General features: G+C 48.8%; 5 protein-coding genes, 1 long non-coding RNA gene and 1 pseudogene across 32 annotated transcripts in view; 3 read left to right on the top strand and 4 right to left on the bottom strand.

The window, feature by feature from the left end:
• CCDC77 (coiled-coil domain containing 77) overlaps nucleotides 1-15,376 on the bottom strand; it is a 26,752-nt gene extending 11,376 nt beyond the window's left edge. For 3 of the 4 annotated variants that reach the window (NR_197972.1, XR_009494406.1, NM_001434798.1), the window contains exons 1-4: nucleotides 15,320-15,376; nucleotides 11,269-11,321; nucleotides 9,291-9,534; nucleotides 5,164-5,306 (exon numbers count right to left, since the gene is read on the bottom strand). Coding sequence is in view for 2 of the 4 variants with exons in the window: in NM_001434798.1 (NP_001421727.1) it covers nucleotides 5,164-5,306; nucleotides 9,291-9,534; nucleotides 11,269-11,306 (425 nt within the window). In the remaining 2 variants the exon portion in view is untranslated. Of the gene's footprint in view, nucleotides 1-5,163; nucleotides 5,307-9,290; nucleotides 9,535-11,268; nucleotides 11,322-14,496; nucleotides 14,690-15,319 lie in introns of all 4 variants that reach the window. The other variant, XM_005207264.5, reaches the window with a different exon arrangement.
• A 4,231-nt stretch (nucleotides 15,377-19,607) lies between these two features.
• KDM5A (lysine demethylase 5A) lies at nucleotides 19,608-81,917 on the top strand. The gene is made up of 28 exons (NM_001205625.1): nucleotides 19,608-19,995; nucleotides 22,457-22,534; nucleotides 23,515-23,637; nucleotides 29,290-29,460; nucleotides 31,407-31,541; nucleotides 32,246-32,351; nucleotides 33,516-33,607; nucleotides 34,213-34,371; nucleotides 35,474-35,593; nucleotides 36,304-36,462; nucleotides 39,661-39,842; nucleotides 41,489-41,651; nucleotides 42,719-42,838; nucleotides 45,514-45,708; nucleotides 47,947-48,128; nucleotides 48,494-48,618; nucleotides 50,748-50,898; nucleotides 52,267-52,381; nucleotides 54,798-55,153; nucleotides 58,802-58,940; nucleotides 62,092-62,271; nucleotides 63,438-63,599; nucleotides 65,230-65,781; nucleotides 65,984-66,127; nucleotides 70,761-70,920; nucleotides 71,777-71,997; nucleotides 73,722-74,132; nucleotides 80,520-81,917. Exons 1-28 carry the CDS (start codon nucleotides 19,831-19,833, stop codon nucleotides 80,724-80,726), a joined length of 5,073 nt encoding a protein of 1,690 aa, NP_001192554.1. The 5' UTR covers nucleotides 19,608-19,830; the 3' UTR covers nucleotides 80,727-81,917.
• Nucleotides 61,270-61,795, bottom strand: LOC781777 (ribosomal protein L27a pseudogene; annotated as a pseudogene).
• A 19,454-nt stretch (nucleotides 81,918-101,371) lies between the features above and the next one.
• Nucleotides 101,372-139,387, top strand: SLC6A13 (solute carrier family 6 member 13). Of its 6 annotated transcripts, none has more exons than XM_010805663.3 (16): nucleotides 101,375-101,607; nucleotides 104,346-104,552; nucleotides 118,147-118,281; nucleotides 121,109-121,249; nucleotides 124,067-124,151; nucleotides 124,723-124,855; nucleotides 126,108-126,242; nucleotides 133,069-133,172; nucleotides 133,911-134,035; nucleotides 135,667-135,779; nucleotides 136,105-136,242; nucleotides 136,949-137,051; nucleotides 137,509-137,609; nucleotides 138,019-138,339; nucleotides 138,445-138,615; nucleotides 138,924-139,387. In XM_010805663.3, exons 2-16 carry the CDS (start codon nucleotides 104,351-104,353, stop codon nucleotides 139,044-139,046), a joined length of 2,130 nt encoding a protein of 709 aa, XP_010803965.1. In that variant the 5' UTR covers nucleotides 101,375-101,607; nucleotides 104,346-104,350; the 3' UTR covers nucleotides 139,047-139,387. The 6 variants fall into 6 exon arrangements, with proteins under 6 accessions (XP_059742453.1, XP_010803965.1, XP_010803964.1 ...); XM_024991800.2 differs by having other exon boundaries at nucleotides 101,377-101,607; nucleotides 138,019-138,225; XM_059886470.1 differs by having other exon boundaries at nucleotides 101,372-101,607; nucleotides 133,941-134,035; nucleotides 138,019-138,615.
• A 3,717-nt stretch (nucleotides 139,388-143,104) lies between these two features.
• SLC6A12 (solute carrier family 6 member 12) lies at nucleotides 143,105-161,917 on the top strand. Of its 7 annotated transcripts, NM_001434790.1 has the most exons (17): nucleotides 143,112-143,779; nucleotides 144,047-144,172; nucleotides 146,443-146,526; nucleotides 148,900-149,176; nucleotides 151,997-152,131; nucleotides 152,693-152,833; nucleotides 153,341-153,428; nucleotides 154,432-154,564; nucleotides 154,972-155,106; nucleotides 155,468-155,571; nucleotides 156,210-156,334; nucleotides 156,628-156,740; nucleotides 157,193-157,330; nucleotides 158,036-158,138; nucleotides 158,940-159,040; nucleotides 159,492-159,662; nucleotides 160,994-161,917. In NM_001434790.1, exons 4-17 carry the CDS (start codon nucleotides 148,954-148,956, stop codon nucleotides 161,135-161,137), a joined length of 1,854 nt encoding a protein of 617 aa, NP_001421719.1. In that variant the 5' UTR covers nucleotides 143,112-143,779; nucleotides 144,047-144,172; nucleotides 146,443-146,526; nucleotides 148,900-148,953; the 3' UTR covers nucleotides 161,138-161,917. The 7 variants fall into 7 exon arrangements, 6 of the variants coding, with proteins under 6 accessions (XP_059742328.1, XP_059742325.1, XP_015326823.1 ...); XM_059886345.1 differs by having other exon boundaries at nucleotides 143,105-143,779; nucleotides 156,240-156,334; nucleotides 158,940-159,662; nucleotides 160,994-161,113; XM_059886342.1 differs by having other exon boundaries at nucleotides 143,106-143,779; nucleotides 158,940-159,662; nucleotides 160,994-161,113.
• Nucleotides 149,171-155,474, bottom strand: LOC112446765 (uncharacterized). 2 transcript variants are annotated; one of them, XR_009494649.1, is made up of 5 exons: nucleotides 155,336-155,474; nucleotides 155,002-155,070; nucleotides 154,209-154,536; nucleotides 151,819-151,930; nucleotides 149,171-149,368 (listed from the first exon to the last, which is right to left on the bottom strand). It is a non-coding gene; the product is annotated as an uncharacterized lncRNA (long non-coding RNA). The 2 variants fall into 2 exon arrangements; XR_003034858.2 differs by having other exon boundaries at nucleotides 149,171-151,930.
• A 7,774-nt stretch (nucleotides 161,918-169,691) lies between the features above and the next one.
• Nucleotides 169,692-261,758, bottom strand: IQSEC3 (IQ motif and Sec7 domain ArfGEF 3). 12 transcript variants are annotated; one of them, XM_059887111.1, is made up of 15 exons: nucleotides 261,175-261,757; nucleotides 229,882-229,965; nucleotides 211,810-212,080; nucleotides 202,929-204,043; nucleotides 200,860-201,021; nucleotides 189,794-189,916; nucleotides 189,060-189,226; nucleotides 186,424-186,563; nucleotides 184,955-185,080; nucleotides 182,649-182,748; nucleotides 182,369-182,530; nucleotides 179,133-179,225; nucleotides 176,433-176,485; nucleotides 176,271-176,350; nucleotides 173,060-173,147 (listed from the first exon to the last, which is right to left on the bottom strand). In XM_059887111.1, exons 1-14 carry the CDS (start codon nucleotides 261,690-261,692, stop codon nucleotides 176,276-176,278), a joined length of 3,189 nt encoding a protein of 1,062 aa, XP_059743094.1. In that variant the 5' UTR covers nucleotides 261,693-261,757; the 3' UTR covers nucleotides 173,060-173,147; nucleotides 176,271-176,275. The 12 variants fall into 12 exon arrangements, with proteins under 12 accessions (XP_024848470.1, XP_024848471.1, XP_024848472.1 ...); XM_059887110.1 differs by having other exon boundaries at nucleotides 173,077-173,164; XM_024992702.2 differs by lacking the exon at nucleotides 176,271-176,350 and having other exon boundaries at nucleotides 169,692-173,164; nucleotides 176,409-176,485; nucleotides 261,175-261,758.
• Nucleotides 261,759-283,559: the final 21,801 nt, after the last annotated feature.

Here is a 283,559-nt window from a genome sequence, read left to right as displayed (position 1 = left end):
CTAAACACAGAGGGCTTCCCTGATAGCTCAGTTGGTGAAGAATCCACCTGCAATGCAGGAGACCCCGGTTAGACTCTTGGGTCAGGAAGATCTGCTGGAGAAGGAATAGACTACCCACTCCAGTACTCTTGGGCTTCCCTTGTGGCTCAGCTGGCAAAGAATCTGCCTGCAATGCAGGAGACCTGGGTCTGATCCCTGAGTTGGGAAAATCCCCTGGAGAAGGGAATACTCCAGTAATATACTCCAGAATACTCCAGTATTCTGGCCTGGAGAATTCCATGGACTGTAGGCCATGGGGTCGCAGAGAGTCAGACCTGACTGAGTGACTTTCACTTCACTTTACTTCACTACACACACACAATGGGATGTTACTCAGTCATAAAAAAGAATGAAATAATGCTATTTATGGCAACATAGATCGACCTAGAGATTATTATACTAAGTGAAGTCACACAAAGACAAATATCATGGTATCACTCATACGTAGAATCTAGAAAAATGATATAAATAAACTTATTTACAAAACAGAAACAGACTAATAGATGTAGAAAATAAACTATGGTTACCAAAGGGGAAGGGGGGAGGGATCAACGGGGAGTTTGGATTAACATATGCACACCACTAGATATAAAGTAGATGGCCCTACTGTACAGGGAACTCTACTCAATATCCTGTAATAACTTACCTGGGGAAGAAAAGCTGAAAAGTAAATATATTTGTATATCTATATATATATTTATAGGTATATACACATACCTATGCATAACTGAATCACTTTGCTGTATGCCTGAAACATTGAAAATCAAAAATGTCAAGAGAGGAGAGAACATCAGCAATAAGCTCCAAAAAATTAACTAAACTAAATTAAATTAAATAGGATTTATCTAGACTTCAGCTCTAATTTTAAGAGCATCAGGCATTTAGATTCAGGAATTCAGAGAACCCAGCGGGAAATAACTTCAATCAGTTGGTTGAAGAGCGTGAAGGCAGACACCAGGGCGTACTGCTCAAATCTGCCTCTTCAGCTACGTGGGAGCTGACAGTTCACAGCTGGATCTCTCTCCAGGCCTGCTCTGAGTCTAGGCGGCCTGTCTCACCAACTGTCTGCTTGAGGAGCAGCCTGCACCCGGGGCCTGGCTACTGAGGGGTGCGAAACCCAGTCCTCTCACCTCGTTTCAGGATCTGAGGACCATCCTAGAAGGGCACCCTGTGGCAGGGGCTGAGGCCTGCTGTCACTGAATCGCCACTTAGCCTCTGCACACTCAGACTCTCCAGAGTGCCCCCTGGTGGTTTACTCCTGAGCACACTCCCTGAAAACCTCCTGCAAGCAAATCTCCATTGCGGAGTTCATTTTCCAGGAAACTGACCCCAGACAGTTGATACCACAAATGGACCAAGGAAGCAAACTTTAAGAGAGATGTCAGGGACTTCCCTGCTGGTCCAGTGGTTAAGACTTCACCTTCCAATGCAAGGGGAGCAGGTTTGATCCCTGGTCAGGGAGCTAAATCCCACATACTTTGCAGCCAAAAAACTAAACATAAAGCAGAAGTAATATTGCAACATGTTATAAATTCAATAAAGACTTTATTAAAAAATCTTTTAAAAACACAATGAGATTTCAGAGCCTGGGATGTGCAGACCTGTTACAGTGTTCTTAGGAGCAAGACAGGTGAGTGGTCAACAGGGGAGAGGCTAAACAATCAAATAAAAGTAAAAGCAGGAGGAGAGCTGGGCTGCATTCTATACAAACTCACAATCTCTGCCCCATTTCCCACACCCCAGCCAGCTGTCAAGACTACTACCTAAAGAAGAAGCTGACTCTCCGAGAGGTAAGGTCTGGTGAGGCCTCAGCCAGAGCCCATGGTCACGATCACTCAGCCTTTCTTCCAAGGGCCCACGGCCATTTATTCCAGTAACTGTGCACTGTGGAGAAGGGCTGCTGGGCAGTCTGAGCTGACTTTGACACCTAGTGAAATGAAGCATTATCTAGGGCATACAGGAACCAGGTAATAAACAGAATTTTGGTTCCAGTCCAGCTCAAAGTGGGTCCACTGGATCCAAACCCAGTCAGGAGTCATTTCCCCATCTCCAAATGTATAACTGAAATGAACATAATTGGCAGTTGGCAAAATCTCCAAATTGTTTTCTTGGTTTCGGTGTTAAAGCAAGTGGAAGCCTCTGAAACTGCCTCTCTGCACCCCAGCCACGATGGTAAACAAAGACTAAAGGATGTAAGGGTGAGGGTCCCCATCAAATCCCCATTAATTCACAAGCATGATCCTGCAAAACCAGACAGGCAACAACGCAGTGCTACCAAGTAGGTACAAGTCGGTGACTGTGCCAGCTGCAGTAGCATTTTTGCTAGAGCAGAGAACCAGGTCTTAGGTACACAGCATGTGGCTATGGTTAAGCAAATGTGCTGCTCCCTTCCACAATCAACAGGCCCAGAGCAGTTCTCGTTCAGGTGACATGAACAAGAGGATATTTCTACAGGCTTTCTGAGGACCATTAGCTCTTCTGTTCAATATCAAATTTGTCCAAAGGGACCTGGATCTGTTCACTACTGAGCTATCAAATTAAATCAGATGGGACAAACAAGAAGTGCAAGTGGGTTAGAACCCTCAAGTGTACTCCAAAGGGCCGGAGGTAAACTCTACATAGCACATCAGCCAAGTTTCAGGGGTCTGATCGAGGCATGCCAGGCCACTCCCTTCAAAATGAAGGACAGATTATTGTACCTCATGCCTACCGCCACCAAAGACTCATAATGCCAGAGGAACTGCTCAGTGTCTGAAGACAACATGTCCTTTCTCTGGGACACTGCGCTGACCCATGTAACAGGTGACATGGAAGGTGACAAGGAACACTGTGCTGACGCTTGTAACAGGTGACGTGCAAAGTGACACAGGACACTGTGCTAATGTTTGTAACAGGTGACGTGGAAGGTGACACAGGACACTGTGCTGACCCATGTAACAGGTGATGTGGAAGGTGACACGGGACACTGCGGCAACCCGTGTTAACAGGTGACGTGGAAGGTGACACGGGACACTGCGCTGACCCGTGTAACAGGTGTCGTGGAAGGTGACACGGGACACTGCACCGACCCGTGTAACAGGTGACATGGAAGGTGACACAGGACACCGTGCTAACGCTGTTACTGCAGCAACCCGTGTAACAGGTGACGTGGAAGGTGAAATGGGACACTGCGCTGACCCGGGTAGCAGGTGTCGTGGAAGGTGACCCTTCCTCGTGGCCCAGAACTGAAATGAAGTGCTGCATTAGGTCAAGGCTGAAACCATTAAGAAGATTTGAGCCAGGAATCAAAAACCTCCCAACAAAGAAACACCCTGGACCTGATGGCTTCCGTGGTGAATTCCACTGAACACTTAAAGAAGGACTAACAGCAATCATCCTCAAACTTTTCCAAAAACTGAAGAGGAAGCAACAGTTACTCTTACTTTTACTTTCTATCAGCCAGCACTCCCCTGATACGAAAGCTGGACAGACACTACACGAAAACCACTACAGACCTTACAGACATCGATACAAAAATCCTCCACAGAACATTAGTAAACCTGCATTCGGCAGCATATTAAAAGGATACACCACGATTAAGTGGAATTTATTCCTCGAATACAAGCAAGGTTCAACATATGGAAGTTGATCAAAGTAATACATCACACGGACACAATGAAAGAGGAAAACACACGATCATCATCTGATACAGAAAAAGCACCTGAAAACATTCAACACCCTTTTTAGATAAAAACACTCAACAAATTTAGAAGAGCGGGAAACAATCTCTGCACAACAAAAGCCACAATTGAAAACCCATGGCTAAAGTCACACTCAATGGTGAAAAACTGCAAATTCTCTACTAAGATCAAGAACAAGACAAGGCTGCCCATTGTGCAACTTCTATTTAACTTAGTACTGAAGTCCTAGCCAGACCAAGTAGGCAAGAAAAAGGAAGAAAAGACACTCAAGTTGGAAAGCAAGAAATAAAATAATCCTTATTCACAGATGACATGATCTTATTCTCAGAAAACCCTAAGGGTGCCACAAATTTTTTTTTTTTTTAACTTTAAAAATTGTTAGAACTAGTAAAGGAATTCAGCAAAGGAGCATAACACAAATCCAGCATGCATTTCTATACACTGACAATGAAGTATCTGAAAAGAAAATTAGGAAAAGAATTTGATGCACAACAGCATCAAAAAGAATATTCAGGAATTAACCAAGGAAAGGAAAGACTTGTATACTGAAAACACTCCTAAAAGAAATTAAGGATGAAATAAACAAATGGAAAGATATCCTGTGTCCATGGATTGGAAAACATAATATTAAGATGTCAACATTGCTCAGAGCAATCCTCAGATTTCATGCAAGTCCTATAAAAATTTCCTGTGTGGGATGATGAGAATGTTCTGGAGATGGACAGTGGTGTGGCTGCATGATGACACTTAACGATACTGAACTGTACACTTAAAAATGATTAAAAGAGTAAATTTTAGGTTAAGTATATTTTACCAGAATTAAAAAGAACTGCACTGTAGTGGGTGTTCCAGCACACTGTTCAGATGCCCATCACCCAGGGGCTCAGTCCTTCTCCAGCAACTGCCCTGGGCTGAAGGGGGCCGCCTCCCCAAGTTTATATCCCTCCCTGGTGGGAGCTGCGTCCAATGACAGATCACTCCCTGTGGGGCTGACCAAGATCTCTGTCCCTTGGTGGACTCTGGTGGTGGTGGTTTAGTCACTAAGTTGTGTCAACTCTTGCAAACCCATGGACTGTAGCCCACCAGGCTCCACTGTTCATGGCATTTCCAAGGCAAGAATATTGGAGTGGGTTGCCATTTTCTTCTCCAGGGGATCTTCCCAACCCGGGGATCGAAACTGTGTCTCCTGCACTAGGTGGATGCTTTACCACTGAACCACCAGGAAGTCCTTGATGGACTCTATCGTAGTTCAAATTCTCCCTCAACCCAAATCTGCTCAGAGCTGCTCCCCTTAAGAGTCTCCCTACTGACCATCACGCGCAGGCAAACCCCTATCTCAGAGCCTGCTCCCTGGGAACGCAGCCAAGAGGACCACGGAAGAAATGTATCTCGTTCCATGCGGTTTAGAAACATGCCCCTGGCGTCTCCTTCCTCCCGTTAGTACCTGATTCTTAGGCGGTCGTTTTCTGAGTAGAGACGTAGGACGTGCTCTCGCTCCTGGAAGAGGCAGACCTGCATGTCACTCAGAGCTTTCTGCAGCTCAGCAATCTCTTCCTCCCTCTGCTGCAAATCCCATTCCAGTTTATGCTGGTGGGGAAAAAAAAAGGCAGCTGACAAGATACTGGGCTTCAGAGGAGTAGCTCTTATTGCATGCAGTGGCGTCAGTTCACGTAGAAATATTACAAAGTGGACAGTTTCAGCAATGCAGGCTCCAAATTACAACAGGCTGCGTACAGATGAGTTTAAACCCACAAGGTGAATGACCTCAGAGCTCTCACATCACCTCCTCTTACGGACAACAGAACCCAGGACACCACATGATCCACCTGTTCTAGCCACTCCTTTAATCTGGCTACAATGTGCAGCTTGCAGGATCTCGGTTCCCTGACCAGGGATCGAACCAGTGCCCCCTGAGATGGAAGCTCGAAGTTCTAACCACTGGAACACCAGGGAATTCCAAGTCACACTTTAATGCTTTTTATGTAATATGCATTATAAAACTCTGGAAAGCAAAGATGAAAGGTGTGACTCCTGCTTACAGAGCAGGAGGAACTGTGTGGGGAGACAGACATGCCAATAATTAAACTGAGAGGACTGAATGCAGCACACATGGGGGAGGGGTGAGCTGGCCCAGGAAGAATCCCTGACAGCTGCTGGGGGGTCAGAGGCCACCAGAGAGCTGAAGCCTGAGAGGAAGGCAGAGATGGAGGAAGGCAGTGCTCTCGGGGAAGAGCTGGAAATGCAAGGACCTCAGTATCTCTGATGGCTCAGACAGTAAAGAACCTGCCTGCAATACAGGAGACCCGGGTTTGAGCTCTAGGTTGGGAAAATCCCCTGGAGAAGGGAACAGCTACCTACTCCAGTATTCTTAAAAACAGGCTTCCCTGGTCGCTCACATGGTAAAGAATCTGCCTCCAATGCGAGAGATCTAGGTTTGATCCCTGGGTCAGGAAGATCCCCTGGAGAAGGGAATGGCAACTCACCCCAGTATTCTTGCCTGGAGAATCTCATGGACAGAGAAGCCTGGTGGGCTACAGTGCATGGAGTCGCAAAGTCAGACACGACTGAGGGACTAACACACAGCATCACTGGAGCGGAAAGTGAGAGGTCGGTGGAGCAGTGTGACCCTAGGCGCTGGATCCTAGGAGCTGTTCAGGATGAATAGGAGTTTGAGAGTGTGGCATGAGAGTCTGAGATGAAACAGGAGTTTGGACAGTGTGGTTGCAACCATGATGAGGTGGCTGGAAGGGACTGAGCAATGTCTGGGAGGCAGGATCAGCAGGTCTCAGCAAGTGACCGGAGGGAGGCTGGGCAGAACCACAGGCACTGACGCCATCATGAAGAAGAAAGAAGCATTAAGAGACAGGAGTGGAGGGAGGGGATGGCAGGGGTCTACGCGTACGCATAGGTGGGGGGGAAGGGGGTTCCTGACTTCAGATATGGACACAGCACCATGGAGCTCAGCAGGAGGAGGAGTCAGCCCTAGTTACCTGGGGTGTCATCGTCCCGTTGAAAGAGGAAACAGACAGAACAGGCTCCATCTTGAAAGCAGGACTGCCTCTTGGGCCGGACTGTGGACTTTGAGCTATACAACCAGTATCTATGGAAACGACATACCAACTGGAAAACCAGACCCCTTAGATGAAGAGCCCCAGGGCTTCTACGGCTAGTACCTAGACTCTCCCCGGCCTACAAAAATACCCTAATTATCTGTGTAACTGAATAAAATCATAAATTCTATTATGCTTATTGGGGTATGACCACAGGCCTATTGATAATTGTCCACTGTTAACTACCTAGGCTTAAGGCATACGAATCATGGGTTAACTTTGATTATATCTTTCTTTTCCTTTGTTCAGACTAGTTTCAGAGAACTTAGGGAGAGGGGTTGGGGTACGTACACTTAGGGTATATAAGGTTTTCACAAAAACTGGTCAGGGTCCTTGGGTAAGAGAAGACTCTGCCTTGGGCCCACCACTGTAATAAACTGCACTCCACTATCTGCATTGTCCTTCTGAGAGTTTGTTTCCCAGAAGGCGTGGCTACAACACCATAGGCAGGAGGACAACGCGTGGACAAAATGAGATTACTTACGGTAGAATCACAAAGAACTTTGACATCTAAGGCTAAGGAAGGAGAGGCCATTCTCACCTTCTGAGTAGCCCATACTCGTCTGTGGAGTTTCCCTCTACCTCTTGAGTCTCATTTTGTCTCTCACTGAGTTTTTCTGCAATGAGACATCAAGAACCTGATTTACTAAGCTCTGAGACCAGAGACCAAAACCCCCTCCAGGTGGGAGAAGTTAGCAGTTAATGTATTGTATGCTAACAGTATGCTGCCAACAAGTACATAGACCCCAGACAGGTTGGAACTAGCAGGGGGATGATGCTGACTCCTGATGACCTCACCACCAGCCAATCAAATGAATGTCCATGAGCTGGCCACACCTTCTCTGAACCATTCTGATATAACTTCTCACTACCTTCCCCAAAGGGACAAAGTTTTGAGGGCAGTAACTTACGTCTTTTCTACTTCACTGTTCCCCCCGCCCCACCTACCAAAAAAAAAAGAATTAGGAAAGAAAGTTGTTAATCAAGACTGAGAACTAGTCAGAGAGGCAAGCCAGACACTGGGAAAGAAAAATGACTCTGGAATCAAGACAGAAGCAGACCTCTCAGAGGAGAGGTCAATAGGGAACATACCGCAGAGGTCACAGAGAGGTCACTGAGGCAACATATCCTGGAGCCATGGGAGGAGCAGCTGAGGACTGGACCCAGCTGCAGTCAAGAAGTCGCCGAGCAGGTGACCAAGTCAAACTATTCTGGAAGGCTGACTGGGAAAGAAAGCCATCCCTGCCCTGAGAGAAGAGTTAGGGAAGCTTGGCTAGAGGCGGGGCCTTTCTCCTTCATTGGGGAAGACTTGAGTCTACCTATATACTGAGGAGGAAAAGCCAATGTCAAGAAGAGGTTAAAGACAGAAGACAAAGGGCAGTTCCCTGGTGGCCTAGCGGTTAGGATTTGGGGCTTTCACAGGCATGGCCCGGGTTTAACGCCTGGTTAGAAAATGGAGATCCTGCAAGCTGTGCGGCATGGCCAAAAAATAAACAGAAACTGCTGGATCTGTTCAGCCTCACTATGCTCCCTGGAGCAGTGAGGAGGAGGGGACGGATACGGGTGCAGGTGACTGAGCGTGGTCGGGCGGAAAGTGAGGCTGCCAGAGGAGAGGGGCCTGTGGGCCAAAGGAGAGCAGGGAAGGCAGGGCCTGGGCCTGGAGGCGGGGCCGGGACCGGGAGTCTACCACCAAAGGGTAAAACTTCCATGTGGTGTCTGAGGATACCATGATTTATCTCCTGTGAATTCATCTTGCAATGACCTTTCTAGGCAGCGGTTCTCAGCTGGAGGGTGGGGGGGGGGGGGGGGGTTTGCCTAAGCCCCCAGGAGAACTCTGGTGATGTCTGGGAGCATTGCTGACTGTCACCACTTGGGGGTGGGGGTGGGGACTACTGGTATCCGGCGAGCAGAGGCCAGGGATGCTGCACACGTCCTTTGTGCACCAGACCGTCTGTAGGACAAAGAACTGGCCAGCCCTCACCGTGGATACGGCCATGGTCCAGAGGCCCTGATCCAGGACCAAGGTGGGGGACAGGGGTAAGCCACAGGGCGAGCTGCTGCCAGCAAGGGGCACAGACCAGCAGGGCCACATGCGGCAGTGCAGCGACTCCTAGAGTGAAGCCAAGGGGGTGCCGTTTAGAGAGGGACAGGGCGGCCAGAAGCTGACACACAGCACTTAGTAAACGGAGAAGTCAGGGAGTTGTGGAGGCGACACTGGAGCAAAGTCAGGCGTGAGAGGGAGAAAGAACCAGAGGCACAAGAAGGCTGAGAGGAAAAGACACAGCAGTCTGGGGCATCGTGGTCCAGCGAGGCCCTCGGGAGGAGGGCAGCTCGGCAAGGTGGGAGGGACCTACAGAGAACACGGACGCGTGTGCTCGGACGCCAGCTGGCACTCGCGGGTGTCCCCAGCACTGGACGGGCTTGCTCAGACTCCAGGACGGCCGCACCGGGTCCTCCTTACCTGCCCCTCGCACGCTTCCCTGTACAGCTCCAGCTTCTTCAGCAAGTCCTCGTTCTCTGCCTCACACTCAGACATCTTCTTCTGATAATACTCCAGAAGCTCCTGAGACGGGCAGAGGACAGCCAAGCGATCCTCCACCGAAGGCAGGGGAGTCGACTGTACAGAATCGGAGAAGGACACACCCTTCCACCTGGTGGGGCTGCTAAAGCTGCTGGCAGCCTCATGCTTGTGGACAGCTGCAGGCCTGTGTGAGACGGAGAAGGACACATTCATAAAACTGTCTGAACGTCTATGAGATGCTACAATTCCTCAAATTAAAAATAAAGCTTATGTTCTTAAAGTGCTCATAATGAAGGTGCTCACAAACCTGAGAGTTTAATGTTACAGGTTTGTGAATAATCAATCTTATGAACTGCTCTCCAGGTATTAAAGGCTTAAAGCTGGATTCAAAATACAAGTTAGACAATAAAAAGAGTTCATTTAAAAGAAAAAAAGGAATATCAACTAAGTAAGGCCAGAGAGGGACAGTCAGAAAATTTGATACTATTAAGAATACAGCAACAGGAACACTTATATGCTGTTGGTGGAGTGTAATTCGATTAACCTACAGAAAGTAAATCGGTTAAATCTAGTAAATTGCAATTCTCTTGTCTACACATACATATAATGTGACATACACAAAAATGTTCATAGAAACCTTATTTGTGATAACAAAAACAGTAAACTTTCCAAATTTTTGTTCAACAGGATAATGGATAAACTGTGGTGTATTCAGACAATGGAATATTTTCAAAGTTACAGAAAACAAGAATTAGAGATACCTGTATGACTGAACCATCTGAACAATATTAAATGGGAAAATGCACGCAGATGCATATACAGAAGATATTACTATTCATTTATAATCAGAACTTGAAAAATGAAAGTTTACTTTAAGGGACAGACAAATAAGTGGATCAAGATTCAGGATTAGAAAACAGAGCCTTGGGACGTCCCTGGTGATCTTGTGGCTGAAAGTCCAAGCTCCACATCAGGGGGCATGAGTTTGATCCCTGGTCAGGGAACTAGATCCCACACACAGCAACTACAGTTTGCATGTCACAACTAAGACCCAGTGCACCCAAATAAATAAATATTTTTTAAAAACTAAAAAGAATAAAGCCTCATCAATAATCACACAACCAATCAGAGATCAACATCTAGCATCAGAGACTTGAATTACACAGACCAAAACCAGCCAAGTGCAAAGGCTAGATCAGAGGGTTTTTTTGGTTTGTTTGCTTTTAGCAAACGAGACAATGAAAGTTATAGAAAACAAATGATGCAGAAGCAGAGAAATTCTCATGTGAGAATTAATTCACTTTAGCTAACTGCCTGCAGTTTACAACAACAAAATAGACCACAGAGCAGAGAAACTTTATACCAGAGTTTAAACAAGCCCAGAGTTGTAGTTAATGAAGGTTATGGGCAGCACTTTTAATAGATGAGCATGACGAAAAAAATACTACTTTATAAATCATTAAAAGCTCATGACAGAAATACTACTGAGTTTCGTATTTTAAAAAGGTGTTGCCTTCTGATACCTCTGGCAAATAGGTTAATGGATAACCTAACTAAAAGGTATTTCTGAAGTTCTACAAACAGGAGTGTGTTGATGACGAGGAGGGCGATGAAGAGGAGGTGTCATGCAGGCTGACCGAGAGCCAGAGTCCAGTCTCCTGTTTTTGTCTGTTGGTTGTTTCCCCTATAATCGAGGCTCACTCAAACTGCCTGGATTCTGGTATTAACATTTACTATGTCCTAGTTTTTAATCTAAATTCCACATAACAAGAATAGAGAAGTGAGGGCTAACATAGTTCAAATCCAGAGTTGGGAAGTTCTCTTCCAAAACCCTTCTAGTTCCTAAGCCAGTGGGCACTCGGGTGCCAGAAGTCTAGGCTCTTTATTTCAACAACTCAAAAATAAGCAAATGTCTTACTTTCTGCAGACAGGGGACTGCGTCGGGGTAAAGTTCATGCTGTCCTTTCACACCTGTTGAATACACAAAAGATCCAGAACGAGGGGTCAGGAACAGGAAAAACAGGACAGGATGCGCAGACCGGTCCACCCAGCATCATCAGAATGTGCCGTTTTAGAATGCAGTATTATTTGGGCAGCTCCAGATCACGGGATTTTATTCAGACATTCTTTTTTTTTTCAGACATTCTTCCCCATCATTGTTTTTAAATACAATCAGACTGACATTTAACATTTCAATGGCAAGCACACAAAAGAAAAGCTCTCGTATGAAAGTTTTCTGCAATGAATTTACACGCAAAAACAAATTGACAATTCTTTCCGTGAAATAATAGCAGAGGGAGATACAGAAAACTTTCTAATAACCAAGAGAAATTAAGTGGAAATTCAGGCCGAGGACTCAACATGCTAAATTTAAGTTAAATACAAAGGCACTGATGTTAACTGTATTTGGTGTGCTGCATCTATTGTTTTATCTTTAAAAAGCTCGTGCACAATTTCCATTTCAATTGATAATACAGATCACATTTCTTACTTTAATTGGATAATTACAATATTGGGATGGTTTCTGCCATACATCAACATGAATCGGCCATAGGTCTACATGCGTCCCCCCAATCCTGAACCCCCCTCTCACCTCCCTCCCTACCCCGTCCCTCTAGGTTGTCCCAGAGCACTGGCTTTGGGTGCCCTGCTTCATGCATGGAACTCACACAGGTCATCTATTTTACATATGGCAATATATATGTCTCAACTATTCTCTCAAATCATCCCATCCTCCCCTTCTCCCACGGAGCCCAAAAGTCTGTTCTTGATGTCTGTGGCTCCTTTGCTGTCCTGCATGTAGGACTGTCGGTACCATCTTTCTACACAGATCAATCTTGTCACAGGAATTTTCAGGAAGATAAACTTCACTGTCAAAGAGGGAATACCATGTTATGTGAAGGAGAGAGGGGAGGAGGGAAGATGCGGAGATGGGGCATGGGAGGGGTTCTTCGTAAACCTGGCTTTGGGGAAAGCTTTCTCGTCAAGCCTGCTGTCACTTCACTGTGACTGTGAGCAGGCAAGAGGTGACCTAACAGTCTATCCCAGTGCTCTTCTGCTTGGTAAATGTCTGCCTACAACTTCAGTCCCTGGGGAGCAATTCTGTGACAAGGAGTGAAAGCACGCATCACTTTGGTTAATTCCAGGTGCCATTTTCCTGCTCACAACCCCGTGTTCTCCCCGCTCCTCCCCCCACCTCCTTGAGCTTTCCTGCACTTGGCCTCCAGGACACCATATGCTCCTCATTTCCCTCCCTCCTCACTGGCCACTGATCTTCAGTCACTTCTAGTTCTCAGCTCATCCTTACTGCCTTGGTGACCTCATGCAGCCTTGTGGCTTTAAATACCAGGAACACACCAGCAGTTCTCAAATGCAGCCTCCAGTCCTGAGCGCCCTCAAAAGACTCATGCACTTCTGCCTGAGCAGGTCTACTCAAGCTTAACATGCCCCACACTGAGCCCCCCAACACAGACCTCCCACCACCAAACCTGCCCTCTCAGGAGGTATGATCCACATTCCAAACAATTCATTCATTTCAACATACAGCTCAATGAGCTTAGTAGAGTCACAGACACGTGCAACCATCACCATCAGCAGCTTTAGAACATCTTCAGCACTTCAAGAAGAAACCCAGGTAACCTCCAGCTCTCCCCTACATTCCACTCCACTGCAGCCCTAAGCAAGCACCAATCTACTTCCGCTCCACAGAGGTTCCTGTTCTGGACTTGCATGCCCGTGGAATCATACGGTATGTAGTCTTTCTGACTGACTTCTTTTATTTCGCCTGATGTTTTTAAGGCTCTTCTATGTTGCAGCACTCCATTCCTGTCTATGTATCTGGATGGCATCTGAAATGCCACTGTCCTCAAATCAGTGAAGAGTAAGTGGAACTTTCTAAGAACTTCTAACAACCTGCAACCTCTCACCTCCCTCTCTTCCTTCCTCCTTCCTGACCTAGTGTACACCTACAAAAAGTTGTCTACACTTATGTCTCATTTAGCTTTATAACCTCACTTCTGCTACTACATCTGCACTGAAGTTGCCCTTCTTCATCAGCAGACATCCACATTCATAAGTCCAACTGTTCTTTTGCTTCCATCCTTCTCCATTCAACAAGTGCCTTGATTGCGTGCCTGACAACGTTAACCTCTTTTAAAATATTGTTTTGTGGTTGAGAGCACAGGCTCTGAAATCAAGCAGACTTGGGTTTGAGCCAAAGTTCTGTCCCCAGTTAGCTGTGTGGCCTTGAGGAAGTTTTTACTTAACCTCTTTAAACTTCAGTTACTCATTAGAAAATGGGGATAATGATAGCATATATGTCACAGGCTGGTGTAAGGATTAAAGGAATAAAAGAGCAGAGCACATGTCCAGCACATTTAAGCACTCAATAAATGCAGACAATTACTATTTTCACTGAAAATTTTATTCCCTTGGTTCAAAAGGTTTTGTGTTCAACTCTCTTTACTACTTCCTCTCTCCATTTCTTTGGGAACATTATTCCCACTTCTTTTTGATGATTACCTATATCATCTAAAACACGACCTGGAAAAGAATAACTTACAATGACTTCTAGAATGAATAAATGAGATCTTTCAATCTCCTGACTTGAATTTCCAATTATGTAACATATTTTCATCTATATGTGTCCCATTGGAGCTTGAAATGTTTAACTTAAAAAAAGAAAAAATCAGAATGAAACAGCTCACTCCTGGGTCATGAACCCAGAAGTGTGGTCATAACTGACCAATGAAACTCCTTAATATTAAAAAAAAAAAAAAATCATTCAAGCCACGTATTTTTTAACATCTTAAAGCTAATGCCTCCCAAACCAAATACATCATCTTTGTCACCCAAACATGCTCCTTCTGACTTTACTATTTCAGTTACCAATTCAACATCTTTCAAGTAACCTGGATTTGAAAGTTTAATCATTTCACTACTCCTTCTCTTGACCCTCTTCTGACAACGACAGGTGTTATTTAGGGATCCTCCATGTCTTCTTACCTAACCTACTACAATGACTTAACTGTTCTACTCAACTCCTCACCCGACTAAGTTAAGATTCATCGGTGTTTCTCATAGTCTAATGCTCTAAATCAAACTCTGCCTAAGCCTCACGGCTTTTAAATGTACGGCCCAAACCTACCTCTCCTGCCTTGTTTTCCTCCACTCCCCTAATGTACTCCGGCGTCCATGTCTTTGTTCAGGAGCTTCCCTTCAGCTGGTCCATAGTTCCCTCCACTCATAATCTCACTCAATGAAATCCAATCTGCACACGATAAACTCAAGTGCCACCTCCTCCATCTCTTCCCTGAGTCACTCCATCCAAAACGAACTAGCTGCAGAGGAAGCGCATTTGTCATTCTCTAAGAGGGGACGGAATAGAGTTCTCTGGGGCTCCCACCTCTCCCACGACCGTGTGTTCTACCTGCAGATGGGAGCATCGTCCTGTCTCCTGAAAGAACTTGGCCCTTCCCTTGTTTATAACACAAATTACAGTGTTTCAGCCAGCTTCTACCCATTCCTATGATATCTTTATAAGGTTTACATTTTCCATAGCTTGTCTACTTACAACTAAAATCTGTTTGGCACTTGGACATTTATTACTTTAACCCCACAACTCTGTGAAGGATCTCATCCCTCAACTTCACAAATGAGGAACGTAAGGCTGAGCCCGGCGGGGACGATGAGGGAACCCCAGGAGCTTACATTCCGTACTCCTTTCTCCATTTCGTCCTGTTTTGATCCCCCGGAGACCAGAGCCCCCATCCTCCCGTGCCGCCTATCCTCCCCGTAAAGATGCTAACTGTCCGTTACGGCCCGGGCCTCCCGACGAGCCCTCTCAGGCTCCCACCCCTTCCCTCCGCACTGCTCACACACTTAGTACCCCCGCCCCGGGCACAGTCCCTCTTTTCTTTCCCAGACCCCTTCTCTGACCTCCCACTCCTGGAACCCGGAACTCTACTCACCCTGCCTGGAGCTGCAGACGCCAAGAGCCCAACAGAAAAACACTCAAACAGAGGGGCGGCGCGGCGGGCGCGAGCCCGGCCAATCGCCCACTGGCTTACACAGCCTCTGGATTGCGCACCATTAGGAAAGCTGTTCATACAAAGGCCCGCCCCTTCCCGCCCTCCCTCGCGTTCCTTGCCCCGCAGAGGTTACTGGGAAATATAGTTTCACCTCTGCACACAGCGCTCCTGGTGAAGGAGGTACCGGGTTGTGGTGTTTGGGGTCAGTCGTGCTAGACCTGGCGCAGTTTAGGTCTCCCCGTTTAGGCTTGTTTTCATGAATGCAGTAAATAATCACAGGATTATTATGAGTTGTGATATACGAATTTATCTCTAAGGAGGTGAAGAGTCTAAGATATTATAGTTTCTCCTTCAATGATCTGGTGGCCTAGAGCCAAGACAGGACTTGCTGCATCAGTTTGTACAGTCAGAAGAATATGTATATGAAAGGGCTTTTTATCAGGTAGCAGGCACTACCTCCTTTTCCTAAGAGGTGTGAGAAACTTCCTTAAATCATATAGTTTGTTCAAAAGCCAATTGTGGTTTCATCTTTGCAGAAGAGCAAGAAGTAGGGGGAAAGGCACTTTAGTCTCAGGGCTACAGCTTTGGGGATGGGCTGGGACGGGGGACTCTTTACTGCAGTGCTTGCACCTTGATAAATGACTCCTCCAGCAACAGAATATAAAGAAACTATAAGGGAATAAAAACAACTGTGCATGCGGGGTTGTGGAAAATCATGAACAGTTAGAAACAAAAAGGCCAAAACCCAACTGCTGCTTGCACACAGAACCATTAATGTGGCAGACAGACCACATAAGCCACCCCTTTGGCCCAGAGGCAAGCCAGGGCACCCGTTAACTTGTTTTCACTCCCTCCTGCTGCAGAATGAGTCCCAATAAAGCCTTGCCTGAATTTCTTGCTGCTGCTGCTGCTAAGTCACTTCAGTCGTGTCCAACTCTGTGCGACCCCACAGAGGGCAGCCCACCCGGCTCCCCCGTTCCCGGGGATTCTCCAGGCAAGAACACCAGAGTGGGTTGCCATTTCCTTCTCCAGTGCATGAAAGTGAAAAGTGAAAGTGAAGTCGCTCAGTTGTGTCCAACTCTTAGTGACCCCATGGACTACAGCCCACCAGGCTCCTCCGTCCATGGGATTTTCCAGGCAAGAGTATTGGAGTGGGGTGTCATTGCCTTCTCCGCCTGAATTTCTTACCTGGCCTCAATTTATATTGATTAGAGTCCAAGGACCCTGGTTGGTAACACTACTGCTAAGGAAAAGCTGGCACTCTTCACTGGTCTGACACATAAGCATGTCTAAAAGGAATTTGCCATCTTCTAGATCTGCTTTTCCCCCTCTTTTTTGATTTTCTGTTAGTTACAGTTAAGATTTTCCAGACATCTTAGCTCAGTATTTTTATCTCTCTTTTGGCACCTGGGGCTTCCCAGGTAGCTCAGCTGGTAAAGAATCCACCTGCAATGCAGGAGACTCCAGTTCCATTTCTGGGTGGGGAAGATCTGCTGAAGGGATAGGCTACCCATTCCAGTATTCTTGGGCTTCCCTTGTGGCTCAGCTGGTAAAGAATCTGCCTGCTAATGTGGGAGACCTGGGTTCGATCCCTGGGTTAGGAAGATCCCTTGGAGAAAGGAATACTCCAGTAATATACTCCAGAATACTCCAGAAGGGAAAGGCTACCCATTCCAGTATTCTAGTCTGGAGAATTCCATGGACTGTATAGGCCATGGGGTCACAAAGTTGGACACGACTGAGCGACTTTCACTTTGGCACCCGCATTAAAAAAAAAAAATCATGGTGATCTTGTCATACTACTGGCTTTCAAATTTATATCTAACCATTTATTTCCATTCCATGTTGCATTATCTTTAGCTTGGACTATTTCCATAGATTTCTAACTGGCATTTTTGCCTAAAGATTTTCCCCCCACCTTTTACAATCTGTTCTATAAAAGGTTTTTTTTTTTTTAAGCATACTCTCGACAGGTCATACTGTTACCTACATGAGTTCCTGGACCCTTTAGTCAATAGAAATTGAAAAGGGTCCAGAAGAGAAATTTCAGCAAGGCTTTATTGGGGCTCACTCTCAAAGCCACCCCTGCCCACCCACCCAGCGGGTCCTTTAAATAGAGTGAGGATAGGGGTGGTTGGGCCAGAGGGGTGGCTTAGGTGGTCGCCCAACTCCTTGGTGGTGCTATGTCCAGGGATCATGGCAGTTGGGTTTTGGTCTTTATCTTATTCATAATTTGCCCCATCTGCTGCATGCACCAGTAATTTTTAGTCTCTTGTGGTTTCTTCCTCTTCTGTTGCCCAGGAGACTTGTCCAGGTGCAAACACTGCAGAAAAGGGACCCAGGGCCCAGACTGTCTCAGTACTCTTGCTCCTAACTTCTGGTGACTCCCCAGAGTAGAGGATGAAATCCATATAGTAACAGAGCATTTAAACTTTGCCATAATCTGACCCCACCTATCTCGATTTATTTATTTATTTATTTATTTATTACAATAAATAACCATTTTTTCCCTAAATGCAGCATGCACTTTGCAGCTTTGGCTCACACTTAAAAAAAAAAAAATCTGAATTCACCCTTTCCATGAACCCTCACCCATAAAATTCTTACCAAGGCCAATGCAAATATCATCTCCTTAATTGGAAGTAACTCCTACCCTTTGATATTGAGGTAGCAAGTTGTCATTATATATAACACAGCTTCTATTCAGATGTCATCAGCCTTGAGCCCTTCTCTGGTCACCCTATCCCCACTTAACACGCTTTCACACTCTCCCTTCACTACTTTTTAAGGCTTATGGCCACTGAGAATAGTGTATTTATTTGCTAGTACTCATGATTTTGTTTCCCTCCACCGTCAGAATGTAAGTGCTCTGTGAGGGGGCATACTTTGCTTTGTTGTTCATTGTCCATAGATTGAGCAGTTAGAAGATCGCCCCAAGCAGATGCTCAGTAACTTGCTGAATGCATGAACCCACGTGTAACATTTCTCTCCCCGCCCCCGCGCGTGGCCCCTACAGTTAAACAGTGCTCTGCTTCTTACATTCTAGCTATAGGTCAATGCGTTACCATCCATTCAAATGCCCCAGGGTCATTCTCAATCCATCCCTCTCTCGCAAACTCCACATCAGATTGTGCGTAGTGAGGGAGGAGGAGTTAAGGATTATTTCTAGATTTCTGGCTCAGGTCAAATGAGTAGATGAATGAAGTCATCCATGGAAACTGGAAATACTGAAAAAAAAACCCAGTGGGGAACTACGAGTTCATGGTTTACCAGAGTGGAGTTGTCTGGTAGGTAGATAGATATATTGACTTGTAGCCTAGGAGAGGAATCCAGGCTGGAAGTACAGATTTGAGAGTCATAGCTGGTAATTTAGTTCGTGGGGGAAGTTGAGATTGCTCGAGGAGCATGAGAACAAGCCCTGGGAAGTCAGTCTTCCTTCCAATAGATACAAGAATTGTCCTTTCACGGTTTCTTCTTTAGTCCTTCCTGCGTCACTCTCCACAACTTGCAGGAAGTGGAGATGGACTCTTGCATAGAATGTTTGAAAAGCAGGGCCGGAACAGCTGGCGTAGCTGTTACAGAAAACTGAGAAAGGCTTACGGCGCATGGCTGCCAGAGAGCGATTGCTGTTGAGAAGCTGTGGGGGTTGTCAATGGTTGGAAAAGCAAAGTCAACAGCCGTTGTTTCTCTATGGACGAAAATCAATTCCTGGATGGTGGCGAGGGCCGGCCGGTGAGAGATGTGCTGGGATTGCTGAACCTGAAACTGTTGCCATGGAGATGGGGCGGATTAAAAGTGGCCGAGTGGGATGAGAAAGGGACAGTAACAAAGAAAGGACCAAAAAAAAAAAAAACCAGACGCTGGAAAGCGTAGTTATTTAGAAACAGGCGGACACGGAAGTTGAAACAGGCAGCCGGGCGAAGATAGGCAGCTTGTGTTCCGGTCCGTACGTACACAAAGAAGGGCCCAGCTCAGCTTGCCGGAAGCAGAACCTCTGCCCCCGGCTCATTACGCGTCCTCCGCGCCGGAAGAGCGCCCCGTGAGGCCAGCCGCTCCCCTACCGCCCAGTAGGAGGGGCCGCGGGGCTCTGCCGCCGGGAGTCGTGGACAGCGCGGAACTTCGACACACAGGGAACTCAGAAGCGATCCGAGCTACCGGGAGAGGGAAGGGGAAGGAAGGTCGCTCAGGAGAGCGTCGTTGCGGAGGAATCTTGTTTTCTGGCGGCGGAGGGATTTTGCCGCACGCTGACTTCCGGCGAGCGTCGACCGGAGAGAGGGGAAAAAATCCTGAAGAAAACAATAACAAACGCCAGAGGAAGCGGGGTCGGTCTGCGAGTGTGGAGCGGGTCTCTCCCGAGAAGATGAGCTTCGGCCCCTGTCAGGGGACGTGAGCGCAACCGGCAGGGCCCCAGCCCAGCTCTTCTCCCCCGCCCCGCGGACCCCGGTACCGCCATGGCGGGCGTGGGGCCGGGGGGCTACGCGGCGGAGTTCGTGCCGCCCCCGGAGTGCCCGGTGTTTGAGCCCAGCTGGGAGGAGTTCACAGATCCGCTCAGCTTTATTGGCCGCATCCGGCCCATGGCGGAGAAAACCGGCATCTGCAAAATCCGACCTCCCAAGGTACCGGAGTCCCGACCGCCTCAGCGCGGCCTTCCGGTCCGCTGTGCTTTCATGTTCGCTCGCCCTGGTCTCTCGACACCTGGACGCTGTTTCTCTGTTTCCGTTTTGGTTTCTTTGGGGTTTTAATGTCGGCTGGTCCGAAGGCGAGAGAGGGATGTCCCCGGGGCCCCTCCGCCCAGAACTTGGGAACTGATACTCGCCTTCCCGTCTTGGGTTGTGGGCAAGGGTAACAAAGGCTTTCGGCCTTTCGTTGGCCTGTAAGGTGATGGAAGTGTTGTGACGCGACAGCCCGACCCGCGGGTGTGTGTGTGTATTGTACACTCGTTTCTGTACGATGGGAAAAGCTGTGGTTCCGACGGCTGCTGCTTTCTCCCAGCCCTGTTGACGCTTAATTGATTAAATGTTCGCCGGCCTCATCTTAGGCTAAGGTTTCTTTCCTAAGTGGTAATCTGAGCTCTTAAGCTCTTGGGGTGGTGTCACCAAACAAGAACCCCAGACTGATTACTGCTGCAATGAAAAAAGTCTTCCCCGGGGAAGAGAAGGCGCAGCGTTTATTGTAAAAATTCGGAGGTTTAGGAAGAATTGGTCCATAACGGAGGTGGAAGAAAACGTTGAAATCTTAAAAGATATAGAGTCGCAACTGTTGGCAGATAGCTGGGTTTTGCCCATAGGTTGGTTACGGTCCTCAGTCCTTCCGGTGAGGAAAGCTGATACTGTGCCTTGTTTTGTGGGGCTCAGTGCCCCAAGAGGTTAAGGATTTGGTCAAGGTCAGAAGGTTTTTTTTGTTTTTTTTTTCCCTCTGCCCGTTAGGTGCAGTGCTTTCCAACTGGTGTTTCTGGTCCACTTGCCTCAGGGGCACCCGAATGTTTGTTAAAATGCAGATCTCTAGGCCCCATTCCCAGTCTAGAACCACTTTCTGGATATGGAAGTTCTAGAATTTGCATTTCTAGCAAGTACTCTCAGTGCTCCTGAATGTCTATGCCCGAGTGCTTCTTAAAGTGATACCTTGCTTTTAGTTTTGTCTCCTAGTAATTAAAATTTTGCCCTTTTGCATGTTGTATTTTAAAAAGCTTCGGCTTTTTCTGCCACAGAAGCATACAGCGCAGTGAATAAAAAGAGGTTAGCTGAGAGGGAGGAGGAGGAGCAGCTAACATAGCACTTACAGATTTTTTTTGTTTAATAGCCTTTGAAGCCCTCCTAAGGTCTCATTTTACAAATGAGGCGAGTCTGGATAAGTTAAATAACTTATCAGATGTGTGATCTTGGGCAAAGTAAATTTTTCTATCTGGATCACTCAGTTTGTTTCTAAAACCCAGACAAGCTACTTCTCTTGTGCTCAGTTTGGTTAAGATTGACCATCACTCGCAAGCAAAGGATTAACAAATAACTGCTGTGATGAATGATGGTATGTGTATTGCCATCCTCCCAGAACTTCACTTTTATGAAAAATTTATTTTCACTTAATCCTTTGTTTTTCTTGATTACCTCAAACCCTTAAGCACTGAAGCTTTTCTTGAACCATATGTTCATTTACTCTGTTGTCTTAATGAATTAGAAATTCTATTCAAGGTTCCTCTTGGTTAAAAAAAATTGACTACTTTTTGTTACTTAAAAAAAATTGAAATAATATACCTTTGTGTCACGTTATTATTACTGAAAATAAATGTTTACTAGCAGAATTTAATTTCAGTATTGGTGGATTTCTTTAGTTTCCAAGATAATTTAAGATAATTTTTTATCTTATTTATATAAGATAATTTTTTAAAAACTTCTTTTCACATTTTAAAGTAGATTTAGTATTATTTAGACCAAGTCAAACTTTGGTCTCTAGAACTCTACTTGAAATGTGCTATCTCATTTCAGTTATACCACGTCTCCAATCTGGAAATTGTCCTTGTTTTGTGGGTTTGCTTACTTTTTTTTTTCATTTTCATTTTTTAAAAAAAATTTGGTTGCCCAGAAGCTGGGCTTTGAAGAGAACATTTATGTAACGTAGACTTTAAAGTGCTGTGTCACATTCCACATGAATGAAAAAACACATTGTCCATATTATATAAGTACTTTTAAAATGTTATCTTTTGGTCTTTAATTTTACTCTTTTCATTTATTTCAAATTCTATTTTGTTTTTAATTTGATAAACTTGGATGATTATTCGATGCTGTATTGAGATGAGCTGATTGCATTCCAGTTGAGTAATTGGGAAAAGCGTAATTGTGCAGTATAAATAATGAGAGTGGGAGATTTGAGGAGGAAATAGATAAGATAATTTTAGTATTATAATGTTAGAGGTAAGTAATTGGAGATAGTAATAAATTATCTAAAAAATGTTCTTCTCACTAGTGAAGACTAGTAAGTTGGTGTGTTGTCATCATGATTTGTGGCAACTCATCCCATAAATTAAGAGAATGAATTCCTTGCTGATTAACCAATGTAGTGAAGAATTTTTTTTCCCCTATTTAGGATTGGCAGCCTCCATTTGCATGTGAAGTCAAAAGCTTCCGTTTTACTCCCAGAGTCCAGCGCCTGAATGAGCTTGAGGTGAGTGATTTCTTCATGTCAGGACTTCAGGTGGAGACCTTTGAGAAACTCATGAACTGAGGCTCAGAGTTAATGTGAATCGTGACTGAATGGAAGGAAGCTTCTGATTTTTAAAAAAGTTGTTTATAACAGTTAAAGTTTTTTCTACTTAACTGGGATTATGGGGAACTATCTGCTTTCTTCGGTGCTTATTATTCTGCTAAACTTTTTTGTTGTTGTTAGTGTTGGAAGATTCTCTATCCTGTAGTCTTTTGGGAAATATTTTTAAAAATTATTCTATTAAAACCTAGTTTCAGAGGGGTTTTTTTCCCCCCTCTGACAGAACTTTTCTAGGACTCGATTGATTTATTGAGATCTTTCTTTAAATACTCCTGATCTGTCTTAACTTTCCAGTTTGAAATTTGTTTAAATAGTTGTTCCTTTCGCTTGCTAGATTTTCAAAGGATGCTTCAATGTGGATAAAAACTGTTCTAGAATACAAAAGAGAGATCTTAAAGATCGTTAAGGCTTAATGTGTTATGCTGTTTGTTTTTTTTCTATGATGCTCATAAAACATTGATTTTTTTTATTTTAATACCTATTGTTTTTCTTTAGTTTCTTATATTAAGATACTTGATGAAGAGTCTTAATGTCAGTGAGGTAGAGAGTTGGTGTCCCTGAAGTGTGCATATTATCTACAGATGAAATGTCAGGCATAGAATGCTTAGAAACAGAATAATTTGATTTGTTAAATTTTCTGATTAGCTTAAAGTTAACTTTTACAAAAAATTGCTTTGTTTAGATAAGAACTTTTCACATAAATTAACTTTTTTGACTTAGTAAAGTTTGCTTCTTATTTTTTTTTAACTTATAAGGTTTACTTAAGCAGTGATGAAAAGTCTGAATTTCTTTTGAGAGATGAGTACCTTTGTTAAGTAAAACTCATTTTTTCAATCATAACTTAGTTCCTATTTTTGACTTTTCTATTTTGTTAATCTTAGGCGATGACCAGAGTGAGATTGGACTTCTTGGATCAACTAGCAAAATTTTGGGAACTTCAGGGATCTACTCTCAAGATCCCTGTGGTGGAGAGAAAAATCCTGGATCTGTATGCTTTGAGCAAGGTGAGGCTTGTAGTTGGTTAAGATACTAGAACAGAGGCTAGAAAATTTGTGAAATTAGAATTTCAGATATACTTGATGGAAAACATTGCTTTCTAGGTGGGATTTGATTGACCATAGAGGAGGGGCTACTGCTTATGAAGTACATCTTAATTAGCAAATCTCTTGTGATAAGTTTGATTGTCCTGGAGTTTATTGGAATTTCATCTTTAAGATCGCATGGACATCTCTTCCTGCTAACCTTTGATAATGCTTATAAATCTGAGATTTAAAGCTGAAAGGCAGACATTTTTGATTTGTAGTTGTCTTGTAGTTTATAATACTTTTTTCCTTAAATATCATAGTGAGATTGCTGCTTCTCACCACATGAACATTTTCTTTTAAATTGAGGCTTGAGGTAAAGTGTGATGCACAAGTCCTAAATGTCCAGCTGGGTTGATCTTTCTAGAAGAGTGTATATATACTCGTGTCAGCACCACCCCGATCAAGACAGCGAGTGTTCACAGCACTCCTTTAGCTCCTTCCTCTCCCTCCCAGTCAGTACTTCTCCCCAAAGGTGACCATTGCTCTGCCCTCTGTCCCTGGGTGAATGTCTCATTAACAGGACATATTACTTTCTAGAAGAGGCACAGGCTGAAAACTGCACAGAAGACCGAGAGTTCTGATATTTTTAGGTTGTTCCGTATGCCCTTTACTTTGGGGAAAAAATCATCTTTGGCTCACAGCTTATGAACATCTCTTGAATTAGTGTTACGTTAGACATGATTTTAACACACTTTGATTCCCACTGTTTTTTAATGGGAAGCAGGTTTTCAGTCTGCTGAGTCTTCATCAGTGTGATTGTTTCCTGTTTTGATTAAGTCACTTTGTCTTTCTCACTGGTTATTATTTTTGATCGTAAAAAGTGTTACTTGGAATGTCTATAATTCAGTGGAATTTTACATAAACAATTACAGTTTATAATCAGTGCAGCAAGGAACATTCTAGTCATTTTTAAAAGAAATTTTTGTTAAAGTAATACTTTTTAAAAATGCTTAGAGTAAAAACTAACATTCTCACTTTTCCATCTCTCCACTCCTGTTAGCGCTCCTTAGAGCTAACCACTTTCAGTTCTTTTAGCTGTTTCTGATTTTGATCTCCATATTTCCAAATAACATGATCATGCTGTTTCTTTATTATTTTAGTTTTGAATATGCATACTGATTTTTTACTATTAGAGATGGGCAGTGGGTATAAAAATTAAATCCTTATGTACTTCAAGTGCCCTAAATTTTTTTTTTTTTTAATTATTGCTGTGACTGCATAAATTTACTTCTGCTTGTGCTTAATAGCATGCTATGATTGTTTCCTTGAACCAGTTTTTATTTTCCTTGGAGTTAATGGTCCCGTTGCCTTTTTTTATTTTGTAAGTTTTCTCTTTGAGTATCAAAGATTTATTTTCCTATCTTTCCAGAAGTATAAAATCTCTCAGTATGGTTTTATCCAGCAAAAAACCTGTCAGTTTTATTTCCTTCTTGGAGTTACTCCTCTAGAGTTCTCTTTGCTACTCCAATCCAGACTGGTGGTTTTTTTTTTTAAGGTCTGCGGTCAGCTTAGAACTTTCACTATCATCATTCTGGGAATTCCATTTGCCTTTCTCCTTGTTCTAAGTCTTCCTTTTACTGGGTTTATTCCTATTTGGTGAAACATTTCTTCTGCTAGTTTTCTGCTAGTTTGATGGCAAGAAAGTAAACAAAATGTAAATTTTTTGCTTGTCTAGAAATGTTCTACTTTTAAACTTCATTGGTAGTTTGGTGGGTTTAGCAGTCTAAATTGTCAATCGTTTTACTTCAAAATTGTATTTTGAAAGCTGTACTCCATAATCTAGCTTCTAGTGTTGTTATTGAGAAGAATGATGCCATGTTAATTCTTGTTCCTTTGTATGTGACTTTTTCTAAGATACAAGGTCTGATCTTTATTCTCAGTACTTTGAGAATTCAGTGATATGCACTGGTACGTGTTAATTTTCATTGCATATATTTATTGCACTTGATCATCTTTCTAATCTGAACTCCCATCCTTGAGTTTTTGTAACTTTTCTTGTGTTTAATTCTTCGCTAATTTCTTCCACTTATCTTTTTTCTCTTTTTAAACTGCCATTATTTGGATGTGAGACTGTTAGACTGATTGTCTAGTTTACTTATCTGTTTCTTTCCTAGGTTCGAGTCCCTTCTTTCAGACTCTGCTGAGAGTAGATCTCTAGTCTTCTGCTGGGATTGAAGAGGGATGGCTGCCTGGCTGTGCTGACTGGGGGAGGCCTGACTGCTTTTATATAGGCTTTTAGTCAACACTGTTCTTTTTAATTTTAAAGATACTGATGCTTCCATTTCTTAAGCCTTTCCAGGTTCTATGTTGCTGCTCTTTGGCTCTCTTCTATTGCTTGGGGCTTTTTTGTTTGTTGTTTCTGCTTGCTAGAGTGTCACTCAGACATCTCCTTTTCCCTCGGTCTTCTTGCCCTCTTGGGAGCATGCTTTTTTGTCCCTCAACTTTTTAGTGGAGCTTTGAGAGGGAGCTTTTAAGTTGAATACTGCTGCTGCTTTTTGTCTGTTAAAATTGTCCCCTGCTAACTGGACTTTGTTTTTCATTGGACTGAAATTTTGGCCTTGATTGACATTACTCTTTTGTTAAGTTTTATTAAAGGTTTGTATTCTTTGTGTTCAATTTAAGTGCTTGCCATGTATCTCTCTTTAGGGCATGGGGTCATGTGATGTTTTCTAATGACAGTGGTGTGATACCTTGCATGGCAAATGTTTGGAGTAAATGAAATTATGAATGATAATCTCTGAATCTCTCAACTGTAGAAATGCAAGTATTAGGTTTTGTGTGCTTTTAAGTATTAGGCCTGCTTAGATTGTTGGAGTATTGCGAACATGAAGCCAGAGTCGTGGCTTTGATTTCTTTGTGAGTCAGTTCTGTCTTACTCTTGTCAACACCCTGATCATGCTGCTGTCAGAAGTCGGCAGACCTGGGTGAGAAGCATGACTGGATCCATGGAGCTCTATCGTTATTGATGGAAATTTAGCTGGAAGTGCTTAGAATACAGAGCAGATTGTTATGCAATGGTGGTAATTGTGTTGGGGAACACACGTTACTGAGAAGGCTTCTGTTTGCTCTCTGTACTGCTTCTCCCACTTGCTTTAGCCTCACTGGTTTCGTTCTTGTTTCTCAGTGTGCAGGCTTCCCCCGTGGGCCTTGACTCTGGCTGTTTCTAGTGTATCAGCTTGGGTCACTGCTTTCCCCTCCTTCAGGTCTTTGCTCACCTCTTGCCTTCATGATGAGGCGTTTGTGACTGTTTAATGCTTCAATTCACCCTCATTCTCCTACTGGGGAGGCTTTTAAACTACTCTAAGGTTTTTTCCACAGGCTTTGTCATTTCAAAATTGACATTTAGTCTCCCACTAGGATATAAGCTTCAGCAGGGCAGAGGTCTTTATTTTATTCACAGCTGTAGCTCCAGCACCTGCAACAGAGCTGACAGTGTAAAGACCCTGGGAGCTGTGAATAAAAGACCTTCTCATCACCCATTTGCTTCCAGACAGCCCTCTGGCCACACCACCCTTAGTGTGTCTTCCTCTACACTACAGAATTTGAGAAATCAAAGTTTTTTCTCTACTTAATTTTTCCCTGGTTGACTCTTATTAACATACAGAACTTCTCTGAGGGTATGATTTTTAAAAAAGCTAAAGAATTGGAGATGGGTTTTACTCTTGTGGACATGAACTTCTTCATTTCTTCCATACTTTCAGATACTTCACTAGAGAAGCATTTTGCCTGGGCTGTGGTTTCATCTTTGCTGTAATAAAGGGCTAAGCACGAGAGCAGAAAATGCATCCTTACTTATAGTCTGTATACCTCTCCTCCATCCCCAATTTGCCACCTCACACAGACATTTGTAATACAGCTCTTACTTTATCCTGGTGCTTTTCATGTTTTATTTCATTTGGCTTCACAGCAGCCTCATAATGAAGTAGAGGTACTGCTATTATTACTATTTTAATAATAGGTATCCGAGATGCAAATTATGTAACTTACCCAAGGTCATACAGCTGTTAGCAGAGCTGAGGTGTGAACTCAGGCAGTCTGGCTCCAGAGTCCATGCTCTTAGTCTTTGGAAAAAAATGGTAAAATGCACATGATTGACTATTTATAAGTGTACAATTTTATGGCATTATGTATTTTCAAAGTGTTGTACAGCCCATTGCTACTATCCATTTCCAGAACTTTCCCCACCCTTTTGCACCTGGTGAAACCTCTTTCTACAAATTTGCTTCTGTAGGGTTATCTCATTTAAATGGGATCACACAATATTCATCTTCTTGTGTTTGTATAGTGTTTTCAGAGTTCATCCATGTTGTCACATGTATCAGAGTTTCATTAATTTTTACGGCTGAATAATATTCCATGCATGTCTTTACCACATTTTGTTTGTCTGCTCAACTCTTGATGGGTATTTGGGTTGTTTCTACCTACTGTCTGTGTGTGAGTGATGCTCCTGTGAACACTGGTATGCGAGTACTGTTTCTTTTGGGTATACTGCTAGATATGTGTAATTGCTGGATCCTATGGTAATTGTTTTTCTCTTTTAGCTGTTTGGTGTCGTAGAATACGATAGTGTACACTCAAAGAGGAAAATTTTTTCAATTCAGATACCTTCATCACAGCCTTCTTTATTCTTTCATCAATGAAACTGAAAACTGCGTACATTTTAGAAGTGTGAGCGATGTACAATATCAGCTTCTGGAAGATGGAGGCCTTGGTACAGGTCTGTTCTGTACTGCTCCTGGTTTGATGTGAAAGTCACTCATTTGTGTCCGACTCTTTGTGACCCTATGGACTATACAGTCCATGGAATTCTCCAGGCCAGAATGTTGGGATGTGTAGCCATTCCCTTCTCCAGGGGATCTTCCCAATCCAGGGATTAAAGCCAGGTCTCCCACGTCAGGCGGATTCTTTACCTGCTGAGCTGCCATGGAAACCCTCATTTGATATGAGCATTCAGCAAAAATTGGCCAGTTTCTCCCATCACTTCCTACCTTAATACCTATGCTGTGCTATAGCTACTGCAGTTGAACTTTCTTTATCATTTCTTTATAATCTTTCTTGTAAAACTTCTCTCTTTTTTAAAAATGATGGCCTCTTTTTGAAAATATCATCTGAATCCACTGCTCGCTTGACAGTTTTTAAAAATTCTCTTAAGTTGCTTTATTTTCTAGTATCAGTATTAATGTTCATTTTGTATTATGTAATATTCTTATGACTATACTTGGTCTGTTCTTAACTTTTATTTGTACTTTGAATTCCCTGTGGATATAGAGTACATACATGTGTTTAGAATTCCCATGGTGCATTATGTGAAATGTATAAATTCATTGAATGTTTTTGAATGCTTGGTTCATTGAAGGTAGGCACAATAACAAACAATAGTGTTTAAAACTTCCAAAATCATTGTCTCTCTTTCATATTTTAAATATCAGTGAGTTTCAACTTTGTCACATGTTTCTTGAAAGCAAATCTAAAATCGAGGCCCAAAATAATTTTTCCATTTAGCACACAAGATGTCGAGTCAAAATACATGAATCTTCCTCTTTCCCTAAATAATTTTTACTTTCTTTTCAGATTGTCGCCAGCAAAGGTGGTTTTGAAATGGTCACCAAAGAGAAGAAATGGTCTAAAGTGGGTAGCCGCTTGGGATATCTGCCAGGAAAAGGAACTGGATCCCTTTTGAAGTCACATTATGAAAGAATTCTCTACCCCTATGAGCTTTTCCAGTCAGGGGTCAGCCTTATGGTGAGATGCTTCACTTTTCTTAGGCGTGAATAAATCCAGTGTCTGCCAGATATAGAAACACACTTCAGACTGTTTATTCTAACAGGTTAGCTAGCAGTTGGTGTGGTTTCTTCAGGTGCCAAAATTTGGGGGAGCAAGTTTAAAAAATCACAACTGTTTTTGATGGTTTACAAGGTAAAGGCTAATGGGAGTGAAGAATGTCTTCTTACTTACATAAGATGTTTATACTTATGCAAGGCTTAAGCTTTTAAAAAAAATTTCTCCACTTGGATTCGCGTTTTTTTTTTTTAACGGCTTGATTGAGGTAGAATTTACATACTACAGAATTCACCCATTGTAGGTACACAGTCAGTAAGCTGTGATAAATTATAAATTTATGCAGCTGTCATCACCATCCAGTTTTAGGACACTTCCATTAGCCCAGAAGATTTATTTGTGTTTGTTTATAGTTGGTTCTTGCTTCTACCCTCAAACCTGGACAACTCCTAATCTGCTTTCTGATTCTGTAGTTTTACCTTTTCTAGAAATTTCACATAGATGCACTCATACAGTGTGATTTTGTGTATGGTTTCTTTCACTGAGCCTAATGATTCTTAAGGTTTATCTGTATTTTAGTATCAGTACTTCATTCATTTTTATGGCTGAATAATATTCTGTTGTATGGTTATACCACATTTGTTTATTCATTTATCAGTTGATGGACATTTCGATGTTTCCAGTTTATGGCTATTATGAATAATGCTATGAATATTCATGTACTAGTCTTTGTGTGGACATATGTTTTCATTTCTCTTGGGTAGATACCTAGGAGTGGAATTGCTGGGTTATACGGTAAGTTTGTGTTTAACTTTTTAAGAAACTGCCAAACTGTTTTCCAAAGTGGCTGAACCATCTTGCATTCCCACCAGTAATGTAGAGGCTTCCAGTTTCTCCACATCTTTGCCAACACTTGGTATTGTCAGTTTTTTTGCTTACAGCCATTCTAGTGAGTGTGTAGTGGTATCTCATTGTGGTTTTAATTTTATTTCCCTAATGACTAATGGTGTTGTGCATCTTTTCATGTGCGTATTAGCCATTTGTATATCTTGATGAAGTGTCTGCTCAAATCTTTTTTTTATTGGATTGTTTGCCATCTTATACTTGTTATAAAATTTTGCTAAATATTCTGGATATAAGTCCTTTATCAGATGTATGATTTCATATAAGTATTTTCTTCTAGTCTGTGGTTCGGTTTTCTGCCTCTTTTATGGATTGTGCTGTTATCATATCTAAGAAATCTTCTCTTAACCTAAGGCCAGAAGTCTGTTTTCATCTAGAAGTTTTATAGTTTTAGTTTTTATGTTTAGGTCTGTGACCCATTTTGGATTATTTTTTGTGATAGTCTTAGGTAAAGCTAAAAGTTTGTTTTGGGGGCATCGAGGTATAGGAATATCTGATAGTTCAGCAGCGTTTCTTTAAAAGATGGCCTTTTTCCCATTTACCTTGCCCAGGTGATGTGCCTTACCAAGGTGATTAACCTTGGCACCTTTGTTGAAAATCAGTTGACTATAAATATATAGGTTTATTCCTAGTCCATTTTGTTCTTTGATCTGTATGTTTCATCCTAACAACAATACTGTGCTATCTTGAGTACCATAGCTTTATAGTAAGTTTAGATATTTGGTAGTAGTATAAGTCCTCCAGCTTGGTTCTTTTTTCAAATTTTCCAAAATTTTTGCACTTCCACATAAATTTTAGAATCTACTCCATTTCTATGGCAAAAGCCTGCTAGGATTTTGATAGGGATTGCCTTGAATCTATAGATCAATTTGGTGGGAAAATTGTCATCTGGTTTCATGTGTTAATAGTTTTAGGGATATAATAGAAATTTATTATTTTTCTCCTGATTCTCAAATCTGGTTTCTTATCACTGAATCTGCCCTCTTCCTGTGCTCTCAATTCTTTAGGGTGTACAAATGCCTAATTTAGACCTTAAGGAAAAAGTGGAGCCTGAGGTTCTTAGCACTGACATCCAAACTTCGCCAGAACCGGGAACAAGAATGAACATTCTGCCGAAGAGAACAAGACGCATCAAGTGTCAGGTATCAGTTTCTGTGGGCCATTTTGACAGGACTTTTACCTCATTGACTGTGCAGAACACATGCCTGGTTTGGGGAGGTCATTCACGTACTGTTCTTTAAAGCTTGAAAGACATATTTTTTAATTTACTTTTGAGATGAATATTCAAGGAGGAAATTGTAAAATTTGATTTAGAGAGTTTTTTGTTAATATTAAATAACTTTGACAGAGATGGCAAATCGGAGTGATTCTGGATACTGGGCCAATTTCATAGACATGCTGATGATTTCTAGTACATTTTATTTTCATGGTTACTGTGAGAAGAGTAGGAAGGAGAGATTTTATTTTTCACACATCCTTCCTTTAAAAACCAGAATATAATTTTCTTGTGTCTGAATCATTCCAGTGTAATTTCTATAGTGTTCTTGTGACCTAGAATAATTTTAAAGCCTAATGAAAGCATCAGAAAAAAAATGCCTATAATTTATTTTTGTCTGCTCCTCGCCCACTTTCATATTCCCATTTCTTTGTGGTCCTTCAAGTTGCGTTTTGTTTTTGTTTTGGGGGGAATCTTAGTTCCTGGATCAGGGATAAGGCAGCAAGCTGATTTAGAGAGAATTAAAAATTTTGTTTATTTTTAACTGGCTCTTGAAACTTTTCTTATGTAAGAAAGTAAATTAATGCATCACAAAATTATACTAATGTGACTTTTATTTGTTTTTTTTAGTCAGAATCTGGAGAAGTGAATAGAAATACGGAACTGAAGAAACTTCGGATTTTTGGGGCTGGGCCTAAGGTTGTGGGCTTGGCAATGGGAGTAAAAGAAAAGGAAGGTAAATCTGTTATTTGGTCACGGAAAGTATTAAGGTGTAGTGGTATGGTTATAACAGATGCAGGTTGTGCTTGAATCGTAGTCTGCTGTGGGGTTTTCTAAGGATTATATTGTAGACTTGCAGCATGATTCCCAGACAAATCACCTTTTTAATGGCAGATAATCTTAAGGTGTAAGAAGCCTTAGTATGTTAAATTTTTATATTATTTTGGGAGAAAATTTCCTCCTCCATTTCCTCCTTCCACTTGACACAGAAATTATTGTTTCTAAAGGCCAATTTATAAGAGAATGGCAAAATTAATGATTCTTACCTGGTGATCTAAAGCTAGCTGTTTTTAATTTTGAAAAGAAATAGAGGATCTCTCTGACCTTTAGAATCAGAACATACTAGGGAGAGTTAATTATTTAGATTCTAATTATAATATTTTTCTGTAATTGCCTTGATGTATATTATAACACTTCATTTAAGTAATCTATTTGAAAAATGGCTGGTGCTCCCAGCTTAGCATGTTAGAATTAGCATGTGAGTAAAATTGCTAATGCAGAGATAAGTACATGTCAGTTTTAAAAGACTCAATTTGACGAAGATTGTGTTGGATGTGTTTTTACTGTATAAGAATTTAATGGAATACTGTAATCACAAGTCATACTGATTGTTGTGCATTTTCTGATATGACTTAAGTCATGATTCCAATTCTGAACTGAACTCTGGTTGATCAGATAATATTGTTCTATCACCAAATATTCAGTGTGATCAGACTTACTTGATATATTACATTGTTTATTATTACTCTTTTAAAAATTAAGCACCTTATCTTTTTTATGTTTGTAATTTTATTGGCTGGCTGTGATCTTAATGCTAGTCTCAAATTAGTTCCTGATAAGTTCTCCATGTGGGCAATACAGAATTAGTACTTAAACTCTCTGCAGCTCAATTGCCTGGACTAGAATCCCAAATCTGCTGCTGACTCACTGTGTGAGTTTGGGCAGGTTACCTAACTTCTCTGTTCTTCAGATTCTTTATCTTCACTGGGGGATAATAGTTTATCTGCCTCATAGTGTTGTGAGATTTTAATTAATTTAAATAATTTAAAATAGTGTCTGGTCCATGGTAAGCTCTCAACATTAGTTTTTACTATTATTATATAATTATTTTTATTTCAAGATGAGGTCTCCCGAAGACGAAAAGTTACCAACAGGTCAGACGCATTTAACATGCAAATGAGACAACGGAAAGGAACTCTCTCTGTTAACTTTGTAAGTGTTCTGAGATGTGTTAGGAGGGAAAGGATTTATTTTTATTTTAGTTATGCTTTTTTACCTTGCTGTGTCTGGTGTGTCGTTTAGTTAGTTCATTTAGTCCGAAGACTTAGTGCATCTGAAGCTTCAGCTTTGGTGTATATCACATTAACCTTGCTTTGTGGTATACACACAGAGGGTTCCTGAGTCATATACCTAGTGAATGAGTGAGTGAGAGGATGACTCTGTCAACCCTTAGCTGTATTAGACAATACTCTGTCCTGAGCCCTCTACCAGTGAAGAGCATTTGTGTGTAGGAAAAGTGACATGGTATATTTTTTTTATAGAAATTGACATTCAAGTACCCTAGATTTGTAGTGGTCGTTTACTCCGATACCTTGATACACTTTTATTAACTTGCTTGTAGCAGCTCTGAGGAAATTCAGGAAGTTTTATGCAAAGCTGTTTATATACTGTTATTTAAAATAAGTATTCAGGACTTATGTTTATTTTTTAGTGTACAGTATTTTGTTTCAATTAAGGCATTCCTGGTAAAGATTTAATACTGCTTTTTAATAAACTTATTAATAAACTTTCATGTTACTTTATTTTGTTGTTAACAGGTTGATCTGTATGTTTGTATGTTTTGTGGTCGGGGAAACAATGAAGATAAGCTGCTGCTGTGTGACGGGTGTGATGACAGCTACCATACGTTCTGTTTAATTCCCCCACTGCCTGACGTGCCCAAGGGCGACTGGAGGTGTCCTAAGTGTGTGGCCGAGGTACACACCCAACCTTATCTTTTAAAGGGAACAAAAACATACAAACGGGTGTACAGTCAACACTTCCCATGAAGCTGCTTCTCCTCTGTCTTTGTTTTTCAGAACTTGAAATTGCTAGGCTTTTTAAAAGAGTGATAGTGACTGGAAATGTAACAGTTCTGTTTTTTATTTTATTTTTCAGTTCTGTTTTTTAAAGTGTCTTTTTCTCACTGGTTTGGTAACTCTGTTTATTGCTGCAGATGAATGAGACTTTTGCTAGACTATTCATATTCCAGGAAAACAGTAAAAGTGGAGGAAATCCGTAGGTTATTTGTTCTTTATTTAATTAAAAAAAAAAGTAAAAATCTGATATGAAGCTCTAGAACTTAGGATCTATGCATCCAGTTTTCATGCTGCCACATAAACTGGTGGTATCTGTTAACTTGTTTAAATTTTGGCTTGATTGTACTAAATTTGTTATTGAAAGATTATAGTAATGTCACTCTCATGAAATGCCTGGTGTGTTTATTTTAACAAAATATGATAGAATGTTGAAAGGAAAGAGTTGGCTGGGTGTATTTAGATACATTGAAAGCATATGTTTATGATCTTTTAATTATTTTTTTTTATTTTCAACATTAAGCAATTCAGAAGCAGTTCTATTCTAAGTCTTTGTGTTAAGAAATTGGTCGTGATGATTGGTAGTAGAAAAAAAAAAACATTCTTCTTTCTGGGTGTCCTAGCAACCCGGTGACTGTCCCTTTCTCCATTACCTTTCCTCCCTCCCTGAATGTTTATTTTTTCCACCAAGGATGATAGACATCTCTGGGCTTGATTCCAGGTTGGTAGCCCTCCAGGTGTGTGTCTTAATGCCAGCGCTTAATGCCAGCTCCAAGCCTGAAGCTGTCTCATGACCACCTTCCTCTGGAAGGCATGAAAATGCAATTGAGGTTTCAGAACATTATTTCCTGGTTCCACACTGAAAGTAATTAATACGTGTTTTGTGGTCTAGAGTTGACTGGATTTGTTTCACCTTGGAAAATGATCAAAGAAGGTCATACCTGAGAGCCTTATACTTTCTTCAGTTTAAGTAAGTTAATCTTAGATATTTTTTTCTTCCCAGGAATGTAATAAACCTAGAGAAGCTTTTGGATTTGAACAAGCCGTACGAGAGTATACACTTCAGAGCTTTGGAGAGATGGCAGATAATTTTAAGTCTGACTATTTCAATATGCCAGTCCATGTGAGTATTTAGGTCACTTTGGGGAAGTATGAAAGATTTATCTGAGTCCAAAGCTTTTGTTTTGCATTTTAAAAGCGTCCATTATTTTGTGAAAAACAGAATTGGCGTGAAAAAGACGGTAGAACATCGGATCTGAGGATCCGGGGCCCAGGGTCTGCCTCTGTTCCTTCAGCTTTCTTGGGGCGTGTGCACTCCCCTGTTGAGAAGTTGACTTGTCTTTCCCTTGTTTGTGGACCCTCTGAGCACAGTCCTTTTCACACAAGCGTGGAAGATGTGGCAGTTGGTGCTTTTATTTAGCTATTTGTACTATGAGGTTTGCTGCTTTTCCTGGGGCTTCTTGGGCTTTAAAAAATTTCCATCAAAATAATTTTCTAAAGCTATTAAAATTCAGCCTTGATTTTTGTATTTCCTTTTTCTTCATTGTGTCCTGGGTCATCTTTATCCTTCTTAGTTGGAAAGCAGCTTGCAGAAGAAAGCAGTTCAAGTTCATTGTGGTTTTTTTTGTTTGTTTTCATTATGTTTTTCATCTAAGTCGTCTTCAGCTTTTCCCCATCCTCAATCAGAAAAGCCAAGACGGCAGTCTTTTCAACTCAGAACTGAGAAGGTTTCTGTTTTTTCATGGGTTTTGTTCAGTTGACCTGCGTGTTATGTTATAATGGGTTATGATTGTAGCGAGTTTGTAATCTGTCATCTCTCTTTTCCATGTGTAGATGGTCCCCACAGAACTGGTAGAAAAGGAATTCTGGCGGCTGGTGAGCAGCATTGAAGAAGACGTTATTGTAGAGTATGGAGCTGACATCTCCTCAAAAGACTTTGGGAGTGGATTTCCTGTGAAGGATGGCCGCAGAAAGATGCTGCCGGAAGAAGAGGTGCAGAGCATGTAGTAATATCCATACTTCTTACCTCTGGCCAACCCAGCCTTTGCTAGTAGAAAATGGCCTTTCTTTAATCTTAGGGACCACATCCGTTGAAAACACTAAATATGTAGAATTTGGACATTACAAATAATCTTCCGTTTTGAAAATAATAAATTCAGAGTAACTTTAAAAATCATTTAACTTTTCATTTTAAAACCAGTTTAATTAATTTAAAACTTCAGTCACTCAGTCGTGTCCGACTCTTTGTGACCCCATGAAACTTAACTCCAGGTAAAAGATTTTGCGTAGCTCTCTCTGTTTGGAAATGTACAAAATGACTTTAGAAAAAAATACTACATTTCACTGGTAGGTCCACAATTACGTTTCCTTCAAAATCTGGGCAGATAGGTTTTCAAATATGCATTTAAATTGTAACAGATGATCTTTATGTGTAAAGCTAAAGTAAGATGATCATTTATTTCTTTTTCTCTTACTTTGGTCTTTGTCACTTTCTTTTCCTTTATATTTGGCAATAGTTGAGAATTCTATTTCCTGTTTTCTTACACATGGTAAGAAAAAAAAAAGGTACATAGTGGAGAAGGATACGTAGTTTAAAATATGGCCCCTCTAGGTCTCTTGTTACCATTGGCATGGTGTATCTCTTTCCATTGTTTTACCTTGAAGCTGTTTGTATTTTGGAATCTGGCCTGTGTCTCTATAGGCAGCATATGTTTGAATCTTTCTTTTTAAAAATCTAGTGTGAAGGTTGACTTTAATTGGAGTGTTCAGTACATTTAAACTTAATGTGGTTGATTTATATCTGCCGTCTTGCTGCTTTCTCTGTCTCCTGCATTTTTGCTCCTCTCTCTCTTATTGCCTTCTTTTGGTGTTCAAGAGGTATTCATCCTACCATTTTAATTGGCCTGAAATTTTTTGGGGGGAGATACATATTTTGAGTTATTTAGTGGTTCCCTAAGAATTACAGTATATAGCTTTAAAAAAAAAACAGCTTCATCAACAGTGTCTGTCTTTAACTGATCACATTCTACTTCATTTCAATATTGACTTCTGGTAAATTAGAAACTTGGAAACTTTTTTCATTTGCTTTTCTCTTTTGTGTATTGTGTGTTGTATCTGCATATTGTATAATACACCAACACGGCAGTATAGTATTGCTTTAAACCATCTTATGGTCTTTAAAACAATTCAGAAGAAAGACTTCTACAGTCTTTTACGTCATTACGCATATATACCCTTTCTGGTACCCTTTCTCTCATTCCTGTGGGTCCAGGATACTTTTTATTTGAGCCTCCTGGACTGTTTCTATTTGTAGTGCAGGTCTGCTAGCAATGAATTCTTGTCTTTGCTTATGTGAGAATGTCTGTATTTAGCCTTGTAGTTTCTTAAGACTAAATACTTCTCAATTTTTTTGCCTTTGATTGTGTTCTAGTTTCTTGAAATGGTTGTTCTGATAGTCTTGTTCAGTTCTATCCTTGTTTTCTGTGGATGGAACTGCCCAACCTCCCTACATCACCATTTCCAAAAGTTCTTCACGATTAGAAGTCTCCTTCCTACCCAGGTCTCTAGTTAGACAGAGGACCCTGTTTCATCTTCTCTTGTATCCTTCCCTATGTAGTATGTCTCTGTGAGCAGGTAAGCATCATGCCTACAGTCATGTTCTAAAACAGGAATGGGAATGTGCATGCTCACACCGTTCCAACCCTGGCTTCCCTTGTTTGAGTCCCATCTTGCCCTGACCAGTCCATTGTAACTCCTTACAGTATCACCGACCCAGTTTATTCATGGTACTGTCTCACTCTTTATCATGCCAACTGTCCAGTCAGAAATATCTAACTACTTAATATGTGCTGAATAGGGTTTTCGTTTTTTGTTTTGTTTTATGATCAAAAGCTGTGTCTTTTGGCTGTCTTCTTATTTTAGCCTTATTATTGATTTTTTCCCTCCTGTCATAGTAGAGCACAGGTTAAGATAATCGCATTAGGAAAATGTTCATAGATTCTCTCATTCACAGATTCTCTCTTCAGCTTTGTCACTGGTTATTTAACCTCTTTACTTTGAGGGTTTTAATCTCTGTATTATAGAAACTTTCACATGATTAAAAGTTAACATCATAATGAATTTCTCTCCCTTCCTCCCTGGCATCCAGGTTCAACCATTACCAGCCTTCTAATAGAAGGCAGTCAGATTCTCTTGTTTCTGCATTCAGACTTCTGCAGTATCACATCACATATCCTGGAAAACTCAACTACACTCTTGCAAGAATGACAGTGAAAAAGGCAGATAGCATCTTAGAGCTGTTATGAAAGTAGTTCGATTTTGTGGGTCTCCTGGATTCCTTATACTCCACTTGGGTTCCTTAGGCCCCTTTTGAGAACTGCTTGCCACAAGGATGATAGCATTTTAAGTCTCTGCCACATACGGTTTCAGAAGTGGGTGTTTGAAACTCATGTCCAGAGCTTATATCCAGTTAGAAACCTGAAAACTCAGCACCTTTCCTTTTTCATTGTGGCTGTGCTTTTTTTTTTTTTTGGAAATTGCAATTTCTTTTTTCTCTTGAACTCATTTGTGAAACAAAAAAATTTGTCGTTATTGTTAATGGATGTGTTTGTAGTGTGATTGCCCAGGATTCTTGCCTGTAAAATCCCATGGACAAAGGAGCCTGGTGGGCTACAGTCCACAGAGTCACAAAGAGTTGGACATTACTGAGCACATAGTTGGGGTTGGGGGTGCTGACTTTCTGCACCATCCTGGTCTTCACCGTTGGCCACAGATTCAGGATCCTATTCCGTTTTGTCCTCACAGTATCTTGGCACCACAAATATATTGATAAACATTTTGGTAAGTTATGCTACCAGGGATAAAGTAGATATACAATACCAACCTATTAAAATGAATCTCACAGTATTTTACTGGTAAGCTGTGGGGGTGGGTGGGGAGTAATAATAAGCCTTATATGCGTAGAGTAATCCAGAGATAGCTTAAATAACTAAAGGGAAATGTAAATATCACTTAGGAGATAGGATTAAATATTTAGGAATATGAGTTACACGTAGAGAGCAAGGAGCACATATTCTGGATTAGATGATTGTGACTTAACACAATTTTTACTTTTGTTTTTAAAGACTCTCTTGAGATACCTGTTGGGCTCTTGTCATTTCTGCTCTCATTTACACTGTTTTCCTTCTGTAGGAATATGCGCTTTCTGGTTGGAACTTGAATAACATGCCTGTGCTAGAGCAGTCTGTTCTTGCACATATCAACGTGGACATCTCTGGCATGAAGGTGCCGTGGCTCTATGTGGGGATGTGCTTCTCCTCCTTTTGCTGGCACATTGAAGATCACTGGAGTTATTCCATCAACTACCTGCACTGGTACGCACAGTTTTTGTTAACAACATGCACACTTGGTGACCTTTCTAAAGGTGTGATAAAATTAGGTGATGTGTTGGGGAGAACTGACTTTAAAGTGTGTCCTACCCAAAGTAGGATAAGGTACTGGGTAGGGGTCTCAGGGTACAGCGTCTCTGACACTTCCACTCTTAACGTGTGCAGCCGAGCCCCAGGTTTTAGACCAGGTGATTCTTAGTATTCAGTGTACAGGAAACATTTCTTTGATTTAACTTTTGATATGTAAGGCAGGATATTTAAAGTTTATATAGTCAAGATCTGACTAACCTTCAGTATTTGAAATTAAATGCCTGTGTTACATGTGTATTAGTTAAGGTTTTTTGTTGGTTTTTGTTTTTATTTGACCCACAGCTTTTATTTACTTACCCAGTTCCATGTTCAGTATTCCGATCTTAACCAAATAGTATTTTTCTTTCCATTTGAAAGATACTGCTCAGGTCAGCGGAGAAGGCAGTGGCACCCCACTCCAGTACTCTTGCCTGGAAAATCCCATGGACGGAGGAGCCTGGTGGGCTGCAGTCCATGGGGTTGCTAGGAGTCGGACACGACTGAGCGACTTCACTTTCACTTTTCACTTTCATGCACTGGAGAAGGAAATGGCAACCCATTCCAGTGTTCTTGCCTGGAGAATCCCAGGGACGAGGGAGCCTGGTGGGCTGCCGTTTATGGGGTCGCACAGAGTCGGGCACGACTGAAGTAACTTAGCTTAACTTAGCTCAGGTCAGGCTGTGCAAACTAATGGTTTTCTTTCTTTCATCCCTGTGCTTTGCAATATGATAGCTTCTAGCCACGTGTGGTTGTTTAAAATTAAAAGTTTACTTCAGCATTTGCATTAACCACATTTTAAGTGCTTACTTGTCAATTGTGACCGGTGACCCTTGTATTGGCCAGCATAGATATAGAACATTTTCAGTCATTGCTGTAAGTTTCTATTAGAGACAGCACTGTGAATTGTATTATGATTAAGTTATTCTGTAGATTGCATGACTAATTAAATCAATTTCCTTGAACTTCAATTTAGTATTATAAGTAAACTCTAGTCCACTGAAGTCTGGTGTGTTACTGATGCCAAGTGTTTGGTCCTTAAGATTCATAGATAGAACTCAGGATTTCAACAATTTGTAAGATTCATAAGTATTATTCAGGATTTCAACAATGTCTTTCCTTGGCTTATTTCCTTGGATAGTAATGTTGAAGTTCTACAGACATATTCTATAGGGCATTGACTTTTACTTTGATCATGGTGGGGATAATTGGAATGTCCAGTGGACCTGTGAACCAGGCAGTATGTCAGTATCCTTTGGTACAATGCTTGCTTTTCCTATAGCATCTTTTCTGTTGGAAGATGCTGTTTACTGCTCTACCTTAAAGAGTTCATTCGACTTGCCTTTCCATAGTGAAAACTACATACCCACCTGTCCGTATACACTTGCCTTACCTCCTGTTGTGAATAGTAGCACAGATTTTTGAAATGGTTGCTAGGATTCAGGGCCCATTATCTATGGCCACAGAGCAAGACAAAGTTAATTACAGTTTAGTAGATTTGAGTCCGAGACCCTGGCCTCATGGGCACCATGCTCTGCCTGGATAAACTGTTACTTCTTTGCTAGGGGAGAGCCAAAGACATGGTATGGCGTGCCTTCTCATGCTGCAGAGCAGCTGGAGGAGGTGATGAGGGAGCTAGCCCCTGAGCTGTTTGAGTCCCAGCCTGACCTCCTGCATCAGTTAGTCACCATCATGAACCCCAACGTGTTGATGGAGCACGGGGTACCGGTGAGTCTTTTTGCATCTCCCTTCAGTATTTTAAAGTTAATGTATATCATAATATATGCTTGGTTTTATAATAGTTAATAAAATCAGATCCTCTTCTGGCCAAATTAGAATTTATACTCCAAAGGGAACGACATTTATTTTATTAAGAATGGGTTGTTATGAAATGTGAATCATACCTTTATGTACAGCAGCCTGTCAGAATAACCTTGTTTTCAGTATATCTTGGTTTTAGTAAACATCTTATTTTCTTTATTATCCCATTTAATCAAAGTAGAAGTGTCTTAAGTGGTAGTTCTAATAACTGATCCTTATCTTTGTGGAGATCATATTTCCATCTTTCATATGAAGATTTTATAGCCTTTTTTTGCATGAGATAATGAAGTAAAGACACAATGAACACCTTTTCTACTTTTAAATCTAGTTTTGAAAATGATTATTACATTTAAATTGTGCTAATATTTGATAAAGTATAAATTCAGTGTTTGCTTCATATAGTCAAATAGTTATAACCTTAATGAGAAAGGAGATCGGGCGATAGTAATGTTATCTTGTCTTTAAAGAGTTAATTTGTACAAAATCTTGGACTTTTCAAAAGACATAGTATTATCATAAAACCAGGAGATTCAGGAAAACTGATTTGAGGCTCTCTGTATGGCATAGGACCTGATCAGTTAGTTTCCAAAAAAAAATGACGCAAAAACAGTGAAATTCATCCTTTCCCACTATGTACACCGTAGGAATAAAGGGATAAAAGAAAAATTCTCTTAATTGTAAAACTGTCATCAAGTTAGGAAACTAGTAGCTCAGTGAGAGGAATGTTTTCTCCTTGAAAATTTCTTTGGGCTGAGAATTCTTGTCATGAATTATTTTATCAGTGACATAATATTATAAGAAGGTGAAACTGATAGCTTCTTCAACCCTGATGTTATTTTTTGGTATGTGTAGCTTAATAGTTTATTGTTGTCAAGTTTAAAAAACGCTTCTGAAACTGGTGAAATGTTTCCTTTTTCTGTTGTTTTCATTTTGTTTTCTTCTGCTTTCGTATCCTGTTTCTGACTTGCATTTAGGTGTACAGGACCAATCAGTGTGCTGGCGAGTTTGTGGTGACGTTCCCTCGGGCCTATCACTCTGGGTTTAACCAAGGCTACAACTTCGCCGAGGCTGTGAACTTCTGCACTGCTGACTGGGTCTGTTCTATAGCAAGTGGCTGTTGTACGTCTACTAACACCCCTGGAGATGCATTGTAATTGCTGTGTTTGCTTAGCTGGGAGGGGAGGGTTTATGAGTATTCAGTAGGGATTGGGATGTCTGCTGCGGTTTAGAAAGTTCCAGGTAGTTTTTATTTGGAAGGTTTTGTAGTTCTTCTCATTCGTTACTTTCTCATTTTGTTTGAATTTTAAATGAGCAGTTGATGTTCTCTGAATCTTCTCTGAGAGAACGTAATTCCTCTAGTCTCTGGTTTCTCTGAGCACTTTTTGGATTTTATAAAGGTGACCAGATCTTTTTGGGGAATTAATTGTACCATATCAAATAGCTAGCTCTTATTTTTATTTTAAAATATCCAGTTCTGATTTTTATCTTAAAACATCCCTTTATTATTTTCCTTCTGATAGACAATTAGTTGATTTTATTCTTCCTGCCATTTTATGTTTTCTATATTCTTTTTAAAAAGATTATTTTAAAGGGTAGCCATGATACTGAGATCTCTATGGGCTACACTTTTGTGTAGATGATGTTGCCATTGATTGCTATTTTGCTTGTAAATGAAGTAGATATAAAAAAGTAATTAGTAGTATGTACATCTTATTGGTGGGGGTGTAAAACTGCAAACTTGTAATACACTATTTGACTTTATTTTTCCTTTAGTGAGACTATTCTGTTGTTTTGTCACCTCTCCTGACATTTTGGGGTTTTTGTTTTTTTTTTTTTTAGTAATATTGGATCTTATGTTTTCTATGGGCATCTTAGTTTGTTAAACTTCATAATTGGGCTTCCCTGGTGGCTTAGTCACTAAAGAATCTGCCTGCAGTGGAGGAGACCCAGGTTCAGTCCCTGGATTGGGAAGATGCCATGGAGAAGGAAATGGCTCTCCGCTCCAGTTTTCTTGCCTGGAAAATACCATGGACAGAGGAGCCTGGTGGGCTAATTAGTCATATTGTTTCCTTAGCTAATGAATGAAATTGAATAATGAACAATCCTACTTGACCTAGTCATTCTAAACTTCTTACTAATTAGAAAGTAGCAAGAGCAAAACAGAGCTTAGGACTTTGTCTTGGACTTGAACTCTATTTCAGAAAACTCAGCTTACATTTATTAAGTGTTTATGATTTACTTGTTCCTTGGCCAGGTAGATATAGTGTGGAAATGCAGGTGATTCAGAGATGAGTTGGAAATGATTCTACCTTTAACATGCTCATTATTACTGCTGTCTAATCTTGGGTAACTTTTAATTTCTCTGGTCCTAAATTCTTTTTTACCTCCTATGTAAAAAATGCTAAGATTCACTTAGTGACCTCAGACAAGTGAGGTAATACATGTGAAAGCCCTTGATACTCCTTAGGAAAAGAGTGTGCTATAATTGAAAAGTAAAAGCAGCTTTATATCTGGAATAAAGTGATGGTACAAATTTTTATAAGCTACAGTGGACAATCAGTTCTATTTTATGTAGCTTCCTTGTGATAATTAAAAACTGCAAATCCTCTGGTTTTATTTTTTTTCTTACTCTTGCTTTAAGGCTGAGAAATGTTTACATATCTGAGAATTAAGAAAGAATTGTATATTGTTGGTGGACAAGATAAATGCTGAACATAAGCTCAACTTTTTTTTTTTCTTAATATATAAGCTCAAAAAAAAGCATAAGCTCAACATGTATTTTCTTGGGAAAGATTGTTTCTTTGAAAGAGTGGGGAAATAGTGCTTGATTCAGAGATAGTACTGTGCTCTGGCGCTCTGATTCCTGTGATTCCCCTCTGCTTCCTCAAAATGGAGGTGAGCTCCAAAAGGTTCTTAGAGGTTGACTTTATTTTTTCTCTGAGGTTACAGTTTTCAGATACAAATAAAAACTTTAGCCATCCAAGTTTTTCCACTTGAGTAAAGGAAAGAAATTGGAGAGAGAGAAAGAGTTTGTGTAGTGTAGCTAGTATCAGTTTTATTTGAAGCGTGTTAGATTTTCAGAAGTTATCTTAGTGTATCTGTTGGCTTATGAAAAGTGATCATTTAGTAATTTATTTCACGTAGGAAAATTAAAGTACATGATTAAAATTAAAGTACATGCAATCTCATGATTGCACTTTGAATTTTTTCTAGGCCAGACTGGTAGTTTTAAAAATAATTTTTAGATAACATCTAAATAGTCCTTATAAAAAATAGTCCATGTGAACTGTTTAGTGCTTTTTCCTTCCCTTCCCTTCCATTTTCCCTCCTTTGTAGTAGCATCTGGTTTTTTTTTGTTTTGTTTTGTGGAAACATCAATGTTGACTACGTCCAATTATACCTTTATAGCTTGATAATTTTTTTCCTTTTCTTGTAAGAGCAGTCCCATGTGACTGGTGTAAAAGAGTTCTGCCTCATTTATGTGTCAAGAAACTCATGCTTGAGGTGCATAACTGTGTAATGAGTGGAAATCAGCTGCTTAGGCTAGAAGCTCAGCATCGTGAATTAGGGGGATTTTCTTTGGGAAGGCCTTCGTGAAATTCTTGCTGGGTGATAAAGTTTTAATATTTACAGTTACCTCTTATATTCAAATGGACGTTCTTGTTCTGTTGTTTATAAGAAAAAAAGAGGATTTGGGGTAAGCAGTGGTTCTGTTCTGGAATGTGTTATAAGCAAGTACTTTAATTTGAGAATCTTGTCTTTTTTTCAGCTGCCCATTGGACGTCAGTGTGTGAGTCACTACCGCCGTCTGAGGCGCCATTGTGTCTTCTCACATGAGGAGCTCATCTTCAAGATGGCAGCAGATCCGGAATGCTTAGATGTGGGGTTAGCTGCCATGGTGTGCAAGGAGTTGACGCTCCTGACTGAGGAGGAGACACGGTTAAGAGAGTCTGTGATGCAGATGGTGAGTTTGCTGATTATAGTGCTCACGGAATACACTAAAAATTGAACCTATGGTGGAAAGAATCCATTTTCATCTTCAATCCCTCTAGAAGTTGAACACAGAAATTGCTAGTTTGGAGATTTCATACCTTTGTTTCTGCCATTTTGGTTTAAGTTGAAGTTTTAGGAATCTTGATGTCAGCATCTCCAGATTTTTAAAAATGCAGTCCTGTCAGGTAGAATTTATTAGGTATATATTTATTTTTAAAATTGTCCTATGTATAGTGTTTCTTTAGGTGAGAAAGATCAAGTTCTTCTCTCAGCTTTCTAATTAAACAAAAGTTGTGTTTCTGGTGATTGCAGATTGTCCGAGTTAATCGATTTGTCTTTTTCCTCCAATCTAAGTTTTTAGTGAATATAAGAGGCACTGAATAACCCAGTGCTGGGATTTTGAATGCTTCAAATAAACTAAATATCATATTGAAATGGAAACTAAATGAGAAAATATATGTCTTCAGCCTGTCTTAGCCCATTTTCCCTAACCCTCCCTACGTAGCTAGCCTCACTGGGTGTGTACCATGCTCCCTCCGTCTCTGCATAGCCCACTTTATTTCCCATGATACACGATTCCTTGTGGGATCTTGGTTCCTGGACCAGGGATCGAATCCGTGTTCCCTGTATTGGTAGGCGGATTCTTAACCACCAGATCACTATGGAGGTCCTTTAGTGGAATTCTTTACTGTAAAACTTACCTGATCCTTTAATATGCTGGTGTTTGTTAATTTCCAGTTGGAAGAGGTATGATGCATAGCATTTATCTCCCCCTTAAATTTCCTTGTTTTTTTGTGGAATACCTTCTAGGGTTAGTGGTCCTTAGAGTATGCTTTGGAAAGAGGTGTAGAATTTCTTAAAGCAGCCAGGACTTAGTTGATGTATTAGCATTCCCTGTTTGCCAGCTGTTAACGTAAGAAACACTTGCAATGCATTTTGGAACCATTTTTGTATTAAAGTAACTTTTAAAGAAAATACGAAGTGCTCTATGAGAAAATGAAAAGATAGAGTTCAGCCAGGAGATATCTAGATAAGAAGAAAATATTGAAGGAATTAGGTTGTGTCTGCCAGTGAATAAACTATTAGATCACTACCTTGTTTAAGTGGAGGAAGAAAAGAAGATTGCTCTCATAGTGGAATTGGCTTGTAAATACTGTGCTCAGGTAAGTAGAAACTGTAAAGGGGACCCCCTTATTTATCAAATGGAAGCCTTTGTAAAATGCGCTTCAGGTGCCCTTACTTTCTTAAAGTGGCATACCAAATTTGATAAGCTTTCTTTTTTCCCAGTTTTAATATTTTTTTAAATTAAAGTCTAGTTGATTTACAGTGTTTTAATTTCTGCTGTACAGCCGAGTAATTCAGTCACATATACATTCTTAATGTTCTTTTCCATTATGGTTTATCATAGGATATTGAATATAGTTTTCTGTGATATATAATGGGGCTTTGTTGTTTATATGCAAAAGATTAGCTTTCTTTTTGATGCCTTGTTGGAATAGATTATACTTTGATTTTCATAGTTTAAGTAATTTTACATCTTTTTATCCTTGCATGTGTTTGTACCTATCAGTGTTATTTTCAGAATACTAAAATTTTTAGTTCAAGGGTATATTGTCCCTGGGGACAGTACTTTTTGATTTATATTTTTCTTATGTTAAATAGAAAACAAAACCACATAAAACATATAGAACTTCATGAATTATTCTGTGGCAACCTTTGTTGTCATCACTATATGGTCAAGAAATAGAAGTTTATCAGCTAGCCAGTATTTTGTAATAATTATAGGGTATAACCTTTCAAAATTGTATATTAAAAAAGGTTTTTAGGGCAAAATATGTTAGAAAAATAATACTAGCAAATAAAAAAGTCTTGGCTTAACTGTGCCCAAAAAAACCCTTATCAACCATCTTCAAAGTACCTCCCAATTACTGCTTCCTTTCCTTCCCTCAACAAATGACATTTAACCTCTTTGTAGTAAGCATTTCTTGCATTTTAAGAAGTTTTTGTCAGTCACATGTGCATTCTTAGATACTAAGGTTTTAGTCTTGCTCATAAAAAATTAGCAATGTTTTTAGAAAATATTTTGAGGATGTGCCATCGTATCTCCCATGTTTATGTCGTCAGAGTAGAAAAAAAATTAATCACTTTAAGTTCTCTGATGCTTGAAAGACTGGAAAGACTTGATCAGGTGACATCAGTTGTATTTCAGGGTGTCCTGATGTCGGAGGAAGAGGTGTTTGAGCTTGTGCCTGATGATGAGCGACAGTGTTCAGCCTGCAGGACCACCTGTTTCCTCTCTGCTCTCACGTGCTCCTGTAACCCTGAACGGCTCGTGTGTCTCTACCATCCGACTGATCTGTGCCCCTGCCCCATGCAGAAAAAATGTCTTAGGTATCCAGACATTTCTTGTAAAGCTTCCATTACAGTCTTTTTAAAAATTGTTAATACTCTTGTTCGTAATGCCCTTCCTTGTGTTTGTTCTAGTTACCTCTTACCTGTCCGCCTCCTTTCTTGAAGATCAGCCCATTAAAGTTGGCCCTAAACTTACTGAATAAAATGAGTTGCTTTATCAAGTTGATGTCACACATTCCTTGACTTTCTCTGAATTAAAACTCTGTGAGCTGCTTAGGTTTTTCTCTTTATGTGTACCTGGCCATTGTACTTCCCTTAAGGTGATTCTGTTTCAATGTTAATTTATTTTCAAATTATTGTTGGGTTTTGAAAGTTTTTATTTTTGTATGTGATCTTCTTTTTAGATATCGCTACCCATTGGAGGACCTCCCTTCTCTGCTCTATGGTGTGAAGGTCAGGGCACAGTCCTATGACACGTGGGTCAGTCGTGTTACAGAAGCATTATCCGCCAACTTCAATCACAAGAAAGGTTAAGTTTCTTCCTTTTTTAAGCAGACACTGAAATGGTTTTCACTTTGAAAGAGATCTTGTTTTGTTTCATGTGTTTTTCCTCCATTAAGGAAAAGTCCTAGGCTTCATAAGAGATTTGAGACCAATGGGTTGGTTGACTACAGACTTAATTTCCTGTTTGAGAATCTTTTGTTAAGTGATAAAGTTGATATAAAATGAGATTGCTAACAGCAGATGTATCATATATTTTGGGGAACCGTTGTTACAAGTAGACTCACATTAACAGCTCACTGTAGCAATTCTCTGTTCAAGAAAATTAGAGTTACCAAGGGAACATTTCATGCAAAGATGGGCACAATAAAGGACAGAAATGGTATGGGCCTAACAGAAGCAGAAGATATTAAGAGGTGGCAAGAATACATAGAAGAACTATACAAAAAAGATTTTCACGACCCAGGTAATCACAATGGTGTGATCACTTACCTAGAGCCAGACATCCTGGAACATGAAATGAAGTGGGCCTTAGGAAGCATCACTATGAACAAAGCTAGTGGAGTTTTGAAATGGAATTCTAGTTGAGCTATTTCAAATCGTAAAAGATGATGCTGTGGAAGTGCTGCACTCAATATGCCAGCAAATTTGGAAAACTCAGCAGTGGCCACTGGACGTGAAAAGGTCAGGTTTCATTCCAATCCCAAAGAAAGGTAGTGCCAAAGAATGCTCAAACTACCACACAATTGCACTCATCTCATACGCTAGTAAAGTAATGCTCAATATTCTCCAAGCCAGGCTTCAATAGGACGTGAACTGAGAACTACCAGATGTTCAACCTGGATTTAGAAAAGGCAGAGGAACCAGAGATCAAATTGCCAGCATCCATTGGATCATCAAAAAAGAGAGTTCCAGAAAAACATCTACTTGGCTTAATTGACTATGTCAAAGCCATTGACTGTGTCGATCACAACAAACTGAGGAAAATTCTTAGAGATGGGAATATCAGACCACCTGACCTGCCTCCTGAGAAATCTGTGTACAGGTCAAGAAGCAACAGTTAAAACTGGATGTGGAACAACAGACTGGTTCCAAATCGGGAAAGGAGTAAGTCAAGGCTGTATATTGTCACCCTGCTTATTTAACTTATATGCAGAGTACATCATGAGAAACGCTGGACTGGATAAAGCACAAGCTAGAATCAAGATTGCTGGGAGAAACGTCAATAACCGCAGATATGCAGATGACACCACACTTAAGGCAAAAAGCAAAGAAGAACTAAAGAGCCTCTTGATGAAAGTGAAAAGAGAGTGAAAATGTTGTCTTAAAACTCAGCATTCAGAAAACTAAGATCATGGCATCTGGTCCTATCACTTCATGGCAAATAGATGGGAAAACAATGGAAACAGTGACAGACTTTATGCTTTGGGGCTCCAAAATCATTGCAGATAGTGACTGCCGCCATGAAATTAAAAGACGCTTGCTCCTTGGAAGAAAAGCTATGACCAACCTAGACAGCATATTAAAAAGCAAAGACATTACCTTGCCAAAAAGGTCCATCTAGTCAAGGCTACGATTTTCCAGTAGTCATGTATGGATGTGAGAGTTGGACTATAAAGAAAGCTGAGCACCAAAGAATGATGCTTTTGAACTGTGGTGTTGGAGAAGACTCTTGAGAGTCCCTTGGACTGCAAGGAGATCAAACCAGTCAAGCCTAAAGGAAATCAGTCCTGAATATTCATTGGAAGGACTGATGCTGAAGCTAAAACTCCAGTGCTTTGGCCACATGATGTGAAGAGCTGACTCATCTGAAAAGACCCTGATGTTGGGAAGGTTGAGGGCAGGAGGAGAAGGGGACAACAGAGGATGAGATGGTTAGATGGCATCACAGACTCAATGGACATGAGTTTGAGTAAACTCCGGGAGTTGATGATGGACAGAGGCCTTGTGTGCTGCAGTCCATGAAGTCGCAAAGAGTCAGACATGACTGAGTGACTGAACTGAACTGAGAAATTCTCAGAATTAGAAACAAGCCACCTGGTATAAGCTTCAGTTGTATTGGCGGGATTTTCACAGCTATGGTGTTTTTGCTAATTGATTGGTGAGTGGCTTTTTATTTTCTCTGGTGATAGTATATGACTCTCTTTCTTTTTACAGATTTGATTGAGTTACGAGTAATGCTGGAGGATGCTGAGGATAGGAAGTACCCAGAGAATGATCTCTTTCGAAAACTTAGGGATGCTGTAAAAGAAGCTGAGACGTGTGCTTCTGTGGCTCAGCTGCTTCTGAGCAAAAAGCAGAAACACAGGTAAGGCTGAGAAGAATTCTCTAGTGGTTTTCTGTTTTATTTTGACCAGAGTAATGACAGTCTTAATTGTCTGTGAGGCCATGTTATCCCTCCCCAAGTAATGCCCCAGCTTTGTCTCTTGCTGCTTGCGCTTCTCTTGCTCTGCCTGCACTACCTCCCCTGCTCGTCACCCTCACTGTGCTCCCCCTGCCCTTCATCCTCACTGTGCTCCCCCTGCCCTTCACCCTCACCATGCTCCCCCTTCCCTTCACCCTCATCGTGCTCCCCCTGCCCTTCACCCTCACCGTGCTCCCCCTGCCCTTCACCCTCACCATGTCCTCTGCTTAGGGCCTGCGTGTTTGCTCTTGGCCCTCCTTGGGGCTGTGTTCCCTGATACCCAGCTGGCTTATTCCCTTGCTGCTTCCAAGTCTTTTTTAGACATCATATTCTTGGAGAAGCTTTCTCTGACAACCTTGTAAAATTGCAGCCTTTTTATTCTTCCTTCCTGCTTTGTTTTTCTCCTGATAGACGAATCTACTTACTCTCTTATCTCCTCCTCCTTTTCCTACCCCACTGGAAGATAATGCTAGAGTAGAATGTGGGATTTTCATCCTTCTCATTGCTGTGCTTTGAAGCATGCCTGGCACACAGTAGGTGTGTAATAGGTGTTTGTAAACAGATGATACTGCAGGCTGAAGGCAGGTGCTAGCAGAGAGTGACCTGGGTGCAGGGGAGGCTGTTAAGGAGCATGGCAGTATATGCCCTGGATTTCCCATAATTCACATGTTTCATTTTCTGTGGCGGTGTTTCATTCTAACACATTCCTTGTGTCTGAATGGTTTTTTCTATAGCAGTTTACATTGGGTTTTTAATTACTTTGTACATTTTTTAATCTTTTGTTTTATGAGAGACGAATCATCAGTCAGGACTCCGCACCTGTCATGGGTCTCTGACCCCCACCTCCCCACCTTGGAGAATCTGGCCAAAGCTTAGAGACCCTTTTCTTAGAAAAGTGTACATACAGACATAATCTGGAGTCAGTTTCACAGGGTTTATTTAATCTCCTAAGCCGGGTTAAAGGCCTTTGTTCTACATCTTCAGTTTCCTGAGATGGAGGATTTAGTTTTATCAGTGAACTTAACATTTTACTGTGAGAATTTATTAAATGTTTGAGATGTTTAATACTTGTAAGGTTGGAAGAACTGTAATTTAGAGAGTTGAATCTTTGAGCCATTAACTGAAGAGCTAAGAATCTCATTTGAAAATGAAATCCCTCAGACACGTGTATTTTGGGATTTCTTGGGTTAGAATTCTGGAGAGACTAGAAGCCCCCTTAATGCTGGAGTGACTGAATTTTCTTACTTATGTCTCAACATTGTCTGACACCAGGCAGAGCCCAGATGGTGGGAGGACGCGGACCAAACTGACAGTGGAAGAGCTGAAGGCCTTTGTCCAGCAGCTCTTCAGTCTTCCATGTGTCATCAGCCAAGCTCGACAAGTAAAGGTGGAGTATCACGTTCTCTCTGGGGTAAAGTGAATAGTGTGTCTTGATTCGTTTTTTAGTTCTGTATGTTTCTTTTCTCAAATAAGTGCTGCTGTTTAAGGTTTTTCAGTAGGTAGTAAGAACTCGCTTGGTTTCATTCTTAGTCATTAATTTCTCCTTTAAAATTCTGGAACTAAGGCTAGTTTAGAAATATTTTTTTTCTCTGTTACTTTTAGGCCAGAACCTCCATTTAACGTAGATGTAATTGAAATGCAGAAAACTAGTTAAAGGAATCAATGTATCAGTGAATTACTAGCCCATGAAGTTTTGAAAATGCAGGGCTCTGAAATTACCAGGGCCATCATGGCTTAATGAATATGTAAAATCTCAGAAGTGTCTTTCAGACACATTAATCTGGATAGTTAACTTCTGGTAAGTTGTGGTGTCTTTCTGTGATTTGGCCAGGGCTGGGTAACTAAAATGGTTTTTATCAAGGTTATCGACAGTGAAATCAACGTCAGTTGTATTGTCTGAACCCCGTGCCATAGGAGTGTTCTGATTATTGACCATGCTTTCCTTCCTGAGAGATTTTCTTTTCTAAACATCTGACACCACACTGTGGTTATCTCAGATTCATAATTCACAGTTCCTTCCTCTTTAGGGAAGCTGTTCGTTTTCTCCTCAGCTTGGCTTCTGGGTTTGGAGTATATTGGGAGTCTTGGCCCTTTCTTCTCGAGGTCCTGATCTCTTCTTGGTGACATTAAATATCACCTGTATCCAGTTGATGCCCAGCTGTGACTCTTTCTTCTTTTCTGTAGACTCATCCATCCAGTTGCAGCCACTCCATTTGCCTGTGGTGGGCTGAAAGGCATTTTAGATGAGATGAATCAAAATCCTTAATTGCCTTATTCCCTTTATATCACATTCAGTTTCAAAACTAGTGCTGCTGTTATATTGCCTCTAAAATGTCTCCCAGAGTTGACTGCTAGTCGTCATCTCCGTCACTTAAATTATGCCCGAAACCGTGGGACTCTGCCCCTTAGATAACTGCAGCAGCTCCTTAACTGGTCTGTCTTCTTTTGCTCTTGTTCTGACCGCTCACTTCTCACGCAGTAACCAGAGTGATCATGTGAAACAGAAACCAGGTCACGTCACCTCCCCGTGGTTAGGATCCTCGTGGCTCCCCAGAGCCGTCAGTGAATGCGAAGTGATGGGCACTAATCTGCATGGTCCTGTGTAATTGGACCTCTGCTCATTCCTTAACCACGTTTCTCCTGTGTCCACTTTGCTCTCCATCATCCACTTTGGGCCAAGACATAAGCTCATTCCTCTTTAAAAGCTTTTGCAGTTACTATTTGCCCTTCCTGAGCTAGTCTTCCTCCTGTACCTCCTCACTGTGGTTTTGGTTGTGACCATCATTGTGAAGTAATATGCTCCCCCGTGCCACCTCATCACCTCTGATCACTTTTGTATTGAATTGCCCTATTTTACTTTCATAGCACTGAAAACTAACTGAAGCATTATATTCATGTCTTCAGTGTCTGGCCACTTACATTAAAACACGTGTTCCTTGAGGACAAGGATGTTGTATTTTTTGTTTAATGCTGTGTGCCTAGACTAGTGCCTGCATCTAACTCAGTAGTCATAAAATATTTTTGAGTGACCAGTTCAGTTGCTTAGTCACGTCTGACTCTTTACGACCCCATGGACGGCAGCACGCCAGGCCTCCCTGTCCATCACCAACTCCCAGGGTTTACTCAAACTCGTCCATTGAGTCGGTGACGCCATCCAACCATCTCATCCTCTGTCGTCCCCTTTTCCTCCCGCCTTCAGTCTTTCCTAGCATCAGGGTCTTTTCAAATGAGTCAGCTCTTCGCATCATGTGGCCAAAGTATTGGAGTTTCTGCTTCAACATCAGTCCTTCTAATGAATATTCAGGACTGATTTCCTTTAGGATGGACTGGTTGGATCTGCTTGCAGTCCAAGGAACTCTGAAGAGTCTTCTCCAACACCACAGTTCAAAAGCATCAATTCTTTCTTTATAGTCCAACTCTCACATTCATATATGACTACTGGAAAAACCGTAGCCTTGACTAGACGGACCTTTGTTGGCAAAGTAATGTCTCTGCTGTTTAATATACTCTCTAGGTTGGTCATAACTTTCCTTCCAAGGAGTAAGCATCTTTCAATCTCATGGCTGCAGTCACTGTCTGCAGTGATCTTGGGGCCCAAAAAAATAAAGTGACTTAATCATATTGAAAAGGGGTGTGTAAGTAATTACAGAGAAGCTTATTTATGTCTTTATCATATGTCTGTTTGGTGCTATGATGGTGAGATTATTAAATGGTCTAGAATTTGGTAGTTTGCCAGAACCATATGTATTCCATAGTCATTTTGTATCTCCTAAGTTTTTTCTTTATTCCTTTGACCTTTTCAGAATTTGCTTGATGACGTGGAGGAGTTTCATGAGCGTGCTCAGGAGGCCATGATGGACGAGACCCCAGACTCGTCCAAACTCCAGATGCTGATCGATATGGGCTCTAGTCTGTATGTGGAGCTCCCGGAGTTAGCTCGACTAAAGCAAGAGCTGCAGCAAGCTCGCTGGTTGGATGAAGTAAGACTGACGCTGTCGGACCCTCAGCAGGTCACCTTGGATGTCATGAAGAAGTTGATAGACTCTGGGGTCGGCTTGGCACCCCACCATGCTGTGGAGAAAGCGATGGCCGAGCTTCAGGAGCTCCTCACAGTCTCTGAGCGATGGGAAGAGAAGGCCAAGGTCTGCCTACAGGCAAGGTGAACACACATCTATTGGTGACTGTCCCCTCTTTAAGATGTAGGTTAGAAAGTAGAGAGGGAGGAGGAATATAAAGGTCTGTTGAGTTGAATGTCTTGTGCCTTCCCCAAGTGGTCACTAGGTTACCAAGTGGGTCTGCATATGGACAGTTTCAAATCTTGTGAGCACACTGTGTGCAGAGTCCTTTGTTAAGTACTTTAGTAAGTGATACAAAGTAGTGTTTTGTTTACAGCCTCACCATTACTGCTACTCTAGTTACGAAGCTCTGCTGCAGTATGTTGTTAACTGAGAGGAACAGAAAAATGCTAGAATCAGAGGGGGAAAGGTCATTGTAGCTTGGATGGTTAGAAGAGAGCTTGAGAGAAAGAGGAGATCTTAAGTCAAGCCTTGAAGAATGAGTGGGATTGAAATGGGAGGGGAGGTAAGAGAAATGTCCTAAGATCAGCTTAAGGAATGTGTCAGTGTGTGCCCAGGTGACAGAAGCTGAGCGGTGGTTATTTTACCCCAGCAGGGGATTCACGCCGGGAAGTAGAGGGAAATGAGAGGCAGGCAGGAGAATGGGAGGCATTAGCATCGGCACCCAATAGACTTGCGAGATTAAAGTCAGGCATCCGTCAGTTTGACTTCCATGTTCTGTATGAAAGTATTTTTTCACCAAAGATTAATATTAATATAATTTCCTTTGTGAGGATGAGGAAATTGGGATGCTTATAGAGATCACATAGTTGTTAAATAATACAGCTCAAATTTAAAGCCTTTTCTACTTCATTCCAAAGTTTCCATGTGTTTAATTACTTGGCCAGTTACTTATTTTGGATTCATTTGATAGGAAAGTCTGTTCTAAAATTGGCCAACATAGTGGGGAGACACAGATGAAGAAGTGAATGAAAAGTGAAAGTGTTAGTCATTCACTCCTGTCCGACTCTTTGCGATCCCATGGACTGTATGTAGCCTGCCAGGCTTTGTCCATGGGATTCTCCAGGCAAGCATTACTGGAGTGGGTTGCCATTTCCTTCTCCAGGAGATCTTCCCCGAGTTTCAACAAATTAGTGTCATGAAGAAAATGAAGTTGGTAGAGAGGACTGATGGAGTCAGTTTTCCAGCTCCTGTCAAAGCTCTTCTGAAATGTATCGTTAACATTCTGCATCCTGAGCGCTGGTTAGCTGCCGACTGCTCCTTTCTGGATCTCTTCCTCCTGGTTTTGGCCTCTCTCCCCCTTTTAGAGTGCTTTCCCCAGGATTCTGGCCTAGGCCACTTCTCTGCTCACTTTGTACCCTTCCTTGGAAATTTCATCTCACTTCTTGTCTCCATTTACCATCTTTGTGCAGACTAACTCCAAACCCTCATCTAGAACACAAGTTTGTTTTTTCACCTGTAGTTATCATCTGGTTGTTAAATAATTCCAGAGGATGTCCTGTAGGTGCCTCAGACTCCCCGTATTCAAAATAACCTTCATCCACTGCTTCCCGTGTTCTCTTCCTTTGTTTCTATTTTCTTTGAATTAAACCCTCTTTCACTCATTTGAACAAGCCAGAACTCTGGAAATTAGTGTTGGCCCTGCCCTCCCATTTCCTTCCCCTCAGACTCAGCTCCTGAGTCCTGCTGATGCTGTTTCTTTGGTGTTTTTCTCTTTGATTCTTTTTCTTTGGGCTGTTGTTACAGCTGGCTTAGCACACAGCACCAGGTTCTGTCTATAATCTCACCCCTCTGTCATCCATTCTTCACAGTGAAATTAGTATTTTCCTAAAGTGCAGAAGTGACAGTTTGACTTCCCTGCTTAAAGCCCACCACTGTTTCCCAATCCCCTTGGAGTGAAGTTCAGACTTCCTCAACCTGACTTTTTGTAATCTAGCCCCTTGCTTAAGTACCTACCGTGACCCCTTGCTCTTCTTTTTCTTGTGTTCTGTGTTCCAGACATAATGACCTCCCCTCCCCACATCAGCCCTGGGGTACACGTTTCCCCTCTGTCCACCTATGTTGGTGCACCTCCACCACCCTTCCCCTGGCCTGGTCCTGACGTTCCTGACTAGTTCCTATTCAGAAAGGAGAAGCCAGCTTAGAGGTCACTTCTAGGAAGCCTTCCTTACTGCCAAGTCAACCAAGTCCCCCTACTGTATATTCTGACAGCATCTTCCTTTTCCTTTATTATTGCATTTATGGTGTATTGTAACATTTTATTGATAATCCCCTCCCCCAAGATTAAAAGGTTTTATGAAGGCAAGGACTATATCATCTTGTCCATTAATCGTCCCAAGGACATAGCCCAGTGCTTGGCACGTAATAGGGATCATGGGTACTCAAACTGTTCCCACTCTCAGTAGTTTCTCATTGCTCCCAGTTTCCCATTGCTCACATAGACCTTAATTCACAGCCCTGCTGCTGCTACTGCTAAGTCACTTCAGTTTTGTCCGACTCTGTGCAACCCCATGGACGGCAGCCCACCAGGCTCCCCCATCCCTGGGATTCTCCAGGCAAGAACACTGGAGTGGGTTGCCATTTCCTTCTCCAATGCGTGAAAGTGAAGTCGCTCAGTCTTGTCTGACTCTTAGCGACCCCATGGACTGCAGTCTACTAGGCTCCTCCACCCATGGGATTTTCCAGGCAAGAGTACTGGAGTGGGGTGCCATTGCCTTCTCCGAATTCACAGCCCTGAAGACCTCTTAATCTGCATCTTTCTTTTCTGCCAGATTCCCCTCCTTCTTGCTGTTACTCCCACCCCGCCTCCCGTTCTCACTATCCCTCATCTAAACTTGTTTTAACAACTTCAGGTTTTCTCCACATCTTTGTTCATTAAATTCCTGATGTTTTTCCTTTAACCCTTCACACGACCAAATCACACTTCTTATTTAAGGCCTAGTTCAGAACCCTTCTCAACTCTCCCAGGTCAGATTAATCACTCTTTCCCTAGTAGTGAACCCATAGTCATTTGTTCTTAGTTCCCAGTACAAGTATATTTCTTAGGATAAGGTCTGTATTTTGGTCATCTTTGTGTAGTGAGGTGTTAGTGCTTATAGTTAAATGTCAACATCAGTGGACTTGTAGACCACCGCTTCCTACACTGCTGTCTCTTATGCATCTCTGACAGTTTCAGATCCTGTGGAAACTGATATAGAGGTAGTTTAGTGTAGGAAAAAGCACAGGATCTGACACTGATTCCGAGTCAGTGCTTCATGTGTGCCATTTACTGCATTAAATGACTTTGAGGAAGTAATTGATCTTGAGTTAAACTTACCTGTAAAATGGAAATGAAGGTAGTAGCTGTTTGCCTCTCTCATAGGCTTATGGTGAGAATTAAGTGAAGTCACATGTATGAAAGTTCTTTTACATGTTGTACAAGTGTTATTTAAGTGTTGGTAGTAGAAAATCCCATGGACGGAGGAGCCTGGTAGGCTGTAGTCCGTGGGGTCGCTGAGGGTCGGACACGACTGAGCGACTTCCCTTTCACTTTTCATTTTCATGCATTGGAGAAGGAAATGGCAACCCACTCCAGTGTTCTTGCCTGGAGAATCCCAGGGACAGCGGAGCCTGGTGGGCTGCCATCTTTGGGGTCGCACGGGGTCACACAGAGTCGGACACGACTGAAGTGACAGCAGCAGCAGTAGTTTGACTTATCCTCATGCGTCCTCCCTGTTTTTATGTTTATCAAGGCCTCGGCACAGTGTGGCGAGTTTAGAAAGCATCGTGAATGAAGCTAAGAGCATTCCAGCCTTTCTGCCCAATGTATTGTCCCTGAAAGAAGCCTTACAGAAGGCCCGAGAATGGACAACTAAAGTGGAAGCTATTCAGGTAAAGAACCTCTTGAGTTGTCTACCATTCAGGGAATGCTATCTCACACCTGAATCCTTGAAGCCTTTAATTCTGTACTGAAGTGATTGTGTACTTGAAATTCACTTGTTCTTTTATCTGATTTTTATTTTTAAACATGTATTACCTATTTAAACATTACTTGTTTCTGTTGACTTCTTGCTGTGAGAGATGACAGAATTAGCCATTTAATTAATGCCTAGCAGTAGGGAGTTTATTTCCTGCTGTATTTGACTCTCTTGCCATGTACATGAGTTACTTTTTTAAAATGGAAGTATAGTTAATTTACAGTGTTGTGCTTATTTTAAGGTTACAGCAAAGTGGTTCAGTTTTTGATGTATATATATATAATCTTTTTCAGATTCTTTTCTATTATAGGTTGCTACAAGATAGAGTATAGTTCCCTGTGCTATACAGTAGGCCCTTGTTAACCTATTTTATATATATAGTGTATACTTTAAAAAAAATTATTTATTGTTTGCTGTCATGGGTCTTTGTTGCTTTGCGGGGGGCTTTCTCTAGTTGCAGCAAGCGGGGGCTACTCTTTGTTGCTGTGCTTGGGCTTCTCTTTGCAGTGGCTTCACTTGTTGCAGAGCAAGGACTCTAGGGTGTGTGCACTCAGTAGTTGTAGTTGTGGTGCACGGGCATGTGGAATCCTCCCAGACAAGGGATTGAACCCATGTCCCCTGCATTGGCAGGCAGATTCTTAACCCACTACGCTACCAGGAAAGTACAGGAGTGGGTATATGTTAATCCCAAACTCCTAATTTAGCCCCCGCCCCACTGTCCTCTAATTACTTTTGAAACAAGTAGCAGGAAAAGAAAATGAAACTGACATTTACTGAACCCCACAATACTCTTGGGACTCATCTGGATGTTTGGGAGTAGGAATGCGAGAGAAGGGTGTAAAGATACAACCCCGGACCTCAAAGTGGCGTATTCTAGTTGAAAAGACATGTATTACACATACATAACTCAAAACAGTGAATTAAATACTGGAGATGAAAGTATGCTTTAATACATAAGGTTCCTTCTGAGTTACGGAGATCATTCACTGCAGCGTTTACAGTGGTGAGTACGTTGTAGGACTGGACTGAAAGAGAAAGGAAACCAGCTCTCCCACTAAACAGCTGCTGCCCTTAGAGGAGGTGTCATGGTCTAATGACTTCTGTTTTGCTTTCTTTTCAGTTGAGTTTTTCTGGGACCTGCTTAGTTGCTACTCTCTCTGTTCTGTGTTTTAAAATTACTTGTTTTCATCAGGACTCCTCTCTGTTTGTTTCATCTTTGACCAGTTTCAGGCAGTTATCAGATGACTGATAATCTTTAGTTGGCTGTTTATGATTGAAGAACTGAGCTGGCAAGTAGAGGTAGCTGCTGTGGTTTTCCAAGGACTGTTTCTCACCAAGCTCTTCCCTTTGGTGGGAGGATGGACTTGGGGGCTCTGAAAAAGTGGACATTTTCTGCTGTCCTTCAGGGTACACAGGCTGGGAGAGGCTGTGTCCTGGCCTAGCCAGAAGGTGTTCTGTATGTCTGCTTGGAGAGTTGTACCGTCTGAGGAATCACTCTGGATTGTCGTCTGTGGGCTGCCAACCTGATACTCTGATGTTCTTGCCAGGACCCTGGGATGGATTACTGACTAACTCTTCCATTTCCTGTGATGACTTAATTATTTTAACGTCAGTAAATTAAAAGCACTCTTGAGTTTAAAAACTGATTATTTTCATTAAGTGGAAATACTGACACGTTGTTACTTAGTAGAATATCCACTCTTGTCTGTAAATGGAGGAGGTTGTCAGATACTGCTCTATAGTAGTTGGAAAAATTTTAAAAGACTTTGAAACAGGCAGAAGAGACTACGATGTCCTTTCAGTGGAGTAGTGGATGTTGTTTAGCGAACCACCCGGGTTTATTTGATTCTCGGAGTATGTGCCTTAGACTTTGTTCTACCATGCTCATTACAACTCTGTCAGTTATTTAAAAACGATAGTAATGTGACTGAATTAGTCTGTAGGAAAACAGTTAAATTTGTGAGGAACAAATGATTCTCCACACTGTAGAAAAGGTGATTCCACAGACGTGATGATATTAAATGCCTGTTTCCATCTATTAGCAAATTCCTTTCCTCATTCCTGACTTCCATGGTGGCTCAGACGGTAAAGGTCAGCCTACAATGCGGGAGACCTGGGTTTGATCCCTGGGTTGGGACCCACTCCAGTATTCTTGCCTGGAAAATCTCATGGATGGGGGAGCCTGGTAGCCTACAGTCCATGGGACACAACTGAACGACTTCACTTTTACTTTTCCTCATTCCTTTTTTTTTTTTTTTGAAAAGCACTTAACATTTAATGAATTTCCCAGCATGTGGCTTCAAGCCACCAGGACACAAGCCCCACCTACACCCTTAATCTTCTCCTCAGCTCTTCTGCTGAAGAATTTGGCTTTCACGATGACAGGCTGCTTTGGGAGCTTTCCTTTCCCCAGAACTTTGTAGTAACCTGATCGCACCACATCAATGATAGGAGCAGCTCCTGTCTTGTTCTTGGCAGCATTTACTCGTGTCTGCTCACTAACCAAGGTCCACAATTTATCAAGGTAGACAGTCGGGCAGAAACTCTGGTTCCTCTTTAAGTGGTAATGCCTCATACCAACTTTCCCAAAGTATCCTGGGTGATATTTGTCGAAGTTGATCCTGTGATGATGCATGCCACCAGCATTACCTCGGCCTCCCGGGTGTTTCCGGTGTTTGCCGATGCGGCCGTGGCCGTGGCTCACGTGGCCCCTAAGTTTCCGGGTCTTCCTTAGTCTGGATGGCATGTCGGCGGCCTAGACGAAAGAGCTACTTTTCCTCATTCCTAATTGCATTTATATGTTTGTTTTTAGATTGTCCTTTGAACTAGTTTTTACATCTTACTGGATCCCTTGTTAATTCATTTCAAAAAACCTTTGACAACATGAATTTATACAAACATTTTTTAAAGGACATTGGAAGACTGTTAAGAGATACAGTTAGGTTTAATGACTAATAGTTAATGGAAAAGGTTAGCACTAAACTCTTTATAAGATTTACTAATAGTGTATTGCCAGACTCCATGAGAGATCAAAGATTATGTAAGGCTGTACTTCTGTTTCCCAGAGTGGCAGTAATTATGCTTACTTGGAGCAGCTGGAGAGCTTATCTGCTAAAGGCCGCCCTATCCCCGTGCGTCTTGATGCACTGCCCCAGGTGGAGTCTCAAGTGGCAGCAGCTCGGGCCTGGAGAGAACGGACAGGGAGGACCTTTCTCAAGAAGAATTCCAGCCACACGCTGCTACAGGTGAGGAGTGGTTTGTTTTAATGTGCGTGCCCTTCAGTGCCCTCCCCAGAAGTAGGTGACCCATTACCTAAGGTGAGGGTGGTTGTCAGTTTATCTGGTCGTGGTTATACAAGTTCATTGCCACTGGGTGGTATCAGATGTTGGCTAGTAATCTGGAACCCTGAACAGACTTTCTTCCAGTTCACCTTACACTGTGTCAGCCTGCATCTTATCTCTGTTGTTATCATGGACTCTTAGCACCAAAAGATCTTATTATTCTCAGAAGCACAAATTAAAAAAAATTTTTTTTTACCTGGAAGTACAGTTGATTTACATACAATGTTGTGTTAGTTTCTCATGTACAGCAGAGTGGTTCAGTTATACATATATATTTTCTTTTTCAGATTATTTTCCATTATAGGTATTACAAGGTATTGAATATAGTTCCGTGTGCTATACAGTAGGGCCTTGTTTATCTGTTTTTTATATAGGTATTATATATCTGTTAGCCACGAACTTCTAATTTATTCCTCCCCCCACCTTTTCCCTTTGGTAACCATGTTTGTTTTCTATGTCTGTGAAGCTGCTTCTGTTTTGTTAATAAGTTGGTATGTATTTCTTTTTTTAGATTCCATGTGTAAGTGATATATGATATTTGTTGTTCTGACTTACTTCACTTAGTATAATCATTTCTTGGTCCATCTATATTGCTGCAAATGGCATTATTTCATTATTTTTTTGCAGTTGAGTAGTATTGCATGGTATATATGCACCACATCTGTATCCATTCCTCTTGTCAGTGGACACTTAGGTTGCTTCCATGTCTTGGTTGTTGTAAATAGTGAGAAGCACAAATTTAAATGCTCATTACCCTTTTCATGTTGAACAGTTAGAACATACTTAAGAGCATAGACGTTGGAATAAGATTGTTTCATGTTTGAGGACGGATTCCTGGTGTTGATGCCGTGTCTGTGGGCAACTTGTTGCCTTTCTGAACCTGTTCCCCTTGTTTGTGGAGATAATACCACCTACTTCAGAGGCTTGTTGGAAAGTTTGAGTTCGATAATGCATGTGAAGTTTGTAAGAATGTGTCTGGGACATGTGAGTGGTCAATAAATGGTTATGTTTATTTTCAGTTTTGAGATTTTTTTAAAACCAGAGCTCAGTGTTTGGTTTTATTTTTGTAGGTGCTTAGTCCCCGGACTGACATTGGTATTTATGGGAGTGGAAAAAATAGAAGGAAAAAAGTAAAAGAGCTGATAGAAAAAGAAAAAGAAAAGGATCTGGACCTTGAGCCTCTGAGTGACCTGGAGGAAGGACTGGAGGAAACCAGAGACGCAGCCACAGTGGTGAGAGTTAGAGTGCTTCTTAAATTTGCTTGGTGAATGCAGCGTTCTGTGAAGCAGTCACTGTTTTATGTTCCTAACTTTTTATTTTTGTATAGTTTATCTTTGACTTCATGGTTGTACATATTTCACACCTTTTTAATATTTGAAGTCAAAGTATATAAAAACTGTTCTCTCTCCCTAAAATTGCCCTTTCCATATCCTTCTTTATTGTTGTTTTAATAGTTGTCCAGTAGTCCATCAAATTGTCCATAATTTACTGAACACATTTCTGATACTGAGCATTTTTGTTGTTACTCGGTGTTCAGTATTATGGATAATAGCAAAGTGGACTTAGCCTTTTCCTTTTTCAGATTGTATTCCTACACTTGACTCTTAGTAATGGGATTACCAGGCTAAGATTTTAGAGTGTTTAATGGTGCTTAATGCTGTTGTGCTCTTCAAAGGAGTGGTACCAGCTGACTGACTGACACAGCTGCTGTTTGCAGTCTTTGCCTCTCTCGGTAGCATTCAGTAATATAGTGAGTATGCAAAAAAGTGTTTGTAGATAATTAAAATTATGGGTTTTATTGTAGAGTAGGAGGGATATGTTATGATTACAAGGAGCCTGAGGAAGTAGAAAATAAAAATGAGCTTGGGCAATATGTAATAGTGGGGAAGCGCATTCACTAAGTGACTTCACATGGCCGTTCCTGCCTGCAAATGATCCTGTTTGAGGCTGATGGAAATAATTTCTTGTTAGCCTACCTAGTGAGTCAGTCTTGCCAGACAAATAGCACTGAAATTGCCTCAAAATAGTTTCAAAGCTAACAGAGTTTAAAAAGAAGATGCCCTGATAATATTCATGATAATTAAGTTTTGTTTTTATATATATATATTTTTTTAATGAGTTACATAAAACCTTACTATAATTAGTCATCAGCCTTTTTTACTCTTCTCCATAAGCTGGAAATTCCAAGAAAGAAATAAAATGGATTTGTATTGGGCTTCCCCCAGAGAATGAATTAGAAGGAGGTAGGGAGTCAGTACCGATGAAATGTTTATCTTGTGCCAGGTGCCAAGTTAGGCACTGTCGTATGTTATCTTATTTAATCCTTAAAACAGCAAAGTGAAGTTACTAATATTCTCATTTTTTGGAAAACTGAGATTCAGAAAACCTGGGTCAGGAGTCTTGTTATGTATAAGAGCCCGGCCTGATACCAGGGTGGCTTGATTTCAAGGCATACCATCTTTCTCCTGCCCCTTATGAAAGAATTAACTACTCGACTGCTGGACATTGTTATATATGACGGCAGTTTGCTTATGTCACAGATGAGTATTTGCATAGAAACTGTCAGGCTGCCCCAAATTTTAGGAAAACGATGGTTTTTTTTTTTTTTTTTTTTAAGGACAGTGCTTGGGACTTCCCTGGTGGTCCAGTGGTTAAGATTCTGTGCTTCCAGTGGAGGTGCTGTGGGTTCAATCCCTTGTTGGGGAACTAAGATCCCACATACTACAAGGTGTGGCCAAAAAAAAAAGACAGTGCTTTGTCAACATGAGTCTGCAGTGTGGAGATGGTCCCTACGCTTGAAGATTTTGTATTTTGGGAACATTTTGCAGTGACTCCCTTCAGTTAAATGTTTGTCATACGCAGGTGGCAGTTTTCAAAGAGCGGGAGCAGAAGGAACTGGAAGCCATGCATTCCCTCAGGGCAGCCAACCTCGCCAAGATGAGCATGGTGGACCGCATAGAGGACGTCAAGTTTTGCATTTGCCGCAAGACAGCGAGTGGGTTTATGCTCCAATGTGAGCTCTGCAAAGACTGGTTTCACAACAGCTGTGTTCCTCTTCCTAAATCGAGTTCCCAGAAGAAGGGGTCTAGCTGGCAGGCTAAGGAAGTAAAATTCCTTTGTCCTCTCTGCATGCGGTCTCGAAGGCCTCGGCTGGAGACGATCCTGTCCCTCCTGGTGTCCCTTCAGAAGTTGCCGGTGCGGCTGCCTGAGGGGGAGGCCCTTCAGTGTTTGACAGAACGTGCTATGAGCTGGCAGGACAGGGCCCGGCAAGCCCTGGCCACAGACGAGCTGTCTTCTGCCCTGGCCAAGCTGTCCGTGTTGAGCCAGCGGATGGTGGAGCAGGCAGCTCGGGAGAAAACTGAAAAGATCATTAGTGCAGAACTCCAGAAAGCTGCAGCCAACCCAGACTTGCAGGCAAGTTGAGAATTTTGTTTTTTCTTTTTTTTCCTATTTCATGGGGCAATATCTGTCAGTGTGTAAGCAGTAAATCAAATCTCCCACCAGTATTAGGAAAATAACAGTAAGTTGCTTCATTACAATTTGATGGACTCAGGCATGCATTAACACTCGTGTGTATTTAGGGCCTCTCTTCATCTCTGGGTTGCTCGTTGTTTAGGGACACTTGCCTAGTTTCCAGCCGTCTGCTTTCAATCGGGTGGCGAGCAGTGTGTCTTCTTCCCCTCGACAAACGGCGGACTATGACGATGAGGAGACAGATTCTGATGAAGACATTCGGGAGACCTATGGCTATGATATGAAGGTAATTACAGGGATGGGCTGGGGGGATTGATCATTTGATCACTGGGTTTGTTTAAAAAGCTGTTGAACACTGATGTTTAAGGCCTGAAAGTGGGAGAGAAAGCTAGTCGTTATATCTATCCTGAGTTTATGGTGATGGCATTTTTTCTATGCTCTAAAAAAACACAGATTGGTGAAGCTACATTTTTTAATAAAGGATGGTATGTTTTTAAAAAGCCTGTATGTATTTTCCTGAGAGGGGCTGGAAGAATTATATGTTTAAGTTACTGAAAGATTTCATGGCTGATTTCAGCATTCTTTGCTTTGGATTGTTTAAGTCTGTATAGTTAGGTTTTAAGAATCCCATTCTAGCTGTGCTTTGGGTCTTTTTCTCTGATCTCTCATCTGGTTGGTGCTGGATAGAATGTCATATTCAGGGATGCGTTATACTTGGGCCCATGACTTGAATTTGTGGAGTTATAGTCACGTAACAAAGGGTTTGCCCTCAGTATGATTGTTCTGATCGTGACAGCACACTGGGGTGAAGGGGCGGTTTTGGCAAGGTTCTGTGTTGGGTCTTCTTGGCCTTTTATTGTTAAAGTTTTGTGTCAGGCCTAAGACGTTCATCTTTTGTCAAGTAATACCGTGATCTGGACAGATACCCTGCCAGCTCACAATGAATCCGTTGATGTGTTTTGTATTCTTCTTTGTGGAGATAATGTTCAGCGTCTGTGCTTATAACCAGGGAATTCATAGTCTGGTGTGTGAAAAAATTAGGGTGCATCCTTTTCCTTTGTCTTTTCAGCATGTCTGTCAGGTAGGTAAGCTCATTGTTAGGGTTAGGGTTAGAGAGTACAAATACCATCGGCATTAGAACTCCCAGGATATAAAGGGAAACCGTCCATCATAGATACCTGTAAATTACCTGCTGGAAAATATTTTTCTCAAAATAAAAATGGATCCAGGGGATGTTTCAGTGAGGGAATTTTTTAAAAATCATATAAATTAAAGACTTAAGAAAAGTTGAAATTTGAATTAGCATTTAAAATGAGGTTCGAAGCACATTGTCATCCTTGAAGTTAATGGCTATGTGAAGTTAATGACTATATGTATGAAACTGGTAAAATGACCAGAAGCAGCTGGAAGGGGATGCTGCCCACAGCACATATAGGTTAGTTAGCTAATACTAAAATTGCCTGTTTGCAGTTTTGGCTTAGAGACCTTCAGTACCTGGGTTGTTATCTTTCTAGCATGTTAGGTATCAACCAGTAGTCTGGAATTGTCAAACATGATGGACTTTGCTTGGAAGCAGATCAGTAACCTATGAAAACAAAACATCGCAAGTATTACATGATTTCAGGGCTATGGATCCAGGACTGTGGTTTGATACGGTTGTATGGAGTAGTCCTTTGTTTGCAAAGTATATATGGGCTCTTAGCTTACACTCTCTTAGAAGGGGATGTTGGCAGGCTGGAAAATAAGATTGTGGATGTTATAATGTTAGCAGTGTATTGACAACTTAGGAGAGTAAAAGAATGGTGGTAAGACTTGTGGTAATTCAAGGTCAGATTTACCTTGACATTGATTGGTATCTTCAGTGCTCCAAAATTTTGTACTAAAAAAATTTCAAGTGCTCTTGAGTGTTTTCCTATAGAGAAAGCACTTACTGTGTAATGAAAATCTTACTTGCCAACTTATTGGCAGTTGACTTGGTGATTTTTCACTTTGTATGATCTTCCCTGATTGTGACTGTGAATTTATCCTTAAAATAGTTTAAATTTAATATCTTCGCTAGATGAAGAGCCCCTGCTGGTTTAGGAAGACGAGTAGGTAATTAGAAAATGAAAATCAGTCATTTGATCTTAGTTATCACAGCATTTAAATGTTTAAAGCAGATGGTTTGTGCATTGTATTGCTCGATTACTTCATTTTGCATGTCACACCATGTGATCACCACAAAAAAAATCTGAGCAGCAATTCCGAGAACTCATTAGTCAGGAAAATAATACATTTAATGAAACAAAGTCTGAGAATCTGTTACAGATTTGTATGATTGTGTCTGGGATAACATTTTTTTCAGATGTTCATATGATTATTTCCTTTTAAACCATATTGTTTACCTTTATTAGACTGTTCATCCATAGTACAGTTTATATTTTCCAAATGCATACATGTGTGGAATCACACATCAGAAAGGAGGGTATAAAATAGAAGTGGCTGTTATCTCCTAGGAAGTTCTTTTTTTTAATCCCAGGAATTGCTTAATTTACAGAATGGCAAGTTAAGCACTTGGATTCTTTGATTTTTCTTCTTTTCTACCCTTAATACTTGAGTGGCTTCAGCTTTGGTGAAAATAGAGTAGATTTTGTCTGAGAATTTAGTCCTGCTGATACCAGATATGGTGGAGTGACAGATCTGTTATAAGACACATTGCTCACTGAGAAGCCATTCCTCCTTCCTGTGTATTTACCATTAGTGGGACTGACTGGAAGTTTTCCCCTTAGGAAGAGTAATTTGCTTTAGCTTGCTGTTTATCAGTTGTTTTACCTCCAGCCTATCTGTGTCTTTATATTTAAAAGGCGTCTTTTGTAGACAGCACATGTGGTAGGGTTCTTCTGGTATGTCAGTCTGCATATATATGTATTTGTAAAATATATGGTTAAATCTGGGTTTTTAGGCAGTATTACAATCTGTCTTTTAATTGGGGGTGTTTATTTCTTTTATAGTTAATATAATTGTTGACATGGTTGGATTTAAATTGAACTTTTATGTATTATATTTCATATGTCATCCCAGGGAAGTAATTTTTTTAAATTTATTTTTACCTATCTTTATTTTCAACCATTATTTTCTGATCAGTTTCACTTCTAGTTCAGAAGCTTAATAGAAAATTTTCTGCTTGAGTTTCAATGAAATGAGTGGAGTCAAGGTCAGAAAAGACCCTTCCAGTCAGTGAGGTGAAGTACCTGGGGACGGCAGTAGGCGAGTACTAAAGTACTCTCTTGGCCTGTGGCCTTTTAGGACTTAGATTCTCTGAAACAGGAAAGAAGACCTATGTGAACTGCTGTTCCTAAATTCTCAGTGAGTGTAACTGTCTTCCAGAGTCTCTTTGTGAAACCTTTTAAGTATCCTGTTTAATTAAGCATAGTCTCTGATGACAGTACGTCTTCCTCTTATGCACCCTACAGTCAGCTGTTGTGTTAGTCCTTAGCTGTTGTCTCTGGTCTTCTAAGCTCCCCTGTGTACTGTTCTTGGTGGTGCTGGGGCTGGGACTACCCCAGGGCTTGGTAAACTTTCCCTGTAAAATACCACATGTATATATTAACATACATTATGTGTAGTGATATTATGTATGATGTAGAGTAGATTATTTTTAGGCTTTGCAAGCCATATGTGGTCTCTGTTATGTCTTCTTGTTTGTTTATTTTTACAGCTCTTTAAAAATTTAAAAATGTTCTTGGCTCACACTCCATACAAGAACCAGGCAGCAGCTGGGTTTGGCCTATAGGCTGTGGTTTGCCAACCCATGCTCTGCACGTTTATCCTTTGCCTGCAGCCTCCCTCTGCCAGCAGAGGGCATTAGAGAACATTAAAAGGCCCGCGTAGTGAGAAAGGATTTGATGGCTTACTGTTTTATTTTCCATTCCTGCCATCATTGAACTACAGTTTTCTTGTTTTGTTTACTGTTTTCTGTTTTTGTTTGGTTTTTGGACATTTGTTTTTCGTTTTGTCTTTTCCCCTGGCAGTAGCAGCTGGTTCCAGTGTAGTTGTTTTTTTTTGCACCCCAGAAGCCAGCCACATTGTGTTTTGTTAGAGATAGCAGAACACAGGCCAGTGCCTGCTCCTCACAGGTCTGGTCCCAGCTCTGCAGGCCCCCAGCTTTCTAGTTGTAATAACCCCACTTCTTTTCTCTGTTACCTCAAGCCCTAGAGATGGCAGCTCTTTCTTGTAGTTACCTTGGTGTTACTTTGATGTTTCTGTTTGCTTTTTCAAGCCTTCAGTGTACGATTTAGCCAGTTCACTTTATTAAATTCTCCTAGTTAAAATACCTGAGGTTTCTGTATTCCTGATTGCACTATGACCGTTAAAGCTGTACATGTGGGTTGTGGAGCCTAACTTCAGGGGAGAGTCATCTGAGACCTGCTTGAAGTTGTCAGGATTTATAACCTAAAACACTGTCAGTCAGGCTTTTTAAGTAAGGGCAGCTAGCTGGTAAATAAAAGCAGCAACTGGTAAGCATCTGGATTTGAAAACCTTTAGAGAGGATTGAATGAGCCATGTCTTTAAGGTACCACATCTGAACCTTTATTCCCCTCCTAAGTCCATTTTATTTTTTCTTAAATGGTCAGAGTTTCTTAACTCAGGGCTACAGGAGTCTTTATGTGTTGTAGACTGTAGAAAGGTTATTCTTCAAATCATAGCTTTCTTGTAGACCTATTATCTCTGTGGATTGCTCTTGAGCTTTACTTTTGGCTTGAAACTGTGGTGATCATTGTTTTTTCCCCAGTGGAAATTTTCTTTCCCATTTAATACCAGATATTTAAGGATCCCACCCCCCCGCTAACTGTGTTGTATTAAAACCCTGTGCTTAGATTATTGTCATGGGACAAGTTAAATGTTCCTAATTCTCAGCACCCCCTTGGCTGCTTCTTCAGGACACAGCTAGCGTGAAGTCCTCCAGCAGCCTGGAGCCCAACCTCTTCTGTGATGAAGAGATCCCCATCAAGTCTGAGGAAGTGGTCACGCACATGTGGACGGCACCCTCCTTCTGCGCAGAGCACGCATACTCGTCCGCTTCTAAGAGCTGCTCTCAAGGTATTGCCACCCCGGGGAGCAGTGTGGGGAAGAGAAGTCTGACACCACACTGGCAGTCTCTCCTCAAGTATGGCTCCTGACCATGAAATGCAGTAGAACTTGAAAAATGCAACTTTGGAAAATCCAGTCTCTGGTAGCATTTTTCTGTCATTAGGTCATAATGATAGAAAATTTCTGTAGAATCATTGACTCCTAATTGGAAGCCCTTTAGAGTCCATCCAGCCCCTTCTGAACCCGCTTTTATCAAACCCCTGATCAGTCATTATTTATCCTCTATTTGTTTATAATTAGTTGTTGAGGAACTTGCTACTTTTGAAGAATACTCATTCTGGTTTTGAAAAGCTTTATTCTTCATCCCTTGGTAAATAATTTTTCTATTGTGTTCACTATCTAGTTTTTGTCCCCAGTGAAAATCAGTCAGACTGCTTTAGGTCACACCTCTGGAAAATGGAGACTATCTCTGTCTTCATAGTAAAATTCAGGATTTTATGGGACAGCATATTATTATTGTTAATTAGGCAGATAATGGGTTATTTATATGTGGCAGTTATATGTCTAATCTTTCGGTATCTTCTACAATGGAGAGAGCATTCCCTTTCCCCTCCAGTCACAAGATAAACAATATGGAACCTGTGTTTTCACTCTAAACCAGTTTTTTAGAGTGTCATTAGAATTCTAGGCCTTTTTTGTTCTGTGTTTTTTTTAAAATTTCACTTTAATACTGATACAGTGAATCCAAACATCTAAATTAAGTGTTGGAGGAAGAGGGGGACCATTCCTCTACATATTTACTTTGAAAGCATTACTTTTTTCAGTAGTTTTCATGTTTTGTTCTGTCTTCTGTTTTGGGGGAAAGGTTCTAGCACCCCACGGAAACAGCCTCGGAAGAGCCCTTTGGTGCCCCGGAGCTTGGAGCCTCCAGTGCTGGAGTTGTCGCCAGGAGCTAAAGCTCAGCTGGAGGAGCTGATGATGGTGGGAGATCTCCTGGAGGTGTCCCTGGACGAGACTCAGCACATATGGCGGATTTTGCAGGCCACACACCCACCCTCTGAAGATAGATTCCTGCACATCATGGAGGTACAGATTGGAAGCTTATTACACAATGGTTTAAACCACTTAGAATGTCCCAGCTCCTTGGAGGTTCCTCAGGTCACAAGGGGAGGACTGGTGGATAGTGCTCCAGTTGCCTTCTCTCTCACCAAGCCAAAGTATTTCTGCTTTATGGTTTTCTTTATTGAGGTTTTACATAGTTTATATATTTTTATACAATTTACCCATGTTTTTTTTATCTGTGATACTATAATCCTGAGCAGGAGGGGAAAGGACAGACAAGGCAAGCGTTTAGCTCTTTCTACCTCTAAAGAAGGTAAGGGTCAGAGATGCAGAAACTTGCCTGAAGTCACACTTGCAGTAAAAGTGGAGGTACCCAGGCTCTAACTGTGGCATTTGGTTGCTGTGTTCTGAATCATCTTTCTTTTCCTTGACTGTTTCTGTGAAGTGGAAGGTACAGTGTTGTATGCTGGCACGCTGTAGTTTGGTTTGGAAGTCAGATCGAAGGTGCCTAATTTAGATATTGTTTTCCAATTAGCAGAGCTTTCTCTTCACAACCACTGTCTTATTTGATTTTATATATAAGGAAACACAGAGTTTTGAAAAGTTAAATGTCTTATTCAAGGTGTGATAGGTTTAAGATACTTGTGACCCAGTATTGTCTGATTCTGCAGATTCCTATGCTCTGTCACTAAGTCGTGTCCTACTGTTTTCGAACTCATATAGATTGCAGCACACCAGGCTCCTCTGTCCTCCATTGTCTCCTGGAGTTTGCTCAGATTCATTCCATTGAGTCAGTGATGTGGTCTAATCATCTCATCCTCTACCTGCAGAATCTTAGGAAGTGTTATTTCTTAAGTAATTACCAAGCTTATGATTTTCAGTATTTCTTTTTCTGCCTCACCTCTTGTTAAGAATTTTAATGCTGGTAAATAAAGACCAAAAGAGTTACTGTGTAACTTAGTATACATTTAATATGTTGAGCTTTCTATGTTTACGTCTCAGTTACAGACAGATGCTGCAGACTGTATAACGTATGCTGACAATTTTTTGGCCTTTCCCCCTGTCCCCGATAAGCTAAAAATAAGTCAGATATTTTATTCAGGGCTTGCCATTATTTTCTACTGTTACCTTCTTTGAATATTATATTTGTCTTCTTAAAATATCAGAATATTTATTGTATAATGTATACAATGTAAAATTTATTAAGTATACAATTCAGTTGTTTTAATCACATTTATAATATTGTACAACTGTTACCACTGTCCATTTCCAGAACTTTTAAATTATTCCAAAGAGAAACTCTGCTGCTGCTGCTTTCGCTTCAGTCGTGTCTGACTCTGTGCAACCCCATAGATGGCAGCCCACCAGGCTCCCCTGTCCCTGGGATTCTCCAGGCAAGAACACTGGAATGGGTTGCAATTTCCTTCTCCAGTGCATAAAAGTGGAAAGTGAAAGTGAAGTCGCTCATTCGTGTCCGACTCCTAGCAACCCCATGGACTACAGCCTACCAGGCTCCTCCGTCCATGGGATTTTCCAGGCGAGAGTACTGGAGTGGGTTGCCATTGCCTTCTCCGAAGAGAAACTCAGTACCTGTTAAATAATAAATCCCATTTCCCTCCCCCCAGCCTTGGTAATTCATATTCTTCCTGTCATTATGAAATTGTATACTCATGATACCTCATATAAGAGAATAAAACTGTTTTTGAATGTCTTGCTTTTAAATTGTTTCTCTTTTTATATTTTTGAAGGATGACAGCATGGAAGAGAAACCATTAAAAATAAAAGGAAAGGACTCTTCAGAGAAGAAACGGAAACGGAAGCTAGAAAAAGTAGAGCAGCTTTTTGGTGAAGGAAAGCAGAAGTCCAAGGAGCTAAAGAAAATGGATAAACCTAAAAAGAAGAAATTAAAATTAAGTGCAGAAAAATCAAAGGAGCTGAACAAACTGGCCAAGAAGCTAGCAAAAGAAGAAGAGAGGAAGAAAAAGAAGGAGAAAGCCGCTGCAGCCAAAGTCGAACTTGTGAAAGAGAGTACCGAGAAGAAGAGAGAGAAGAAGGTGCTAGACATTCCCTCCAAGTACGACTGGTCTGGTGCGGAGGAGTCGGATGATGAGAACGCCGTGTGCGCTGCGCAGAACTGCCAGAGGCCCTGCAAGGACAAGGTGAGTCTCTCTGTGTCCCAGGGAGTGTGTGCGGGGACACGGAGCAGCAGCCAGGCACACGAGGCTGTGACATAGTGATGGTCTGTTTTGATCCCAGGATTTGGCCTTGCACCATCACATGTTTAATATAGTTTCTAGAACCTTTTTCAGTTATGAGATTTTAATAGAAGAAATGTGTTTTAGAATTTGTGTACAGAGCGAAACATCCCAGATGAGCAGAGAGAAGCTGTGTGGTACCCAGGAGCAGTGCACCCCATGTGTGGCCTCAGCAGAGCTCAGAGCAGTCGTGTGCCCTCCCTGTAGGGTGCCTCGGAGGACTAAGCACCTTGTCAGTCAGCCACAGTGGCCTAAAAGGTCCCAGGCCAGAGTTCTAAGACCCAGGAAGCAAATTGCCTGGAGATTTGTGTGAAGACATAAAACTTGGGTTGAATCTTCCCTTTGGTCTGTGTCTTAGCTACACACAGGCCTATGTATATGCTCCTAAATAGAACATGATTTTTAAAAATTTCTTGCAGAAAATAATGAAGACCTTTAAAGGTACTATCTTTTTTTTTAATGTCAGCCCTAAACTTTAAATATTAGTAAGTACATGATGATCTTTCTTAAGGCAATATTGATGTTACAGACTTCTGAGAAAAGTGGATGGACTTTATGAAAAATCATAGTTCTTTAAGTGTCTGGAGGCATCTATTTTGGTGTTCCCATCAAGATTATTAGTAAGTTCATGGCTTTAACTTTATCTCCTTACGCCACTTGACTCTTAGAATTTTAATAACCCCTCAGTTTGAATATATAAACAGAATAAATACAGTTGTATCACTATTCCCTCCTTGGCTAGATACTGTTAGAGCTTGAAGAGGTCACCTTCTCCAGCCTCTTCATTTTACAAATGATGTAACCAGGACTGAGTGAGGATAAACGATGTAACCAAAGTCATAGACTAGTCAGTGGCAAAACCACAAGGAGAAACCTGGCTCCCAGACCAGGTGCTCCACTAATATCCCCACCCCTCCGGTAATTGAGATGCAAGTACAAAAACAGTCCAGAACTACATGACATGTTTAAATTATTAAAGGTCCTCTCACTTTTGGAAAATGAGTATATAGTAAAATATATACCCCATAGTCCAGCTCTCTGAGAATAACAACTGGGAATATTTTAGTGTGCTTCCTTCCAGTTCTTTTTCTGTATGGTTTGTTTCATATCATGTCATACTGTCCAGTTTCACATCTTTCTTTATTAATTTCCTAAGCATTTTTCTATAGTGTAAACATTTTTAAAGCATCTTAGTAGGTACAGTATGTGTGTATGAATTATTTTTATCTTTCATTTGAATGTATTCTCATCTGAATTTGTTTATTAAAGAGGCTATGAAAGGTTACCTGTTTCTCTTTGGGTCCTGAAACATTAGTAGCTTAGTGTTGGCAGAACCTTCTCCCCTTTCTTTCTCCTTTAACTAATTTTCACCAGTTGTAGGATTGGCAGCAAGATGTGTTTTTTTTTTTTTAGCTTACTTACCGTCATCCTTTCTACAGTGTTTATATCCGTCATAACCTTCCTCTTTTTTTCCCTCCTTTTCACTTAATACACTCTCCCTTCTCCTCTGCTTAATTAGCATTTAAAACACGGTTCAGTTCATCTACTGCCTCTGTTCTCTTTCCGTAGCATATAACGCTGCAGAGAGTTTTCTCTCTTCTGCTACAAAATTGATATATTAACATGTCCTGCTTTACTTATTTAAAATAATGTGATCAATATATAAGCCCTAAGATTTGCTCTTAACATTGGATTTTTTGAAAATCTAGAAAAGGGATTCCCCTGGTGGTCCAGTGGTTAGGACTCCACATTTCCACTGCAGGGGCCCCGGGTTCCATCCCTGGTTGGAGAACTAAGATCCTTCAAGCTGCGTGGCGTGGCCAAAATAAAAAAAAATCTGGAAAGTTATCATCCCCATTTTGATGGAGCAAAAGGAAATATAGCAACATATTTTGAGAAAATGTCTATTGTTTAAAATATAAAAAGATTTGTACAGATTACTACAGAAATTTGTGAAGATTAGTAGAAAAGATTGTTGAACACACAGGTGAACAGGTGTGCCTCACCCTGTCAGTAGCTACATAAAAGAAACTTATAAATGATGTATTTCTATAATGTGTTTAATTTCAAATGGGAATTATTTCAGATTATACACATTTTGCCCATCACTGCTGTTCTGCAGTTTTTGTAGTGCTCCAAGCTTGTTTCTGACACAATGTTACTACCTGTGTATTTCTTTAAAACCTTTGTAAATAATTTTACAACTTCCTCAATTTGAAGTGTAGTGTTTCTTTAAGGAAAACAAATTAATGCATGATATACATCTTCACTACAAAAGGATACCAAGAAAAGAATGTTTTTAAAAGAAGTCTTTTCTTTAAATACTACATAGCAAAAAAACACACACAGCTTCTAGAGTTTATTCATATTTAGGTAAATGTACATTTTTTTCTAACAAGTACTTTCTGTTACTTTTACCTAAAAATGTGCAGATTGAGAAAACTTTGAAGGATTACTTAAATATATATAGCCTCTGTTTCAAAGATGTTTTAGAAAAAAGAAAAATTTTATCAGAATAAAGTAAAAGGTTTTAAAAGCCCAAAACTATCTCTTCCATCATTATCAAATTGACTTTAAGTTGAAATTAATTTTTTTAAAATAATGAACTATTTTCAAAAGATTAGTTTTCAGGTTCAGATTCTTTTTCTCCCTGAACTCTGCCACTTTCATTCAATCTTACTGGTACCAAGAGTTAACTTGAAGGAGCAAGTTCTTTCAAGCTAGTATTTAAGTAATATTTTTCTGCATTGAAATAAATATTTGATCTCACTATGAAAATAGACTTTTTCCCCCTTTAGCTTTTTTACCTTCTTTCTGGGGCTTTCTTCTTAGCATTACTACCTCCCTAAGATGTCCAATACAGTAAATAAAGAGAGATTATAAACTTCTCTCACTTCAATTGTTTGTTACCCACTCTGATTTTAAAGGATTTTTGTGGAGAATCATATAGGCAAAAGTATTTGCATTATCGGTTCCTTTATCATTCTCATTTCCTTTTAGCATAAACGAAGGTTGGATTACCTAAATGAGTGAGTCTCACACACACAAACTATGGTGATGTTATGATAAGGTGACCAGCTGTCACTTTCAGCACCGAAATTCCTGTGTCTTGGGAAACTGGTTAATTTCGGGCAGACTGAAAAGGTTGGTTACTTATTGATGAGTGCACCAAAAAACATACATGGGGATTCTAAGCATATGTTGTACTTGATTAAGTAAATTGTTTTAATTTTCATATCTGGCTTTTGCAAGAAAGTTTGGTGCAAAAGAGATTGAATGCCAAAAATATAAAGAGTTCAGTTGGGTAACTAAGCTAAAAGTATCACTAAATCACCAGCTTTCTTTTTTCCCAGTGTAATAATATGCACTAAGAATCAAAGAAAATACAACATGCCAAATATTTTTTCTTAAGCATAAATATGAAACCATTTAGCAAAACAAGAAATGCCAAACCAACATAATTTTCTCTGTTTAATATATTTCTCTTTTAAACACACATTTAACCGATAATCTCTTTATCAGTTAATATTTGAACAGCTCATAGCTGTGAAGTTTTTCAGGAACTACTTTTTTTGATTTGATAAATATGCTTCCTAGAAATAATGAAAGGGGAAATGACTATTAGGACTTACTATGCAGTTAACCAGATTCTTTGTTCTCAAGTATTCAGGCTGCCACAGTCTGTTCAGAATCCTTTGGATTCAGTTAGCATTCCAGACAAAAGTATAATTTCAATCGTTAGTCAAGGAGCATGATCAAAAGATATTCATAGGGCCGTTTTTTCCCTGCTAATTATTAGGCCAAATTGTTGTCTGACCTATAGGCTAGGATCAAGTCTCAGGAAAAGTTACTATGCTTTTTTGGAATGGTGGGGAAGCTGGGCTTAGGAATGGACCTCTAGCCAAACTCTCAAAAGGGGAAATGCCATCTTCCTTATTTGAAAGAGAGCAGTAGATTTGATTTTGGGAAACCAGAAACCAGTGAGCAGGATGCAGAATTTGATTTTAAAAGAAACTTTTCTTGGCAGCAAATCATGACAAATTGTAACTTGTTTACCTTGTGGGGACTAGACTGGTTAGAATAGTTAGTTCCCTGTGGACTCAGGTGTTTATAACCCGGACGACACCTCCGGTCTGAGCAGCCCAGAGGACCACAGCTGGTCCTCCCAGGTCCCTTGGCCAGCGCCACACAGCCAGACAGTCTGTGTTCACCCACTGTCAGGCTATAAACTTTCACCTGCCTGTGCTGTCTTTATTTTTTATCTGCTGCACCGGAGTCGTCATCTCCGTTTTCTGTACCTCCAGTGCAGTTTGCCACAGTAGGAACACTTTGACCATTTAAGACTTCAGAAGCTAAATATCATACAAACAGTTACAGAACAAAAAATTCGTTTGAGGAAACAAGTCACTCTGAACTTGCAGAAAGCAGTATTACACAGTGAAAGTGATGGTCAGGTTTAGAATATATGAGAATGACCTGGGAGCTGGTCACAATACAGGCTTCCGGTTTGAACACCAAGGTGATTTTGAGTCTGTGGGTTTGGGCTAGGTCTCAGCTACACACAGCAGGTAATTCTAGCATGAGTCATGCTGCAGGCAGTTATTTGCAGAATGTTTCGTGTGAAGAAGAGTGAGTGGAGCTGGGAGACTACAATTTTAGAAATGGCTCCAATGTCCCAGCCTGGGGACCAGGTGCCTTGCCAAACATTATTTCATTTGATCTTCTAAATTAGTGGTCCCCAACCTTCTTGGCACCAGGCACTGATTTCATGGAGGGCAGTTTTTCCACAGCCTGGAGTCAGTGGGTGGTTTCAGGAGGATTCGAGCACATTACATTTATTGTCCACTTTATTTCTGTTGTTACTACAGCAGCTCCACCTCCAGTTATCAGACATTAGATCCTGGAGGTTGAGCACCCCTTGCTGTAAATAATTCTGTGAGTAAGACTCGGTCTCCGTGTTACAGAGAGAGATGTGGAGCCTTAGGGAGATTGAATGACTTGCCTCAGCTCATACATCAGAAGTCTGGACTTCGGAGTGAATTCCGTAATCTTTATGCCACACAGTATTGGCCCCTCGAGAGCTAGAACTCTAAGAACAACTAAAGCAAAAAGATAATTTTGACAAATGATTTCTCCCACCCTTTATTAAAAACCCAGAAACTACTAACATGACTGTCAAACTTTTGATGAGTTTTATAGTCTGTGGACACTGATTTTAAGAACTGCCCACTTTCCCTGAAACTTATTTCCTAGCTCATTCCTCCTTCCTTCTGTCCTTTCTCACGAGCTGTGCTGAAGTACTTCGTGGATCCCTTCATTCTCCTCACTTTGCTCTGGTTTCTAGAAAAGTTCATTGTTGTGCATGGCTTCTGACATTGTTAGTGAGATGGTCCACTTTTATCTTGCATAGAGAAGAGTAAGAAGCCCTTTTATCTTAAAGGTTCTAATCTGCCATGGCATAGCCATAAAAACCACCCCAATTACCTGCCAAATAGCAAAGCCAGTATCTCCTCACCATTAAGTGTCTACCCCAGGCTTAGTGCCACCAAACCACAGTCCCTTTCTGGCCTCCTATAGTCACCATCCTCTCTGAAGGGTCACAGCTTGCCAGGCCTCTGCCACTGACCTGTCAGTTACTCAGACCTTAATTTTAAACCCCAGAGTGATCTATTGACCTGTGTCTTTGACTGTTTTAATTGGTTAATTTGTAAGATTTGACCTCTGATATTTGCTAACTTTTTATAGGGAGTTGTATTTGTAACGGAAGAAGAGAAGAATAAAAAATATTAGTTTTAAAAGTGGCCTATGTGACTGCTTTTCTAAAAAGGTATTTAATGCTCTTAGTACTTTGGCTTATCTCTTTGAAATAAAGCTAATACACAGGATTGCCTTCACATTGTTGTACTCTGCCTTTCCTGATAATTGCATTGTCTTAGAGCCTAGACGTTGTTAATATTAGCTAAAACTACTTGGCTGCTCTATTAGAAGTTCCTTTTTTTTGTCAAATTTTCTCAAACATGTTTCTGCCTTGCAAGGAGCCCCAGGTATTTATGAGGTGATGGAGTACCTAAGAGGCCTCATTTTGTGGACACATTACGGAAAAAAAAAATAATTTGGGGGGATTAACTTCCCAGCTTCTTTCTTTAAAAAATAACTCCGTAAGAAGTTATTGTCTATCTCTGGGCATCCCCGTTATTTGCTATCATTTAAGCCAAGGCAGCTCTTTGGTTTGCTTGTATCCCAGGCTTCCTGCATGTGTAACCTAAATATCCCCGATCTTGTCTCCAACAGGTGGACTGGGTGCAGTGTGATGGTGGCTGCGATGAGTGGTTTCACCAAGTTTGTGTGGGGGTCTCTCCAGAAATGGCGGAAAGTGAAGACTACATCTGTACAAACTGTGCAAAGAAGCAGGGGCCAGACAGCCCAGGGCCAGCGCCGCCCCCTTCCTTCATAATGAGCTACAAACTACCAGTGGAGGATCTTAAAGAGACCAGTTAGCAGACGCTGGGTTGGTTTGGGACACGGGGGAAAATGGACCACACTGAGACCGTAGTCATCGAGTAGAGTGGTTTAGGTCCACTCGGAATGTTGCTTCCAAAGATGAACGGCCTTCTGGGAAAGTCCTCTCAGCCGACTTCCTCTGCGCATGGATGTGGGACCCGCGTTCTCTGTCTGCACTCGTGTGTTGAGGGTGTCTGCCTTGGTCCAGCAGCCGGGGTTTCAGTTCATGTCTCCTCTGAGGTCCTTTGTCACATTAAGGCCAGACACTGGAGCTCTAGGGTGGCAGGTTGGCATCATTGCATTGGTGTGCTCGCAGGACTTGTAAGGGTGTGTTTTAGGGCCAGTTGATACTAGTTAGAGGTTCACAGCCAGCACTGTTGGGAGGTACTGACTGCTTGGATCTCCTTAGGGCAGTGGGAGGAATCAGAGGACCAGCTTCCTTCCACTCTGACCTGCGTTTGATGCTTGGCAGGTCCAGCTCGGAGAGGACCAGGACGAACATAGTCCTGTTAGAGGCCGTGGGAGGGGAGCCCGGCCTGTAAACCTCCGCTCCGTGTGCTTGTGTGTACCAAGAGGAAAACCCCAAGTGAGGGGCAGATCACCCCATCTTCCTAAGGAGGAGAGTAGCATCCAGTTCAGAATCTGACTAGATTGGATTCTGGGAAGAAGAGATTTTATTTTAAGGCAAGCAGCCTTTTTTGGCTTTGAGAAGTCTTGTTGCTTTGGGTCTGCATTTAGAGAAGAGCAGGTACGTGGATCCAGGCTTCTGCAGCAGCAGACACAATGAGTCAGAATGTTTCACTGAGCTAGCGGTGCATGCTTTTCGGGGAAACCTTCATTGACAAGTGTACCAGGTGCCACCAGGCTTCAGGCATGGCCACCAGCAAAACCAGCAAAACAGCTTTTTGCCTTGCAGCCCTGCCCCACTGTCTGGTTCCAGGACTGGCAGTTGCTGACAGAGGCCAGCCGCGGGCGCTATCCCATAGCCCCATGGCTTCTCTCTGAGGAGGTGGGCATAGAGTACCTCTGGTGACGAAGTTGTTTTAGTAAATCCATTTTTAAAAAAAGAAAAAAGGACTTGTTTTTACTTTTTTCTAAATGTCTCTGACTACTGACTGTTCTATAAATAGATTATTTTTCCTTTTTTAATATACATATATGAATATATAAATATATATATATTTACCGTTACCAGCAGCTTGTGACGGAGTCTCAGCATCAGAAATCCATTTGGGGGCTTGCTTTCTCTTCTTGCTTTTTATAAAGGAGTCACACTCCTTCCTTATAGTACATGGAGTTAGCACTTCCTTTTCCAGCCTCGCCTGACCAGATGGTCCATCTTGTTTTGTCCAAATAGATAATTCTGTTTCCTTTGTGTGTGGGGACTCGTCCCTGTCTGTGGGGAATCCTGATCGTGCTGTATCTGCAATGGTGGTTCTGTTTGGTTCTGTTCCATTCTGTTTGTGAAAGTTTGAAACGACGGTGCTGTGTTGTCCTCCTTCCTGTCGTGTTCTGTCCTCTTGGAGGTGTTAGGGAAGCTCTTATTAGAAGGGGACTCTTTTTTTTCTTTTTTTAAGGACAAAAAAGACCCACCAAACAAGCTGAAAACGGTGTTTCGTCTTCACTATCCTGTGTCCCTTTATTTTGGGTTGAAAATATGTGGTTTGGCTTATAAATTCATCAGTTTTCCTTTTAAAGGGAGGAGCAAGATGGGCCCAGAGAACAGCTAATACTCTTGTCCTCCCTTTTTAAAGAAATGTCTTCTAGTAACTAGAAGCGAAATGTACTGTCGAGTCACAGTTTGAGTGGGTATGAGATTTAACTCAAAAGACCTCTTCCTAAAAAACCTTTCCTGTAAAATCCAGTTTCTGGACATGCTTTCTCTATAGTTCCTATTACCAATCTTTCCGTCTCTCTTCCCCTGGTAACATAAAATCTTGAATGTTAAGAAGTTCATCAGTGTTGACGTGCATGGGTCCTAATGTTTCATCTCAAGTGTATGTATGATTTAAGATTTCAGTGGAAATTACAAGGTAACTATTTTCATAAGTTTTCATTTTGCTTAATGTACATAAAGATATCATTACTTAGTTAAGAGTTTCATCTGGTTATATTATAGAAGAAAGCACAATTTTTTTTTTTTTTTTTTTGCTTTTTGGTCTTCTCTGTAAAAGCCTTCAGACACTTGTGGGTTAAAAATTGATTGCAGTCTTCAGTGATGGCTGCCTGGAACACGCTTTAAAATACCTTCTTTTCCCTTCAGCTGTCAGCAGAGGGACATGAGGATGCTGAGAAAGATGGCTCTGCTTCTTGGAGAGTGGGAGATGGGGAGAGAGGGCTGTTTAGGAAATGATTTATATCCATAATACAGCATTTGCCTGTATGTTTGACCTGAGAAAGTCGCAAGGCAATCTCCCAACCATGAATAGCTTCCTGTTCATCTTCAGACATTTTGAAACCTGATTCCTTTAATTGATATTGTGGGATTTTCTGTATTAATTTGAAAGTCACAGGAATTTGCTCTGACTTTTGACCATTTAGACAGGCTGAGAACAGATGAGTGAAATTAGTTTAAAGAAGAAGAAAAATACATAAAATGTGTAATTTTGCAATTAGTGGACTAAGATTCATCTGTTTAAAGAAATGTTGATTCTCTAGTATAAAACTTTTCACTTAGAGGAAGTTACATATTTACAGCTTAAACCCATTCTGCAGTGGTGTAGCATGTCAAATTAAAATTCGATTTAAAATGTTTTTTCACCCTTCCTGTCTCCTTCAAGTCACAATTCTTCCCCATTGATACTTTAACTTTCTTGTAATAATTCTTTCAAAGGCATTTCTCACTATGTTCACTATAAAGCATTTTGGCGAGTATTAGAGAAGGGAAGATGAAAATCGGTAGCCCAAGAGTAGACCCTCGGCCCCTTGCACGTGGGGCCACAGCCCTCCCGTGGTCCCTCTGGCTGGTGCTGGCCTCACTGCCTGTAGTGACCGCAGCAGAGCCACATGGAGGCGCCAGGTCAGGGCCTTGCCGGGTGGCCAGTCCCCAGCTCTCTGTGACTCAGACCTGGGCTTCGTGGAGTGACAGCTGCTGCACGTCCTGCTTTGGATAATTGAAATGTCAAACGTGAAACCTGTGGTTGCCCATGAGGTGCTTTAGTGATCAAAACGCCAGTGAGGGCTGACCCTTGAGCCAAGGACGCTTTCACCTGTGCTTTTCCTTTTCACCTTTATCTTCAACGTGTCTGAGAAGTTTGTTTCTCTTAATTCTTCAATTCTGATGCAGTTCTGCAGCTGTAGGAGAAACTCCCTACTGGTCAATCCCTGGATTCTGTAGTACGTTGACGTGAGAGCCAGCCAGTGCTTTTACCTGGGAGGGGAGAGGGAAAACTGCGAAAGCCCTTCTTTCAAAAGGTGGATGAGCCACTCCAAGGAGAAAGTGGAAAGTTGAAGTGGAACTTGAAAATTGTGGGCAAACGAAGGTGAAGTCCCACACGTAACCGGGTTCAGTAAAGTTTATATATGAACTAGCTTCATATGTGTGTAAAAAGTTACTTTTGCAGTAATATAAATTTTTAAAAACAGGCATTTGGTTTGCTTTTTACCTTTTGAAATCCCCCCCCTTTTTTTTTTTCAAATAATCAAAGCTTATCTTTACTTTGGATATGGGTGTGCCGTGGCAGTTAGCATTTACCGCAGGAGAAGGAAAGAATGGATATTAATGTATCTGGGGTTGGCGTCTTCTCTTGGCCTGGACCGTATCCAGTCACCACTATGCAACGACCGAACGACGTGCACTGGAAAAGGATGTGACAGGTGTTCACAGCCACACCCTGCTCAGTCTTTACTCTTGCAATACTCCAAGATGTCCAAACAGGAATGTCTTTTGTAAACCTCAAGACTTATTGACTATCCCCTTACATATTTATTTACCCCTTAGTGAGACACTTAAATATAATATGGACTCTAATTTACCAGGGTTTTTGGTGGTGCCTTATGAAAAGTACAACTTGATTTCTTGTTTTTTGAGCATGTTTTGCATTTATTTTTGTTTTCTGAAAAAAAAATATTAGATATGGTTATTTGCATTACATCTAAAAAAATAAAAGCTTTGTGTGTGAACTCAGGCCCCCTGCTCTGTCATTCATGTTGGTGGCAACTCCAGGGTAACCAAGCCAAGCTAGATTGTGGTCACTGTATTGATGACCTGAGAGCCACTTTTAACCTGTGCATTTGCTGTCTCTAAAATAAAAAACTGGCCTCAAATAACTTCACCAGTGGTGTGATTAGCCTGTTGCATTGCTGAGAATAGTTGTCTTCAGAAAGTGTGAAGTAGACGAAGTGATTCCTGCAGATTTCAACTTTGTCTGTTTACAGTGATGACCAAGCAGACATTTCCCCACTGCTGACTCTCAAGCCGGGTGCCCCTTTGCAGCAAGCCAGTCATACCAGGGGAAATGAAGAAATAGGCCCTTTTCCCTTTGGCCTCCTTGTACTTAAAACTAGTTCAAACTGCAAACTTACTTCAGAGAATACTGCTTGTTTTCTCTTTGCCAAGGTTACCAGGTCACGTAGGTGCAAAGGGCCCATCATTGATGAAAAAGGCTCTGCTTGCAGTGAAATTGGACTTCTAAGTGTGTAACTATATATGTGTTGGGGAGTAGAATTAGTGGCAAGAAGGCAGATCTAATTATCTCAACTTGGAAAAGAATTTTGCCAAGAAAGACAACAGACACATGAATCTTTGTAAGTCTGACATTTAAAAAGAGGTGTGGAGTCATCCCAGTTCATACCACGTTTTTCGTGGGGCCTTGGCATTGTGGTTGATACCAGTGTGTTGAAGACCCAGAACCTCTTCACGGGATACTTAAATCTTTAACTGGGAAGTCTCACATGACACAGGGACCCAAGGGCACAAGAGAACACACGCAAGGACTGCATTCTGTGACCAAGTGATTTTGGGATTTCTTAACTCTTCTTGCCTATTTGCTTTTTAAAGTGTGTTTTTACTCTGGGTTTTTAGTAGGGAGAAAGCTTTTGTATTTCCATACAATAAAGTCCCATGAAAATTCTTTATTAGGTGAGGATTTTCTCTCACATCATCCCTAGAGCCAGGATGTATGATCTTGTTAATGCAAAGGGGGTTAATTTAAAAAAAAAAAAAAAGGCACCACAGGAAGTCTTAAAGATGTTTTGGTGGTTCCAGCTTGTAGTAAGGAACTCGGGTGAGTTGCCAGGAACATAGGGATGGACTCAGAATCTTCTGTAGTTTTTAAAAAAACAACCCTCTGCCCCCCACAACCAAAACCAACAAGCAAAAAACTTCAAAAGCCCAGATGAGTTTAGCATTACATAAGAGAATGTCAGATTTAGGAATGCACTAATCTGAGTGTTAGCGCTTTGGGCTGCCTTCTCTTAGTTACTTGGCTTTTCTGAGTCCCATTTCCTACTATGTGTGGGTTAGTTCACATGGATACAAAGATGGAGTTATCTCACTCTAAGGGAGGTAAGATAAATCGATTTTTAAGGATTTTTTTTTTACAAAAACTTAAAGGAATTTTGGACATGTCTAAATTCCCACTGAGTGCGAAATATCTCTACAGGTCTCCTGAGGAGGGAGAATATCCTATGTTTAGAGAATGTAAGTTTTGATCCCTACATCCGTATTAGAGCATAGCCAGTTTTCACTTCACTTGGGTCTGAAGTTTGCAGAGATCGTCACCCACTTCTTATTCCCTGAGACCGATATCCCGCTGTGCCATTCGAAAAGATGAGAGCATTGAACACATTTCAACAGACCTAACCCTAACCCCTCCCTCCTCCTGAGTTGGTACCTGTGCTGTACTGAGTCGTGTCCAACTCTTTGTGACCCCATGGACTGTAGCCCACCAGGCTCTGTCCATGGGACTTCCCAGGCAGGAATACTGGAGTGGGTTGCCATTCCTTCTCCAGGGCATCTTTCCGACCCAGGGGTCAAACCCACATCTCCTGCATTGGCAGGCGGGTTCTTTGCTTTCAGAGGCACCTGGAAGCCCCCTGAGAGGGTACCTGGCCTTAGTGAGAAATCCACCCCCCTCCCCAAAGCATCGGCCCAGCCCTCTCCATACTGGGCAGCTGCCTGCTGAGGCAGCAGCCCACCCAGGCCCTGGCAGTATCCAGATAGTCTGCTGGCCGAACTCTACCATCCTTTCTACCTGGCATTAAGCTTTATGGTCTGTTTTTTCTCCATCTCTCTGGCCCTGCAGGGCCTCATTCTGGCTCAGTTCGGCGAGCTGACGTCATCTGTCCTGAATACTGCTGAGCACATGCTGTGGATCGTTTGCCCTACGAGCTGACACAGAGCAGGGCAGCAGCCCCTTCTGCTCTTTAAGACGCTGCAGCCCTTGGTCTCTCATCCAGTCCGCACCCCACCCCCTCTCTCCCCATGGCAGAGGCCATCCTATAACGCAGAGAAAGCCGAAGCCAACGGGAGAGCTCTCAGCTCCCATCACCTGTCCATCCAGCAGCATCTGTCTTGGGACAGGTGTCTGTCCTTGGGCAACAAGACTGTGTAGGCAAACGGGCTAGTCGGTGAGACCCGTCCCACCTTCCTAGAGACCTCACTCCATCAGTTACCCCCTCCTCCTCTAGCACTTGAACTCAGAGCCTTGAGCCTGCCTCCCTCCTCCGCTCTCTTCATCCTTCTTGCAGCCAAGCCCCATCTGTTTCCTCTGCTTCATTTTCAAATCCCTCCTCCTTACTCTCCACATTCCACTGAGGCTGCTCACTGAAGTCGTTAGTGACTATGTGTCAGCAAGTGCAGAGGACACGTCACTTCGTACCTGACACTGAGCACCTGTGCATTCCCTTTTTACAAGTCCTCCATCAGCTTCTTGGCCACTACTTTCTCCTACTGGCTTTTCTCTGCAGCTGCTCTCTATCATCTTTTCTGTTTACCCTTCAGACAGTGTCATCAGAGGCTCTTCCTGTATCTCCTCCTTGGATGCCCTCGTTTCTCCTCCCCGCCCCCCCACCAATTAATGCTTAATTCAGTTGTTTGAATATCAGTCTGACCTGCCCAGGCTTGTTTTACTCTTTAATCAAACTGGTAAGATTTCACCTGTGTTTGTTTTAATCACTCCAAACTCCTTGTGCCAAAACCTGAACTTACCACCTTCCCATCACCAAGCCAGTTTCTCTATTACCTTCCCAAAAGAACAGCCAGAATTCTGTGTGCCATCCTAAATCCTTGCTGACCGCTTGCTTCCGTGTCCGATGAGACGATCACTGAACCCTTCAGGCTCGTCTCCATCTCCTCTGTTCCCCTCGGGCAGTATCACTTGAAGCTCTCACCACTCTACTTGGATTCCCATGCTGGTCATTAGGCTGATCTCTAGTTCATCTTCCAAATTTCTACCAGAATAACCACTTGCCTGGTGGCTCAGATACTAAAGAATCTGCCCGCAAGGCAGGAGACCCTGGTTCGACCCCTGGGTTGGGAAGATCCCCTGGAGAAGGGCATGGCCACCCACTCCAGTATTCTTGCCTGGAGAATCCCCATGGACAGAGGAGCCTGGCGGGCTACAGTCCACGAAGACGCAAACATTCGGACATGACTGAGCAACTAACACTTTTCACTTTTCAAACTGTAAAAAGCTGATACATTGACCGCACTGTCCTAAGGAACCTGCCAGCGTTTATTAAATGCGTCTGCCTCCATGCACCCTCAGTCCCTGTGCTTCCCACACATGCACGTTCGTCTCTTTCAACATGTCGGGCTCCTGTCTCTGCCTTGCTGTCCCAGCTCTCATTTCTGAGATGTGAGCGTAGGTGCTGCCTCTTCAGAGCCCCCCCGCCCTTTGTGCTGCTCCCTTGTGGGGCTTTGTAGCATGCAACATGATCGTTCATACATTCTGCCAGGGCAAGGACTTTGTTCCCTCACCTCCGTACCTGGCACCAAGAACGGCATCCTGTGTAGAGTAAATATCCGATAAATAACTTGAGTGGATGCAGTTTCATGCCTCTGTTCCTCCCTGGATGTGTGTGCGTGCTCAGTCGCTTCACCCGTGTCCACCTTCTTTGTGACCCCAAGGACTGTAGCCTGCCAGGCTCCTCTGTCTATGGGATTTCCCAGGCAAGAATGCTGGAGTGGGTTGCCATTTTTTTCTCTAGGATATCTTCCAGGCCCAGGGATTGAACTTGTGTCTCCTGCGTCTCCTGCATTAGCAGGCCGCTTCTTTACCACTAGCGTCACCTGGGAAGCTGGACAGTCATCCTCAATATTGTCTCCTGTGTCTGGGCTGCCCTGTCCTCATCGATCCTTTCTCCTTCGCACCTCTTCTTTCTTCAGCGTCTAGCACATCCTGAATCTCTGCTGAGAAGTCTTTTGGGTCACTCCTCTCCCCCTGATCTGACTCAGATGTCCTTTTATGGAGCTCTGGTGACATTTAGACGTATAGCTTCTCAAAAATGTGGTTCCCGGATCCGCGGCATCAATATTACCTGGGAATTTGTTAGAAAGGCAGATCCTTGGACCTCAACCTAGACCTTCGGAGTCAGAAACTCTGCGGGCAGGGCCAACGACCTGCGTTTGGACGAGCCTCCAGGGGGTTGGATGTCTGCTGGCGGTGGAGAACCATTAGAATGTTTCATCATCAGGGCCTCTGTATGTCCAGGATGAACGCAATGCCTGGAGTGGGATTATTGTAAAGATCTTCCTTACACAGAACTGAGATCCATCTCCTATGACCTTCTACAGAAATCCTGACTCTTCTGAGGGTATGAAGCTGGTTCCACTGCCTTTGCTTGGTAGCCCTTCAACAGTTAAGGACAGCCGTCATTTCTACTTCCTGACCTTCACCTTCCATCTTCTGGTGTAGTATTAATTATTTCCCATGTGCTGTGACTTTGCCTTCAAGTTCAAACTCACTGGATATAATTGAACAAACTCCAACGCACTTCACACCCATCTTTAGTGCCTATATTCAGAGCATTCTTTTAGCTTTCAACCTACCATTCTAAAAGTGGAACTGTGTGTAGAGTCACCCCAACAAGGTGGATTCACAATGACTATACCAAGGTTCTATTGTAGAGCTAGAGATGGACAGTGGAAACCAAGGGTAGTCCAAATATACTCTCCATCTCAAAGAACCCAGGAGCAATTCTGTGAAGTGGCCCCATCTAATTGAATTGGTGTTTCTCAGCCATGGTGACACATTCGAATCGTCTGGAGAGCTCATTCTAGACCAGTTGGATCAGAGTATCCCAGAGTAGGGGCTTTCCAGGTGGGTCAGTGGGTAAAGAATCCACCTGCCAATTTAGGAGACATGGCTTTGATCCCCCAGTCAAGAAAATTGAGTTTGTTCAGATTTCCCTTTTCTAGACCCAAGCATTAGGATTTTTAAAAAAGCTCCCAGGAGATTTTTAATAATGCAGCCACGGTTGAATATCACAGTTCTAAACGCATGAAAAGGAACCAGTGATTTTTAGAACTGTGTATAATAAGGATATTTTACATACTTTCACAGTTGTGAAAATGTGCCCACACCAGCACACATAACCATCACTAATATAATATCATTAACTTGATAATGAAAATTGATGGACCAGCCTATTATTTTCCCTTTATACCGGGCTTCCCTGGTAGCTCATACAGTAAAGAATCCGCCTGCAATGCGAGAGATCTGGTTTCGATCCCTGGATTGGGGAGATCCTCTGGAAGAGGTCATGGCAACCCATTCCAGTATTCTTGCCTGGAGAATCCCCATGGAGAGATATAGTCCATGGGGTCGCAAAGAGTAGGACACGACTGAACGACTAAGCACATGCCTTGTAGTATCAAATTCAAAGTTGCCTCCCATTCTCTCCCCAGGCTATTTAAAAATATCTCTAGTCTGCTTTCCCCCTTGTTGTTCATGAATTAACAGCAACAGAACCTCTCTCAGAGCTTCCTCCCTGAGATGGTGTCTCCGGAAGTGATGACAGAGCACTGGTGTCCATCCCATAGATAAAGCTATTTTCCTCTGAGAATCTTTCACGTTGGTGTTTCTTCACCTATGTTTTGCTGTCTGAAACTTCTCTGCCAAATCTTTATGAAGATTTTTCTTCATAAACAGGCTAATGTTTACAAAAATTGGGGGAGAAAAACATCTTTCTTGTTTTTTTTTTTTTAAATAATACATGCAAATTTGTTTTAAGAACTACTAGAAGGAAGAAATAAATGAAAAATCATCTTCAACACCCAAATGACCACATTAAGATTTTCTCCAAAAAAAGAGAAAGATTTCAGTAAATTTACTTTCAGACAGCTCTCTGTATCTATTTAGGTATGCTGTCTATAGATATGTGCTCCTTTACATAAATGAGATCACACTCCACACAGTGCTTTTCGACTTGCTTCTTTTACTTAATATCAACATTTATATATGACAGTAAGTGTAGATTTGTATTGTTTTTAATGGCTTTGTAGTTTTGCATTCAATGAAATCTTAATGATTTTGTAAGAGTCATGTATATCGAGGATGTTATTTCTTTGTCTTATGTTGCAAAATTTTGACCACTCATCATTGGTCTTTTAACCTTATTTACATTTTTCTTTATAGACATTGTTAAATCTCATGCCATAACTGTAACCTCTTTAATTTTATAATTCCTGATTTTCCTGACATGGCTGGAATGACTCTCCCCAACAAGATAATAAAAATACCTCCACAATTTTGCTTCGTGCTTTTATAGCTTTATTCTCTATACTAAATTCTTGTTCCTCCTTGAATTAATTGGTGGGAGGAATGCCAAGTTTCTGTAGATTATTCCTCTCTTGGCTACATTTCTTAGCCAAGAAATGTGTCTTACAGAGCCCACATTCACTCTTGAAAGTACTGAAGCATCTACCCTGCACGTCTCCGTGTGTAAATGTGGTCATCTCAAGCTTCTACTGCCATGTATGTGTGTGTGTGTGTACATGAAATGCACCCACTGCATTGGCGTGCTATTGCTGGGTAGCAATATTACGACAAACTTCGCAGTGTAAAGCAGCACTGCTATGACCTGACAGTTTCTGTGGGGAGAGTCAGGGCCAGGCTTTGCTCGGTCCTCTGCTTGGGGATCTCACTGACTGTCGTCAAGATGCCGTTAGAGGCTGGCTGGAGAAGGGTCACTTCCAAGCACACGAGGCTGTTGTGTTTAATTCCTGTGGGCTGTCAGACTGAGGGCTAAGTGTCCTCCTGTTGGCTGCATCCTCAGCTTCTGGGCTCACACGCTTCCCAACGGGGCCACTTGTTTCCTCAAAGGCAGCAAAAGAGGGAGATCACAGAGGTCATGGTGCCCAGGAGGCAGGGGTCGCCGGGCTCTGTCTGTCCCCCTCGTAGTCCCTGTGAGTCAAATCCTGATCGAATTCACATGGTAGTGCCCCAGGAGGGAAGCTTAACAAACTCACTCTATTCATGTCAGATTTGGAAAGAGAAGGGTAATGGTTTTGTTTCTCGAATATTCATGAAAAGAAAAGCAGTAACCTTTTTCCCTTGGACTAAATGTTTCTTAGACCTCCTCAATTTGAGATAATTATAACTACCCTCTGGCATTCAGCAGAACAAAACTTTCCTGCGTCTTAGAGAAACAGAAATCTCCAAATCTCATCAAGTTTATTTCTACTGTTCTGAGTTCCTTGACCCTACTGGTAGTTCTCTACTGAACACACTCCAAATTGTTCATATCCTTTTTAATGTCTATGCAGAGCATTCTTTTGATCTTTAAATCACAATTCTGGATGAAGAAATCTGACCTCCTAGAATTTTTAATTCAGAAGATTCACAGTACACGTAATGAAGAGTCTTTGTGAATTTGTTTCCTCTCTGTATGTCTTTCTTTTTTCACTTCTGTAGCCTCATGCTTCTGGAGACTGTCAGCAAAAATTCCTATTATTTCCCATTCCTGAGCTCCATTCAGAGATACGGAAATGGGAGGATTCTCTCATCTTGGAAATTACTCTTCTTTTATCTTTCCCTTTCATCGTGAGAGTTTCTATTTAGTTCCTAGGAATGGTAAGTTGACAGCTTAGTAAATTGATTTCTTGATATGAGAAAGGATAAGGTCAGAGAGGAGACTGGAAGCAGAATTCAGAGTTTTAAAGCATCTCATCCCACATTTGTAAATGAATAAATAATAATTTATTTCTAAGGTGGTGAGATTGTCTCTGATACTGAAAGGCAGTTTCTTCCTGTACACCCACTTACCCATGGTGGGTTTACCCCTCAGCAGGTCAGGGCTAGCTGTGTGTTGTGTTGCTTTTCTTTCCTGGAAAATGTTTAATATCCCCCTGCACTAGGCTCTATGGCTATCCACCTAATTTATCTATCTATGTACTATCTAACTACTTTTTGTTGTTCAGTTGCTAAGTCGTGTCCGACTCTTTGCAACCACATGGACTGCAGCATGCCAGGCTCCCCTGTCCTTCACTATCTCCTGGAGTTTTCTCAGATTCATGTCCATTGAGTCGGTAATGCTATCTAACCATCTCATCCAATGTCACCCCCCTTCTCCCTTTGCTCTCAACCTTTCCCAGCATTAGGGTGTTTTCCAGTGAGTCAGCTCTTCGCATCAGGTGGCCAAAAATATATCCATAGATATCTAGATAAATAGATAGAAACTAGATATCTCTATATAGATAGATCTCCTAAGTCATGTTTTAGAGTTACATAGTCCTAAGATTTCCAGGCCTCCTAACATCAGCTTTTCCATGCTTCTGTTCCCAATAAGTGGTATCTAAACCATTCCTCAAAGATAGCTAATCTTTGCATGAAAAATGTATCTGGGAAATTTATGCATCAATAGCCAAGTTCCATTTTTTTCATTCTAATATTACGAATTAAACTACCATCGTATAATAAATATCTGTTTACTAAGCAAAGATTTTTCCACTTTGTGAGATTTCTGCAGTTGTGCAGGAGGTGTCAAGGCTGTGGGGAATGGTGAGTGGGCGGGGGTGGGGGTAGGAGGGGAAACATAATGGTCTGAGTCCACACAAAATTCCCAGCTTCCAAGGTATTTCTTTGCTAAGCTGTATTTTTCCAGAGTTGTCTCTGCACTCTCTCTGGTTTGCAGAGAGGGGAGGAAAGAGGGAAAATTGACTTCAATCTAAAGAAGGAGAGCGATCTGGTAACTAAGGTCTATATGAAGGAAGGAACAGAAGATAAGAAGTAGTGTTAGGATATTTTGATGGGGTTAGAGAATAAGCTGCACTGAAACGTGAAAAATTCTGGACCCATCTTACAGACACTGAGGTATAGAATGTGCTCTCTATTTAGCCTCTCTTTTCAAGTCATTCCTTTTGCAAGGGCTCAACAGACACTGCTTTGAAGGTTATAAAAGCAGCTGAGCTCCAATCCCCAACATCCACAGGCTCTGGTCCAGAGAGCAGACTGTGAATCAGAAGACTGGAGGAACAGGGCTGGGTCCCCAGCCAGGATCTCGGGCAGGATGAAGGCTGGCTGTGAGAACCAGAGGGGAGCTCCTACAGGCTGAAACCCCCTCCAGCCAGCCTGCCCCAGGGAGACAGGAAGGAAACCCGTCGTGTGGAAAGAACCCCACGGATACAAAGAAAAATGAGTACCATGAATGAGTAGTGAGCAATCCACGTTCAAGTGGCACAAGGGGAAGCCACATCCTGTTGTTTCCTTAAAGCACCAGCATCATTCACAGAGCAGAAGGCCAGCAGGCTTTAAAATGCCCTCAGACTGAAATGGGGCTTCCCTAGTTGTGCTGGTGGTAAAGAACCCCCCCTGCCAATGCAGGAGATGTGGGTTCAATCCCTGGGTTGGGAAGAAACCCTGGAGAAGGAAATGGCAACCCACTCCAGTATTCTTGCCTGGAGAATCCCATGGACAGAGGAGCCTGGCGGGCTACAGTCCACGGGGTCACAAAGAGTCAGACACAACTGAGCGACTTCATTGGAAGGGAGGGGCTGTAAGACCAGCTTTGTTAGCTTCATTAACTTTTACTCACAGTGTATGTGCCTCTGCTGGATAAAGCTCAGGTCTCAGGGGGAGACATGAGTTCAGATCCTAACTGTGTATCTTAGTAGGTTTTGGCATCTTTGGTCCTCCTCTCGGAAGCTTGGTTTCTTACCTATAAATATAAATCAGGGATGAGGCTGGTCTTCCTGGTGGTCAGTTAGGACTAACGAAGAAATATGTTAAATTTCCCGGCATGGGGCCATTGCTGCCAACACGGATGGCTTTCTGTGGGTGTGAGAAAAATATCTTTAACTCATTCAAGTATTTCAAGTGTCTGCTGAGTAGTCCAAGTACTCTGAGAGTCTTCTGTGTTCAGGAGAGGGCAGTGCACTGTCTTAAGTTCATTCCAGTGGTGCTAAGTCTGGACTTTACTCCCTGCCCCTCAGAACTGGGAGGATGGTCACTCTCGGAACGGCTGGTGTTGCTGGGAGACAGACTCTGGGTAGGTCAGGTAGATGGGGAAGGAGCAGGCAATCTCTTTTTTCTATCGAGATCAGCTGTGGAAGAGTCAGAGCTGAAGGAAACCGAGAGATGACCCAGTCTTATCCTCTTATTTCACATATGAGAAACGGGGGCCAGAGAGATGGAATAGATGGCCAAGGTTATCAGATTGAGGACTGAATATTCCTGTTTTGTCTACCAGGGTATCCGTTGTTTTCATCACACCAAAATGTGCTCTTGCCTCATTTTCTTTTTATTTTTTATCATTTTAAAAAATACGTATTTATTTGGCCACACCGGGTCTTAGTTGCAATGTGCAGAATCTTTAGTTGAAGCATATGGGATCTAATTCCCTGTCCAGGGTTTGAACCTGGGCCCCCTGCATTGCATGCTTGGAGTCTTAACCACTGGATCACCCAGGAAGTCCCTCATCTTCCATTTATGCCCTTCCTTTCTGCCTTTTCCCCCACACTGATCGCCTTGCAGGCCTCAATGCCCTGTCCCAACAGTCACTTCTTCAGGCTCCTGCCTGCTAGTTTTCAGGTGCGAACACAGAACTCAACTGCTAAAATCTTCATCGATGGAAACCGAGAGCTGAGTCAGCAGCTCAGAGCCACGGCCGGAGCAAACACAACCTAGCTAGCTGATCAGCAGGGCACAGAGTGGGGGAGTCAGGAGGTCATTCCGGATGCTCTGGCCTGATGGGGCTGTTGAGTGCCTGGAGGGTGTCCAGAAAGGAAACAGTGGGTGGGGTAAGAAGTGAAGATGCCTAGGAAAGATGAAAGGGTTTGTGCTTATTGCTCTTGGAGAGGAAAAAGCTGAGCATGGCGTTCAGATAGAGTTTCAAATGTAAGACCAGCTGTAACACCTCCTCCCTGAGGACAGAACAAGCAATAACGTAACAGCAGCCTGACGGTTTAGGCTGCAGAGGTTTCTGGAGAGTTACTCAGGGGGAGTTCTAAAAACCCTCAGTGTCCAAGCTACACCCTAAGACAATTCAGCTGAATCTTCAGGGTTGGCAGTTGGGCCTTGGTGAGTTTTTAATATTTCCTGGGTGGTTTCCGTGGCCAACCCATGGCTGAGGACATACGGTAAGGGTGAAGGTAAATCTCCTTAAGTGCTAAGGGTCGCATGATTTAGAAGAGGACCTGTTTGTTGTTATTTTTCGGTCCCTAAGTCATGTCTGACTCTTTACGACCCTATGGACTGCAGCAAACCAGGCTTCCCTGTCTAGCGCCATCTCCCAGAGCTTGCTCAATTTCGTGTCCATCGAGTCAGTGATGCCGTGTGATCTGACCTTCCTCCCTGGAAATGCTGTCAGCAGATAACAGACTCTCAGCTCTGTGGGTGTTTAGGACAGAGCCTGAGTTAGAGTCAGGTTTCAAGGTTGGAATTCCTTAGGCTGGGCCCAGACTGTAAGTTTATATGTATGCTATATACAGGATGTATTGAACATAGATAGCCAGTAAGCTCTGGAGGAGGGCATGGCCACCCACTCCAGGATTCTTGCCTGGGAAATCCCATGGACAGGGAAGCCTGCAGGGCTGCAGTCCAGGGGGTCGCAAAGAGTCAGACACGACTTAGCGACTAAACAGCGAGCAACAGCGACAGCACCTCTGTAATGACTCTGCGGCGGTCAGCGCTGGCATCGCTTTCCAGGGGAGGACCCTGTGCTCCTGCGTTAGGTGTCTTCCCGTCGGCAGGCCCTCCACGAAAAGCACTGCATGTCTGACACTTTCCCTTTGCCCTGAAAGCCCCCAGAGCTGCATCATGCCTGGGGATCCTTACATTGGAGCTTCCCTGGTGGCTCAGATGGTCGAGTCTGCCTGCAACACAGGAGACCCGAGTTCCATCCCTGAATTGGTCGGGAAGATCCCCAGGAGAAGGGAATGGCTACCCACTCCAGTATTCTTGCCCGGAGAATCCCATGGACAGAGGAGCCTGGCGGGCTACAGTGCATGGGGTTGCAGAGTCAGACACGACAGAGTGACTAACACTTTCACCTTTTTCTCACATTGCAGCTGATAGTAATCTGGCCAAGTGGTGATCTGGCCCTACCTACCCCAGTTCCCTCTCTAGTAAAACTCTTTGTCCACGTCCCCTAAAGACATCTTGCTTGCTGTGGTCTCACGGGCCTTCCTTTCTGTCCCCCCTGCCCGCCTGGCCCCTCAAGACCTCACTCCCACCTCACTGCCTCCACACAGCTCTCAGCTGCACACCCTCTCGGCTGACCTTCTGTGATTTGATTCAGCCCGTAGTCCTCCTGCCTGTGTTGTTCTCTAACTGCTTCCGGCACGGGAGTTTGTGTCTCCTTAAGGGGAAAAACCTTCATGTTCTCTGTTCCCGTGAATATCATAATGCTGAATACACACCAAGGGGCCCCCACAGCCCCTCACAGACAATCGTGGGGGGTGATCTCCCTCCCACCATGACCAGTGAACCACACATGTGCTCCTGGTGGGCGTTGGCTGGCCAGTGCTGACATAGCATGTCTGAAGGGGCCCTGTCTATTTTTCTCTTGTTTGGAGAAACCAGGATGGGGGAGAGAGCAAATCATAATCTTTTTTAAAAGTTTTATTTTAAATTAATTTCAGGCTTATAGAAATGTTGCAAAAATAATACAGAGTCTCCATATACCCATCACCCAGCTTCCCCTCATGTTCACAAATCACGTAACCGTGGTGTCGTCTCTCAGGAAGTTACCATTGGTAGAACATGATTGAACTAAACTCAAGGCCTTTTCACATCAACGTCCCTCTTCTGTCCTCATCCCACCCAGGACCCCACCCATCACCCACTCTGCACTGAATCATTATCTCCCCTTAGTCCCCTGTCCAGAACACTTTTGAAGAGTGAGTGGCCACTTATTTGGCCCAATGTCCCTCACTTTGGATTTGTCTTACATTTTCTTATGAGTGAAGAACAATTTTGGCAAGAAAACCACAGAACTGTTGTGTCCTTCTTAGTAACTGTCTCAAGCAGTTCAGGATGTGAATATTGATGTTTTATTACCTTGGTGAGTAAGAGTAAAGTCGCTCAGTCATGTCCGACTCTTTGCGACCCCGTGGACTGTGGCCCACCAGGCTCCTCCGTCCATGGGATTCTCCAGGCAAGAATACTGGAGTGGGTAGCCATTTCCTTCTCCAGGGGATCTTCCTGACCCAGGGATCGAACCCAGGTCTCCCACATTGCAGGCAGACACTTTAACCTCTGAGCCACCAGGTAACTCCCACTAATTTATTGGGGGATCTTGTCTACAAACTTCCCTGATAGCTCAGTTGGTAAAGAATCTGCCTGCAATGCAGAAGACCCCAGTTGATTTCCTGGGTTGGGAAGATCCCCTGGAGAAGGGAAAGGCTACCCACTCCAGTATTCTTGCCCGTCCATGGACCATATAGTCCATGGGGTCACAAAGAGTCAGACATGACTGAGCAACTTTCACTTGTGTACAAAAATTATCTCACTGTCTAAAGCTGATTTTCTATTTCTCTCTTTCCTTCTGGATTTAATCATTGGAATTCCACCATCTGGAAAAGCTGGCCTTCCTTCCCCATTTATTTGTTTAGTAGAGTATTTATTTCTGTTAGTGTGAAATCATGACTATATTTTATTCTTTGGGTTATAATCCAGTACCATCGTTTTTCATTTTCTTGCTCAAATTGTTCCAGTTTTAGCAAACCATGATTTTTATTTTCATTTATTGGGCTTGCTCCTTTCTTCCCTTTCAGTATGATCTTTGAAAAGAGATCAAAAAGGTCAACAGTAATCAAAAAGTTCCCTCCCCCCTGCAGTTAAACATGACTATGCCCATTAATTCACAGAAGAGAGGAACCTACCTCTTCCTTTGCCAACCCATTCCAATGTTGAAACCAGCGCTGCTCAGAAATGTTCTTTCTGAAACAAATCACGCTCCTTTTAAAACTGATTTGCTCTTCTTTCATTCCGAGGAGAGACAAAAAAAAAAAAATGGGGGAAACTACCTCATGGCATGTTGGTGTTTAAAAAGACCAGAGTCAATCTGATGGAGGCCCAGGCCTCCCGGGCTGCTCCTCCAGAGTTTGTTTCATGGACTCTGTTCTGGAGCCTTGCTCATTTGTTAGGGGCCTTACTGTGTTGTGAGTACTGCTTGCTGATGAGTAAGGATGGGAGTTCATGAAGACAGGTCTTTTTGCGTGAGTTTGCAGCCTCCCTGGGAGGACCTTGTGGTCTACTGCTGACACACTCAAGTCAGATGGACGGATAGGCGGGGAGAGGAGAGAGGCAGAACAAACAGAAGAATAATCATCTCTGAGAGGCTCACTGGAGTTTTTGTGATGCGATTCCGAGGTCTCGAGGCAGGTGGGGGAGCCTGGTGGGCTGTCATCTCTGGGGTCGCACAGAGTCAGACATGACTGAAGCGACTTAGCAGCAGCAGCATCATCTCTGATTTACGCTTGTTTCTGGCATGGCTGTACAATCCCACCCCTTGCATCCCTCACACCCCCTGACTTCTGTCCAGCAGAAGCCGACTTTGCTCAGGGGTCTTTCAGCCCCGTCCCCTTCAGGGCATGTCCCTGCTGACCATGAACACTTCCTTAAGGGTAAATAAGGGCTGGCTGGGTGTTATAGGCCCTTTACACATACTCAGATCTCCTAGAAGCTCCCACAGCCTTGCAAGGTAAGGAATATTCTCCTCTTTAAAAAAAAAATTTTATTTTTATTGAAGTATAGTTGATTTACAGTGTTTCAAGTGTACAGCAAAGTGATTCAGTTATACATATGTATACATATATATATATCTTTTTCAGATTCTCTTTCATTATAGGATATTACAATGTACTGAATAGAGTTCCCTGTGCTGTAGGATCTTGTTTGTTATCTACTTTACATGTAGCCATGGGTATCTGCTAATCCCAGTCTCTTAGTTTATCCCTCCCCCTCTCCTTTCCCTTTTGGTAACTATAAGTTTATTTTCTGCGTCTGTGAGCTCATTTCTGTTTTGTAGATAAGTCCATTTGTGGGATTCTTTTGGTCTTTGTAAAAAAGATCTTTATTTATTTATTTATTCAGCTGCACCGGATATTAGCTGTGGCATGTGGGATCTTTAGTTGCGGCATGTGGGATCTAGTTCCCTGACCACAGGTCACACCCGGGCCCCCTGCACTGGGAGTGCAGTCTTAGCCATTCCACATCTAGGGGTGTCCCTGTCTGTCTTCTGTCTGCACTCATGCTCAGTCCTGTCCAATTCTTTGCAACACCTGGGACTACAGCCCACCAGACTCTTCTGTCCGTGGGATTTCCCAGGCAAGAATACTGAAGTGGGTTGCCATTTCCTTCTCCAGGGGATCTTCCCCACCCAGGGATCAAACCTGCATCTCCTGTGTCTCTTGCATTGCACGCAGATTCTTTACCCTAGCTAAGTTCATTTGTATCATATTTCAGATTCTGCAGATAAGCGATATCATATTGTATCTGTCTTTCTGTCTGACTTACTTCACTTGGTATAACTACCTCTAGATCCATTGGATGCTCCTTTTCATCTAGATGAGAAAACAGGACTTTTAGAGATTGGACACCTTGCTCCCCACAGCAGCCTGGGAAGGGTCAGAAGCGGGACCCAGACCCTGGACGACCTTGGCCTCGGAGCCGGGAGCCGGAGCAGCCCTGGGCACACTCAGCTTGTTTCCCTGGTCCCTGGTGGGGCTGGGGCTCCCGACTCCACCCTCTGCTCATCTCCTCCCCGTCAGTCCGCTCCTGCACCATGACCCGGGTAGGGCTTTGCTTTGCTATGAACCTTGGCACATCCTTTTCTGTGATAGTTTAGACAATTATTTAAAATTCTAGCACATTGTTTAGAAATTCAAGCAATACTAAAGCTTAAAAAGCAGAAGTGGAAAGTGCCTCTTCATATCGCCTGACCCCAACCCTACTCTCCAGATGTAACTACTAACAACCGGGCAGAAAATATTTCTTCAGACTTTTCTGTATGCGGATAAGTGTGTGTGTGTGTGTGTGTGTTTGGGAAGTATTTCTAACTGGCCAGAGTTTATAATCTACACATCTTTATTCTAAATCACTGTCCATTCTAAGTCCTAAGTTGCTAAAGGGTAAGATAAATATGAGTTTAAGTTAATCTACACAGCACCTGACCAAAGAAACACCTACTCTTGGTGGATTTATGGCAGCCCTTGAGTCTAGAGTGAGAGAGAGAGAGAGAGAAGGCGGGATCCCTCTCGAGAGACCTGAGGTCACCCAGGAGGAGGGTGCTGCCTACCAGCTCGCACTCGAGGGTGAGCGAGGGTGAGCCTTTGAGCTGAGGGGAGGGGACAAGGGCGGAATGTGGGCTGGGCCAAGTTTAGAATTACAAGTGCCAGAGGAGTGGGAACCACACTTTAAATAGCCATCACCTCCCCGTCCCCCAGATAATTCTTCTCCCCTCTGACCGGACCTCTGGCAGCAACTACACTAAGGTTGGTGCTGTTTTCTTCTCTTTTTCTCTGGGTGTCAGACTTCAGGTGGGTTGGATCCATAAGACTTACATTTTGGGGATCCTCTCCTAGAAAATATGACATTTATGTGTGGTACTCAAAGACTAGCTATTTTCTTGACTTTCTGAAACTTTGATGGCTGCTGATTCAAGGACCAATGTAACTTGGAGAAAGAGGACCCCAGATGAAAGGGGAAGACATTTGGGTTTACTTCTAAGAAAATGAAGGCTCTCTGCTCTGAGACAAGATTGAAAGTTGAAAGACCATAAAACAAGATTGAAAGAAAATAAAAATTCAAGTGCCTGTTATACTATGAAGTGCTTTCATATATGTGTGTATGTGCACATATATATACATGTATATATATGCACATGTATATAATATATATACATGTATGAAATATATATACATATATGTGTATGAAATACATGTATATATATATACATCTCTTCATTTAATCCTCATGGCTAAGTGTATCCTGTCATGCCCCTATATGAATCCATCAAGAGTAGATGTCTCTTTGGTCAAGTGTTGTGTAGATTAATTTAAACGCATATTTATCTTACTGTTTCACAGCTTAGGACTTGGAATGGACAGTGATTTAGAATAAAGATGTGTAAATTATAAAACTTTGGACAGTTAGAAAAACTTCCCAAATACATACACACACACACACACGCACACACACATCTGCATATAGAAAAGTCTGAAGAAATATTCACTGCACGGTTGTTAGTAGTTACATTTGGAGAGTAGAGCTGGAATCAGGAGATGAAGTGAAGAGACATTTTATAGACAAGCAAACCGAGGCTCAGAGTGATGAATTCATTTCCTGGGAGTCGGGTGGTCTCTGATGCAGAGCTATGGTTTGAATCCAGACTTGCCCTTCAATTGCATGATGCTGCCTCTGCTAATCAACGTGGCTAAGAGACCTAGGATAGGCTTCTGTTCTCCTGGGGTCTGCGGGGGATAGAGAAGTGAGGGGGGTAGTGTTTAATCATTGGAAGACTCCCATTAGGCCCAGAACCTGCACAAGAGGCGACCATCTCAGAAGGACTGGGGAAGCTTCTGGGGACCAATGGCTTGGGTTTCTCCTTCTTAACCCACAGTCTCTGGAGCCCGTTCCCTCATTTATCAAATAAGCAGCACATTCCTGACCTCCCTCTGGCTTTCTGGATCCCCTGGGGCAGCCCCACTGGGGAGACAGACCTGCAGGAGGCTCTGTGGCCAGATGGGGCTCTTGTGAGAAAATTTTGTTCCCAGGAACTTTTCTGGGAGGGGGTGCGTAGAAAGAAGCACATGAATCCACTTCTGCAGAGAAGAGACCGCTGTATACAATCCGAGATACTTACATTAGACTTGCTGCTAAACCCACCAGCCAGTGTAAGCAAGGGAGGTAGCTGAACGAGCAGGACGTCGTGGGGTCAGGTCCCGGCTGTGCTACATGGCTGCACACATGTCATCCAACCTCTCTGATGGGCAGCTCCCTGCTTACAAAGCAGAGGGAACCGTCACATCCCGGGGCCGCGTGGACTGAATGACATAAAAGCATGTAAAGCTCCTGGCCTACAGTAGTTGTTCTCTGAACATGACCACGTCCAATCTCACCCTCAACCCCAGTTCGAGTCTAGAATAGGGGCGGGCAGGGTGTAGCCTTCAGCTCTGCGTTCATCTTATGTTGTCGTCTCTGTGGTAACGGAGTCCTGCGCTGGCATCACCAGAAAAGAAAAGGAGCCTACGGGTCGTCTTCCTCTTATGTTGCTCTCAGAGAGAGATGCAGGGCTGACCTGGGAAGGTCAGCTCATCTTACTCAGAGTTCCTGGTTCTACTCAACCTTTCTCGTCTTCTTGCAAGGATCTAAAAAAGCTGACTTTCACATTCCTCTTATAAAATAAAACATGTTTTTGATGAAAATGTAGAAAATATAGATAAGGAAAATATCTCTAAAACCCATCTGCTGAGAAAGAAACATCTTGGTGAATATCCTAATTTTCATGCATGCAAATACTTTATAAGGTATTTTTCTCAGGGTCATCTTGCACGTGGTCTATTTTGTAAGTGTTTGCACTTCACATTTTGTGAACACCTCTTTGTTTCTTTCTTCTGCAGCACAGTTTTTAATGATTATATAGTAGTTCACTGTCTGAGCCATAATTTATTAACCTAGTTACCATATTTGAACATTTTTATGTACTTTCTAATTTTTCATGGTTTTAAGCATGAACATCCTCAGTGCTGAATGTTTGCACAGAGTCACAGTTATCTCTGTAGGGTAAATTCCCCAAAGGAGAATCGGTGGCTTAAGGGTACATACAAATCCCATCCCTTAAACTATCCTTAAACATGGAATAGAGAGACTGAGGTACATGTTTATGCAGATGAGGCTGGTTGGAGGGTAGCAGAGAGAACTCAGACAGCCCCGGGCAGGTGAGCTCCCCATGTCCACAAGCCCCCACCTGAGGCACCTTCTAGGGGTGCAGTGTCTGTGCCTCAGAGTCAGTGCCTTCTTACTGAAGCAGGAAGAGAACATATACGCTCAGCCTTTACCAACCAGACATGCCAAGGGGGGTGTGGGTCTGCGGACAGCAGCAGGAGTCACTCTCCTCCCTGGCACTTTTCCTTTGGAAATTTGCTGGAAGGGAAAGGGGAAGCTTTCCCTCCAGGCACCGCTCCCCACCCCCAGCCCCCAGCAGTAGCACAGCGCCCTGCTTGTCTTCCAGGGGGAATGGATAGCAGGGTCTCGGGCACCACCAGTAATGGCGAGACCAAACCAGTGTGCCCAGGCCTGGAAAAGGCGGCGGAGGATGGTGCCCTGCAGCGAGAGCAGTGGAGCAACAAGATGGAGTTCCTGCTGTCCGTGGCCGGGGAGATCATTGGGCTGGGCAACGTCTGGAGGTTCCCCTACCTCTGCTACAAAAACGGGGGAGGTGAGTTCACTTGAGGTGGGCGCGGTGGGGGAGACCTGTGCCTGCCTGGCGCCTCCTGCCTGGGCAGTGGGTGGAGGTTTCCTGCCTCTGTTACAAAAACAGGGGGAGGTGAGGGTCACCACACCCTTCACCCCTGCAAGGCTGTCTCCATCTCCTGCACCTACTGCACTCTGGGGAGCCCCAGAGATGCATAGGATGCTGGAGTTGGAAAAACCCTTAGAAGTCGCTCAGGACCCTGCAGGAGAAGCACCTTGATGGGGGTGACTTCCTGGGTGCCCATGGTGGCAGCAGAGAAACACAGGTGTGGTCTGGGACCAAACGGATGGGGGTTTGGATTCTGGCTCTGCTACTCACTCCCTGCGACCTGGGGCAAGCCCTCGGACCTCAGGTGGGCGCTGTGAACAGAGACGGTTCTTCCTGCCCCTCAAGGTGGTTGTCAGGACTGGAGGTTGTGGGCAAAGGGCCTCAGAATCCATGGCTGTGCTGAGGGCAATGTTGGCACCCAGCTGTCCCGTGGTCTCGAGACTCTGCAACCAGGGTCGCCTGTCCCGCACCACACCCCTCCCCGCCCACATCACGTATCACCTTTGATCCCAGTGACTCTTCTTTTATAATTTTCCCACTGAAATGTTTGTATGGGGTGGGGAGCATGGACTCCAGTTCCTTTCTGGATCCTTCCTGCCTCTCAGGCCCTGCAGTGATCCCACTGTCTCCTTAGCAATGCGGGTCGCTTTCCCACCATGGACTCTCTTTTAGGCACGCCCACACTTTGCCAGGTCTCTGGGGAGCCCCTGAGGGATTTCCCAGGTGCTGAAGGCCTCTGGGAAGAGCAGTGGGTTCGGAAGGTCTCCTCGTCGGTGGGTAAAGCTTAGCGGGACTGGGCTCCCACGGCTGGTTTTGGGGGCGGGGTGGGGCTGCAGTCTGGGCTGGAGGAAGGGAAATGCTGAGGTAGATCACGGGGAAAGACTGAAGGGGTAGGACTTTGTGGGCCACGAGGACTTTAGGGGACCCTAATGCAACACTCACCCTTGGCGGGGGCGTGGGAGCCTCCCCGTGCCTGAGCCCAGTCGCAGTGGTTTTGGGGAGAGAAAGCCCACAGCACAGAGTAGGGGTGGGCGGTCAGGAGGGAGGCGAATATAGAGAAGCCCTGAGCCCATTCGTACTCTCAGGATGGTGGCAGCTGGGCACTGGCCCAGGGACTGGAGGTTAATTTGTATTTTCCCAGAGCAGGTGGGAGTGGGCCGGTGTGTTCTCCGTCCCCCAAACTCTCTGGCTGGCAGTCTGAAGCTGCAGGACTTTGCTGGGTCAGCTGGCATCTCTAGGGAAGGCAGGAGGTCCCCGCCCAGCGCTGGACCCTCCGACAGCTTGTTCAGACCCTTGGGCCCTAGGGAGTTTGGATTCGGCTAGTCCGGGGAGGAGGAGGGGTGGGGGGCTAAGCCGGGCCTGGGGCTCTGTGTCTGGACCCGGTGACCAGCTTAGCTCCTCACACGGCAAGAAGATTAGGACGTGAGCTGCTTTTCGCAAGCTGCTCTGGAATGGGACCGCGAGGTTGGCCTGGGAATTAGCAGGACTGGCACGAAGAGGTGGGGGAGGGATTCTGGGGTCTGTGGGGACCCCTGCACTGAGGAAGGGAAGGAAGGGGGAGGGGCGGCCAGGGCAGGAGCACAGGGTCATCCTGTCTACGGGAGGCGTCCCCCAGTAGGTTTGCACCTGAGCTCTGCTTCGGGGGCCCACACAGGTCTGTGTGGCCTGAGGATGTGTGGCTGTGTCTCAGAAAAGGAAACGCAGGCTGGGATCACGACCACAGCCCCTGATTCTTCACTGAAGGAGCGGGGGTGCAGAAGTAGGACGTGGCTGCCTCCTCCCGGGGCAGGGCCTGCCCTCTAGCATGCTGGTCCCAGGAGCTGTTTTGGGGTCCTGGGACCATCTGCAGAATCCTGACGCCATCCCCCTTCCTCCCATCCCTTCTCCAGTGGGGCGCCAGGCCTCAGGCTTCCTCTTCTCTTTCCTTGACGGACAACGGCAGCTGGAGGAAGTGCACTGAGGGGCTCTGGGGCTGGAGGCTGATGCCCAGCTTTGCTCTGAAGGCCCTGAGTCACCCAGGGTCAGCAGGTGGACACATGGGTGGTGTCTCTGCTGGCGTGATGAGGACCCGCCCAGGACCTGCCGGGTCTGTGCAGGGACCCAGACAGGCCAGCTCTTCTGGTTTCTGGTGTTCCCAGAGGTTCACCCTTTCTGTACTCTTCACCCCTCCTGGGCCCCTCAGAGCATAGACTCCACACTTTGTCTCGTCATCTTGGTCTGGAAGGGACCAGACATCTCCTTATGACAAGGCCCTTCACTGCCGACATGAGAGAGCAGACGGGGAGGAGGACAGAGGCCTCCTAGGTAGGTTTGATCCCCTCCTCCCAGTTCAGTGTTTTTATTTAAACCCATGGCCCTCAGATCAGGGCTGGGACTCCCAGGGGATTTGAGGATGGTTCTGAGCAGGTTCTGAGGATGCTGAGGTCGTGGTGTGAACCCCCCCGAGGTCACATGTGCTATCAGCCTGCCTCTGCTGGGTGCTTTCTCCAACTCACAGCTGCAAATAGCTGCTTTTGTGCTTGGAGGGAGGACCTTATTGTTGCTAATATTTGTTGGTTGGGGAGCTCAGGGAGGAAGACGTCCCCAAAGCACAGCATCAGTTCCATACTAAAAATGCAAGTGCTGTCTTTGGTTCCTTCCAGCTTGGATGTTTGGTAGATCCGATTAGAAGTGAGTCCCAGAGCAGGGGAAAGGCTGAGGTAAGAATATGATGGAGGACAGGTCGACAGTGAAACACGGTAGCTAAAAACAGAGACGCTGAGAAAGTGGTGTGAAGAAACTGAGTCCGGTGGCTGGGACTTGGGCTTTCAATGCAGAGGATGTGGATTCAGTCCCTGCTTGGGGAGCCAAGATCCCACATGCCTCGTGGTCAAGAAACCAAAGCACAAAACAGAAGTAATATTGTAACAAATGCAATAAACACTTAAAAAATGGTCCACATCCAAAGAAAAAAAAAAAGAACTTAAAAATAAATAAATAAAATATAGAATCATCACCCAACAGAAGATGGGGAAAGAAGGGGTGCCTTCTAGGTAAGTGTGCTCCTTGCTGTCCAGGCATTGCGGCCAGGCCACCCTGAGCACTTGCCCCCACCCCCGGCCCCTATGACTTTCTAGAATCAGGCCAACCAATGTAAGTCACCCAACGGTGGTCACACACTGAGAACGTGCCACCTGCCAGGAACTACTCTGAGCTGTGGTGATAAAAGGGAAGCAGAACAGACCACCTCCCTGTTTCTGTGGGGCTTTCATTCTGGGTGTGGGTGGGGGTGAGACAGACGGTAAACTCAGTAAACAAGAAAGTGTCACCGCGCATCAGAAGTCGCTGAGCATTGCAGGAGCAGGGGCGGGCAGCCGCACTGAGAACACTTGAGTGACAGCTTCTGGGGTGGGGGTGAGACCCGGTCTTGGGGATATTGGAGGTGGGGAATGCACCCTGGGCAGAGGAAACAAAAGGCCTTAGAGCAGGCGGCTGTCTGGTGTGTCTGGGGAGTCAAAGGAGGGGAGTCACTGTCGGGGGTGGGTCATGCAGGGCTTGTCAACCACTGTGAGGTTTGGCTTTCACTCCAGGGATGGGGAGTCAGGGCAGGGGTTTGAGCAGAGCGGCCAAATCTTACACTTGAACACAATCTCTGTATCTATGGTGCTAAGAACTGATGGCAGAGGCATCAGGCTGGAAGCAGACCAGTTGCAAGGCTAAGAATCTTGAGGTCTCTTTGCTGTCCTTCTTTCTCACATACCTGCTGACTCTACCTGAATACCCAGATCCCGGTTGCTGCAGAACCCGGGACTTCAGCTGGAACCTCTCCTGCTCCCTGGACTCTGGGCTACCAGCATTCTGAGTTCCCCAACACCCAGGATGCCTGGGGCCGGAGACGCCAAGTGAGACCACAGCAGAATGTGCCACTGCTGAGCCACTCAGAAACCGGGATCTCAGAGGGAAGGCTGTGGGGCAGGGGTGCAGCCAAGCAAGCCCCAGCTCTAGACATCTAGACCAGCTCTAGGGAGAGATAGCACGTAGAACGCCAATGCCACAGGTGTTAGACGGCCCCACTGTGCCCTGAGAATGTCCGTAGACACTAAGGAGCAAAGAGAGACAAGGAGCGCATTTCTTCACGGAAGAGTCATGGTTACGTTATTAGTACTTGACGACTGGTTACCATTTTTAGCTAGTGACTCAGTGCCAAGTATTGGTTCAGTAGTACTGATGACAGCGTGTGATACTTCATGAATGCTCGCTGCTGTGTTACTCATGTGGAACATTTAACAGTTTGTCTTTTAAAAAAGTGTCACCTGGAGGGACTTCTCTGGTGGTTCAGGGGCTAAGACTCCGAGCTCCCAGTGAAGGGGGCCTGGGTTTTATCCCTGGTCAGGGAACTAGATCCCACAAGCTGCAACTAAGACCGAGTTGCCAAGCAAATATATAAATTTTTTAAAAAATTGTCACCTGGAACATGACAGGTGACACCACAGAATGTGCTCTTACTGAGAAGGATGTCTAGCAGAATGGTTCTTTTCCAGGATGGGTGTGTGGTCTCTGGCATCCCATGGGGGACGATGCCAGGACATTTGAGAATTGAGGGAGGAGATTGAGTGGGGCTTTGGGGGAGCAGGTAACCGTGACTCTATTCCCCTTCTCCAGGACTGGATATGTCTTGCAGGGGTGGTGGTTATGGCTCAGGTGAGGAAATAGGCAGTGTCCCCAGGACTCCCTGGTGGGCACACAGGTCCCCTCTTGGGCTCCATCCCTTCTCTAACTCCCTCCCCAGTTTGGGGCCAGTGACTCTGCCTGGTGGGTGTGGACTTTGACCCTTATGGCCAGCTGCCCAGGTGCTCAAGGAGGCAGAGGAGGAGGGGAACAGACTGACCACCAGACCCGGTGCAGTTAAACACTGGCTTGGTTTATTGGGAAAGAGCATGTGGCATAGAGATGGGAGGAGGGGCTTGGAAACCCCTCTCCCGGCCCCCCACTCTCTCTTTGCTCTCTTGCTTTGATGTTTCTAACTCTCAGTGGTGACAGTTCGTTTCGGCTACTGGATTCTCTCTCCTAATTCCCTCCTCCTGCCCAGCGAGTCTTGGACTGATTTGTGTACTTACTTGCCTGAGTTGTTGATGATCTTTCTTTGCCCTTATACTCACCAAGCGTCTCCCTCAGTGCTTGAATTATGCATGGACTACATACCAAGAGACTTGGAAGGCAGAGAATTGGAGGAGTTGATTCCTCACCACCAACTTTTGTTTTAGCAATTTTAGTATGGTATAATTGGCTTACAATAAATAGCACACATTTGAAGTGTACAGCTAATGAGTTTTGCCATAGGTATACACCCCTGAGACCATCACCACTATCAAGATAATTAACGGGGACTTGCAGGTGATCCAGTGGTTAGGATTCCAAGCTTCCATTGCAGGGGGCACAGGTTTCATCCTTGGCTGGGGAACTAAGATCCCACATGCTACATGGCCTGGCCAAAATATAAATTAAAAGAAAAAAAATTGTGAATGTATCCTTGACTCCCCCAAATTGCTTCCTGACCCTTTCTCCCACCCCCAACCTCTGCAACCCCATCTCAATGCAACCACAAACCTGTTTTGTTTTTTAAAGATTTTTGATGTAGACCATTTTTTTTTAATGTAGATCATTTTTAAAGTCTTTATTGGATTTGTTACAATATTGCTTCTTTTTTTTTTATGTTTTGTTTTTTTTGGCGAAGAGGCATGTGGAATCTTAACTCCCCAATCAGGAACTGAACCTGCATCTCCTGCTTTAGAAGGTGAAGTCTTAACCACTGGACCACCAGGGAGGTCTCTGTTTTTGAAAGATGTAATTATTTCCAGCTTTACTGATTTATTACTGATACATAATATATGTAAGTTTAAGGCATACATTATGATTTGATACAAGTATATACTGCAAAATCATTACCACAATAAGGTTAGTTAGCAATTCCATTCCTTTATATCATTACTTTTTCTTGGTGGTGATAGCTTTTAAGATCTACGCTCTTAAGAACTTTCTAGTATATGAAACAGTACCATTTGCGGTAGTCACCACACTGTACAGTTCTATCCCCAGGAAATGTTCATCTTATAATGAACTGTGTACCCTTTGATTATCTCCCCATGTCTCCCACCCCCAGCCTCTGGCAACCACCATTCTACTCTCTGCCTTGATGAATCTGACTATTTTGAGATCCCACATATAAGTGAGAACACACAATATTTACTTTACTTTCTCTGTATAAATTATGTCACTTAGCATGATACCCTCAAGGCCCATCCATGGTTGCAAAGCATGGTACTTCCTTCTCTCTTATGGCTGAATAATACCCTACTCTGGTGTGCTGTGATTCATGGGGTCGCAAAGAGTCGGACACGACTGAGCGACTAAACTGAACTGAACTGAACTGATACGTATAGCATTTTCTTTATCCATGCTGTCCCTATACACTAGTTTGCATTCCTTAGACTTTTCTTAAATGGAATCATGATTTGGCTTCTTTGACTTAGCGTAATTACTTTGCGATTCATCCGTCTTTTTCATGTCTCAGTAGTTCCTTTCTTGTTATTGCTGAATAGTAATGTAGCTTAGTCAGTAAAGAATCCACCTGCAATGCAGGAGACCTGGGTTCAGTTCCTGGGTCAGGAAGATTCCCTGGAGAAGGGAATGGCTACCCATTCCATATTCTTGCCTGGAGAATCCCACGGACAGAGGAGCTTGGCAGGCTACAGTCCATGGGGTCGCAAGAGTCGGACACGACTTAGTGACTAGACCACCATTCCATTAGATGGGTGGACTGCCATTTATCTCTTCTCCTGTTTATGGACATGTGGGTTCTTTCCAGGTTTTAGGTATGACAGATGAATCTGCTAAGAACATTTGTGTACAAGTCTTTGTATAAACATATGCTTTCACCTCCCTTGAGTAAACACTTAGGTGTGGAATGACAGGATTATATGGTAATGCACCTTTAACTTTTTAAGAAATTGCCAAACGCTTTTCCAAAACGGTTGTGCCATTTTACATTCCTGCCAACGGTGTATGCGGGTGCCAGCTTTTCCACATCTTCACCAATACTTGGTCTTTCTTTCCTTTTACTTTTTTTTGCCTGCTCCACGCACATGCAAGGCTTGTGGGATCTTAGTTTCCTGATCAGAGATGGAACTGCAGTCCCTACATTGGGAGCGTGGAGTCTTAACCACTGAACTGCCAGGGAAATTCCTGGTCTGTCTTTTTAATTTTTCTAATTGGTGTGTAGCATTACCTCATTTTTTAAATTTATAATGACTAATGATATTGAACATCTTATGTGCTTATTTGCAACTCACGTATTTTTTTTTCTTTTCTTTTTTTTTGGTGAAAACCTGTTCAAATCTTCTGACCATTTGAAAAAAAAAAGGGTTGTTTGTTTTCTTACTGTCTTAGCCACTGGATCACAGGGAAGTCCTTCTTTTCTTTTTAATTACACTTTATTGAGTTATGACTGACTTACAAAAAGCTGTACACATTTAACATATCAACTCAATGAGTTTTGAGGTAAACACACACCTGTGAAACCATTCCCACAGTCAATGTCAAACATATCCATCACCTCCAGAAGTTTCCTTTTGTCCTTTTTTTATTTTAATTTTTTGTGATAAGAACACAATATAAGATTCATCTTCTTAGCACATTTTTTTTAATTTATTTTTTTTAATTGAAGGATAATTGCTTTACAGAATTTTGTTGTTTTCTGTCAAACCTCAACATGAATCAGCCATAGGTATACATATATCCCCTCCCTTTTGAACCTCCATCCCATCTCCCTCTCCATCCCACCCCACTAGGTTGATACAGAGCCCCTGTTTGAGTTTCCTGAGCCATACAGCAAGTTCCCATTGGCTATCTATTTTACATATGGTAATGTAAGTTTCCATGTTACTCTTTCCATACATCTCACCCTCCCCTCCCCTCTCCCCTTGTTCATACATCTGTTCTCTATGTCTGTTTTTCCATTGCTGCCCTGTAAATAAATTCTTCAGTACCATTTTTCTAGATTCCATATATACAATACAATATTTATGTTTCTCTTTCTGACTTACTTCACTCTGTATAATAGGTTCTAGGTTCATCCGCCTCATCAGAACTGACTCAAATGTGGTCTTTTTTATGGCTGATTAATACTCCATTGTGTATATGTACCTCAACTTCTATATCCATTTATCTGTTGATGGACATCTAGGTTGCTTTCATGTTCTAGCTATTGTAAATAGTGCTGCAATGAACAATGGAATATGTGTGTCTTTTTCAATGTTGGTTTCCTTGGGGTATATGCCTAGGAGTGGATTTCTGGGTCATATGGTGGTTTTATTTCTAGTTTTTAAGAAATCTTCATACCGTCTTCCATAGTGGCTGTGAAGGAAAGTTGCATGGCTGGAAGTAGCCTGGAGTTAAAACTCCCCTCCAGGTCCTCTCCACCATTCTATGCAAAACAAAGAACTCTCTCACCTGAAGAAAAAATGGACATTAGGTTGATTACACCCAGCTCCCACCCAGTCCAGCCTCTGTCCAATTTCCAAAATTCCTTTCCCCAGCCGTTTAAGAGATAACTACTCAGAACAACCTTGGAGAAGAACAGGCCCCCTTAAGACAGTAACTTTGCACGTACATGCCTATATATACTTATTCATTTCTTAGTTTAGTGCAGCAGCTCGCTAATCTGACTGCTGCCCCTTCTTGCTTCATTAAAGGTCATCTGTTCCTATAAAGTGCTAGTCTCCTTCTTCTTCTGAACATCGCCTTCTCTAACTCTCTTACCCTATAGGCTGTATCAATTTACATTCCCACCAACAGTGCCAGAGGTTCCCTTTTCTCCACACCCTCTCCAGCATTTATTGTTTGTAGACTTTTTGATGAAGGCCTTTCTGATTGGTGTGAGGTGATATCTCATTGTAGTTTTGATTTGCATTTCTCTAATAATGAGCTATGTTGAGCATCTTTTTATGTGTTTGTTAGTCATCTGTGTGTCTTCTTCGGAGAAGTGTCTGTTTAGGTCTTTCCCCCACTTTTTGATTGGGTTGTTTGTTTTTCTGGCATTGAGTTATATGAGCTGCTTGTATGTTTTGGAAATTAATCCTTTGTCAGTTGTTTCATTTGTTATTATTTTCCCCCATTCTGAAGGCTGTCTTTTCACCTTGCTTATAGTTTCCTTTGCTGTGCAAAAGCTTTTAAGTTTAATCAGATCCCACTTGTTTACTTTTGTTTTTATTTCTGTTACTCTAGGAGGTGGATCTAGAGGATCTTGCTTTGATTTATGTCATCGAGTGTTCTGCCTATGTTTTCCTCTAAGAGTTTTATAGTTTCTGGTCTTACATTTAGGTCTTTAATCCATTTTGAGTTTATCTTTGTGTATGGTGTTAGAAAGTGTTCTAATTTCATTCTTTTATATGTAGCTGTCCAGTTTTCCCAGCACCATTTATTGAAGAGGCTGTCTTTATCCCATTGTATATTCTTGCCTCCTTTGTCAAAAATAAGGTACCCATAGGTGCATGGGTTTATTTTGGGTTTTCTATCTTGTTCCATTGGTCTATATTTCTGTTTTTGTGCCTGTACCATACTGTGTTGATGACTGTAACTTTGTAGTATAATCTGAAGAGAGGATGGTTGATTACTCCACTTCCATTCTTCTTTTTCAAGACTGCTTTGGCTATTCAGGGTGTTTTGTGTTTCCACATTAATTGTGAAATTTTTTGTTCTAGTTCTGTGAAAAATGCCATTGGTAATTTGATAGGATCGCATTGAATCTGTAGAATGCATTTGGTAGTATAGTCATTTTCACAATATTTAAGGAACATGGAATATCCTACCCATCTGCTTATGTCAGCTTTTACCAGTGTCTTATAATTTTCTGTGTACAGTTCTTTTGTCTCCTTAGGTAAGTTTATTCCTAGATATTTAATTCTTTTTGTTGCAATGGTGAATGGCATTGATTCCTTAATTTCTCTTTCTGATTTTTCATTGTTAGTATATAGAAATGCAAGTGATTTCTGTGTATTGATTTTGTATCCTGCAACTTTGCTAAATTCACTGATTAGCTCTAATAATTTTTTGATACTATCTTTAGGGTTTTCTATGTACAGTATCATGTCATCTGCAAACAGTGAGAGCTTTACTTCTTCTTTTCCAATCTGGATTCCTTTTATTTCTTTTTCTTCTCTGATGGCGTAGCTAGGACTTCCAGAACTATGTTGAGTAATAGTGGTGAAAGTGGACACCCTTGTCTTGTTCCTGATCTTAGGGGGAATGCTTTCAGTTTCTCACCATTGAGAATAATGTTTGCTGTAGGCTTATCATATATGGCCATTACTATGTTGAGGTTTCATGAGAAACGCTGGACTGGAAGAAACACAAGCTGGAATCAAGATTGCTGGGAGAAATATCAATAACCTCAGATATGCAGATGACACCACCCTTATGGCAGAAAGTGAAGAGGAACTCAAAAGCCTCTTGATGAAAGTGAAAGTGGAGAGTGAAAAACTTGGCTTAAAGCTCAACATTCAGAAAATGAAGATCATGGCATCCGGTCCCATCACTTCATGGGAAATAGATGGGGAAACAGTCGAAACAGTGTCAGACTTTATTTTTTTGGGCTCCAAAATCGCTGCAGATGGTGACTGCAGCCATGAAATTAAAAGACGCTTACTCCTTGGAAGGAAAGTTATGACCAACCTAGATAGCATATTCAAAAGCAGAGACATTACTTTGCCAACAAAGGTTCGTCTAGTCAAGGCTATGGTTTTTCCAGTGGTCATGTATGGATGTGAGAGTTGGACTGTAAAGAAAGCTGAGCCCCGAAGAATTGATGCTTTTGAACTGTGGTGTTGGAGAAGACTCTTGAGAGTCCCTTGGACTGCAAGGAGATCCAACCAGTCCATTCTGAAGGAGATCAGCCCTGGGATTTCTTTGGAAGGAATGATGCTAAAGCTGAAACCAGTACTTTGGCCACCTCATGTGAAGAGTTGACTCATTGGAAAAGACTCTGATGCTGGGAGGGATTGGGGGCAAGAGGAGAAGGGGACGACAGAGGATGAGATGGCTGGATGGCATCACCGACTCAATGGACGTGAGTCTCAGTGAACTCTGGGAGTTGGTGATGGATAGGGAGGCCTGGCGTGCTGCGATTCATGGGGTCGCAAAGAGTCGGACACAACTGAGTGACTGAACTGAACTGAACTGAGGGTTAATTCTCTGGTTGGGTCTTGGAGTCAGTGCTCCCACTGCAAAGGCTCAGGACTTGATCTTTTACGACTGTTGCTAATGGGTGGTACCAAGGGACCAAAGCTTGAGGTGATCTGGTGGAGCATCTCTCAAAGCACACTGCAAGCTCAAGTCGGAAGAAGTCACTCAGATGAGCTCAAGCCAATTCCTTGACTTCTCTGTGCCTCAGTTTCCTCACTGCCTCAGCCACTCCCAGCAACTCAAGAAATACACTTTTGCTTTGTCTAACCACTGAGATTTGGCAGAATAATAGGTACTACAGCGTAGGTCTAACCTATTCTGATGTATACAGAAGTTGAAACAATCTCCTCAGAGCAAGAATAGACATATAGGCTCGTTCCTGGCGGCAGAACCTGCAATGCCTTGTTAACTGGCTCCTGCCCTTCAGCATGGCCCCCCAGAGAACAGTCAGACCCATGGATGAGAGAGCCTCTGCAGAAGTCCAGAAATCCAGTTGAGTAGCTCCATCAAGCAGATATAGGAACCTTCACCTGCTGCCGGAGGCAGGTGTTCCAGAAGTTTGTGTGTCCTGTTAGCTGGTGTAGCCCCTCCTCCTTCTTAGCACAATTTTAAGAAAACAATTAGATATTGTTCACTACAGGCACTGCCATTACAATAGAGCTCTAGGACATATTCATTTTAGGTAACAGAAACTTTGTACCCTTTGACTAACACCTCCCTGTTTCCCCCTTCCTCAGACCCTGGTAATCACTAATCTATACTCTGCTTCTGTGAATTTGTTTCAGACTCCAGAGGGTATTCTAGATAGGCTGTCATCCTTTTTTTTTCTCACCTTATTGCCTTGACTAGAATCAATACTGATGGAAACAGTATTGAATAGAAATGGTAAGAAATAGTAAGACTAGACACCTTTGTCTTGTCTTGTCTTGATCTCAGAAGTTAAGCAGTGTTTCACTGTTATTTGTAGATGTTATCTGCAGATGTTTTGTAAATGCCTTTTTTCAGATTGAGGGTTTCCTTCTGTTTATCATTTGCCGAGAGTTTTTTTTTTTTAATCACAAATAGCTGTTAGATTTTGTCAAATGCTTTTCTTACATTTATTGCAGTGATTATATGGTTTTTTTGTCTTTAAATTTATTAATATGATACACAGATTGATTTTTTGAATGTTAACTTTGTATTCCTGGGGTAAACCCCACTATGTAATGTATTATCCTTTTTATTAATACATGTTGTTGGATCTGATTCGCTAAAAATTTTTTAGAATTTTGCATCTATGTTCATCAAAGTTTGACCTACAGTTTTCTTTTCGTGTCTTTGCCTGCTTTTCTTATCAGGGTAATGCTAGCTTTGTAGAATCAGTTGGAAAGAATTCCTTTTACATTCTCTGGAAGAGTTTCTATAGAACTGGGATTATTTCTTCCTTAAATGTTTGGAATGTCCCCAGCCCTGCATAAGCACCACTGGATTCAATCCTTTTGAGAGATACTTTCCCTTCCTGGGTGGTTTCCTCACACATATGTACTGACCAGTACTCAGCTGCAAGCTAATAGGGGACCCTCTGCGGATATTTGGGTCTCTCTATGCACATTTCTTTTTTCTTTTCTCTAGTCGTGGTGTGCTTAGCTGCCCCCAAGGCATGAGAGATAATAGTTCCCCGATGAGGGATTGAACATGAGTCCCCTGCATTGGCAGGCTGATTCTTAACCGCTGGACCACCGGGGAAGTCCCTCTCTGTGCACATCTCTGCTCCCTGGGTCTCTGTCCTATGAACTCCCTGCCCTGATGCCAGCAGATAGAGGTCTAGGGTGGAGAAAATGCCAGCGTTTCTGGAGTCAGTAGACTCGTCTCAGCCAATGACTGTGAAAACAGAAAGGATTACTAAAAGGAAATCTGACTGCAGTCTGCTAAAAATCCCTCTCTGACATTGAGAGCAATCATTTCCTCGACACATGCTGGACTGTGGGCTCTGTAAATGCTCGTGGTTTCTGGGATTCCAGGAGCTCCTTCGATGGCCACAGGTTATGTGTTTTTTAGGCGATAACTGAAGTTGATGGGAAGTACACCTTGGTAGGTATAGACAGAAACTTCAGAGTGAAGAAAGGGACTGGCCAGGTCCTAAGTAACTTGGTGACACTTGATCTCTGCTTGGTTCCAGACATTTAGACCAGTGTTCCCAGTTTTTCACAGCACCCCCCACCCCCGCCTTGGAAGCAGTGGTGGCGGGAGGAGTTGGACTTGGACCAGAAGACGGCTGCTGCCAAGGAACACACAGCCTGTTTCCCACCTGCAGGTGCCTTCTTCATCCCCTACCTCATCTTCCTCTTTACCTGCGGCATTCCTGTCTTCCTCCTGGAGACGGCGCTGGGCCAGTACACCAGTCAGGGGGGCATCACTGCCTGGAGGAAGATCTGCCCCATCTTTGAGGGTGAGTTGCTCGTCCCTGACACCAGGGTCTCTGTACCAGGTTATAAACTGCATGTGGAATAACTGGGGGGTTCAGCAGCAGTGCTAATGGAGATAAGCCCCTGGGTCTTTATGTTAAACCTTCCACTTGTGACTCAGCGGGCATGAGTTTGAGCAAGCTCAGGGAGAGCGTGAAGGACAGGGAAGGCTTGCGTACTGCTGTTCATGGGGTCACAGTCGGACACAACTGAGTAACTTGGGCCCACTTGTGGGCCCAAGACAGAACTAGTCACTCAGCCCAGCAGAGGATGGAGGAGAAGACGGGGCTGAGGGTGGCACAAAGGCTTTAGCTAATAAGTAGAGTGCAAAGCTATTTTAGCTGTACCTGTATATATTTTGCAATGCATACAAATAATTTTATGCTTTTAAAAACATATTTAATCAATGGAAAGCATTTAAAAAGAGATTTTTTTGTTTGTTTTTAATTTGTTTTTAGTTTGGGGATTTTTTTTTTTTTGGCTGTGCCATGCAGCTTGTGGCATTTCAGTTCCCCAACCAGGGATTGAGCCCAGGCCCTCGGCAGTGAGAGTACAGAGTCCTAACCACTGGATGGTCAAGGAAGTCTCTAAAAGGAATTTTAATGAGAAAAAAAATCCATTAATAATTCTACTATCTTTGGACTTTCTTGGTGGTCCAGTGATTAAGAAGACTCCACACTTCCACTGCTGGGGGCCTGGGTTCAATCCCTGGTTGGGGAACTAAGATCCCACAAGCCTCAAGGCACCACCAAAATAAATAAATAAATAATTCTACTATCTTGACACAGCAGTTACTTAGGGTGTTTTAATATTCCTCTCTCTTTAGGATTTTCTTTAAATTTCTATTTTGAAATAATTATATGTTCACAGAAAGTTGCAAAAGTAGCCCAGGAGTGTCACGTGTACCCATCAGCCAGTTTTCCTTCATGGTAAAAATTTTATATAGCTATGGAACAATGTCAAAACCTGCAAACGGACATTGGTACCATCCACAGACTTTGTTCAGGTTTCACCCGTTTCCATGCACTCGCTTGTGTGAGGGTATGTATGTGTAATTGTGTGTAATTGTATCACGTGTGTGGATTTGTGTGACTACCACCACTGTTCCATGGCTACAAAGAACTCCACTCCACTGCCCCTTTATAGTCGCATTTACCCCCTCCCTGCCCTCATCCCTAACCTCTGACAACCATTGATCTGTTCTCTAGCTCTGTGATTCTGTCATTGGGGAGCGCTATATAAATGAAGTCATGCAGTGTGTGACTTGAGATCCACTGTTTCACTCTGCATCATGCCCTGGAGATACACCCAGATTGCTCGGGTATCAGCGCATGTGTGCGTATGTGTGTGTGTGTGTGCTAAGTCACTTCAGTTGTTTCTGACTCTGTGACCCCATGGACTAGCCCGCCAGGCTCCTCTGTCCATGGGATTCTCCAGGCAAGAATACTGGAGTGGGTTGCCATGCCCTCCTCCAGGGGCTCTTCCCAACCCAGGGATCAAACCCGAGTCTCTTACATCTCCTGCATTGGCAGCCTGGTTCTTTACCACTAGTGCCACCTGGGGAGCTCCTGGTATCAGTGGTTCATTCCTTTTTATTACTGAGCCATATTCCATGGCATGGATGAATGTACTATGATTGATTTAACCATTCACCCATTGAAGAACATTTGGGTTGTTTGTAGTTTGGAGAGATTTATTTCACTATTTCTTTCTCTATATTAAAATGTATGTATCTATTAGTTTGAAATATACAGTTTTTTCCTTCGTTTTTCTTTTTTTGTTTTTATTTTTAAGAATTTTTTCCTACTTATTTGTGTTTCTGCTTTAGTTAGTGTTATTTTCCATTTTCTATGCAGCAATCATTGAGTTGCATAAACTTTCATCAGATGCATATATCAAAATTTATGCTTATTTTTGATCACTTATAGAATTGTTATACCCTTCTACCAAGTATCTTGGTAGAAATAGCCCCCCCTCTTTTTGAAATTATTTCTTTGGGATAAATTCCCAAGTTCAGAATCACGGGATCAAATGGACAACCAAGTCGATGTCTCTTGATCTGGCTTATGGAAGTGTTATACTGACGTACAGTCACTGAGCTTGAGTAAGGACTTTCTCCCATATCTTTAACAGCTCTGAGTCATGACCCTAGTTCCCAAACTTGTCGGCATATTGGAAACACCCCGGGACCTTCAAAACATCATGAGGCCTGTACCCCACCCCCAGAGGTTGTGATTAAACTGGTCTGGCATCTAGACTGGGCTTTGGAATTTTAAAAATATCGCCAGGTAATTCTCCTAATATGTGGACGAGTTTGGAACTCACCGAGTGACAGCGTCTGTAGAAATGCTCGCTGTGTTACGGGTGCAGAATGTTGCCCCTCATCGTTTCAGTTTGCACGCCTAGGATGAGGGAGCGTGAGGGCATTTTGAGGACGCTCATTCACTACGTGCACTTGCTCCTCTGTGAACTGTCTCGTCCTGCTCGTAGCACGTGTTTTTATATTTCAGAAATAGATCAGATGAATTCCAGGGAACATAAGCTATTGGAATCTCGGAGTTAGCCTTACACATGTGTAAAATAACTTGGAATTGGAAACAGTGGAGTTTTAGCACCGAGACTGATGCAAGTTCACGGGAAGCAGGGCAGGGCAGCAGGGGTGGGGAGGAGAGTAGGAAGCCCGGGTCCCGAATCCCACGTCTTAGGACACTCCCAGTGGAGCACAAACCCTCTCCCGAGCAGGGGTGGGCAGGAGAGTGAGACACCTGCCCGGTGCCCCAGCCTGGTCTGCCCCTTCCCCGCCCCCACCAGGCATTGGCTACGCCTCCCAGATGATCGTCACCCTCCTCAACATCTACTACATCATTGTCCTGGCCTGGGCCCTCTTCTACCTCTTCAGCAGCTTTACCATCGACCTGCCCTGGGGGAGCTGCCGCCACGACTGGAACACGGGTGAGGTCACCCCCTCCTGCTTGGCTGTGGTGACCGGGGAGAGGGATCATCCCTGTACCCTGGGACCTAGGCCCCCACCCCGTACTTGGGATGCTCTAGAAGTCTTCCAAGGACATCACGGAGGTCTTACACCAAAGATAAGAGCGAGAATCCACCAGCATCACAGGGAAAATGTCACAGGCCTTTTTTTAAAAAGCAATTTTACTTATTTATTTTTTGCTTGTGCTGGGTCTTTGCTCTGCAAGTGTTTTTCTCTCGTGGTAAGCGGTGGCTACTCTCTACTTCCGGTGCCTGGGTTTCTCATTGCGGTGGCTTCTCTCGTTGGGGAGCACGGGCTCTAGGCACACAGGCTTCCGTAACTGCAGCACGTGGGCTCAGTAGCTTTGGCTTCCGGTCTCTGGAGCACAGGCTCTGTAGTCCTGAGACACAGGCTTAGTTGTTCTTCAGCACCCAGGATCATCCTGACTCAGGGATCAAACCCACGATCCACTGAGCCACCAGAAAAGCCCTACAGACAGTGTAAAAAATTCATAGGTTCCATCAAACACATTATAAATGCACGTATTATAAAGACAGAACTGACTTCATTTTGTGCAGTTTAGCCCTTTATGTGATCTGAGACATGGTTAGTTTGATATATGTATATATTATATACAATACATATATTTATATATGTATATATTGTATACAATGCATATATAAATATATGTATATATTATATTATTATATGTGTACATATATTATAATATAATATATATGTATATATTATTTCATTTATTTGTTTCTCATGTCTTCTTTCTGATGCTATTTTAGGCCTTTTCAACTCCCAGTTCATCTGGACTGAACCAGGGGATACACCATTTTATACAGTATCTCTATCGTTTATAATAGCAAGTAATTGTCTCTTGGGGTTCCATTTTAAGACAGGAGCCCATAAGGGCCATAGAACTACTGAGTCTAATGAATAGAAAGTAAACATTAAATAAAAGATAAAATTGAAAGTTACCTAGAGTAGTGCTGTCTAGAAGAACCGTCTGGGGTGATGAACGTCCTTGGTACTCTCTGACCCGGCAGCCACTAGGCCCCCCTCGCCCCCAAACTGTGTGCTGTCTCTCCAGGTCTTCCTTCCTTCGTTCCTCTCTGCCACCACCTCCGTGCCACTACTTTTCAAGTGAAAAGTCCAATCCTGGATGTCCCTCCCTTCGGGTCGCTGATCCACTAGGTTCTGCTCAGTGTGTGTGCTTGTGCCTGGCCCGGCCCCGGGCCCTGGCATTCACCCGGCTTTTTCTCTTTGTTGGTTTGATTTGTGCTTAGTGCTGTGTGCTACATCCTGAGCCCTCAAAACATATTTGTGGAATGAATCAAGTTTTAAAAAGTCTGTTCTGTTTGGATATTTTCTTTATTGTGTTTTTTCTTCTCCTCTCTTTGTTTCCCCCTCCCTCTCCCTCTCTCCCTCCCTCCCGCCCCCCCACCTGACTTTTTTTTTTTTTTAATTTTTGGCTGTTGGGTCTTTGTTGCTGCTCATGGGCTCTCTAGTTGTGGCCCACAAGCTTAGTTGCTCCTAGGCACGTGGGATCTTAGCTCCCTGTGCTGTGCTTAGTGGCTCAGTCATGTCTAACTCTTGGCGACTCCATCGACTGTAGCCTGTCAGGCTCCTCTTTCCATGAGGATTCTCTAGGCAAGAATACTGGAGTAGATTGCCATGCCCTCCTCCAGGGGAGTCTTCCCAATCCAGGGATGGAATCCAGGTCTCCTACATTGCAGGCAGATTCTTTACCAGCTGACCCACCAGGGAAGCCTAAGAATACTGGAGTGGGTAGCCTATCCCTTCTCCAGGGAATCTTCCTGACCCAGGAATCAAACCAGGGTCTCCTGCATTGCAGGTGGATTCTTTAGCAGCTGAGTTACCAGGGAAGCCTTACCAGGGACCAGTTCTCCACCCAGGGATCAAACTCGAGTCCCGTGCACTGGAAGGTGGATTCTTAACCGCTGGACCCCCAGGGCAGTCCCCAGCTCCCAGATCCTCTGCAGGTGGAACTTAACACACTTTGCTGAGCAGGAGCCCAGCCCTCACTTCCTCACAGATGGGTGATGACAAGTCATCTCTGAGAAGATTCGCTTTCTCGTGCATGCAGTAGGGAAAATGCTATCTTAGTATTTCGCAGGATTGCTGTCCTGATAAAAACGCAAAGAAGGGTGTGAACACTTTGTGAAAAGTCTGAAGGCATAGAGGGGTAATTGAGAGCCACTATTTATGGAGCGCCCTGGAGTCTCATTTTCATTTAATCCCCTTATCGGCCCTGCGCAGGGCTCTTGCCATGTGCATTTACAGCCGACAGGACTGAGGCTTAGAGAGCCTCTCAGTGAATAACCTGGCGGTGGGGGGTGGGGAGTGGAATTCAAGCCAGAGCCTCCTGACCTGTACCCCTGCGCTTAGCCATGACTGCACCACTTCCCTGGATGGCGTCCTGATTGTTCCTCAAAGGTTGTGAGCCCATCCAGGACGGCGGCCCAGAAATATTTGCCTATTTGAAGCAGTGTGCAAAGCATCTTTGCTGAGGCTGCCTGGTCTTGCTTTAATTAGAATGTACAGCCACGACCGCCCCCCATCCCACCCCTCACCCCCTCTGCCATGGAGAAGTGTGAAAGGGTGCCATGGGTTTGATGAGGTTATTATGTCTTTCATGTCTCATTGTGAGACTGTTTTGTTTAGATAACTTCAGCCCAGACACCTTCCTTCCGAGTCTCCTAAAGTTCCCCCCACCCTCTGGTCACACTGGCCAGTGATCTTTCTCTTGCTCCCCTGACCGCCCACAGAGCGCTGCGTGGAGTTCCAGAGGACCAATGGCTCTCTGAATGCGACCGCTGAGAATGCCACCTCTCCCGTCATCGAGTTCTGGGAGTAAGTGAGGCCCTTTCTCCCTTCATCCAGTGTGGATGGTTTGTCCAGGGCAGGGGGGTGAGTTCAAACAGTGGTGACTCCACAGATGGCAAGGGACGAACTTCTGCTTCCTCCTTTGGTGGCCCCACCATCCAAGTGGCTTTTCCCTTTTGCCTGTATCTGTGGTTAATGCAGGACTGTCCTCAGACCGGGCCTGCCTCCCCTCCCCCGGGGCCACCCCAATGAGTGTCCAGCCTCCTCCCCAGCTCCTTGTCAGTTACCTCTACTGCTCCTCCCCCCAAATATTGGCATTCACCTAAGACGTGATTCCTAATATCAAAGCATCTTCACAGTCCAGCTGAGAGAATATGTTTGCGTTCCCTTCTCTGGGTTCAGTTGCACTCGGCCTGGCAGAATAAACTTACCCAGGGACAGTTTGTCTGCCTCCCTCTCTGTCTATCCCCATCTCTGGGCAAAGGTGAGCCTCACGGTTCAGAGTAAAGGAGCTGGTGAGCCTTTTTCAGATCAGAGCGAGAGGCTCAGCTCTGCTGCCCAGGGAGCTGAGGCCGGCAGCTCACCCCTCTTTCCCCAGGCGGCGGGTCCTGAAGATCTCAGAGGGCATCCAGCACCTGGGGGCCCTGCGCTGGGAGCTGGCCCTGTGCCTCCTGCTTGCCTGGGTCGTCTGCTACTTCTGCATCTGGAAGGGCGTCAAGTCCACGGGCAAGGTCTGTGTCAGAGAGCCCTGGGCCCCCCCGCTCCCGGGACCCTCTGCCCTCGCTGGGGGGCTCAGCCACCCAGAGGTTCCTCAAGTTGTACCTAGTCAGGGATGGGAGGGAATGACCCCACGAAGATTGCTTGGTGCTTGCTTGCTTGATTCTGTGCCTCTCCTGGGCTCAGTCACAAGTCCTTCTGTTTGGGAAGGTGAAATGGAAGAAAGACGGAGAGGGAAGGGGAAACAGAGAGAGGGAGAGGAGACAGAGAGGGGGAGGGGGAGACAGAGAGAGGGAGGGGGAGACAGAGAGGGGGAGGGGGGACAGAGAGGGGGAGGGAGAGAAAGAGAGGGGGAGGGGGAGACAGAGGGAGGGAGGGGGAGACAGAGGGAGGGAGGGGGAGACAGAGAGGGGAGGGGGGCACAGAGAGGGGGAGGGGGCACAGAGAGGGGGAGGGGGAGACAGAGGGAGGGGGGAGACAGAGAGAGCCAGGGGCGGGGGGGGCGGGGGGGGCGGGGGGGGCGGGGGGGCGGGGGGGAGACAGAGAGAGCTGGCGGCGGCGCGGGGCGGGGAGGGGAGCGGGAGGGCGGTGGCGGGGAGGGGAGCGGGAGGGACGGGGGGCGGGGGGGGGCGGGGGAGGGGAGCGGGAGGGCGGGGGCGGGCGGGGGAGACAGAGACGGGTGGGGGCAGAGACGGGGAGGGCGATAGGATCTCGGAACACACCACGTGTGTGGGCACATCGCACAAGGAACACGGTTCACGGCGCCGTTTCACACAGCAGTGCTTTGGGACTGTTCATCTTGACACAATTCTCAGCCACCCAAGGCCCGAGGGAGACGCCCTGCCCCGGAGTGTCATGCAGGGCAGCTCGAGTTCTCCTGGACTCTGGTCCCCGAGGCCTCTGACCAGGCCGCCCTCCTAATCGGGCCGTGCAGTCATGCTAAGCTCGTAAACTCGGCGAGGACAGGGATCACGTGTGACAGAACTGTCGTTCCCGACGACCCTGGCCACAGTTCTAAGCCCCCTGTCAGGGGCATGCCTAAGTTCATTCAGTCACTCAACAAATATTTGCCGGGGATTGTGTAGGGGGAGCTGCAGGGAGGGAGGCAGGAGGTTGTGGCTGGAGGCAGAGGGCAGACAGGACTGAACAGCTGCGGGATGAGGGGTGAGCGGGAGGGGGAGCAGGCGGGCTCCGTGACCTCTCTCGTGGGGTCGCAGCTCCTCCAGCCCCTCACGGCTTCCGTGTCTTTCCATCGCCTTGGCCCAGGTGGTGTACTTCACGGCCACCTTCCCTTACCTCATGCTGGTGGTCCTATTGATTCGAGGGGTGACGCTGCCCGGGGCAGCGCAAGGAATTCAGTTCTACCTGTACCCAAACCTCACGCGTCTGTGGGACCCCCAGGTAAGAAACCCCCGACGAGGAGGGCTGCCCCTGTGCTCTGTATGGGCATCTCTGCTCCATCTCCGGCGTCTGCGGTGGGGGATATTTCCACACATCTGCTGGCAGCTGTGTGTGCTCCCTGCTAGTTTCACAGCTGCCAGGGAGCCCCGAGGGTGTCCCTCGGGGGCTGAAGGTCCTAAAAGCCCTTCTCCAGGCTCTGCCCTGCTCCACCTCCCACCCCCGCTTGGCACCTCCTTTCACACTGGGCAGCCTTTCTCCCCTGACCCTCCGCCAGCCCTCTGCTTCCCCCTCTCTGCCCACACGGCCCACCCCTGGCAGTGTCCCCGGCCCCGCCTGGAGCCAGCTGGCTGGTATTGAGTTTCCTGCCTGCTGTCCAGAGGGCTGCACCCTGCCTCCCCGTCCCTCCCGGCTCTTCCTTCAGGTCCACCCTCCAGGAGCGGGTGCTTGCTGACGAGGATTTGGACAGCAAGGCCTGTTGAGAGAAGCCTCTGTCGGCTTCTCGCCTCCTTGTTTGCCTGCCGTTTTGAAGGGCCTCCCAGGTGGCGCTAGTGGTAAAGAACCGGCCTGTCAACGCAGGAGACTAGGGTTACATCCCCAGGTCGGGAAGATCTCCTGGAGGAGGGGATGGCAACCCGCTGCAGCATTCTTGCCTGGAGAGTCCCATGGATAGAGGAGCCTGGCGGGCTACAGTGCATGGGGTCACAAAGAGTCAGACAGGACTGAGCGACTTAGGATGCATATGCATGCAAAGCCAGGAGGTGCGGAGGTGGAAGAGGGTGGAAGAGGCCATGGGCGAGGGAAGCCCAGAGCCCTACACACCGGGCTACCCCCTGCACCCATCGCCCCAGCAAAGGTCACCTCCTGGAAGCCTCCTTTGCTCGGTGGGGAGGGGCCATGTCCCTGAAAGTGCCGCCCAGCTTAGGACAGACCAGCAACCGGACAGCTTTTCAAACATTTTAATAGTAAAGGCAGCGGCATTGTCTTGCTGAGGGGCAAGGAGGGCAGGAGAGGAGGGAACGGCCCCTCCCCCAGCTCCCTTTGAGGCGGGGACGTCCCCACGGAGGCAGTGGCTCCCCTTGTTCCTTGTGCAGAGGTTGGGGTGACTGTTCTCCAGCCTGCCTTCCCCCACCCAGATGGACTACAAGCTCTTCCATCCTGGGTCTTAGGGTTGCTGTGGCCCCCAGAAGCATCCAGACCATTCGAGCCCAGACATTGCCCCAGCCTCGGCCCTGGGGTTCCTTCATGACCTCTGGTGGGATGTGAGCATGCCCTCTTGCACTTGTTTCTGAGACAGATAGAGACAGACACAGCTGCTTCATCTCCACCTGGGCCCGAGGGTGGCCGTGGAGCCAAACTGTAGAACGGCAGCTGCCAAAGCTAGAAAACCCCAGACGTCATCTGTGCAAACTCCTCACAGCACAGATGAGCAGACGGGGCCCAGGCTCACATGGAAGTAACAGCAGGCTGAGACCCACAGGGGACCCTGTGGTGGGACCAGGCAGCAAGCTGAAGGTGGTGGAGCAGCAGAGCTGGGCAAGGCCTGGGGGGAGAGGAGCCAGGTGTGGGTCTGGCGTGGATCCTTCACGCAGGAGGAGCTGCTGTGGCTCTGGAGCACAGTGTGGACCGGTGGCTGAGCCACGAGGTGTCTTTGCTTGGGGGTCAGGCAGGAGGAAGGAGGGGTGAAAGACAGGGAGACGGGCAGATGGAATGAAAGAAGAAAGGGAGACAGGGTCCAGAATCTCTGGAACTGACCGGTGGCTTTTCTGATCGATGCCCTGTTTGTGCTGATCAGCCATGTGCAGCCGACAACTGCTGAGCGCCTGCCACAGCCCTGGCATCGTTAAGAGGTTCATGTGAACTATTTCAGCTCATCCTCACCATCAACCAGTGAAGTATCCCCACCTTTGTTAGTTGTTATTGTTATTAAGTTGCTCAGTCGTGTCCAACTCTTTGCAACCCCATGGACTGCAGCACGCCAGGCTCCCCTGTCCTTCAACATCTCCTGGAGTTTGCTCAAACTCATGTCCGTTGAGTCAGTGATGCCATCCAACCATCTCATCCTCTGTCGTCCCCTTCTCTTCCTGCCTTCAATCTTTCCCAGTATCAGGGTCTTTTCCAATGAGTCAGTTCTTCGCATCAGGTGGCCAAAGTATTGGAGTTTCAGCTTCAGCTCAGTCCTTCCAATGAGTATTCAGGACTGATTTCCTTTAGGATTGACTGGTTCTCTCTCCTTGCTGTCCGAGGGACTCTTGAGAGTCTTCTCCAGCACCACATATAACAGTTGGCAGCAAATAAGAAGGAGGACCAGAGAGCATGCAGCTCTGAGAGTTAAAAGGCCATAATTCTGTGTCTGGCTATTGCAGGGATGAAGACCTCTTTCAGTCTCCTCTCCAGGACACTGTCCTTCCAACCCCGGGCAGCTGCAGGCCATGCAGGGAGCCGATGCCCTCAGAGTCCTCTGAGGCCATGGGAGGGAGATGTTTCCAGAGCCAGGCTTGGTCCTGAGCTTGTAAGCAGCCATGTTAGCTGCTGGTCCTGGCTTCTTGCAGGGCGGGATGTCCCAGCCAGAGTCCTAATCAAATCCAGTTGGCGTTCCCCAGGAAGTGTGACAGTTCCAACCTGCATTTGGCTGGCACTTGAGAAAGGTGCAAAATTCCTGCAGCACAAAGACCAGAGCATCTCTGTCTGTCAAGCTCTCAATCTGGGAGCGGAAGCCAGGCAGAGACACGACTGGATTTCTCTGTCTGCCAGGCTGCTGTGCAGTGGGTGGGCTGCCGCCTCTCCCGGGCTCCCCAGCACCGACTCTGTGCCACTGGGGAGCAGCCCCGGGGGCTCCGCTGGTGCATGTGCTGGTCAGGCTCTGTTTCTTTCCCTCACCCACCCTGACCCTTTTTGTCTGTCCATTGGTAAGGACAGGGGTTAGGGACAAGGTGTCCAGAGAACCCTTGTTGGACATCTTAAATCTCTGTGTTAGGCTATTCTTGGGAGGGTTTATTTTGGGGGGAGGTTGGAGCCATTAATTAGAAAGAGGCTTTTTATTTTGATGTCACACATTGAGACCAAGGGAACCTGGAAGGCGAGTTGCTTCTTTAAAATGAGCAAATAGCAAGAGCAAATAGCCCACTGTGCTGTGCTGTGCTTAGTCACTCAGTAGTGTCTGACTCTGTGACCCTCCAGGCTCCTCTGTCCATGGGGATTCTCCAGGCAAGAATACTGGAGTGGGTTGCCATGCCCTTCTCCAGGGGAATCTTCCAACCCAGGGATTGAACCCAGGTCTCTTGCATTACAGGTGGATTCTTTACCATCTGAGCCACCAGGGAAGCCCAAGAATACTGTAGTGGGTAGCCCATCACTTCTCCAGGGAACTTCCTGACCCAGGGATTGAACCAGGGTCTCCTGCATTGCAAGCGAATTCTTTACCAGCTGAGCTACCAGGGAAGCCCTGAGGTGGGATAGGGAACTAGTATTTTTTTATGTATTAGGCATTTGACAAACAGTATTTTATTTTTATTTGTTGTTTTACACATTTTATCTGTTAATATACCCCTTTTTATTTCACTTATTATTACCATTTTCATGATAAGGCAAGTGAGGTTCAGAGAGGTTAAGTGATCTGCCTAAGATCACACAGCAAGTAATGAACAGAGTTAGGAAATGAACCCAGTTTGACTCCAAAGCCCAGGCTCTTTCTGTTCCATAATTGCCTTTCTCAAAATAGTAAATAGTTCTTGAGGTTGGACTCCGGGTTGAAAAACATCTTTCCTGGATCTTCTAGAAACTTCTCTCTTCCCCTGTCCCCGACTCCAAGACCTCTTTTTAACCCACACTTGGCCAAGTTTTTTTCACACCTGTTTTGTCGGGCAGTCTTCTGCGCCAGCCAAGCTCATGGAGTTTTGTTCTGGAAACCAGGGCTCCTGCACCAGGCAGGTGGCAGCTGGGTTGTGGCGGGAACAGAATGGCTTGCTCTGCTGTCCTCCGGCCCTTCCCCACTCCGCTCCCAGCCCGCGTCTCCCCTACCCCAGCAGGCCAGCCCAGAGCAGCTGCAAGCCAACTCACTAACCAGGGGCCTGGGTCACAATTGCGGGGCTGACCCCTGCACTCTGAACCCTCAGGCCCCCTGCTTCCTCTTTCTCAGTTCTCATCAACCTCTCCTCCCAGCTCGATCTGAGTGTGTCCCCCGAGGGCGAGGTGAACAGCCGAGTCACAGTTTTCCTTTATTTCTTCTTCCCAAGCCCAAGTTCGAAATACTTCCTAACAACAGGATCTGCCCATGGGCAACCATGGGACTGTCTCTGAGGAAATAGAGAGTTTCCCATGTGGACTGTGGGCCCCGCCAGGTGTGGGAGTGGACCTCCAGGGCCCGAGGCTGGGCCAGGTCCTGGATGACCTGCCTGGAGAGACCTCCCTGATTCTTTCTTTTCATTTATTTATTATTTTATTTTGGCTTCGTCAGGTCTTAGTTCCTGGAGGAGGGCATGGCAACCCACTCCAGTATTCTTGCTTGGAGAATCCCATGGACAGAGGAGCCTGGTGGGCTACAGTCCGTGGGGTCGCAAAGAGTCGCACATGGCCGACAGAGTGCACAGAGCAGGTCTTAGTTGCAGCACGTGAGGTTTCTTTCTACTGCATCACGCGGGCTCTTTCTTTGCAGCACACAGACTCTTCGGTTGTGGCCCACAGGCTCAGTTGCTCCAAAGCATGTGAGATTTTAGTTCCCCAACCGGGAATCGAACCCATATCCCCCCACATTGCCAGGTAGATTCTTAACCACCGGACCACCCGGGAAGTCCCCCCTTATCCTTTCTTTTCGAGCTCAGAGCCTCTTGCCTCACCAACCCACCCTTGGGGCTGCGATAATGAAGGGAGCGGATGAGTGACTTTCAGACCAGAGACCACTGGGTTTTCCTGGGAGGACGCTCCTCTCAGGCTCTGGGGCAGTTTTAGAAGAGGAAAGCGTTTGAGACACCGCAAAGGAGGCACCGGACTTCCTGAGGCGTGACCTCCGCCTGCGGTATCCACAAAGTTTTGTGGTACCCACCCTGGTACCCCCCGCTCGGCTTCTCTCATGCCTGCCCTTTCCTTCTCCAGCTTCTGAAATAAATCCTGAGGCCCCCTCCCCTCTCCCCATCATCATTTCCCCTGAGGTTTAAGAAAGTTTCCCTGGGGTGGTCGACCTTGCCTGCTAGCTCCTTTCTGGCCCTGCCCCCTTGGGGGTCTTCCTCTGTGCTTCTTGCTGAGGACCCCCTGCCCCACGTGGCAGCTCCTGCCTCCCAAATGCCCTGGGAGTCCTGGTGGGCAGGAGGCACAGATGGTCAGGCACGGCTCCCCTCTCTTCACCCTCTTTCCTGTCTGTCTCCAGCCCCGCACAAGTGAAAAGAGAGCAGGAGGCGAGAGCGCCGGGGTGGACTCCAGTTCTCAGAGGCTGGAAGGGCGGGATCCCCACTTCTGGGCTATACACTGGGGCTCCCCAGGAGGCTCTGAAACCACACAGGATTCTGGGTTCTGCTCTAGGTCTAGTTCGGGGTCTCATCTGGGATGCTGGTTGAGGAATCTGTGTTCTGAGGCAGTCAGCTGGCATGGGTTCCCTCGGACCTGCCAGAGGGAAAGGGGCATTTGCGGGGAGTGAGTGGTGAGGGCATTTGCGGGGCATTTGCGGGGAGTGAGTGGTGAGAGCAGGAGCAAGGGAGGTCGAGGGTGGTCTCGGTTAGGGAGGTGGGAGGGGTGGGCAGGGGCTGAGGAGCTGTGGACACAAGCAGCTGAGGCTTTGGTGCCCGTGGGCACGGGAGCCTGATTTTAACGGAAGGACAGCAGGGACCTGTTTGGGGGCTACTGCGGAGGGTGAGACCAGAAGTGGGGACCCCGCCCCCAGTCTGGCGACGTCCGTGGCCACAGCTCAGTGCTCACGTTCCCTGAAGGCAGGAGGTGCCTGGGGCGGGTCCGTGGCCCCAGGACCCCCACCTCCTGTGGATCTGCAGCCTTGCCGAGCCCCATTTGCCTTGATCTTCTTTCTCTTTGGGATGTTATTCTAGCTGTGAAATCTAAATCACAGCGAGCACAGGCCGGGCCGGCAGCTGAGATAATAAGAGGGACAGCTGTGCCCTGTGTTTACCGAGCGCCGTCTTCCCCCAGGAGCACACAGCCCCTTAGAGATGCCGTCCCTTCACCCTCTGGATGTTTTGTGAGCGGAGGATCCCTCCTTTGTTTTCAGAGGGTTTTGAGGCGCCTGGGACACATGCTCATGAGGGCTCTGACGTTGAGGACCCACATCCCCAGAAAGACTGTCCTGGCTTCCTTCCAAACTGGGCACGTCACCCGGGGTCTGGGGCAGGAGAAAGTGGGGGCTGAGCCCCGGGCTTTGTTTCCATTACAGCAGCACGGGGCCCAGCCTCACGTGTTGTTTTAGCTTGTTTGTTTTTTGTTTTGTATCTGACTGCCCGGGTCTTAGTTTCAACATGAAGTTTTGTTTTTTTTTTTTTGCGGCATGTGGGATCTAGTTCCCTGAGCAGGGATTGAACCCAGGGCCCCCCCTTCATTGCGAGCAGGGAGTCTTAACCATTGGACACCAGGGAAGTTCCCATGCCTCACTTGGTTCTACAGCACCTGCCCGCCAGCCTCCATCGTGGGTCCTTTAGTCCTGATGCCCGTGCCATCCCAGTGGTGCCCAAGACACCCCATCTAGAGGCCCAGGAATTCGAGCCCATTGGGACAGCATGGTCTCGGGGCTCTCTGCCCCGGCTGAGGGCAGGGCTCTGTATCTCCAGTCTGGCTCGGCTGTGGGCCTGTGGGCACCTCGGAGGGGCAGCTTTCTTGCCTTTTCTCTGTGTAGGTGTGGATGGACGCGGGCACCCAGATCTTCTTCTCCTTTGCCATCTGCCTAGGGTGCCTGACGGCCCTGGGCAGCTACAACAAGTATCACAACAACTGCTACAGGTGAGCGGGGGTGGGGCCTGGGTGCCTGCCCCTCCAGGTGTGCCAGGTCAGGGGCAATCCCTACACCCCACCTGTCTTCACCCCACTCTCCAGTCAATCCCCCAGGGCTGCCAGGTGGCGAGAGGAGCCGGGGCAGCACGGGCAAGCGATCGCTCCCTGGAGGACCTGATAATTGAGGTTGGCTGGGAAACCCAGCCCCGGGCTCACGTAGAGGGCAGTGGGCACAGGCATGCAAACAGACCTGCCCGGGAGCGAGTCACACCGAGCGGCCCAGGCCTCCCTGCTCTGGCCCCTCCCCATGGTTCCTGTGGGCCCGCCTGGGTTCTGTCAGAGAATTCAAGCCAGTTTTAGCTAAACAAAATCACATCATGCATTTCAAAATCGAAACTTAGGTGAGTAAGGAACATCTGTAGCCTGGGTGCCCCTCTCCCCTCCACTAACGTGCGGGCTGTGTGGGTACCAGGGTGGTGTCCCAGGAGGCACAGTGACAGCACGGTGGGAGAGGGAGGCTCTGTGTCCGTGGGCGAGGTTCAGACCCTGTTACTCCCTTGAGGCCTCACTCTTCCAGGATGACCGTGGGTCAGTCCAAGTCTGAGCCCATGGAGTCGGGGCTCAAGACCAGCCCCTTGGGTGTCCTCTGCCCCTGCTGGGCAAGAGGTGTCCCTTGGGTTCCCTGGTCCCTGCCAGAGGCGCTGGGAGCCCCGCTGACCTCTGTTCCCTGCCCTGCCCCGCCCACAGGGACAGCATCGCGCTCTGCTTCCTCAACAGCGGCACCAGCTTCGTGGCCGGGTTTGCCATCTTCTCCATCCTGGGCTTCATGTCCCAAGAGCAGGGGGTGCCCATCTCTGAGGTGGCCGAGTCAGGTGGGTGGTGTTTTGGGGGGTGGGGGGCCCAAGCCAGGTGACTCTGTGAGCTTTGTCTGAACCTTCGCCAGCCCACCGGGATTCACAGGCGTTTCTACTGTCCCCTACACTCGGGTGACCTTTCAGTGGCTGCGTCCTGGAAAGATGTGGGGTGGACTTAAGCAGCAATTCCAGCTTCAAAGGGCGAACAGGTGTGCAGAGAACACCTTCCTTTCCACACTCGCTTCCAGTTCCTCACCCTGGAGCCAACCAGTGTCATCCGGTTCACGCTTTTCCTTCCAGAAATGGTTTAGTCTTTTAAGAGAAAAAGAATACACATACGTCTGTACATACACATTCACACACACATACATATTACTGTTTCTGCTTGTTACATCTTGTAACAGCCAGTTGCTAAGGTGCAGTATACACTGTCCTGCATCCTGCCCTGTCTTGTACCCCTTAAAGTGTGTCTCAGGGGTAAGTTAATTACCGGCACATGGCTTTCCTCCTTTAAGTGCCTGACCCTCACCCCCGCCCCCACCCATGATGCACTGCTGCTGCTTTTAAATAAAATCACAGATGGTCCCCTATCTGGTTAAGTGGCCAGCGTTTGCCTTGTACACCCTCTAGGCCCGTGGACCACCTGCTTGCACCTGTAATAAGATGATTTTGATCATGGGGTTCACAAGCTCCCCTGTTACACAAGGTGCCGGGCACCAGATAACTGACATCATGGGTTCTTATTAAGAACAATCGCGTTTCTCTGTTACAAAGCGCTGCCCTGTGCCAGGCGAGGTGCTGAGCGTTTGCGGTGACTTGTGATGGAGAGTGGTGGGGTGGGCTCTGGCAGCATGGGAAGCAGGCTAGGAGCTGACCGTCATCCCGGCCCACGGTCTTGCTCTTCCTTTTATACAAGATCGGGCGCGTTCAGAGTGTTATGGCCATAGACGTGCCTTCCTTTCAAAGGCAGCTCCCTATGGATGACTGGGTGCTGGCACGTGACCCTGTTCTTGCCATCTGAGCCAGCCAAGGGCAACATGAAGTGTTTGAGAGGATGCGGGGGGGTGGCGGGGCACAGTATCATGACACCCAATGCCAGCTCGCTTGCTGTCGGGCAAGAGAAAAGGCAGTGCAGAGGTGCAGAGGTGGCCAGTGGTGCCCCAGACCCAATCTAGTCCAGAAGGTATTTTCTTTGGAAACTTACAGAAACCACTCTCCAGTAATTGCCTTACGGTTGCACGAAGGCTCCACGTCCTTCACCTCCCCCACTCTCCCTTTTACACTGGGACAACCAGCTCCACAAACATCTGTGAGCTCTTTTTAAATATGAAACCTCTGATTTGGAGCAATAGATCTGGAGAGTGAGCGCTGAGGATTTGGGGGTAGAACTTATAGAAATGTGGGTGAAATAGACCCCTTTCTATTTTCCAAAACCCTTTAAAATGCACACAGCCTTTATGTTCTCCTCCTGCCCCGAGAAAACAGCGGGTGGTGCCTTGAAGAGCAGGGATCAGGTCGAGGTCTGGGTGTCTTCTTCTGGGCCAGGACGGTGGTGGTGGTGGCTAGCTTCAGGGCTCCCGCTGTCCTGTGTCCCACACCGGGACGCCCGCCTCGGGGTGGCACCGGCATGTCCCTCTCTCCCTGCACAGGCCCTGGCCTGGCCTTCATTGCCTACCCCCGGGCTGTGGTGATGTTGCCCTTCTCGCCCCTCTGGGCCTGCTGCTTCTTCTTCATGGTCGTCCTCCTGGGACTGGACAGCCAGGTATCAAGAGGGATGGCCACTCAGAGCCTGAGAGACAGTGGTGTGCGTGGGTTGTGGGTGGGAAGCAGCGGGCTTGTTCCCCAACATTGAACCTGATGCCCTGAAGGCCCTTAAAACAGCTGGGGGCTGGGCACGTGTCAGGAGACAATGCCCTTCCAGGGACCAAGCGGAGTTTGGGAGGGTGGGTCCAACCCCAGCCATGCCGGGGGCGCTCTGGACTATCAGGAGGCAGGCAGGGCTGCCTCTGGGAGGGACGAGCCAGAGCTGGTTGACGGAGCTTCTCGTGGGGGGCGCTTGCCCTCCAACTCCTCGCCCTCTCGTCCAGTTCGTGTGTGTGGAAAGCCTGGTGACGGCGCTGGTGGACATGTATCCCCGTGTGTTCCGCAAGAAGAACCGCAGGGAGGTCCTCATTCTGGGGGTATCTGTCACCTCCTTCCTCGTCGGGCTGGTCATGCTCACAGAGGTGAGGGTGTGGGGGCTTGCAGGTGGGTCCTGGGGAGGAGGAGAAGCCAAGGAGGGTCACTGTCCTCCCGGCAGGGGAAGCAGCTGCTGTGATGCTGGGTCTCTGCCATCTGGGCTTCAGAGCCTGGGGTCTGGTCCTTTCCCAGCCTGGGAAGCACTGAACATCTAGCTCTGGTCATGGCTGAGGGATGTTTTGGCTCCCCAGATGCTGAGAAATATAGAAAGCCTGGATGGGAAAATCAAAAGTGTCCAGTGCGGTTGGACTGGGAAAAACTGCATCCAGCAAGACCCCTTGAGTTCCCAGGCAGCTGACCCAAGTTCCAGGGACAGACTTCAAAGGCAGTAAAGGGAGCCCTGGGGTGGGTGACATTCCGGGTGACATCTCAGGGGAGAAGGCAGGAGACGGAACTCGTAGCCTGATGGTATCCAGGATGGCCCCTATCTTGACCTTCTGCCAAAAACGCACACTGTCGTGGACTCTGCGTCACCCCCTGCTTGTTCTCAGGGCTGAGCTAACAATGGCTGTTTCAGCTCTCTTTCAACAATAAGAAGCCCCTATCCTTGTCACATGTCTGCCAGAGCTTTATAGCTTACCAACCAGGCTCTCTTTTCATCTCTGTCTCCTGTGATCCTCCCCACCTCCACTTCACGCCCTGAGGGTGCCTGTCTCCTCGGGTAAGGTTCTGCCTCTCCCCCTCCCCGGGCAGGGCGGCATGTACGTGTTCCAGCTCTTTGACTACTATGCAGCCAGCGGCATGTGCCTGCTGTTCGTGGCTATCTTTGAGTCCTTCTGCGTGGCGTGGGCCTATGGTGAGTGACTCTCCCCTCGGTCCTGACCCTGGCACTTGCCTCTGCCCAGGGCTCTCAGACAAAGGAGATACCACTGCTTACAACCACCTTCCCTGGCCCAACCTCAAAAAAAAAAAAAAATCTCAAGAATCTGAAATGGCCCCCAAGAGGTGGTCTTGTGCACCCTCCTAATGATGGCTGCCCCCAGCCCACCCTGGGGGACCATATCACATCTTATCCAGAGCTTTTCAGCCTTTAACAACCTCGATCATCAGAAAGTCCCTGCCTTGGCCCAAGCCGAGTTCTGCCCGCTGCTGTTTATGTCTGTGAAATCCAGGCAAGAGTCAGCTCCCAGGGGCGATCAGAGAAGACATCCACCACGTCTTTTCCTTGCCCTTCCTGGTCGCTGTGGTCCCTGTCCTGATGCTTCAGATGCTAGACGGTGCTTTCTCCCCCTCCCTCCTCTCCTTCGTGGCAGGAGCTGGGCGCTTTTATGACAACATCGAGGACATGATTGGGTATAGGCCGTGGCCTCTCATCAAATACTGTTGGCTCTTCCTCACACCGGCTGTGTGCACAGTAAGACAAGCTCCGGAGGAGAAACCAGATGAAGGGAGAGAGGCGGTGGTCCAGGAGGGTAACGGGCCCTTACCCTAGAAGGGACTTCTCCGTGGGGACTGAAAATCATTTAGAGGTTTCATTCATTCTCCTGTTGGGTTCTGCAAAATGCGAGCCAGATAGCTTCTTCCTTCCCATTTCACAGAAGTACAAACTGAGGGCCAGGGCAGCCAGCTCAACCTACTCCACAGTGTGAGTCTAACGTGGGGCAGATGCCTCGGGCTGCTGAGATGATACTCACTGATAAAGTCCAGTGATGACAATAGCAGTTCTAGAACACTTAACTTCCTGCTGGGCACAGAGTGCATCACACATTTAATCAGTCCTCACAAGAACCCCACGAAGAATTACTGCTTCATTCGCTTCTCAGGTGAAACTGAAGCCCCGGAGGTTAAGCAGTTCACTGGAGCTGGAAGGTGGCCGAGAGCTGGGGCTCAAGCCCAGGCAGCTTGGCTTGGAGTCTGGGCCTGAGCTCCTAAGCACCGCTGCTTTGGCTTTTCCTGGGTCAGCAGCGCCCCTGAACACCCACTGTGCTGATGACAAGGCAGGGGATGGAGGCTCCACCCCTGCGCTCCAGGTGCTCACAGCTGGACACCAAGTCCCAACTGGGGGCCAACCATGTGTAGAGACACCCAGGGTCGTGGGGACCCTGCAGAGACAGAGAAGGCACCTTGGAAATATCTCCCCGGGGGTATGGATTTTGAGCAGTCTGTGGATGGAGGCTGGAGGTAGACTGGCCCAGCTGGGTCGGGGACCCATGCTCCCCCAGCCCCGTCTCTCCTGCTCTCACCCTCAGGCCACCTTCCTCTTCTCCCTGATCAAGTACACCCCGCTGACCTACAACAAGAAGTACAAATACCCGTGGTGGGGCGATGCCCTGGGCTGGCTCCTGGCCCTCTCCTCCATGGTCTGCATTCCTGCCTGGAGCTGCTACAAACTCAGCACCCTCAAGGGGTCTTTCAGAGAGGTAGGGAGATGGAGGGGAGGAAAGAGTCAGAGGACGAGCTGGTGGCTCGTCCTTGCTGAGAGGTGGCAGCCTGCCTAGGTAGAGGGTGGTGCACGGGAGGGCCAGGGGTCCTGGCGTGGGCATTGGGGAGGGACAGATGGAGCGCTCAGCAGTCTCAGAAAGAGACAGGAGGCCGCCAAGACAATGCTGTGGTTACCGGGAGAGCGTCTGTGTAGGAGGAGGCACGCACACAACAGCGAAGAGGGCCGCTGCCCCCCACCTCCCCTCCCCCCGTCTCCAGCTCACGACAGACCCCACTCTGCTCGCAGAGAGTTCGCCAGCTCCTGTGCCCAGCCAAGGACCTTCCCCAGGGGCACCGAGAAGGACCCTCCGCCCCGGCCACACCCAGGACATCACTTCTCATCCTCACCGAGCTGGAGCCTCACCACTAGAGGCCAGGGCCTGAGTGGTCCAGTGAGCCTGGCTATGGACACGATTACAGAAGGAACACACAGAAGCAGCCCTCTGTGTTTCTCCAGGCTCCCCGCCCCGGCTTAGGAAGGGGTGGTGGCAGGGGGGGGGGGACAGGCAGAGACTAGACAAGATAATAGGGGACATTTTAGAACCCAGTTCTGAGCTGGGTGCCAACTTCCCTGCTCCAGGGGTGGCTGGATGGGTGAGAAGGGCCAGGATCGAGGGCAACCCCTTTGAGAGGGGCCTGGGGAGTCTGGGGGACGGGCGAGAGCTCTGTTTGGCTTCCCTTCATTCCATTAAATCCAAGTTCTTCCTACCAGCTGCTAGCGGGTCCGTCTGGTTTCTGCCCCCTCCCCTTGCTGCCCTCCCCACCTCCTCACCCACCCCGTCCGCTGTCTCTCCTTCCCACACTGACTGGGGTCTCTCCTTGTGGAGGAGCAGAGGGGCTGCTGTGGGAGAAGGGGGTGGGGCCCAGCCAAGGTCCTCTGTCCCCGGGCCCTTGGCCAGAGGGGCTGTCTCCCCTCTGTCCACACCCCCCATCCATCCCCTCTCCCCATCCGTCCCCTCTCCCAGGTCCCTTCCCCTGCTCCTTCACTCTGGAATAGGAAAGGAGATGGAAGGGAGAAGAAGGAGTTCTCGTTAGAGGAAGGAGGATGAGAGTGGCTGGGCTTCTTTCCGCCCGATTTCCCGCCGCCGAGTCCTTTCCTGGCCCTGCCTTCCCAAATTGCACACCGCACCGGGCATCGTGCGCCGGGTTCTAGACACGTACAGACAGTCCGCGAAGCCCTGGCGGAGCAGGCCACTACCCGACTCGGCCAGCAGAGGGCGCCGCCTCCTCGGGGCCGCCGCGCCTCTCCGCTCGCAGGAGGATGGATGCAGACTCGGTAACCAGGACGCAGCCTCGAGGTGGGCGGCTAGGGGACCTCCGCGGGCTGCCGGGCCTGAGCGCGCAGAGGCGGCCAGAGAGGAGCCAGGTGGGAAGCAGAGCCTGTGCGACCTCGGGGTCAGCGGGCCTGACTTTGGCTCTGCAGCGCCCGCAGGTGCGCTCTGCAACCTGGCGCTTGGCAGGTGAGTGGAGCAGGCGCCTGTCCTGGGGGCCTCCAAGGATTCTTAGCGATGCAGACAGGTGCACAGAGTTTCCTGGGTGATTTTCTTGGCATTTTAGTGAGCCTACTAGTAGGAAAATGCACTGAAGTCCTCAGGTTTTATTCTTTTATTGTTGGGAGGGTTTATTAAAATCAGTGGTGGCAGCTCATTCGTGGACAGTGGCTTCCGCCCCCACCCCCCACCCCAGTGTGCCAGGCGCAACCCAGTCCTAAGATGGGAGAAATAAGTTTGCTAGAGGAACTTGTGGGTCTCCAGATACACACGTGGAGTCTTTGCCCAGCTGAGGACATTTCCAGGACACAAACTACGGGGCGCTGTGCTCAGGACACGTGAGGAGCGAAAACGGACATCTCTTTAAGGACAAAGGACGACAACCGCTATGATAGAAAAGCAGTCTCTGCGAAAGAATAAGTGGGTGTGGGAGGGACCCCGAGGATCCCAGGCCAGGGGTCTGGGAACACCCAGGGAGGGAGGTGGGCTGTTCAGTCATGGTGATCTGACCCCGAGTTGGGAGCTTCACTGATGGTGGATGGAGTTGGAAAATAACTCACCAGCACAAGATCCATAGATCTGGGTTCTGGTCTTCTCCTGCCTCACACCTGCCATGTTTCTCGGTGGAATTCAGGTCTTCATTTTTTGCAGACAGAGATGATACTGGGCACCTCACCCACACACAGGTTTGTGGTGGGGCTGGATGGGGTCACGGGCATGTGAGCCCACCCCTGAGGTCATTAGAAGAGTGGGGGATGGATGAGGTGGGGAGCTGTCCTAAAAGTCAGGGCTCAGGTCAGGGAAAGGGAATGGCCATACCTGGACGTGACTTCAGCCTCTCAAAGGGATGGTTGGGGTGGGGCCACTTTCTGTCCCCTCTGCTCGAGCCCTGATTGGGAGATTCAGATCCTGCAGTTCCCAGAGGAAGAAGAGCCTTTTGTCTAGAGACATCACCTATTGGAGAAGAAGACCTTAGAACACATCATTTAGCTTCTATTCACCCTCAGTTTGCTCATGTGTAAAATGGGCAGATAAGGGTTTCTGTGAGGCGGACAGAGAGCCTCAGGGCAAGCTGGAAGGAAGAGGAAAGGCAGTAGTACCCAGAGAGTTAGGGCTGGCCGTCCTGAGATCGGGGAGCTGCCAAGGGGACACTGAGTCCCCAGGCTTCATGGGCCCTCAGACTGTGCTCACACATACAACTGGTCTAGGACCCACACGTGTGCACCCACACAGCCCCTCACTCTCCACAGATGAATGTGTACAGACCTGGACACACCACAGTCTGCCAGGCGGGCAGGCCTGGCGTGGGTCTTACTAGCGATGTGACCTTGGGCAAGTTCATGGCTCCGATCCTTAATTTTCTCCGCTATAAAATGAGAATAATAATATTTACCTCATTGTGTTGTTAGAGTCCAGTGGAGAGGGTAGGTGTAGCTGCCTTGGAGACATATTTCAGGCAAATCCATCCTGTTTTCCATGACTCCACCCCAACCCCTGCATTGAGTTGTCAGTGAAACAGAAAAGCCCAGAAAGAGCTCAGAGACATCTTTGCTGCCCCGCTACTTCCCCAGCCCTGTGTATCAGGTTGCAAGGGGCCCCAGGAAGAAGGCTACACATTTATTACCTAAGCATTTCTGCTAGGAAGCAAGGGAGAGGCAGACCTAAAATAACCCTACATCCATGGCCTGAGGGTTCTGCTTAGCATCAGTAGTTTTGTCTAAGAAAAGCAAGACCTGAGTCCTCCAGGCCCTAATCTATCCCCTGGTTCTGAGAGAGCAATACCATTTCTGGAGAGGGAAAACCGAGATCAGTATTTCCCTCAAGTTGCATCCATTCCTCCCTCCCTCCCTCCATCCCTTCTTCTCTCCCACCTATCCATCCATCCATCCATCCATCTGTCTGTCCATCCACCCACCCACTGTCCATCCACCCACCCACTGTCCATCCACCCACCCATCCGTCCATCCACCCACCCATCCATCCATCCGTCTGTCCATCCATCCATCCAGCCATCCGTCCATCTACCCATCCATCTATCCACAAATTCATCCATCCATCCAAGTGCTTACTCTGATCCAGCACTATATCAAATGCTTGAGGGAGAAACATAGAATTATGAGATGTGATCCCTGCCCTCTAGATATTCCTGGTCTAGGCAACATTGCTGCAGAGAAACAGGCACAGATTTTCGGAGCCCAGCTTCAAATCCTAGCTCCCTCATTTACTAGGGACACCTAGTAAATGAGCTTCTCTTTGCCCCAGCTTTCTCACTGAAAAACGGGCTAACAATTTCTAGATTTCATGTTTCTCGTCATGTTTCTCGTGAGGACAAAATGGGGTGTCATGTAAAGCGCCTGGCCTGAGTTAGGTGCTCAGGAACCAGGTTCCACCTCAGGCCCTCCAAAAGCAGGCTTGGGATAGAAGATGACTGCGGTGATGCAACGGTTTTCACTGCACTAAGATACCGGATTCACTAGTCCATCTTCACTCCCGACCCTCCCCAGCATGGAGACAGCCCAGCCTTAGGCAGGCCTTCCAGGTAGCTTAGGGATCCTCACCTTTTGCAAAGATGCGAGTCTCATGCCTCTGGGAACTTACAGATTGTTCTAAATGCCCAGTGGGGGCTGGAAGCTGAAGGGTTTGGTGGGCTTGAGTCAGGGAGGGTGGGAGACACAGGGCAGCCAGGTGAAACCTGGCAGCCCTTCTCTTTGACACGAAGGGGAGGTGACACGTGTATCTCCAGGTCCTTGCAGAGACGCCTGACACACTTGGCACCAAGAAACATTTCTGAATGAATGCCTGAGCTGGGAAATTCACCCTCTGCCCAGCCTGGCTTTCTTCCCTCACGCTCCCCGCTTCCCCGAGAGGTGGAATCATTGGTTCTGAGCAGCTGCAGCCAGGTAATCAATCACAGGGACTTTGGGGGCCCCTCTGCCGTTCGGCTGATGCACTGTGGGGACAGGGGACAGCAGCTGGGCATCGCAGCAAGCAGCACAGTCATTCCATCCCCGCAGGGGGCTGGGGGCAGGGAGTGAGGATTCTGTCCATAGAGCCTGGGGGAAGTGCCGAAAGGGGCCCAAGAGACGCTGAGTAGGGTGCTGATGGAAAACTACAGACTGAGACTCGAGCTTCACACCCCGGCCCTGCGGGGAAGTTCTAGAACACGAAGGGGAAGTCCAGGCTGAGGGAAATTTCCCTTCTCCCCACAACTTCTCCTCCCCCGCAACCACCTGGGGCCAGAGAGACGTCTTCATTGTCCAGAAGGAGACCCTGGCTGTACAGAGTGAAAGATCACAGGCAGCCCTGTGCCACTGCCGTGAGGACATTGCAGAAACGTCAATGAGGACCCTGTTCTAGAGCAGCTCCCCGGGCACACAGAGGGGACACAGACGCTAACTCAGACACCAGTTCACCACGGGTCGCTGCCAGGCGGTCAGACAAGTCCCGACTGTGTGCTTACTGCCCAGAGGTCACCAGAGCATCGTGTCGCCGCCCGGGACTCCTGCACCCCAGCCCCTGCTTCTGGAAGACCCCAGCAAACACCAGCAAGTGGCCTGAGACACCAGTAACACCCTTTAGCCCTCTTGGCAGCTCTGCAAGTGGGTGCTATCAGGTGAGAAAAGAGGCTCAGATGCCTGCCCGGCTGACATGACCGGGAGGTGACAGAGAAGGGGGCAGACCCAGGGCTGTCTGCCTGCAAACTTGTGTCCTTTGCGGATGCTGCTTCCCGAGGCATGCTCTGGGCACTGTGTCTAGGAAAATCCCAAGGAAAGGGGCTGTGGCTGGGAAGGTCCAGAGCCTGGCCGCGAAACCGCAGAGGGCAGGTACTGGTGGAAAAGTCCAGCGGTGATTCACCTCCTCCCTGCCCTGCCCTCCCCAGATCTCAGCCTGCAGCCTGGGGGTTGGTAGCACCCACCCTACCACCCAGTGAGAGAGGGCTGTGCCCAGCCCTGTCCATCCCATCTGCTTCCCTCCGGAGGAGCAGAAGCCACACCAGAGGGGCGAGGTGAGAGGGGAGGGGAACGGACAGGGCAAAGGAGGGGAGGGATGTGGGTCTCTGGGGGGTCCTCCTGAGACAGCGCCTCAGCCACCAGCCCCGGCTGGGAGGGAGGGAGGTGGGGGAGGGGGCTGGGGATGAAGGAGACTTCCTGAGGTTAGGAGTTGTAATCCTGGTTCAGACTCTTGGCCTCCGGCCCTCTTTCTGCTTGCGGCATTTCTCTGCCCCTTCTTTTTCCAACACACTGGCTCACATGCATGTGGACACACACAGTCACTTTCTGTCCCAGGCGGGGCGGTCCCAGGACCACGCTGGATGGGATTCTGAGCTGGGAGGAACAGGGGAAGGAGTGGGGCAATTTCCCTTTCAGGCTGGGTCTCTTAGCATCTTCCCGGGACTCTGCTGGGGACACGGGAGCCGGGGAGCTGGACAAAGGGATGAGGTGAGTGGGATGTGGGGTGAGGAGGACTGAGAGCTGCCACAGAGGGCTCAGTGGACCCCCGGGAGGAGGACTGGGTGGAAGCGTGTGTCTGGTTATGAGCGAGGCTGGAGGGGAAGTCTGGTGCTGGGGACTCTTAGGACACGGCAACCCCCCAGCTCCCGGCACCATCAGCAGCATCTGAGCTGCTGAGGACAAGCCTGCCTAGCAGGAGGAAAGTCCTTGGATGGGGGGTGGCCCCAGGGAGCGGGTGAGAGAGAGGTGATCACCGGCTCGAGAGGGAAGTGGAGGCAGGCAGGTGGTGCCCGCAGGTGAGGAGGAAGGCTGGCAGGTGAAGGGCCACGACCTGATCAGACTCCCGCCGGGCAGGCTCCCCAGAGGAGGAGGAGGCTGTGGGCTTGTGCACCGGGGTACCACAAGGGCTGAGCCAGGCAGCCCACGGGGTGTGAAGGACTGGACAGGGGTGGGGGTCAGGTCGTGGTGCGGTGCACACAGGTATGTGAGCGCATGGGGACGTGACGGGAGCGGCCCCAGTGTGTGTGCAGAACGGGAGCTGGTATGTGGGTGTGGGCTGAAGCCGGGGCTGAGCGTCCAGGGCCTGGGCCGCTCCCCCATCGCCGGGCCTGTTGGGCAGCGGCGTTTTCACCTGTGTCTGCTCCTTGGCTGGACACTGGGCAGGCCTCCACCTACCTGCCCAGCCCCTAAAAATGGTGACTGTGGGGCTTATCAGCCTCTTGAAGAGTTCCTTCCTGGGCAGGGCTGAGCCGGCCATGGGTGTGGGTATCTTGCCTCTGGAGGCACTGAAGAATGGGGAGGTCCAGGTCGCACCCTCACTCCCTGCCTCAGCTGAGCAGAGCCGGCGGCAGCCTGGGCAGGCGATGCGAGGAGCTGGCGAGGTGACAGAGCTGGGGTGAGCCCTTGGAAGGGGGAGTTCTCTGCAAGTCATCGAGACTGAGGGTAACACTGTTGTTTAAGTATTCCTTGCAGATGGGCCAGAGGTGGAAAGGCATAGTGTGGGCGAGGAGGGCAGGGTGCTCTCTTTTTAGCTTAAAAATTTTTTTTTTTTAATATTTACTTATTTGGCTGTGCTGGGTCTTAGTTGTGGCATGCAGAATCTAGTTCCCTGACCAGGGATTGAACCTGGGACCCCTGCATTGGGAGTGTGGAGTCTTGGCCACTACACCACCAAGGAAGTCTCTTTCTGGCTTTTAAAAGTAACCCTCCAAAGGGAGAGCTCAGACAGCTTTTATGTCTAACATCCGCCTGGAAAGTTCTTCCTTGAGTCTAACTCGAAGCCTGCTTGCTGCAGTTTCAGCCTGTTTCCCCTTGACTTGCCATGGCTCTGAGCCAGCTTTCCCTTTCCTGTGTTCTTGCTTTCGTCCTGCTGTTCGGTATTTCATCCTTAACCCATAAATCATGCTCCTCTCAATATATATATATATTTTTTAAGAAAACAGAGCAAAACTTTTCACATCAGGGTCAGCTTGTACGCGTTCTCTTCTCCCAAATCCTGTGCCCACTCTGAGCTCTGAGGTTTCCCCCGCATCCTGTACTCTCCTCCAGTTTTCCCTTCATTTCCTCCTTTCCCAGAGTTGGGGAGGGGGTCGCCGCATCTCCAGCTGCTGGGGACGACTTGGCCCTGAAATAACTGCCTCTGGTCTGGGGACAGTGAGCCTTGTCTCCCGGCCGCCCAGTTGGTGACCCTGTGTTCAGGCCCGGAGCTCGGCTACCCTATGGCGTGGCAAGCAAAGGCAATATCTCTCCTTGGCTCCTGTGGATCTCATTTGTGTCCACCCCCTTCCCAATACCACAGTGGAGCAGGCGTCATTCTCACTTTCAGGGAGACTTAAAGCCCAGAGAGGAGGTGAGACTTACCTAAGAGAACAGAGCAACCCGGAGGCACAGCTCCCCGCTTACTGTACCGGTAAGTTTCTTCAGATCATTCAAAAATAGTTACTGGGGGTGTCAGGGCCTGTTCCTGAATTTCTCTGAACTTCATTTCATCATTCGTAAAACAGAGTTAGTAGTAATTCCTAGCACAAAGATATCTATGGAGATGAAACTTAATAATGCGTGCAAACGTGTATGTTTTGGGCATAGTGCTAAGGTTTGCTTCTGTTGTTATTCTGAGCCAGGTCTGGACCAGACCTTGGAGTCCCTGTCTGATGCTTCTTCGTCTGTGTTTTCAAGTCCATTCATTCGTTTGATAAGGGTTCAGGGCCCAGTCTTCAGGGTGCCCAGCCTCAATTCTGTACCAGCATCCACCATTGTTTCAGGTGTCCCCTGGGGCCAGACCACCCCGTTCTTTCCACCTGAGGCTTGGTTCTCAAAGCCCCGGGGCCGGCCTCTTTGTTTTTCCTTCCCTTCTCCCCCCACCCCTTCCCTGTATCAGAGGCTGAGGTCTTTGATTCCACCAGGCGCCTCTCTCCTCACATTCCGTCCAGGGCTGAGCTTGCCAGGGAAGCCTCCTCGTAGGTCCCAGAACTTGAATTTCCGCCCCCGACATGCTTCCTCACTCCTGGGACAATCTGCACCCTCCAAGTCACCTTCAAAAATTTCCATAACCTCAAATGGCCCTGCCACGCCCTCCTAGCTGACTTGGGCTTGGGCTGTTGCCTGGGTTAAAAGAACCAACAAGTAAACAGACGCTTCTTTTAATAAAAAGAATCCCTTGTGTTTCTCTGGAGCCTTGGAGGAACAGAGCCCTTGGTAGCTCCTGGTCACTTTGGTTCCCCAGTGCCCCTTGGAGGCGGGGGAGGGGAGGGGGCATGTGGGTGAGTGCCCCCCTCTGCAGCCTAGGCACGTTTTCCTGGCAGCTCCTGGAAACAGAATCAGAGGTGGCCTTGGGCAGAGTGTGGGGAGGGGAGGCAAACAAGGATTCCGGATAGAGCAGGCATCAGTTTATCTCCTGGCAGCCGGTAAATGGGCCATGGGAGGGACAGGGGAGAGCAGACAGGGGAGAGCAGGCAGCGGCCGCCCTTCAGGATGGTAGGGAGTCAGGAGGAACAATGACCTGCCTGTGATGGGCACTCACTCTGGATCTCCCTTGAGGAGACCACTTGGATTGGAGGTGACCACCCAAGTGAGGCTCTCTCTGGTGACCCCCTCCGCCTCCAGGATCCTTGCCAGCTCTCAGGATGGAGGTTCAACCAAGAGAGGGGGAAGAACCAGGCTTCCCTTGAAGGCCACCCTGTCCCCATCTGGCCTCATGAGGTGGCCCCACCTTCCCCTGCCCTCCCAATCAGATGCCCAGAGCGAGTTGGCCCCGTGTTTACCTGGAGGCAATCGATTGTACTGGCACAGTGACGAGCACGCAGCTGGCCCGGAGAAGGCCATGCTGTTACCTGGCCACACCAGCCCTTTGACCTCCCGTCGCTCCCGGCAGCCTCTGACCCCTTATGGCTAGAATGGTGCCACTCACTGGACGCTGGGGACCTAAGGCAGATGGGCCAGCGGGGATGGCAGCTGGCTGCAAGGATCAAAAGAGACTTGGGATAACAGTCCCCGAGCCTGGGTTTTAATCCCCACCTAGTTCCTACGTGGTCTCAGGCAAATCACTTCGCCTGCCGAGGCCTGGGTTTTCCTATCTGCAAAATGGGCAAAGAGCAAGCCGCTCCCATCGTAAAGAAACTACTGTTTGTGTTGTTTAGTTGTTAAGCCGTGTCCGACTCTTTCGTGACCCCATGGACTGTACCCCACTGGCTCCTCCGTTCATAGGATTTCCCAGGCAAGAATACTGGAGTGGGTTGCCATTTCAAACCCACATCTCCTGCATTGACAGGTGGATTCTTTACCGCTGAGCCACCAGGGAAGCCCAAAACCACTATACTCCAGTAAAAATTAATAAAAAATAAAATAAAATCCTGATGCAGTTCCCATTAAAAAAATATGCTTGCATTCATAAGGTCCTTCTGTACGTTACAGGGAATTCTGATACTCTGTAATGAGCTATATGAGAAAAGAATCTAAAAAAGAGTGGTGTATATACATGTATAACTGAGTCGCTTTGCGTACAGCAGAAACTAACAGAACGTTGTAAATCAACCCTATGCCAATAAAATTTTTTAAAGCCATAAATAAATACATATGTACATTTTTTAAAAGAGCAAACTGCTCCCTATTTATTATTGGAGCCATGAGAGCAAAGGGTAACTTGAGGTGCAAATGTCACTGAGAATTTGAGAATCTGATCCAACACTATTAGAAAACCTCCCGGCAACGCTGAAGGGTTAGAATGGGGAGAGCAGGGGTGGTAGTACCCCTGGGGCTGCCCAGCTCATTCCTCTCGTCCCTGCAGGCTGGCCTCTCCCACCGTCCCGCTCACACCCATCTGCGGCCTCCCAGCCCATCCATGGCTGCAGACGACAGAAAACTGGCAGCTCCCAAGGAGGGGCTTCCGGTGGTCCCCTGGGCCCCCGAGGAGGGCCCGAGGCCGGACCAGGAAGCCCAGGACCAGGTGAAGGATCGAGGCCAGTGGAACAACAAGATGGAGTTCGTGCTCTCCGTGGCCGGGGAGATCATCGGGCTGGGCAACGTCTGGAGGTTCCCCTACCTCTGTTACAAAAACGGGGGAGGTGAGTTCACTTGAGGTGAGCGCGGTGGGGGAGAGCTGTGGAGCTCCAGTTGCACCACTGGCCTCAGCATCCCCCGCCATGAAATGGGCTTGACTCCTCAGAACAAGCTCCTCTCCAAGAGGAAGTCAGTCACTGAAGAGCTCGGTCCCTCGCTCAGCGCCTACTGTGGGCCACCCTGTGCCAGGCACTGTGCTAGATACAAAACAGAACACACTCCGGGTCACGTTGCAGCGAAGGGCAGCAGGTCACACACAAACACGTCCACCGCAGTCTGTCGAGAGGTGAAGCGTGGACGGGCTAGAAGCAGAGCAGGGTGGAGGGACGGGGTGGGGAGATACTGGATCGGGAAGGGAAGGACAAGACACGGGAGGCAAGGGGACCAGGACAGGGTCTGTCCAGGAGGTGGCCTTTGAGCTGAGAATTGAAGGAGGTGAAGCAGCGAGTTCCAAGGGTGGAGTCCAGGTGAAGAACACGCCAAACTCAGGGGACAGCAAGGGCCAAGGCCAAGTGAAGAGCAGCTGGCCTGTTTGAGGAGGGCCGAGGAGGGGAGTGATGGGGTGGGTGGTGGGGGAGAGACCAGAGGGCACGGGCCTGGACCTGAGGTTTGGATCTGAGTGAGACAGGAGCCACTGAGGAACGTTGATCAAATAAGAGACGTGACCCCTGTCTAGGATTTTAATTAAAGAAGCAATTATGCATGTTTTAGCACCAGCAGTAAAAATGAGCAAGGGTGTAATGGGGAGGGGCCAGAGTCACCTTTTAAAGTGTGGTTTTAGTATATTCAGAGAACTGTACAACCATCACCACAACTGATTCTAGAATCTTTCCATCACCCCCAAAAGAAGCCCTGTACCCATCAGAAGTCACTCCCCAGCCCTCTCCCAGCCCGCCCTCAGCAACCGCAAATCTGCTTCCTGTGGCTGTGGTTTTACCTGCTTGGAATATTTCACATCAGTGGAATAATTCATTTACATGGGTTTGTTTGTGAGTGGCCAGATTCATTTTTGCCTTTTGAAAATACCTTTATTCTTTTGTGGAAATGATGTATGTGACTATTAGAAATATTTCAGAAAGGTGAAAAAGAGGGAACAGTCCTGTGTAAAAATAGCCATTGTTTAGAAAATCCTTCTAAACACCATTTATATTTAAGTTGACAAATATTTATTGAACATTTACTATGTATCTTGCTCTCTTTTTTAAGCATCCATGATTAATTTTCTTTTTTTAATATTTATTTATTTGACTGAAACCAATCTTTAGTTGTGGCATGTGGGATCTTGTTCCCTGACCAGGGATCGAACCCAGGCCCCCTGCATTGGGAGCACGGACCACTGGGGAAGTCTGTACATTTTTAAATGGTCATCAAGTCATGCGTAGTAGGTTCTTATTTTTGCAAAAAAAGAAATATATGTGGATATGTTTATAAGAAAATTGGACGGATATGCTGATACAAGGGCTTCCCTTGTGGCTCAGCTGGTAAAGAATCTGCCTGCCGTGCGGGAGACCTGGGTTTGATCCCTGGCTTGGGAAGATCCCTTGGAGAAGGGAAAGGCTACCCACTCCAGTATTCTGGCCTGAAGAATTCCATGGACTGTATAGTCCATGGGGTCGCAAAGAGTCGGACATGACTGAGAGACTTTCACTTTCACTTTTCACTGATATAATGCTTTTCTCTTTCTTTCCCATTATACTTTCTATTTTTTCTACACAGTAACACATGCTTGAGAAGCATTGTAACACTGTGGTTACAAACCCAGTCTCAGGGTCAGACCACCTGAGTTTCTGCTTCACTTTCCTCATCTGTAAAATGGGGATAACATCAGTACCTGGGAGGTTGCTTTGTGAGGGTTTTGATATTGGTAAAGCATTTAGAAGCAGGCTTTACAGACAGAAGCCCAAGTGCCAAGTGTTATTACTATGCAATTAACTCTGCAATAACTGCATTACTACGCAATGTGTTCACTCAGGCACACACTTCTGAGATGAGGGAGGTGGACACCCTGGGCTGTCATTTCCAGGGTGTCTTTAGGCCTGGCCTCCCTCCATGGCCTGCAGGTCAGCGCCTCCGATGCTGAAACCACATCCCAAGAATAGCCCCCCAGCAGAAGAGTGACCTTGTCAGAGGAGCCCAGTTCAGACCAGAGCCTGAGAGAAGGGAAAACCCTCTGAATATGAGGGGAAAAAACCCTCTGAATGAGAAGGAAAATAATTTTTCCAAGATATTTTTGTTTGTTAGTTTTCCTCTAAAAAGTAACCTACTTGATAATTTAATGCTGCTGCTAAGTCGCTTCAGTCGTGTCCGACTCTGTGTGACCCCAGAGACAGTAGCCCACTAGGCTCCTCTGTCCCTGGGATTCTCCAGACAAGAACACTGTAGTGGGTTGCCATTTCCTTCTCCAATGCATGAAAGTGAAAAGTGAAAGTGAAGTCGCTCAGTCGTGCCCAACTCTTAGCGACCCCATGGACTGCAGCCTACCAGGCTCCTCCATCCACGGGATTTTCCAGGCAAGAGTACTGGAGTGGGGTGCCATTGATCAAATTATACAGAACACATGTTTTTGGTTCCAAAAATAATAAACTGAATCAGATTTGTGAAGCACATTGAGACAGTAAATAGTATGTATATTGGGATCTCCACCTACCTTTTCATTCATTTCCCTTCGAAGGTCTTTCCTATCCTGGGTGGGGTGCAGACCAGAAACTTTCCACCAGCCCTGCTCAGAACAGTAGGAAGCTGCCTTGGGCCTCTGGGGTCTGGGGGGAGCAGGAGGGACATTGAGGGGTGGCTACAGGCTCAGCCCACCTCCCCTTTCTCCACAGGAGCATTCTTCATCCCCTACTTCATCTTCTTTTTCTCCTGTGGCATCCCGGTGTTCTTCCTGGAGGTGGCACTGGGCCAGTACACCAGCCAGGGCAGCGTCACAGCCTGGCGGAAGATCTGCCCCCTCCTCCAGGGTGAGTGTCCTCCCCCCGCCCCCCTGCAGGACCCCAGGAGCCCCATCCCCACCACCCCTTCCCTCATCCACACTGTGCTCAGGGTTGCAGGGGCAGCAGGAAGTATAATCCGGCTTTGTAGGACCGGATTATAAAGCTTATAAAACCTGGGGCAAGTGGTCTTCAGGGAAAGACAATACAAAATCGTACTCAGGCACAAAACTAGGTGCAGTCTTAGGAGGGGTGCTTGCAAGCGAGGAGCCCTGGAGCTGAGTTTTCACAGCTTCACGGAAAAATGTGCTACAAGCAAACGGCTGGGCCCCCCATGTGCGTCCAATGGTGTAACCACGGTGACCACGGTGATGGGAGAAGGCCTAAGGCCATGTTGTGCTGTGGTGTCACCTGCTCTTCTTATTTAGAAAAATAAGGAGTAAAGGGTTCTCAGGCCTGTGAGTAAGCCTGGCAGTGTCTCCGTGGCCCCGTGTCCTTCCAGCGCCACTGACAGCTCCTGTGGGTTCCGGGCTAACTCTGATCTCTCAGACCTTCCTGTTCCCCACCCCCACCCCCCACCCTGTCCCCAAGGCATTGGGCTGGCGTCTGTAGTCATCGAGGCCTATCTGAACATCTACTATATCATCATCCTGGCCTGGGCCCTCTTCTACCTGTTCAGCTCCTTCACCTCCGAGCTGCCCTGGACCACCTGCGCCCACTCCTGGAACACAGGTACCTGTTGGGTTGGGCCCGGGACAGGGAGCCTGGCAACAGGCTAACAGTGACCAGGCGCCCAGCCAAACCCGCCCCAAGCCAAGCTGTGGGGGCTGCTGGGGGCCACTCTGTGGGCCAGCCCCATGTGGGTCACTCAACCAACTGCCCTGACAGCCCACAGCCCCGTGGGACTGTGGGTGATAACTGGCTGCCAGGCGCTAACTGCCCCCACCGTCCACCCATTGAGCCAGTGTTTACCGTGGGCCTAATGTGCACCAGACCCTGGAGACCAGAGGGGCAGAGGCAGACCAGGGGGGCCCAGAGGAGCAGTCAGATTCGGCGGGACCAGATTTGGTGGGAGAGGGGGCTGGTTCCCTGGGCTTCCCGAGGGGGAACTCCTGACACTGGAAAGCGGGGTCTCCAGGGCTGGGAATGATGGGGCAAGCAGGCCAGAGGGTGGGGGACAGGATGTGAGGGTGTCTCTGCCTGCTTCGCCCACTGCGGATGCCCCCTCATCCCCCACAGAGCACTGCATGGACTTCCTGAACCACTCCACAGCCGGCACAACGGGCCCATCCGAGAATGTCACGTCCCCCGTCATGGAATTCTGGGAGTAGGTAGCAGGCCTGGATGTGCCTCCGGGGGTGCCAGGGGAGGGAATTTGGGTGTCCAGGACCTGGGATGTGGGGTCCTTTCCAGCACACACCTCCCATCACCAAGAGGTGAGGGACCCTTGCATACCTACCGCCCACGCCCTCACCCTCACCCCGCACCCCCGTGTCCACCTAGACTCACATGGGTGTGAGTGACTCCATGTGAGTGTCCATGTGACTCCCTTCCCACTCAAGCCTGCTCACCCTCCCCTACCCGCACCCACTCATCCGCCTGCACCTCGCAGCTCAGGAGATCAGCTCTGTGCACCTTTCCAGCTTTGGGTGCCCTGACGTCCTGGCCGTAGCTTGAACTTGGCCGAAGTTGGAATATTTACAAATTGGCAAATTTCTACACTCACCCACACTCGCACCTGCAGCCTCCACTTGAGCACTTACACCCTCTCCCACATCCACACGTGTCCACCTTTGCGCTTACAGAGTCTACCCGCCCTCCCCCGCCCCACACACACTCACCTCGGCACACACATAGCTGCCAACACTCTCCCGAGGGCGCCCGCCCAGCCCTGACTCACCCTCACGCCCTCCAGCCCTTGGCTCACATGTTCCTATCACCGTCACCTGCCAACCCCAGTGCACACCAGTCCCTCTGCTCCCCAGGCATCTGCTCACCCACCTGCTCATCAGCTGTGCCCCACCACGGGCCCCTCAGGCACGTGCCACCCTCACTGTCTCTGTCTCTCTGAGCAACAGAGAAAGCTGGATGCGTTAGACAGACATACCTGTGGCATTATGTGATTTGGTCTCATGATGGCCAAGGGCTTATAGACCACAGATGGGAACGTGCTGTCCATGGGGCAGGGGAGGGGCAGGGGGTGGGGTGGTCTGGAGGCTGAGATCCGTGGGGTCAGCTCTGAGGATCAGGACACCCGATGATGACGGAGGAGGCGGCTTGCTGTCCCCTCGGCCTCACCTGGCGGTGTACCCCCCACCCCTCATCTGCAGGAGACGTGTTCTCAGCATCAGCCCTGGCATCCAGCACCTGGGCGGCCTGCGCTGGGAGCTGGCCCTGTGTCTCCTGCTCGCCTGGATCATCTGTTACTTCTGCATCTGGAAGGGCGTCAAGATCACGGGCAAGGTGAGGGGCTCGGGCTCCGGGCACGCTCTTTGTGGCCCCCAGAGTCTGCAGGGACCCCTCCCCCCACTACCACCACCACGGCATCCCCCTGGAGACCTGAAAGAGAAAGTAGTGAAGGGAAGGGCCTGCTAAGAACAGGGGACGTCCCGGGAAAGGGGTTTAGCTCAACACTGGGAAAGTCTTTCTTTTTCGATATGACTGTCAAAGGCCTGTGTACATAAGCAAGCAACCTGCAGGGTGAAATAAGCCCGCCCCAGTTTGGCCCGCTGATGTGTGTCTCACCCTGTGCTGGGGAGCCCCAGACCCCCCGGAACGTGTGAGGGAGGGGTGGCAAGCTTCCTGCACTCACCCCTCCTCAGGAGGCTCGTGCCGTCTGGAGAGGGGTGACCTTGGCCTCCCCCTTGCAGGTTGTCTACTTCACAGCCACGTTTCCCTACCTGATGCTGGTCATCCTGTTGGTTCGAGGCGTCACCCTGCCCGGAGCCTACGAGGGCATCATCTACTACCTGAAACCAGATTTGCTTCGGCTCAAGGACCCCCAGGTAGGAACCTTGCTGGGGACCCTTATCCTAGGTGTCTCCTGCCCCAAACCAGATCCAGACTTCTAAACACCTCTGGTTGCTTTTCCCTTGGTGTAGAGGCAAAATATGCCCACCACAGAAAAGAGAGATAATATAGAAGAAATTATAATATAGCTGCCCTGGGGCTAGTGTGGACAGCACGCATACACGTGATGCCCACCGCGCCCAGGACAGGAGGAGGAGGACCCACCGGTGGACGTGGGATGCTCTGAGGGGAGGCGGAGGGGCCGCTCTTCATGGGGGGCTGTGTGGTCACGCACGCCAGGCTCCCTGCAGGCTCCCCCCATCTTTTCACTACTTTCTCGGGGCCTCTCTCCCTTAGGTGTGGATGGACGCGGGCACCCAGATCTTCTTCTCCTTCGCCATCTGCCAGGGGTGCCTGACGGCCCTGGGCAGCTACAACAAGTATCACAACAACTGCTACAGGTGAGCGGGGGTGGGGCCTGGGGGTGGCAAGGGGGGCTCCCTCCTTTGTGATCGGAGACGGAGGGGTGGGTGTGGGTGGGGCCTGGGGGTGGCGGGGGGCCTCCCTCCTTTGTGATCGGAGACGGAGGAGTGGGTGTGGGTGGGGCCTGGGGGTGGCGGGGGGCCTCCCTCCTTTGTGATCGGAGACGGAGGGGTGGGTGTGGGTGGGGCCTGGGGGTGGCGGGGGGCCTCCCTCCTTTGTGATCGGAGACGGAGGAGTGGGTGTGGGTGGGGCCTGGGGGTGGCGGGGGGCCTCCCTCCTTTGTGATCGGAGACGGAGGAGTGGGTGTGGGTGGGGCCTGGGGGTGGCGGGGGGCCTCCCTCCTTTGTGATCGGAGACGGAGGGGTGGGTGTGGGTGGGGCCTGGGGGTGGCGGGGGGCCTCCCTCCTTTGTGATCGGAGACGGAGGGGTGGGTGTGGGGGCCCGAGCTGCACAAATCCAACCCTGTGGTCCGCTTTCCAGACTGGGCTCTTCTCCTGGTACCTGGCCTCGGTCTCTGTCCCCCACCTCCTTTTCTCCCTGCCCTTCACCGCTCACTGGCTCTGGATCTCCTCGCACGCTGGGCTTCTTTCTCCCTCTTCCTTCCCGTTTCCCGCAGGGACAGCATCGCGCTCTGCTTCCTCAACAGTGGCACCAGCTTCGTGGCCGGGTTTGTGGTCTTCTCCATCCTGGGCTTCATGTCCCGGGAGCAGGGGGTGCCCATCTCTGAAGTGGCCGAGTCAGGTGGGTGCTGCCTGGCTGTCTGGGAGCTGGAGGGAAGGATGGGCAGGGGACAGAGGGTGGGGTGGGAGTGGGAGTCCCAGAAACCAGATACTAGGAAACTTTCAACATTGGGGGGCAGTGATTGGCACAGAGCAGGACCCCAAAACCCGGGGAGGGAGGAGGGAGAGGCGAGCGGACGGGTGGAAAGTGTGCTCCCCAGAGTAGTCGACTGGCTCAGCCAGCGCACGCAGGCAGACACACACGTGCACACGCGCGTGCGGGCGGGCCCCCCTGATGCTGTGTGTGCCCGGCAGGCCCCGGCCTGGCCTTCATCGCCTTCCCCAAGGCCGTGACCATGATGCCCCTGTCCCAGCTGTGGTCCTGCCTCTTCTTCATCATGCTCATCTTCCTCGGGCTGGACAGCCAGGTTTGCTCCACCCCCACCCCGCCCCACCCTGCAGCCCCCTTCCCAGCTTCTGTGCTCCCTGCCAGGACTTTCCCCAGCTCCCTGGCCCCAGCCCAGGGTCGCTCCTTCTCCATTGCATGACCAGGACCTGTCCTTGAGGTTGGCGGGAGGGGAACCCCTGGCCTAGGGACCCTCTTCTGTGAGGGGCTGCCTCCTTTGTCCCCCACTCCGACCCCCCACCCCCAGGCCTGACCCTTCCCAGACATGGACATGCTGTCCCAAACATCCCTCCCGAGCAGTCAGGCCACCCAGCCTCCCCCCCATCCCAGCTGGGAGCCTCTGTGGTGGAGACCTGGGCTGGCCTCACCCCAGCTCTGACCCCTGTGCCCCTGACTCTGCGGGTCAGCGTGGAGGTGGGGGCAGGGAGCAGGCGTGGGCAGTGACCCCTCTCACCAGCCCCCTCCGGCCCACAGTTTGTCTGTATGGAGTGCCTGGTGACGGCCTCCATGGACATGTTCCCCAGGCAGCTCCGGAGGAGCGGGCGGCGGGAGCTTCTGATCCTCGCCATCTCAGTCACGTGCTGCCTGATCGGGCTCTTCCTGGTCACTGAGGTGAGCGGCAGGGGCGGAGCCTTCCCCGAGGTTGGAGGGGCCACATGGTCGAGCCTTCTTGTGTTGGTTTCCTCTCCTTTGGTTTCAGGTGACAGAAACCAAACACAAGCTGGCTTAAGCAGGAAAATGAACTTTTTGAGTCAGGGAACAGATAAGTCTAGATGTTCGGTTTCAGGCACGGTTGGATCCAGCAGCCCCCAATGACATCATCAGAGATGGTCCCCTCCTTTCCTCTGATGATGTCATTCTTGGGCAGATTTTCCTCCTGGGATGTTACAGATGGCTGGGGCAGCTTTGGGCTTCCCTTGTGCCACTGGCCAACCCTGGGGACACAGGGCCCTTTTCCTGAGAGTCAGCCCTGGCTCCTCTTCAGGCCTGAAACAGGGGAGTGGGGCGCACAAACTCACAGTGAGGTGGCCACAACACAGCACCTTCCAGAAGGTGGGATTCTGGGCAGACAACACAGTGGATCTACACCACAGTCCCCGGGGTCCTCACTGAGGTCAGAGATGGTTGTCAGATGAGGCCTGGGAGGCACGGACAGGCAGGGCACACTCTAGCTGCAAGGGACAACTTCCTTGGGCCGAGCAGGGTGGCACCCCACAAGGTGGGCATCTGTCTTCTCTGGTGGGGCAGGGTGTGTCCCCTGCCACCCACCACCGCCCAGGGGAAGGTTGAAGCCTGAGCTCCATCCCCTGCCTGCAGGGCGGGATGTACCTCTTTCAGCTGTTTGATTACTATGCCTGCAGCGGCACGTGCCTGCTCTTCCTTTCCGTGTTTGAGGTGATCTGCGTCGGCTGGGTGTATGGTAAGTGGTGGGGGGAGCCTTGGGGTCCCTGGAAGGGCTGGATCTGCCCCAGGTAAGGACCAGCAAGCTGGCCTTCTGGTCTTTGTGGCTCTTTGAGCTGCTGTCCTGGTTCTTAATTTTTTTTCATATTTATTTTGTATTTATTTATTTGGCTGCTCTGGGTCTTAGTTGCGGCATGAGAACTCTTAGTTGCAGCGTGTGGGATCTAGCTCCCTGACCAGGGATCAAAACCCAGGCGCCCTGCCCTGGGAGCACAAGAGTCTTAGCCACTGGCCCCTCAGGGAAGTCTCTGCCCTGGTTCTTTTTACTTGAGGTTTATCCATCGCTGGGAACCCAGGCATTTCTCAAATGGCAGGTGGAGCTGTGCTTGGGACAACCCTGGGTTCCTTGAATAGTGAGAATAATTATGACTACCTGGAGCCTGGGATGCATACACCGCCCCTGCCCAGTGCCCCGCGTGGCTCAGCGGCCCCTTGGCTGTTCTGCTGCTTTTACTTGAAACCGAATCTGTCTCTGTGATGCGATAAGCATCTGTGTGGCCACTGAGCACCCGCTGGCTCACACCCTCCGTGTGTTAGGACGTGGGTCTTCATCCCTAGGCGGGAGGCCAGAGACGCCCTGGGGGATGAGGGGGCTCCCTGTTGGGGGCAGCCTCCCCCTCCCCGAGTGTCACTCCTGTGTGCTGATCCAGTTTCCCCCACACGGTGGGGGATGGGGAGGACAGAGCAGCCGAGTCCTTCCCCAAACCCATCCGCTGCCCCCCATCCTGTCCTCACACTCTCCCGACACCCACCTGGGCAGGGGCCGACCGTTTCTATGACAACGTGGCAGACATGATTGGCTACCGGCCATGGCCCCTGGTGAAGATCTCCTGGCTCTTCCTGACCCCTGGCCTCTGCCTGGTATGTGCCCATCAGTGCCCCCTATATCCCCTCCTGCCTCTCCAGTCGATTCCGGGAGATGAGGGGCAGGGGGCTGAGTTCTGGGGCTCCTTGGGGGGCAGGTCCGTGCCCTCTGTGTGCTGGTCCCCCCGCCCCTCTTTTCTCACCGTCTCTTGGTTTCACGAGCACTATCATCCGGCCTGGTTCCTGCTCCATCCCTTCCTTTGGCAACTCTGTCGGTCTGTCGGTCTGCCTGATGTTCCAGCTGCTGGTCTACTTCCGCCTGTCTGCTTGGAGCATCTCGTCTCCCCTCCCTTCCTTCTGGATGTGACTGACGCCTTGGCCCACGGTCTGCGATGGCGTGTACTCTCCACCTCCAGAAGCACCAGTGTATCTAACTGTGCTCCGTCCCCGAGGAGAGGGTTCGCGGGCCCCTCCTGCATCTGCGCCTGCCCTCCCCCTGTCTCTCTAGGCCACTTTTTTCTTCTCCTTGAGCAAGTACACACCTCTCAAATACAACAACGTCTATGTGTACCCGGCCTGGGGATACTTCATTGGCTGGTTCCTGGCTGGCTCCTCCATGGGCTGTGTCCCTCTCTTCATCATCGTCACCCTCTTGAAGACCCGGGGTTCCTTCAAGAAGGTAGGGGCTGGGAAAGTGGCCCTGCGGAGGTTGGACAATGGGCAGGGCATCATGGCTGGGGCAGCTCTGAGGCCAGGCAGCCCTTCTGTCTAAGAGAATCTTAAGGAGAAGGGTCTTTGAAGACCCGTGGCTTCATTTGCAGAAATGGTCAGGAGTCTAGACCTTCGGAATCTGACCTCCAGATCATCTGGGCAGGCTGACCAAGAGCAACTGTCAAAGGGTTAAGGGGTGTGTGTGCCTGTTAAGTCGCTTCAGTTGTGTCTGACTCTTTGTGACCCTATGAACTGTAGCCCACCAGGCTCCTCTGTCCATGGGGATTCTCTGGGCAAGAATACTGGAGTGGGCTGCCATTTCCTCCTCCGGGGGTCTTCCCAGGGATCGAAGCTGCGTCTCTTACATCTATCTGCATTAGCAGGCGGGTTCTTTACCACTAGCACCGCCTGGGAAACTAAGTTATAAACAAGACCTCATAGGTGCCAGACACAGGGAGTCACAGAGCACAGATTCCTGCTCCTGGAAATTGGTGACCGGCAGCCACAGTTCATCCACACAGTTTCCCCTCTTCTCTCCTCTTATCCCTGTGCGAACCCTTTGCAAAGGCTCCCTGCTTAGGCTGTAGGACATACCTTCCTGGAAGACATAGAGCCAGTGTCCCACAAAGACATTACATATATGGGAATCTGTGTCACTTACAAGTCACAGAAAACCCAACTGCAATAAACAAACAGGCTCAGTGTCTTCTTACACATGAAGAAGATCAGAGTTAGGGCTTCTGGCATTTGTTTCGGCTGCCTGAAGAGGCCATTGGGGACCAGACACTTCCTCTATTCCTGCACTTTCATCCTGCTCATGGTGTCCTTTCATCATCATACTTATCACCTCATGGTCACAAGAAGGTGGTCATGATTCCAGCCATCACATCAGCATTCAAGGCAGGGAGATGGCATCAATAGCAATAGTAATAGTAGCAGTACTACTAGGAAGAAAAGTGATAGACATTTACTGAGTATTTGATAGAAGTAGCAATAAGAATAGTTATAATAAGGACAAAATAGACCCTGAACACTGATCCTGTGCCAGGCACTGTGCTGAGGTGTGGTATGGTTCAGTGGGTTGCCTATGGCTACACAGATGTCAGGACTGGTTCCCACGCTGTCCCCACGCCACTGCCTCCTCTCTCTTCTCGAGATCTGTGCTCATTCATCCAGTCGCACCGCACTGAGCTTCCGCACGGGCGGGCTCCGAGCTGGGCCCTGGGGACACAGACAGGAGGACATATTGTCTTTGCCTCTCTAGCCAACAGCACCACTGACGCCCTCTTCTCCCCACAGCGCCTACGGCAGCTCGTCACCCCTGACCCCAGCCTGCCGCAGCCCAAGAGACACCTTTGTCTGGATGGTGGCAGCAGCCGGGACTGCGGGCCCACCCCACTTAAGGAGGGCCTCATGGCTGGGGAGAAGGAGACGCACTTGTAGGAAGTGCCCGGAAGCCAGGTGGCTCTTGTGTCCCAGCGGACAGCTTCACCTCTGCCCCCTCCCGCAGCCTTGCCGAGAAACTCTGTGCTGTCCGTGGGCAGCCCCTCCGGGGGCTGGAGCATGCCATGCCTGTTGGAACTCAGCATCTTATCTGAGCAGGAGGTGGTCTTCCTGAAGCCCGCTGTCTGATTATGACAACTGCAGTGTACACGGGGGGAGTGCCCTCTATGGGGGGCTTCCTCTTACCATCTCTGGGCTTGGAGAGGGTAGTGCCATGTCAGACGTGACCACTGACACCCACGCTGGATCCCAGTGTTCTGCTGGAGGGGACCCCTCACCTGGCTCAGCATCCTGGAGTCTACGGGGAGGAACCGAAGAAAGACACAGCCACTGTTGTCTGGCATTTTCCCAGAGACAGGCTCTCAAGGCGTCTCCAGTTCCAGCCTGCCTTGCAGTGTTGTCCTCAACACATGGAGCGTTGGGGTGGCAGGGGCTCGGGGTGGCACAGCCTGCACCCTGCACAGACATTCCCCAGCTCATGACCTTCTGAAGACAGAGCTCCTGGCAGCTCTGTTTGGCATTCTGTCTTTGTCCCAACCCTGACGTCGTGGACAATGAAACTGAGGACCTGAGAGACAAAGTGACTTCTGCAATTCACACAGCTGCTCGGGGCCAGAGACACGACTGAAGCCTCCTGCTCTCAGGCCAGTGTCCCCCTCACCTCCCTCTCCTGCCTTGTTAACAAGCCCCATGGAGCGCTTGCTGCATGTGCCAACCTTTTTTCTGTCCATTGTGGTTCTTGGGGTGGGAGAGAGAGGGCCCCCTCTGTGGGGGTGAGCAGCCCCCCAGATTGGCAGCCCCCCTTGGCAGTTCCTCCACCAGCCCACACCCCTCTGACCAGATTTCCTCTCTAGACTTTTGTCTTCTCCCCACTTTCCACCCTCTCCACCAGAGGATGCCTTGGATCTGTGAGAGACTCCCAGTCTCCCACAGAGATATGGGGGTGCCCCTTTCCCGAGGCCCCTGCCAAACCATGCCAGACCCTTCCCTGGCTGGGGGAGGCTTCCTAGAGGAGGAAGGCTTCCTGGAGGAAGAAGGCAGGGCTTGGATAAGCTGTGAGGTCTTGTTCCAAAGGGAAGGGGGGAGGGGGAGTGGGGATGGAGTGGGCCACTTGGGGACAGTGTCCTGGGGAGGACCTGGGGGCTGGAAGAAGGGAAGCCACCTGCAGTGATGTGTAGGTAGAAGTCACCACCTGGTGGCTGGAGTAAAAGTCTGTGGTCCAGACAGGGTGAGCTCCATCCCCACTGCCCAGCATCCTCAGAGCATCCGGTATCCTTTGCTCAGAACTTTGAGGACTGCTCAGCTTGTGAGAACAAGGATGCTGGCACGCCAGGAACAAGCAGATGTCCAGACTCCTGGGTTCTGGGTGGCCCCTTCTGCCTCCCTCTGGACTGCCTGCACACCGTGGCAGTTAACTGGCTAGTTGGTGGGTGAAGAAGGCCGTCTGGGGATGGAGAGGAACTCTGCTCCAGCCGGATTCCTCTTTTCCAGAACTGGGGACCTGAGAGGGGCAGGCATGGTGCTCTCTGCTGCCACCTGGTGGCAGATGGGAGCAGGGCCACCTCCCTGATCTGGCCTCCCACCTCCTGAGGCCCCCTCACCCCTGCCCTCGCTGGACATATGGACTGGCTGGGCATTTCCCCTTCCCTGTGCAAGCTAGCGCCCTCTGGAAACAAAAATCTCCCACACCCTCCTCCTCACGGCCCCAGTGGGTGTTCCCACAAGAGTCCGCTGGTTTTGGGACAGCCCTGCTGCCGGGGGCGTGGGGTGGAGGCCAGCAGGTTTCTCAGGGGCTGGCCACCTGCCCCGAGTGCACCAAGCTGTGCAGCTGGGTCCTCAGCCTGGAGACCCTTGCTGTGGGCAGCAGGCAACTCTGCACACGGAGGGGCGGGGCATGGGCTCTCTCCAGCTCCTTTCCTTGGGGGCGGGGCAGGAGCTGGGGTGAGGGTATGGTGGGTCAGGTGGGAGGGTGGCCTAGGGGGTCTGCCCACCCCCTTAGTGGTGGACAGGGATCATGGCAGTTGGGTTTTGGCTTTTGCATCTTATGGTTCATGACTTGCCCCGGCTGTGCGGGCGTGCCGCTAGTTTCAGTTCCTTACAGTTTCTTTGTATCTGTTGCTTGAAGAGATGAGGGGACACCTGTCCAGGTACACGCACTGCAGTAAGGGTCCCAGGTCCCCAGTCCCCGCCTGTCTCATAATCTGCTTGCTTCCAGGTCTGACATCCGGGGACTCTGTGGCCCCCTGTGACGGTGGGCAAGGCTCCCTCATGCCTGCTGTACATTCATTCCCTGTGGGGTTGGGGTGCAGTGGAGGGGGAAGCTGCTTCCCACCCAGATGTCTTGGGAGGAAAGGGAATTAGGGGGTTCCTAGGGGGGGAATAGGCCTCTCCAGTGGTGTTGGGAATGTGGGAACAAGAGCCGGCCCTCCTGGTGGTCTCCATCCCTGTGGCCAGTTCCCACAATTTTTCCAGAGTTTGCCTTGAGGTTTCAGGGTCGTGGGAGCAGGAAGCGCTGAGGTGCTAGGAGCAGCCAGTGGGGTGAGGGCTCCTGGTTCCCCTGGGAAAGAAGCCACCAGACCTGCAGGGGGAATGGGAGGAGGGGCAAGGAAAGAGTTCCCATCCCTCCTCCCCATCTCCCGAGCCCAGCTCCCTCATCCTCTTGCCACCCCGAGAGTGGAATTTTCCTGGTAGGACCAGTTCTGACTCCAAGCTGGGTCTTGGAGCTGATCTTGAACTGGACAGCCTTCTTGGGGAGTAAAGCAGTGAAAGTGTTAGTCGCTCATTCGTGTCCGACCCTGTGCAACTCCACGGACTGTAGCCCACCAGGCTCCCCTGCCCATGAGGTTTCCCAGACAAGAATGCTGGAGTGGGTACCCCACCAGGCTCCCCTGCCCATGAGGTTTCCCAGACAAGAATGCTGGAGTGGGTACATTCTGTTCTCCAGGGGATCTTCTCGACCCAGGGATCAAACCCAGGTATTCCATACTGCAGGTAGGTTCTTTACCATCTGAGCCACTAGGGAAGCCCATGGTTCTTGACCAGGGGAGGGGTAAGGATAAGAATGCAGCCTGCAATTCCAGGCTGTTGAGCTCCAGCTGGGCCTCTCCTCCCCATGGGGGGAGTGCCCTCCTGACCCGTCCTGGTGCAGGGTCTCTCCCAAAGCCAGCAGTGTCAGCCTAGGCCCCTGCAGGCTGGGCTTCCCACTAGGACAGGCACTCTTCTGAGCGCCTCCTGCACCTGGCCCGGCTGCCATGTCCTCCTCACTCTGGGGTCAAAGGACATGGAGTTGGTGGGAGGTGAGAGGAGCAGGTAAGGGGACCTGCTATCAGGCAACTGCCAGGTGGCCAGGGGCACGTGGAGCCCTAGAAGGAAGCAGCTCCAGGCGCATGCATGGGAGGGGCTGAGCAGTGGGGGGCCAGGGGACAGAGCAGGCGTCCCCCAGAGCAGTCAGGGACTGGTGGGCCATGTGAGCAGCCCTGGGTGACCCCTCGAAGGGCCTTTCTCCCCACTCCCATCTCAGCCCAGGCCTGAGTCCGCACCTCCTGCCCTAAACCACCCCCACCTTCCTTCCAGGTGGCGCTGTGTTAATTTCTGCACGTCCACATATGGTGCTTGGTGGGAACTCCCAGAAAGCGAGGATCAGTCATCACATCTATGGAGGCTGAGATGGGGTTGGGGGGCGGGGCGTGTCTGCCAGCCCTGCTGTAAGAGAATCAAACTGTGACAACTTTATCTGCTCCATGCTGAGGTGTGACAGGTCATCAACCCCAGAACCTGGAGCTAAACGCTGTGGGGTCCATCCTGTTATTATTCTAAATGGCAAACCTGAGTCCTCTTGGGCCGGGGTGAAGAGGAGGGGGGCAATGCAGCCTGCAGGCTGACCAGGCCTGGGGCAGGACTCCTCCCCACAGGAGGTGTTCTGGACAGCAGCAGCCAGTGCCAGGGCACTTTTCCTCGCTATTGGGCTAGTCTTCTGGGGTCCTCCTGCAGCGACCCAGCCCTTAGCACTGCCCCCACCCACCCCTCAGGCTTCAGGAGCTGCCTGACTACCTGCTCCCCACTGACTTCCTTTCTCAAAAGGATGGTTTCCTAAGAGAGGCCCATTTTATTATTTCCTGAATAAAAGTGGTTTTTAAATGCATTCAAGATTTAGTAGGAATTTTCATATAAGTAGGCTTATATGAAAGTGACATTGTTAATTGCTAGTCATGTCCAACTCTGGAGAAGGCAATGGCGACCCACTCCAGTACTCTTGTCTGGAAAATCCCATGGACGGAGGAACCTGGTAGGCTACAGTCCATGGGGTCATGAAGAGTTGGACATGACTGAGCGACTTCACTTTCACTTTTCACTTTCATGCATTGGAGAAGGAAATGGCAGCCCACTTCAGTATTCTTGCCTGGAGAATCTCAGGGACAGAGGAGCCTGGTGGGCTGCCATCTATGGGGTCGCACAGAGTCGGACACGACTGATATGACTTAGCAGCAGCAGCATGTCCAACTCCTTACAGCCTCATGGACTGTAGCCCCCCAGTCTCCTCTGTCCATGGGATTCTCCAGGCATGAATACTGGAGAGGGTTGCCATGCCCTCCTCCAGGGGATCATCCAGACCCAAGGATTCAACCGGGTCTCCTGTATTGCAGGCTGATTCTCTATCATCTGATCCACGAGGGATGCCCATAGAAGGGAAATATGTGGCAGACTCGCCTGGTTTCCACCTTGTTCCATGCCTAGAGGTGGTCTCTGAGCGGCTTACCTGCCCTCAGACCCAACCTAGACCTTGTTGAATTTGTCTCCTTGTAGAGGCCTCAGCCCCTTGAGGCCATCCCTCTGTCATACCACCATCTGCTGTGTGAAAACACTGTCCATTTGTGTATTTTTATTCTTATTTTAAGTTGTTATTTATTTTTGTGGCCGTGCCACGTGGCATATATGATCTTAGTTCCCCAACCAGGGATCAAATCTGTGCACCCTACACCGGAGGCGTGGAGTCTTAATCACTGGACCACCAGGGAAGTCTCTATTTGTGTATTTTCGACGGCACCACCCAACATGAACCCCTGGAGAGCAGGCACTGTGCTCGGCCCATCACCACACATCCCTCACCCCTGGGCCCTCACCAGGAGCACACCAGGCACCAGGTGTGCTAAACCCTGTTGGATTTTCCGTCTTCTCGCACTGGCACCCGGCCCCTTGCTCTCAGCCAGAAACCTGTAACACCTGGGGGCCACCCTGTCAGAAGCATTCTAAGTCAGGGCTGATGAGCTTGTTTCCACGTCTGAAGGGTCCCACGACGAGAGGCACTGGCCATAGAGCTCCATCCATCCCCATGTGCAGTGGTTAAGTGGGTGACCCAGAGGGTCTGGGGTCCCTGTGGGTGTCTCCTCTGCTACCGGAGGGCTGCCCATCTCCTCCTTGACGACTGCAGAGGCCAGAAGACTTGCAGGATGGTGCCCCTTCCCAAGTCCCCACAGGGACAGCAGGATCCCATTTGGCTCTGGGCCCTCTCCCAGGCTTGGGCTGAGCTGGGTCCCCTCAGGGGTGCTCCCAAGGGACAAGTCCTCAGCTTCCTGGGTCAGAAAGTTCTCAGGATGGGCCAGGTCAGAGCTGGCCCCAGGCTTCTCCTGGAATTTCCCATTTCCTGGAAGGAGGGCGAGGGCCTGTTCCTTTGCACTTCCATGGGATAATGGGGCCCAGCCTGGGGTGCTGTCTGGATTTTTGGGTGCTCATTGCTCTGGTCACCAGGGGAGCCGGACACCCTCTTAGCAGGTGTCCCTAGACCAGCCATTCGGGCCAGTTGCTTCTCTCCCTCAGGCCTCAGCTTTGCTGGAGGGCTTTTCCTCTGTGCTCTCCTGGGAGACATGGCTCTGGGCGTGCCCCTGCCTCATGGTGGTGGCAGGCAAGGGCCTTGCATGCAGTGTGACGCTGGCCCCAGGCCACCACGTCTCCCTCCAACTGGGATTTCAGTCTTGCATTCCACATCTCAGCAACTCAGGCCTATGCAGGGCCTTGGCTTCCCTTCCAGCTCCAGCAGCCTGCCATGGGCTCAGTAGATGTTTGCTCCACTCTAGTCTGTGGCTCCATCACTTTTCCTGACAGTTTTCTCCCAACCCTTTCACCTGGGCCTGTCCCCCTCCACTTCAAGAGGGTATACCTGGGGCTTGTCAACCCAGACCTTGTGATGAGAAAGTCAGGCTTCGGAGTTGACATTTGGAGAAAATCACCTGAGGCTGAGGACCAAATGTGATCAGTGGGACCTTGACACCAGCATACCCCTGGCGTCTCTCACGGAAAACCAAGCAGGGCCTCTATCGTGGAACACCAAGTCCTAACCCCCGGACTCCCACTCTGCTGGGTGCACGTTGGCTGTCGTGGTGCTCCCTTCATGTCCTAGTCTCCTAGCTGTGCTGGTCGCCACTGAAACCTGCTTTAACTGGCTGGGTGTGTGTGGGTGTCAGTGGGGGTCACTCCATGTGTCTGTATGTGTGTTGGTGGGGGTCATTCCCTCTGTGTGTGTGTTGGTGGGAGTCATTCCATGTGTGTATGTGTTGGTGGGGGTCATTCCCTGTATGTGTGTGTGTGTGTGCGGGTGTTGGTGGGGGTCATTCCCTGTGTGTGTGTGTGTGTGTGTGTGTGTGTGTGTGTTGGTAGGGTTCACTCCATGTGTCTGTATGTGTGTTTGTGGGAGTCATTCCCTCTGTGTGTGTGTTGGTAGGGGTCATTCTATGTGTGTGTGTGTGGGGGTGGGGGTGATTCCGTGTGTGTGTGTGTGTTGGTGGGGGTCATTCCATGTGTGTGTGTGGGTGGGGGTCATTCAGTGTGTGTGTGTGTATGTGTTGGTGGGGGTCATTCCGTGTGTGTGTGTGTGTTGGTGGGGGTCATTCCGTGTGTGTGTGTGTTGGTGGGGGTCATTCCGTGTGTGTGTATTTGTGTTGGTGGGGGTCATTTGGTGTGTGTGTGTGGGGGGGGTCATTCCGTGTCTGTGTGTGTGTGTGTGTGGGGGGTCATTCCGTGTGTGTGTGTGTTGGTGGGGGTCATTCCGTGTGTGTGTGTGTGTGTTGGTAGGGGTCATTCTATGTGTGTGTGTGTGGGGGTGGGGGTGATTCCGTGTGTGTGTGTGTGTTGGTGGGAGTCATTCCATGTGTGTGTGTGTTGGTGGGGGTCATTCCGTGTGTGTGTGTGTATGTGTTGGTGGGGGTCATTCCGTGTGTGTGTGTGTGGGGGGGGTCATTCCGTGTGTGTGTGTGTTGGTGGGGGTCATTCCGTGTGTGTGTATTTGTGTTGGTGGGGGTCATTTGGTGTGTGTGTGTGGGGGGGGGTCATTCCGTGTCTGTGTGTGTGTGTGTGGGGGGGGTCATTCCGTGTGTGTGTGTGTTGGTGGGGGTCATTCCGTGTGTGTGTGTGTGTGTTGGTGGGGGTCATTCCATATGTGTGTGTGTTGGTGGGGGTCATTCCGTGTGTGTGTGTTTGTGTTGGTGGGGGTCATTTGGTGTGTGTGTGTGGGGGGGGTCATTCCGTGTCTGTGTGTGTGTGTGGGTGGGGGTCATTCCGTGTGTGTGTGTGTGTTGGTGGGGGTCATTCCATGTGTGTGTGTGTGTGGGGGGGTCATTCCGTGTGTGTGTGTGTTGGTGGGGGTCATTTGGTGTGTGTGTGTGTGGGGGGTCATTCCGTGTGTGTGTGTGTTGGTGGGGGTCATTTGGTGTGTGTGTGTGGGGGGGGTCATTCCGTGTGTGTGTGTGTGTGTTGGTGGGGGTCATTCCATGTGTGTGTGTGTGTGTTGGTGGGGGTCATTCCATGTGTGTATGTGTAGGTAGGGGTCATTCCGTGTGTGTGTTGGTGGGGGTCATTCCGTATGTGTGTGTGTTGGTGGGGGTCATTCTGTGTATGTGTGTCGATGGGGGTCAGTTCCTGTGTGTGTGTGTGTGTTGGTGGGGGTCATTGTGTGTGTGTGTCAATGGGGGTCATTTCCTGTGTGTGTGTGTGTGTTGGTGGGGGTCGTTCCATGTGCGTGTGTATTTTGGGGGGGGTCATTCCCTGGCCCTGCACCCAGAGCTCTGACCAAGTGCCTGTCCATCAGATAGTTCCTCGACCCATTTTTATTGTTTTGTTTTTGCATTTTTGTTTCGATTTATTTTGGCTGCAGTGGCTCTCCCTTGCTGCACGCAGGCTTTTTCTTGTGATGAGTGGGGCTCTTCTCTTACTGTGGAGCACGGGCTCCAGGTCTTGCAGGCTTCTGTAGTTGCGGCACTCGGGCTTAGTCGCCCTGCAACGTGCAGGATCTTCCTAGACGACACTGGCAGGCAGATTCTTAACCTCTGGACTACCAGAGGAGTCTGCCCCATTTGTGCATGAAGGGGCTCCCTGACTGTGTCACAGGGGGACACCCCCATGGCCAGAGGAGGCCCAGTTGGTGCCCTCAGCCTCTGTGGTCTCACTGAGATCTGATTTGCGGTAGACCGCCTCTTGGGGTACGAAAGAAACAGAACCGACACAGTTTGCTCAAGTGACATATTTCAATATAATCTCTAAAACTCTATGAATTGAACAGATAAAATACCTCTGGGCTATTTTGTTACAAAATATTTGCCATTTGGATTCGTCGCTGGGTGCAGCCACCTTGCTTTTCTTGCCCTCGAGAGGCTGCTCTCGACGGGTGAGGGGGCGTACGTGGCGACGGCAGGGGTGCAGCGAGGATATATGTACAGCAGGACACGGGGACAGACAGATCGGTGGTTGGCGGGGAAGCCTACTGGCACACTGTCGTCTGGCAGGCTGTGGGGCCAGGGGGGGCGGGCTCAGGGCTGAGCACGTGGGCGGGTGCCTGTGCACACCAGCTCCAGCTTGGAGGCAGGCTGGCCCCGCAGGGTGGGGGAAGCTAGGTTCATCTTCATCTCCGGCTCCTGATTCTGCAGGTGGGGACAAATGGGTGAAACCGGGAAGGGGCCAGGTCCCCAAAGTAAGGCCTGGAGCACGGACAGAGCAGGGCCACCTTGGGGTCAGTGCGCATCTGCCCAGGAGGCCACGTCTTAGGGGCTTGAGCAGCACTCCACGGGCCCCTCGGTAGGGGCTGGGGGGCAGGAGACCAAGAGCACCTCCACTGGGCCTTCCCGGAGGGTGGGGTCCCTGCCATGGCCACGGCTGTGCAGAGGGCCCGAGGCTTGTCCCAGTTGTCTGGGGGTCGGCTCTGGGGTCTGGCACAGAGGCGGGCCCCAAGCCTAGCCGTTTGGCCCATCAGAGGAGGGAGGTTCAGAGGCTGGGAACTCTGCGCCCCCAACTGTGAGGAGGCCCTGCCGCCCCCTGTCCCAGGCCTGCGGGAGTTAAAGCCCCTCACAGCTCAGGGTCGGCTCCACATGCTGCTGACTCCTGCCTGGTCTGCTTCCTGGGGCCAGCATTCCCAGGGCGCCACTGGGGCACAGGGCAGCCACAGCAGTGACTGGGGGGAAGGGGAAGGGGTGGCGGGGGGGCACGCTAGGGGTGAAGCCCTACCTGGGGAAGGCCACTCAGACACCTGAGCTTCGCATCCTCAGTGGAGAGGACCGCGCATGCGCCCGCCCTGAGCGCGCCGCCCCCCACCCCCCTGGCTGCTGGTCCTGACCTGGAAAGTCTGGGCATCGGCAGACACTTTGTCAGCTGTGTGAGCAGATGACAAGGGGCCCCACGACCCCCACCCCGCAGACACATCCTTTTCCTTCTGAGCCCACGTCCCTGCTCCCAGGCCCCGGGCACTGGGCATGTGAACCTGAACGTGCCGCCCCATTGGTTGGCCGCTCCATTTGGAAAGGCTCTGATTGGAGCCACCCTGTTACAGAAAAGACACGGGAGGGGGGCCAGGACAACGAGGACTCGGTGGGGGGGCGGGGGGGGCACAGACGGGCTCAGGCGGTAAATTGATCACACGTTATGGACACGGGCTAACAAAGACAGAGCCAGAAATACACTCACTGGTGACATCACAGTAACGCCTGTGCTCACACACGTATACACGAAACTAGGCCACCTGGGATCTCTGAGAGGAGGAGGAATCGTGCCTCCTTGCGGCCTTGGGCCTGCAGCTGGGGCGCGGGGTGCGGCTGGGGAGAAGTGAATTCACTCTAGGTCCCGACTTCAACTGCCATCTCTCGGGAGGTCTCGGACCTGGGGCCTGGAGTGGCAGGACCCTTAGGGAGGTCGGCAGTGTGCTGTCAGCTCAGGACCAGAGGAGGGTCCAGCCTGGCGGGGGACAGACCATCCCTGGAAGGGCCGTGACTGGGGCGGGCCGGCCTGCGTTCAGAGGGGTCGCACAGAGGCTGGCCCTGGCTCTGCCAGGCACTGGGGAGATCAGCGAGCCCTGCGTGGCACTCCTTCGAGGTTTCAAGGGTGTAGGGACACTTGCAGCCACCCCTACTGGACACGGGCCTGCTGCCTTCTGGGGTGGGGGTGGGCGTTAAGAGGGCTAGTTGAGGGCAATGGTGCAGGGGGGAGATGCTGAGCCTCTGAGCACCTGCTTCAGCTTGGGTGCTTCTGCATGGGCACCTCTCAGCCATTCTGTGTCCACAGCCCTCGTGGAGGCCTCGGAAGTCATTCTGGGGTCAGAGTGGGGAGGGGGAGCCCGACCTGGGTGGGAGTCCTTGCCCTGCTGGTTGTGTCTGCCCCTGGGCAAACCTGGCTTCTTCCTCTTTCTGCTTCTACATCAGGAAGACCCAGTTCTCCTGTGTGTGTGCGTGTTTATGCCCCGGGCACACACTTGACACTCTTTGGGGCTTAGAGCACAAGAAACTCTATAAGAGGTGCATTTTGCAGCTACGTGACCTCACGATTCCTTGGCTCTGTGGACCTGACTGAGAGAGAGCTGAGGGGCGCCCCTTCCCTTCCCCGTTTCCTGAAATCTCAGCAGCCCCGGGGCAGGCAGTGCCCCAGCCCCTGAGGAAGCAGGAGAAGCGCCCCCAGCCCCGGCCCCCCGCCCCAGGCCAGATGGGTCATCGTCCCCCGGGCACAGAGGAGCGGCCTCCTGAGACCGCTGGGCTGAGGGGCGGGAAGGGGCTTTCCCTTTCCCCAGGCCTCCCCCTAACTTGGCTGCTCCAGGGATCCAGGGCCAACCGGCCCCCACCCAGTGCTGGGGCAGGAGCCAGACCACCTTCCATGCGAGGCTCGGGTGCTAGCCCATAGCTGTCACACCTGCCTGCCCGCCCTGAGGGCCAGGGCCTGGCAGACCTGGCCCAGGAAGCTGGTTGGGCCCTCAGCTCCTGTCGCCCTCAATCCCTGGTCCAAGCGGCTGGAGGGGTGGTCAGGGTAGAAGAGGCCTAGCTGTGCAGGGCTGGGTGGGGCCCCAGGGAGCCAGGGAGGCCGGCAGATTGGAGGGGAGGGCTGCTCAACTGAGGAACGGAAGCTTGGGCTGAGCAAACCAGGTGCCAGGGATGGGAATGCTCTCTCCAAAATGACAGCGATGGGTGACCAGGAACGCGGCGTGCCGGGCGTGGGGAGCAGCGGGCGGAGGGGCAGTGGGGGCCCTGGCGTGGCCCCCTCCCTCTGCGACAGCAGCATGGGGGGCGGGCGTGTCTACACCAGGCTCCTGGAGCCACTGGAGCAGCGACGTTGGTGCAGCAAGGAGCCAGGCGGGCAGAACTGGTGTGGGTGGTTGTAGGGGGGTGGGGGTGGGGGCAGCGGGGGCCGGTGGACCACCTTGAGTGGGGAGTCTGGGCCGCCCAGGGGCGTGGAGCCGCAGGAGTCGGAGGAGGCTGGGGCATAGCAGGAGAGGGCCTGGCTCAGGAGGGGCTCCATGCGGGCCAGGCAGGGCTTGTCCAGGACAATGACCTTGACTATCTGCTGGCACTGCACCAGGGTCCCGGGGGGCGTGGGCGGCGGCGGTGGCGGCGGCGGTGGGGGCTGCTCCCTCGAGGGGCTAGGCTGCAGGTCTGGCAACGGCGCTCCCCTCTCGGCCCCCGGCCCGGAGCTGTGTGGGGACACCTGAAGCCTGTTGTGAATTGACACCTAGTTTAGAAACAGCCAGAGAAGTATGAAATGTTACAAGACTAATTCCCAGCTGCTGGGACTGGCCTCCCTCCCGGGCCTCCCTCCCCGCCCACCCCGCAACCCTTTCCCAGCTCCTGTGCCCACGAGGGGTTCGTAGGCCCCACTTCCCATTTCTCCACCACCCAGAGGGCACCCGGCTGCCAGGCAGAGGTGCTGGGCTCAGGCGGAGCCCAGAGCCTGCCATGTTCTGCTCCAGCTGAGCCTCCTGGCTCCTGTCTGTGGGGTGGGCAGTTGGACCAATGGACTCGGGTTATGCAGTCTGATCTCACAGACCTGCTGGGTGGCCCTGGGCCACGCGGGAGCACCCACTAGCCTCCCCACTGGCCTCAAGCTGGAAAAGCAGGAGTAGCTCTACCGCTTCCCTATCTCTCAGGGGTGTGTTGGGGACACGAGGACAGGGTCAGGAGGCAGGTGGCTTTCAGCCTTGCAAGCCCCTCCCCTCCCACCAGCTTTGTTAGAGCGAGGCCTCATCGTCACTGTAGAATCACAAAGGTGTCTAAACTCCAGAATTCCAGGGACCCCGAGGGGTGGTCCAGAGACCTGCCCCATCCTCCCAGACTCCCCAGGGCCATGCCCACACATTCGAAAGCAGAGTCCAGCCACAGTCAGGTCCTTAGCTGCCTTTCTGGCCCAACCTGGGTCCTGAAGAAATCTGCCCTGCTGCCAGAGGGGGAACCCAAAGGACCCCCATTTTTCCCCCTGGGTTGGAGTGTGAGGGCGTGGTCCCTCCCTCAGCCCATGGAGGACACTGGGGACTAGCCTGTCCTCTTCTTGCTAGCAGGGATGGTGGAAGAAATAGCAGGATTCTGGAAGGAGGAGGGTTTAATTAATTCCTCATCCCTCCAGCGCCCCAGCCTGTAGATGTGACACACAAGCCTTTCTGGACTCTTGGACCTTTCCAGGGGTGGCTGAGACCCTTATCTCTGGGGTTGCTTCCGTCTGTCCTGGGGGCATCACCCCTCAGGCTCAGGATGGGGGAATACTAAGGCTGCAAAGGAGGGGACCCTATAGCCAGGCTAAACCACGATGGCCCTGCCCTACACTATCTCAGAGCCCTAAGCCAGCAGGTCCTGACCCTATTTATTGGCAAAAGGTGCAATGTCAAGAACTCCCCCTTCCTGGGTCCGGGTGCTGCCCTGATGGGTCACTTGGCTCTCCAGTCCTGCTCCTTATCCCCTGACTCCAGCCCTGTTTCTTTGGTTTTCACAAGCCCCCACTGCCAGGGTCTGCAGGCCGTGGGCTCTACTCTCCATTCTCAACCTTTACCTTGGCAGCGTTTTCTAGGCCTGAGCTTCTTCCCCCAACTACTCCCTGCCCTATTCCAACAAAGGAGTCCCCAAGCCCCTCAGTGCCCCAGACAGGGCAGAGCAGGGCTGCGTCTCCCTCCCTCTTGGGGAGTCCTCTGTGGTCCTCACTGGGACAGAAGGCTTCCTTCCATCCACTGGGGGGTGGGAGGCAGCTCTTTACCCCACCTGCTTTGAGTTATTCTGAGTTATTCCCCACTCTATTTCGAGTTATTCTCCGGGAGAAAGTGGCCTGAGACTGTGGGGTCAAGGTTTCTGCTCACTGCTCCCAGACTTGACTTTACCGCAGCCCCTCTCGGGGAAAATACCTGACCGCCCCGGTTGAGACCCTCGAGCCCCACCGTGGCCGCAGCTCTGGTCTCACCCTGCGCCTCCTCCGCTCCCTGTCCCTGATCCCTGCTCCGCTGTCTGCACCTCCCTCCGCCCCACCCAATCTGGCCCATCCTTATCTTTAATCGTTAGTAAGTGAAAAGCAGGAAGTGACAGCAGAACATTCTCTCATTCTGACCCCCCCACTCCCTGCTGATGAAAGAAAGAAGAGAGAAGGGAAGGGATGGAACATGAGTAGCAAGCCTGACAGCTCAGACAAGCTGGAGAAGCGCCTGCCAGCAGGCGGCCAGGCAGTGACTGGGTGGGGGGCGGAGGACGCAGGAGCTTGGGGTCCAGCAGAGAGGTGGGCGGCGAGGCTACCCTCGGTGCAGGGGAGCGGAGGCTGGCGGGGCCCTGGGGCTAGCCTTGCAGATAGCCACGTGGCCCTCTGGACCGGGGAGGAGGGGGCAAAGGGCCCCCAGACCGTGGTCCTCCCTGGGCAGGGGCTCGAAGGCATGGGCAGGGCTGGTAACTTGTGGTGTTTATCTGCAAGGCTGGAGAACGGGCAGCTGCAGGGAGATGGGCAGGGGGGTGGTGGTCGCGGAGGATGGAATACCCACCCTGGGGGCTTGCCAGCTGCCGGGGCAGGAAGCTCCTCCGTGTGAAGGTGCCTCCTCCAGACACAGGTGTGTGGGGGGTGGGGGGCTACGGGGAGAGTGAGGGTTTCCTGGGGCTTCCCCAAGTTTAGTCGGGCTGGGGCAGGGCTCCTCCCTCAGAGCCCTAAGAGGGGGCTCCTCCAGCTTGGAGTGGGGGGGTCTGTGTGAGCATGAGGGGCCCTGGAGGCCTGGCAGAAATGAGTGAGGGGCTCACGGCTTCCAAGGGGAGCCAGTGGGGAGGGCTGGGGTCCCCAGGCTTGCAGGGCGACTACATGCCCCCTCCCAGGTGGCGCTCTGGGCTGGCAGGGACCAGCTGCTCCTGCCACTCCACCAGTCCCTTCCCTCCAACTTGGAGGGTCTTCAGACACAGCAGCGCCCACCCCACCCCGACAAGGAGAAGCCCTAAGACAACCCCGGTCCCATCTTGCCCCACTTCCTCCGGCACATCCCACCCCGTGGCCAGCTTTCCAGGTGGCTCAGCTGTGTTGAGCAGACACTGTATCCTCCCAGCCGCCCCCACTTTCCCGAGGCGTCGACTCGGGGAGTGGACCTGAGGGGTGATTCTCGGAGGGGCCAGACTCCCTCCACAGAGGCTGGCAGGACGTGGAGCGTCAGGACCATAGCGTGTGCGGGGCGGTGGGTTCAGGGGGCTGTGGAGGGATGCTGTGGGCCTGCTGGGGGCTTCATCTGCACGTGTTAGTCTGGGAGCTCAGCCTGGGGGGCTCGGTGGGCTGGGCATCCGGGGAACTGGAGGGGGCACTGTGGCTTAATTAGGCGCTGGAAGAGTGGCATTACCCATGCTAGCAGTAACTTTTAATTGTATCTCTTGAAATTGGTAATATGGTGAGTCGGGCTGGGGAGGCATTGATTAAAACCTGAGAAGAGAAACAACAGAGACAGTGAGAAGAGGACGGGGCACGCAGACACACTCACCTGGGCGACCAGGCCTCCACTCACCTCCACCGAGCTCTCCGCCGCCTTCTCCCCCGCGGCCGCCGCTTCCCTTTTGGCTTTGAATGCAAAGAGCACAGGGCTCACTCTCCACGGCCCTGTTCCTGCACAAAGCCCTGCCTACCCACGCCGCCACCCCACCCCACACCTCCCAACCTGGCATCCTTCTGGATCCTCCAGGGGCCCCACAACTGTGTGGGGCGGTGGACTTGGTGCCTGAGCCCAGCTCTGCCACTGAGCAGCTGTGTGGCCTTGGGCAAGATGCTACACCTCTCTGGGCCCATTTGTTCCTTGCTGGGTATTGTCGAATCTCCTTCACCTTTATCAGAGCCCCCGACGGACTGTGCAGAGTGGCTGTGAGGAGGCCTTGGTTCTCAGCTCCTGGGGGCTCCTGAGTGTCTGTGGCACAGACCCTGTGAGGGAGGGGCCCCATTCCTTTCTTGTTTCTGCTACCGAGCTGAGTGCTGAGGATTCAGTGAGCTGCATGCACCCCAGGGCAGAGCCTGGTGCAGGTAAGAGCAGTCTGTGATTGCTACCAGGGATTTCTTTTTTAAAAACATTTATTTTTTTTGGCCGAGCCCTGCAGCATGTAGGTTCTTAGTTCCCTGACCCAGGGAACAGACCAGTGACCCCTGCATTGGAAGTGCAGACCACTGGACCACCAGAGAATTCCCCGTCTATGAGGGCTTTCTTTTTCTTTTCCATTAATTTTTATTGGAGTACAGCTTTACAATTCTGTTAGTTTCTGCAGCAAAGTGAATCGCCCATACGTATACACACTGCTGCTGCTTAATCGCTCAGTTGTGTCCAACTCTTTGTGACCCCACGGACTGTAGCCCGCCAGGCTCCTCTGTCCATGGGATCCTCCAGGCAAGAATACTGGAGTGGGTTGCCATTCCCTCCTCCAGGGGATCTTCCCAACCCAGGGATTGAACCTGCATCTCTTGTGTCTCCTGTATTGGCAGGTGAATTCTTCACCCCTGAGCCACCTGGAAAGCCCCAGACATATATATATACATCCCCTCTTTTTTTGGATTTCCTTCCCATTCAGGTCACAACAGAGCCCTGCGAAGAGTACCCTGGGCTGTAGAGTAGGTTCTCATTAGTTATCTCTATTATACAGAGAAGTGTATATATGTCAATCCCATTCTCCCAATTCATCTCACCCCTCCTTCCTGCCTTGGTACCCATACATTTGTTCTCTACATCTGTGTCTCTATTTCTGCTTTGCAAATAAGATCATCTATACCTTTTTTTTTTTTTTAGATTTCACATATATGCGTTAATATATATGAGGGCTTTCTGATGGGCCTGGCACACCCTGTGTACCCCCGGGGACAGCTTGAGGACTTCTTCCAACTCAGTCACCCCTGACTCCCTCCCGCACCCCCAGCAACATCCTAGAGCCCTCTGCCAGGGCCCTCTGATTTCTCACATTGCTGGGAGGGCGCCCATTCCCTCCAATGCCCACCCCTCTGTTTTCTGTAACACAAGAGGAAGCTGGGCTAATGTTTGGAACCAAGGACCCGCTGGGGAGGGAGCTAATGGATGAGGCCCTGGAGATGCACATTGCCGCGGGGGAAGGCCGGGGGCTGCAGCTACCCCCAGAGATGGGCTGTGCTGCAGAGAGTGGGACGGGGTGTTCAGGGATCAGCCACAGCTGAGGTTTGACTCCGGCGTTTAAACAGCTGTGTAAACAGGCATGTGCTGTGACCTCAGACATAAAGGGGCCTGCTGACAATGGGGCAGGTGGAGAATTAGGAACTCATGGTGCCGGGTCAGACCCACACACAGAGGAGACATCACAGTGAGGGTCTCCGTGAGCAAAAACCGTGCTTGGAAAACCAATCTCATCTCCCAGCTGGTGGGGCTGGTCCTGTGATGCTGTCACAGCATCTCGGCGCCGTGGCCGTAACCGGGGGGGTTTGGGACCAGCATGGAGCCCACTGGAGGCTCAGCTCAAACTGACGTCCTGCTGGGACCCTGGTTTCCCAGGGCTTGGCATGAGGCACACAGCAGGCGCTCAATAAGAGTTCATTACTGTAAGGATGAATGGCTGAATTAATTAATTAGTGAAGAGTCTCGGATGGTTTGCTAGGGTGTGTTGGGCTGGGATTTAATTCTCATGCCACCTCTCCTTCTGATTCTTTTTTCTTTGGGGGCACGTCTTCTCCCTGCAGGTTGGGGGAAGGGAAGGGGCCGGGGACAGAAAAGTAGGAGGGGGGCCAAGGGAAGGGAGGAAGAGGTCTACAGAACATGGCCACAGGTGACAGAAAATCCGAAGCCGGCTGAATTCATCCGGAGTGAATAATTCAACCTGGAGAAACCATTTGAGACACTGGGTTTGAGGGTTCATGTGGGTTTCGGGAGGCTGACTCAGGCCTGGGATGAGAGAGTGCTGGTGGCCCCTTAGGGAAAAGTCTGGAGGGGGCAGACCAAGATTTCCAGACCCTTCTGGCCACCTTTCTTACCTGCTCCTGGCTGCAGATGCCCCTACCCCGCGCACCAGCACTCAGCAGAGAGCGAGGGGCCCAGGGTCCTGACACCTCCAGGAGGACAGTGACGTTTGTCAGTAGACACATTTCTCACTCGCCTTCCACCCACTCCCACTGCTGAGGCCCCAGGAGGCTGGGCCGTGTAAAGCAGCATCTCCCTCACCCAAATCTCCCAGGACCCCAAGGCTGGGGCCCCAGGTCTGGAACTCACCTGTGGGCGATCCTTGCTTGGATTGTGGGTCTCCCTGGGACCCCCCAGCCTTGAAGGAGAGAGTCTTTGTTCCTTGCTGCTTCTCCAGCTCCCCTGGGAAACGGAGAAACTCATGAACAGAGAGAAACCTGGACTCCAGCACACAGAGGGGTGAGAAGGGATGAGGGGAGAGTGGGGGGGAGTGGGAGAGGGGGTCCCGAACACACGGCACCCACTTCCCCACTTCATGGCAGGCCCAGTGCCCTCTGGAGCCTCAGCTCCCCCTCCAGAGGCAGGGATGCCAGCCCCTGCTCTGACAGCCCGAGAGGAGGGGGACGAGGCGGACAAGATGGGGGTGACCACCCGGGTCTGCATCTTGGCTCCAATGCTGCCCAGCTGTGTGGCTTCAGGCGGATTACTTAACCTCTCTGTGCCTCTCTTATGGGGACAACAGTACTTCATAGGATCATTAAGAGGGTCGCAGGAGAAAAGACATCAAGGCACTCAGGGCTTGTCAGGCACTTAACACACATCAGCTCCTAGGACGACATGGAAGGCTCATATGGTGTAGCTAGCGCCTCACCACCGCTGGAGCCGTCCTGTCGGCCCACCTTGTCCGCCGGCCGAGCTCCCCCGAGAAGGGAGTACCCAGCCGCCGAGGCTCCGGTGGGTACCTGTCTGCTTTGCTCTTTTGTTGTTCAGTCCCTCAGTGGTGTCCGACTCTGCGACCCCATGGACTACAGCACACCAGGCTTCCCGGTCCTTCACCATCTCCCGGAGTTTGCCCAGACTCATGTCCATTGAGTTGGTCTGCCTGCTACTCAGCTTTAATTCCTCTCTCTAGACTAAAAACCGATTCCTTCCTGTCTGTCCTCAGTGGTGCTGGAGAAAGGCCAGTTACCCTCCTTGGGGGTTTGACAGCTGTTATTACATCCCTCCTCGGTTCCTCTTTTCCAGGAGACATCACTAACGTTCCCTGTGTTAAAGCTATTCCCTTGGGTTCCATTTTTGCCTCGCTAGGGGGCTCCCCAGGTGGTGCCAGTGGTAAAGAATCCACCTGCCAAAGGAGACATGGGTTCAATCCCAGAGTTGGGATTTCCCCCGGAGAAGGGAATGGCGACCTACTCCAGTTTTCTTGCCTGAAGAATCCCATGGACAGAGGAGCCTGGCAGTCTACAGTCCAGGGAGTCGCAAAGAGTCAGACACAACTGAACACGCACGGACTCTAGCAACTAGTCGCCTGTAATCTGGGGACACCGGCTTGCAAACCCCAAACCAGAACCATTTGTGCCGACTGCCTGAACCACACCATCAGTCAATACTCAGTAATTTTACTGAACCGAGAGTTGCTCCTCTCTCCCTTAGAGGGGCTGCCTTGGTTTTGGAGAAATCACCAAGGAGCCCAAGGAACCTGGGTGCCAGTCTTGTTTTGTCACGGACTGCGTGAATTTGGGACCACTTCCTTAAGTTCTGTTGACTCAGTTTCCTTATTTGCAAAATGAAGATACTACTACTCAGCTACTGGAAAGATGTGGCAAGAATTAAATAATTCAACAGGCGCAGCATTCAGCCCAGGGCTAGGCACGTAGTAAGGGCTTGATAAACAGGAACGCTGGCTGTTGTTTTCCTTTTTCTCTTTTCTTTCCTCCTGGCCTTCCTGAGCAACTCCTCCTCTTTGCTCAGCTTTCTTCTCTTTCTCTCCGCCGGAAGAGCAGGAGCAGATGTGAGCCCTCCCCCTCTTCCCTCAACCTCTGGACAGCAGGAGAGGATATTTGCCCTTAGCACCCAGATCCTGGCGATATCGACCCCTTTGTTCTCAGAGGGGCAGAGGGGCTGATGGGGAAAGCGGCCATGCGCAGCCAGGCTGGTGCTGCCTTGGATGCTGGGCTCTCCAGCTGCATCTGGAACATTCTGACATTGTGACAAGGTGAGGGTGTGTCCTTGAGAATGTTCTAGACCAACAGCTAAGATGGCATTGGAAAGAGTCTGTTATGCCCCTGAAGTCACACTGCCCACCTATAGCAGAAAGGGAATTTATACCCTTCCTGCACCAGGCATTAATAAGTTAAGTTATATGCACTGGTCGGGAGAGTTTTTTGTTTTAACCTGATTTCATTGCTGTCTTAGGAAATTAGAGACAGAAACTAGCCTCTCATTTTCAGACTGGAAAGTACGTGAACCTCAGAATCAGACTCCAGTGCAACTGGTCGTCCGCTTCTAATATGCACCTTAGACTATGCACCTTAGACACATCCCTTAACTGCTCTGTCTCATTTTCCGTAAGGCCATGAGTCCTTGCAGCCTCCCTCTGGGCACACCTAAACAAGCTGCCAGGCACACAGCAGGCGCTCCAGGGATGCTCGTGAAACATTATCGCCTGGCGCATTGGCACTCTGCTCAAAACTCCCACTGCCTTTTCTTCTGCCTAAGGGGTTTAGACCAATTTTGAACTACTTTTCCACTAAGTGGCCATGCAAGGCAGACCTGGAGTCTTTTTATTTTCTGTTGGAGTTTCTGAATCCATTCTTATTTAATTTTCCTTTAAAGGCTCTCTGAAGCTGCCGTGATGCTCCATGACAGGAAAGCGTGCATGTGGGCAGAGACCGCAGGTTGTCACTGCTCTTGTCTTGAACCCAGAAGCCACCGGTAAACCACCCAGATGGATGAAGTGGCTCTGAGATTGTCTACAACACCTGAGCAACATCAATGAGAGCAACCAAGAACAGGCACTCCTTGGAGGACAGAAAGAGAGCTCTAAGGCGAGGGACAGTCAGAAAGCCAGCCAGGACTCTTCAGGAAGATGACGTTATAAAAAAAAATTAAGTGGGGGGATCCTTACAGGTTAAAAGGCATGAAAGACAGGAAACAACCAGCTGTGATGTGGGGATCTGAACTGGATCAGGGAGGAGGCTGTCCAGGGAGATTGGGTCAGAATCTGCCCGGAACGCCTCAGTGTGCATGTCTGTCTTTAGGGCCGGCTCGTTTCCTGGTCCTGCTCAAACCCAGCGAGTTCTGTGGCCGAGGGGCCCACAGGGAGCCCCACAGCCTAGCTACACGTGCACACACCCTTGCGTACCTCGGTTTAACTGTGAAGCCTCCATCAGCCGTGATGGCGCGGTGGGGCAGGGGGCGGGGAGGGCTTGGGAAGGCAGAGGGGCCTTGCTCACCCACACTCACTCCACAGAGGGGTGTCTGTCTACGAGCGACCCTACTCCTGGAGCCAGGCCACCCAGGGGTCTGAGGTGAGGCGTCCTTACACTCTATCCGGATCTGCTCCAGCTCTGTCACCTCAGCGATGGACTCCTTCAGGTCTTCCACAAACTTCTGCATCTCGTCCAAGCCCAGGGCGCAGAAATGCAGCACCTGCTTCTTCTCGGAGCCCAAGAGCGGGGTCACCAGGGTGATGCCGTGAGAGTAATCTGGAAGCCAGACCCCAGCCGCCACGGGCCGTGAGCAGCCGCAGGCGAGGCCTGGGCCCTGGGGTGCCTGGCCCTCCCCTCCCCCAGCCCCGGCCAAATCCACAGACGACAGACTTACACTCGTTCTCAAAGAGGTGGAACTGCATGCCCAGCAGGCCCACGGACCTGCAGAAGGTGTACGTGGAGGAGCTCTTCTTCTTGGGGCAGAGTTTGAGAATCTGTCCAAGAGAGGGAGATAGACGTGCACTGATGGGTGTGCGCTCGTGTGATAAACATGCCTCACACACCCAGGGGCTCTGGTGAACACAAGTGAATTCACAGAAAAGGACAGGCACACCCAGGCAGACTTACACACTTAGGATACATTCACACACACGTATACACACATGCGTGCACACATACATATACGCACAATATACCGCATGAAGCCGTCCAGCGGCCCTTCCCACTGCATCTAACACGCAGCTGGACTCCCGGCCTGGTCTGTAACCCCCACCTCATCTGGTCCCTGCTCTGCTCAGGCCAAGCCGTCCTTTCTGTGGCTTGAACAGAGCAGGTGGGTCCCACTGTGGGTCTCTGCACCAACTATTTCCTTGCAGCTTCCAGCATGGTCGGCTACTCTCCTCACTTAGTGCTGTGCTAAGCTGTTTCAATCACGTCCGACTCTTTGCAACCCCATGGACTGTAGCCCGCCAGGCTCCTCTGTCCATGGAAGTCTCCAGGCAAGAGTACTGGAATGGGTTGCCATGCCCTTACCCAGGGGAATCTTCCCATCCCAGGGATGGCACCTGGTTCTCTTAAGTCTCCTGTGTTGGCAGGCGGGTTATTTACCACTAGCGCCACCTGGGAAGCCCCTCCTCACTTAGCAGCTGCTGCTGCTAAGTCACTTCAGTCGTGTCTGACTCTGTGTGACCCCATAGACTGCAGCCCACCAGGCTCCCCTGTCCCTGGGATTCTCCAGGCAAGAACACTGGAGTGGGTTGCCATTTCCTTCTCCAATGCATGAAAGTGAAAAGTGAAAGTGAAGTCTCTCAGTTGTGTCCGGCTCTTAGCGACCCCATGGACTGGAGCCTACCAGGCTCCTCCATCCATGGGATTTTCCAGGAAACAGTACTGGAGTGGGGTGCCATTGACTTCTCCCCCTCACTTAGAGCTTGACTCAAATACGGCCTCCTTAGAGACCCCTTCCCTGACCACCATTTCTAACAAACAAAAACAAAATGAAAGAAGAAAAATCTCGGCCTCAGGATGCCGGGGTTGCGGGAGGAGGACCCTCGGGATCCATAAGTCAATCAATGGGTCAGCCCATTAAAGCACAACAAGCCGAAAGGCAGTGAAGAAATGCATACACAGGTGACGGCAGAAACTGGTACTTTTTTTCTTAACGGGGCAGTGCAGCGTCTCAACCACTGGACCACCAGGGAAGTCCCCGGTATGTGTTTTGAGGATGAAGTAGTGTAAGGACTGGACAGTGAGTGGGCAGGCCACATTTGAGGTGGGGGGACATCTGCACTGAATGAGGGGAGAGAGGGGGTCATGCAAGGTCTGGGAGCTTTTCAAGCAGATGATGAGCAGCAAAGTCAGGGTGTGAGACAGAGAAGCCTGGTGGGCTAAGTCCATAGAGTCACACAGAATCAGACATGACTGAAGCACGCATGCTCTGTGTTCAAAGAGCGAAGGCTAAATGCCCCATAGATGTATAGACATGTACACGCACGTGTGTGTGCGCACACACACACACACGCCAGCATTCCCCTGGACCCAGGGACAGTACCGGCTGCTCGCAGACCCCCTGCACCTCCCAGGCTGCGGGACAGATGGACGTGCAGCCCTGTACCCTCCAGCCCCAGGTATCTCATTATGACGGGGAGGCAGACGCTCTGGGATCTAGTCCATTCCCACCAGGACCGGGAACCCAGAGCAGATAAGCTCTCTGTGCCTTGGCTTTATAACCTACAGAGTAGGAACGATCCTGTCTGCCCGGGCCATCACCTGTCTGCTCTGAACACAGAGCATGCGTCATATCTGATTCTGTGTGACTCTATGGACTTAGCCCACCAGGCTTCTCTGTCCATGGAATTCTCCAGGCAAGAATACTGGAGTGGGTTGCCATGCCCTCCTTCAGGGGATCTTCCTGATCCAGGGTTCGAACCTGAGTCTCATACATCTCCTGTGTTGGTAGGTGGGTTCTTTGAACACAGGCATCCATACAATGACTATTTAGTGAGTGTCCCAGGCATTGTTCTAAGTGCTAGAAAGCAGGGGAGAACAGGATCTGATCTGTCTCCTCTCCATCCCCCACCACCCTTCCCATCCATGACTCATCCCAGGCTGTGGAAATCGGCTGCTGGGTGTGCAGCACCCTGTGGGGAGGGGTCCCCTGAGCCCCTCCCTGCTCAGACCCTGGCTCTGCTCCCCGCTCACCACCAGCAGGTCGTTGAAGAGGAACACCTCCCTCTGGTGCGCAGCCTGCTTCTGCAGCTTGTTCACGTCCGTCACCTCGAAGAGTCGGCTGCAGCAGACCAGGCGGCGATGTGGCACAGAGAGAACCTGGGGGGGGGCACACAGTGCTCAACAGGGGGTGGGGGGGCCGTCACCCCCTAGCACCAGTTTCCAGAAGAGCAGATGCAGGCCCGGTTTGACCCTGAACCTCCCCTCTCCTCCCCCAGGGCTCTCTCCCCTTCCTCACGCTCCTTGGGGATCAGGGCTGGGCAAGAGGGGTTCTCGATGCTGGGAAGAAGTAAGAGGATAAAAGACAGAGAAAGGACATTGAATACAGTCTCTGGGTCTTCCCTGGTGGCTCAGTGGTAAAGAATCCACCTGCCAACTCAGGGGACACAGGTTTGATCCCTGATCTGGGAAGATCCCACAGGTTGCGGAGCAATTAAGCCCATGCACTGAACCTACCGAAGCCCGCACACCCTAGAATCCAGGCTCCATAACAAGGAGTAGCCCCTGCTCCCCACAACTAGAGAAAAGCCCCCAAAGCACCAAACACCCAGCATGGCCAAAAATGAATAAATAAATATTTTTAAAAAGAGAGAAAAGAACCTCTGGATCGTTCAAGTCCCATCACTGTGCACCCTTCTCCCTCCGAGTCCTCCTCGAGGGCACCCCCACATTCTGTGCTGTGCTTCTCTGTACTGCACACCCAGACACGAGTGTGCAAGGCAGGGAGGGGGTCCCGGGGACACTGGAAACCTGCTCTAGTGTATGAACCAGCTCCTGGCGGGCATCCGCAAGCCTGACAGAGGCTGCGACTTCAGCATGAAGGGCTCTAGCCAGGAAAGGCTGACCCCGCATGAATGGGTGGAGGAGTCCAGCACAGAGCCTCCAGAAAGTTCCCCAAACTGCCCCCTGAGCAAGCCACTGGGGAGGAGGAACCAGAGAGATCAGGGTTAGAGATGGAGGCCAGACCTTTATGTCTGCGGTATACGGAGCTTCTGTGGACATCTCGAGAGGACTGCCCTTAAAAACCACTGCAAACTTGGAGCAAACTGTGACCCGGGGCCACAGCTCAGGGGCACCTCAAGGGTTTGAGACCCCACATCGAGAGCCTGCTTGAGCCCATGTCCTTCCTTCTCTTCAGTAGATCATCCAGGATGCCCAGGGTCTATTCCACTCCAACCTCCAGAGGCTTCAACCCAAGAGCCTGGACAGTCTTACCCAGGACCTCACTTCCACCTCTCCCACTGCAGGAGCTGGTCAAGGTGGCGATGAGGAGATAGGCAGGTGGAAGGAAGAGGGTGCAAGAAAGAAAGGAAGAAAGGGAAGGAGCTGGAGACAGGGGCTCTGTGGCCCGAGGTGGGGGGCAAGTGATCCCTCACCCCTTCCACTTCCACCCCTCCAGCTCCCTGCCAGCTGAGCACCATGACCCCACGGTGGGCACTTACAGTCTTCATGCCCACGATGGACTTCTCCACCTTGGTGACGTACGTGACGTGGTCCTCATTGGACCTGAGCTCCTTCTGCTGAATCCTCTCGTAGATGCCGACCACCAGCTCCCTGGGGATGTCGGCACCGTCATCCACACCTGAGGATGAGGAGTGGAGAAGGGAGGGGGTCGGGGGGTCAGGGGCTGGAGCCAGAGAGGGGAAGCCCGCTACCTGAGTGACGCTCCCCAAGGGTGGCCTTGATTTGGCCCTGTCCCTGCTCCAAAGCCTTCAGTGGTTGGCTTCACATCCCTGCTGAATTAGAGATGACCTCCCTGGCCAGAGCACCTGCTGTATGAGGGCTCAGCACGTGTCCCAGCCCCACCTCCAGGTGCCCCACAGCCACAGTCTTGGCTCCTACCTCCCAGGCCTCCTCCTCATCTCTGATCACAGCCTCGGGCTCCTGCCTTTGCTCCCCCTAGCATCTCCCGCTCCGGCCCCACCATGAGGGCACTGCCCGTGTGCTGTCTTGTCTCTTTCAGGCCCTCCCCTCCCCTCCACAGGGAGCTCAGTGATTAGTTGTCAGATGGTGAGAAGATCCCCTCCTTGCTGGGAGCGCAGGGAGGGGTGGGACATTAAGTGAAGGAGAGCAGGGCAGCCCCCGCAGTGATGCAGTAACAAGACCACCACCCGTCTCCCACTTCATGGTAATGATCAGACTCTGGTGACAAAAAACACCAGCAGGAAGTACACCAACATGAAAACAACTTTCCCCGGGAGGGAGAAACAGAAGCAATAAACAAAATCTTCCTTCTACTTTTTCTAAATCTTCTTTTAACGATTATACACTCCTCTTTTCAAGAGGGGAAAATGAAAAATAAAACATCCTGGGCAAGTGCTCTCCAAGCAGTTTTCTTAAGTGTCGAGAGGACATTACACCTTCTATGAGTGACTCTCTGGATTGACCCCGTGTCTTCCACATCTGAGCTTGGTTCTGAGTTGGGCAGATGAACCAAGAAGCACCCCCCAGGGCCCCTGAAAGAAACCAGGCTGCGGCCAAGAGGAGCAGGGCAGGGGCTGAGCACACGGGGCTCCCAGGTAGAGATGGCAGGTTGCACACCTCTGCTCCTTCTGAACGCCCCGGAAAAAGGAATCGGCAGAGACGGAGGAAGAGGCAGGGGCACCAGGGGACCTGAAAGTGGGTGAATGAGCACATGATCCGCAAACCTGGGAAAGTGGAAATGGAAACCAGCAGAGGGATTAGAAGGCTCAGAACCATCAAGGGCTCTGGAGCTGGCAGAGCCCTGGAGGTGAAGGTGGGCTCGAAATAGGAAGATCAGTTGAAAATTAGAATAAAAGGCAGTTAGACGTCCCCGCCCCTTCCTCCACTCCAAGCCTTCATTCTTTGGAAGGGATGAACCAGGAACTCTGGGCTGGTGGACCCCAAGCACAACCTGTTGGAGAAGGAAATGGCAAGGCACTCCAGTATTCTCACCTGGGAAATCCTGCAGACAGAGGAGCCGTGGGGGCTACGGTCCATGGGATTGCGAAGGGTCGGACACGACTGAGCAACTGACATTAAGCGCAACCAAGACTGAGAGTCTGTGCTGAAAACCGGGGGATGGAGCTGATGCCTGTGTATTAGGAGACCCCCGCGAGCCCACTTCCCACGCAGCTCTCAGTGCTGGCAGAGAGACTCACCCGCTCTGGGCCACAGATTAGACATTTCTCTTCTGAGGGACTGAGCATCCCAAGGGAAAATATCTAAAGATATTGCAGTCACTTCTCCCCGTGAAACAGCTTAATGAAATGTCGACATGAGAAAGCCCACCAGTCGGCAACCCCACGCACACTTGGAGCTTTAATCAGCCTTTTAGTGGCTCACTGCTAAATGTTGGATGGACAACCAAGTTTCATTCGCTGTGTATGGAAAGTCTCCAACACAAGAGAGGAAAAGTACGGGGAAAACTGAAAAAGGAACTTAGAAGAAAGCGAGGAGAAACCGAAACAAACAAGTGCAAACGTGAGAAGATGTTGCATCTACGAAACAGGAACAAAAGGCTCTGAAGAGCAGCACTTAGCAGAAAAGAGTTCTTGAGAGTGAAAAAGATGACCGCAGAAATGAAAAGTTAAGCAGGAGATCTGAAAGAGAAAGCTGAGGGCCCTCTTCAAGAAAGTCAAACAAGAAGACAAAGATGGCAGACAGAAAGTTGCCGTCAGAGGCTCAGACTGGGAGGTCTAACATCTGGAACACAGGAGTTCCAGAAACAGAGTCCAGAGAAAAAGGAGAGGGAAATGATTAGATGCAATATTTCGGAGGCATGTGTTTCTAGACTATTAGTAAAAGGAAGAAACTGGTTCCCAGCACAGTGGGTGAAGAAAGAGCCAAAGAAGGCACACGATGATGAAACTCAGAACACGAAGGACTCCCCCGATGCCCGGCATGCTAGCAACCTCCTGGGCCAAGACAGCAGTTCCAGTGCCCTTGACCACCGGGGGTGACAGCCTTCCGTGGGGGTCTGAGACTCCCGGAACGACTCTGAGCAGGTTCTGGATCAGTTGAAAATTAGAATAAAAGGCAGTTAGACATCCCCGCCCCTTCCTCCACTCCAAGCCTTCATTCTTTGGAAGGGATGAATCTCCACTGCCTCCCCTACCTCGCAGGTTCCGGATAAAGTCCTCCAGCATCATCTTGCGGTCGGGCTTGATGTTGGGGCTGTACATGTCGGTGTTGAGCAGGATGATGGCGAAGGCCAGGATGAAGATGGTGTCCGGGTTGTGGAACTGCTGCACCACCTCGGGGTTGCACATGCAGTAGCGCTGGCTGCGGTGGGGACACGCGTGGGGCATGCGGTGGGGACACGTGTGGGGCATGCAGTGGGGACACGCGTGGGGCGTGAGGGCCCTGCCTTCCCCACACTCTGGAGAGGGGGGCACTTGGGAACATGTCCGGTTTTCTGAGTGTGGGCTTAGGCCCAGGGGGGCTCCCCATCTCCACTCTTTGGCCCCCATTCCCACCGAGGGGACAGGGCAGGTGTCACGCACCCAAAGACCCCAGACACCCCCTCCGCAACAGTACCAGCCTCAGACTGATGCTCAGTAAAAACCCGCTGGTTGATGGGGACACACGAAGTGCCACCAGGCCACCTGGAGGCCAGATGCTGGTCCAGCTCAGAGAGCCCCAGAGGTCTGCCTGCTTCTTTCCTCCCCTCCTGCCCCCCTCCCACCCTCCCCCGCCCAAACCCCAACCAGCCCTCTAGGGACTCCTGTCCTCAGCTCACAGCCCGGGCTGCTTCCTCCATTCCCTGGGCGTGTGGGGGACTCCTGCCCCCGGCTGGCAGCCCCCTACTTCCCCCACACCCAGCGTATGTGAGGGCTGGGGAGGACCCACCTGAAGGCCTCTATGAGCCGCTCCACCTTCTGGGCCTCACCCTGCACGCGGATATGGGCCTGGAACTTGCGCAGGGCCTCGTCCAGCTCCATGGCAGAGAAGTCCATCTCGTCCACCACGCAGCTGAGGCCGGGAGGGGAGAGGGCCATGAGGGCAGTGACCAGACCTCCCTCCACCAGCCAGAGCTGGGAAGGGGGGCAAAGCCCCCCTGCTGGCCAGACAACCCCTCCCTGAAGGAAAGGCGAGACTTGGGGGTCTGAGACCAACCAGGAGGGACTTACCCATGCCAGGGTCTCCTGCCATAGCCCAGGAGGACCTCCTCACCCTGCCTCCCCTCCCAGACAGCCCTGCAAGGTGCTGGCTGAGGGTCCTCCTCCCACTGCCAGAACCTGGGGCCCAGGGCGGCAGCCGGCAGTCCAAGGCTTCCGGCTAAGAGGATGCTGAGCCCAGACCTCCCGCCTCCAAATTCCAGGGCCTCTCCTCTCAGCCCCTGAGCATCCAGAAGTCAGAGATTTAAAAGGTGAACACAGTTTCCTCTCCTATCCTCTCCAAGGCCTGTCAGGGGCCTGGCTTTCTCCCCACTTTCCGTTCCATTTGGGAGTCTCCTCTTACACAACCCCTCCAGTGTCTGAGCGTTTGTAGCCGAGCAGACTGCCCACCCCCAAGCAAGTGACAGGCCAGCTTAACCTCCTGGCCCCCAGCGCATCTGGCCTTGCCCTCCTGGGGCACCCTGTCCCCAGGATCATGAGCATTGGGGCAGGAATCTGGGCCCCACAGAGCAGCAGGCTTGACGCCCCCGAGGGCCACAGAGGCTCCCGCGTGGAGCTGACGTGTCCTTTTCCGCACACACGTGCCGCTACGCTTTTCTCCGTCCTGGTCACCCCACACCCGCCCCATGCTGCCCTCTCCTGGTTCCCACAGGATGCAGAGAGTGGGGGGGGTTTTCCTGAACACAGGGGAAAGAAGTAGAAGGGTACCATCAGAGGATTGACAAATCCAGTTTGTTTGACGATGGTTTCTCTGGTGTTGGGGGAAAATGAACGTACAGGGAAGGGCAGGAGCAATAGAGAAGCAGGGGCTGTCAGGATGCACCTGCAGAGGGCCAGGCGAGAGACGGGGCTAAATCGGAACAAATCAAATGGACCCGAACGGACCAGGCCAAATCAGAATCTGAGAGACATCCTAAAGGAAGAACCTGGGGGGACGAGGATTCATTTGGTTGATCGACAGGGTTCATAAGAGGCCACGTTAAATAACAGTGCTACTACACACAGAGGAGACTGCTGAGGGCGGGAGTCAGTCCCTGGGCAGCCTTCACCAGGCCACAGGCTGTGTTAGCAACTCTTGCAGGAAAGTGAGGGTGTACATCTTTTATGTTTTACCAAGTATTTAATATTTTAAGTTGGCCTGAGTAAATATTTGATAATGTCTGGTTTGAGGAACTCTTCAGATAAAATGTCCCCACACCCAGCATCTCTCTCTTCTCAAAGCTGAAAGTATAAACGTGTTTATTTAGTATAACCTGGACAAAGTACTCCGGTGGGTCTGAAGCAAAGACCAAGCATTCTGAATTCTCAGCAGCCCAGGAGGCTCTTCCTGAGATTGGCCGCCTCTGTTCCCGCCCACTCTGGTCAGCAGGCCCTGGGGCCTCTCCCTGCCTCAGGGCTCCGCCCACCTCTCTCCTCCCCACGGCCTCTGCTGAGGGTCAGGGCCTCAGCATCGCACCACAGCTGTGACTTCAGTAGCCTCTAGACCAGCCTCCTTGCCTCCAAACCATCTTCCGGAAGAACACTTCCAGGACATCCGCGGCCCTGTCACTCATTCCTCTGCTTATAATTTTTCCAAGGCTTCCCACACCCCCTGTATGAAACCCGAGTTCCCTGGCAAAGCACGGCCCTGGTCGCTCCCAGTCGCCCCTGCCCCTGCGGCATCCTGGCTCTGTCCTGCAGCCTTGCTCTCCATCATTGCATGCTCATTCACCCAGGCTGCTCCTTTGTCCTGCAGCCCACCCCCGACCTCCGGGTCTGCGTCTAGATGTCCATCTCTCGGAGAGTCTTCCTCGACCTCCGTGGTTCCTCTGCTGTGTCTCCCACCAGGCCACACGCTTCCAGATCCCCAGAGTCGATTTCTGCATTCCTAGTGGATATCTGAACTCAATAAACATTCCTGGGGTGGATGAATGAGTGAGTGACAGGACCAAACTGGAGAACGACTGGGGCCATGAGCTGGAGAAGGGGTCGGCTGGAGAAGGAGCCCTGTGGCTGGGGCCTTGACCTGGTGGCCCAAATCAGCTGGATCTGACCTCTGGACACAGCTGCCAAGGGAAGGGACAGTGGATTCCAGACCGTGGGCAGTGAGGCAGCGTGGAGTGCACACACTTCCCATTGTTCGGCTGCCTTTGCAGGCCAGGGAGTGATGAGAACTCGGCCAGCTGGCCCTGATGAGGCTGCTCCCGGGGAGATGTCTGGACCTGCCTGGCGAGATGCTGCTAACAGGGGGTAATCCCGGTGGTGCTCCCACTTGGGTCGGGGGAAGCGGGGGAGGTGCCCTCCTTCCTGTGAGTTTCTGCAGAGATGTGGCAAGCCCCTTGCAAGGGCTGGGGAAGCATAAACACAGACGCTCCCTGCATCTATATAAACACGTACAACCTTGCATAAAATTGCTCGTTAGCACTGATCCATGCCTGGCGTCAGTCTGTGTTGCAGGAAAACGAAGCGTCGTACACAACTGTGATCAAAATGAATGTTGTCATCTCCACTATTTTTTTTTTTTTTTTTTGAACGATAGCAAGACAGTGTCTGGCAGACAAAGGCACTGGATGAGAGCTGAAAATAGGTGATGATGGCAGCAGGGATTTTTAATTGGCCAGAAGAGACCATGAAGACCTGGAAGCTGAGGCTCGGGCCAAGGCTGGGAGGGGTGTGTGCGCTGCCCACGTGGGACTCTGCTCCAGGCAGAGCCGGGCCAGTTTCAAGATTAGGATGGAAAACGAAACCACCCACCACCACGAGCTGGAGGAACCCGGGTGTTATTTCTGCAGTTCTTGTATCATACAATTCAATTAAAAATATCCCCATCCGCCACAGAGTTATTTTCGTTAGTCAGAACTCATAACATGCCTAACAAAGGTCAGGGCCTTCCACAAAAGGGTGGCGTGGCCAACAAAACAAAGCTGGAGGAGGCTGACACAGGAGGGCCTGCCGGGGTCCCTGGTGACGACAGAGCAACGAAGGAAATCCCGTTTGAGGGCCTCAGAGGGGGATGGCTGCCGACGCGCCTTGAACCTGCCCACAAATCGGGAGTTGGTGAGGAGGCTGAGGCCACTTTCCTTTCGCTGGGCTGGCAGCCCCACCTGGTGGTTTTCAAACGGGAGGGCTCACCAGAACCACCTTGCAGGCTGATCAGCAAGCAGGAGGCCGGGCACCACCCCCGGGTTTCTGGTTCCGGGGCTCTGGGCTACAGTCTGAGAATTGACATTGCTAACAAGTTCTCAGGGGCTGCTGCTGTTCGAGACCCATGCTCTATGCTGATGACAGGGCTGGGTCAGGGGGGTCAGGCCCTTGGTGTCAGGCACCCTTGGGATTGAATCTTAGGCTTCCCTGGTAGCTCAGTTGGTAAAGAATCCATCTGCAATGCTAGAGATCCCAGTTCAATTCCTGGGTCGGGAACATCCCCTGGAGAAGGGATACGCTACCCACTCCAGTCTTCTTGGGCTTCCCTTGTGGCTCAGCTGGTAAAGAATCTGCCTGCAATTCGGGAGACCTGGGTTCAGTCCCTTAGTCGGGAAGATCCCCTTGAGGAGGGCATAGCAACCCAGTCCAGTATTCTTGCCTGGAGAATCCCCATGGACAGAGGAGCCTGGTAGGCTGTAGTCCAAGGGGTCACAAAGAGTTGGATACTACTGAGCAAATTTCACTTCACTTCACTTCTACCATAAAACTATTAGGTTCTAGCCACTTAGCCTCACTGGGCCTCACTTTTCTCATCTCTAGAATGGAGCTGACCCTGTAACCCCTGTTACAGGTAATCCCTGTAACCTACCAGTGGGCAGGTGGGGTTATGGGCTTTAGAAGAGACGATGTATATAAAGCTCTCAGTTATAACAGAGTATAAGAAACAAAGAGTTCCCAACTTGCAGTTGCCAAGGGGTGGGGGAGGGAGGGATAGACTGGGAGTTTAGGGTTGGTAGTCACGACTATTACATTTAGAATGGATAACCAACAAAGTCCTACTGAATAGCACAGGGAATTATACTCAATATCCCATGACAAACCATAATGGAAAAGAATATATAAAAGAATGTCTATATTACTGAGTCACTTTGCTGTACAGCAAAGATTGGTACAACATTGTAAATCAACTATACTTCAATAAAAATATACATGTGTGTGTATGTGTTTAGTTGCTCAGTCGTATCCGGCTCTCTGTGACCCCATGGACTGTAGCCCGCCAGGCTCCTCTGTCCATGGGATTTCCCAGGCAAGAATACTGGAGTGGGTTGCCATGCCCTCCTCCAGGGGATCTTCTCAACCCAGGGATCGAACCCAGGTCTCCCCCATAGCAGGCAGTTTCTTTGCCATCTGAGCCACCAGGGAAGCCTATATATGTATATATACATCTGGTGACTCAGACGGTTTATGTATATAAACACAAATACATTTTTAAAAAGGAAATGAGAATTCTCGTTAGGGACCAAATCAGAGCTGATGTGCCTGGTGGTTAAGCAGATCTGAAGTTTCTACTAGCAGAGCTATAAACACCCTTGCCATCATCACCAATTAACTCTGCCTGAAAGTCCATCACCAGATCCATCAACTGTTTACAACATAGTCCGTCAGACAGAGGAAACCAAGTCAGCTCAGACCAATGGAGGTTTGTGGACCAGTTCCTCAGCTCTGCTTTCTTCCTAGATGAGAGGGCCAGGGCCAGCAAATAAAGGTGCATCGGGGATGGGAGGGGCTTCTCAGGGGCGCTAGTGGTAAAGAACCCACCTGCCAATGCAGGAAGCACAAGAGACGTGGGTTTGATCCAGGGTCTGGAAGATCCCCTGGAAGAGAGCATGGCAACCCACTCCAGTGTTCTTGCCTGGAGAACACCATGTACAGAGGATCTGGCAGGCTACAGTCCACGGGGTCACATGGAGTTGAACACATGAGCGACTTAGCACATACACGGGCAGAGCACCTGATTTTGGTCGGGGCACTAGATGTTTCTTCTCTCAGCCCTCAGCTCCTGTCCGGGGTAAATGAGGGGGCTGGACTAACTGACCGTCCAAGGTGTTTCTCAGCACCACCACTCACAACTGGGGTCTGACATGCGTGGTAGAGACATCTGGACCAGATGCCTGTTGGGATGAAGCAGAAGGCAGGAAGGTGCAGAGCTAAGGGCTCGGGCTGTGGACCATTCTGCCCGGCTTCAGATCTCAGCAACTGCTCAGCTTTGTGGGCAAGCAACCCACCTTCTCTGGTTCCTTCACTGGGTGCAGACTCCAGCATTCGCTTCACAGCGCTGCTGGGAAGAAAAAACGTGGCTCTGCATATAAGGCTCTTGGAACCATGCCTGCTGGCACATGATATACACTTGGCACACGTGAGCTGCCCACTCACTCACAGACGGCCCTCCCGAGAAACCCTAGAATGCCCTGGAAGTCCCCTTGCACTGAGCGGCCAGTGTCAGCCACCCCTGAGTTATCACACAGGATTGAGAGAGACCCCTCCAGAGCTAGGACCAGAGGGCTCAGGAAAGGAGTTGGCGCTGGGTTTATTTACTTTGGTATAAAAGCCCAATCTCCATGTACCCATGACCAAGCCAAAGGGAGTCTCAACTCTGGACGTGGAGTTCATCCCACTCTTGAACTTGGAGTTCCAGAGTTCCAGAGTCTCCATGTACAGGAGTGAGTGATTCTGAAATGCCAGTGACTGTTAACTGTTAAGGAGAATCTCTCATCCGTGTGTGCGCGTGTGTGTGTGTGTGTGTGTATGTGTGTAGGCAAGGGTGGAGGAAAGGGCACTGGAGAGGTGAGGGCTCAAGGTCATAAAACCCCAAGACACCCCTGTTAGAAGAGACCTTCTCCTTCCATCCCTCTGAGTGGGGGCAGCACCAAGTTTTCAGAGCCGCGCAAAGCCGCCTACCCGTGTCTGCCCCTGGCCTCTCTCCATCCCCCTCTAGACCCACCAGGGTGGGCATGGGTGCCAGCCTGCTCTCCCCTTGCCTGTGGATCTCCTCAGGAGCAAGACAACCCCCATCAGAAGCTACATACAGACAACGCCCAGGACCTTCTGGAGTCAGTCCTTCCCAGCGAAGAGAGGCCAGCGCCTTCCAGCCTGTTGAGTTTGACAGACAATCTGTCTTCATTTCTGAGTGTCCCCAAGAAGAACAAATCTGTTACATGCTGGCCAACACATTTCCACGGAAATGAAATAATGAAATCTGACTGAAACGTCCTACTCCAGTATCTAACAGAGAATGGAGCAGGCGCAGTGCAAGAAGGAATCCCCCGGGGAAACTTTTTCTCCCACCCTGCCCCCCGGGACTGCTCAACCCCCATACTGCTCCCCCTGCATCTCCGTGGGAAGGACAGATGCCGTCCACGTGCACAGCGATCACGCGGGCCAGGAGGGAGGCCGCGGAGAACCCACACGCAACAGCCCCCAATCCGCTGGCCTTCAAACCTGCTGAAGCGAACACTTCAGGAAGGAAATAGAGCAGAGCCAAATTTCCCAGCCATGTGAAAACGGAGAGGGAAGCATTTTCAGCCCCCCAAGAATTCCGACCCCCACTGCCCTCCGGGTCCCACTGCCCTTCCTCCTCAACACCAGAGGGGGGCTTCCTCCAGGCTCGGGGTGGCCCCTCCCTTCCCCAGCCGTGGTACTGAGACCTGCCCTGAGGAGTCTGAGTTTCCCTGTGTTAGGGGAGGGGCCGTGGGGGAGTAGGGGTCGAGGAGGTCTAATGCCCTGGGCTTCTTTTTATGCCCTGTGGTTTTAAATAGAAAATACAGTAACAGAAATAGCTGACATTTTAAAAGAATTTACTAAGCATCAGGCACCAAGTTAAGCACTTCATATCCATTTTAAAATTTAATTCATATGACTGGTTCTATTATCCCCATTTGACAAATGACAAACTTGAGGCTGGTTTTTCCTAAAAAAAAAAAAAAAGAGAGAGAGAGCCAAAAACCAAAGCCTTCCCAGGTAAACACGGGAATGGACATGGCCCTCTGAGCTCAGAATGCCTTCTATTATTATTCAGTAAAGCCTGGTTGGACACATTCCTTCTTGGAATGGGGCTTCCACAGACTAGCACAGAAAGGGATGAAAAGAAAGGTCAGCTTTTAACAGCACCAAGGGCCTAATTCTGGAGGCAAATATCAGCACCTCTGTGATGCTCAAATGCAGATCAGCGTCAGGGGCAGATTCTATCTGGTACGGCCCCTCCTCTCACCCTGTCTGCCCTCCTCCCAGGCCCTCTGCCTCACCGCCTCTCCCTTTCCTGTCTGGCTGTATCTTGGAGAGTGCGGTGGCTTGGGCTGTCTCAGTCTCCAAAGGGAGGGGTGATTTATGTCTTTTATTCAGCAAACAGCTTTGTACGGAATGGATGCGATGGGCTGAATGTCACGGGTGGGGGCAGGGAGCAGTGCGGAATCCCAGTGAAGCCTTCCCGGCCAGGACAAAACCAAAACGGCACTGGGTGGGGAGAAGGAAGGGGCAGGGGATGCTGGCTTGAGCGGCAGGGAGATGCCAGAACTCCCCGTGCCTGGCTGCCCCGCCACTGCCTGCCTCTTCCTGCCTCTCTGTCCTCTCCGGGCACCTCGCAGGGGACAAACCAGGCATCTGGGTGATGCAGACTTGGGGGAGGAGCTGCCACGTGCAGGCTGAATGTGCCAGGGCCTTGGAGCCCAGGGCCTGCGTGGCTGCAGAACAAAGCACGTGAGGTGGGGGGCATTCACTGGGGCAGAATCTGGGCTTGGCTCTGCTCTCCATCCTCCCCAAGCCCACAGTGCCCACTGGAGGCTCCTGGGCCCCTCGCCTCTCTTTCCACATTCCTCCTCTCATCTCTCCCTGTTGACCCCTGGGTCTGTATCTTCTCTGAAGCCATTCCTGTTCCTTCACCTTTCTATACACACACACACACACACACACACATACATACACACATGGGATACCCAGCTCAGCCCTGGTTCCCTACATACAGTAGGCACTCAATATTTGGTGAATGAGTGGTGAATGGCCATCCTGTTCCCCTGAGTGCCCCTCCGGGTGGCTGTGGCATGGTGACAAAGCACACTTTAGGGCAGAAGATTTTGCATGATGCCAAGGTGTTACAAGTGCACTAAGGATTGGGGGAAATGATAGATTCACCGGCGGTGTTTGGAGGGACCCGAACTCACACAGCCTAGCCCACTCTCTTTGCAGGTGAGGAAGCTGAGGCCTGGAGCAGAAGTGACGTGCAAAAGCTCTAGAGCCTGTTCGAAGCAGAGCAGGAGTCAGAGCTGGCCTCTCAGGTCCAGCCACTTCTCTCTCCCCACTGCCCCATCATCTAAGCCTGAGCCCATCCAGCCGCCAGCCCAGTCTCCAGCCCTGTGCCCCTCCCGCATAGCAGCTGGTCTGAGTCTCCAGCCCATACACTTGGTCTCCCGGGGAGGATGGGCAATTAAGTTTTCCATGTGCTGCTCAGCACAACCTGGGCTGGAGAAAAACCATGTGTTCCCTGAAGTGCAGGCCGGGGATGCTGGGGTAGGGGGGGAGGGGGATGGGAAGCAGGTTGGAATTCTGGGGCCAGGCCGCATGAGAACTGGAAAAGTGGAAGAGAGCAGACGAGGCAGTCAGGGCCTGGAAGTGAAGCTGCCACCGCTGCCCCAGAATAGAGGAACAAAGCCGGGTCGCCCCCCGGATCGTGGGGCAGCTGGAAAGAATGAAGCCATCAGATGTAGCAGCTCCACTTGCTCATCGGTGGAAAGGGGACAAAGGCAAATGAAAAGGCTGGAGAGATGAACCAGAAGAAAAATAGGAGAGGAAAGTGACAGGAACTGGCTCTTTCTCCTCTTGCACAGTTCCTCAAAGCGTCCCCTGAGGGGGAAGGGAAGCACGTGCATTTGTGGGTTTGGGCACCAGGAGGGACAACCAACTGTCCAAAGCCACTGAGTCAGAGACAGGAGAGGGCCATCAGGGATCTCAAGGTCCCTCAGATGGGTCCCACTTCCCTCTCTTCTGACTGCACTCAGGTAACAACTACCCCATCATGGATTTAGGAAGGTGAAAGGGATTCCTAAGGACAGCTGACCTCCCCTCGTAGCCCAACCCCTCCACTCTCTGGGTATGGAAACACAGGCCATGGCTGGAGGGCAGGGGCTGTCCCAAGACACAGCACCAAGGCTGTTCCACAAACAGAAGGCAAGTCGGGACTTCCCTGGGGGTCCAGTGGCTAAGACTCGGAGCCCCCAGTGCAGAGAGCCAGGGTTCGACTAGATTCCATATGCTGCAACTAAGAGTTCACATGAAATGAAGTGAAGTGAAAGTCGCTCACTTGTGTCCGACTCTTTGCAACCCCATGGACTATACATACATAGAATTCTCCAGGCCAGAATACTGGAGTGGATAGCCTTTCCTTTCTCCAGGGGATCTTCCCAAGCCAGGGATCGAACCCAGGTCTACTGCATTGCAGGCAGATTCTTTACCAGCTGAGCCACCAGGGAAGCCCAAGAGTTCTCATGCCAAAACTAAAGATCTTGCATGCCACGACTAAGATCCAGCACAGCCAAATAAATAAATGTTTCTAAAAAAATAAAAAGAAGAAGCAGGTCTCTAGCTCCCACCCCAGGGATACTGACAGTGACCCTCTTGCTTCTAAACCTGGAGCAGGAGCCCTAGCCCTCTGTGGTGGGCCTTTGCTGCTCCAAGCGCAAGTACAGAAGGAGGGGGTTCTCCCAGGACCCCTGGGGAAACACTTCTGCTGAGTGTGCCCAAGGACAAGGAGGTGGGAGAGAAGCGGGGAGGGCTCCCTACAGAGGGGTGACTTTGGAGAGAAAGTGAGCTCAGGGAGCCAGCAGAAGAGAGGAGGAACATGGAGAGAGTCAGGAGGGGAGGTAGGGGTCCGGGGCAGACTTCACAGGGCCTCACCCCCTCTTTGGAGAGGCGAGGTGACTCCAAGGTCTGCTCCTGAGCCCCAGGGAATCTGCCCCTTCCATGAGGCTCACCTACTTACCCACAGCATCACACCCATGAAGTTGAGCTCAAACCAAGGCAGCCCCCTCGCTCTCCCTCCCCCTAAATACCTCATCTATTGGACTTTAAAATGATTTTTTGATTGTGTGATCTTGGTGGTCAATCTATCTTTACGCAATCTTAGTTTCTGGTGGCTCAGTGGTAAAGAATCTGCCTGCCAAGCAGAAGACGTTGGTTCGATCCCTGGTTTGGGAAGATCCCCTGGAGAAGAAAATGACAACCCACTCCAGTATTCTTGCCTGGAAAATCCCATGGACAGAGGAGGCTGGCAGGCTACAGTCCGTGGGATCTCAAAAGAGTTGGGCATGACTTAGCGACTACACAACATCAAACGTACTTTCTGGCTCTAAAAACCCTAACCCCTTCCTTTCCTGCCTCATGGTTCCTCCACGATATGAAGCGGACGCTCAGGGGCTGGGGGACTGGACAGGCAGCAGGTGATGCTGAGGGGTCAGTCCCCCAGGAGGAGATGGCCCCAGCACTGACACAGCCCTCTTTCAGTTTCACTCTCTTGCCTTTTGGTCTCCCTGGACTATTTCTGTGCTAGCCCCACCCCCAGCCCCATCCTCATCCCCAGTGCCTGTGGGAGGAGCACCCTGGCTCAGTAAGTGGCAGAATAACTGGAGAGGAAGCAGGTAATTGGCTAAGGATCATGGGGCGCCTGGCTCTTTTGACCAATCAGGAAGCCCCTAGGACTGGAGCCAGGACTTCTGGGAATCCACCCAGATTTCAGAGGTCCTGTCTTGCCCTGTGTCCTTCCCTAGCTGAGGTCCCAGGCCATCCAGGAGATCCTGGAGTGTAGGGTGGGCTAGGAGGGCGGGGCAGAGCCCGGAGGCGGGCACTCACTCGAGCACATCGCGGTTGAACTGCTTCTTGCTGTTGCCCAGGAACTCCCCGATCATCTGGCGGCTCAGGCCCTTACGCTGGAGCAGGAAATGGGCCACTCCAATGGGGGTGTCGGGGATGAAGCCTCGAGAGATCAAGAACTGGATGCCCTTGTCTGGGTTTCTGGGGTGGGGTGGGGAAAAGAAGTAGAGAGTGAGGCAAGACAATCCGTGACTCCTTTCCTCCCTTTCTTCCAGCCCAGGGAACCCACAGAAGTGCCCGGAGGTCCCCAGGTGGAATTCCCAGGAAATGCCACTATTCCTTCTGCTGCAGAGGGCCTCCCTTTCTGAAGGCTCTCTTCGCGCATGCTTCTGAACTCCCCACCCAGGACAGACGATGGTGCGGGGCTGGGGAGGGCTGGTCAAAGTGGGCTCCAGAGCAGGTGGAGGGGCATCCTTTCTGTCTTCAAGCCTCAGTCCCACCTGATCCGATCTTCAGGCCCCCAAGCCCTCCTCCCACCTGTATCCTGCTTTCTCTACTCAGGATCCACGCTGGAACCGGGAGGAGGGTGGACTGGGACACGGAGGTGGGATCTCTTACCACATCCCTCTTCCCTGTGCATTGTAGACACAAGAAAGACCCTGCTCCCCAGGGATTACTTTCCCAGGCTGGAGTCTCTGTGCGTGGGTGTGGGTGTGGGTGTGGGTGCTGGAATTTAAGGTAAATGTGCTCCCAGCCTGGTTTGCAAATCCCTGCTGCTCCCTGAGCTGGGTCTTACTGGTCCAGGAGAAGATAAGGACAGAAATAGAGGGTAAGCCTTTAGACCCGTTTATAGCAGGCTGACATTTTCAGGACAACCAAGCATGTGACTGTTTTTCTAGCAACTCACGTTTATTGAATTTTACAAAAGTATCAGCCCACGACATACTGAGTAAAAACCCAAGCTGATCCTTCAGTACACATCATTTGAGAAGCACTGCCTAGCTGGGTCCAGGCATCTGTGTGGGCCTGGGGAGGCAGGGCTGAGGCTACCCTCATCCCGGTGGCTTCCTGATATAGAAGAAAGAGCACTGGGCTGGGAATCAAGCAGATATGACTTCACCCAGCTATTCCACTTACTAGCAGCTTCACAGCGCTCAGCTCACCTCACTGTGCGAGCCCTATTCCTGTTCTATAAAATGACATAATAATGCTCTCTCTAAAAATTTTAAGTTTGCAAACATTTTATCTCAGGCAAGCTACTGAATATAAGCTTGAGGCCAGAGGATGTGTGTTGCTCATCTATGTGGTTTCTGGACTGAGCACTCCAAAAATCGTCATGGAATGAGTAAACGAACACACAGGTGAATGGTTTCTGCTTAGTCCTCACTGATAAGTGGGAGAGATGCTGTGTTTTCTGGTTCAGGTCTATGAAGGAAGGGGTGAGTGAGGGTGGAGATGCGTAGGTATACTTGAAATCTCCCTAGGACGGGTGTGTGCGTTTCCTCTGCTTGCCACCAGCTGTATACCTCTTGGTAGCAAGGAAAGTCTGGCTGGAGGCTCTGAGCTACCGCGGTCATTCATCTCTGTGTCCACACCCCTGCTCTCTTCTGCTCCACTTCCACTTGCATCACACTCCCCGCCTGGCCCCCACCACCCCTCTCCTGTTCCTTGCACTAGGTCTCTGCTCCCCTGACCTTTCCTCTTTTCATCACTGTCTCTCTTCTCCCATCATCAATCCCATGGGGCTGATGTTCCCCGTTTTCCCCAACTTCATGTCCCACCTGAGGGATTCGTGCTCCATCCTTGCATTATTTACCTAACGCTGCATTTTCTTGTAAATATCTCACTTTTCAAAGCCTTGCTTCTTCCAGCAGTACTAGTGGTTAAAGCATAGGTTTGAGGTGTTTTAGCCCTAGTCCTTAAAGTAAATTCATACCAATTAAAAATAAAATGTGTGTCCCCACACAGTATCTCAAGGAGCAGGTGTGGTCCCCAGGCCCCCAGGGGAGGCCCCTGGGTCCATGCGGTCCATTTCCATTCCCAGGAACCTTGCTCATCGGTAAGTGCAGCTGCCCCCTTTCCCCCCTCCATCCTCCACCCCGACTTACATGTTGAAGAGGTTGAGGCCAATGCGGTACAGCCGCTTGCGCAGGGTGTCGGTGGACAGCGTGGGTGACTTGCAGCTCGCGGGGTTCTCGCAGTGGTAGCGTGGCAAGCTCAGGATCATGGCCTGCAGGGCCTCCTTGGAGGCCGAGGCCGACGCTTCGGAGCCCGACTTGGCTGATTTGGTGGACGTGCTGCTGCTGCTCAGCTGCTCCGAGTTGTCCCCGGCCTCGAGTTCGGCCTCGGTCTCTTTCGCCGCCTCCTCGGTCTCCTCCTCTTCTTCCTCCTCTACCGCTGGCCCCGCGGCCATCGGCGAGCTGGCGCTCAGGGCCCCGCCAGCCTCCACCTCTGCGCTCCGGTCCTCAGCCGGCGCGATCCCCTGGCCGGCACTGGGGGCCTCGGGGCCCTCCGGGGCCTCCTGTGCTCTGGCCTGGCCCTCCTCAGCCTTAACCACCGCGGAATCTGCGGGGACAGGGGCCGTCTGCGCACCCAGGCAGTTGGCCACCGACAGGGCCGTGGAGGAGGAGACAGAGATGTTCTGGCTGGCGATCTGCACTGTGACGTCCCGGAAGGCCATCATGAGGGTGCTGCCGTGGCCCTGGGGCGGACTGGGGGGCTCAGTGGGCTCAGCCCCGGCCCCCGGGGAGGCGCCCTCGGGCTCCCGCGCCTCGCCCTCCAGGCCCGGCGGTCCCGCGCCCGCGCGCAGCGCCCGGTGGATCTGGTAAGCGCCGCTCTCCTGCAGGGAGCACATGGTCTTGAGGCTCCAGGTGCTGAGGGCGTCGTCGATGGACTTGGCCAGGGATTGCACCTGCTCGGTGAAAGAGTCCTCCAGCTCGGTGAGCGTGCCCGCAAAGGTGGGCGGCAGGGAGGGCGAGCGCACCAGTGGCAGCCCCGCGAGGCTGCAGCCCTCCAGCAGCGCCCTCTCGGCCGCCAAGCTCTCCGCCGTGGGCGCGCGCGCCTTGCGCAGGGAGATGCGCCGCGGCAGGCGGCTCTCCAGGAGAGAGTTTCGGATCTTCTCGAAGTTCTTGCTGAGCTGGTACTGGCGGAAGGCGGTTTGGATGGTGCAAGCGGCGCGCCGGGACACCAGGTGGCCCCCGTATTTGTGTTCTAGCATTTCAATCTGCAGTGAGGACAGAGAGGCGTGGGATCTCAGTTAGGGAAGGGATGTGACAACGCTTTCAGAGACCAGGACAGGGGGTGACCCGGCTGACCCTTGGCGGGGGCCTGGGACGACACAACTAGGCCGGCACTGAGGGGCCAAAGTCTGAAAACTCTGCGATGGCCTCAAATGCCAGGTTGCTGCCAAGACTCCTAAAGGTGTGGCCTGGAGGTTTGGATTCTGGGGTTGGGGATACCCACCCAAGGGTGGGGCAGTTGCCAATGGTAGTAGGTGATTTTCATATATGGAAGTATTTATTTCTGAAATGCGTGGTATCTTGAATTTGTATTAAAATATTTCATCAAAAAAGTAGAAGGGTTAGAGGAAACAATATTAATTGAAACTGGGTGATGGTTAAATGGGAGTTTATTATGCTATTCTTTCTACTTTTGTATATATTTTAAATAATAGAAAAATGAAGATTAAATAGAAAGAGTAAAAAACATTGCTGCTACTCCTGTTCACCTGCTTTCTTTCTTGGTATTCATGTCACGAATTGGGGTCGTTTCCTGTTTCTGGGAGCCACATAAGAGTTGGGTTTGGAGTTTGATTATCTCTGTGTTCCCAGTACCGAGCCCAAGGGCTGGCATGTGATAGAGCTCAGTAAATGTGAATTTAGTAAAAAGACAGATGGGTGATGGATGGATATTTCAACAGTGGGAGATCCTCCAGCTACCATGTTCTTCAATTCAACTCACCTCTGTTCCCAACAATGGGAACTGTTCCGATCGGGGCAGGGCTTGGTGGGACTGATGGGGAGGTGGGGTAGGGGGTGCTGCCTCATTTGGGTGGATCCGAACCCAGGAAAACTTCAGGCACTGGCCAGTCTGTCCTTCCTCCTCTCCCCTCAGCTCTCTCCCCACTCTGGTCTTTTCTCTCCTTGGGTGGCTAAGCACTGACTTTTCCTCCCTTATCAAAAATCTCTCCGGGGAAACGACTAAAAAAACATTCTCTCTGAGGTGTGAATGACCAAGAGGGGTTAGCAGTGGTTCTTCCTGGACACTTTTTGCATTTAAACAACACACAAAGACCAGACAAAGGGGCGGGCAAAATGGCAGCACTGTGGCGGGTTCCATCGGTTCTTAGGGAAGCTTAGGACGTGAGAAAGTGTTCCTGGGCTCTGAAACTGTGTCCTGCTGCTAGTCACGCGCCGTACACTCCACTTACAGAGTGACATTCCTGAACTGAGAATCACGACTGGTGGCTGGGATCAACAGCTCAAGGCAAGACCATTAGCCCTTCAACCTCCCCCAGGATCACAGAGGAGTGCGGTACGGACAGAAAGGCCAAACTCCATCCCCCAGGACATGGAACCCTTCGACCTGCTTCCTAATCTCACCATAACGTTCCTCTCTCAGGCTGACGATCTCACCATCTCTTGCCTTCTTTGTAAGCTTTCTTCATCCACTAGTCCCTTCTACTTGCATTTCCAGCCTCCAGCCCAGCACTGGGCCCTTTCCACCAGCCTACAGACCCTCCTAAGTCTCCCAGACTGGATCATGACTCTGCTTGACTCCCCTGTTCGGGGCACTAGCCCATTCTCTATTTTCTACTAAACCTACAGGCAGACTCCTCTACCTCCTGTGCCTCAATCTGCGAGCGAATGCCGAACCACCGGCCAGCCCCGTGTGCCCCGACTCCTTGCAGCTGCCTCTTGCTCCCACCAGACTTCTGATTCTCCAAAGGATCACCTCAAAATGAACTTTAATCACTAAATCCCATGCTCAACTCCCTCGCTCCCCAATTTTCCTGCAGCTTTGATACTTTATCCTTGAAACTCTGTCCTCAGCCTTCACGACCCAGTCTATCTTGGTTTTCCTGTCTCCGTACAACTCCTGGATCCTATATTCTGACCACAGGGTCTCTAACCATGCTAGTGACGAGTCATTGGGTGCCCTCTTCCATTCTCCAGGCACATCTTCATGATTTTCCTATGCTGGACATCTTCCTGACTTCCATGTGGGAAGTCTTTAGAGCAGCCTTGTTAGCTGATAATTAACAGCTAATGAAGAGGGAACTGTCTAGGGAACAGCCTTCATGGCAACTCTATATAGATATCTCTGGGGCTAATATCCTCTCACCTCTTGTTTGAGAACCTTGTCTTCTTCCATCGTAACTTCACTGCACTGTGATAGGTGAACAAGCAAGCCCAGGAAACACCCAGCCCAGATCCACCTCTTCCCTGCTGGCTGACCTTGGACACGTTTCTTAACATCTCTGAATCTGTTTTCTTGTCTGTTAAATGAAGATAATCCTGCCGACTCTGTGATTTCATTCTGTGGTGAGAATTCTTATTTCACATGGTACTTGACACACAGTAGGTCAAAGCTCAATAAGTGGTAGCAATTTGATGGTGAAGTGTTGATTCCATGACTTTCAAATCTCCATGCCTAGACTCAACTCATGGAGAAGGCAATGGTACCCCACTCCACTACTCTTGCCTGGAAACTCCCATGGACAGAGGAGCCTGGTAGGCTGCAGTCCGTGGGGTCTCGAAGAGTTGGACATGACTGAGTGACTTCACTTTCACTTTTCACTTTCATGCTTTGGAGAAGGAAATGGCAACCCACTCCAGTGTCCTTGCCTGGAGGATCCCAGGGATGGCAGGGCCTGGTGGGCAGCCGTCTATGGGGCCGCACAGAGTTGGACACGACTGAGGCGACTTAGTAGCAGCAGTAGACTCAACTCAAGACCTACATTTCCAACAGCCCACTGCTCCCTTTCCCTGAAAGGAACCAGCTCTCAGTGATATCCTTAGTCACGTCCAGCACCCCAGCTCCAAGGCTGTCCAGTCTGGGGACCTGGCACTTGTCCCTGGGTCCCCCTTTGCCTTATCCTGTGCATCTGTCAAGCGCAAAGTCCTATAGCGCCACCCCTCCATACCTTCTGCCATCACTCTGAACTTTCCACCTGACTGTCCTACGTGGGGCGCTTTGGACTCCCCCCTTGGATACTCTGGCAGCCCCCGGTTGCTTCCCTGCTTCCTCCTCCAGCACCATCCACCTTGCATTACATCCCCCTGAGCAGTGTACTCAGAGAGCAGGGTAAACACAGGTCTTCCAGTCGCTGGAGATCCTTGCCCTAAATAAATATAAACACCCTGTTCTAGGGTGTCTGGGGCTCAGCAGCCTGGCCCCGCCCACCCCGGCCCCTCCTACTACAGGAGGTCCACTGCTCACATGCCAGCCCCACCTCCTGCCCCTGCCCGCACCCCCACATACTGGGCTTTCCTGCCCCAGCACTTGCTCAGCCTCCCCACCTCCACAGCCCCCTACAACCCCCAACCCCCCACACCCCTCCCCACACTGTCACCCCTCTTCACCCTCAGCTCCCACCCTCGCCCTCTCCTCCAGGCAAAAAACGTTCGCCCTTTCTTTCAGTGTCCCTCCCCCAGGACGCCTCCCAGTCCCCCAACCAGAACGGGTCTCCCTGCCCTGAGTCCCCTGGAGAAGGTTGCCTCCTGCTTCTCTGACACTCAGTTTCCTCACTAATCTTGGTGGTGCTCGTCTAACTCAGGCTCCCGCCCTCCCCTCCCTCCCCCAGACCCCTCCTAGAGCAGAAACTCCTGGAGGCCCAGATGTGTCCTCATTCTCTCCACTGGTGGCCTCAGCCCAGAGCCTGGCCCGGAGCCACTGCTCGTGCTGGCCTCCAAATTCAGTCCCAGAATCATCACTTTTTGTTCGCATCATGTCATATAGCTGGCTTCCCCTCACCCCAGCCTCATGCCTGCTGCCCACCCCGGCCCCCCACCCCATGCCTGCTGCCCGCCCCGGCCCCCCGCCCCTACAGGCAGGACACCATTCTCTGTGGCACCGCCATCCTGACCTGTGACTGGGGCTTCATTGGTGTTTGCACCCTGAACTGAACTCAACCAGGGGAGTGCAGTGCAGGCTGTCTTCTAGATCTGGGATCGGAGCCAAAGTCTGCACCACTGCAGCCCCTGCCCCGTATGTGTTCCCCTCCCCCATACCCACAGGCCTGGGGGACACTCCAGTGCCCCTCGACAGCAGCAGCGCCCCAGCCAGGCCCTCTCACCTGGAGTTTTGGACTGGCTGATGGAGCAGGCCAGGCAGGTTGGTGAACTGGGAGAATAAGGATTGTCCAGGATCCCTTCCAGCCCCAAAACTACAGGATGTGAGTGACTCGTGAGGACCACAGGGGCAGAATGCTAAATCCCAGATCTCAAAAAAACCTGAGATGGAGTCAGGCCCTGAGCCAGGCTTCATGACCCTCTCCATCCCCTTCAGGTCACTGAGCTGGTACCTCCCCTCTTCATCTTCTGAGCATCTTCTCACGCCAGGTGCTGTGTCGGGCACCAGGGATATAATGATGGACATCTTTGCCCTGCCTTCAAGGAGAAGTCAAGTAAACAGGGATGGTGATCCAGGGCTGGAGGGCAATGTCAGGGAGCACCTGAGTGCCATGGGAACACTGAGAAGGGGCCTCCTCCATAGCCTTGGGAGAGCTGCGGTGGAGAAGGAAGGCACAGGGAAGTTCTAAAGGAAGAGAAGGAGTGAGTATGGACCAGTGCAGGAGACGGGGGCCGGGCACAGAAATGCTAGCAATTGAGGCAAAGGGCTATATGCAGCAACCAAGGCCCAGAGAAGGGAAGGAACTTGTCTAAGGTCACACAGTCCATCTGCAGAAGAGAGACCTGTGGAGTTCCATCTTTTGTAAACATATGCCATGTTTTCAGTCACTCTGCCCAACTCCTCGATCGCTTTTTGCTAGTAATCTTGCCTGGAGAATCCCACAGACAGAGGAGCCTGGAGGGCTACAGTCCATGGGGTCACAAAGAGCCAGACACAACTGAGCGACTAACACTCCCACCCCTAGCCTGTGCTTGGCCTGGAGGGTTCCCTGGGCCAGAGGAGGGGGGCTATTCCCCAGGACAGGAGGACCTGGCTGCACCCCTACCAGCCCTCATCTTTCCTGCCCACTTCTGCCCTCCTGACACGCAAGCCCATCTACTAGAACTACACCCACGTGAAAAAGGTCCACGGTGCCTGTTAGAACCCCGCACGACTCTCCATAGCCCCTAGTCAGTGAGAATTAAACTAATTCCCTGCCCAGGCCAAGGCACGAGTTTCTTTTGGTGTTACTAACAGGCCACTGCTTCAGTTGAATGGTAATCTCTTCGGAGAGCAGGGAGGGACCATGTTTTTCTTTTGGGTATCCCACTTCCTCATTGCTTTGCTCATCAGAGTTATTTAAAAATATTCACTCGATGAGCTCTTACTCTGTCCAAGACCCTCTGCTGGATGCCGGGCGGTGGGTGCACAGATGAACAGGAGATGGTCTCTGTCCTCAGGGAACGGAGAGGACGCTCTCATATGGCCAGCTGACCATCCCATCACACCGTGCCGCTCCAGACAGGCTGCCTCCCGGCCTCTGCTTGGGGATTCCTTACCCCAGAAGCAGGACCTGCTACATTTTCAGCAGCTCTTATTGTTAGTTAATAAAAAAAAAAAAAAAAAAGCAATAGAAAAGAAAATAAAACCTTCCTCTCCTTTAAGTTTAATGCACTAGTACCACTATTTTTATTTTGTTTTTTAGAAAACTTTTTATTTTTGGTCCTTGCATGTGGGATCACAGTTCCCTGGGGATCAAACCCATGCCCCCTGCATTGGAAGCAGGGAGTCTTAAAGGCTGGACTGCCAGGCAAGCACCACTATTTTTACCTGGAATGATAGAAACTAATCTGATCCACCCAATTCACATTCAGCTCTTCCATGTTTAAAACTCATCTTCATGTCTACAACTTCCCCATATGACCCTGTGAATGGGTGTGTGCTAAGTCACTTCAGTCATGTCCGACTCTTTGCGACTGTAGCCCCATGGACTGTAGCCCCCAGGTCCTCTGTCCTTCGGATTCTCCAGGCAAGAATACTGGAGTGAGTTGCCATGTCTTTCTCCATCATATGACCCCAGCCAATCTATTTTCTTTTTTAGAAGAACCTCAGAACCTCAGGGTTCTCTTTGTTGCCTCTTAGAAGAGGCCTTGGAACCAGACAGCCTGACCAGTACCCAGTGGGGCCCCAGGCAGCTGCCTCCTTTCTGTTGTTCAGTTGCTCAGTTGTGTCTGACTCAGCGACCACATGGACTGCAGCACGCCAGGCTCCTCTCACTGGGGGTTTTATCTACACGTCTGTGAAGGCCTCTGGGCCCACTTCTCTGGCAGCGGCTTCACTGGCTGTTGATTTATCTTGAGCTTGTAGTCAGCTCAAGCCCTAAGGCCTCTCGCCCAGGACCAAGCCTGCTCATTTTGTAATAGTGCTGTGGAATTTTCAAAGCTAAGAACAGAACTTGAGATTTTTCCCTCTTTCACTTTACATTTTCCATTTAACCACATTTCTGTCCTAATTAGATTTTTTTTTAATCTGGGATTCTGTTGTCAAGGTATTAGGTGTCCCCTTTCGGCTTTGCATCAGTCCCTTTTCAGAATGGTTGAACAGGGCAGTCCCTACTCAATCACCTTGGAATTGGTGCTGATAAAAAAACCATTGTTTTCTATAATTCCATTTGAGAACAACCCACCTGACTATATTGTCAACTAACCCACTTCCTATCCCGTCCACATAGATATCACAGGAGATTTTGTCAAACACCTTACTAAAAGCCCTGTGGTGCATCGTGGGCAGCTGGCCCCTGACCCAGGGTAACAGCTTGGCATCCATGCTCAAAGGAAGGGATGTGTCTGGCGGGGCTCAACTGGGCTCAACCCAGTCTTAGTGACTTCTCTACTAGCTTCGCTTCCTAATCCGTCCATCAGGTTAAGGAATGGTTCTTTAGAACCTACACATTTTAGAGCTAGAAGGGACATCAGTGATGATTCAAGGTGTAATTCCCAGTTTTGCTGATGAGGAAACCAACACCCAGAGTGCTTAACTGGTGTTTCCCAAAGTCACAGAGGAACTGGAGCAAGGACCCACAGTGAATCCCACACGTGTGGCTCCAAGCTCAATGTTCTTCCTCAAAAACGCTAAGTCACAAAGTCTGTGTCTAAGCATGTTCACACACACACACACATATCTCCTTTCAGGTCTCTTAATTTTCCACCAAAACAACCGTGCCATTGTCATTTGGGGGGTGTCGACGGGGACACTATTTTTCTTGCTGCTTCACAGAATGGAAGATGGAGACCCAGAACCCCTCAGTGAAGTTTGTTTTCCAACAGGGGGCTTTCGTTGTTCAGTGGCTAAGTCCTGTCCGACTCTGCGATCCCACAAACTGCAGCACGCCAGGCAGCCCTGGTCCTTCACGTGGACTCTCCCAATCTGGGCTAATCCCGGGAATCTTTAGTCTACCTGGAGGGCACCACTGTCTTCAAACCTCTTTGGAGCCTGTGTGTGCCTGAGCAGGGCGCTCGCCCCTTGAGTGGGCAGGTAGGCTGGGCATCTCTTTGGAGCAGGATTGGAGGTGGGGGCTTCACCTGCCTGGAAGTATGTGGGCCACTGGGCTTTCTGCAGTGGTAAGAGGGGCAGAGCCCTGGACACACTGCCTGTGGGCTTGGCACTGCACGGGTGACCCCTGCCTATGGCAAGGCTGGCTGCAGGAAGAGCTGGCTGTAGGGAGGGGCAGTTACCCCTTTCAGCTGGGAGAACTAGCGGCCAAGAGGTGGGCCTGCCCCACAGGCGGCCCAGACAGGGACATCCCTGGGACCCTGGACAGCGCCCGAGTCAGGGCCCTTCACCACCCTTCCCGCCCGCCTCGGAGGCCCTGGGTACCTGTTTATTCTTTAGGTCAAGGGAGATTTCGTAATCGGAGGCGGCAGGGGCGCGGGAGCAGAGCGCCGTCGCCAGGGCAGGCTGCTGCCGGCCAGGGGAGGCCGCGCGGTGGGGGCCGGCCCGCGGGGAGGCGCCCCCCGCCCCCGGCCGCTCCTCCTCCTCCTGCAGCTGCTGGGCTTGAGCCTTCCGGGCATGGGCACTGGGTCTGCCGGCCGCCGCCGCCGCCACGGAGTCCTCCGTGCCCCCACCGGCCTGGGCGCAGGCGCCGTCACTGCGAACGAAAGGCAACGGAGCTCGGTTGGGGGGGGCGGGGTGCGTGTGGGTACGGGGAGGGGGCTGGGGCCCTCGGGTAGCTATGGGCCTGTGGAGGGGCTGGTGGGGGCCTCCTGCTGTCTTCATTAGGGTGGGGCTATCTTGGTGTGCAAGAACTCCAGGCCAGGAGGAAAGCCTGAGCTTGGGGAGGGTCCCCGAGGGGCAGAGGGAGGGGCTCAGGAACTTGCTTAGACGTAATATGTGTGCCGTGTCGTGCTTAGTCGCTCAGTCATGTCCGACTCTTTGTGACCCACGGACCGTACTGGCCAGGCTCCTCTGTCCTTGGGGATTCTCTAGGCAAGAAGACTGGAGTAGGTTGCCATGCCCTCCTCCAGGGGATCTTCCCAACCCAGGGATCGAACCCAGGTCTCCCGCATTGCAGGCAGATTCTTTACTGTCTGAGCCACCAGAGAAGCCCTAGGGGTAGACTACCCGGGTTCCGATCTGGGTCCTGTCTCTTATTAGCTGTTACTTAACAGCTAAGCGGGTTACTTAACCTCACTTTTCTCTGTTTCCCCATCTATAAATTGTTGTTCAGTCACTCAGTTGTGTCCCACTCTTTGCGACCCCATGGACTGCAGCCTGCCCAGCTTCCCTGTCCTCCACTATCTCCCGGAGCTTACTCAAACACAAGTCCATTGAGTCTGTGATGCCATCCAACCATCTCATCCTCTGTCATCCCCTTCTCTTGCCTTCCATCTTTCCCAGCATCGAGGTCTTTTCCAATGAGTCTGCTCTCTTCGCATCAGGTATAAAATGGGAATAATAATAGAACCTACCTCACTGGGATGTTTGGAAGGCTTAAGTAAGTTACAGAGTTCTTAAGGCAGGGTCTGGCTCCTGCTGCCTGCTCAGTGTGTGTTAACTACCATAGTTATCAGTGGTCTGCTTACTGGCCAGTGGCTTAAGTAGCTGAGAGAAAGCTGACCCCCACTGAACCAGGTCCGTCTTTTAGACGGCCGATGTGAGGCTGGGGGAGGAGTTGACGCTTCTAGATGAAGTCGCTGCCCCTCCCCAGCCCCTCTCTCTCTGGTGGAACCAGGGACAGGAGCCACAGCTGCTGCCCACATGCCCGCCTCTGAGATGACACTCAGGCTGCTCCCCTCCCCGGCCAGCCTCCGAGTTCTGCCCCTTCCCCAGGCCCCGCGCTGAGCCCTCTCCAGCATGAAGCCTTCCTGGTGGTTCCAGCTTCCAGCCTCCATCTGCGAGGACCCCAGAGGGTCACCACCTGCATCACAGAGGAGCATTTCGGCTCACGGTGAGGGCTCCAGTGCAGCCCCCTCCCTTGTGGCTTTGGTCAAGTTGCTTTTTCTCTGAGCCCTGGTTTCCCCATCAGTACATGGGAGGCGCTGGTACCTGCCCTACAGGGTCCCTGGGAGGTGGAAAGGAATCAGCACGTTGAGGGCTTCGTGCAGCACCTGGTACGGACTGAGTGCTCCAGAAATGTTAACTTCTCTTTCCCCATCTCTCCACCCCACCCCCGATTTCCCACAAGCCTGAGGCTTGTACTCTATTTGATCCCCTTCTCCCCAGTTGGTGCTGAGCAAACAATGAGGGCTCCGCAAAAACTTGAAGGATGAATTGAAGAGAACCCAAGACCCCTGACACAGCCTCTGTGGTGGACAGGTACCCTAGGTTATCTAGCCCATCTTTCTCATCTCCCTTTTTCACAGATGAGGAGTGGGGGCCCAGGGAGGTGGGCTGGCTTTGGTTGGAGGGCCAGGCAACCTTGGGATTTATTTCTTCCAAGGCTTTGTCCCTTGTAAGATGCCCCAAATCGTGCCAGAGCAACTGCTTCTGCCTAACTTTAAAGCCTCCTAGTGCTAAAATAGCCAAGGGTAAAGAGTCCATCTTCATTCAAGTCCTCCCAGCACTCCCCTGCACCCCACCCCCTCCCTCAAACACAAATAAAGAAGAGTTCACTGGCTTCCCTAGCAACAAGGAGCCTGACTCCTTGCCTCTGCATAATTCTTTGCTTCGTCATTTTTCCTGTGGCCACCAATCAAGCTATATAGTTGGATGAGCTCTAAGTATTGGGTTTTTTCACTGGTATCACCAGGAAGTTCTTTGTAAGGTCTAACTTCAACTTTTCTTGAGATAGAACATGCCCATTCTTCCCGAATGGTCATGTGTGCTGTGCTGTGCTTTGTCGCTCAGTCGTGTCAGACTCTTTGTGACCCCAAGGACTGTAGCCTGCCAGGCTCCTCCATCCGTGGGATTCTCCAGGCAAGAATACTGGAGTGGGTTGCCATGCCCTCCTCCAGGGGATCTTCCTGACCTAGGAATCAAACCAGGGTCTCCTGCATTGCAGGTGGATTCTTTACCAACTGAGCTACCAGGGAAACCCCAGGGTCACATGGAAAAGCCCCAGAGTCACTTTCCTCCCTAGCACAACCTGCCTCCAGGGGGCAGAATGCGCTCTCACTCTGGACTCTGGACTGTCCTTGGTGGTGATGCCCAAGGCTTCTTCACCCCAGGTTTTCAAGATGCATGACATTAGGCCTATAAGCATCCAGGGGCCGAGGCCACCCATGGAGGTTTTTCCACACAGGAGACCATAAGATTTGAGTATGGGATGTGAAAGTCTTTGAGAACTTGGGGAACCAAGCAGCTCCTCAGAGTAACACTCCACGCCCAGAGGACCAGAATGATCTGTGTGTTGAAGCTCTGCACCGCATCAGGGGAGGGTCACTCATGTGGGGCGCTGGCTTGTGCTTAGAGGGCCTCTAGGTGCCCAGTGCACATGCCTGGTCCTGGCACATCTAGGATTCCTCGAGGTTCCAGCAACCACCCAGCTGTCCGTCGTCTCGGCTACCAGAGTTGGCTTCCTAAAGTGCAGATGCTCAAAACCCAGAAGTGACTTTCTGGTACTGCCAGATATAGTTCAAGGGCATTCGTGATTTCATCCAAATCTCCTTGTCCATACCCATCTCTGGGAGTAACCTGGCCACTCTATCTACTGAGTGTTAGTTGCTCAATGTTAGTTTGACCTTTGCAACCCTATGAATTATAGCCTGCCAGGCTCCTCTGTCTATGAGATTCTCCAGGCAAGAATACTAGAGTGGGTAGCCATTCCCTTCTCCAGGGGATCCTCCCAAACCAGGGATAACCCAGGTCTCCTGCATTGCAGGCAGATTCTTTACCATCTGAGCCACCTGGAAACTTTCCTCAAATCTGCGGTACCCGCTCAGACCACCATGCCTGTACCGTCATTTCCTCCTGCCAAGGTAATGGCACCCCACTCCAGTACCCTTGCCTGGAAAATCCCACGGACAGAGGAGCCTGGTAGGCTGCAGTCCATGGGGTCTCTAAGTCGGACACGACTGAGCAACTTCACTTTCACTTTTCACTTTCATGCATTGGAGAAGGAAATGGCAACCCACTCCAGTGTTCTTGCCTGGAGAATCCCAGGGACAGGGGAGCCTGGTGGGCTGCCGTCTGTGGGGTCGCACAGAGTCGGACACGACTGAAGCGACTTAGCAGCAGCAAAATGCCTTATCCTTTCTCTGCCTTGACAGCTCTTTCAGAATTCACTCATTGTTCCAGGAAAAGTCCGCCCTCCAGTGTGCTCCACTGGTTCTTGGCACTTGCCTCTATTTCATAACTGACCACTCTACCTAAATTATTCACTGATGTGTCTCTCTCCTCCACCAGACAGTGCCATGCACAGCTTTTTATCATAGGTGCTTATCACCTAGGCTGGCTTATAAGACATGTTTAGGAAATGTTAAATGGATAGAGGGATGGAGGGGTGGATGGGTGGATGGATGGATGGAGGGATAAATGGATGGGTGAATGGATAGCATTTAATCTCTCACCCTTTCCCAAGAGCAGAGATACTGTGGTGAGCTTGGTGATACAGCCCCAGACCCTTCTTCAAGGACTGATTTCCTGTCCAGCCCTGGGGCTGCTACTGAAGCTTGCCTTCAGCTGTCAGCTCCCCCAGCTCCTTCTGGGACTGTCTGAGCTGCAATGAGCTCCTGGGCCCAAAGTCATGTTTTCCCCAGGGCAGTCTACATCCAGTGGCCGACAGTGGTTATAAAGGTTCAGTCATGTGATCCAGTCTGGATCTGAGAGGTCATGCTCCCTGCAGAGCTCGTGATGGGATTAGCCCAGGCTCCTAGTGGACGTCTGTCACAGGTTAACCTCTCCCTGCCCCGTGCTACGCTCCTGCCCTCCCCCGAGGCGTGTTGACCCTAAGCATCCTCTAGTCAACATCCAGCACACTAGACTCAGAGTTTTTTCCCAGAGACACCAATGAGCGATGAGCACCCAACCAGCAATGGGCACCCAGCTTCTCTTTTTCCTTCCTTTTCCTTGTCAGCCACGATTACCCTGGTCTCCCTGCTCCCAGGCCTGTAAAACTTTTCTGGGCTCCAGACACCTTCAATAAAGACTCTGGGCTCTCTTCCCAGAAAACGGGTGTGCTTTCATATGTGCCGAGTCCTACCTCCACACTCAGAGGCTTTACAGGCTCCGTGGATCGGGCTGAAAGCACTCTTCTGGGGGGATGGTCATGGGTTTCATCCATGTGCTGAGGACTGTGCTAAGCACTTAGGGCTGGCTCCAAGAGCTGTAGGCAGCTCAGCTCTGGTCATACAGAAAGAAAATGTCAGGGTTCACACGCCACCGGGCTTTCAGACACCGGCCACTGTTCCCTCAACACTGATGGGTCCTCGCTCACAGGTCAGAAGGCTTGAGTGGAGGGAGCCCCTGTTCCTCTGACTCACTGATTTCAAGGAAAATATATTTATTCTGCACCTCAGTTTTCTCATTTGCAAAATGGGGGTATGAATATCTCCTTTCCAGGAGAGTGATGAAGATGAGGTTGACCTCCTAGGTTAGTGTGCTGGGAAAATGCATCCCTGAGAAGGATGAGGAGGTAGAGCGGGCGGCCGTGCAGCCCCTGCCAGGAGCTAGTCCCGGCGGTGGTGTCCCCCTGGGCTCCCAGGCAGACCCTGCCCGCCACCAGGAGCTCAGGGCCTGGGAGCTGCCGAAGAGCTGTATGAAGGCTTCCCTGGTGGCACGGTGGATAAGAATCCGCCTGCCAACGCAGGGGACATGGGTTTGATCCCTGGTCCAGGAAGATCCCACCTGCCCTGGAGCAGCTAAGCCCATGCATCACAGCTACTGAAGCCCCTGAGCCCTAGAGCCTGCGCTCCACAAGAGAAGCCACCTCAATGAGAAGCCCAAGTTCCGCAACTATAGAGTAGCCCACACAAAGCAACGAAGGCCCAGAGCAGCCAAAAATTAATTAATTAATTAATAAAAGAGCCCTGTGAGGGGGCTGGGGAAGACTTCAGGGGAGGGAGCACCAGGCCTATGCTCGTCCGGTCCGCTAGAGATTGGCTTGGGACGTGGTCCTGGCACAAAGGCAGAGAAAGGGATGAGGGGAAGCCTGAGGCATGTTGTGGGGTTTGGGGACAGGGTGAGGAGGGAGGGACGGAGGGCCACTTTCCCCTCTGAGCAGTGGCCAGAGCAGCAGTTCCTGAGACCCAGGCAGAAGTGTTTTGAAGGCTGGAGGACTCCTTGGGCGGCAAGGTTCCCCCAGAGGGCCTGAGCCTGACCAATTGCACTAGATTATCCTGACTCCGCCAGCCTTTCTGAAAGCCCTTCTGGGACAAAGAAACTAGGCATTTTCCAGACAAAAGCTAACAAAACGCCTCACATCTCAAGATTTTTCAGCCTTTACTAAAACACTCCTTTCTCTCTCTTGCCTGAATCGATAAAGTGATCTTCGATGGTCAGAATAAAGGCTGAGCAAGGGGAGTCGAGTGTCCTTGGTGGGGGGAGGGTCCCAGACGGTGCTGGGGAGGGGTTGCAGTGAATAGAGGGCCAGCGTCTGTAACAAATTCACCCTGTGCTGATTCCAAGCACAGGCTGGAAAATGCCGCCTGTGGTGGTGGAGAGCCCTGGGCCCCGGGCAGGGTCTGACCGCCTCCGCCGGCTGCGCTAGCTGTAACGGTAGGCACATGGCTTCCCTGCACCTTGGATTGCTCATCATAAGATGGACAGTTTGAGCAAAAGGCTCTGACAACAGGAAGGAAGGAGAGGCCAGCTTCCTCCCTCTCCCTTTCCCTCCACGGGGCCGGGCCCACACCCTGCACCTTCCTGTTCCTGTCCACGCCCCTCTGGCCTCCATACCCAGGGACATGGTGAAGGCCTCCCTGCCTTCCTCTCTGCCCTGACCACCGTCATCCACGCTGGAAGCTGGGGCTCGCAGGAGGAGGCTCTGGAGGAGGGCGGCTGGGTCTTCCCTGCTGTCCACTTGCAGAGGCCGCCCTTCCTCCCACGGACCCCAAGAGAGTAAGTTACTCCCTCTCCTGTCCGCTCAGTGGAGATTCCAGGATTTGGCTGCATGACTGTTCCAGAAGGGTCTGGAAGGGCTGGTTTGTCTGGAGGGGTTTCCTGTTGAAGGCATCACAGCCCTCTGGGCCTGTGTCCTCCGCAGAACCAAGCCCAGGGTGCCACTCAGGGTGGGCCCCCGAGTCCAGCGTGGAAACCATCTCTGCATCATAGCCCCTCACGGTGAGATGCCAGCACTTGGTGCCCACTGGGGAGGGGGTCTACATCTAGAAGTTTCCTCAGGACACCTCCCACACAGACTCACAGGCTGGACCACACCAGTGATGCAATCTGATTGCCACTGGAAGCCTAATATTTTTGAGCATTTTATTTCCTCCCCAATAGGTGTGGATCCGGTAGCAAAATCAAGCTCTCAGGACACCCTCCAAGCTCGCTGCCTGACACATTGCACACAGTCACAAGTCCCGGCTTCTCTGAGCCCGAGGACACACCTCGGGCTTTCTCACCTCCTGTGTCTGCCCACCCCCCCCCCCCCACAGAAGCTAGTTCCCTGCCCATGTTCCCACCTCACCCACCCCGAGGATGATGCTCCAGAAACATGGCCTGCAGTCTGTCCTGACATACCCCACCGTCACCTGACAGCTGCACTGAATAGTTGTTGTTAAGTCGCTCAGTCGTGTCTGACTCTTTGCGACCCCATGGACTGTATCCTGCCAGGCTCCTCTGTCCATGGGATTCTCCAGGCAAGAACACTGGAGTGGGTAGCCATTTCCTTCTCCAGGGGATCTTCCTGACCCAGGGATGGAACCCAGGTCTCCTGCATTACAGGCAGGTTCTTTACCATCTGAACTATAGGGAAGCCTGTGGGTTTCCCAGGTCATCTCCAAAGGTGTTTGGGTGAAAAAGGAAGCAAGACACAAAAGCTTTGGGAGGAAGCCCCAGAGCTCCCACTGTGCGGAGCCAGCCCCCAACTCCAAGCAGGGCAGGGGTCAGCCCCAGGCCACAAACCTGTCCTTGCGGGGGCTAAACTGTCTCTTCCTCTTAGGACGGAAGGAGACCAGACTGTCAGCTGGCGCGATTTCCCCGATAAAATGCCTGTATGCTTAATCTCATCCTCGCTGCACTGTGACAGCCGGGTGCTCGGTTAAATCATTTCCTCTCCTGCCCTGACATCTAGAAAATCCGATCTCAGGGCCCGCTGGTCCTGCTTGATTGGCATTCATCAGGGCTTTTAGCTCCTTTGATCTCTTCCCCCAGCTGGTCTCTCGGTTCTGAGTCCCTCACCCCTGCTCGCTGTCTCCAGCCAGCTCTCCATGTGTCATGGGCCAGGCTGGAGTAGAAACATCTGAACGTGGCCCCCTCCTCCTTGCCAGTTGCCTGCCGTCCAGAGGAGGAACTGGGCCCTCTCCCTGAAGAGCACAGCTCAACAACCCAGAGCAAGACCCAGAGTTGTGTGTCTCCTTCCTCTTGCTGTACTAGGGTCTCTGCTGCAGGGACCTCATCTGCTGAGCTGGCCCATTCTAAGTATTTCCCGGTCATGCCTGAGCCTTCTCCTGGAACTCCTAGATCTCAGCTGATTTATCCCTTTCTGCTCTTAAAAAATCCAGTTTTAAAACAGCTAGCACCAGGAATTCCCTGGTGGTCCAGTGAGTATGACTCTGAGCTCCCAGTGCAGGGGATGCAGGTTTGTTTCCTGCTTGGGGAACTAAGATACCACATGCTTTGTGGCGTGGCCATATAAAATTTAAAAATTTTTTTAATTTAAAAATCAAAAAAAAAGGAAGACAGCTCTGGGCCATGGCATGTGCATGCGTGTGTGTGTGTGTGTGTGTTAGTTGCTCAGTCGTGTCTGACTCTTTGTGACACCATGGACTACAGCTCACTAGAGTCCTCTGTCCATGGAATTCTCCAGGCAAGAATACTGGAGTGGGTAGCCATTCCCTTCTCCAGGGTATCTTCCCGATCCAGGGATCAAACCAGAGTCTCCTGCATTGCAGATGGATTCTTTATCATCTGAGCCACTAAGGAAGCCCTCTATGGCACATACCTCATGCTAAAAAAAAAAAAAAAAAAGCTAGCATTTATTGAGTGCCTACTATATACCAGATACCTTTGCACACATGACGTCACTGAATCCTCCCAACCACCCTAAGGGGCTTCCCTTGTGTCTCAGCTGGTAAAGAATCCGCCTGCTATGCGGGAGACCTGGGTTTGATCCCTGGGTTGGGAAGATCCCCTGGAGAAAGGAAAGGCTACCCAGTCCAGTATTCTGGCCTGGAGAATTCCGTGGACTGATAGTCCATGGTGTCGAAAGAGTCAGACACGACTGAGCGACTTTCAAAACCATCCTAAGAGCTGAGTGCTGCTGTTGTCCCCATTGGACAGATGAGAAATCGAGGATCCCAAAGCTTCAGTAGTTGCACCAGGGTTGCAGGGTTTGTATGTGACCAAGCCAGGACCTGAACCCAGATTTGAGTCGCTCTGTGTGTGCTCTCTATGCCAAAGCCTTTGACTGTGTGGATCACAATCAACTGTGGAAAATTCTGAAAGAGATGGGAATCCCAGACCACCTGATCTGCCTCTTAAGAAACCTGTATGCCGGTCAGGAAGCAACAGTTAGAACTGGACATGGAACAACAGACTGGTTCCAAATAGGAAAAGGAGAACGTCAAGGCTGTATATTGTCACCCTGCTTATTTAACTTCTATGCAGAGTACATCATGAGAAACGCTGGGCTGGAAGAAGCACAAGCTGGAATCAAGATTGCCGGGAGAAATATCAATAACCTCAGATATGCAGATGACACCACCCTTATGGCAGAAAGTGAAGAGGAACTCAAAAGCCTCTTGATGAAAGTGAAAGAGGAGAGTGAAAAAGTTGGCTTAAAGCTCAACATTCAGAAAACTAAGATCACGGCATCTGGTCCCATCACTTCATGGGAAATAGATGGGGAAACAGTGGAAACAGTGTCAGATGTTATTTTTGGGGCTCCAAAATCACTGCAGATGGTGATTGCAGCCATGAACTTAAAAGATGCTTACTCCTTAGAAGGAAAGTTATGACCAACATAGACAGTATATTCAAAAGCAGAGACATTACTTTGCCAACAAAGGTCTGTCTAGTCAAGGCTATGGTTTTTCCAGTGGTCATGTATGGATGTGAGAGTTGGACTGTGAAGAAAGCTGAGCGCCAAAGAATTGATGCTTTTTGAACTGTGGGGTTGAGAGTCCCTTGGACTGCAAGGAGATCCAACCACTCCATCCTAAAGGAGATCAGTCCTGGGTGTTCTTTGGAAGGGATGATCCTAAAGCTGAAACTCCAGCACTTGGCCACCTCATGCAAAGAGTTGACTCATTGGAAAAGACTCTGATGCTGGGAGGGATTGGGGGCAGGAGGAGAAGGGGACAACAGAGGATGAGACGGCTGGATGGCATCACCGACTAGATGGACATGAGTTTGAGTGAATTCCTGGAGTTGGTGATGGACAGGGAGGCCTGGTGTGCTGCGATTCATGGGGTCGCAGAGTTGGACATGACTGAGCGACTGAACTGAACTGAACTGAACTGAGTGTGCTCTCAGTAGGTCTCCTTTAAAACCTCCCTTTGTATTTTCACAGTAAGTGAAATGAGGCTTCCCTGGTGACTCAGACGGTAAAGAATCTACCTGCAGTGGGGGACACCCGGGTTCGATCCCTGGATTGGGAAGACCTTCTGGAGAAGGGAATGGCTACCCACTCCTGGTGGGCTGCAATCCGTGGGGTTGCAGAGTGGGACACGACTGAGCGACTAACACTTTCACTTTCAATAAGTGAGATGGAGAGAGATATCCCACCGTCGGCTTGCTGAGGCTCCTCTGATATAAGTGCTCCCTCCACCTCCCAACCCCGACCCAGGGTCTCCTGTTTGGGTCACACCACCCTGATTTGTCCTGCTTTGTAAATGCTCCTGGTCCCTCCATATGGACGCCTCCTCCAGCCAAGGCAGCGCCTTACCTTCAGGTAGAATCACTCTAGGGGAGGAGCCTTGGGGACTAGAGTGTTCATACCGCCCCCTCCCACCCCCTGTGATAGCTGAGGACACTGAGGCCTGGAGAAGGGGGAGGTCAGCACCAGCACCGGCAGGCGGCCTGCGTCCAGAGGACAGGCACTTTGGTCTCCATCTCCCATCTGCAGACAGTAAAACCTGCACCCTGTGTGTCCACCACCTTGACGTCCACAGACCCCTTTCTCTGTCCTCCCCCACCCTTCTCTCGGTTCCAGACCGAAAAACATCGTCCTTCACAGACAGCTGGCTTCCCTGTTTTTTAAAAATATAGATACATTTACTTATTTGGCTGTTCTGGGTCTTAGTTGCGGCATGTGGGATCTAGTCCCCTGACCAGGGATTGAACTTGGGCCCCCTGCTTTGGGAGTACAGAGTCTTAGCAGATGGACCACCAGGGAAGTCCCTTGCTTTGTTTCTTAATCACCGCAAATGTAATCTCTAAAAATCTCCTTTCTTAAGGCCTCTCAAAGGCAGTAAATTCTTTAAGAATGCCTGATCTGATGCACTTCCTCTCGCTACATAGATTAAGATCGTTTCCTCGTTCGGAGTCCAATGAAATGGATTTGAAACCCTTTTTGTTATCCATCAGAAATACTTACTGGAATGATAAGTCATTTTCATGGTCACGTTATGGGTTAAAAGATACATGAATAGGTAAAGATGACCTTTCAGAGGAGAAAACAAACTAACCCAGGAAGTAGTGAAGTTAGAGAAATCTCTAGGCCTTCCCTTCCTGGGAGTGAAAGGAGAACCTCTATAATATTCAAACAAGCTGTTTTCAGCAAACGGAGCAAAAATTTGTTTCTTCTTCTAAAATTGGACAAAAGCTGGTCCTCGTGGTAGCTTGCATTTTGTTGTTCTGAAAGTATTATCTTAGTCATGTTTATTTCTTTCCTTTTTTTTTTTCGGCTATGCCATATGGCTTGTGGGATCTCAGTTCCTCGACACAGGGATTAAACCCCGGGCGAGGAGCCTGGTAGGCTGCAGCCCCTGGGGTCGCAAAGAGTCGGACACGACTGAGCGACTTCCCTTTTACTTTTCACTTTCATGCATTGGAGAAGGAAATGGCAACCCACTCCAGTGTTCTTGCCTGGAGACTCCCAGGGACGGGGGAGCCTGGTGGGCTGCCGTCTAGGGGGTCACACAGAGTCGGACATGACTGAAGCGACTTAGCAGCAGCAGCATGGTGTAAAAGTTCAGAACCCTAACCATCAGGGAACTCCCAAACACGGAATTCCCATGTTCTTTTCCTTAAATAATAAAGCTTAGAGCTTTTATCCTCTAAAAGTATTCCCTTGGACGTTTCTCTCTTCAGCCTGATTGCACGAACCTCCGGCTCAAGGGTCAGGGGAAGCGGGGGGCAGGGAAGGGCCCCACCTTCTCACTCCCTGGACCATAGGCCAGGCTCTCTCGGGGGGACAAAGTTTGGGGGAACCACACTTCACTTCCTGCACCAACGAATCCCTTCCTTCCTTTGTCCCCTGACGCCAGTGGTAGAAGCCACAACGGACGTGGTTCAAATCCCAACTGTGCCATCGACCGGTCCGGGGACCGTCATTCATCATCTCTGAGCCTCGTGTATAAGTAACATGGAACAACAATATTTTATAAGCTTTCCATGAGAATTAAATCATACCTGTATCTATTGCACACAGCAGGCTCTCAGCACAGGACAGCTAGCATTCTCCTTCCCTCTTGTGGGTGGGGAACACAAAACAGAGTCACAGAGGGAGCAGGGGTTCTCTAATCAGCTCCGACATCCAGCAGCCTGTCTGGAGGTGGCCCAGCCTGGCCTGGCTCCCAGGGAAGCAGCCCCGGGGCTGAGCATCCGTCATGACTCCCCAGGTCACAGGAGAGACCATCTTAGAGGACAGCTAGGCCTGAGCTTAAGCACACGGGAGATTGCTCCAGACACAAGTCCCATGTCCCACAGAGCAGAATGCGGACACCAGCACAGGACAGAACTTTCCTGATGCCCACTGGAGTTAGGGGGACCGCCCCTACCCAGCGAACCGCCCCCCCACACAGCATCTGCTCCATCTCTTGTGCCCCCAGGTTCCAGCAGGGAAGACTCAGGGGCACGGAGCGCACAGAGGGGTAAAATGACAGGGGGTCTGGGGGTGGAAGACCACCGTCTCTGGCTCTGGGACCAAATTCTCTGCCCTCTCCATTGAGGCCACCCTCGGGGATGGAGTAGGCCAAGATGGGCTCTCCTGTGACAAGCTGGGGACCCTCAGAAAACAGGAGCCCAAATAAGGATGAGCAGCCGCTCCCCAGTCCCGCTGCTCTACACCACCCGCAGTTTGCTACACCCACAGTGGATGGTGGTCTTCGACCCCCAGGACTCCCACCCAGGCTCCGCTCCAGGACAGCACATCGCAGGGGGCAGTCTTCACAGCCCTGGCTCAGGGGCCGGACCCCAACCCCTGCAAAGGCCTCTGGAACCGAATCTCTGGACTCTGAGGAGAACATCAGACAATTTCCCCTTGGCCTTGCCGCTGCCCACTGCCCCCCTGGCCTAAAGATGCGGAGACCCTGGAGCTTGGAGGATGGGTGGGCTGGGCGCGCATCCTTCCACCCCTACCCCTGCCCCGCCCCACCCATACAGTGACAGAAGCTGAGGCCTCTCTGTGCTTCTCTGGGGAAGAGCAGGCAATTCTGAAGTCCCAGAATGGGGAGGGGTGGGGGGAAGTGTTCCCGGCAGCCTGGGCACCTGATGTGATGGGTGGAGCAGGCACAGGACTCGGGGCCCCTGAGCCCACCTGTTTGAAGACTAAACTGTATCGACTGAGAATTCAATCACTCCGTAATCGCTGAGTAAACTCTGGCTGGTCCACTGATCAGGCCTCTGGCCACTGTGGCGGATGCTGACGTGGGGTTCCCCCTGCAACACCACTGCTGGCCAGTGTCCCCTCCTCAGGGGTCCCCAGCAGGGCCCCCAGCCTGGCTGATTGGCAGGGAGGAGGGGGACAGGGAGGGACTGGCTGGTGGGGAGTGGGGGCAGGCTCCCTTGTGGCCACAGTGCCCTGAGCAGAAAAGGTAGACTACAGAATCGTTTTTTCTTTTGTGGGGGGAGATATAAATTCCAGCCTAGAAACCCTGGCAGGTTGCATGCTAATACATTAACAGCAGTTAATTCTATACGACCGGGTTCCATTTTTATTTTCTTCTTTATATTTCTGCATTTTCCACATTTCCAAAAACTAGCAACTATAACTTATAATCAGAGAAAATAGATGTTATTCAGGGTCGAATGCAGTGGTTGGAAGGATCCCTCCCATGCTCCTGAAGAAAACCCCGGTGGCAGTTCCATGCAATGCAGCCGCCTGCGGGAGCTCAGCCTGGGCTGACCTTCCAGCCCCAGAACCGGTGGGCAGGGGTCCCTCTGCTGAGACCCCGAACTTCTCTCCACCCCAAGCCGTCATCTGCAGGTGGCCACAGGGAATGGAGACAAAATACCAGGGCTGCTTAGTGCTGGGGCCTGGCACATTAGGTAACATTAAGTGCCTCTCCCATCCCTGTTGGAGAACCGACGCCCAGAGTGCCCCGGCCCCTCCCCTCCCCCAGGGCCGGGGGTGGTTCTGCTTCCTGCCCAGGGACCCCCTCCTGAGCGCCCCCCACCTCCTGTCATCACTCTAACAGATGTCAGTCTTCCTCCTCTGGGGGGGCGCTCCGTGCCACCCACAGAGACAAATGGGCTGCTATTTCTCTCTCTCTAGATGCCGGAGGCTGCTTGTTCCCCAGGTTACTGAGCACCCCAAAGGGAGGGGAGCCTATGGGAAGAAGGGCAGGGCCCGCAATCACTGCCCCGTTCAGTCACCCAGAATAAAGCCCTGTCATTACTGGCAGTGGGGGGACGTGAGGAAGTGGGGCAGAGCCCAGCTCGCACTCCACTCGCTGCCCTGGAGGCTGATCGCCCTGCTTCCCACCTGGGAAGTGTGGGGTGCCTACTCGGGGCCGCGTGAACATGGGCACGGGGATGGGTGGTCCAGCCTCAGAGGCCTTGTGGCCCCCGTAACCACCCCAGGGCACCCCACCTCCGGCCTCCCAATCTTCCCACTTCTGTGAGCATCGCTCTCGGGCAGGCTCTGGGTCCCAAGAGAGAGGTTCCCTGACTCCAGCCCCAAAGCTTCCCCCCGGGGTAGCTGGATAAGGCTGAGCTCGCACCCCTGCACCCCCAGGACTAGGGCTTTGGGAGGGGGCAAGGGTCTCTCCTGGACCGAGGGTTTATCTCAGGCTCCAGCAGTTCTTTTCTGTACATCTGATCAAAGGAACTATGGACCATCGTCTGCCCCACCACCACCCCCGTCCCCAGGATGAGCCCATCGGCTCCAGAAAGGGACTCCTGCTCAGGACTACAGCTTGGGTAGGGATGGTTGGTGGGGGGATGGTTGGTGGTGGGGGAACAGCACCTCACACTCTGCTGACCTGGATCACTGCTGGCTTGGGCCATATTTGGAGGAGGGAGGTAAGGGGCCTCGTGGCCAACCCTGCACTCACGCACCGGAGACCCTGACCCTGAGCTGTGACTGATGGTGTGAAGTCTTCACTGGGCCTCCTGTAAGGACCATCCAGCTTCTCCCTGGAGACCCCAGAGGAGGCCCACCAGCTGAGGCCTTGCTGTTGTTCTGTTGTTGTTCAGTCGCTCAGTCAAGTCCGGTTCTTAGCAACCCCATGGACTGCAGCACACCAGGCTTCCCTGTCCTCCACTACCTCCCTGAGTTTGCTCAAGTTCGTGTCCGTTAAGTCAGTGATACCTTGCAACCATCTCATCCTCTGTCTCCCTCTTCTCTTTTTGCCCTCAATCTTTCCCAGCATCAGGTTCTTTTCCAATGAGTCGGCTCTTCACATTAGGCGGCCACATTATTGGAGCCTCGCTGAGCCGGTGAAAACCCAGACTGAGCGGTGGGGGCAGCCTGGCCTGTCTCAGAGCCCAAACTGGGGTCTCCTGAGGGTGGCTCAGGGGCCTTGTGACCTGTATCCTCACCTCAGCCCAGTCTCTGACCTCAGCACCTCCTTAGGGAAGCTCGAGGGTGATGGTCGGGTACCCGCTCTGGAGGCTAAAGGGGAGGGAAGGGCCGGGAAGGTCCCGGGCAGAGCTGGGAACAGGCGTGTTGGGTGTCTGATGGGAGGAAACTTATCTGGGCAGGGCTTCCCCAGGAAGCCAAGAACAGACAGACAGACGGACACACAGACTACTGAACATCCGGGGCTTCTCCTAGAGAAGCCGAGACACTGACATCAGACAGACTGACGGACAGACAAACAGAAACACGCTCCAGGAAACTACAGACCGGACAGACAGGACACCTGGAACAACTGGGAGCGGAAAGTGACAGAAGTTGACAGTCGGGACACACCTGGGGGCCCCTCCCCCGGCCCTGCGCAGGGGGCGGGCGGGGAGGAAGCAGCGGGCAGAGCTCACAGGCCCCGGGGGACTTAGAGAGCCTCCCACCTCCCTCCCAGGGATTCGAAGACAAGAGATTTCCTACCATCTTGGAAAAGAAGCCTGTCCCTCTGCCCCCTCCCGCCCCGCCTGCCCCCGTCTCCCACCCCCTCCCACCAGGAGTCAGGGCTCTGGGGTGAGGGTGGGGGTGGCTGGGAAGGGGCGAGGAAGACCCAAGAGATGACTTCTATCCTTGGGCACCTCCCAGGCGCCAGCGTCTTGGGGGCGCTGTGTCATCTATGCTCACTGGCGCCAGGGCTCGAGGGGCAGCAAGAGATGTGGACCGGACTGAGATGGACCGATGGGCAGCGGGGGCAGACCAGACAGCTCCTCTCTTCTCCTCCCCACCAAGGAGGACCACTCGGCCGTGTGTCTGAGCAGTGACCGCTCACGGGACAGGGCACGGCCTGCCCATCCTTCCTCTGGGTCACTAACTCTCTGCCCTCTTTCCCGTCCTCTCCCACTGTCTCATTCTCTCGTTTCTCATCTTCCTTCCAGTTTCCAGGAGGGTCATTTCCAATGTGGGGGCTCACATGCCCCCCTGGACAGGGAGCCCCTGGGGATCCAGGGGGCCGCTCTCTCCTGTGGTCATGGGAGCAGAGCTCAGCCCCCAGTCCTCTGGGCATCAGCACAGCACCTGGTCCTCCCCTTGCTCCCATCCCCAGTGCGGTCACCTCCGGGAACAACCGTGCCTCCTACAGCCCTGGAGGTGAGCACCCTAAGGTGGACACCTGATTTAACCCAACCTAACCCCCCGCCACTTCCATTCCCGCCCCCTCCCCGAGAGTCCTGCCTTTCCCAACCCCCCCGCCCCCGACTCCTTCCAAGGGAAAACAAGCAGGGAAGGTTTTCCATCGCCAAGCTCACCAGCTACCACCTCTGATGACTACCCATTATTTTCCTAGGAATAAAGGGGGAAGGATCATGGGGTCACTGAGGCTTAAACCCGGAAGTGGCCCTTAGTGCAGGTCTAGGCCTGGGTGCTCACAGCCCAGAACCTTCTGCTGCCCTCCCACACAGACCTAAAGCCCATCTAGGCTGCGAGCAGCCCAGAGGCTCAGAGAGATGGTACATCATGTTGTTCTCTACGTAGAACAGCCCTTCTTCATACAGATGGGGAAACTGGGGCCCAGGGGAGTTAAGGAACTTGCCCAAGTTCACTCCAACAAGAGGAGACAGCAGATGGGGTCAACTCCGCACCCGAGTCTGAGTGTCCTGACCCCCAGGGAAGTAAAGGACGAGCAAAGGAAAGAGAAAGGTGCAGAACTGAGGCAGAAATCTTGGGGGAAAGAGAAGAGGACAAAGTGTGAGCAGCACAGAGGGGGCGGCTCCAGGTGGAGATGGAGGGAGAGAGTACTGATGGGGCGAGGAGGAGAGCTGGAGGGCTGGGGGGAGGACGGGGGGAAGAGAGAGGCTGGGTGAATGACCCAGGACAGGTGAGGAGGAGAGCCTGGACAGGACCCTGACTTCTCAGCGCCTCCCTCCTTTCCCAGGTGGTAGGCCAACCCAGCGGAGGTGGACAAGCCTAAAAATCAAAGTTATCTTGGCTCCTTCGTGGAAGGAGAAAAATTATCAAGAAAAATGCAAGTCTTGAGTAAGAAAGGCAGTATGGGTCCTCTTATTAGGTGGGCACCTTTGGGTGCCAGACAACCCACCACTAAGACATGTAGATAGAATCAAGTTAATTTCCCCTGATGTTTAAACAGGTGTATTTTTATAGGCTGTTTAGTGGGGACGAGTATAGATCTGGGATTTGAACAGTAGGGTTATAATGATCTAAAAGTCAGCAATGGCTCATCTGGGGTCTGGAAGAAGGAAGGAGAGATGGAAACATGAGGAAGGAGGTAAAAACAAATAAAACGCGAGACTAGGGAGGAAGAAGCGGAGTGGGCCCCCGGTGTGTGCTCTGCCCAGGGCGGAGGACAGTGAGGTGGGGAGGGGAGGACGCGCAGCGGCTCTTCCCACCTGTGGGGGCCCAGGTCGGAGCATGCGGGCTTCTGCTCGGCGTCAGCGGCTGGACAGCAGAACTGGTGCAGCACGGTCTCATTCCTGAGGGCAGAGCAGAGGGAGAAGGTCAGTGCCCTCTGACCACAAGGCGCCTCTGCCCAGCATGCTGCCCCCCGGGGAACTCCGAGGTCCCAAATGCTGCCCGGGGAGGACGTGCGTCATTGCAGACACCACCTCCTGCTCGCAGCCCTCCCACCTCTTCTACCTCTGCACCCTGGTACCCGCAGCAGGCTCCTCCACGTGGATGTACCATCTATTCAGCCCTGACTTTTGTCACGATCACAGTTAGTCCTCCATAGCCCTGCCGCCCACTAAGGTCCGGCCAGCAAGGCAGAACTAGGTCTATTCATCCAAGATGCACAGAATTGCACTCAGGGAACATTTTTGGCTAATCATGTGCAAAGATGCAGAGCGCTCATAGAAGCTCAGATGGTAAAGAATCTACCTGCAATGTGGGAGGCCCGGGTTCGATCCCTGGGTCAGGAAGATCCCCTGGATGAGGAAATGGAAACCCACTCCAGTATCCTTGCCTGAAGAATCCCATGGACACAGGAGCCTGGTAGGCTACAGTCCATGGGGTCGCAAAGAGGCAGACACGACTGAGTGACTGAGCACACAGACGACGTCTTGATTTACTGAGGCTCAGTTTTTTGTGTGTGTTTCAGCACAGAGGGAATTCAGAAAAATTAAAAAAGGAGGCAGCGTGGCCTGAAAGAAGAGGAGAAGCTGGGATTCATCCGGAAGCGGACCCCATCTCTTATTTCAAAAGAGCTAGGAAGTGGAGAAGAGAGTGGCAATACTGCCAGGGGAAAGTCAGAGACCAGAGACGCCAGCTGGCCAGAGGGAGAGGAAGCACCAAACGCCAAGAGCTCATGAGGCCGTCGCCCGGCCAGGCCCTGAACCAGGGGAGGCTGCCCAACCACGACCTCCCACGTCTGTATTCAGACTCAGGACTCCACGGCTCGGCCATAAACACAGCTGAGTCACTGAGGGGACTGATGAGACATGTGGTCCTGTAGTGGGGGAAGCGGCAGAGGATGGACAGACGAGGGGACACCCAGCAGGAGAACCGAGAAAGAAATGCCAACAACTTTGAGAAACAAGAACAAGTTATAGGGACTTCCCTGGTGGTCCAGTGATTAAGAATCCGCCTGCCAGTGCAGGGAACACGGGTTCAATCCCTGGTCCGGGAAGATTCCACATGCCGTGGACCAACTAAGCCCGTGAACCACAACTACTGAGACTGTGTTCTAGAGCCTGCAAACCATCATTACTGGGCCCATGTGCCACAACTACAGAAGCCCGAGCGCCCTAGAGACCATGCCCTATGCTCCACACCAAGAGAAGTCGCCGCAATGAGAAGCCCGCGAACCGCAACTGGAGAGTAGCCTGCTCACTGCAACGAGAGAAAAGCCCGCAGAGCAACGGAGACCCAGTGAAGCCATAAATAAATAAATACATAGACGAGTTATAGGACTTTCACTGTGTGTTTTCAAGACTTAAAGCTGCTCAAATTAAGAGAATTTGGTGTTGGCATAAGGACAGACATACAGATTGTACCAAAAGCAGAGGCTAGAAATAGAGTCAAACATCAACTGATTCTTGGTACATTGATTTGTAGTAAAAGTACCAAGATAATTCAGTAAGGGATAATAACTTTTTTAACAGATGGTGCTGAAACAGTTGAATATGGAAAATGGACTTCAATCCATATCTTACACCATAGATATATGAATTAATACTAACTGGATCATAGACTTTAAGTAACAGATGTAATAATTTTATAAACAGACCTAATGATTTTATTTTTCCAGTAGTCATGTATGGATGTGAGAGTTGGAACATAAATAAAGCTGAGCACCTAAGAATTGATGCTTTTGAACTGGGGTGTTGGAGAAGACTCTTGAGAGTCCCTTCGACTGCAAGGAGATGCAACCAGTCTATCCTACAGGAGATCATTGGAAGGACTGATGCTGAAACTCCAATACTTTGACCACCTGATGCGAAGAACTGACTCATTGGAAAAGACCCTGATGCTGGGAAAGATTGAAGGTGGGAGGAGAAGGGGACGACAGAGGATGAGATGGTTGGATGGCATCACCGACTTGATGGACATGAGTTTGAATAAAGTCCGGGTGTTGGTGGTGAGGGACAGGGAGGCCTGTCGTGCTGCAGTCCTTGGGGTCACAAAGAGTGGGACACGACTGAGCGACTGAACTGAACTGAATGAATGTATAAATAAAATTATAAAACTTTTCAAAGAAAACATAGAAAAAAATCTGTGACTTAGAGGACACAGAGATCTCCTTGTAGGATACAAAAAGCACAAACCACGGAGGAAATAAGTTGATAAATTAGACTTCATTGAAATAAAAAGAAATTTTCTGTTTTGAAAGACACTGTTAAGAAAAGTGAATTCTTATGACTCAGTAATGAGGGGCTTCCCTGGTGGCTCTGTCGTAAAGAATCTGCCTATCAATGCAGGAGACAGGGGGTTGGTTCCTAGTCCGAGAAGATTCCGTATGCCTCGGGGCAACTAAGCCGGTGCACTGCAACAACTGAGCCTGTGCTCTAGAGCCCAGAAACTGCAACATGAGAAACCTACTCACTCCAACTGGAAAGTAGCCCCACTCATCACAACTGGAGAAAAGAAATTAAGACCCAGCATGGCCAGAAATAAATAAATTAATTAATTTTAAGAAATAAGACAAACAACTTTATAGAAAGTGTACTAAAGATTTGAATACATATTTCACCAAAGAAAATATACTGACATCACTAGTCATTGCTGCTGCTGCTGCTAAGTCGCTTCAGTCGTGTCCGACTCTGTGCGGCCCCATAGACGGCAGCCCACCAGGCTCCCCCGTCCCTGGGATTCTCCAGGCAAGAACACTGGAGTGGGTTGCCATTTCCTTCTCCAATGCATGAAAGTGAAAAGTGAAAGTGAAGTCGCTCAGTCGTGTCCGACTCTTCGCAACCCCATGGACTGCAGCCCACCAGGCCCCTCTGTCCATGGGATTTGCCAGGCAAGAGTACTGGACTGGGGTGCCACTGCCTTCTCCTCACTAGTCATTAGGGAGATGCAAATGAAAATCAAAATGAGACACCACTGCATGCCCACGAGAAGGACTAAGTTCAAAAGTCTGACAACACCAAGTGTTGAGAAGAGTGTGGCGCACCCGGAACTCTCACACTTCTGGTGGAAATGTAAAACGGCACAACTCTTGGGAAAGGACCCTGGCTGTTTCTTATAAAGTTAAAACACACACTATTTGCTCCTGTAACTGCATACCTAGGGCTTCCCTGGTGGCTCAGACAGTAAAGAACCTTCCTGCAATTGCAGGAGACCCCGGTTTGATCCCTGGGTCAGGAATATCCCCTAGAGAAGGGAATGGGTACCCACTCCAGTATTCTTGTCTGGAAAACTCCATGGACAGAGGAGCCTGGTGGGTTACAGAGTGAAGAGTCGCAAAGGGGTTGGACACAACTGAATGACTAACACTAATTGCATGCTTAGGTATTTACCCCAGATAAATAAAAATACATATTGACATGAAACTGTTCACAGCTGCAAATGTTCCCAGAAGTAAGAAGCTGTCAACTCTACACATACACTGTCAGTTGATCTTGGACAAGGTTGCCAAGAAGGCACAACGGGAAGAGATCATCTCTTCAACAAATGGTATTGGGAAAGTTTAACACCCTCATGCAGAATAATGAATTTGGACCCATATCTTATACTGTGCACAAAATCAGCTCAAAATGGATGAGAGACTTAAGCATAAGACCTAGGGGGAAAGCTTTATGACATTGGTCTTGGCAATGACTTCATGGATATGACACCAAAACCACAGTCAACAAAAGTAAAAATAGGCAAGTGGAACTACATTAAACCAAAAAACTCCCGCACTGCAAAAAAAAAAAAAAAAAAAATCAAGAGTGAAAAGGCAACCTACAGAACAGGAGAAAATAGTTGCAAACCATATGTCTGATAAGCAGTTAATTTCCAAAATACAGAAAGAACTCCTACAACTCAATAGCAACAAAACCTAGTAACTCAATTAAAAGTGGGCTAAAAACTTGAACAAGCATTTTTCCAGAGAAGACATACAAATGGCCCACAGGTATATCAACAGATGCTCGAGGTAACTATCAGGAAAATGCAAATCAAAATCACAAGCGGCTATTACCTCACACGTGGTAGGATATTTATTCTTAAAAAAAAATAACGACAAAGACTACAAACATTGGGGAAAATGTGGAGAAATTAAAACCCTTGTACACAGTTGGTAGGAATGAAAAAAATGGTGCTATGAAAAACAGTATGGAGGTTTCTCAAAAAATTAAAAATAGAACTACTGCATGATCCAGAAATCTCCCTTCTGGGTATTTATCCAAAAGAATTGAAACCAGGATCTCAAAGAGATATTAGCACTCCAATATTCAGTGCAGCCCTGGAGGAGGAAACGGCAACCCACTCCAGGATTCTTGCTTGGAGAGTTCCATAGACAGAGAGGTCTGGCGGGCTACAGTCCATGGGGTTGCAAAGAGTCAGACAGGACTGAGTACAGCACATCATTCAGTGTAGCGCTATTCACGAAAGCCAGGATTCACAAACAACCTAAAAGATGGATGAACAAATAAAGACAATGCTTTCTATACGAGTGGAATCCATTCAGCCTTTAAAAAGAATGAAATTCTGGGAATGCCCTGGTGATCCGTTGGTTAGGACTCCACACTCTCACTGCCCAGGATTCAGGTTCAGTCTCTGGTTGGGAAACTAAGAGCCCACAGATGGTGTGCTATGGCTGAAAGAAAACAAATACATAAAAATGGGAACAAAAAAAAAGAAGAAAATTCTGCCGTATCTGACAACATGGATGAACCTTAAAGACATGCTAAGCAAAATAAGCCAGTCACAGAAAGACAAATACTGCATGATCCCACTTACATGAATGAGGATCCTAAAATAGTCAAGCTCACAGAATTAGAGACTAGAATAGTGGTTGCCAGGGATGGGGGAGGGGAGGGGACAGAAGGGAAATTGCTCATCAACAGACATAAAGTTTTAGTCGTGCAAGATGAATTTTTCCTAGAGGCCTGCCGCACAGCATTGCGCCAGTAGCTGCAATGTATACCCAGGAATCTGTTAAGCGAGTGGATCTTGCATTGTGTGTTTGTACCACAATCAAATAAAATACGTAAAAAGGTTAAATATCCATGTAAGTGTTTGGGTTCAAATATTCATTTCTCGAGTTGTGTGACTAACAGGAGGGTTTCCAGGGACTTCCCTGGCACTCTGTTTGTTAACTCTTAGAGAACCCAATGCAGAGGGCAGAGGTTTGATCCCTGGTCGGGGAACTAACATCCCACATGCCATGCAACCGAATAAAATAAAAAAATGATTTCTGCTTTGTGAGCCTCTGTGCCCTGGTCAGAGGAGTGGGAGTGGGATGGAGTTGGCCCAGAGTTAATTCAAGGAGCGTAAACACATGTGCACACCAAGCCTTAGTAAGTTGAGTAAATGATGTACCCTGCACACATATGGACCATGTGTTCTACATGTATGTAGAGGCAGTATTTTTAGAAAAAAAGGGAGAGAGATTTGTGTTAAAGAAAAGAAAACCCTGCAACCCTAAGTGTCCATGAACTGGTAAATGGATAAGCAGATTGTAGCATATCTATACAAAGGAATACTATTCAGCAGTAAAAAGGAATAAGCTTTCTCATATAGGCAACAAGTGGATGAATTTCAAAAGAGCCTTACAGTAAGTGAAGGACAGCAGACACAAAAGTCCACACACTGCATGATTCCATGCGAGTGAGGTTCTAGAAAAGGCAAATCCGTAGTGACAGGAAGCAGACCAGTTTCAGTGACACGGAAGCGGGGAGATTCAAGCTGAAGGGAACAAGAGGTCATGGGGTGGTGGAGATGTTCTGTCACTTGAGAAGTAGCTACATAGTAGTAGACATTTGTCAAAAATCACAACCTACACGTTTAAATATGGGAGGATTTTATTTTATGTAACTGTATCTTAATATGGCTGATTTTTTTAAGACCAAAATATTTTCTTCCCCTTCTCACTTCTTGATACTTCATCAAGGATCTTGAGAATAATTTCTAAGTTCCCTCCTCCCATTGCCCCCGGGTCACCTAATTATTAACCACCCCCCTGCCCTCACGCAGCAGGAAAAAACACCAACTTTTTCATTCTCTTCAACTGTTAGATTGGATTTTCAGAGACCAGATGGCTTGCAACTGAGCCAAAGGAGGCCAGGGGGCCAGAAAGCAGGACAATGAGAAAGTTGGGGGTGGGGGTGGTTGAGCTGGGAAAATACTGGCCGGGGGCCTGCAGCGGGGGTGGGAGGGATGTTCCAAGAAGTGCAGCACCAACAGCGCAGGACCTGGTGATGGAGACCCAGGCCCCTTTCCACATGCTGGCCTATAAACCAGGCTCACCTTGTAAACCTGTCAGATCACTGTAAACCAGGCTCTTATCCCTGCCCTGTGCATCTTACTGACTTGTGGGGAAGACTTAAATGCAAAACTGCACTGGAAGAAATCTAATAAACCCAGCACAGACACACAGACATGACTGTGCGGTGCTAAGACGCTCAGTCCTGTCAACCCTTTGTGACCCCATGGACTGTAGCTCACCAGGCTCCTCTGTCCATGGGATTCTCCAGGCAAGAACACTGGAATGGTTTGCTGTGCCCTCCTCCAGGGGATCTTCCTGACCTAAGGATTGAACCTGTGTCTCTTACGTCTCCTGCTTGGCAGGCAGGTTCTTTACCACTCGAGCCACCTTGGAAGTCTATTACTGCTATTGGTCTGGGAAACTGAGGGACTCAGCGGCCCCAGCTCGTGGCCAGCAGAGACTGCCAGGTGCCTTCCCTACTTCCTCCTCCCAGCCCCCGCCCCTCCCGCAGGCCAAGGGCAAGAAGGAAAGGGTGGACTTCCTTTGCTCCTCAATGCAGTCTGCCAACTGTACCTCCTCCTCAGAAACCTTTGGAAAGGTCTTAATAATAAGGCAAGTGATGACAGATGTCCCAGCAGCCAGGGGCAGAAAGATACAGAAATGTCACCCTGGTCTAGGAGGCCTGCAGCTCCATGTTCCACCCCAAGTCAGGCCAGGGCTGCAAGATCAGGTGGGCCTCCCTCTCTCCAGCCTCTGTTTCCCTCTCACTCTCTGCCCAGTCTCCTTTGGAGGAGCTTTAAAGGTCATCTAGTCCAGCGGTTCCCAACCTTTGTGGCACTAGGGACCAGATTCGTGGAAGACAATTTTTCCATGGACTGGGGTGGGGGGATGGTTTCGGGATGGTTCAAGGGCATTACATTCATTGTGCCCTTTTCTGTTCTTATTACATCAGCTCCATTCAGATCATCAGGCATTAGATCCTGGTGGGTGAGGAACCTCGATCTCATCCGTGTCCCCCCCGCTGCCAAGGAATAGGGGTTACAGAGCCTGGGGGAAGAGCTACCCTGGTCTCCCTCTCAGAGAGGATTCCCCTGAAAACAGGCTGCTGGCTCTTAGATGTTCATGTGAAGAAGTCCGGTCCTGCAGAAACCCTGTGTTTCTCTCCTGGGTTCTGAGGAGACTCAGGGCCCTATCGGCCGCCCCTAGGGCCACCCTGGAGTCAGAAGGCAAGTGGAGAAGGCTGGGCATGGAACTTACACTCCAACCGGAGCTCTGATCTGGTCTAATTACATGTTAGGATGCCATCAGATTTGATGTGGAGGGTAGGGGGAAAAGTTTCCTTGTTTTAAAAAACAACTGGGAAACTCTTCTTCTAACTGGACGCTCTCTTCATGAGGTGATTAAGCCTGTTCCACCTCTCCAGTCTCCATGGTGTTGGAGAGGAGCTTTGGTGGCTCACCCCAACACTCCTGGTCTCACTGCCTGGAGGAAGCCTCCTTGTATAATTCTGCCTAACTCTCCGGTACCCGCCTTATCTTGGTCTCCTCATCTACAAATGGGGTTAATGATAGAACTTCTCTACAGCATTGTTCTGAGGGTGAGATGAGTTAAAACACACGCACTTACAATAGAAATTGGCGCACAATAGATGCTTGCCTGGTGGCTCAGATGGTAAAGACTTTGCCTGCAGTTCAGGAAACCTGAGTTCGATCCCTGGGTTAAGAAGATCCCTTAGAGAAGGGAATGGCAACCCACTCCAGTATTCTTGCCTGGAGAATCCTATGGACAGAAGAGCCTGGTGGGTTACAGTAGATGGGGTCACAAAGAATCGGACACAAATGAGCAACTAACACTTTCATATTCAGCTGCTTAATAACTGTCAGCTATTATTAAAGACCCTGCTTCTGCCACTCTTCCATCTCAGGGAGGGTGATCCCTTCTCTCCAAGCCCCCTCGTAAGGCTTTCTCCTCCTCGATGGTCTTCAACGCTGTCCCATTTCACAGGCTACACCCTCCCCTCTCCTCTACACCCCCCCAGAAAGAGCTGTCTGCTACAGGCGCTTCCTCTCACCTTGATCTCCTGGAACTCACTGGAATGTAGCTCCTCCCTGGAGCCCTAACAGAGCTTTCCCCAGGGAGCCCCCAGCGAGCTTCATTGACTTGACTCTTCCACAGATTCATCGGCCAAACCCTCCTTCTTGAAACACCCTGACCCTGGCTTCCTGGGAAGTGGTCTGCTGGGTTGTTTCCACGGTGATGGGAGGAACCCATCCCCGTGGGGGGAGAAGTCCATGGAAAAAGAAGAAGCTGACGTCTAACAACACCAACTGGCCTGGCCAGCGCTTGTGACCATCCTGAAAGTGAGCCTTTGGGGTCAGGCTTCATTCTTGAATAAGCTGCTCTATTTCCCAAACGAACAGCAAACACCACGTCTTGTGTCTCCACACCCCCATCTCTTGCTGGCCACCCATTACTGTTCAGTGTTTGCTGGCCTGGGGGTCTGCCTAGGTCTAGTGCATTCTTTTGTTTCCTTTTCAATTATGCAACACAGTGCTATCAATTCTGTTTTATACTCACTCCTCAGACTTTATTCATCTCACAGGTGAAGTTTGTACACCCCATTTCTAGCTTCTCCCTATTTCCTCCACCACACACTCAGCCCCTGGCAACCAGTTTTCTCCATTCTGTTTCTATGAATTTGACTTTTTTTTTTCTTTTTAAGATTCCACATGTAAGTAATATCATGCAGTATTTGTCTTTCTTTAGACAAATACTTTAGGATCACATCCTCAAGGTCTATCCATGGTGTCACAAAGGCAAGATTTCCTTCTCTCATGGCTGGATGACAATATTCCATTATATATGTGTGTGTGTATATACATATATATGTACATATGTGGATCCATCTTCCTGACCCATTCACCCATTGATGGACATGTAGATTGTTTCCATATCTAGGCTATTATAAATAATGCTGCAATAAATGGGAATGTAGCTATCTCTTCCAGATCCTGTTTTCATTTCCTTTGGATCAATACCTGGAAGTGGAATTACTGGATCATATGGTAGCTGTATTTTTAATTTTTTTGAAGAACCATACTGTCTTCCATAGCGACTGCATGAATTTACATTCCCACAACAGCGCACAAGGGCTCCCTTTTCTCCACACCCTCTCCGGCATTTGTTATTTCTTGTCCTTTTGATTACAACCCACGTAATAACAGGGGTGATATGGTGTCTCATGGTGGTTTTTATTTTATCTTTTTAATTTATTTTGGGCTGCACTGGGTCTCCGTTGCTTCACACAGGCTTTCTCTAGTTGTCTCAAACGAGGGTACTCCATGGTTGCGGTATGTGGGCTTCTTACTGTGATGTCTTCTCTTCTTGCAGAGCATAGGCTCTGGGAGCGAGGGCTTTAGCAGTTGTATTTCCCAAGTCCCAGAGCACAGGCTCAGTGGTTGTGGTGCATAGGCCTAGCGTTTCCTTGGCTTTTCCTCCCACCTAGATCCCTTGGTGGGATCTTCCCGGATCGGGAATTCAACCCCATGCCTCCTGCTTTGGCAGGTGGAGTCTTTATCACTGAGCCACCTGGCAAGTCCCCTCTGCCCATTTTTTAACGGGTTTGTTTTTTGCTACTTAGTTGTATGAGTTCTTTATACATTTTGAATATTCACCGCTTATCACAGCATGATTTGGAAATATTTCCCCCCGTTCGGTATGCTGCCTTTTCGTTCTGTTGATGGTTTCCGTGCTGTGAGAAAGCGTTTCAGTCTGATGCCGTCACACTTGCTTGTTTCTGCTTTTGTTGCCAGTGTGTTCCTGTCACATTCGGTACCAGCACCTTGCTGGGCACCCAGGTTGCTGTCTCTTCCCTTCATTCCAGCCCCTTGCAGCTTATACAGCATCTTGTCACACACCTTTTCATCTTTGGGTTAGATCCAGTTGTTCCCCTTGGCAGGTAAGGAACAGAGAGGTGACCTGGGTTTCCTGAGGTTGCACAGCTGGTAACAGTGGGGTGGGGAACCAGCACTGTGCCGAGTTCCTCTCATCCTAGGCGAGCGCCCCATGGAGCAGCCAGGGAGCCACAGATGCCCTAGGGAGGAATTCCATCAGGACCCCTTCTCCGACTGCAGGAGGCAGCTCGGTTCCTGGAGACGCTACGAGCTGCAGATTTGGGAGGAGCTTCATTCAGTCCTTGCCTCCTCGCTGGCGAGGCTATGGATACCCCAAACCTACGCACACACAATCCTGCACACGTGTCATGGATGCACATGCACTCACTCTTGGCTGTGTAGACACACATATGCACACACATAGTTTCACGTGCAACCCTGCGTGTGCAGATGGGCACACACAGGACTGAGACCAAGGATGTTTCATCCCTTACATGAACCCTGCTGACCACGTGGCCATGAAAGGCTATGATATCCAGTGCATGCTAAGTCACTTCAGTTGTGTCTGACTCTTCTGCAACCCACTGTAGCTCACCAGGCTCCTCTGTCAATGGGATTCTCCAGGCAAGAATACTGGAGTGGGTTGCCATTCCTTCTCCAGGAGATCTTCCCGACCCAGGGATCAAACCCAGGTCTCCTGCATTACAGGTGGATTCTTTATTGTCTGAACTGCCTGGGAAGCCCACAATGTCCCATGGGGACCTTGCAAATCATCCATCCGTGACTGCACGTGACACTCTGCCCATCCTAAAGCCCAGTCCTCAGGGCACAACATAGATGAGTGGGCCAAAGGCCAAGTTCAGCAGCATGAGAGTGTGTCACATGGGGGGCACGTGGGACCACCGGCCTTTTTGACCATGAACCCTGGACAAAGTTCCTGATCAGACCTTGACTCAAGAAGCACTTCCCCACCGCAGGAAAGTCCCCTATACTCCTCTGGAGTAGGGATAGCTACATCAGGGAGCACGAGGCTAGAGCTTGCGTGTGAATCCTGAAGACATCACTGTTGCTGTGTGACCTTGGTGGGTCAACTTAACCTCTCTGGGCCACAGTCACCACATCTGTGAAATGGGGATAATCATACCTTCCCATTAGGACTGTATAGATAAAATGAGATTTAAAGACATACAAAAATGCTGAGTGCATAGTAGAAATTAGTATGTGGATGTTGAAAGGTTGAATGAATGAGATGAATGGAGATCAGATGGTTGTGGGTTGCATTGCAGGGCTCTCACTGCAAGCTGCTCTCCTTCTTGTGCCCCTTTAGCCCCCTGAGTATTTCCTGTCTGAGTGGAGACTTTGCTCCCTGCTCAAATTCCCCCAGCGTCCACCCTACACACCCCTTTGGAGGGGCCCTGCAGCCGCACACCTGTCTCTGTCTCTCTCCACCTTGCCCTTCTATTCCCTGAACACATGTGTTTCTTCCAGCCCCAGGGCCTTTGCACAGAATCTTTTCCCCTCAGGTCTTCCTGTGGTTCCATTCCTCACTTTATTTAAACTCTGGTCAATGTCACCTCCTACATGAGGTTTTGCCTATGAACTGCCCTCCTCCCATCTCTCCCTGATTTTTCCTCACAGTCAGAATGAGTTTGTATATACATGAGTTACTTTTCTTGTTGAACATCTGTCTTCTCCTCTCAAATGTGAGTTCCCTGGTGGCTGAGTCTTTGTCTGACCTGTTCACTGTGAGTCCCCTACACCTACAGCAGAGCCAGACATGCAGTAGATGTTCAGTAACTACTTGTTAAATGGATGGACAGCTAGAACTCTGCTCTTGAGGAGCCCAAATAAAACTTCCATCCCTAAACAACAATAATATGCTCAGTTCCCCTCTTTTCGCATTCCCTCTCCTGCACAGCCCAGTTCATTAGTTCAATATATTTTAATTTTTTCCCAGCCCCCCAGCTAGCTGATTCAGCTGATCTATTCTAACGGCTTTTTTTTTTTTTTTTTAATTTGGCTGCATTGGGTCTTAGTTGCAGCATGCAGGATCTTCGTTGTCTTTTGTGGGATCGAACCTGCATCCTCTGAATTACAAGGCAGATTCTTAACCACTAGACCACCAAGGAAGTCCCTCTAATAGTTCTTGGGCAGGGAGCTGCATGGGAATCCTGAAAACTTCCTTTAAAGTAGACTTGGCCATCTTTGCATGAAATGTTCCTTTGGTATCCCTAACTTTCTTGGAGAGATATCTAGTCATTCCCATTTTATTGTTTTCCTCTATTCTTTGCACTGGTCACTGAGGAAGGCTTTCTTATCTCTCCTTGCTTTTCTTTGGAACTCTACATTCAATGGGTATATCTTTGCTGCTTTGCCTTTAGATTCTTTTCTTTTCTCAGCTATTTGTAAGGCCTCCTCAAACACCATTTTGCCTTTTTGCTTTTCTTTTTCTTCTGTCATCCTACTTAAATATAAAAAGTGGCCTTGGAACCATGTGGCTCCATATAGGCAGTAGCCACATGCAGTTATTTAAATTTATATCGTTGTTGTTCAGTTGCTCAGTTGTGTCCAACTCTTTGTGACCCCATGGACTGCAGCATGCCACCCTTCCCTGTCCTTCACTATCTTCTGGAGCTTGCTTAAACTCATATCCTTTGAGTTGGTGATGCCATCCAACCATTCATCCTCTGCCATCCTCTTCTCCTCTTGCCTTGAATCTTTCCCAGCATCAGGGTCTTTCCCAGTGAGTTGGCTCTTTGCATCAGATTAATTAAAATTAAATAATATTTAAAATTCACTCCTCAGTCACACTAGTCACAATTTAAAGTGCTCACAAGTCACATGTACCTATTAACTGTAGAATTGGACAGGGTAGATGTAGCACACTTATAACATCACAGAAAATTCTATCAATAAAAAAATAAATAAATAAAGTAGACTTGGCCAAAATAGAGGTGATGGAATTCCAGTTGAGCTCTTTCAAATCCTGAAAGATGATGCTGTGAAAGTGCTGCACTCAATATGCCAGCAAATTTGGAAAACTCAGCAGTGGCCACAGGACTGGAAAAGGTCAGTTTTCATTCCAATCCCAAAGAAAGGCAATGCCAAAGAATGCTCAAACTACCACACAATTGCACTCATCTCACACGCTAGTAAAGTAATGCTCAAAATTCTCCAAGCCAGGCTTCAGCAATACGTGAACCGTGAACTTCCAGATGTTCAAGCTGGTTTTAGAAAAGGCAGAGGAACCAGAGATCAAATTGCCAACATCCGCTGGATCACGGAAAAAGCAAGAGAGTTCCAGAAAAACATCTATTTCTGCTTTATTGACTATGCCAAAGCCTTTGACTGTGTGGATCACAATCAACTGTGGAAAATTCTGAAAGAGATGGGAATACCAGAGCACCTGACCTGCCTCTTGAGAAACGTATATGCAGGTCAGGAAGCAACAGTTAGAACTGGACATGGAACAACAGACTGGTTCCAAATAGGAAAAGGAGTACAACAAGGCTGTATATTGTCACCCTGTTTATTTAACTTATATGCAGAGCACATCATGAGAAACGCTGGACTGGAAGAAACACAAGCTGGAATCAAGATTGCCGGGAGAAATATAAATAACCTCAGATATGCAGATGACACCAGCCTTATGGCAGAAAGTGAAGAGGAACTAAAAAGCCTCTTGATGAGAGTGAAAAAGTTGGCTTAAAGCTCAACATTCAGAAAATGAAGATCATGGCATCTGGTCCCATCACTTCATGGGAAATACATGGGGAAACAGTGGAAACAGTGTCAGACTTTATTTTGAGGGCTCCAAAATCACTGCAGATGGTGACTGCAGCCATGAAATTAAAAGATGCTTACTCCTTGGAAGAAAAGTTATGACCAACCTAGATAGCATATTGAAAAGCAGAGACATTACTGTGCCAACAAAGGTTCATCTAGTCAAGGCTATGATTTTTCCAGTGGTCATGTATGGATGTGAGAGTTGGACTGTGAAGAAAGCTGAGCACCAAAGAATTGATGCTTTTGAACTGTGGTGTTGGAGAAGACTCTTGAGAGTCCCTTGGACTGCAAGGAGATCCAACCAGTCCATTCTGAAGGAGATCAGCCCTGGGATTTCTTTGGAAGGAATGATGCTGAAGCTGAAACTCCAGTACTTTGGCCACCTCATGCGAAGAGTTGACACATTGGAAAAGACTCTGATGCTGGGAGGGATTGGGGGCAGGAGAAGAAGGGGACGACAGAGGATGAGACGGCTGGATGGCATCACCGATTCAATGGACGTGAGTTTGAGTGAACTCTGGGAGTTGGTGATGGACAGGGAGGCCTGGCGTGCTGCTATTCATGGGGTCGCAAAGAGTTGGACACGACTGAGCGACTGAACTGAACTGAACTGGCCGAAATGTGGGAGCAACCTAGATGCCCATCCATGGACAAACGGATGAACAAAGTGCGGTCTGTCCATGCCATGGAATAACATTCTACCAAGAAAAAGGACCAAGTGTTGATACAAGCTACTGTGTGTGTGTATGAACCTTGAAGACATTATGAAGATGCCAGGCAAACACGACCATTTCTTCCACGACTCTATTCCCATGACACATCCAGCCCGGGGAACTCTCTAGAGTCAGAGAAGAGATGAGTGCTTGCTTGAGGTTGAGAAGGGTTGGAAGATTAGACGAGTGACAAAGGGTATAGGATTTCTTTTTTGAGGTGATGAAAATGCACTAAAATTATGGTGGTGCTAAAAAGCCATGGATTGCATAATTTACTTTTTCTTAATATTTATTTATTTGGCTGTTCTGAGTCTTAGCTGGGGCCCATGGGATCCTCGATCCTTGCCATGGCATGAAGGGTCTTGGGATTTAGGTCCTGACCAGGGACTGCCCCCACGCCCCCCGCAATGGGGACTCTGAGTCTTAGCCACTGGACCATCAAGGAAGTCCCAGGAATTGTATTCTTTAAATGCGTGAATTGGATGGGAAATGAATCGTATCTCTCAATAAAGCTGCTTTTTAAAACACTAAATAAACAAATAAAGTACATGCAGGTACTCCCCTTCCCCCGCAACCTCCCCCTCAACGACGGTCTCCAGGGTGAAGGCCACGTGCATGCCCATTCCTGGTTCCTGCAATCGTCTGCAGGAAGGCTTCGGAGCACAGAGGCTGAGAGCACTGACTCCAGAGTCACATCCCCCTTGGCTTTGAATCTGGATGCTGCCTCATGGTTGCTTGACCGAGGAGGGGTTCCTGACCCTGTTGTGCCTCACCCCCCACCAACTATAGAAGTTACTGAGACATATATTGAGATAAAGTTAGGTTGTAAGGCACTTAAGAGAATGCCCAGGCCACAGTGAGTGCAAGATAAAATATTAGCCTATATTAAATTTTCATTACTTTCCTCCAGGCAGTGAGGCCGTGTCCTCAATCTCCCTGCTGTGCTTGGTATAGGGCCTTTCCTGTGGATGGCCGTCCCTGCAGCTGGCTGAGACAAGCACGCCCCCGTCGCTCCCACCTTCAAGAACAACTTTCTGTCCTGAACCCTCATCCCCTCCAGGTATCACCCCATTTCCTTATTCTTCCTTCTAGAAAAATTCATCAAAGAGTTTTCTGTACTCACTTTCTATAGATCCTTCCATTCCGTCATCTTCTAAACTTCCTTTTAGGGAAATTTCAAACATGTACTTTGCCAGTCTTCTATCCCCATCGTTTTTGCTGTGTGCTTAGTCACTCAGTCATGTCCAACCCTTTTCAAATCCATGGACTATAGCCCACCAGGCTCTTCTGCCCACGGGATTTCCCAGGCAAGAATATTAGAGTGGGTTGCCATTTCCTACTCTAGGGGATCTTCCCAACCCAGGGATCGAAACTGCATCTCTTGAATCTCCTGCATTGGCAGTCAGGTTCTTTATCACTGTGTCACCTAGGAAGCCCTAATATTGTTTTCAAATGTCCCTGATTGCCTTAAAAATGTTTTACGACTTCCCTGGCAGTCCAGTGGTTAAAACTCCCTGCTTCCAATGCAAGGGGTGTGGGTTTGATCCCTGGTCAGGGAAGCTCCCAAGTGCCTCATGGTACAGCTAAAAACATTTTAAAAAAAAGAAAAAAAAAAGTCTTTTTACAGTTGCTTCATCAGGGCTCTTCTTGTGGCTCAGTTGGTAAAGAATCCACCTGCAATGCGAGAGACCTGGGTTCAATCCCTGGGTTGGGAAGATCCCCTGGAGAAGGGAAAGGCTACCCCCTCCAGTATTCTGGCCTGGAGAATTCCATGGACTGTATAGTCCATGGGGTTGCAGAGTCGGACACGACTGAGCAACTTTCACTTTCACTTTACTTTCACCTGAATCAGGACCTAGTTAAGGCCCAGACTTCACACGGGGTCAATTTGTCTCTTTTCCCTTCTCCACACCAATCAAGCTTCTGCCCTACCCCTTGCTCTACCCAAGTTGGGCTTTTTGGGGTCACCAGTGACCTGCACGCTGCTCAGTGGGCTGCCCTCCCTGCTCACCCTGTCACGGGGGTGACTCTGCTCCCATCCTCCGCACTGAGACTCCTCTCTGCTGGGGCACCACGTGGGTCTCCAGCTCTTCCGTTCCCTCTTCGGCTGCTCCTTTTCCACTCCCCTTCCCACCTCTTGATACTGGTGTGCTCCAAGGCTCCATACTGGCCCTCTTTTTTTTCTTTTCTTTTTCTTTTCTTATTCCTTGCTGGTGTCACCCTCCCCAGATTTTATCTCTAGTCCGTCCAAAGGCCATCTCCACCTGCATGTCTAACAGGCATCTCCAACTTAGCGTGGCTAAAACTCAACCCCTACAGACATCCTTATCTCATCCTTCCAATAACTTTGGCCCTAACTCTTGGACTCATCCTCACCTCCTCTTTCTCTCATACCCACGTTAATCCCTCAGGAAGCCCTGTGGGTTTGCCTGCTTATCGCCACTTACTGCCACAACCCCTGGTCCAAGCTACTTCCGTCTCTTAACTGGACCTTGCAACAACATCCCACCTTCTCTCCCTGCCACCAGCTTTCTTCCTCCTCAGTCTATCTATAAACCAGGCTCAACCCAGCAGCTGAGGTCCCTTTAAAGCATTCTCTGCTCAAAACCATCCACCAGCTCCCAGTTTTTCTCAAAGTAAAAGCCAGACTCTTCACAACAGGTTCCAAGGCTCCATCAGTGTTTCTCATCAAGCAACGCTGGCATTGTGGGCAGGGAAACTCTTCCTGGTGGGGACGGTCCTGAGCAGTAGAGGATGTTAGCCATAGCCCTTGCTCATTAAATGCCAGCAAAGGATCCCCTCCTACCCCTGCCAGCCATTGTGACAACTAAAATGTCCCTACGCACTTCCAAACACTGCCTGGTGGGTCTGGAAATCCCAGGAGAGACTCTCTTACAAGGTTTGCTGCAGCCCTGCATGCCCCCCACTCCTGCAACTGCCACCCCTCCAAGGTCGCTGACTCCCCTCAGACCACTCTCCTTGTGCTCCATCAGCCCCCCGCCTCCCTTGCTCCCTTGCCACTGCGAACCCTGCCAGGAGCCCTCCTCCTCCAGACCACACAGAACCCCTTCTCCAGGGCATACTCAGGCACTATCCTACTCCCAGCCTTCCCAGGGCACCCCTTCTGAAATGGCAAACCTTTTTATTCCCAGGCCTCCTTGCTCTCTTTCTCCCCAGAGCACTTATCCCATCAAACATATGTTTTAATTCTTAACCTTGTTTATTTATTTATTTTTGTCTCTAAGCTTCATGAAGTGATGTGGGGTATTTTGCTCGCTGCTACATCCGAGTACCTGGCACACAGCAGACAATCAATAAATATTTGTTAAGTGAAAGAAAGAATGCAGATGCCATAGACGTTTACTTACAGAGAGAAGAAAATAAGCACTTTTAAGCCACAGGAATAAAGAATTAATTTCACCCTCAGCAAGGACTGGAGTGTGTTCAGCCTGGAGTGGCAAGTAGGGGAAGAGATGATGAAAAGCTCAGTTTATTTCTCAGTTCAGGAAGACTTCCTGGAGAAGGTGGGCTGTAGAGCTCACTCTCAGCTCATTTCGAACCAGATTATAACATCCTGGCAGCTTCCCCAACACTGATGAGTGCAGACAACACAGGGAGCCCAGCTGGAAGAGCAGTGGAGTGTTTTCAGGTAGGGAAGCCCACTTCCTGAATCTATTTCTATCACAATTTACCAGTGTCTGTAGGAAGCTCCACCAGCAGGTTCCCCCACTGGAGGGCCAAGTTCAAATAGAGCCCCTGGATAATGCCTGCCTACCTGCACATGACCCATCCCCACCCTCAGAAAAGCCCACCCAAATGATTACACAGAGGCAGGCTGCCCAGAGCTTGCCTTCCGCACGCCCAGTGAACGAAAAGAAAGGACCCAGATTCACAGTCACACAATGGAATACTTTATAGCTATTGAAAAGAATGAGACAGCTCTTTTTATACTGAATACGGAAGCCTCACCCAGATAGATTATTAGGGGGGAAGAATGCAAGATGCAGAAGTGTACAGTATACTACCATTGGTACAAAATGAAATATATACACATCTAAACAAATATATATACATATAAATGTATGAGTGCTCAGTTGTGTCCGACTTTCTGCAGGCCCCATGGACAACAGCCCCCCAGGCTCCTCTGCCCATGGAATTTTCCAGGCAAGGATACTGGAGTGGGTTGCCATTTCCTCCTCCAGGGGATCTTCCCAACCCAGGGATCAAATCCACGCCTTCTGTGTCTCCTGCATTGGAAGTTGGATTCTTTACCACTAACGCCATCTGGGAAGCCTATACACACACACACACACACACACACACACACACTATCCCTGGAAGGATATACAAGAAATTGCTAACAGTAGCTTCTGGGAACAGGGGCTGGGGGTGAGTGGGTGTAAAATAGAGGTGAGGAAACACTTTTCACTGTAAATTCTTGCATCTTTCAAGTTTTGTACTATGTCGATGTTTTGATACTACCTATTTAAAAAAAGTAAATTCAACTTTAAAAAAAACACAACCAGATTGACAAAATGAAAGCCAAACGTGAAAAGTTCAGCACGTAGGGTTTTAAAATGAAAGCCACGTGCAGAAGGACAGGGGGCCAGAGCAGAAGGACAGACTGCTTCCTGAAGAACAGAGAATGAGCTTCTCTAACAGTGGCTTCTGCATCTACGGCCCGGGGCTGAGAAAGCCAGTGAGTTCCTAGGTGCCATGCAGAGCCAGGGAGCAAGCGGAACCTGCACGGTTGGGGCAGGGCTGAGGGAAGGACTCCGCCTCCCCAGCTGGCCGGCCACATCTGACTCCTGAGCCACAGGGTTCATTGCAGCTCCAATGTTCTAGGAGCCAGACTGAGGGGACCGAGCCACCCACAGACCCGCCTGGAGCAGAAATTACAGGCCTCCGTACGCTTGTCTAAAAGCAAAGGAGGCAGCTGGAGAGAGTGGTCAGGAAGGCCAAGGAGAATTGACTGCCTTCAAATACTTGAGTGGCTGTCAGAGAATGAGGAGATCTGTTCTAAGCCCTCTGGAAGACTCCACCTTCCAAAAACACTTTTCGGCCCAGTCCTTGCCAGAGGGGGCCCCAGATAATACCTGTCCTTGAGGCCCCACTGGGCCAGGTGCCCAGGTTGCTGGGTGCTTTACTGACATCGACTCTAAATTCACGGTGGTCCTGGGGGGTTTCACTGTTCCTACTCCTACTTTAGAGACAAGAAAACCGAGGCTGTCACTGCTGAGGGGTCACATCAGTAGGTGATGGAGTCAGGGCTCAAACCGGAGGCCACAGTCTGAACCACTACAGTCATCACAGGTTGGGCCAGAACTCAAAGGTCGTGTGATTCTGCTGCTGTTCAGTCGCTCAGTCGTGTCCAACTCTTCCCAACCCCAAGGACTGCAGCACCCCGGGCTCCCCTGTCCTTCACTATCTCTCAGAGTTTGCTCAAAGTCATGTCCATTGAGTTGGTGATGCCATCCAACCATCTCACCCTCTGGCGCCCCCTTCTCCTCCTGCCCTCCATCTTTCCCAGCATCAGGGTCTTTTCCAATGAGTTGGCTCTTCACATCAGGTGGCCAAAATATTGGAGCTTCAGCTTCAGCATCAGTTCTTCCAGTGAATATTCAGGGTTGGTTTCCTTTAGGTTGATCTAGCAAGCTAAGGCAGGGCTGGGATCCTCTGCCAAAGTGACTTGGGTACAAGGAAGGCTAGTGAGGTGGATGCTGAGTAGAACTGGACCTCCCTGACACCTCCCTGATCCCCGATCCTCTTCGCTGCCCCTGCGGCTTCTCCCAGAAAGGCAATGGCCCTTTCCACAGTCCCGGCTGAGACATCCAGCTTGGATCGTACGCACCCTAGGGCAGCGCCCCTTCCCCTGCCCCTCACCAGAACCCGTCTCCAGCCCCCCGGAGGAGGGCAGCGGGTCGGGTCTGGGGAGGGCCCGCTGCCGGAAGCCCCAGCTGGGAGGGGAGGCGGGGGCTGGGATGCTCCCAGACACCGTGGGCGGGCGGCGCGCCAGTCGGGGTGGGGGTTGGGGGGACGGAGTGCGCTGCCGGGGAGCAGCCGACCCGCGAGATGCGCCCCTCCCCACCCTGCAGGGCTAGGCGCGCAGGTGGGGGCAGCGGCCACGCTCCCCGGGCGCGTGACTCAGCAGCCGCCTCGCCAGGCGGGGCGCGGGGCACACAGCTTCCCGACGCGTGGGCGGTTCCGAGGGGGTTAGGAGGGGGCCGCCCCGTCGCCCCCGCGGGAAGCGCCGAGGGGCTTGTGGGCCGGGACGTTCCGCAGCGGCCGCTCGCCAAGCCGCCCACGCAGCCCCGAGCCGGCCCGGCGCGCCCGCCCCCGCGGAGCCCACGGGACGCGCCGCCTGCGGAAGGGCTTCCCCAAGCTCCGAGCGCTCCCCTCCGGCTGCTCCGGGGTTTACGCTTCAGTGTCCGAGGGGCGGGAGCCTGCAAATCCTGAGAATCTGGAGCGGGAAGACCCCGCGGAATGCAACCCGCCCTCCCTGACCTGCGGGCCCTGGCCTCCCTGCACGGGGCTCCAGGGTCTGTCTCCTTGGTTTCTCGCAAAAAAAAAAAAAAACAAACAAAACACCAGCGGATTCAGAGCTCCCTTCTTGAGGCTCTTAGCATTTGCAAGTCAGTTTTCTCATCCAAGGTAAGTTGGTCCTGTTGCAGTGACCTCTGAACGGCTCAGCTTTGCCCCAGCCTCGGTGACCGGTAGGCAGAGAGGGGCCCAGAGGTGGGCAAAGACCGATTGTCCCCACTGGGCAGAGAGGACACCAAGGCCCACTGAAGGGAGGGGGGTGGATTTGCAGCAGTTCACCCTTGGGGTCAGTGAGGGTGGGCACAGCGATCAGGACCCCGGAGTCCTGGCTTCTGGGTTCAGTCGAGCTGCTCCAAGAAACTGTCCTCTACCCACCCCTTCCACTGCTGCCTCAGGGTGCCTTCACGTGCCTCTGGAATTCCCTTTGGCCCTCTCCCACGGGTCCTTAGGAGTTGAGTAGCTCCAAGAATATCCAGGATGCCCAGCAAGCCGATTTGGAAGCACCCGGGCATCTCTGTTCCTAAAGACCAGTCTGTGCACCGGAAACGTTAGACACAGCCAGGAGATTCCCAATTGCTCTGCTGAGTTTTTGTTGCTGTTTTAAATAATCATTGTGTTGAAGTGATGTGTTGAATGAAAATCATGGTAGATTGGAATCATTTATCACGGAGGAAACTGTGGAATTCCCTTGCCTCTCCACTGGGATGGGGAGTGCATTCCTGATTGGAAACAGGGAGGCAGCTGATTTGACCTGCTGCACCCAAACTTGGAGAGGTCATGGGCGCCAGGCCCTGGCCACAGCTGGGCCAGTTCAGAGCAGATCACTGCGGTTTGGCCAGCATCTTGCTGCTGCCAGCACCTGAGCGTCCAAACACAGCACCTCTGCAGAGTCCCAAATACCTTGCCCCTGTTCCGCCCACCTCCTTCTTCCCGGAGCTCACAGCCTCCAGAGGCCAAATCTCCTCCATGCTCCAGGCAAAGTGAGGGGGAGAAAGTGGAGGTGCTGTAGACTTGCCCCATTGGGGGACCAGGAGGAGAGCTGGCTGGGCAGCAGAGAGAAGCAAGCATTCAGAGAAAGAAGGAAGCCAGAGTCGGGACAGCGTGCGCAGTCTGGGCGATGAGAAGGCAGCGAGGAGGCCTGTGCTGTGGGGTGGAGCCATCACCCCCTCCTCCAGCCTGGAGTCAGGAACGAACCCACCCTCGCACAGACGCACCTTCTCCGTCCCCCAAATGCAGCCACGCCAGACTCACACCCACTCTCCCTCCCGGCAGCGTCCTAGCGGCTCCCTGACCGTAGCTCACACCACTGCCTGGTGGAGAAACGGGAGAGGCCTGGAGCCTGGCTGCTGCTTCCCATGGCTGCTCCCAGGCCAGGCGGTGACCCCAGAATCCAACCCTTTCTCCTTTGTCTGTTTTCTACCTGGTGACACGGCAGCAAATCAGGTTTCCTTTCCCTCCCATCCTCTTAGACCTGTTTTCCATTTCTAGTTGAGCCTGCTGATGGGCTGTGTGCATGTGCAAAGAGAGAGAGAGAGAGAGTGTGTGTGTGTGTGTGTGTGTGTGTGTGTGTGTGTGTGTGTGTTGGAACACTCCAAGGCTTTCTTATGCTTCATTCTTCCTAAAGCTTCCCAGGCTGAGGACTGGATTGCTCAGAGGCTTGGGTCAAAGGAGGAGGGGGCTCTCCATCCTCACGGGTAGAATTGGGGTGGGATGTACGCTCCCCAGTTGGCCTTCAGACCTGAGCCTCTGATCCAGCGTTTCCCAGGTGCTCAGCTGGGGAAACTGTGCCCATGAGTCTGGGCACCGCCCACCCCCTCATGGACCTCCCTCCAGCTGAGACTTTCTTCAGCCCTGACGCCGTACCCCCTCCCTCCACTCAAGGATGGATGAGGCTGCCTGTGCCCTACGCACTGAGAGCTTATTCCTTCTCATGTTGTTCATCACACACTGCTACGTATTGAGCTGGCCTCCATCCCCCACCCTTCTCAAGCTCATGTAACACCCACCTACTGCCTGCCAACATCCCCCCACCATGACAGACTCCATTAGAGTTGTGTGAGAGTTTTGCCATCTAACATATTATTTTAAGGGTCTAGAAAGGATCAAAATTGCTTAACCAAGCACCAGGATGCTCCTTAGATTCCTGCCTTGTGAATTTTACACATGGGGCTCATTGGGGAAGTATTCCTTCTCCAGCGCAGATAATCTCAAGACTAGCCAGTGTGGGAGTGAGTGCCCCGGGTCCCTCCCCTTTGCTTGCCAGGCAGTGCTAATTCCTTGCAAAATACAGTGGATGTGAAGACCACTCAGGCTTCATCAGCCTCCCCTGTGAGCCCTTCAACACCTTCTGAGCCTCCTGCCCCAACTGTTAGACATCTCTTCCCTTGTCAAGCTTGTCCTCAGACACTGTTCAGATAAACTCCCATGCTTTCAGAGCCAAACGTGTTGTTTTTCTCCTGTCCTAGGAGAATTTGCATTTTAACAAGGGGGATAACCTGAAGTCCCCAAAGGAGTCCCTAATTGTGGAATTGCCGGCCTAGGCAAGATGTTCTGGAAGGCAGAGAGACCTCCCTGGGTGCCCTACACCCCTGTAACTGGAGGTAAGTTTGGCCCTGCACACCCACGGGGCAGCGCTGACTGGTTCTCTCAGCCCCTCACTGCACTCTGACAAGAGCGCTGGATGAAGAGCGTGGAGAAGCTGAGTTGTAAACCTAGTTCGGCCACTAATCAGTTTGGAAGCACCAGCCCCTTCTCTCTCAGGCCATGGTTTTCTCATTTACCAAATGAGAAGTTCGGTGCAAATGACCTTCCAGAACCTTTTCAGCTCTGACATTCCCCTGACATTCGGAGGGTCTGGGGGACCCTGGTACAGCTCCCAAGGCGGTCCAGCCCCTGGGGCTGTAGACACCTTCCTGGTCGGGGCAGGGGTGGGGTGCTTCTCTGGGCAGGACTTCCACTGGCCTGTAGGCCTCCTGTCCACAGCAGTCCGCCCCCTGCTGGGGAGGGAAGGTAGTGCTCCGCACAGCCCCCGCCTGGCAGTTACATAACCCTCCCAATGGGATGTTCTAAACAGCAACAGCACAGCAGCCTTTGCCCTGCCCTGCCCTGCCCGGTGCTCCCCCCTCCCGCCCCCCCCCCCCCCCACACGCCTTTGCCTGTGATGGCCTCACAGCCACAACTACCTTTCCATCTTCTCTTTTCCATTTGTTTTCTTGCTGCTGTTGTTCAGCTGCTAAGCCATATCTGACTCTTTGTGACCCCATGGACTGCAGCACACCAGTCTTCCCTTGTTTTTTTCTAGAAGGTATTTATTCTAAGAGAGTCCTTGCAAGATGAAACTCCTTTAGCCTCTGGGCTTGACCAGAATGAAGCAGAGTCCTCCCCCAGCCACCCTGACCGCCCAGCTTCGGCCAAAACACCACATTGGGTCAGGCCTCCCACTTTTCTCAGCCCTGCTCTGTCTCCCTTTCTGACTGCAGAGTCCTGCGAAGAGTGGGTCTGCCTTCTCCCTTCCCTTCCCAGAATGGGAGAATTTGGAGAAATGGATTTAGCTTTCATTCCAGTGAACGGGAGGCATTCTCCTGGTTCAGACTCCATCCCCCACCCTCCCCTGTTGTCCTTGACAAGGTCACATACGAGATGACACTGTGGTTTCCCCATTTAGAAGACGGATGAGGTCATTGTCACCACTGTGGGGTGTTGGGTGGCGACTCGGGTCCCCTCAGTGTCCATAAGAAAAGTGCAAGCAATCTGAAAATGCAGCTGAAGAAATTCAGGTTGGGCTTAAGGAAGCAGTTCCCAGCTATTGAGTTGTGAGACCTCCTCACAGCTCACTAAGGGACGACGGGTTTGTCCCGCCCAGCTGCATTTCGAGGCAGGCTCCCATTCACATATCTGGTGCACACTGTCCAGAGGTTGAGTGGTGGTTGAAGAAAGGTCACACATAGAAATGTGGCCTGGAACACTTCCTGAAGGAATCCTCAACCTGGATTCTCCTCGATAGCTATGGTCTCACTCTGGATGAAACTTGGGTCCTGGTTTCTTTATCTGTAGAAATATTACAGTGTATTGAGCACTTACTACGTGCCCAGAACAGCTTAAAATGTATATAATCTAATTAAAAATTTTTTACAACAACCTTTTAAAGTAGATATTATTCCTTATTTCATAAAAAAAAAAAAAGGCTCAAAAAAGGTATAAGGGAACTCTACTCAGTGCTCTCGTGACCTAAATGGGAACCCAGAAAAGGGGATATATGTATACATGTAGCTGATTCACTTTGCTGTACAGCAGAAACTAACACAACATTGTAAAGCAACTATCCTCCAATAACAGTTGAAAAAATAAATGTAAGGCATTCCAGCTGGTAGCTGGTGGAGCAGGATTCATACCCGGTATGCCTGCCTGCAAAGCCCAGGTTCTGAACCACCTGGGTCTTGAAAACTCCCAGGTGGCTCAGCGGTAAAAAAAATCTACCTGCCAACACAGGAGACGCAGATTCGATCCCTGGGTTGGGAAGATCCCCTGGAGGAGGAAATGGCAACCCAGTCCAGTATTCTTGCCTGCAGAATCCCCTGGACAGAGGAGCCTGGCAGGCTGCAGTCCATAGGGACGCAAAGAGACACGACTGAGCGACTGAACAACAGCAACGTGGTTTCCTTAAGTTCCTTTTAGCCTGAATAACCTAGTTTCTCCCTCCCGCTACTCCTCCTCTTACTCGACTGTTAATGCCCTTGCTGCCTGAAGTGGACAGAACCCTCCATTCCTGTGTGAACACAAGAAGCCCTTTGCAGCTTGTGTAGGAACCCACACTTCATGCTTCTCACGAAGCAGAGGAGGAAGGTGCTGCAGCGGCCTCAGCCTCAGAAGTCCCACCACATGGCCTTGCGTTTGGGGGTCTGCCAGGTGCAAGGAGCGCATCCCCAGGACCTGTTCCTAAGATACCCCTTGCTAAACCGCTGCCACCCTGGGTCCTCTGAGAGTTCTTGCAGGCCCCAGTGGAAAACGTTTAGGGCCTGCAACAGGGCCATCTGTGTCTAAAATTCCTTATGTGGGGTTTAAGTCCAAGATCCAGGCCTCTTTCCAGACCACAGTCCAGCTGATTGTCTGGCTCTCCCTGATTTTTCATGTCACCCTCCCCCCAGACCTGACCCATCTGCCTTTTTTCACAAGTGACCTCTGAAACTCGGGCCGCATAGATATTTGCTGAATCAGCAGGACCAACTGCTGCTCCTCTCACTGGATTTCGGGCCAAGAGGAAGATGTGCCAGGATGGCCTTGAGAGGGCCTCTGCTGTTGGCCGTGTGGTTCTGAGAAGGGCTGCGGAAGGAAGGAGGTGGCAGTGGAGCAGGCACGCAGGTGACTTTTCTCTGGAGTCCGGTTGTTTTGGGCTGAGAGTGAGGAAGGAGCAGTGGCCCGGGCCCTCAGAGCGGCAGGGGATGGCAGAGCGCCCTGAGTGTCTGCCCGTGCCAGCTTCTGGGTGGGCAGAAGATGCCCAAGCCCTCCCCCTCTCAGCGAGCCTTCACTCAGGCCCCTTTTCCAGCTGGCCAGCCTGGTGTCGTACCCTCCTTATTGAAATGGGCAAGAGGAGGACAGGGAGGCTGGGGAACAAGAGCGTAGTGTGACTTCCTCAGCTAGCAGGGGTTTTAGCCACTGGGAAGAAAGGACCAGTACTGAGTTCTTCCTACGTTGATGGGTTTAGCCTTGGGGGGTGAGGGGGGTGATGGGGGAGGGGCTGTAGGTCAGAGTGGGGAATGGTAAGTGCGTGCATCACAGACATTTCCTTGGATTGACTCCTCCCAGCTCTGTCCCCACCCAGCTGTCCCTGCCTCTCACTGTTCTTCACGTAAACCCTTGGCGGCAACTTCAGAAACCTCTCTGGGCTGTGGATATGCTGTGTACACTCTCCTTTTTACCCCATTCTGTTCTGATAGAGGCAGGCTCTGGGCACCTGCAGTCCGCTTAACACTTACCAAGATGTTTGTAAACCCGTGTCTCAAGTGCATTGAGCACGGATGGTCTGTGTCTTTTCTGTCTTTTCGCAGCAGAGAGTGCAGGATTTTGAACGGATACAATAGAGTTGACTGACAGACCTTCACACACTCTTAAGAGCTCCCATGAGGGGCTCTTCTTGGAGATCTGCCACCTCCAGGCAGACAACCTTGATTCAGTAGGAGCACAGATGCCTGCTCCAATCAGGGTCTCAGACAACAGGCTAGAAGTCACTTCCAGTAGTCTTCCTGCCATCCCCTGACTCTGGGGAGCACAAGACCATGGTGCTCAGATGACCCAAGATTTAGTTTATGCTTAGGATGGGAGCAGAGAGGAGGAGACATGTCTACACAGCTTACATGGAAGCAAAGGATGGAAGGAAGAAAATATGGGGAGTGGGTGTGTTTGAGGGGAGGGATGAAAGGGGGAAGACAGAACATATAAAAAAGACAAAGGAGGAAGAAGAGAGGACAGGAGCTCACAAGACATTCAGAGTTCTCGGCCCCATGGAGATGGGGAGCTCCAGGGTAGGAGCTGAATTTGAATTATAATGAGAGAATCTTAGCCTGCCTCCAGTAATCCTCTGCCCATGGACGTGAGGACTTGGGCAAGCCCTGGGATCCACTGGCTCTAAACACATGGCTGGGTGGACAGATGGACACATGCTCAAGCAGAGAAGCTGTGGCCACACTGCAGCCTGGAGCTTCAGGCTGGGTCATATGCTTCCATGGCGAGGAAGGGACTTTGCTGGATCGGGCTGAAGCTCTGGCTCCAGCCAGGAAAGGGATAATCAATTCTGTAGAGGCTGTGAGCCTTGATTGAAAAAATAAAGAGGAGGAAGCTAGATTGCTGCTTTCATTAAAAGGCAAAAGCAGTGGGGGCTGGAGCTTAGCAAGAGCCAGGAAGCAGCAGAGAAAGAATGTTAACCCCTTGGGTGTCATTCTTCGGGATGTCTTTACACTCACCCGTTCCCACATTGTTGCTTCCTTGACCTGACCTCCAAGGCCACCAGCTTCGCAGCTCCCTTAGCTGGAGGAGGGAGAGGCTGGGCGGCATATTAATGGAGATCTGATGACAATTAAACGATCTATTATTTCTCAGCCCCAGGGTCCCCAGGGCTCCCGCCTCTCCTGGATTCGGGGAGGAAGATGAGTTCTGGGGATAAGAGATAAGCTGTGCGGTGAGATCACAAGCCTCACAGTGCCTGGTAACCCTCACCCCTGCCTCAGCAACCTCACCAGGGCTGCATTCTCACCCTACTGAGGCCAGAAAAGGGGAAGGAAGAAACGAAAAAGGATTTCAGCAAAATTATGAAGGAGAGACCCCTCTGCCGGCTCTTCTTCCTACGTCAGCATGCCCAGTAGGGAACTGATTCAGCAGGGAGATTCCCAGGAGAGGCCCCAGGAAAAGGACTGCTGGCTCGGCTCTCTCTCCCCCAGTCTCATCCGGTCCATGGAGTGCTGCCCATATCTAACCCAACAGCACTGAGAGGTTGGGTAGAAAAGGACAGACATGCAAAACGGGGGTCGTGGGTGGAGAGCAGGATGGGGCCAAACTTGTAGTCAGCAAAGACGATTCCTTCCTGAGGTTCTGCGGGGGAAACTTGGGCTGAAGTTAAGCAGAAAAGTGGGGAGACACGGGGATCCAAAAGGCATTAGTCTGTCTGGATGCCCAAGATTTCCCATCCAAGTGGGGAGGGAGCTGAGGGAGGAGGTGAGGCATTTGTTTCTGAGCTCTCTAAGTCTCTGGGTGTCTAGGCTTGAGGAGCAGGGTAGGGTGAGCTGGCAGATCTGAAGAAAGGAAGGGGTTGCTGGCAGTGTTAACCTCTTGGTACCTGGCACAACTTCCTGAAAGATTTCCAACAACTTCCACTCTCTTCCACCATTTTAATTACTTATTTTTGTCCTGCTCCCTTGGGAAGGAAAAGCAGGACAAGGGAGAGGGGAAGATGAGGACCTGATGGTTTCTCTCCAGTTGTGACATGTGAGGCTGGATAGGAATCCAGATGATACCTAAAACCCCTGGGTTCCCAGCAAGAGCCCCTGGGCCAGAGAGTTTGGGCTCTTTAAGCTGCTTTGGGGGCCACAGCAAAGTCCTTATTCAGGAGAAATGAGCTTTCCTCCACCCTTCTTGCCCACACAGTCCCCGAAGGGATGCAGAGAAAGTGGGAATGTGGTGGAAAAGGAGGAGGACATTGAGGAGCGTGAAGAGAGGAACCACGATTCCCTGGGAGCTGTGGCTGCCCTAGGAAATGGAATAGAATAATTCCCCCCCTATTTGGGGCGGGGGGAAACACATGGCATTTTGGATTTTTTTTTGTTTCAGATTTTTTTTTCACCTTTTGCTGAGCCATGGGCAGTAAGGGAAAACTGCCTTTCTGCTTTTTCTGCCAAATAAGGAAAGAAAACCGTGACACTGAAGGGAGAGCAATGGACCATTGAGGGAGCTTGGAAAAAAAGCCGCATCTTCTTGGGGTTTGAATCAAACGCTGTGGAGTCATCCTGGATCTTCCCCTCTTAAGAGCCCAAGATTTTGGTCACGTCTACCATGTGTCCTGACCCAACTTGTCTAACTCTGCAGTAGATACAAGGAAAAAATGAGCCTACATCAAATCTTCACAAGTATCTGTAGATTAAAGCATGCCAAGGCTGCTGAAGATGACTCTTGGTTCTTCTCCTTTCCCACCCCCAACTTCCTTACCATCCCCATTGTCAGGGTCAGGTGCTGACTAGCTTCTGATTTCCCGTGAGCTGTTCTTCCATCACCTGTCTCCTCAGAGAAAGGAAGCTGACATGGTCACAGCCTTCCCAACACAGAGGAGAGAATATTCCAGTCTTCTCTTCTTCCCATATCCCTAGTTCATGGACATTGGATGTAAAGAAAAAGAACTTGAAGTTCTAGAGTTTCTCATTAGGAGCTAATAAGCATATTTCTCTCTGGACCTAACATGAGATTCCACTTATCACCAAATAACCAAGGGGAGACAAGATTTGCAGTCACCAGCCATAACAGGAATTACATCCAAATGCCAACTCCGTTTGCCAACTGTCTCATCATTATTCCCTTTCCACGATTGCTAACACTTTGCATAGAAATCCTCCTTGAGTCAGAGGGTAGAGCTGTAACCAGACAGACCTGACACTGAAAAGGGATTCTCTGTAGGCTTGATGGGTTGTTACCTGGCACCCCTCTAGATTTGTGGGGATTCAGAAGAAAGAGGGTCCACTCAGGTCAGAGCAGAGTAAGCTTCCCCAAACAAGCCACTCCTGGCTTTTGACTCCCACTGCATCGGTTAAAGAGCTAGCTTGTTCCCCTGGGAGATGCTTTCTCCCACCCTCCTCTTCCTCTGTATCCAGCCCCCCTTCCTTCTCACATCATCCTGCCTCTCAGCCTTATGTTCTGCCTCCCAAATCCCCTCAGACCCCAGTTCTACTCTTCCTGGACCCTGTCCTTTTTAAAGCTCTTAACATGTCTTTTTTTTCATATCTCCCTCTCCATTCAAATAATTTTACTACCCAAACTCCCATCCAGATTTTCCCTAACTTAAAAAGATTCTTCAACTGTTCTCTTTTCTTCAGTTTAATCTTCCTCCCTAACTTCGCCCCCAGTCTTGTCCCCTTTGAAATCTGCCAGTTTTCAATAACCCTAATCACTTAACCCCCATGTCTTTCCTCCTCTGACCCCTTTTGCTCCAACATCCCCCAGACCCCCTCGAACACTGGTGTCATTCCCTCCTTCCCCCCAAATCTCCTTGACATACTTCTGCCCCTAAGCATCTTCTCACCCCTCCACTTCACACTGCCCTAGTCCTCCAGACTCGGGTGCATCTGATTACCCCCTCGTCCCCCACTCACGTCCGTTAGCTTCCCTCCCTCCCACAACGGTTCCCATGCCTTCTTCCCCACTCACTCGGGTCTCCTGCTCAGGACGCCCTTGCCGAGGGCGGCGGGGGATTTGTGCTGAAGGAGGGTTCCAGCAGCAGCGCAACAACTCGGGGGACGCTCCTTCTCCTTGTCGGCCACGGCCCCGGGCGCCACCGGGTGCTGGTGGGGCGACTGGGGCGCGTGAGCCCTGCCGCTGGGGCCCGGCTGGGGCTGAGCCAGGAGCTGTCCGTGGTGCTGAAGCGGGGGCTGCTCGGGCGCGGGCTGTGGCGCGGCGGGAGGCAGCTGTCCGTGGTCCTGGAGCTGCTCCTGGGCCCCGGCGGTGGCCGGCGACGGGGGCACGAGCCCGGGCGGAGGCTGGGCTTGCAGCAGCTGCTGGTGCTCCCACAGGCTGCGGTTCTCGGCGCTCAGCTCGTCCAGCCGCCGCTCCAGCTCGTCGATGCGCTGGCGCTGGGTGTGGATGAGGCTCTGCTGGTTCTGCACGATGGCCGTGAGCTCCTTGAGGTAGAGCACGGCGCGCACCGGGTTCTCCAGCAGGCTCTCCATGCCGCCCGCCGCCGCCTGCGCCCTGCCTGCGCCTCGGCGGGCGGCGGGGAGCGCGAGGGCGCGCACGAGCCCAGCAGCCCCGGCGGTCCGCTCGCCTCCCTCCCGCCGCCGGCGCCGCGTCACCGCCACACCGACATTCACACACGCACGGGGGGCGGGACCGCGGCGCCCGGGCCCACCTTCCCCCTCCCATCCTCCCCCTCCCACCCCCTCCAGGCTTCGTGAGGAGTCTCGGCTTCCTGCAGGGCTGTCAGGGGCGGAGAGAGGCGAATGAGAGAGCGGGTAGAGGCTCAGGATAAACGGAGGGGGCCCGGGATGGATGACATGAATCTGGCAAGAAGGCATAGCCGGCGAGGTGGAAGTGAGGTGGGACCGGGAGGAGAACAGAAGCAGACAAGGAAAGAGGAAGCAGAAAGGGAGAGGATGGCGAAAAGAGACAGAAATGTACGAGAAAGAGGAAGTCTGACAGGTCACTCGTTCTTTTTCCTGTGTCCAGTCATCCCAGGGGGTGAGGGTCCATTTTAAAGACCTTCCGAGCAGAGGCCACCCTTGCCTCTTGTGTGCTCGGCAATCTTGTATTCTGCTGGGGGAATCCCCTGGAACAGGAGGGTCATGGGACACTGAGAGACCCCAGACAACATCTGGTCCTACTTCTTCAGCCAAGGGGAAACTTAGGCTAGGAAGGCTGTTTGTTTATGCTTGATTTTCTCTGGGAATGAGACCTCAGGACAGTTTTAGCCATTCTAATAGGAACATGAACTAAATAAACCAGACCCTCTGTGTCATGGACTAAAGAGCTTCCAGAAGCTTCTTAAAGAGATCATTCTGTTTGAAAAAACATCTATGAAATGCATACTGCACAGAACACTGTGCTGGGTGGTGGTAAGATAAGGGTGACTAGGATGGAATCTTTGGCTTCTTGAAGCTTATGATTAAGTAGGTGAAACAGGTAATAAATATTCCATTTCAATATTCAGTGGTGGTTGTAAGTGATAAGATGGAGATTGCCCCGAGTGCTCTAGGAGCCCAATGGCTTGGGGATTTGAGTATGCTCCTTGGGGGGAATAACACTTGAAGTGGGAAAGATTTTCCAGAAAGGGAAAACAGCATTAGCAAAAGCTCAGAGACAGGAATCAGTGTGGACTGAGTCACTCAATAATTTCTACAATAAATTTACATAAAACACACACTAAGTGCTAAGTAACATACTAGGAACTATACAGGCTAGCCGTAGCGTAGATCACAAGTTATCATTTCTGTATTCAAGAGGATTGCAACCTAGTAGAGTAGTTATGGCATGCACATGAACAACTAGAATGTAAATCAAAGTTTCTGTAAGAGGCCTTTAAGCCAAGTGCCATAGGAGTTCAGGGGAGTGAGAAATTGTGTTTAACTATGGTGATCTGATAAGGAGGAGGTGTTATTCAAGCTGGGCCCTGAAGGATGGGAAGTGTGTCATCAAATAGACAGAACAGGGGAAGGTCATGTCAGGCATGAAGATACGTCAGGCAGCAAGAAAAGACTAAGGAATGGAAATACAGCACCTCTGTTCAATCCAGTTTGGCAGGAAATGACCCTTTCCTCTGGGCTAGGAGTGCTCTTAGCATATTTGTTGGACTGTTGCATTTTCCCTGTCTACCTGCTGCTCCCCCAGGGTGGGTATATCTGTTGATACCAGGTATCCAGTGAGCTGGGTCAGCCACACCCATCTGGTGCCAGACTTAGATGACCTGGGGAGGATCTGTGCTCTGCAAATATATTGGTTTCTCTGCACTTGGGTTTTTATTTTGCTTTCTTCCCATTTATTTTCCTAGCAGATTTCCTTTTGTAAAGAATAAGTGCAGAAAGCTTATCCACAGCTGAGCCAGCAGTTGTGAGAGCAGAGCACCCAGGAGGGTGACCAGTACTTCCACTGAAGAATGGAGATTAGAGGGTGGGATGAGAGCGCACACAATGCAAATGCTTTTCTTCTGAATTTTCTCTGCTTGCCTAGTTGATTTGTTGTCGAAACAAGAGTTGGCTGTTCATAGACACCAATACTATGTCTATAAGTGAAATAGTCTGCAGCATAATTATCTATGGCGGTCCCTATTAGTTCTGCTGTGTTGGAATCACTTGGAGTGGAGCCCAAATGTTTTTATCTTTTAACTTTTTTCCTTTGATTAAAAAAAAATTATTGAGTTACAACTCATGTAATAGTATGCACCCACTTCGTGTGCACAGTTCAATGAATTTTGACAAAAATTTATACTGTGTAATCAAAATTTCCATCACTGCAAAAAATGGGGTTATTACCTCATGCCCCTTTGCAGTCAATTGCTGTCATCCTCATCCCCAATCAACCACTGATCTGCTTTCTGTCAAGAGAGATTAGTTTTGCCTATTCTAGTCACATAAATGGCAATCACAGAGAATATATTCTTTTGTCTTTTCTTTTTGCACAGCATCATTCTTTTGAGGTTCATCTGTTATAGGTATCAATATTTTGTTCCCTTTTATTTCTGAGTAGTCTTCTATGATATGGACACACTATAATTTATCTACTCGCTTATTAATGGATGGACATTTGGTTGTTTCTTGCTTTTGATTATCTTAAATAAAGCTGTTGTGATCATTAATGGACAGTTATTTATGCAGACATGTTTTCATATGTTTCATATTTTATGCTACATGTGTCTTCAGTTCAGTTCAGTTCAGTCGCTCAGTTGTGAATGACTCTTTTCGACCCCATGAATCGCAGCACGCCAGGCCTCCCTGTCCATCACCAACTCCCGGAGTTCACTCAGACTCATGTCCGTCGAGTCGGTGATGCCATCCAGCCATCTCATCCTCTGTCATTCCCTTTTCCTCCTGCCCCCAATCCCTCCCAGCATCAGAGTCTTTTCCAATCAGTCAACTCTTCGCATAATGTGACCAAAGTATTTGGAGTTTCAGCTTTTGCATCATTCCTTCCAAAGAACACCCAGGGCTGATCTCCTTTAGAATGGACTGGTTGGATCTCTGTGCAGTCCAAGGGACTCTCAAGAGTCTTCTCCAATACCACAGTTCAAAAGCATCAATTCTTCAGCACTCAGCTTTCTTCACAGTCCAACTCTCTCATCCATACATGACCACTGGAAAAACCATAGCCTTGACTAAACGGACCTTTGTGGGCAAAGTAATGTCTCTGCTTTTCAATATGCTATCTAGGTTGGTCATATAAGAAAGAAAAATCTAGAATTGGAATTGCCAAGTCATATACATATATATATATATACACACACACACACACACACACACACACAAATATTTAACAATAAGAAACTGTCAAACTGTTTTCCAAAGTGGTTGTACTGTTTTTTATTCTCATCAGCAGTAGGTGAGAGGTTCACATGTTTCACATCCTTGCTATCACTTGTTATTTTTAGCCTTTTTTGGTTGCACTGGGTCTTTGTTGCTGTGCACAGGCATTCGCTAGTTGCAGTGCAAAGGCTTCTCGTTGCCGGGGCTTCTCCTGTTGCTTCTCTTAGAGCATAGGCTCTAAGGCACATGGGCTTCAGTAGTTGCAGCTCACAGGCTCTAGAGCTCAGGCTCATTGGTTGTGGCTTGTGGGATCAGTTGCCCTGCAGCATATGGGATCTTCCCAGATGAGGGATTGAACCCGTGTCCCTTACATTGCAAGGCAGATTCTTAACCACTGGAACACCAGGGAAGCCCCTGTAGGAAGAATTCAAGTTCTTTAATACACATGGGGCTATTCAAACATTCTATTTCTTTGGGTATCCATTTTGGTAATTTGCTTCTCTTGTAGGCAGAATGACCTCCCAAAGATGTCTTAGTCTTAATCACCAAAACCTGTGAATGTATTAACTTATATGGCAAAAGCCACATTAAATATGTGATAAAATTAAGAATCTTGAATCACAAGAGTCTTTGTAAGAGGGAGGTGAGAATGTCAGAGAGGAGATGTGACAACAGAAGCAGAGGTCATGATGAGGCAATTGCTCTGTGGTAGCCAGAGGGCAAGGAATGCAAGAAGCCTGAATGTGTGTGTGCTCAATCATATCCGACTCTTTGTGACCCTACGGACTGTAGCCCGACAGGCCTCTCTGTCCATAGGATTTCCCAGGTAAGAATACTGGAGTGCATTGCCATTTCCTTCTGCAGGGGATCTTCCCGACCTAGGGATCAAACTCTGTCTCCTACGTTGTAAGACAGATTCCCAACCACTGGAGCAACAAGGAAGCCCTCTTCTCTTATTTTCGGTTTTTCTACCTACTTGTGTTTCCTGTACTAAAGCACATTGCTCTGGAAAATAAATATTTTGATACAAGCTGGAGCAGGAGTTGGGAGATTTTCTGTAAAGGGCCAGATAGTAAATATGTGTCAGAGAAGGCAATGGCACCCCACTCCAGTACTCTTGCCTGGAAAATCCCATGGACAGAGGAGCCTGGTAGGCTGCAGTCCATGGGGTCGCTAAGAGTCGGACATGACTGAGCGACTTCACTTTCGCTTTTCATTTTCACACATTGGAGAAGCAAATGGCAACCCACTCCAGCATTCTTGCCTGGAGAATCCCAGGGACGGGGGAGCCTGGTGGGCTGCCATCTCTGGGGCAGCACAGAGTCGGACACGACTGAAGCGACTTAGCAGCAGCAGCAGTGTTTCCTCTTGCTTTTCTTTTACTAGATTCTTAAGGTGGAAGCTTAGGTTGATGACTTTGGACGTTTCTTCTTTTTTCATATAAGCACTTAAAGCTCTACATTTTTGCTGTTTTTAAAGTTTTATAAAGCACTCTTTTTTACTGCATCCCACAAATTTTGTTCTCATTTTCACTCAGAGCAAAATATTTTGCAATTTCCCTGTTACTTCTAAATCTTTCTATTATTAATTTCTAATTAAATTCCTTTGTGATCAGAGAACATATGAGTTCAATCTTCTTATGTTTATTGAAACTTTTGGGACTTTATATGGTCCAATCTACAGTCTGTTTTTCTTGTTAATATTTTTTAATGTGGAGCATTTTTTAAAAAGTCTTTATTGAATATATGACAAAAATTGCTTCTGTTGTATGTTCTGCTTTTTTTGGCCATAAGGCATGTGGGATCTTAGCCCCCTGACCAGGGATTGACCCACACTCCTGCATTGGAAGGCAAAGTCCCAAGCACTGACCTCCAGCAAATTCCCTGCAGTTAGTTTTGACTAATATTTTACATGCAAGTGCCTGATAGCCTCTCCAGCTTTTTCACCGTTAATGTTTGCATGTGTGGTAGGCAGAATAATAGCTCCCGAAATGTCCATATCCCACCCTGAGAACCTGTGAATATGTTACCTTACATGGCAAAAGAGACTTTACAGGTGCCATTAAAATTATGACCTTGAGATGGGAAGAATGTCATGGAGGTGTCATCCAGGTGTGTTCAGTCTAATCACATGGTTCCTTAAAGGCGGAGAACTTCCTCTGGCTGTGGGCACATGGAGACATGACTCCAGAAGAATGGTCAGAGTAGTGTAACTTGAGAAGGACTAGACCTACTTTATTTGCTTTGAAGACAGAGAAAGAAAGAATTCCTTGGTGGTCCAGTGGGGAGGACTCTGGCTTCCACTGCTGGGGCCCGGGGTTCAGTCTGTGGTCAGGGAACGAAGGTGCCACAAGCTGCATGGTGTAGCCAAAAAAAGAAGGTGGAAGAAGAGGCCGTGAGCTCAGGAGTGTGGGTGGTCTCTAGAAAAGGCACGGTAACTGGTTCTACCCTAAAGCTTTCAGAAAGGAACGCAGCGGTGCTGAAGCTTTGGTGAGACCCATGTTGAATTTCTAACAGAACCATAAGATAATACATTTGAATGGCTTAAGCCACTCCGTTTGTGATCATTTGTTATGGCAGACACAGAAAACTAATACAACAAGTTACATTTCCTCCCATCCTTTAAATCTATCTGTGTCTTTACATTTAAACTGTTTTTTCTTTTAGATAACATTTAGTGGTGAAAATACAATATCTAAAAGGAAAGTTTTACTGGGTGGGATTAAAGCAGATAAACACTGCAGAATTTTAAAAATCAGTAAAACTAAAAGATAAAGCAACAGAAACTGCTCAAAGGGTCACCAAGTTCTCTATTCTTTTTTTTTTTTTACCCTCAATCTTTTTTTCCCTCTGAGCTTTGTGAGGATGGGTTCGCCTCTAGGAGTTCCACTTAGTTATTTTTTTGTATTTTTCATTTCTCACCTCATTATGTTTATGGTTTTCTCCTAATTTGGGTCTCATTTTCCTGCTTCCTCAGATATATAGTAATTGTTTATTCTATACTGGACTTTTAAATTTTTTTTCTTTTTCTTTTATTGGAGTATAATTGCTTTGCAAGTGTTGTATTAATTTCCACTGTAGAATATGCTGGGCATTTTGAACGTGACTTTGTTGAGTACAGAATTTTGTTGTTTTCCTTTGAAGAGTGTTGGGCTCTGCTTTTGTAAGTCATTAAATTATCTGTAGATCCACTTGATCCTTTCAAGACTAGTTTGTAAGCTTTTTTTTTAGGGCAACTCTTGGGCTAATTTATCCCTGTTGCCATGGTATGATCATTCTGTCCTCTGATCAAATGCCATCAGGGTCTCTTCAGTGTGACTGGACAGAACTCTAATCTCTTCCAGCCTATGTGAGCCCTGCGAATGGTTCAGCTTAACCACCCACCCTATCCCAGTCATTATTTATTGAGTCTTACAGAGTTTTACCATATTCGTGTGCATTCAGTGTTTAGCATCAGACCCAAGAAGGGTTCTCTGTGGATTCCTGGAGCTCTTTCGTCATGTAACTCCTTCTCTGACTCTGCTCTGTAAATTCCAGCCACCTCAGCCTCCCTAAGTGTCTAAGTCCTCAGCTCAGAGAAGATCATGCTCTGCTCTGCTCCCTGCATGGCAATCTTTTTTTTTTTAACTTTTTGTTTAGCTGTAGTTGCCATGCTGTACATTGCATTGCCAAGACTTATCTTGTAACCCAAATTTTGTACTTCTGGCCACAATTTCCCATCTCTGGCAACCACCTGTCTGTACCTATGAGGTTTTTTGTGTGTGTTTTTTTTTAAGTTAGATCATGCAGTATTTGGTTATGTCTTTCTGATTCATTTAACTTAGCATAATGCACTCAAAATCCATTCATGTTGTCACAAATGGCAAGCTTTCATTCTTTTTTATAGGTGAGTAATATTCATATATATACATATATCTCACATCTTTATTCATCTGTTCACAGGCAGTTAAGTTGTTTCCATATCTGGACTATTGTGAATAATCCTGCAATGAACATGGGGGTGCATAAAAATTTTTTTTTAATTGGAATATACTTGCTTTACAATGTGCTAGTTTCTGCTGTACAACAGCGCGAAGCAGCTGTATGTATACACATATCCCCTCCCTCTTGAGCCTCCCTCCCACTCTGCATTGCAATCTTGAAAGTTCCTCCCTGAGGCCACAAGCCAGGGTGATTGGGGCTCACCTAGTTTGCATTCCTTTTCTTAGGAACCATCGCCCTGTGCTGCTGCTTTTCCAATGTCTGAAAATTGGTTTTCAAATTCACGTGTATACTGGAATGTAACAATTTTCTAGCCATTGATAGAAGGAGGACAAATGCAGTCATAGGTCTTGGCTTCTGGCCCGTTTTTTGTGGCCAGGAGCCAAGAAGTACATTTTTAACAAGCACCCCAGGTGATTCTGATGCACCTTAATGTGGAGAGCTCCTGGGCTAGCAAGCAACAAAAGGAATGCCTCTCCGGTTCACAGGACACCTTCACCTTCGTGTTTGTTATCATTTCATCCTCCCATCCTCCGGCTGGGAAAGGCAGGCAGGGATTACCATTCCTCTTTCAGGACACGCATGTTGAGGCCTGAGGAAGTCTTGGAAATGGTTGGGAGGAGTGAGAGAGACACCAGTGAGCAATTATGGGTAGTCATAGGGAAGAATCCAGCCACAGAAAAGGGCACTTACCTCCTTGAGCCTCAGATCTCTCTCTTTTAAAATGACATGGTAGGAATACTCCAGTATTCCTCCCTGGGAAATCCCGTGGACAGGGGAGCCTGGCGGGCTACAGTCCATGGGGTCACAAAGAGTCAGACGCAGCTGAGCGCACACACGCACCCAATTACAGGGCTGCTTCTGGTTTCTGGACAGCCCACTCTCATTTTGGGGGAGTGGACTTTTGCTTTGCTTGATTAACTCTTGCTACTTAAAACTGCTAAAAAAAAAAAAAAAGCTAGGACACCAGGTTAAATTGTGTGTGTGTATACGTTTCTACACATATGCAATGCATAATCAACAATAAAATGTTTCAACATTGAGATCAGTTCAGGAAGACTTCCTGTAGGAGGTGGGATTCTAGGACCTGTCTCTTAGCTATGACGTGTGTGCTGGTAAGATTAGAATTCAAGGGTAACCTGATGGCAGCAGGAAGGATACTGACAAGGGCTTTGATGCCCAGTGAACAGTGGGGGATTCAGTTTTTCTGGCCCAGAATATGAATTTGTGCCTTTCTTATCCCTCAATGACCTGACAAGGACAGAAGACACTGCCACCTCTGTCCACAGGGTGAGGAGCAGGGGGAATCCTCTTACTTCAGCACAGAAGACCCACACAGATTTCACACCTGGCTCTGACTGGACAGCCTGCCAGAGAGGCAGGTAGGAGTGGGGAGGAAACAGTGGCTGCGTTTGCTCCTATCCACAAGATTCAGGGGATGCCAGACCACTAGCGAGGGCACTCAGGAGCTCTTTGTTCAATCCTCTGCCTCTGGATTCCATGCAAACCAGAACTCGGGCACACACGTGCTTCTTATGCGCGCTGTTGCCAGGAATGGGAAGAAATCGAGCTATCAGCCTACAGGGAAGTAAAGCAAGCATGGCCTCTCCCCGTGACCTTTTGGGTCTGTTTTCACTGGCGTTTGCCTTATTGTTATTTAATAACAGTGTTGATAATCCTAGCCAGCATTTGTCTTTCACTCTCTGGGCCTGGGTTTTCTTAACTATAAAGTGGGAATCATAACTGAATCCCCATCATAAGTTGTAAGGGTATTGTAAGGATAAATAAACAGTGCGTGATATGTGCAATCACACGTATTCATTTTATTTGATTCTCAGGAATGGTAAGCCAGACATGGACATTTTTCAGATGTGGCAAATGAGGCTCGGAGAGGGCAAGAAGCTTTTCTGAAGTTACACAGCCAACAATGGCAGAACTAGGTCTGGAAGCCAGGTCTCCTGTTCTAAGCCCCTACTCCTTTTCCTCTGCGCTATATATTCAGACACCCTGACAGGTTGTGGAAAGAATACTTTGAGGGGTGGTCAGCAGGGACGCTATACTTGTGTGTGCACGCTAAGTCACTTTAGTCCTGTCTGACTCTTTCCCACCCTACGGTCTGTAGCCCGCCAGGCTCTTCCATCCATGGGATTTTCCAGGCAAGAATACTGGAGTGGGTTGCCATTCCCTTCTCCAGGGGATCTTCTCCACCCAGGGATCGAACCCAAGTCTCTTTTATCTCCTGCATAGGCAAGCAGGTTCTTTACTACTAGCGCCACCTGGGAAGCCCCAATCTTATTCTTGTATGTGTGTTTAAATGAGATGAAGTGTCAGCGTACTCAGAACCATGTCTGGTGCAGGGCATATGCCCAGTAAGATCAGTTTTACTTTAATAAAGTTTGTATGTATACCATAATAAGTAAAGCAATGCCATACCATGAGCAGAGTACTTTGACAGATACACAGGCTCGTTCCATCCTCACAGAAAAGTCCATGGAGTATTTGTATTAACCCCATTTTACAGCAAAGGGTGCGGGGCACACGGGAATAACGGAGCGTTCCCAAGGCTGGCAGATGACGGCGCCCCGGGCCCGCTCAGGCCAGGCTGCCTGGGTTTCCTCACTCGGGGCTTCTTTCAAGTGCAGCCCAATGGTGTTTCCGGGTCTCGCATAGTGAATGTCAGTGGATGGGATGCAGTTCATGGCCTGGGCCCAGAGGGAATCTCCGAGGCCCTCCTGCAGTCAGGATTTGGGCTGTAGGAGCCCTAGTCAGCCTCATCACCCCCAGTGGATCAGCCCAGCCCTTCCAGTCCTTCTGGGCCATTCCAAAGGCATCCCAAGCTTTCTGGCCTGAACAGAGTTCCACATCCCTCCTCCTAAGACGCCATTTCCTTGGGATGTCTCTGGATTTAGGGATGAAAAAAAAAATATGAGTTCTGGAAAAGGCAGACATGGGTTTGAGCCCTCACTCTGCCCCTTCCACCCAGGTGACCTTGGGGGAATCAGTCACCTTCTCTGAGTCTGCATTCTTCACTTGTATGTGGGTCTCAGGCGTGTGCTGTGGTTCCTCCACGTCAGACTCCTAGAGATGTTCCGGAAAGCCGTGTGGTTCCACGACACCTGCCGTAGGGGAAATTCTGCCTTGTTGAGGAGCAGGAGAGGTGAAGGGTTCCCTGGGATCTGGCACCTGGCGAGTCACTTGCTTGCCACATGCCCCCAATCCTGTCCGTGGAGGGGTCAGTAGCGGCGCTGCCTGAGATTGCACCCATGGATGTCCTTCATGAACAGTAAGTGTTGAACACGTTGTTCAAAGAGGAAGTCCAGGTCCAAGCAGGACCTGAGGGCCCAGCTGAAGGTGCTAACGCCCCTCCACCTCTGTGCCCTCATCTGCAGCCCCAACATATGGCCCGCCTTGAATTTGGAGGTCAGAAGGCTCCATGACAGACTCTCAGAGATGTGTCAGAAAGCCCTGTAGTGAGAAGGCACAGAGAGAATTATCTTCCGTCTTTGAGGGGGGTGAGCATGCAGTGGGGTGTCACTGAGAACATTTGAGAAGCTTCCAGCTGGAGCCACAGCTCTGAGAATGCTGGCTACTGGTTCTGACCCTTTCTCTCTGACCCTGAGAAGCCCACGGGCTGGGGGCAAGATCTTCTCTCCTCCGGACCTCAGAAGTCCCGAGTGGAGTCACGGTGGAGGTGGACTGACTAGACCCAGGAGAAAGAAGGCTCTGGGAGCTCACGTACCCAAGGACACTCTCCCCACTCAAGCCCAAGCACCCCACCATGTCACCTGATCACCAGGCTCTGCCCCAAATTTCCCAGGACGGACAAGTCTCTGCACCATAACATGGTTGTCTAATACCAGGATGACAACATGGCTAGGAAGATTCTTCCTTTCTACAAATATTTGTTTGTGTGGCTATGCCAGGTCTTAGTTGCAGCACGGGGGATCTTCAGTCTTCACTGTAGCATGCAGGCTCTTAACTGCAGCATTGGGATCTAGTCCCCTGACCAGGGATTGAAGCCGGGCCCCTGTGTTGGGAGTGCGGAGTCTTAGCCACTGGACCACCAGGGAAATCCTAGGAAGATTCTTCTTATGTTGAGCTGTGATCTGCCTTCCTTAACCTTTCTCCCATGGGTCACATTCAGCACTCTGAAGTCTCATTATACCAGCCAATATCTTGCAGCTCTGCCTTCCCAGGAAGAGGAGGAGATGAGAAAGGGGGAGGAGGGAGTAAACGACCTGCAAACTCCCTGAGCTTTTTCATATAGCATCGTCTCTACGGAAGCTGTGGGTGTCACGTTTGACAAATTGTTTTAAAATATTCTCTTTTTCTGATTGCTGCCAACTCTTCTTCACCACCACCCCCCCCCCACCCACTGACACTGCTCTGAGAATGACCCAGGAAGTGGGAAGCAATCATAGCGCCTCACCCCCTAGGGCTTCTCCAGTTTGAATGACAATGTTTAGCAGTTTTCACCTTTTTATCATTTTTAATAATTTTTTCAGAAGAATCCTTTTCTATCAAATAGACTCTTAGGTGGAACTTGGATGGATGAATGGAGAGGCAGGTACTTGGATAAAATGGGAGTGGTGTGGTTATGTAGGAGTACTACAGAGCCGGACTACAAGGTTCAAGTCCTTGCTCTGTTGTTTACTAGTTACTGGCCTGGAGCAAGTCACTTAACCTCTCAGCTCCTCAGTTTCCTCATCTGCAAATGAGTGTGATGGTTAAAACCCATCTTATAGGAATATTGTGCCAACTAAATGAGTTATTGCATCTAGAGCCTTAAGAGAACCCCTAGCGTAGTGAGCGGAGAAGGCAATGGCACTCCACTCCCGTACTCTTGGCTGGAAAATCCCACGGACAGAGGAGCCTGGTAGGCTCCAGTCCATGGGGTCACTAAGAGTCGGGCACGACTGAGCGACTTCACTTTCACTTTTCACTTTCATGCATTGGAGAAGGAAATGGCAACCCACTCCAGTGTTCTTGCCTGGAGAATCCCAGGGACGGCAGAGCCTGGTGGGCTGCCGTCTATGGGGTCGCACAGAGTCGGACACGACTGAAGCGACTTAGCAGCAGCAGCAGCAGCGTAGTGAGTGTCTGCCATGATGGTGATGATGGTGGAGATCATGGTGGTGATGATGATGATGATGGTGATGATGGTGATGATGATGGGGGTGGTGATGATGATGGTGATGATGATGAGGGTGGTGATGGTGATGATGGTGGTGATGGCAAAAATGAAGATGATTGCTAAGGGCTGAAGTTGGAGAGGCTCTCCCTTCCTCCAACCAGTGTAATTCTTGAAACGTTGAAGATTCTGGGAACACTGCTTGTAGACAATTTATCTAGCTCATTTTCGCATTTGATAGAGACCTCTAGAGGGTCACACGATGGAGTGCTGTAGAATAAACCCAGATTTTGAGCTGAGGTCTCCTGCCTCCTGGACTTTGCAATTCTCAGAGGTCTTTCTGCATGTGCCAAGCTGTGGACCCGAGGCAAGGCCACAGACAAGGATTCAGCCTCACCCAGCAGCCAGCAGGTCTGACCCTGGCTGAGCTGTGCTGCTCCCCATTCACCCTAGGGTGGGTCCCAGAGGTCTTCTGCTGACGAAGTAGCAACTTCAGGCCTCTTGAAGTAACGATGGAGGCTGAAAGGTGGGGAGGAGGTGAATGAAGGCGATGAGCTGTGAAGCTTAATTCACCCTTAGGCCTGGTCTTAAGGGCTTAGGCTACAAGCTGTCACATTCTGTATTTACAAGGTGCAGTGATTAATTGACAGAGGAAGCCAGAGACCAGGCTTTCTCCGCCCCCTCTCCCCTCCTCTCTCACTCGGGAACAGGAGAGGACGTGTGTCCACAAACAAGCAGTCCCAGGCAGGAGTGCCCCTCCGATGTTTATGTTGTGTCTCCAAGGTGACAGAGCAGAGAGGCCTTTAGTTTTTAATCAAAACCAAATGAACTGTGTCTCTTACATCAAGTGACAACCCTCACTCATTCGTTTAACACAGTTTTCGAGCAACTATTATGTAAGTTTGGAAGGGCCACCTTCATAAGCAGGTGACCTTTGCAGTCATACAGAGTCTCATGCTCAGAAAAACCCACATTTGATTCCATGGTCTGCTGTCAGAACCTTGAAATTGTTACTCATTTTATCTCGACAGGGCTGTTCTGTGAGGTTGTAGGGAAGTCTGGCGCAGGAGAGCCTGCACACAGACAGCAGGTGTGTCCCGTCCCGTCACCCTACTCCCATGCAGCCTTCTTGACACCCCGTGAGCAGAGAACTCCAAGGGACGCACATGCGGGGACAGCGTAGGGAGACTCACGTCAGCACAGGGAGGGGCGTGGGGTCCCCGACTAGTAGGTGGGTCACCCAGAGGCCGGGGAGGCCACTGTACATCCAACCCAGAACTTGCTCTGTGCATAGAGGGAAGGCAGTGACATTCGAAGAAACGCAAATAACCGAGGAACCCCATCACATCCTTTCCTACTGATGTCACATCCTTATTAACCAGCAGTGATGCTGAAAATGGTGATGTGGAAGGAAAGGAAAAGAGAGAGCAGCCGCCGGCTCCTTGTCCTCACAGCCCTGCCTGAGTCATCAGTGACCCGAGGCAGAGTGTGGGGGTGGAGCTGCAAGTGAAGAGAGAGAACATCCAGGTTTATGCAGCATGTCCACTGTCCCAGAAGGGTGAAACTCGTCCATGTGAACCAGCTGTCAACTGTGTGATTTTGGTGATTCCACATAGGATTCAAATGCTCAGATTTCCATTTAAAATTTTCATGGTACGACACAAAGATGAATGAAAATTCGTGATGATCATTTAACTTTATTTTTTTAACCTCTTAGCTTAGGATGGCATTAAATAGCAAAGAAAAATACTATGACAAACTATACTTCAATAGAAAAAGCTTCAATAAACTATAATGGAAAGAAATCTTAAAAGAGTATATATAGATAGATATTCTTTTTAAGAATATGTATTTATTCTTAAATATAGATGTATTCTTTTTGATTCTTTTCCATTTATATATATATATATATATATACACACACACACAAATACAACATTGTAAATTAACTATGGGCCAAAAAATTATTTTTGATGTGGACCATTTTTAAAGTCTTTATTGAATTTGTTACAGTATTGCTTATGTTTTCTGTTTTGGTGTTTTGGCTGCGAGACATGTAGGGGTCTTAGCACCCCACCCAGGGACTGGGCCTGCACCCCGTGCTTTGGAAGGACCAGCAGGGAAGTATCCACCCTCCAGTCTTCTGTAAATGCTATGACAAGTCAAGGCGGAAAACACAGAAGGAAAGGAAAAGCTGTCTGACTGTCTCTAATGGCATTTTTTCCTGCTTTTTGAACAGGGCACTGCCTTTTCATTTTGTGTGGGGCCCACACGTTACATAGTAGCCCTAGGGATGAGGCCCCAGGGATCCAGGATCAACAAAACACAGTCCCTGCCCTCATAGAACCTACTAGTCTAGTGAGAGAAACACAGGTGAAATGAATGATCCTAGAAATACATCATTATAAGCTGATCAGTGGACTTCCTAGGTGGCTCTCGTGGTAAAGAACCTGCCTGCCAGTGCAGGCGACATAAGAGACGCAGGTTCAATCCCTGGTTTGGGAAGATCCACTGCAGGAGGGCATGGCAACCCACTCCAGTTTTCTTGCCTGGAGAATCCCATGGACAGAGGAGGCTGGTGGGCTACAGTCCATAGGGTCTCAAAGAGTCAGACACGACTGAAGTAACTTAGCACACATGCATACAAGCTGATGAGTGCTAAGTAAAAAAAATCAGAAGGTTACCTCAGGGCACATAGTAGCAGGACCTAAACTAGCCTTGGGGTCAGAGGAAGTGATGTTTAAACAGAGATGTGAGGCATAAGCAGGTGTTCATGAAGTAAAGAAAAGGAGTAAGCGGTCCAGATAGAGGGGACAGTGTGTGCAAAGGCTCTGAGGCAGGACAGAGGCTGGCATCCCAGGAAAAGAAGGCCACTTGACTGGACATGGCCGTCTTATAAGTCCCATCGAGGAATTGATCTTTATCCTAGGAGTTATGGAAAGCCATTAAAGAATCTGGATAGCGGACTTCCCTGGCGGTCCGGTGGTTAAGAGTGCGCTTCCATCCCAGTGGGTGTGGGTTCTATCCCTGGCCAGGGAACTAAGATCTTGCCTGCTATGTGGCATGGCCAAAAAATAAAAATGAAAACCCATAAACAAATGGAAGAATCTAAATAGGATTCCTGGTACATGCAGACACACGAAGAATCTAAGTAAGAGAGTAATGAGGTCAAATCTGTGTTTTTTTTTAAAAAATGAAAAGTTCCTTCTTGGTTACAATGTCATGAAATCAAATTTATATTTTAAGGCAGGGCAAGAAAAAATTAAACATAAAGTTCTCTCTGTGTGTTTGAGCCTCCCCCGTCACGTACATTTCCCATTAACCAGAACCTTGAAAACAAGGGAGTGCCTTCTTAGCTGTGAAGACCATTTTTTTTTTCTTTCTTCTGATGCTAGCAATGTAACTTCTTAAAAGAAGAGCATTCTGTCCCAGCTCTGCAGGGGGTCATGCAGAGCTGACCCCCCTCTTTGTATGTACTGGACCATGCATCCTTGGTGAGTTTTATGTAAAACATCAGTATGTCATTTTGATGTACAATCGTTTGTCTCAAAAACGTGTATGACTGCTTCTAACAGCAGAACAGTTCGCGGAGCTTTCTGATAACCTGCTTCCTGGATTATAATTCTCAGTTTGACTCAAATAAAATTACCTTTTTTTTTTTCTTCTTAACTTGGTAATTAATTGACTTTTCATCAACAAATGTTAGAACAGCCTGAAAGGAGCAAGACTAGTTAGAAAGGAGGCTACTGCAGTGATCCAGGTGAGAGACGATGGTGTCTTAGGCTGCAGTGGGGAGAGAGGGTTGAATGGCTTTAAGTGATGGAGTGAATGGAGGGGGCAAGAAGAGGGGAGAATGGACATCCGGAAGGACCCCTAAGCTCTGCTCCTAGCCACTGTGTGGGTGGTGAGGTCATTTACAAGACATGTATTAGTGATAGAGGCCAAGTTTGGAGAGTGGAGGACGGGTGAGAGAGAAGTTTATGAGTTTTCCTTTATGTTCAGTTAAGTTTCCTTTGGAACATCCTGACAGAGTATTGAGAATGCCATTGGCATCTTCATTCAGAGCCCAGAAGTGAGGTTTGGAGTTCTCAGCTAAAGAAACTACAGCCATGCGAGAGGCTGGAATAGACAGCCGCACAAAGACTTCAAATAATGTTCACCGCAGCCTTATTCGTAACAACCCCAAAATGAAGCAAACCAAATGCACTGCACTTGTGAATAGATGAACAAACTGTGGGTATGCACCCGCTGGAATACTACGTGTCAACAAAAAGGAACAGACTACGGCTACGTGGAACAATAAGGATGAACCTCAAAAATAGTATGCTTAGGGAAAGAAATCAGATATAAAAGAGTGCATATGCCTAATTCAATTTACATGACATGCTAGAACAGGCAAAACTAATCTTTACTGATAGGAATCAGATCAGTGACTGCCTGGAGCAGAGAGGGGCGTGAATTGACTACAAAGGGGTGGGGATGGGGCACGGGTTTTGGGGGATAATGGGGCTGTTTTGTGCACCATGATTGTGGCGGTGGTCACACAGCTGTATGTGTGTCAAGACTCTCAGAACTGTACATGGAAATGTGTGAATTTTAGTGCCTGTAACTTAAACCTTAAAAAAAACAACCCACAATTTAAAAACTGAAGCCATGAGTATAGCTAAGATTCACTGAGCGAAGAGGATAGAGAAGAAAAGACAACGGTGGGGTAGGTGACTAATAATTTCACCAACAGTTAACACGCGTCCTTACATCTTGCATGTGAGAAAAATGAGGCTCAGAGAAGTGGAGTGCCTTCCCCAAGGTCGCACAGCACTAGGGAGGAAAGCTGGGGCTTGAACCCAGAGCCATCAACCAGGCCTGGGCCCATGCTGAGCCCAGTCACCAAGCGAGGAGGAGGCCCCTAACTCATATTCTTTGAGGTGCAGGTGTCAGTGAGCTGGTTTGAGGTGCTCCTCTTAGCTGATCTGTAAAAGTAAAGATACCTGTTACCCACCCACACACGCACAAGACGCAATGGCAGGACAACAGCTCCGAAAGGGGCAACAGGAAGCACAAAGGAACGGCTGGTCCACGGAGACTCTGCTGGGCCCGCGTTGCATGTTCCCTGCCTACATTTCAAGACCTGAGAACGAATCCTCGTCTGTTGGCTCGACATTCTGCCCTTGGGCTCATCTTTCCACTGAAAGGCAACTGAGTAGTTCTTTCAGCTTTTTCCTGCCAGTAGAATTTGGGAGATCTTACAGCCTCCCATTGCCCTGAAGGTCCAGTCAGGAAGTGCTTTTGCTGAATAAGCCTTTGTCAAGACTGCGTTTGGGACTTCCCTGGTGGTCCAGGGGTTGGGACTTCGCCTTCTAATGCAGGGGATGTGAGTTCGATCCCTGGTCTGGGAGCCAAGGTCCCACATGCCTCCTGATCAATAAAAGAAATTATAAAAGAGAAACAATATTGTAACAAATTCAAAGACTTAAAAAAAACATACTGTGTGTGTCTTCCCTGGATTTCAACAGGGTTCACCCTGCCTGTCAAAAGCCACACCCCAGATCTTTGTGAGATGAGCCCTCCCTCCCTTCAGCCCCAGCTGAGATCACCAAGGGCTGACCCCCTCCGGCTGCCTCAAAGCTCTGTGTTTGGACTAAGGGGTTCTGGTTCTGGGAGGCACACCCCCAGTCTCTCAAAGCAGCCCTTTGCGTGATTCAATGCTGCTGAGATGCTTTGAGCTCCATGAGGGTTTTTTTTCCTTAATTATTTTATGTATTTCTTTTTGACTGTGCTGGGTCTTTGTTGCTGCGCTGGCTTTCTCTAGTTGCAATGAGGCAGGAGCTACTCTTCCTTGCAGGGCGTGGGCTTCTCATTGCGGTGGCTTCTCTTGTGGAGCACCAGCTCTAGGGCGTGCTGGCTTCAATAGTTGGGGCACACGGCCCCTAGAGTGCTGGCTCAGTAGTTGAGGCACATGGGCTTAGTTGCTCCTCAGCCTGTGGAATCTTCCTGGACCAGGGATCGAACTGGTGTCCCCCACATTGGCAGGTGGATTCTTATCCACTGCGCCACCAAGGAAGTCCTTTGTGAGGTTTTAAGGAAAAATTGTACACTTTCTGCTTTTCCTCTAGACAGCTCTTCTCTAGTCCATCTTCCTGGAGGTCGTTTCTTCACGTTCGCATCTTGTGCCATGTGGGGAGACTGAAAATTCTCAAAATCCTCAAGTCCGACTTCTCTTTCCATGGCTTTTTAAACCAGCTTCTGCTTGAGAATCTCCTGGTGGTCCAGTGGTTAAGGCTTCATGCTCTTACTGCCGAGGGCTTGGGTTCAATTCCTAGTTGGGGAACTAAGATCCCATAAGCCATGTGGCATGGCCAAAAAATATACAAAAATAAATTAAAAAAAAAAAACAAAAAAACAGCTTCTCTTCCATTAATCTCTTTCCTCTCACATTTTAGCAGGAAAAAACAGGAAGCAACCTGCAGCCCTCGTTCCCCTCCACTCTGTTAACCAGTGTATCACTTACCCTTTCCGTTTTCCAAGTCCCTGCAAAGAGACAGTTTTTCTTAGCTCTTTGCTGCTGTTCCCCAAGGGTCTCCTTCTTCCATCTGCTCATAGTAAAACCCCCACTTCCCTTGAGGCCTGTCTGGCAAGTGCTGGAAGCCTGCAGTTCCGACAGGCTCTTTGAGGATCCAAGGTGCTGTCTGTCAGGCTCCTCAGGACTCTTCCAGCCTCTGCCCTCTGCACTCCACATTTTTATGGATTTGTTAAAGCAGTGCCCCATTTTCATTACTGAAATCTGTATTAGTTATCTATTGCATGTAATAATTTAACCATAAACTAAAAGGCTTAAAACAGCACACACATTATCTTTTAAAAAAATCTTTATTTATTTATTTATTTAGCTGCGCTGAGACTTAGCTGCGGCAGGCAGGATCTAGTTCCCTGACCAGGGATCAAATCTGGGGCCTCCTGCATTGGGAGCTCTCTTAGTCCCCAGACTACCAGGGAAGTCCCCATGTTTATTATCTCGCAGCTGGTGAAGGGCAGGTATCCGGGCAGGAAGGAACTGCAATAAGATGTCCAGAGACAGAAAGAAAACATGTTCCTGGTTTCCAGGGGCTAGGAGGGAAGGATGAGGATGACTACTGGTGGGTACGGGATGTCTTTTTGGTGTGATGAAAATATTTTGAGATTGTTGAGGATGGTTGCTGACTTTATGACTATACTAAAAATCATCGAATTGTATACTTTAAAAAAGGAAATCTTTATGGTATGTGGTTTATAGCTCGATTAAAAACAAAAGGGTGGTGGCCAGGGATGGGTTCTATACTCCAACAACAAAAAATATTTTTTAAAAAAATGTTTAAGTAAACTAAAAGTGAAATTAATTTCAATAATATATTTATTTAACTCAATGTATCCAAAGTATTATCTTCTCAACTTGTAATCATATACAAAATTATTAATGAGGTCCTTGAAAATTTTATTTTTTTCATACTAAGTCCTAGAGGTTCTGTGTGCATTTTACACTTAGAGCATGTTTCAGTGTGGATGCTGAACTTTAATCGGAAATGCATGGCCTGTATTTAATTTCACAGCATTTACATTGAAAATTCAAGTTGTCTCAGTCATATTTTTTTCTAATAACTGAAAGGAGGGAGTATCAACTTTTCTCTTTTTTTTTAATTGGAGACAGTTGCTCTACTGTACTCTACACAGAAACTCTGTGTCGGTTTCTACTGTGCAGCAAAGTGAATCAGCCATACATATATCTATCAGATCAGATCAGATCAGTCGCTCAGTCGTGTCCGACTCTTTGCGACCCCATGAATTGCAGCACACCAGGCCTCCCTGTCCATCACCAACTCCCGGAGTTCACTCAGACTCACGTCCATCAGCCACCCAGCCATCTCATCCTCTGTCGTCCCCTTCTCCTCCTGCCCCCAATCCCTCCCAGCATCAGGGTCTTTTCCAATGAGTCAACTCTTCGCATGAGGTGGCCAAGTACTGGAGTTTCAGCTTTAGCATCATTCCTTCCAAAGAAATCCCAGGGCTGATCTCCTTCAGAATGGACTGGTTGGATCTCCTTGCAGTCTAAGGGCCTCTCAAGAGTCTTCTCCAACACCACAGTTCAAAAGCATCAATTCTTTGGCGCTCAGCCTTCTTCACAGTCCAACTCTCACATCCATACATGACCACAGGAAAAACCATAGCCTTGACTAGACGAACATTTGTTGGCAAAGTAATGTCTCTGCTTTTGAATATGCTATCTAGGTTGGTCATAACTTTCCTTCCAAGGAGTAAGCATCTTTTAATTTCATGGCTGCAGTCACCATCTGCAGTGATTTTGGAGCCCCCAAAATAAAGTCTGACACTGTTTCCACTGTTTCCTCATCTATTTCCCATGAAGTGATGGGACCGGATGCCATGATCTTCATTTTCTGAATGTTGAGCTTTAAGCCAACTTTTTCACTCTCCACTTTCACTTTCATCAAGAGGCTTTTGAGTTCCTCTTCACTTTCTGCCATAAGGGTGGTGTCATCTGCATATCTGAGGTTATTGATATGTCTCCCGGCAATCTTGATTCCAGCTTGTGTTTCTTCCAGTCCAGTGTTTTTCACAATGTACTCTGCATATAAGTTACATAAGCAGGGTGACAATATATAGCCTTGATGTACTCCTTTTCCTATTTGGAACCAGTCTGTTGTTCCATGTACCTATAGCCCCTATTTTTTGTATTTCCTTCCCATTTAGGTCACCATAGAGCACCGAGTTATACAGTAGGTTCTCATTAGTTACCTGTTTTATACATAATATATTAACAGTGTGTATATATGTATCAATCCCAACCTCCCAATTCATCCCTCACACACACCCCCCACCCATTCCTGCTTGGCATCCATACATTCCACACATTTGTTTTCTATGTCTATCTCTATTTCTGCTTTGCAAATGAGATCATCTATACCATTTCCCCTAGATTTCACATATATGTCTTAATATACGATATTTGTTTTTCTCTTTCTGAGTTAGTTTACTCTGTGTGACAGTCTCTCGGTCCAACCCCAACCAACTGGTTCATCTGCAACCGACTTTTAAATTGATTTTTACTGAAAATTAAGCACATTAAGAGTTCAGTCAGTTCCTCAGCTGCACACACAGGCCGCATTTCTAATGCTCCACACCCACTTGTGACCAGCAGCCACCAGGGAGTAAGCCTCTGCTGCCTGGGCTCTCTCCGGTTACCCCCACTGACTTGGGCCCCAGGAAACCGGGTCTTGTCCTCCAGTCACCCCCAGGGGAGGTGGGATTTCAGAATTTGCTGGGTTAGTGAGATGGGAAGGAGCATGGACAGCATGGGTGGGAGACCACTGGGGAGAGAAGAGATCACGTAGGGGGTCGGGTGGGGAGAGCTGGCGGGGAGGAACATTTTACATTTGATTCATTGTGTCAGAATGATTTGGTTGTTAAGTAAGCACCTTAAGGGAT

The sequence above is a fragment of the Bos taurus genome, chromosome 5 (assembly GCF_002263795.3).
Source record: "Bos taurus isolate L1 Dominette 01449 registration number 42190680 breed Hereford chromosome 5, ARS-UCD2.0, whole genome shotgun sequence".
NCBI lineage: Eukaryota > Metazoa > Chordata > Mammalia > Artiodactyla > Bovidae > Bos > Bos taurus.
This window is presented reverse-complemented; position numbering and strand designations above follow the sequence as displayed.

Excerpts from the sequence above, each read along its gene's own strand:
- KDM5A (NM_001205625.1), top strand. The coding sequence starts at position 19,831 with ATGGCGGGCGTGGGGCCGGGGGGCTACGCGGCGGAGTTCGTGCCGCCC. Across the intron at positions 36,463-39,660 it reads AGATGCTGCCGGAAGAAGAG|GAATATGCGCTTTCTGGTTG; the intron begins GTGCAGAGCATG and ends TTCCTTCTGTAG. Across the intron at positions 58,941-62,091 it reads CTAAAGTGGAAGCTATTCAG|AGTGGCAGTAATTATGCTTA; the intron begins GTAAAGAACCTC and ends TCTGTTTCCCAG.
- SLC6A13 (XM_010805662.3), top strand. The coding sequence starts at position 104,351 with ATGGATAGCAGGGTCTCGGGCACCACCAGTAATGGCGAGACCAAACCA. Across the intron at positions 124,856-126,107 it reads GCGTCAAGTCCACGGGCAAG|GTGGTGTACTTCACGGCCAC; the intron begins GTCTGTGTCAGA and ends GCCTTGGCCCAG. Across the intron at positions 133,173-133,910 it reads TATCACAACAACTGCTACAG|GGACAGCATCGCGCTCTGCT; the intron begins GTGAGCGGGGGT and ends CCCCGCCCACAG.
- SLC6A12 (XM_059886342.1), top strand. The coding sequence starts at position 148,954 with ATGGCTGCAGACGACAGAAAACTGGCAGCTCCCAAGGAGGGGCTTCCG. Across the intron at positions 152,132-152,692 it reads GATCTGCCCCCTCCTCCAGG|GCATTGGGCTGGCGTCTGTA; the intron begins GTGAGTGTCCTC and ends CCTGTCCCCAAG. Across the intron at positions 156,741-157,192 it reads TCCTCGGGCTGGACAGCCAG|TTTGTCTGTATGGAGTGCCT; the intron begins GTTTGCTCCACC and ends TCCGGCCCACAG.
- IQSEC3 (XM_024992702.2), bottom strand. The coding sequence starts at position 261,692 with ATGGAGAGCCTGCTGGAGAACCCGGTGCGCGCCGTGCTCTACCTCAAG. Across the intron at positions 229,966-261,174 it reads GTCCTGAGCAGGAGACCCGA|GAATGAGACCGTGCTGCACC; the intron begins GTGAGTGGGGAA and ends CTCTGCCCTCAG. Across the intron at positions 186,564-189,059 it reads CTTTATCCGGAACCTGCGAG|GTGTGGATGACGGTGCCGAC; the intron begins GTAGGGGAGGCA and ends CCTCATCCTCAG.